The sequence below is a fragment of the Tenrec ecaudatus genome, unplaced genomic scaffold (assembly GCF_050624435.1).
Source record: "Tenrec ecaudatus isolate mTenEca1 unplaced genomic scaffold, mTenEca1.hap1 Scaffold_390, whole genome shotgun sequence".
Classification (NCBI taxonomy): Eukaryota; Metazoa; Chordata; class Mammalia; order Afrosoricida; family Tenrecidae; genus Tenrec; species Tenrec ecaudatus.
In genome coordinates, this window is record NW_027459246.1 from 23,182 (window position 1) to 280,698 (window position 257,517).

The 257,517-nt window shown below is 40.9% G+C and overlaps 1 protein-coding gene across 4 annotated transcripts; it reads left to right on the forward strand.

Moving 5' to 3' along the window:
* The first annotated feature begins 121,937 nt into the window (after positions 1-121,937).
* On the forward strand, positions 121,938-220,677 carry LOC142436543 (histone deacetylase 8-like). Of its 4 annotated transcripts, none has more exons than XM_075540122.1 (3): positions 121,938-122,328; positions 122,815-122,867; positions 126,306-126,399. In XM_075540122.1, exons 1-3 carry the CDS (start codon positions 122,227-122,229, stop codon positions 126,382-126,384), a joined length of 234 nt encoding a protein of 77 aa, XP_075396237.1. In that variant the 5' UTR covers positions 121,938-122,226; the 3' UTR covers positions 126,385-126,399. The 4 variants fall into 4 exon arrangements, 2 of the variants coding, with proteins under 2 accessions (XP_075396237.1, XP_075396238.1); XM_075540123.1 differs by lacking the exon at positions 126,306-126,399 and adding an exon at positions 203,913-204,008 and having other exon boundaries at positions 121,939-122,328; XR_012782003.1 differs by lacking the exon at positions 126,306-126,399 and adding an exon at positions 220,383-220,677 and having other exon boundaries at positions 121,940-122,328.
* Positions 220,678-257,517: the final 36,840 nt, after the last annotated feature.

Consider the following 257,517-nt stretch of genomic DNA (forward strand, 5'->3'; position numbering starts at 1 on the left):
CTTCACTGCAGAGCTGTCAGGACCGGATACTGCTGCTGGAGTCTGTAAACAACGCCTTGGGGGGCTCCTTACAAACACACCCGAGCAAGTTAAGCACTTTCTGAAATTGCATGTAGTTTCAGGAGGAGAAGCACTCTTTCTCAAGACTAATACTAAATTAATGAAAATATGCTTGGGCACAAACCCAACGTTGTAAAGGCCAGACACTCTTAAAAACGAACGCATAGGGGAGGGTGGTAAGCAAACTGAACATCAAACAATGCTGGCAAGCTGCACAGTCATAAAAATCAACTAGGTTTTAGGTTCCTAATGGAAGAGACCATTTATTATCATCGCTGAGGACAACGTTATCTGGTCACTACTCAATAAATACTAGTTGAATTAGTTAATTCAATTCTGTTGTTTTGCATTACATGCTCCTCTCAATGAACTCATGGTTTGCTGGTTTATAGCCGTAATAATCTCATGCAGCGTCCCCACTAAAATGCATTGTTTTCATTGATTTCTCTCATTGTCACAGTGCTATTTTTTGGCTTTGCATTTTTAGTGTAGTCTTGGAAATGTACACTATGCGGTAAATGCAAAATATCTTAACAAGGACTGCTAAATGATCATATTATAATTAACGAAGGGAAAATTGCCTTGCTGGATTGTTGTAAAATGGCTGATAAATCCTGAAGTGACTTGGATTTGGTATTGTTTTAGCATAAGGCAGTGGGGGTAGGAAACGCATAAAAATATTTGCCACTGAAATTAATGGGAACTGCCTTTCTTTTTCCTTAGAAAAATCACCCTATGAAGGACTTTGACGAAATAAATTAGCTCCATGAGGCAGGAGGCGTCTACATTTACTTGATTCCAAATGGGGAGCAAGGATAGTCATTTGCACAAAAGTATTTCCCGGTGGTACTTAGAAAACTGAAACGAGATGGACTGCCTCACCTGTTTCCCTGAGAGCCCACCGAGACAGCTTATGTTAGTTTCCACCAATAACCCACTAGATTAAATAGCTCTATTGTAAGTTTGAAGAGCTCTAGTTGAAATAAAGTGTTTTGAGGATGAAGTCAGAATTAGACTAGGCTATACAGACCTCCCAGAAATTTTATTCCCCCCGACAAAAAAAGTGTTACTTGATCAACTTAAGAAAACACACACCCCCATATACTCAAATATAAGCCGACCCGAATATCAGCTGAGGCACATAATTTTATCATAAAAACTGCATTAAAAATGTGCTGACATATTATTATATCTGCAGGTCCACCTAGATAAGATAGGCGGGACAAACAATGTAAGAAGAAAATAACGGGACCAAAGGTCCCGGAGGGAAATGAGAGTGTGGGAGGTGGGGGAAAGGAGGAGGTATTGGCCTACTCAGGGACAAGGGAACAAGGAGTGGTTCAAAACCAGTGCCAGGGAGGGGATGGGAGGACTGGTAGGGAGTGACCAAGGGCAAGGTACTGAGAGGAATTACTGAAACCAGAAAGAAGGCTGAACATGGTAGTGGGACAGGAGGAAGGCGTAAGGAAATAGAGGGAAGGAGTAGGAGGAAAAGGGCATACCCAGAAGCCTAAATACAGACATGTACATATGTAAATATATTTATGATTATGGGGGAAATAGACCTATGTGCATATATTTATAGGTTTAGTTGTAAGGTAGCAGGTGGACATTTGGCCTCCTCACGTGCATTCCCTTAATACAAGAGCACCTTGCTCAGCTAAATGGTCATTTCATGATTCCCACCTTCCCAGCATGATCGCTAAAGATAGACGTATGCATAAGCAAATGTGGTGGGAAAAGCTGATGGTGCCCGGCTATCAAAAGATATAGCATCTGGGGTCTTAAAGGCTAGAAGACAAATAAGCGGTCATCTAGCTCGGAAGCCACAAAGCCCACAGAGAAGAAGCACACAAGCCTATGTGAACACGAGGTATTGAAGGGATCAGGTAGCAGACACCAAAGAACAAAAACCATCATTGTGTGATCACCTTCCCCACATAAACGCTGAAGATGAATGTGTGCATAAGCAAGTGTGGTGAAGAAGGCTGATGGTGTCCGGCTATCGAGAGATATAGTGTCTGGGGTCTTAAAGACTTGAAAGTAAACTAGCGGCCATCTAGCCCAGAAGCAACAAAGCCCACATGGAAGCAGCACACCAACATGTGTGATCATGAAGGGCCGAGGGGACCAGGTTTCAAGCAACAAAGACAGGTGGGGAAAAAATCATATCATTGTGAAGGAGAGGAGCGTGTGACGGGGACCCAATGCCCATCTGTAGACAACTGGACATCCCTTGCAGAGGGGTAGTGGGGAGGAGATGAGTCACTCAGTGTTCACTGTAGCAATAATGAAACTTTCCTCTAGTTCTTAAATGCTCCCTCTTCCCAACTATCATGAGCCAAATTCTACCTTGCAGACCTGGTTAGACCAGAGGATGCACAGTGGTACAGATGGGATCTGGAAACACAGGGAATCCAGGACAGATGAACCCCTCAGGACCATTGGTGAGAGTGGCCATACCAGGAGGGATGGGGGTTAAAAACGGGGAACCGATCACAAGGATCTACATATAACTTCCTCCCTGGGGGATGGGCAACAGAAGAGTGGGTGAAGGGAGACACTGGGCAGTGTAAGATAGGATAAAATAATAATTTATAAATTATTAAGGGTTCATGAGGGAGAGGGGGGCAGGGAGGGATTGGGAGGGGAAAAAGGAAAATGAGTTGCTGATTCCAGGAACCCAAATGGAAAGCGAATTTTGAGAATGATGAGGGCAACGAATGTATAAGTGTGCTTTGCACAATTGATGTATGTATGGATTGTGATAAGAGTTATATGAGCCCCAATAAAATTATTTTTTTTAATGTGCTGAAAAACTCGGCTTATACACAAGTATATATGGTAAATGGTATTCAGTATTTGTACATTCCAATAGCTAAGCAAAAGCAGAAAAAATATATACGGAGGAAGAAAAAACACACTGAAAGGATCACAAATAATCACTATAATATGCATAATCAAGTATTATAAATCTATTACCTCCAATTAAAAACAACAATACAGCCACTGATACAGGGAGAAGACCCAATCACAGAGTAAGTATGGAACTGTAACCACGCTACCGGATGAGAGACAGTAAGCGTGCCCACCTTCAAGGAGAAGGACTGTCGTTGTCATCAGTGCTGTCAGCATGAAGACATAGATACATCTGTGACAACTTGAGAAACTACACAAGCTAACCTCTCTCATTTACAAAAATTCAAAAGGTACTATATCTCATAATTTGTCTATTATAGGAAAGTAAATTGATCAACATACTATATAAAACCAAATGTATAAAGTGAAATCTATGACCTTTCCCTAGTACACAACATGAAAACTGATCTCCCATCTACTTCTATCTCTTCTTCTCATTCAATTCCCCTCTCTTTTTCTGGACTTAAGTAAAATGAAGGCTGCTTTTAATAGGTATTTCATGTTCTGGATATATAGTACAATGAGTCACTGTTCATAGCCTGGCTAGCAGGTAATTGTACCGTACATTTGTACCGTACACGTTGGTACTTAATTACATCCCATATTGTGTAAGTCTCTAATTCACACATTCCTATAAATATCTCATTGCTTCCTCATCAAAACCACAATCTCCCTGAAGGCAGATATTCTTGTTACAAAATACCAGTTCTTCCTCTAAGATGGCACCTCTGTGCCAGGTGGGTAATGGATCTTCATAAAAGCATAAAGTGTTGAAAAGAAGTAATCGAGCATACGCTTTAGAGAACTTCTTGATATACAGATTTTGAGCAGCACCAAAAGGAAACTGAAAACTATCAGTCTATAATTAATTGAAATTTAAACAGGGTGAATAACAAAATATTCCAATAAAATTCTGACTCACTTTATCTATCACTGAATTAATTATGAAATGTCCATGAAGAAATCACACTTGAAATACTCAAATATATCTTCGGAGATAAAATTAGGAGCTATCATATGTGCACTTTTAGCTAGTTAAGTTTCCAGTTTTTCTATAAAGAACATGTATTGCCTTTAAGGAACTAAAACAACAATAACAACAAAGGAAAAAGTCTTGTATTATTCCTGAGAACAGATCATGGAGTTTGAAATTCCAGATCCAAGTGTGTAATCTGAGTACTTTACTTCATCACCAAATGCCTAGTTTTCTTCATCTGGAAAATGAGAATATAAGAGGGACTATCTCCTAAGGCCATAGTAAAACACTAAATGGGTCAAAATGTTCCATGTCCTAAGGAGTGACTCATATATAGTAAAAGTGATATAAGTATTTGTTGTTGTTATTTTTAGTATGTCTTTGGGATAGGAGGAAAGAGGACAATTTCATTCTTCAAATTTCTACAACACATCCTTTTAAGAAGCACTCCATGCCTCTGAGGGTTCTCATGAAGATAAAATATAAATAAGATAGCTTGCTGTATTGTATCAAGTAGATGATACACTTTTAATTATAATTGAACAGCTAGAAATAGAAAAGATCTGCCAATCTCATATAAATAGATTACCTACAGATAGGTTAATTATCAAATTTAGAGATTTAAAACCAAATCCTCACATGGTGAACACCAATTACATAATTCTCCTCTGGGGTCTCTCCTGGATAAACCGCATGAGGAGAAAATTCAAACCCTTGGGGTATGTTAACAGATGAGACCACAATAGAAAAACAGACTGCTCAGTACTACAATTGAAAAAGAACTTGGGAAAGAAGGAAAAGAGAGGAGAGAAGGCATTGCTGAGTTTATAATCGAGAAATAAAAATTACTTTTAAGATTTTTAAAATTTTAATATTTATTAATAGAAAATTTTATTTTAAGGTCATTGGTCATATAATACCCTTACATGCACATTTCGCCTCCATAGCTTAAGTAAAATCAGGTCAACTAGTAGTTTATTATTGGCTCAATTGGTCTAAAATTTGACTTTCTAATGGAAAGTAGCAAGCTCCTTATTCCTCTGGGATTTGGTTGGGGAAAGCAAGTTAAGGCAGCTCTCAGCTCTCAGCTCTGCAGAAGCAGCCTTTGTCCACCAGAGATAAGTGTTATCAGAACATAAGCCTTTCTTCCCCTCCTCCTCTTAGAAAATCACTGGGAATTCCTAGAAACCCATTGTCTATAGCCATGCCCCACATCCATTGTCTCTTCAACACATCTATCAGGTATTTGTTGCCAACATCCCCTGCAACTTGTCAAAGTCACTGTGACAGGTAAGTCGCGCCTCATCTTGGCTGGGTCAGGATTCTCAATACGTTCCCAGTAATCCTCCACGATGTGATCTAACACGGCACAACAATTCCCATCTTGGGGTCTGCTTGTGAGTAGACAAGCACAGGTGAGAACATAAAGGCGGGATGCAACCTCCTGACTTAGGTCACAGCCCTCATGCAATGGGAAGGAAGTTTCTTTGGGGAATGTGTCCTACTACTCATGTACTGGTCAGTTGAGGCTGTGGGAAACTGCCTCGCTTTTTGATGGTGGGGATCCTACATCTGGCTCATCAACCCCTGGGGTTCTTTGGACTTCAACCAAAGACCCACTATCTACATTAATGACCCTCGACGTCACCAATAGTTTGCCATTTGGCCTTCTGTGCATGGATTTTATGAACTCTGCAGCCACAAGCCTGCCCTCGGACCTCAGACTCATCCTCCTCTGTAGTCATTGACCTTTCTGTCTTCTTTCTTTCTGTGTAATCAGTCACTATAGTTAGGCAAGTCAGGAGAAGCCCCCAGCTTAACATCTGATCCATGCACTTGAGCTAGACTGAACTTACCCATGTCTACAATTGTATGAGGCATTGTCTTGATATCAATTTATCTCTTTATAAGTGTCCCCAGTTTTGCTTCTTTATCTGTAACACAGTCAGTAATTACCTTAACGTTGCTAAAGTTAATTCTCAGTCAGTCCGCCTGTAACATGACGTGTCAGAATTGTCTGCTCCTATTTGAGATACTCTCTAGACATTGTCTATTCCTGGTTTCCTCAGCACCTCTATTAGCAGCTTTGCAGTTGCTGGAATCCACTCAAGGGCATGTAGATGATAGCCTCAGATGACTGATCTCTGTCAGTGCTGCCTTGTCCCATTCTCTTTTCTACCTTCTTTCACCACCAGGGTGAGTGCACGAAGCTTCACATTTCATTAGATACTGACAAATGTATATCTCAAGCCAAACTACTCAGTCAACTCCAGTTTCAAATCCAACATCTGTTTAAATTTCTAGCAGATATAAAATGTCTACCTAAATGTTTAATAGATATGTCAGTCTCTAAGTGATCTCCTTCTTGGACAGACGATCTTTTGTCTCAGCAAATGGAAATTCCACCCTTCTCATTCTTCAGCCCTGGTGCCAAAGTGACGTGCTTGTGGAGCTAACCACAAAATCAGCAGTTCTAATCCATCACCCACACCGAGGAGAAAGGATGACGTTTTCTGCTCCCACAAAGGTTTACAGCCTCAGACACCCAAAGGGACAGTTACACTCTATCCTACAGAGTCACTGAATTGGAATTGACTCAGGGTCAGTGAGTTTATTGATATATTTATGGTTCTTTCCTCAAAACCTTAGAGTTGGTGCCTTGATTTCTCTCTCTTTCACACCTCATACATCTTCGTCAACAAATTCCAAATGGTTCTGCTACCAACCAGAATTGTTCTACTCCTGTCTATGCCACTGTTAACAGCCTACACTAAGTGGCCATCATTTTGGGCCTGAATTTTAACTGCTTTTCATGCCTCTGCCCTTTCCACCTACAACAAAGTTCTTTTATGTGAACCACTGCTGACATTTTCAGATGAACAGTTGGCCTCACGATGTAAAATGTTTAGCAGCACCTCTGGCTTCTAAATGTCAATATCATCTCTCCGCATTTGGGACCATTGCAAATGTCCCCAATACCTCCAAATGTTTTGGTTTTTGGATGGGGCAACAAATTTACCCATGATTAAGAACCAATACTATATAGCATGTCTTATCCAAGCCATGGGTCACCTCAAATACACATGAAAGTTGGATAGTGAATAAAGCCACAGAAGAATCGATGCAATTGAACAATGGTGCTGGCAAACAATATGGAAAGTACCATGAGCTGCCAGAAGAACAAACAAAGCTCTCTTCTAAGAGATGGACAGCAATGATGACTGTGTCCCATTTGAGGGGATCAAATAACAAAACTGTAGTAAGCAGAAACATTTGATGGTGTAAGATATGGCAATTTAATAATAATAATATATTATAAGGTTTCCTGGGGGGTAGGGAGGGCTAAGGAGGGGATAAAGGGGATCTGATATCAACAAGTTCACGGAGAACATGTTTTGAAAATGATGGTGGCAGCAACTGTACAAATATGCTTGATCTAATTGAAATATAAATTTTTATAATATCTATAAGAGCTACCAATTTTTAAAAAATAGAATACAGCTAGAATGCTGCTCAGAAGTGTGTGAGGCAAGACTTCATCTCATGTACTTTGGACATGCTACCAGGAGAGATTAACCCATGCCAAAGGAAATTATGTTTAATAGAGGGTCAAAGAAAAGGAGGAAGACCCCCCAACATCATGGACTGACATAGTGTCTGTAACAACGGGCTCAAAAATAATAAATGATGGCGAGGATGACATAGGAATGGGCCGTGATTCACTTTGTTGTCCAGTAGAATAAAATAACGAGGGAGGTGCTCTCAGCCATCCAAACAGATGAGTTTGAAAATGTTTCCAAGAATGGAATCACAGATTTGACTAATGTATTAAGTATAATGGATAATACTTTGAAGGTTAAAAGGTTGTTTTGTAAAAAAATTTAAATGCATAGCTTAGAAAAAAAAAACCTGGGTTATTTTTGGATACCCGCTTGAATGTTGTCATCAAGTCGGTGCTGCACAGTAACCCTATGCACATCGGAACAAAGCACTCGTCTCCATCCCAGCGTCACGCCTGTCCTTCACTTTGAACTCACTGTTGCAGTCACTGCCAATCCCTCTCTCTCATTGAGGGCCTTCCTTCTTTACATTGCTGCTCCACTTTACCAAGCATGATGGACTTCTCCAGGGACCGGTCTCTGCTGATAATAAGTTCCAAGTATGTGAGACAAGGTCTTACCATCTTTCCTCTAAAGAGCGTCTGGCCGTCCTTCACCAAGATAGACCAGTTTGCTCTTTTGGCAGTCCGTGGGACTTTCATTCTTCTTTGCCAACACCGTAGCTCAAATGCAGAGAATCTTCTTCTGCTTCCTTATCCAATATCCAACTTTCACACGCACAAAAAGTCACTGAAATACCATGGTTTCTGTCCGCTGTACCTCAGTCCTCAAAGTGACCTTCTTACTTTCCAATACTTGAAAGAAATTTTATGCAACAGATTTACATAATTCAATGTGTTGCTTCATTTCTTGAGTGCTGTTTCCATGAGTGTTGATGATGAATCCCAGCAAGACGAAATGCTTGCCAACTACAATCTTTCTGTTTTTCCTGATGTTACCTATTAGTCCAGTTTTGAGAATCTTGGTTTTCTTTACATTGAGTTGTAATCCATACTGAGGCTGAAATCCTTGATTTTTAACAACTAGAGCTTTAAGTCCTCCTGTCTTTCAGCCAGCAAGGTGTGTCATCTGCATATTGAAGGTTGTTAATAAGCCTGCCTCCCAATCCTGATGCTGAGTTCTTCACATAATCCCGTTTCTCTGATGATTTGCTGTGCAAACAAATTGAGTAAGTAGGACAAGAGGATTCAATTCTGACACACGCTTTTACTGAATTTTAAACCAAGTAGTAGTCCCTTGCTCTGTGCACACAATGTCCTCTGGATCCATGTACAGGTTTCACATGAGCATAATAGGTAGTTCCTGTTCTTCTCAAGGTAATCCATAGTTTGCAGTGATTCATACAGTGGAATCCCTTCACATAGTGAATGAAACACGCTGCACAACAGCTGGTCTTCTCTGTGTTAAGCCAAATCCATCTGATTTCAGCAATGATATCTTTTGTTCAATATCCTCTATTGAATCTGGCCTGAACCTCTGGCAGCTCCAAATCAATGAACTACTGCAGCTGTTGTTTACTACTTCAGCAAAATATTGCTTGCATCTGATATCAAGGATAATTTTCTTATTCTGTTGAGTCACATTTATTTGGAATGATTATAAATATGGATTTCTTCCAGTCAGTTGACAAAGCAGCCATCTTCCAAATTTCTAGAGGAGTGCTCCCAGTGGTTCATCACTTTGTTGAAACATTTCAATTGTTATTCTATCGATTCCTGAAACCTTGTTTTTGGCTAATACTTTCAGGACAGCTTGGATCTATTCCTTCAGTGTCATTAGTTCTTAGTCACATGCTACATCTTGAAATGGACAAATGTTGATTAGTGTGGTTCAATGACTGTGTATTCCTTCTTTCAATGCTTTCTCCATCATTCAATATTTTGCAGATAGAATCTTTCAAGATTGAAACTGAAGGCTTGACTTTTTTAATAATGAGTTATTTCAGTTAAAGATATGCCAACTATGTTCTTTCTTTTTGGTGTTCTAACTCTAAGTCTTTGCACATTTAATCATAATAATTTATTTTGTCTTCTCAAGCTGTCCTTTGAATTTTCTGTTCATCTCTTTGTGTCCATCATTTCTTCCATGTATTGGGCTAATTTTTCTACTACCCTAAGTCCTTTGCTCAAAAACCATTTTCCCAATGGTGTCTTCTGTGATTTCCCATTTAAAAACCTCAACACCTTATTAGACATAACCAAACACTTATTAGCAATGGTTAGGGTGACATAGGTAATTCATGAAGGCGATGTTCTAAGGCCTACTTTGGTGAGTAGAGATTGAGGCCTGAAAAACTCATGTGGCCATCTAGGGTACAATTACTGGTCTCCTTTGCTCCCCCACTGGGAGGAGAGAAGACTGATAAAAATAGAAACTCTCATGGAAACAATTAGTCTAATAGTTGTATGGGGCATGCACACATCAGCCTTCACATCCATGAAACACAAAGCACTAGGTGGCGCCTGGCTACCACTTCCACCTGCTATGGAAAGGCTTACACAGAAGGCTCCGGTAGAGCAGAGGAGAATACAGTACAGATTCCAGAATCACAAAAGAGACCGGGCTCACAGGCTGGAGAGAGACTGGTGGCACCCTGAAGTCTATGATCCTTAGTCACTCCTCAGGTCTGTAACTGGACTCACCCTTGTAGTTCACGTTTCAGTCACACATCAGACAGGTCTCAAAGAGGGATAACAGCGCTAGTGTGGTAGGCACACCTGAGTATAATCAACCAATTAAGACCCAAAGGGCAGCATTTCCCCAAGGACAAATTTCAGAGCATTCGAAAAGAAGCATGGATGGGAACGGGTAACAGAAAGGAAGTACATATGTGATGGTACATGAGATGAAACAAAATGTGTTTAATTGTTGAAAAAAACTGATGATCTGCTCTGTAAACCGTCACCCAATTCACAACAAAATCAATTTACAAAAAGAAAAAAGTAAAACAAGTAAAAATATGAGCTTCATCTACAGTGCCACACACACACACACACTTTCCATTCATCCTTTCTGCCTTTGCTAACCCCAAGGTCAGCAGTTCAAAATCACCAGCCACTCCATGGGAAAAAGATGAGGTTTTCCATTCCTGTAAGGAGCTCCAGTCTGGGAAACCCACAGGGGCATTCTACCCTATCCTACAAGGTCGCTGTGAGTCTGCATCAATCTTATGGCATTGAGTTGTTTTTGTTTTGTCTTTTAATCTGTAGCTGATAGGCTATATATTTTACTTAATGATTTAACTTGCCTCAAATTAATAGGTTTTAAATATTAGTATAGAATGAAGTTTTGCATTTTTTATCCACAACTCTATGGCTATCAGAAAGTTAAGTGTCTACAACAGGTGAGTGACCCAACGAACACCTGCAGAGGAAATGAGAGGAGGAGGGAAGGTCGAAGAGAGGGCAGGAAGGGAAGATAGGTAAGGGAAGAGAGGATGGGTGAAATAGACTCTATAGTAAGACAGCCACAGCGAATACCCAAAACGAGTCTGCCTGGGTCATTCATAAAAACCGAGTTGATTCCAAAATATTCCTTTTTTGAAAATACAATTCACAATGTATAACAAAAGCTAAGACTTTGTCAAACTACTTCTGCTTTTACCAAACTTTATGTAGGATTTTATATAGAAAATGTACTTATAATGTCATTAACAGACATATGAAAATATCTATAGAATGCATAGAAACTGAGAGAAATTTTACAAAGCACATGGGCTGTGATATCTTCCCAAGATAACACTGACTGTGCCGGGGTAAAGTCAAATCATTCCATGCCATACACCCTAAAGTATGTTAGCGAGTCACCATCACAGTGAACAGCGTCCATTTCTACAGAGAAAGCGTACATGGTTCGGCTGGGAGTGAAGCAGAGCAGCAGAAATGCTCCCTGCTGCAAGCTGACAGTTACATGGGACCCCTGAAGTTTTAAATTGAGTTCCTCTGCTAATTACCGGCCTGAAAGAGACAAAGAATGATCCACATTTTATTCTCTGCTGAACTTGCAACAAGCACTCGTGAATGGGACATTAGGGTCAAGCTGGGAAGCTCCAGTTTGTTTGACCAAGTACAGAGCATGGTGTCACCTCCCGCGCAAATAAGGTCAGGTACACCTCCCTGCCTTGGGTTCCCACCAGGGAGATGTCAGTGTAACCGGGGCTAACTGAGGACTTGAGAGAGAGGATAAAACAAAAACGCAAACAAAACAGAAAACAAAAAATCACGTTGCCTATGGATTTGAAGTTATGTGTTTTAAAATGAATTCAAATATGTACAATCTCATTCTTTTCCATCACATGCTACACCTAGTGGTAAGAGTGTCAACTATTCTGTCTATTTTCTAAACAGCTCATTGTATGACCAGTAAAGCTACACAGCAGGCAGGTACTTTAATGAAACAGGCCTATTCTCTGGGGACAAGAACCTGTGGTTGAAACGCTAGCACTGTGATCATGAAAGCACTTTGTTCTTGCCAATGAGCAATACTTTTGATGTGGATCCTGATAAAAAATCCCCTTGGGAAGGAAAAACGTGTAGCGGTGGGGAGGGGGGAACAAAGGAGTGTTGTGATGTGAGATTTCAAAACAGATTTTCTCAGAAGAAAAAATACCTTCAGCATTCAAAATGGGTATGCATTCTACCTTTCTGGAAAGTCATAGAATGACGTTGCCAAAGCAGCCTCATTGAAGTTAAAGTAATAAAAGTAATTAATTTATTCATTCAACCAACAGTGTTGAGTATACTACTTTCGTGCATGGAAGAAACATAAGAACACTCGAGAACACAATCCCATGACCAGTGCAATTCCTTTCTCTCTTCTCTTTATTTAACTTACTATAACTCGGCATCCAACATGTGGCTGAATGAAAAAAACCGAGGGGCAGCTTACACACTGTAGCCCGGCATGTGAGAGTTAGGAAACAAGCACTAATCAATGGGCACCTCCTCATAGTGTCACAGTGAAGACTTTGGGGAATCACAGAGAATGTGTTTGACATCCCAGCTCCTTCATTTAATGGCTGTCTGCAGGAATAGGAAACTTCATGGTCTCAATTTCCTTAATATAAAAAATAATCGTGTAGCAGTGCCTACTGTACACGGTAGTTAAGAACATGAAGTGTGACACTGCCAAGAACCTTTTACGCATGTTTTTAACAAAGTAGAATTATTTTGGCTATCTTTTAAAATGCTAAACCTACATCAGTTCTTAAATAATTATACACATACTTTGTGGCAAGAATCCAGAAGCACCAAACTTTATTTTACCTCTTGTGAAATCATAGCCTCTAAAAATATAACCCTTAGACTGTTCATGCGTCCTAAGCATCTTAACCAATAAACTCCACCTTCAAGGAGCCCTTCTGAAAAAATAAACAAGAAAATTCTTACCGAGTTTTGGCAAAGAATAGGGCACTTTAAAGTAGTCTTCATAAAACTCAATTAGTCTCTTTGTTATATGGAGGGCGTAGTGCCCGGATCCTCTTCTGATGGCGTCGGGTCTTGCATACAACCGCACCTAAAACATATGCAGACGCAGCACTTTAGCCTTTTGGTCTCAAGTTGTATCTATCGTGCAAATATGAACCTACACAAATTACTTCAAGGACTACAAAAATTAAACAATATCCTTTGTCCATTATATCAAGGCACTTTGTAATTGAAAGAATCAAACTACAACAATTGAAGTAACCAAGGTGAGCAAGTTACAATTTCCTCCCTTTGCAAGACGACAAAGAGAACAATTCTATACCTTGCTTCAAAATAAATATTCAAAGTGATCACTTATGTGCGCCTGTTAGAGATTTGAAGGTATGGTGGATTAATATAATGGGTCCCTAACGATGCTGAAAATAGTCAGGATACGGTGGCTCAGCAGGAGAGAAAATTCATGGTTTGTTAAAGACATATTATAACAAACTTTGAAAGTATTACTGAGCAGGGCAGAAATATAATTTATGCCCCCTTCTTTTCTTTGGAAAAAAACCTGTCTTGTTCCCAATCTGCAAACCAGGGATAGAAAATTCTTGCCTGGACATCAACAATCCTCATTCTGGTGGGCACTCTGCAAGTGCTCCTGGCTCAAACCCAGCCGAACATCATTCATATTCCAGCACAATCTGGACCCTTAATATGGATTTTAAATCAAGCATTGTATATTATCTAGTCCTCAGCCAAGAAGGATCCTAAGGCAAGTAACATAAAACTGAACAAAACTAACAATTGTACAGAAAAGGCTAAAATGAGATTAGTTTCCATAAAGCTTTCATAAAGCTATCCAGCATCCTTCTTTCCAAAGGCTAAGTCTGTTTTTCACAGATGTGGTCCCTAATCCTCATATCAATTGTGTGAATAAGAAATGTGTATTTTGTACAGCAGTGGAGAGCAGTGTCCTGGGAGTTGGATTTTAGTCCAACTCTGCCACTAAGAACGTGGGATGCTGGTGAGCAAATTACTTAACCTGCTTGGGTCTCAAATGTTCTCATTTATAAAATAAAGGTGTTTGCCACCAGAGAGTTCTACAGTGTTTTTCAATTCTAAAACACCTATTCCCAATCCCATTTTACAGATAAAAGGATTTATTTTCTTACTGGTGATTTTCCCAAATCAGTATAAAATATTTTATTTAGTATATGTAAATGGATATTTATGTTCATAAAGACTACAAAGGAAAACTGTAGTCCATGTGTAATGGTTAGATCTTATACTAACTTGGTACTTTTGTGGAGGCAGGGGTGGAGTCAAACCTGTCAATCATGTAGTCGCCTAGTGACGCCTCCTTGGGGGCGTGGCTTTTTATAAGCGAACAGCAAGAACTTCTTTCTCAAGCCCGCAGCCTTCCCTGCTTGCCAAGATTGTGTCTGCCTCTAGCGTCAGCCCCATGTGGACTGCAGACCCTGCATGTTTCAACACCCTGCCATTTCCCACCAACCCTGGATCCACAGGACTCTGCGCCCACCTGTGATCCCCCTGCTTCCGCTAAAGGTACTTGTTCTGTTTCATCCGCCTGCCTCAGCTGGGATGCATTCTTGATGTGAAATTGTTTCTTGATATCAAGGGTTTTTTTTTTCTGATTTCAAATCCATAAACAATCTATGTCATTGGTTTTGTTTCTTTAGACACCCTAGCCTACCCCATCGCAATATAACACATGATTGTACAGGTGACTCTTTACCATCTATATTAAAAGGAGAGAGAAGGGAAAACCAAAGCAGCTGCTCTTAAGTCAATTCTGAAGCAGCGGCTCGATATGTCCCAGAGCAGACCCGCTCCATAGAAGTGTATCACGGTAATTCGTCTGGAAGTCGTTCCTCGGGACTTCCTTCAACAGAATTTCTGGGTAGGGGTGAGCCAATCGCAAACTATCTGTACAGTCAAGATATAAGTACAATCTAAAAGCCTAGAAAATCGAGGAAAACACATTTTGACTTTAGCTTGAAAGACCTATAATTCAATACCAGATTTACTGACTAACACATTTCCAACAAAAATGGCTGACAGAAATATAACCTCTTCCATCAATCAATTCCACAAATCAGTCAAGATATCTGCAATGAATTCAATAACAATTAACTACTAAAATGATGAAGCTGCTTCTCATGCAGCAACTAAGTTAGATATAAAATTGGGTCCAGTCACCACAGATTTAGTCGGCAGCGGTAGAAAGCCGACACTCTCAGGAAAGCCCATCTGAAAGAGCAGCACATGCCACTCTTGACACTCGGGGAGATGCAGTCATTCTGAGTCCCTGCTGTGCCTGGCATCAACTATTCTGTATACATTCGGTATTTTAGGTGGAATTCCCAAGAGATAGGCCACAAGACAAGTAGGGTGTGTGGGTGATCAGGAAAGAGGCGTGCCCAGGAGATACCTCCGAGGGAATAGGCAAAGCAGCATCCAGAAACGTGAGAATCCAAGCGAGGCTGCAATTTCAGGTGAAATCTGGAGCACAGACTGACCCACAAGGGCCTCGTTGATCTGGAAAGTGTGTCCTGCGTGATTGGCTGGCTCCCATGAGCCTGGACCAGGCCTCATTGGCTGCTCACTGCTAAGGGCGGGCATAAAACCTCAGGCACTTCCTGTTCTTGAGACAGCTGGGCAAGGAGCTCCCCTAGTCAATTGCTCGTGTTTTGGGACTCTCAGGTGTGAGCAGTTAGGAGTAAAATCACTAAAACGGAGCAATAGGGACATCAAATAGGGAAGGGGATCTAGCCTATACAACAGCAACTGTCATAGAAACTAATTCACTGTCAACAGATATTTAATTAGCACGTGCTCGGTGCCATAATAATCCGAGAAGTGGTGGACTGCTCACAAAAAGGTCAGTGGTTCAAAGCCACCAGCTAACTGAGAGGTCACCACTTCAAACTCACACTTCAGGAGCAGCATGAGGCCATCTGCTTCCATTGAGGTTTACAGCCTCGGAAATTCTAAGGGACACTGCCTGCCTCTCTGTCCCGCAGGGTCACTATGAATCAGAATTACTCAATGGCAGTTGGTTTAGTTTTTTGATTATTTTTAATAGGGATGAAAAAGACTACAGGAGGAGCAGGTGTGCATGTGTGTGTGAGAGATTGAGAGAGAGAAATGACTCAATGGCAGTGGGTGTTTTGTTCTTTGGGGGGAATTTTGTACCATGGTCAAGGCTAAGTATTTTTTATTTAATGATGAAGAAAACATGGTCTCTAGTTAAATGAGGTACAAAGCATTAAGGTACAAAGATCAGAGATAATATAATCATCATTATTAAAAAGCTTAACATATATTCAGTAATTTAGTATTTGTATTTTTTAGTTACATTATTTTCATATCAACTTGAAGATATGAAAATGTAGGGGTGGAGTCCAGTCTGTCAATCAGGTCACAGCCTGATGATGCCTCCTGTTGGGCATGGTCTTCTCATATGAAGGATCCTGGGCGCTCTCTCTCTCTCTCTCTCTCTCTCTCTCTCTCTCTCTCTCTCTCTCTCTCTCTCTCTCTCTCTCGCTCTCTCTTTTTCTCTTTCCCTCTGCCTTTACCCTCCTGCTGGCAAGCCACTCAGAGACCTTCCAGAGCCCTGTGATGCTTCTACCACCATTTGATCCACAAGACTTGTCACCTACCAGCCTGTGATCTTCCTGCATTTTGCATCATTGCTTGCAGCTGTGTGAGTCTGAAGAGGAATTTATGGACTAAGATCAGACTTACAGACTAGTATTGGACATAAGGACTTTATCAGGACTATACTGGGATGTTTTATTTATGCAGAATTACTTCTTGATATAAAGCTCTCTCTTACACATATATGAGTGTCCTTGGAATCCACTCTGTCCAGCAAACACATTGTACAAGTAACATTTTCCTGTGATATAAATGGCAAATGTATCATGAGAAAAATATATAGCTTTCAGAAGGTTTGAAATGAAGTAACTAATAAATTCAAGTTAAAACTATAACTAGGACCACTACAAAATGACAGAGTAAGGGTCACTGATTTTAATCTTAAGCACCATCACCGATTTTGGTAAAAATGCAGCTATTTCTATCAATCAACTCCACCAGTCTGTCAAGCTATCTGCAGGACCAGACAAGAAAAGCATGATTGAGTCAATCTGGTTGTTAAGAATTGATGGAAATGATCCAATTCCAGGTGAGGAAATAAGACATAGAAGCAGTGTCTTCATTTATTCATTCCAACATGTATTGCATGCCTGCTGTGTACCAGGCACTTTACGGGAGCCTACAAATAAAACAAGACCACAGAGTGCGTAGCCCTCGAGGTCTGAAGTTTGAACTCACCAGCCGCTCCAATGGAAAAAAGATAAGTTTTTGGTTCCTGTAAAGATTTACAGCCTTGGAAACCAAAAGTGGCAATTCTGCTCTGTCCTATAAGGTCAGTGTGAGTCAGAATTGACTAGATTCATACCATGCACTTCATAGCAGTGCCTAGATGTTGATAAGTAATGGCATGGATTAAGTTGTGTATCCTCAAAAGATGGGTGAGCTTGGCTGGATCATGATTTCCTGTATTGTGATTTTATTACTCCCCCACTTCGTGATCTTCTATGTATAGCTGAAGCTGGACTAGGTCATGGTGATGAGGATTATGTTATGTTTGTTATGTCACCGAGGCAGGATTCAGTGGGAGGCAACAGCCCTAGTCAAGATAAGGCCCCTCGTCCAGTGTCAGGAGAATCCTCCGGGGAGATAAGAAGAGAGAGAGGACCCTCCCCACCACAGTGAAAGAAAAGCCAGCAGAGTGTGTCTTTTTCACCGGGATCCCTGCCCTGAGAGCCTAGATTCAGGGAAAGAGGGATGTCCATACAGATGGAAATCTCCAAGGAATGCCAAGCCCACAGATGCTGAGGGCAGACAAGGACTTTGTCTTAGAGTCAACAGAGGAAGAAAGCCTTCCCCTAGATCTGGCATTTTGAGTTCTGACTTCTAGCCCTGAAACCATGAGAAAATAAACGAACTTGTCAAAGCCATCCCGGTGCTTAAGCTGTGTTGTAGCACCACTACTCTTCACGGCATCTTAAATGACACACAGATTAACAGCAAAAGGACAATATGAACATCAAAAGGGCATCTTTTGCTTTTCCTCTCATTCCAACAGATCAACTGATTAATCTCTTGTCCAAGGCCAAGTCCTTATTCCATCCCCTTTTACTTGAACAAAGACGTCACTGCCAAAATGCCTTCCCCGTTTCCTGCATCACCAACTGATGCCTGCCTCCTGGATCATTCTCCTCGGTAGGCACATACTCTGTTTTGTCTCCTTTGTTAAAATTAAAAACCGAAAAACCCCTTAACCTCTGTTCCTCCAATTATTGTCCCATATTTCCATTCCCTTTTATATCAATGATACTCAAAAGAGTTTCCTATATTATAATAAACAACATAAAATGTAATATGAACCAGCATGAAAGTGGGCATATAATATAGAGACAATTATAAATGGGGTGTTTTGAAACGTATATCCCCTGCTTTTAAGTTGCTCATGAACTACAACCAGGCTTTTTTTTTTTTTTTAAATTTTAACAATTTATTGGGGCTCATACAATTCTTTTCACAGTTCATTAACCAGGCTTTTATACCCAGAAAACCAACACTAAATCCAATGTCACTGAGTTGATTCCAACTCCATGTTGGGTTTCCAAGGCTGTAAATCTTCAAGGGTGCAGAAAGCCTCAACTTGCCTCCATGAAGCAGTTGATGCGTTTGAAGCCCTGACACTGTGGTTGGTAGTCAGCCCAAAGCACCACCTGGGCCCCCAACAGTCTACCAGAACTAGACGCACCAAAAGTACCCTACTAATGACTTCACAATGCATGCTTGCCCTGTCAGCAGTGCTTGGGACAGGCGATCATGTGTTCTCTTTGAAACACTTTTGTTACTTGACTTCTATTCCCACTTAAGCACTCCCAAGTTTGGCTGGCTCCTCCTCTTTCTTCCCTCAATGGTAGAGAGATCCGGATTGCAAGCCATAGGCTTCTTCCACAGGCTGTCTACACTTAAGATCTTGCTAATCATATATCATATCTAGTTTTCAGATATTAAAACTGAAGACTTTCCCTACAATTTCAGATTTGTAAATGCAGCTGCCAACTGATACCTCCACTCAAATATCTATCAGTCATATTAAAACCAAACCTTGATACCTTGATATCTGTCTCTCTCTCTCTCTCTCTCTCTCTCTCTCTCTCTCTCTCTCTCTCTCTCTCTCTCTCTCACACACACACACACACACACACATCCTGCTTCTCCTATAGTCTGTTTCATCCTTTTTAAAACTAATCCAAAAAACAAAGCAGCCACTGTTGAATCAATTCTGACTCATCGTGACACTGTAGGACAGAGTCAAACTACTTCCAGGATCTCCAAGACTGTGAACTGTACATGCTGACAGAAAAAAAACGCATCTCCTCTGTCCCTGGGAGTAGCAGGTCAGCTCCCACTGCAGACCTGGTGGTCTGCAGCCTGCTGCAGCAGCCACTCGGTCACCGGGGCTCCCTTACAGGTAATACCGCCCTCCACTCACGAAGGCTCTGATGCTGCAGAGTGATAACATTCCTTTGCATTTCAGAAATATCATTTTAGGGGCCTAAACCTTAGTGAACTGAAGTACAGGGGATGGCTTCAGGCTTCAAAACTCACAAAAATGAGATAAACACTGAAAGGGGAGGCTAGGGGAGTATGGAACATCTACTCGTGCATGTTACAGAATAGACTGTAAACTGAAATAAAGAATAGGAATTTAAGGCACAGATATATCAGTTAAAGATTTGAAGCAACAGGGTGGCGTGACTAGAGTTATGTTAAGCGATTACATGAACTGATCCGCTGCCGTGGAGCGAACACTGACACAAAGTGAACCAGGGTGGGTTTCTGAGACAATGACTGTTTACGGGAGGAGAAAACCCAGTATTTCTCTCCTGGAGCTGCTGGTGGTTTTGAACTGCCCACCATGGGATTCTCAAGCCAATATGTAACCACTACACCACAAGGGTTACAAATCTTAGTGTATATGTCTTATAGGGGCTAGGAATGAGTGAAACAAATAAATTGAGACTATGCCAGCAAGACAGATGAAAGAGAACAGTGATTTGATCTAGAGAGAGCAATTGAGAGGCAGAGAAAAGATGGAGCTATTCAACTGCTCTCACTCGCTTTTAAACAAGTCACTGAGATATTGCGCGTGGTGAATTTTAGGACCATTCGCATTGAAAACTAGCCACTCACACATGCACATGCCTTACTCTGTTGTACTAAGTTAACCTGGATTGAACTGTGGAGGGAAGAGTTTAAAATATTGCATAACCTTGTGGTTAATCAATAACATTTTGTATAATAATTTACGTGACCGTACATAAACATTTCTATTTGCTTTCTTCTTCTAGAGTAACTAGATTCTACCTCATCATTACAAACAAACTAAATCTTCATAAACCCGTTTATCACTCAAAAGCACTGAAATATAATTTTATTACACCTGCCTATTTGCATTTTCTGACATGCCATGATAAGCGTGAAGCGCTAAAGAGGCAAATTGCTTACTTTTCCCGGAGCAGGCTTTATCTCTCCTTCTAAAAGCTTTTCCGACCACCAATGTCAACCAGGTTGCCACTGAGTCCCATGTGGAGGACAATGCACTAGGAATTTGCAGGGATGGCTTTCTCTCTGACAACTTGTGTCAGCTTAAGAGAGTCAGCAAACTTCTCTGAATCTCGGCTCCTCAGTGTCTTCCCGGAGCAACAATCTAGAATCCCCTTAAGCCTAGGGGACTGATCAGCGATATAAACCTATTGTCTTCCCCTGTGTAGTCCCCATTTACAAGCAGAATAAAAGAAAAGGTTTTTATTTCCTCAGTATAGTTTGGCTACTTTACATCTTTCACTTCTCTTGAAAATAAACTATCTTGCTCTCGTTCTCTATCTGTTGTCCTTGAGTATTCCTCTTCTATTCCATGAACTTGAGACGGGGAAGACAGAAATAGCTGTAGTAACCAACACAAATGGAAGAGGCGTGTCCTTATGGCTCCAATCCTGTGGTGATGCATCATAAAAAGAGCTAAAGTTTAAGAACTTCAGACTTTTGATCCCTTAAAAAAATATAAACTCACTCACTGCCACTGAGTTGACGCCGGACTCACAGTGACCTTACAGGACAGGGAAGAACTGCCCCTGTGAGTTCCTGAGACGGTAACTCTTTATAGGATGACATAGCCCCCATCTTTCTGCCAAGGAGTAGATAGTGTTTTTGAACTGCTGACCTTGCAGTTAGCAGCCCACAGTGTACCATCAGGGGTGCTACTGATCCCTTAAAGCACTTCAATGCCCCAAATCAGTGTTCTTTTGGTAGCGTCTCTCCTTAGACCCAGTGGGATTGACTGTGTAGTTTCCTGGACTCTCCATATTTTATGCAAGTTTCATTTATCTGTAGTATTTTCATTTTTTTTATTCCTGAAAAGGGGGGAGGGATGCTAACGGCATCTTTCAATCCTTTATAAAAAAAAAAAAAAAAACCAACCCACAAACAGTAGATACATTTCAGTTATCCCGAGGACTGAGAGTGACTGCCTGGAGGCTATGTTGGGAGGAATCCTAAAACTACATCTGGACCCAGCAGGGGGATCTGTGAAATTCCTGCTGTGCATTTACAGATAAAGGCCGTTGTGGTGGTGCGGGACATATGCATGATCAGGACAGACTAACCTTTCAGGGAGGTGTAAGGGAAGGCAACTCTGCATAGACTTGAATTGATCTGGCCTTTGGTGGTTGTGCGATTTAGAGAAAGGACAGCAAAGGCTGATTAAGAACGTCATCATTTATTTATGTTTATTAATTAATAGTTAATGAGCCTCTATTAACAAATGCACGGCAGCCTGAACCTGTTGAAGAGCCTTTTCTTGTTCTGTGCCTCAATTTTCAAGCTACACTACCTTTGGGACACCTAACCTGTGAACTGTGTCGCTGTACTTTGAGGTCCCTTTAAGACTTGCCTCGCCAGAGGATTGGAATGTACATCTCTGGAGCTGGGGACTGACTGTTGGTGACCTGCCTTGCTGTTGGCTGCCTGTGCTGGGATAGCCCCACATCGCTCTACAGAGGACTACCTGGTGGCCCTCAAGACTTGAAGGACTGCCAGTGGCTCACAACACTCTCACAGGAGTGAGTTGCACTGAGCTATTCGTACTGATTTATAATTTAACTGTTCATTTCTTGTATTATATATCTATCTGTCTGTATATAATTTAACAGTTCATTTCTTGTGTTATATATCTACCTATCTTTGTAAATATATATATATATATATATATAATTATCAGCAATCTGGTTTTGTCTCTCTAGAGAACCCTGTCTAACACAGATGGTCAGGCTGCCATGCGTGTGCTGAGTGTCCAAAGGGAAGCGAGAGAGACGGGTCTCATTTTTGCAGGAGGGCACAGTCTAGCGGGAACACAGAACTACAAGAACTCATATTGAGAAGCAGAAAGTGGACCTCAGTTACAGGAGCTTTTCAAATATAGCCTCCCTATAGCGGTGGTGATTCAGCAAAACAGGGTAAGTGGACCAGAGGAATCAGGAGAAACACAGTTTCAGATTCTGGGACAGAGTGCTGATACCTTTCTCTGTGGTAAAGATGTAGGGAAAAGTACATACGCAATTGTAACATAATGCAAAAAAGTTCAAGTCCACACACGCAAGTGCCCAAACAGTATCATCTCAATTTAAAACACTTCATATAGTTTATCACTTCTCTTTATAAAATTCCTAAGTAACAGATAGGGATTTAAGTAATTAATTCACGTGTTATAGATGAAGAAGATGGAGATAGGGTTTTTAATAGTCGCTGAACTTCCCAAAGCATTTCTACTAGACGGCTTTCGTTATTTGTTGTGCTCGAAAATGAACTGTATGAAACAGTGTGTCGTTACACCATACAACAAAGAACAGAATCTACACCAGAAGCACACTTGTTAAATGAAATTTTCTCTGATTTGTCATCTGTAATTTTGTATTTAAATTAAATAAACCTTCTGGCTTGCTGGAGTTATTCTCTGAGAAAATTTTACACTGCAAGAGTATGTTAGGAATTTTGGGAGACAGTAATTACTTCACACCTTTAAAATATCACTATAATAACAATAATAAGTTTACATTTCCTTTCTGCTCTAATGGAAAGCTTAGTCCCTTTAATAACTGCAAAGCGACAATGTACTGTCACTAAATTCTCAACCAATAAAGCTGAATTAATGCACCTACGTGAATATAATTTGATTTGGGAATTCTTCACAGAAAATACTAAACCGTAACAAGGCCAGGAGAAAGACACAGGTGCTTCAGGTACTAAGCGCAGAGAAATAAATTGATACAACGACAAAAGGAGATAGTAAACAAGAAATAAAACCCAAACATTTTATAGTTTTATGTTTATCTCATTTTAGCTAAGTACAGTGAGTTAATACACACAAACCTGACAGAAACGGGACCAGTGCTAAGCTCAGGAGGCAATAAACTTAAAGAGGTGCCTGGAAGAAGGAGAGGCAGGAGGCCGGCCTGGCAGGAGCAGCCAAGGATCAGGTAACTGACCAGGGCCTGAACACCCCAGTGATGAGTCTGGAGGCGCTGCCTGGAGAAGCTCGGAGCCAGTTCTCAGTCTAAAGCAGAGTAATGTGATTGAAAGCAACAAAGAGAGACTATGTAGGCAACAGAATTTAAGATATCTTGAGCCAGGGAGGCTAGAGTATAGAAAACCATGCTATTAAAAGTGAAAAATGTATCCTATAGATTTTTTTCTTCTTTTTTTAAAAATCATTTTACTAGGGGTTCATACAATCCATACATCAATTGTATAAAGCACATTCGTACATTCATCACCCTCATCATTCGCAAAACATTTGTTCTCCACTTAAGCCCTTGGCATCAACTCCTTACTTTTACCACTCCCTCCCTGCTTCCCCCCTCCCTCATGAACCCTTGATGATTTATAAATTATTAGTTTGTCATATCTTACACTGTCCGATGTCTCCCTTCACCCACTTTTCTTTTGCCCGTCCCCCAGGGAGGAGGTTCTATGTAGATCCCTGTAATCGGTTCCCCCTTTCCACTCCACCCTCCCTCCACCCACCCGGTATCATCACTCTCAACACTGGTCCTAAAGGGATCATATATCCTGGATTTCCTGTGTTTCCAGTTCCTATATGTTCCAGTGTACATCCTCTGGTCTAGCCAGATTTGTAAGGTAGAATTGGGATCATGATAGTGGGGAGGCAGGGGGAAATCATTCAAGAACTAAAGGAAAGTTGTATGTTTCATTGTTGCTACAATACACCATGACTGGTTCGTCTCCTCCTCTTGATCCTTCTGTAAGGGGATATCCAGTTGCCTACCAATGGGCTTTGGGTCCCCAATCTGCACTCCTCCCTCATTCACAATGATATGATTTTGTGTTCTATGATGCCTAATAACTGATCCCTTCGGCCCCTCATGATCACACAGGCTGGTGTGCTTCTTCCATGTGGACCTTGTTGCTTCTTAGCTAGAGGGCCACTTGTTTACCTTCAAGTCTTTAAGACCCTAGACACTCTATCTTTTGATAGTCGGGCACCATCAGCTTTCTTCACATTTGCTTATGCACCTGCTTTGTCTTCAGTGGTTGTGTCGGGAAGGTGAGCATCATGGAATGCCAGTTCAATAGAACAAAATATTCTTGCATTGAGGGAGTACTTGAGTGGAGGCCCAATGTCCATCTGCTACTTTAATAGTAAACCTATAAATATATGCACATAGATGTATCCTATAGATTTTAATGAGAAAACCGTCAGCAATAGGCACTATCACCTTAGTTAAAGTCTTAATTCTGAGGAGGGGACTTTCAAATCAGAGGTGAAGGGATCAGAAATAGCTCACGATGAGGAGGTGAGGCACATGGTAGGGTCTGACACACAACGATGTCAAAACTAACATGACGTCAAATCACAAAGCAGAAGTACATACCAAGCCTCCTCAAGGAGTCTCACTTGGAACCAAAACCATACACCTTTCGGGTAGATCGTTTCATAAAACATACCTTAATCATTTTAAACATCTCACAAAGACTCGCCCTGAGTCCCTAGGTGTGCAAATGGTTTGGGCTCAAATACTAACTTCAGGTTCCTGGTTTGAACCTGCCTAGAGTATCAAGATATGTTCCCATAAGCATTTGGAAAACCCTGTGAGACAGTTGTACTTTGTAACATGTGGGGTCACCAAGAGATGTTAAAGCCAGACTTATAATAAATTCCATCTTATCACTAAGACAATCCGGAGTATTGGTACTGATAAAGCTGCTCTAACGTCTGGTTCTTGTGCCTACCCCTTTTGCTTCACACACTGCTTCTAGATACCACTTTGGGTACCTATTGTGATTCCACAGTTCCCATTGACTGGCTCTCTGTAAGTAGATCTGCTGGCCTTTCTGTCTAGTCCTTCTTAGTCTGGAAGTCCCACTGAAATGTATTTAGCATCATATCAATATCCAAAAGCCTCCACTGTGGTTGAGTGATATGAAATGAATAGACAGGTAATCTAAACTAGGTCTCCTACATGGAATGGAAATTCTACCACTGGGCTACCATTAATATGATAACAAAGAATTCCCTAGTAAAGCATTGGCTGAAAATTATGAGTTGCTACTTTTATGGCGTTAATTCTGGATCTCACAGCCTTTACTCCGCAGAATCCTGCTGCTGTTTGCTGTCGTTGTTGCGGCCACTGTTGTCAGTGGCTGTTGAGTCAGTCCCTACTCATGGAAACCCTTCGTACAACAGAACTTAGCATTGCTGAGCCCTGCACCATCCTAAAAATTGTTGTTACATTTGAGCCCATTGTTGCAGCCACTGGATCAATCCATCTTGTCAGGAGCTTTCCTCATTTCCTCTGCCCTTTTACATTCCTAAGCATGATGTCTTCCCAAGGAACTGGTCTCTCCTGATAACATGGTTCGTAAATCAACCCAAATTCACTGTCATCAAGTCGTAGCAGACTCATCTTGACCTTATAGGACTACCCCAGTGGGCTGCCAAGAGTATAAAGTGTGACAAGAACAGAACGCCTCATCTTCGTCCTGTTGAATCACTGACAGATTAGAACTAGCAACCCAATTTGTCACCCACTAGACCACAAGAGGTCCTGAACACGGGTTCACAGGCTCTCTAAAGTGTGTCCTATATTTCTCAATAGGATGTTAAGTTCTTTAAAGAGCAAGTGCATTTTTTAAATTTCTCTTTTCGCTGTCCATTGTCCAGTGCAATGCCTTGCACTCAGCATGGATTGACTACATGTTGCTAGCTCCCATAAACCGATAATAAACTTTCAAAGTCCTTGTCCACTCTGGTACTAAAATGCTGTTATCATAGATTGATTGCATCTCCAAACCGCATTTTGCTTCAGGCAAGGAAATTAGCACTGTGGCAACCTGTGCAGTCTCTTCTTGAAGATCACTTCGCATTTATTCCTAAGCGTAGTATTTGCCACTTCACTGTAGAACTTCCAAGCTGAAGTTACGTACGGGCACTTCACGACAAGACAGGCTTTATCGCAGTCACGCATTCCACAGTGGGATTTTCCTATGTGCATGGGGGAGTGAAAATAGAGAGGTGTCCAAAGATTTGAGAACAAATGGCATTATCATTTGATTCCATTTTCCCCTGAGCATTTTGAAACCTCTTATAAATGTGGTAAACTGAATGTGGCCTCCAAAGATAACTACATCCTCATCCCGGATTCCGAGACGACACCTTAATGTGGCACAGGAGACTTTGGAAGACGTGATTAAGGATCTTGGAATAGGGAGGTTATCCTAGCTTACCTAAGTGGACCCTAGTCATGATCACAAGCACCCTAAAAGAAGGAGGCAGGCAATAAAAGAAGAGAAGGTGGTAGGTGATGGCGAAGAGAGTTACAGGCGCTACGATGGGAAAAACCTAGAAATAAGGCCCAGAGACACTCTTGTTTCCACTCTCTGAGACTCATTTAGACGTCTGATCTCCAGAACTGTTAAAATTATAATCTGTATTGCTTAAAGGCATGAATTTATGATCATTTGTACTGCAGTACAACATTTTTTATTTCCGTGTCACTAAATACAGCATTTTTTCTTTTCGGATTTTGAAAGTTGGGGCACAATTTATGCTTCTTCCTGTGCCTTACGGCTCTCAAGGTGTTGTTTCGGCACCTCCACATCATTTCACATGATCACCAGTCACACGACATACCAATGTGCATAGGCGCGCACAAGAAAGAGAACGTGCACTGGTTGAATGACAGTAAGAATGATCTGCAGTGATGTTTTTCCAAGTGTGGTCTCAGAATGTTTTGCATCAGAATTCCCCGGAATCGTTGTTTAAAACTCAGATTCCTAGGTTTCACCACACAAAAGTTTTGAGTCATCTCTCTCAGGCAAGGCCTTAAAATCTTCATTTAGCAAATTCCAAGTCAATGCGGCTCCTAGTGAGCCTCTAAGCTGGAGCAGATCTGTCCCTGTGCGTTTCTGAGGCTGTCACTCTTCATCAGTATTAAAACCCTTCTCTTTTCCCAAGTGGCAGCAGTGGTTTTGAACCGCTGACCTTGCAGTGATTACAACCCACAACATAACCATTCTTTTGTTCATTTAGCACTACAGCAAGCAAATCTCAATAAATCCTTAAAAGAAATATGTATCCGAAGCCTAACATATAAGAAAATGTGTATCTACGTATACATCTTTATTCCTTAAATCCCTTGCAACTTCTGTATCCTCAAAGCAGATATAATTAACATGCCCACTATTATTTTTTACAATGACTACTTTCCCCCCTGTGCAATAAACAATGAAGAACAGATGAAACATACCCAATGGTTGGAAAGAAGTTGTTTAGAACTGCCACCGCCCACAGACATGGCGGCGGCAGCGATTCATGGCTAAGGATCAGAACTGACTCCACGGCAGGGGGTGACTGGAGATAAGTATCTCCTTTGAATCACAAGGTTTTTGTTTTGGTTTGGTTGTTTTTTAATCAAGATAGAATGAACTTATAAAGTGTCCTTATTAAGATATCTATTTTATCCTTGGTCAAATATCTTCAGCAAGAGTGGCTGATAAGTATATATTTTTGTAAATCCAGGGGCTCGGTGCACAGCTGGACTCGGTTTCAATTTACTTTGTCCCATCTGTCTTTTTATTCCCTGATTTCCAACCACCTGCTGACCTCACTTTTATGTGCACCTTTTTTCCCCTTGGGTTTGGCTGGCATCTCGAGAGAAGCAGAGCCAGCGATGCTTGTGTGAATGTGCACATAGAAAGAGGTTCACATCAAGCTATTGCTCACGCAGTTGCAGAAGTGCAAAGCCCAGTGTGATTCGAGCCTGTGCCGCTGATGTGAACTAGGGGCTGCTCCTGATTCGAGCGCCTGCAGAGACTGACCAACAGGAAATATGAAGACCACAGGCTGGTGGATGCCAATGGAATGAATCTCAACTTGGCCACAGGAATCCAAGGTCCCCAGGCAACTGATGGCTTCTGGGGTCGGCAGGTATTATAACAGGAAGTGATGAACCAGATGCAGAATCCAGATCCAGCAGAAGTGAGCTAGCTTACACATAGTGTCCATCTGTCTGAAAAGTGGGCCATGTTCAAGTGAAACTCCCTCAACTGTATCAAGGCTGTGGCCAGATAGAGGAAGCCATATGCACAGCGTGGGCTCGCAAACCAAGGCTCTCCAGCCATAAGCACCTCTTCCGATACACACGTGTGGCTCTGGTGTAAAAATTAAAATCTCTGTAGGGTATTATTCAGGTAATGGTGGTTTCATTGGTTTGTAAACATAGGTTCTGGCTCTCAAACAATTTCTGAAGAGTTGTGAGGGACAAGATTGGCTCTTGCATCTCAAAAGTTGGCCAACCCCTGCTCTCCCAAAAGAAGCCCGTTCTTCCAAAATAGGTCGGCTGCTTCACGGCAGAGCCCGCCATGGAGTTGAGCACGCTATGTTCGACCACATCATGAGAGAATCCTGACCCACCCAAGTTGGCCTGACAACCTATCACACCCACCTAAGTCAACATCTATTTCAAATGCATCCAGCTCCCCATACCACTCACCTCTCTTCTATTGAAGAGAAAGCTGCTGGCATCCATTTGCAAGTAAGTGCTGTGTTTGCTGCTACTGGGTCTTCAGGAGTTCATTCGGACTCACATTGACCCCGTGATAGCACAGAACAGCTTCAAAGGGCTTTCTTGGCTCTAATTTTTCTATAAGGAGTTCTGGGGTGGACGACTTAGAGCCGTTCAAGCCAAGAACCTTTCCATTATGAACCATGTGCTTCACAGTTGCATCCCCAGGGCTCTTGAACAATGGGGGGAAATTCCAGAATTGGCTTTTTAATTCATTCACTTACCAAAATATTTGAGAGCCTATTCTGTGTTAGTCACTCTTCCAGGCACCGAGGATACAGCGTGAACCAAATGAGGGTAACTCATGGAGAGCGCCTCGTCTTGTAGAAAAGACAAAAAAATAACACAGATGAAATATACAATGTTAAATGGCATTAATTGTGTGGTGAAGTGAAATTCTTCATGTGGCTCTGCAGGGGCAGTGAATTATTTAATGTGGACTGTCTAGCCAAAGTCTCTAACTCTCATCAGACAACTTTATGCTGCATAGATCAGGAAAGGAGTGAGGGAAGATAGGGATAGGAATTTCCTGTGAGTAATTACTCACAGAATTCCCTGGAGTGCCTCCTGCTATGTATAAAAGGTTTCCTCTGAGCCGCAGCAGGAGGGATCTCATTATTAGCAAGAGCCAGGAGTGGAATGTATCCTTGAAGCCCAAGATCCCTGCACAGTGAACCTCCGAGATCCAGAAGACATGTCTAACACTGGAGGAGTGGTAACAGCACCAGGGTCCAGAGTAATTGACTTCCCAACCCACAGAGCAATGCAGTTGAGTGCCTGGGTGCAGGAGGCGGGCTTGTGGAGTGGGCACTTAGTTGAGGAGGTTGGACTTGCTGACCCACAGGAGGGAGCTCAGTGCCTTCAGGCTGATGCTTACTAGAGTGGGGTACCTCTGGACACTTAATTCAGGCAGCTGGATTTGTTGATTCGTGGAGCTTGCGCTGAATGCCTTTGGGTTGAGGCCTATAGGGGAGCGGTAGACCCTTTTGGCATTTAGTAGCAAGACCTAAAAGAACTGTGTAACATGTCCTGATAATCAACTCAACCGTGTGCATTTCTCACTTGCATTACAACTTGTTAACTTTCTTAATAAACCATTCAATCATGAGTTTTATCCGAGTTCAGTGTAGCCATTGCAATGGATAGTAGAGCCCAGAGGCTCTAATCCAAGCCCAGATGCACTGTCATTGAGTCAACGCCAACTCATTGTAACCTCATAGGGCAAGGTAAAACTTTCTCCCACGAAGTGGCTCAGTGTCAAACCTTATGAGTAAGAGCCCAATGCATAACCCTGACACCACCGGGATCCCTCACAGAGGTACAGTACAGAACACTCAGACAGCACGGATCTTTGATCCATGAGCTCTTTGTAATGTGTTGTAAATTCTAGCCTTTAATCTCATTTTAGAAGAAGTCCTTGATCTTGCTAATAGATAGGATTAAGAGGGATGTATTTTGAATCCCCACCTTCCTTAAAAAAAAAAAACAACTCACTGCCATAGAGGCAATGCCAACTCTAGTGACCCTCTTGGGTCACTGCCGCTGTGAGATTCTGAGACTGTTAGTAGGAGTAGAAATGCCCATCTTTTTTCCCGAGGAATGGCTGGTGGTTTCAAACTGCTGACATGGGGCTTGTGGCTCCAGTCATAAACACTACAACACCAGGACTCCTAACCCGCACCTTACTGGAAGGTGTGAATCAAGCTACCACTCTGTTTCCTTGTGGGTATGGTATGCTAAAAGGCAAAACAGACACCTCTATCTAAACCATTCCTCTGCATATAAGAAAGCCATCTCGGAAGGAAGAAAAAAAAAACCACCAGGATCATCAAAAAAAGAACAAGGAAGAGGCCAAGAAACCATGAATCTGAGAGGGTGAGCAACAAACAGAAAACTTGGCAGTGGGTGAGGAGAGGTGCTGTTATGATACAAAGACTGCATCCTTAATGTTTATGATCCTAACATTTGGTAACCTGTTAACGCCCTGTGATGACTAGATTCTATGCCAACTTAATGCGTCTGAGTGAAGGGAGGGCTGGACTCCAATGCATCCATCAGGTCGCAATCTGATGATGCCTGCTTGGTGGTGTGGTCTTCAAGAGACATAGGAGAAACTTCTCTCTTGTTCTCCTTCCTGCTTGACTGGGCCCTGTGTCTCACCCCTGGGACTGGGGAGGCACTGGGAGCACCATGCATGTTAGACCCATGGGACTAACTGCACTCCCGGCCGGTGGGCTCTCAGCTCCTTGTTTCATCAGCTGGTCGCTGCTTGCTTCCTGAGGGCCTCCCGTTTGCAGCTGAGCGAAGAACTTGAGTTGAACTTAGCTAGGCCGTTTCCTTGACATAAATTTATTTCTTACTATAAAGTTCTTTCATATGTGTATGTATACACACACATACATATATGTAGTTTTGTCTCGCTAGAAAACCCAGCCGAACACAATTCCATGATAAGGCCCACTCATCAAGAGTATTGTCTGAGAGTTTTGGGTGGCATCGTAATGACTTATTGAACCCAGCAGGAAAGGAGTGTGCTGTGGGAGGGACAGAAGGTATCAAAATAGGGTAAGAAAAGTGAGGGTGGAGGCAGGTCTAACCTCGGTCATGTGGCAGTCCACCTTGAACTGGTGTGGACATGGAGTGTCCCCTTCATTCTGAAAGTTGGAATTGGTCAGATTCCTACACACACGTAACTAAGAGAAGGAGTTAGGGAATGTGGAAGGTCGAGGAAAGCTTCACTGAAAAGGTGATATTTGAATAAATATCTGACATGAGCGAGAACACGAGCAAGATGGACGGTACATCTAAACGTCTGTGGAAAATCTTCATTGTATTTTAATTATTCTTTTCCACAAACTTTTGAAAGCACTTTCATATATTCCTATGGAACATGCATTTCAGCACTAGCTATTAATAAGTCCATTAAATCTTTATTTTTTTAATTCCTTAAACTTCTCTATTCAATTATTTTTAAGTATAAAACGATCCAGATTCATACAAAAGTAGAGGGAATAATGCGACAGTATTCTTATACCCTCTCCAGTATTAATACAAAATCATAGAAAAAATTATTAAATAAAATTATCAAAACGGAAAGCTATGGGGGGGGGAGCTATATCTCGGTCTATACACTTCTGAAGGCAGTGTCTCCATCTCTCTAACCCTAAGGTGACAAGTGTACCATTGAGAGAACTTGTCTGCAGCCATCTTATTTTGTGCCTACTGTATCTGTTGATAAGGCCCCAGCACCTATATCTGCTCCCTTAAGCGAAAGAGCAGGGCCTCTGAGTGCCCCCACCCCACCCCCAACACTCCACCCCCCCCACACACACACACCTCTCCACGGGATCAGTGCGATGCTGTTGGAACCATTGGAGTGGTCTCTGCAGAAAACAGTTCAGCTTTCTTCCAAACTAGCACAACTCAGCATCAAGACTGCGGATTTGTGACCACACAGGCACAGACTGGTTCCCCGTGGCAGTTCTCTTCCAGCGCGGCGGGGCCTAGGCCAGCTGCCCGTGGCTCAGCACAGAACTTGTGCCATGCTCAAAGAAGAAAGCCGTTTCTGGGTAAGTCAGACAAGACCGCATTCAAGAACATGCTTGCTCATTCCTGGGTTGGGCACGGGAACTGCAGGCTCTTTTGCACAAGGATGGATCTCCTGATCATATGTCTGGTCATGGGCTTGTGACGCCCTTTTGTGGACCTCTTGGCCTCTACTATTCTCCTACTTCATTTTGGACCTTGTAGGTTTAATGCCCTTGTTCGTTTGGTCTCTCCAGGTGGAAACTGTGAGGCTAAGATAATCATGGAGCCCAGCCTGCAGCTCACCCACCTAGATCAGGCTGCTACCAGGCTCCAAACCCATGCCCAAATAAGGAACAAAAGTGGTGGCAACTGGATCAGCTCGGCTCTACGTCTGTGTTCGGCATGAAGTAGTTCCACGAGGACGATCTTCACCGCTCAACTGCTGTGCTAACTACACAATTTCCTGTCAACGTTAAGATATATAAGTGTGTAGGCTGGAGTTTAGTTTGTCAGTCAGGTCACAGGCTGATGGTGACGCCTTGTGGCATGGTGTTCTCATAAGGAGGCCTGGGGACCGCTCCCTCTCTCTCTGACTTCACCTTCCTGCTGACCCTGATGGCGGCCAGAGCCACTGTCAGTGGATTCACAAGGCTTTGCATCCACCCGGCCTGTGATCTTCCTGCAGTCCGCATCCCGGCATGTGGCCGCATGAGTCTACAGGACTCTGGACTCTAGGACTTATGTGCGAGAGGACTTATGGGCTGGGGTGTTTGCTTGATATATAATACTTGATATAAAGCTCTTTCTTACACATATATGAGTGTCACAGGATTGATTTCTCTAGTCAACCCAGCCTAACAAAACTTACCAAAGACTTTGCATGGTATCACTTGAGGATGGGGATGTTAGCCCGACAGAGGCTGGCAAAGGGAGAAGAGGCAATGATGGCAGGAATATGGCAGGAATGGAAACACAACGGAGCACTAGAGACATATTTCCTCACAGGCCCCTCCAGCACAAAGGAAGAGGAAGATCAAATAAGAGACATTTCTGGACAAGACAGACTAGTCACACTATGCCCACAGGGACTGAGTAGGCACTCGGGCTGTGAGCGCAGAGAAGAGGCCAGCAAGAAGTCCAGGTGTGGGGTGCGGGGTGCACATGCCTAGAAAGAGGAGGTGCACTACAGAAGACCAGCCGATAGCAGAAGATGTACCAGAAACCAGGCAATGGTGGGAGGTCCACCGTAAGCAAACTCTAAGGGTCAGCCCTACATTTTGCCAGGCCATTTAAACTAACGAAGGGTCCTTCGGATTTCTTTTTCAAAGTATCGCCTTCAATAAACTCACTCTTCCTGTCAAAACCTTTTCTCTGACTCTGTTCTGACTCTTATCTCTTGCCTAAAATCTTTCTCTCAAGTGAGATAAGAACCTAGTCTGGGAAGGCTGGAGACATTGAGATTCTTCTCAGTCACACAAGCATCAAAGACATGTTTAGATGTGTATGCATGTATGAAGCTAGTAGCATGACCTTCATAATGTTGCTATTTTTTCAATTTTTTATTTTATATAAGCATTAAGTATGTAAAAGACTACACCTCCCCTTAAGGTAGCATGTCGTCTCCATCATTTTCCCTCCCTCCATATGTACCACTGTGGACAAGATAACGGTTTCTATATTCAACATCAGAGTCTTCTATATTCAGAGTTTCTGTAGTCATTTGTGCAGTATATTTTCAATTAATGCAATATTTCTCCTTCAGTTTACTCAATATTATCAAGCTCTTTTCAAAATAAATTATACCAATATACATCCTACCAGCAACAAATGAGACTCCCTGCTTCCCCACATCTTCATTAAATGTTCTATTTTGATTTTTTTTTTTGTTAATCAATGAGCATAAAATGGTGTCTTAAAGCTAACTGTAACTTCTGTGCTTGTGATCATAGGGTGAGCATTGGTTCAAATAGTTCTTTCTGCCAGACTGCTCTGTTCCTTTGCCTAGTCTTCCATCCTATCACTGATCAATTTCTCACGATTTGGAGCAGTTCTTTGTATATTCTGAAGAGTAATCATTTGCCAATGTATGATTTGCAGCAGCCCTGTCCCAGGCTGTGCTAGTCTTGGACAGTATGTTGATGATCAAACAGGTTTTTTTTTTTCCTTTTTTTAACTTTGGATGTACTCAAAGATCAAAAGGTCCCTTTAGGGTTTGTGCTTTCTGGGTGTTTAAAAAAAAGTTCTTTATTTCACTGTTCTCAAGGCCAAAAGGATACGTTTCTCATATTTTCTTCTGAAAGTTTTAAAAGTTCACTTTTCAAAGTCAGGGATTTAATCCACACGGGATATATTTTTGTGAGTTGGAAAGGAAAGCTCTCATTTCGTTCTCCTTAATGTGGATAGTCATTGTCTTAGTACTAGTTATTGAGAAGTCTGACCTTGCCCATTAATTTTAATGTTCTTTTCTCATGACCATGTTCCCATATATAATAGGATCATATTATTTTTCTTTGTTAAGTATGGCCATCAGTAAGTCAATAAAACATTCTGTATCACTAAAAGTAAGTAATGTAACGTAAAATTAGTGGGAGCAATGTGCGATTCTTATTTTTTTATTATTATTATAACGAGCAACCAATTGTTGATTCCAATTTATGGTAACCAGGTGTGTATCAGAGTAGGATTTTCAATGGCTAATTTTCTGAGGAAATAGATCAATGGACCTTTCTTCTGACCTTGTGCATCCCCCAGAAGTTCCGGCTATTCTTGGTATTGTAAGTGCCATCAAGCTGAGTGCCACTCACAGTCATACTATGCGTGACAGAGGAAGCAGTGCCAGACGTGCACTTCCTCATGACTGTGACACATGGTTGCAGCCACCCAAGCCGTCCATCTTCTTAAGGGTCTTCCTCGTCGTCACTGACCCTCTGCGTTACCAAGCATGACGTCCCTTTCAGACAAGTGGTCTCTCTGGCCCCTTTGATAAGAAGTGGAGCTGTCCAAAGGATTGTAAATCATATAATCCAAAATCAAATGAGGGATTAACATCTGAGCCTAAATTCAAAAGGCGCGCAGAAGGCTATGGATGGCAAAGGGAGCCAAAGATTCATTTGTGGGAACTTCACAAAGCTCTGGTGAACTCCCTCTACCCACAATTGAGGGATGAGAGGAAAGTGGTTACTAAACAGCGTGCATGGGAAAGATGAGTCTAGAAGATCAAAGGCATCAATCTGATTGGAACACTTAAAACTTCTGTCACCTGATCCCCCCTCTGATGCATGCTGGATCTGATCTGGTTTTCAAGCTTTTCTGTACTGTTGTTTCGTTTCTGTTTGTTCGTATTAGGGTATATCTCAGAGGTGTCACGTCATTGGAGGTTACTCTAATAAAGTTTGCTATATGGTTTTCTGTGCTTTGGTATATGAAATCCAGTTTGATGAACCTACGAGGACAGCAAGTAGATGAAGAATTTCAGGGGTAGAAGGTCAAAGGGAGATGATGTCAAGGAGTCCAGGAAGAAAGGAATGTTAGGAAACTGATTTTGGTAGCCATTGTACACTTCTGTTTGATGTGATTGAACTGTGGACTATGATACACCTATTAACTCTTAATTAATAAAGAATAAAAAGAAGTGGTGCTGTTGGGTACGTGCTGGACTGCTACCTGCTACGTAAGCAATTCAGACCCCAAAGCAACGCTGTAGGAGAAAGAGGAGCCTATCGACTGCCATAAAGGTCTACAGCCTCTGCTACCCGAAGCCTCGGGCCGTCATGGGTTGGAATGGCCTTGAAGGCAGTGGGTTGGATGTGGGTAGATCCCTCATGGTAAGTTCAAGCTACATGAGTCTAAGTGAGAATGGAAGTGCCACCCTCACTCCTGAGGAACATTATGGTCTTATTTCCTTAAAGGCATATTTGTTTGTTCTTCTGACTGTCAATGGTACATCCAATACTCTTTACCAACACCGTACTTCAAAGGCAGAGATTCTTTCGCTGCCTATATGAAGAGTCTTCTTCAATGAATTTAAAATGAATTAAAATGCCATGGCTAGACTCAGGCACACAGTGGTTCTCACAGTGATGTCTTTGCTATTTAATACTTTAAAGCGGGCATTTATACCAGATTGGTCCAATGCAGTAAACCGTTTGATTTATTGACTGCTGCTTCCATGACGATTGATTGTTGATCTCAATAAAGTGAAAGACTTAACAACTTCAACCTTTTCTCCATTTATCACAATGTTCTTCCCGCTTTTCTGTCCTTTTGCCAGACTGTGGTGACTTACATGCTGTTGCAATGCTGAATGCTATGTCACCTGTATATTACGTAAAAGCAGGATTAGCCAAGTGAACAGGTTTCAGCTGAACTTCTAGGCCAAGAACAAATTATAAAGAAATTATAGGCACTCAACTTCTGAAGGATTAGCCACTGAAAAGCTTGTGAATAGCAATGGAACTTCCCCAGTGCTGGAAGATGAACCAGTCGGGTAAGCAGATACTCAAAATACAATTGGGGGAGAGCTGCATCCTCAAAGTCGAGGCAACCATAACCATAATGCGGGTAGAGCTAGGCCTTTAAGTCCTGCATTTCTGCATGGGCATTACTTAAAATGAGAAGGGCAAAAAACCTGCTAACATCCAATAACAATTGAAATGCAAAGTGCATGAAGTATAAACCTAGGAAAAAATGGAAATCTTCAAATATTAATTGGGATACAATATTCTTTTGATCTTTTTGAAAGACTGTGCCTTGGTTCATTTTCCAGGTTCAACATAAGAATAATGAATTTTCCTGGAATTCTCATTCTTTTCAGCACTATCCATAGTTTGCTATGATCCACATCAACCAATGTCTTTGCAGTGTCAATAAAACACAAGTAAACATACTCTGATGATTTTTCTGACATCAGCAGTGTTATCCCCCCACTTGTCTTCTTCTGAATCTGGCTTGAATTTCTGGCAGGAGCCTGTTGATGCACTGTTGAAAGTGTTGTTGAATAATCATAATAATTTTAACATTGTTCAATAATCTCAGTCAGTTGACCAGGAGGCTGACTTCTAAATTTCTAGGCCTAGAGCTTCCAGTGCTTTATCAGTTTGTTGAAACATTTCTATTGGCATTTCATCGATTCCCGCAGCCTTGAATAAGGAAGAGAGAAGAAAAATTGATACAATTGAAGTACAGTGCCAGTGAAGAATATGGAAAATACCATGGATTTCCAAAAGAACAAACAAATCTGTTTTGGAAAATGTACAACCAGTATGCTTCCTAGAATCGAGGGTAGCAAGACTTTTCCTCACATACTTGGGACATATTATCAGGAGAGACCATCACTGGAAAAGGAAGCCATGCTTTCTAAAGGAGAAAAGCCAGGGTAAGACGATCCTCTATGAGATGGATGATCCAGTGGCTGTGACGGCAGGCTCAACCATGAGAACAACTGTGAGACTGGTGCAGGAACTGACTGCGTTTCTCCTGTTGTACATCAAGCCCTGTGAGTTGGAAGTGACTTGATGGCATCTAAAAACACACACGATCATGGGTTTCGCTCTCACAGACTTGGAATTTTCTTCAGTTTCAATCTGAACTTGATTATGGATAATTGATGTTTTACCGTTACTCTTGCCTTATTTAGAATTTCTCCATCATCTCTTTTCACAGAGGTAGTCAATTGGCTGTCCATGTACTCCATTTGGGAGGGTTCAAATGTATAGTCACTACTTAAAAGGGAAAAATACATATATGATTAATTGATTGATCATGCAAAATCCTGTCATGTGATCTCCAGCTTCATTTCTAATTCCTTAAGATTTCGTATGAGTTTTAAGGTCATTTTTTGCACTTATACAATGCCCTATTAGAAATTTTGCTCAACTCTCATTGAATTTATAGACTAATTTTACATCCTTGCAATATTAGATCTCAATATGTATGCCCATGGAATAGTTCTCTTTCATGACCATCTTTGTCCTACTTTAAAATGTTATCATTTCCTCCATATATTTTATTCAAGTTTATATTCCATATATACTTCCCATAGCTTTTGTATCTAGATTCACTTCTAGTTACCTGATGGCTTGCTTGCTGTCACTCGGATTGGAATTTGAAAAAGCATTTTCAATCTCTTATTACTGATATTAAATTCTTATTGATTTTTTCAAAGTGACTTTGAAACAAGTCAAGGTTCTGAAATAATTCTGATAGTTTTGCTGCGTTGTTTTTCTTTCCTTGGTTTCTTAGAAATAACCTTCGGAGAAACTGTGGAGCCTTGGCATTCCAGGCCACACTTGATTGGAGGTGGCCCATGGGTGCTGGCCATACCAGTAAGCGTTCACTGGGAGGCTGATCTCCACTAGCACAGAAAGCCTGATTTAACTTATCATGGTGAGTGCATGCATAAGAGTCTGCGACCCTCAGACACAAAGGGTGTTCTGGCTGACAAGAACATCAGTTCTCAGGAGCAGCATACATCCCTTGGTAATTCTCCATTGAGACCCTCCAGACCCTGCCCTGGCCTCTCTTTGCTCATACCCTTTATGGTAAAAAACAAAACCTTTGTTGCAATTATAGGAAAGCCTCCATTTCACCCCTATATTCTGTGAATTGTTTCAGCAAATTATCAAGCCTAAAGGAATAAAGGGGCAGTAGGAGCCAGCAGATTCGGAAGAAAGGGTGTCCTGTGCCCTCCCAAGCTCGTGGCTTGCAACCTGAAGGAGAAGTGGGACAGAGAGCCCAGAATCTGCAGTCAGCAAAGCTTTAGGTTGGGAAATAAAGTGAACTCCTTAACATAGCACTTGGCATCTGCCTGTTTGGTAATCTGAAGAGTTGGTCGTGTCTTCCTTTGTGAGCTCTAGCCTCACTCCAGGTGGCTACAACCAGTTTGTCTGCAGAATGCTGGTTTTCTAATCGGTGAGCTTTAACCCAGCTCCAAGTGCCTAGGATCAGAGAGAAGGCCCTGTGGGGCGCTGGCAAATGGGCTAGAGATGTGAGAAGGTAAGGACTGACCAATCGCCACATTTTGGAGATTTGATTCATGCGTATCACACTGTTGAACACAATGGCGGGTTCGATCCCTCATGAAGTACACTGTGGATGTGAGCTTAGGGGCTCTGTGGCATAGTGGATTATGCACTGGTTTGCTAACTGCACGGTGAGTAGTTCAAATGGCCTGAGGCTCCAAGAAAGAGGGATGAAGCCTTTGGTCCTCATAGTGATTTACACCCCTGGAAGTCCACATACGTAGTACCCCTCTCTCTTAAAGGGTTGCTATGAGTCAGAATCAACTCAATAACAGAAAGTGAGAGACAGAGAACAGGAGACAGAGAGACTGAAAGAGAAAAAAAGAGAGAGAGAATGTAAATTTAGTGGGATCCAGAGTCTTTGTGGACGTAGTATAATTGAGAAGAGATCATACTACACCAGGACACCCCAACATCCAATGTCTGGTGTCCTCGTAAGATCTGGAACCACAAAGATAGGGGGAGCATACAGTAAGGAGGGCCTTACAAACATGGAGGCAGAGGTGTGTGCTTCAAATAAAAGATGGTGTGAACCCTCCCAACCTTCCCACTGCCAGCGAGTCCATTCTAAGCCACAGGAACGCTGGTTTAGACTAGAAGTGATCCACAGGGTTTCCCAGGTTGTCATGTAAACCCTCCCAGGTTGTCATGCAGACCGCTCCTTAGAAACAGTGAATTACAATCACTGACCCGACAGCTAGCAGCCCGATGTTTAACCTACTGAGACACCAGCGCTCAAGAAATCTCAAGCACTGAAAGAAGAAAGCAGAGAACTGTATGTTTAGAGCGTTCACAAGGAGATAGCAACCTGGTAACATTTTCATTTGGGACTTTCAGCCACCAGAACTCTGAAAGGAAAAAAAAATCTATTATCTGTTGTTTTTAACCGCCTAGGTTGTGATACTTTTTAACCCCAGATCAAGAAATTACTCCAATCACAATCTTTTTCTTTTACCTCTTTGTTTTCGAACCCATTACTTCTCTCTAGAGCCACCACCCCAGTCCTGTGACCCCCATCTCTCACCTGGTCACCTATAGGAATTTCTCACAGTCATTTCACAAACTCCTCGTTAGAGAGCCAGAGGGTCTTTGTAGATACAAATTTTGGTTTTGTAACTTCTACTTTTATTTGGTCCATTTGTTCTCAGGTTAAATTTTAAAAGCCTATGAGGTCTATGTGGTAAATCTCTAAGCAGTTACATATAAACGATTCACCTAACATTCAACAGTTCCCCAACCACCCTGTTGTACCCTACAACCCCTTTATAATGAACTTTGACTCAACTGTGTATTTCTAATCCTTCGTTTAGGAAACCTACTCCTCGAATCTAAATCTACGTCACTTTTAGAGAAAAGATGGCACAATTGCAGCGCGGCACCTTCCACTTACTTGGCTGTGAGCGATTTAATAATGCCAGTTGCCACAAGCAACGAGGACTACTCCCTTTTGCATCCCAGTATCTAGAACTGGCACAAAGAAGGAACTCGATTATTACTGGTCAAATGAATGTGGGAGTGCATGAATGGTGTCTAGGGGTTCAGTCTCTATGTTTCCACCCGGCTCTGTAAATTCCTGTCTTAAACTATTTACCATCATTGGTGTAAATCAATTTTCCATTCAATTTATCCAACTAAATTATGAGTCTCTAGAGGGCAGGAAATAGAATTAATATATGCTTAAATGTCCAGCATCTGGCCTACACCCTCTTGTAATAGGCAACCTCATTGTTAGGAAAGAACTGTGGGAGGGGATTAGGATTAGACGCCATATACCTAGAACGTAGAGATCTTCATTGACCTTTTACTTATCCGTGTACCTGCTAACTCTCAGGTACTGATTCAAACACTAGGGACAGAACAGTAAACAAAACCAATTAACTTTCTGCCCACATTAAGCTTATGTCATGTCATGCTTTCAACAGTGGCCTGTGAAAGTTACTGCTTCTGTTTCACGGTTTATTACTGATTTTACCCTTTATCTCATATTCTCACCATCATTCCTCTGACGATTCCTAGTATAGCTTCATCTAAATAGACCAGGGTGAGTGATCACAGATTAACATGCCAGATTGGTTTCACAGAATTCGGATTACTTCCTTTTTCTGCCTTGCTGGGTGATTTTTGTTCACAAAAAATCTCAATATATTTTTAATCTGGTCAATATGCTTTAAATAAAATTAAATTTGTATTCCATTTTTTCTAAGTCAGCAATACACTGTAAAAACCATCGCAGCTATGGACTGAAAACATAAAATAAGTCTGTCTGTGGGTTTTAGGGATAATTTTTTAGAGAGGGAGAGAGAGCATGTACAGAGCTATGGGTTCCACCAAATCTTCTCGGTGATAAGTAATCTGTTTCGATTTCGAACTCATTATTCATCTGGAACAATCCCGAAAATGTGCTGTCAAACAATATCGTTTTCTGCAAGCCTACGCAAAAATCACGGCCACCAAATCAATTCTGACTCAGAAGGACCTTCCTCACGGGGCAGAGCAGGACTCCTCACCGGGATCTGACCCTGCAGCACCTGGTAGGTTCAACCCCCCTAAAAGAACAGCGCGGCGCTTTCCTTTTTAAACGGCTTACCTTAAACTGGGTGATAGCTTACAGAGCGGACCCGTTCCTATTTTTGGTCATTTTGCTTTGTTTTCCTTGACTTGAAGTTTTATTTTTAAACATTACTATTTCTTTTTTCATTTTATTGGTGACTCTTACAACTCTTGTCACAATCCACACATAGCTTGCATCAAGAGAATTTGTACATATGTTGCCTTCATTCTTTTCTGGACATTTACTTTCTATTGAGGCCTTGGTACCAGCCCCTCTTTTTTCCCCTCCATCCCCCCATGCACCTGATAATGCCTTGATAGATTGTACATTGTTAATATATTCATATCTTACACCGCCCGCTGTGTCTCTTCTCCCACATGTTTTCTTTTGTTCTTCCACCTGGAGAGGGGTGTATGGTTATATATCGATCATTGTGATTGGTTCCCCCTCTCTCCCCTCCTCTCCCCTTCTTCCTTCTCCACTTCTGATATCATAGTTCCCACTCCTGTTCCTGAATTCCGTGTGTCGTGAGCTCCCGTCTCTTATCTCTACCTGCATGTATGTTCCGCTCTAGTCTGAATTGAGAAGCAGCACTGGGGTCATGGTAGTGGGGGGTGAGGAGGCCTCAAGGAACCAGAGGAAGATAGTGTGTCTCATCGATGCTTTACTGCACCCTGGTTGACTCAGAGTGGGTCAGTTTTACATTCCACCATGCATACATACTTGGTTTCATTTCATTGGTTACAATCAGAGCAGTATGTCATTCATCTCACTTCTTCCGTTTCCTATTTCCATTCTTCTTCCTTTTCTAACTAACCCTTCTGACCTTAGGCCTTGAGCAAATGCTGCCCTTTTGATCGGAAATGGATGGATATTCTACTGTGCTGCTGCCTCACTAGGGTTCCTGTTCTCCTGAGACATGTCTATTGTTTGACTGAAAACTCAGCTGTGCCCCTTAAGTTCTGTGTGGATGGGGCTCCTTTTATAAGACTAAGTATTATTACTGTTAAAAGGCCACTTGTAAGTGCTCCTTAAGAATCATCTATTTTTTTTAAGTCTTTGAAAAGTTCATAATACACCACTAACAAACATTTGATACAAGTGAGGTTGGTGGGAAGAACCGGGAAATGCATACAGAGAACCCAAAAGTTTATGACCACTTTCCTACCAACTCAAAACAACATTCAAATGGGTAACCTAGCAGCAAGCAAACAGCCTAACCTTAGTCCTACATAGGAAGTCCATAATTACCATTTCAGATTTTTAGGCATTTAACCCAAAGTAATTGTAACTCAAATGGAAATGATAAGCAAACACCACCAGTTCCATATTTCACCAAGATGGCTTTTTATGGCCTGATGGTACTATGCTTTAATTTCCATGGCAAGCGTAGGTGAGGGAGGCAACAATCCATATAACAGTGTCTGTACCCTGATGAACAATATGTTTTTAAACTATATTCACAATAAGTAGATAAAATGGACACAATTAAGAAAACATTAGCCAAATCTTTCCTTTCTAAAAAAATTCCAAACTTAGGATATAAGTTGTTCCAAAGCTTCTCAGTTTAGACTTAATGAGCCTTGACTACATTCTGGAGTTGAAATAATGAGCAAAACACATTGCCATGTTTGTGGTCATGATTTAGCAAGGAAGGCAGACATTAATTTTTAAAATAGCAAAACCATGAATGAACACTGAGCATTATGGTTCTGAGAGCGTACAACAGAAGAAGTCTGAATGCATATGGAATGTTCTAGAATGTTGCTTTAAGTCAATGTCTATAGGAAGAGGAAGAGGTGAGCTGATGATCAATCCAGAGAGAGCAAGTTGGAAGCCACAATTCAAGAAAGAGCAGTGAGTTCCAAACGGTGGCTGTGACAGAAGAATAACAGTTCAAGAGAAAGCTGTGGGGACAGAGGTCTGTCCCAGATATGCTTGGATACTTGGCTCTTTATTAAGTGTTAATTCTTTGAATGATTTGGAAGGATAATGACGAACTTTTCGATGACAGACTCTACTGGAGAGAATGAAAGGTGGGACAGCAGCAATGGAAAGCACTTTAAGGATGTTCCCAGAGTTCCATTCAAATGAGAGATAGTAGCTTGGGCTGATGTGGTGATGGAGACAGAGAGCGATCCAGGAACGTAAGCGATATTGAAAGGGCAAAATCAATATGATTAGACAAGAAAGGAAAGATTTAACAAGAGCCTCTTTCATAATTTCTCCAACAATGTTTTCTTCCAGTGCCCTTATTTCTGGTCTGGCTGCCAGGTAGTCACATCCCTGCTGGTTAAAAGGGCGCCACTCTCTTGAAACTGGAAACCAGGCAGAGTTGCCCATGTTTTCATTAAAGAGGGAGGGTCAATGCCATTTACAATATAAAGAACTCCTGCAGTTGTAGATATTCTGTCCAGAGCTTACACTTCTGTAAGAGGCCAGAACTAATTTTGCAGACGGAATAGGATCCTATTTCACCTGTGAGACATGAGCTATTTTCATCGCTGTTGACCTCATTTCATTCTTCAGCACATTGGATTATCACAGAGAGGATGTCTACTGCCCCAGACTTCACGCCTTCCTTAATGATTTACTCTCGTTTATGAAAAGTCTATAAAACTTGTAGAAATTTTAAAAAATATTCTAAGCTTTTTCTCTGCAGCTTCCATCAGTTTAACAAACTGTGAATGACAGAAATGCAAACATATTTAAGATTTTGCTACAATTTTCCCTTCAGGCTCGCAAGCAGCTATATATAAATGTGTGCCATGTTCTCCGCCAATTGCAGTTTCTGATTTATTTGTTCACATTCGGGCATATGCTCTGAAAACACACCTATTTTTAATCTCCTTTAGGATATTTCTGTACTGTACATTTTTCCCCTATCGAACCTATTTTCATGAGCAATCCCTGGAAGAAAGTTTAAAGGGAGAAGATCCAAACCTAGTCAACTAGAATTAGCTATGCCAATCCTCTACCCGAGTTCTGGACTCAACAAAAAAAAAAAAATTTTTTTAAAGAAAACCTCGCTAGCATCAAGCCAAAGCTGACTCACTCATAGCGACATAACATAACAGACGGTGTCTGTTACTAGAGTAAGAAGCCCAGTCTTTCTCGGGCTGAGCGGCTGGAGGTTTTGAACTGCTGGCCATTCAGATCACAACCCAATGCATAACCATGACACCAAAAGACGTAAAATGGCTCCTAGATAAATGATCTTATCAAAATGTTTCACATCAGCAAAGGCTGGCTCTGGTTAAAAACATGGATCTTCATATAGATCGGCTACATAGACTTGGGGATGTCCTTTAATCTACTTACACTTTTTTTCCTCAATTGTAAAAGGCAGGTTAGAATATATATTACACTATATAAAATAATATAAAGATATAGCAAACAATATTACCTAAAATACATAACAAGATGACATATAGCATAAATAATGCGCACATGTAGTATAAACAAAGCTTAGCACAGATGTCCATCACTGTCATCGGCCTGCTGCCCTCCAAGCCTGATCACCCACTGAAGGAGCAGAGATAGTTAAGAGGGAGAGGCTTTGTCAACGATTCCTGCCTTCTGGCACATCAAAGATTCAAGATGGAGTAAGTCACAGAGCAGCTGCACATTTTAAGAACTCTGTGAATTCAACAAAAATACATGGTGAGAGGGGAAGGAAGGGAGCAGTGCCCTCCCATGTGCTGGAATATGAAGGGATAAGTTGCGTCCTGAAGAGGAGCGTGTGTGAACAACAGAAGTAGTTGTGGTGTACCACTCATGCACACCAAATGATGACAGCAGACTTACAAACAATAGCTCCATTGGTTAGTCTCACTCAGCGTTTTACATGAATATGCATATTCTAATCTGTATTTTTAAAACTTTATTTTTTAAATTATTTTATTGGGGGCCCATACAACTCTTTATCACAATTCATCTATCTATCCATTGTGTCAAACACATTTGTATATTTGTTGCCCTCATCATTCTCAAAACATTGCTTTCTACTTGAGCCCCTGGTATCAGCTCCTCATTTTTTTCCCGTAAAACTTTTTTTAAATACTGATTTGAGCGTCACAACCCTATGAAAAACATGTGTTTGCTGTTACGATTTTACAGAGGAGCTACTTCATGCTCAATGATTTATTTATATCACATATTTAGAAAATAATAGGCAATGCCTCCATAAGCCAGGCTTTCATGTTCAGCACCCAGGTGTGCTCTTCTAGACCAAAGTAAACCCAAGACCACAAGGCTGGGCCTCTCCGCTCCAAAGCTGTATGTGCAATGAATTTCTGTCATAAATCATGATTGCCAATAAGAAGTGGATGATATTTGGCCTCAGTGGAAAGTAAGCCGGGTCTGCTACACAGGACACTAGAAGGGTATTTTATCTAGAAGCCAAAAAAGACCCAAAGGAACCAAAAGACATGCCAATTACCTCTCAGGAAATCTTCTCGCTAGAAGCAAAACATAGGAAAGGAAAGCACAGCCATGTTTCAATCCACTGCTCCCAGGTATCAAATCAAGTCACTCTGACAACTGCTTTGCTGGCCACATGCCTCACTATATTGCCCTATAATGGGCCAGCCTTTCAGGAACATAAAGAACACCTGGTTGTCTAGTGTGGGTCATAGAAGAAAAGAAAGGAAAGGAAGTTTAGAAATAAAGCAAAGTATTTCTGTGATGACTGCATGAGCAAACAGATTTCTGAGATATATATATATATATATGGTTAACACTTTTAAGAATGCAAAGATATTCATAGGAAAAATGACGGAAATGCATGCTTAGATAAATTCAACTTTATGTATGAGAAGTTACCACTACAGTATCAAATCAATAGTGGAAATGAAACAGGATTACATCACTTATGATTGCTAATATTAATGGACCAGAGGGGACTAAATTCCCTGAAGCTAGAAACATGTCAGAGGGGAAAGACATACAATTCAACTTGAAAAAGAAAAATCCATTAACCATGAAATAGGAAAACAAAAAATAAAAATCAAACTTTCCATATACCATATCCTACTAGGAAAAACCTATTAGTGAAAAAGACCTTTAACAAACAAAATGTAAAAAACAAACAAACAAATAAAATGTTTCCAGCTAAAAAATAAAAAAATTAAATGATTTCAAGTCAAGAAAATTTGCAGAAACTTCATTCTTTTATATTATTTTGGCCACGTACATGCATCAACGTGCTAACACACTTCTTTGGAGAGCATGGAACTCAAAAGAGTGCGTGTTGACCGGCATTCAGGCATATTCATCTTTTTTTGTTGTTGTTTTAGCTTAAGACAGTATCACTGCAGCCACCACAAGTTTTTATTTCCATTTTTGGAATCACTCAAATGACTTTTAATCTGAAAAGTTAGTCTCTGTCTCACCAACAGAAAAAGAGAAAGAAGTAATAGATTTTTCCTTCAATCTTGTACTTCTACTTGCCAAGACTTAATATGACTCCTAGAATAATCTTATAAAAATGTTTCACACCAAAAAGAAAAGAGATGGCCTGAATCAATTAAGAAGTTGTTCTTATAGCTAACTCCCCAAAGGAAAAGATCAAGGTCACAGTCAGGGATCAAAGTGATTAGCAGCCTCGCCAGTGGTCCAGGGTGATGCAGAAGAAGGGGGAGAAACATACACACACTGAGAATTGGACCAGGAACCAGAGGATTTCTATGGCCTTAACAGGATTAAAGAAACACAGTTCCAGATGACTGGCACATAGCAACTTTTTTAAAAGTTGAACAACTACTTAAAGTTCAAAGCTTTACTCGCACGAACAATGGGGCACACGAGGTAGACAGCCTCTGCAATGCTTCCAACGAACCCTGCCTGCTGGTATTTGCCCCAGTCCAATCCCCTCTTCTCCCATATTAGCTATACCTATCAAACTGCTTCTTGGGGGTGGGGGACGGACCGATTTCCATCAGGTCAATTCCACTCCTAGTCACCTTGCCCAGGGCTTCCACGGCTGTACATTTTTATGACAGCAGAGAGCCTCAGCTTTCTCTCACTGAATAGCTGTTGCGTTTGAACCACTGGCCTTGTAGTTAGCAGCCAAGGTGTATCTAAAAACACCATCAGAGCTCCTTCAAAGAGTCTGGTGAAAATGAAGAATGTCAACTCCTAGATTCGGTTAGAAAAGCCACTGGCTCTTCGATCATTCTCCTATAGCCCCACCCTCTTCCATCTATCTAGCTCTCACACTTGCTCTCTAGCTTGCTGGTTCTCTGGCTCTTTTCACTTGCTCATGCTCATTAAACCAGCTACCATGTTTGGGGTTGTTCTGTGGAGAGGCCACCTAGCTTCTAGCATGATGGCAATAAACAGGTCACCCATTATGACAAATGGATGCGTGGTGGCTCCATCACTGAATCTCACGGTTTCTGACTACAGGCAACCTCCAACCAATGAGGGCAGGGAACAGAGCCCTCAGTCAACACAACTCACGGTGAACACACTCTTGCCAACAATATGAGTAAATTTCCCCTTTCTAGCCTTGAAATGATTGCAGTCCCTGCAAACACCTTGATTGTCATCTTGTGTGATACCATAAGCCAGAGGATCCAGTTAAGCCATGATTGTTTTGCTGACCCAGAGAAAATGTGCAATAGTAAATGTTGTGTTCAGCTACTAAGTTACACAGCAGGTACCCATCTACTTGTCATCCTGGGTGGCTCCTTTGCTGCAATGATGCGGAAGCGGTGCCACTAGTGTTTCAAACATGAGGCGGTCGTCCACCATGGACAGGCTTTTGCAGAACTTCCAAAATAAGACCGACTAGCCAGAAAGGCTTGGTAAGCTACTTCTGAAAAAATAAATCAAAGAAAATACTAAGAATGACAGTATAAGATTGCCCAATATAGTGCTGCAAGGTAAGTTCCTCGGTGGGAAAGGACTCAAAAGTGCATAATGACCACAACCATGAACTCGAGCACACTTGGAGTTGTGAAGATGGCGCAGACCCAGGCAGTGCTGCACCGTGGTGTACGAGGGCTCACCAGCAGTCAGAAGCAACTCAGCAGCAACTAGAAACAAGATGGGTGGATAATTTACTACCGAGTAGGTGATAATAATCACACTATGCTGCTTGCACAGCCTCCTAGCTACAGAAGGACATTCTACTGATTTGGGAATAGGAAGATCCTCATTCTGTTCTTAGTCTTACATAACTGTAGGACTCCAGTTTCGCTCATTTAAAGTTGGTGTCTTCCTTTATTATTGTCTCCTCCAAATCCATCTTCCACCTTTTCATTCATTCATTCATTCAATATATACTCAGTGCTTCCTCTGTGACAGGCTCTGAATTGCACACTGGACACACAACACAACACATAAGAAATATAGCTGCAGTACCTACTCGCACGCAGGTTGCCAACAAGGTGCTTGAAACAGGGGACCCAATTCTAAGCACCCACATTTTAAATGGCACCCCCTCCTGAAGGGTGAGGTGACATAAAGATGATTCTCTGGAAGAAACAATTGGGACGCATCTCACCTGGGCAGACAACCCACAAACGCATCCATCTGACCAGAGGAATTCTACTTCACAGGGTTTGCCAACTGGCTTTCATCCTGGATGCGTGCCTTCTTGACTCAGTGTTTTCATACAAGTTGCACTTGAAACACCAATTGGCAGCCCTGAGTGAAGGGTTCTACCTATCTGCCCCTAAAGACCTTTGCGAACGTCCTTCAGTGAATCCTGACCAACTGCAGAGACAGAAGAACACAAACGGCCCAGACTAGTCGGCAACTAGAGCAGATTCCTTCAGCAGTGCCTCTCCCTTTCCGCCGACACATCCCAAACCTCACCCCCTCCTCCAGCAGACTTTGAGGCTGGCTGGCATTTTCTTTTGAAAAATAAGGTTTTGCATGCTAAGTTCTTCTTATTTTAATAGAAAAATCATGGATTTTTCTATCAAATATATGAGTAAAATTGATTTTCCATCAAGATGTGCTATGCTTATTCTATAGCTTCACCCACCTAGGGAACACTTGTCACTTTGGGCAGACCAGAAAGAAGTCTCTGTGTTGTTACTTCATTCCCAGAGCAGTCCTTTGATACAGGCGGCAGGGGGAGTGCGGGAGTCTCTCTGCTCCTCCGGCTCCACTTCTCACAGGTGTGAGAATTCTGGGGGCCAAGAGACTCTGCTCACCTGGCACCCAGGCACCCCCAAAGCTCAATGACTGTCATTTCATGGCCAGCAACCCAGGCAGTAGTTTGCTGAGGTCAAATCTACTCTTTGAAAAAGTCCACTTAGAGTTTTATAAATTCTGGAAGCTTAATGGTAAATGTGCTCATTATTAAAAATTACATAAACGTACAACTAAGTTATATTTAAAACAAAGATAAAAAATACAAAAAACATTATGTACTCATTAGTCCACCATGATTTATGTCCTTAAAGTTATTGAAAAAAATGTGAATTCAAAGATAATGTAGATGTGCTGGAACTACCAGATCGTATGCTTATGTGGATTATGGGCCTATGAAATCGTTAACATAAAAGGCAGGGTAATATTTCCATGAACTTTTGAAGCCCCTTCATATGAACAATGGTGTTCTATGTATCTTGGACTCCACATACCGTGGCATCACCACAGGAACTTGAAGATGGCCCTGGCGACGAGATGTGGCCCACAAAAATCAGTAACTGAAAAACTGATTTATTGTTTTTATGATTGTCCAAATACCAGGAGAAGAATGGGAAAATTTTAAGAAAATCTTTATGTTGGCTGTGATTATTAGTATAACATTAAAATTAAATAAGATTTCAAAGTCTAGCCGCTATAATGGCTGTGTTAAAAAATATGAAAAAGAAAATAAAAACCTCAATCCAGGAATCTTTTTGACATAACTATATTCCATGCCATTCAAATGAAGAAAAACAATGTGTTCAAAATTCTATACATACAACTATTTTCATCATCCTGTAATGTTAAAAAATACAATAGAACTAATTCTTCCTTCGAATTATTAACTAAATTTGAGAAAGTTTGACATAAATACTATAAAATCAGGCTTCAATAGTATCCAGTTTATTAACTGCTTATTTACCTAGCTAATGAAAATAAAAATTGATTTTTCTAGTTCTTCATCTCAATCACCAAGAGTAACCATATACTCTATACTACTGCCCTCTTTAGGAAACAGAGTTCATTCAAAATCACTGATTGAACAGGAATACACTTGCATTTTCAGAAAGGGCAGGAAACTTTCTTCTTGTTTCTGTGCCTTCAAAACACTAAAATCTATAGAACACATCTAAAGACAAAAGAGTTCAGAGAAATGTTTAGCTCTGGTAGATTTAGCTTGTTTTCATTTATACCACTTTCCTCAAATATTTTCCAATCTAACAAAAAAGGTTATGTTCATAAGTTTAAATTTTCATTTATTTATGTAATGACACAAAGAAAGAAAAACAATCAAAATATAACAATAAAACATACTGACAATCCAGAAGAAGAATTGTTAAACTTTGGCACTGTTTTTCTAAATGAGCTCTGATTTTATTTCAAATTTTCCATATTCACAGAAACATGGGACTTTTTAAGGTATTTTCATTTTACGTAGAAGATATTTATTTATATCTTGAAAACTGATTTCGAATTGTTTCAATCCTCCTTGCTACTTAATATGTGCTGTCTTTTTGTAGCTTGCCATTTCTCTAGACTACTTGTTCCAAAAATGTTTTCAAATTTGTTTTCACATTCTACATCTATTATTCACTAGACAAAGATTTGAAAGAAGCATTGCACTTGTTTTTAGGAGATTCTATTGGAAGTGTCTTTTAAACACAAATTCATCTTTTGCTAATGAATAATATTTGTCAATAAGTACTACCTCCCAAGAACCTTCAAATCATACTTCATGGATCTAATCACATTGCTATCATAGATTCTGCCGCTCATCTAGATCATGAACTAATCTTGGGACTCTCCAATTCATTCAAACTTAACTCCTTCCAATTCATTTTGAGCTCCACTTAAAAAAAAATTAATTTCTAACACAGAAAAATTGATATTATTTTTCTGCTTAAAACTCTTCAGTGCATTCTTCCTATCAAAAATGTCACAATTTTATATAGATAACATAATGTGTTAGAGGTTTGTGTGTGTGTAGGTAAAAGTGATGAAAAAACTTTCTAACTTAAGAAAGATATAGGTTCATTGACAAAAGCCAAAGGGGAAACTGGTGAAAACAGAGCGTTCCAGCTGACAGAGCCCCATGGACAATCTCCCCAGAGCACCCACCACACTACTCTTCATTCATTCAACTTGCATTCAAATCCCGTGGACGGAGCATGGCTTAGCAGGTCTAAATCCCATGCCTACCCTTTGGAGTCTAGCAAGACTGTGTTTTTGAGAGGCGACAGTTTCTACGGCAAAGACTTCCCAATATTTTCTCTTTCACTCATTTAATGTCCTAGATGATCTGTTGCATACATACTATATTCCTACTCTCCCTCATAGGTAGGTTCTGTCCAATGGTACCTAAATGGACATTGTTATATAAGAAGTATCCTTAGCAACAGATGGCATGTCTTTTCCTCCTCTTTCTCCCAATGGCTGGCTGAAACACAGAAGGACTATTTGTAGGCTCAGCAGCCAGTGCACCCATCAAGTAGCTTTGGGAATGGAAATCATATGTGGTAGAGTAACAGCATTAGGTGAAGCTAGGCCTCAGACAATAGAGGAGCACCTCTACACTGTGTGTGCGTGTGTGTAAGAGAGTGAGGTCCGTTTCCAATTGACTTACTTGTGGAGTTCACATTTTTGTAGCTAAATCTAATTGGAATCAAAGTGCTAATATTGGAAGAGTATAGATGAGTACAGATGCTGGACAGGAAAACAAGCAAACCAGCAGATGTCCTCTACATGAGCCACTCATGGCTCTGAATCTGTTCACATATTCCCTCCACCCAGAATTCATTTCAGTGAGAATCATTTCAAGTTCTCTTGGTGAAAGCAATTGGCTACTAAAGTACTTTTATCCCTTCATTGGAGTGGCTAGCTCAACATATATCAATGGTCAGGACTTCCCCTGTTGTCTCATGAATCCTCATGTCCCAAGATGAGTTGCTGTATGTTTTTCACACTCCCCCATGCAAATTCCCATAAAACCAAATGTAATTTCACCATTGTGCTTACCATGCTTTAAAAAAGTGGCATATATGTATACTCACTCATGTGTGTGTGTACAACCAACTTTTCCCTGTCTCTGTTCAAAATACGCCAAGTTGCTCGACCGATCACAACTGAGTGGATCTAGTTTCAAATTTCCCCATTACCTATAACAGAAGCTCAGTGTACACTAAACACTAGTTTTATTGTCTACAATCCTAATTGAAGTGTAAACTTCTGAATGGTACCATCTTAGAATGGTTTCTCTAGAAACCAACTCTGAGAAGGAGAGGTGAATGAAGAGGTCTGTTTGCATGTCTTCTCAAAAGACAAATTGAAAAGAAGTGAGATAAATGAATTGGTCTGAAGAAGAATTTCCCTTGCAGTGCTGTTGTAAATCAAGTGTCAGGCTATCCTATGGGGTGCTCGGGAGATGGGATGCCCTTCAGAATTGTCACAGTTATGATGAGAGACATGGCTTGCTATCTTTATATCAATTAGTCAGTATCCATTACCGGCAGAGATTGTACACCCATGTCTTGTTCTTTTTTCAAGAAACAAATTCCTTGTATAGTTAAAACAATTTACTTAAAGTGAATAGATAGACAGAAATAGAGATGAATGAAAAAGGATGTATATTTTCAAGCAAAGGGGATGATATTAATTAAGAAGAAATTGAAATTATCTGTGAAAGCTAGAAGACTAGAGAGGGAAATAACTGCTATAGCCAACAGGACCATCAAAGTTGAAACAGCATATATGTCTCAGTCTGACATTCATTAAAAATGAGGCAAATGAGACCTCAAAGAGGTTAAATGACATTATTGAGGTTCATACTCAGTGTGAAATGACCTAGAGTGTAGGAGTGCAAGTTGAGACCTAATGCTCAGAAAATGAGCTTAAATATAAAGAATGAAATGTCATTTGTTGGGCTAATCACAAAATAGGTAATGTTGGTCCTAAGCAGAATAGAAAATAAGATAGAAAAATAAAACTAAAAAAATTTAAGACTAAAAGCTTCACTATTTTCTTTAAACTAGTTGTTAAAATAATTAGCATAAACCAAATAAAGGTGTTTATGAGCTCCACAGGGCAAAAGTTTATAAAAATTGTTAGTTGATTGTCCTAGGCTATTGAGAGAGATGAAGAAAGTACACTCTTCCACATGCAGCTATTCAAACAAGCAGAAAGTTCAAATAAAATAATTTGTTACAATGTCCAATTCTCACAAAAGTAATCCATAGAGTTTTTCTCTCAAAATATGTAAATATATATTTTATACATGGGGAAATACATCTATGTGCATATATTTATAGGTTTAGTATCAACATAGCAGATGGACATTGGGCCTGTACTCAAGTACTCCCTCAATGCAAGAACACTTTGTTCTATTAAACTGACATTCTATGATGCTCACCTTCCTGACATGATTGGTGAAGACAAAGTGGATGCATAAGGAAATGTGGTGAAGAAAGCTGATGGTGCCTGGCTATCAAAAGATATATTGTCTGGGGTCTTTAAGGTTTGAAGGTAAACAAGTGGCCATCTAGCTTGGAAGCAACAAAGCCTACATGGAAAAAGCAGACCAGCCTGTGTGACCATGAGGTGTCAAAGGGATCAAGTATCAGGCATCAAAGAACAAAAAATCATATAATTATGAATGGGGGGGGAGTGTGGAGTGGGGACCCAAAGTCCATCTGGTCCATCTGTAGGCAACTGGACATCCCTTTACAGAAGGGTCACAGGGAGGAGACAAGCAAGTCAGGGTGCAGTGTAGCAAGGATGAAATATACAACTTTCCTTTAGTTCTTGAATGATTCTCTCCTCCCTCCCCCTCCACCCCCAGCATGATTTCAATTCTACCTTACAAATCCAGCTAGACCAGAGGATGTGCACTGGTACAGATAAGAGCTGGAAACACAGGGAATCCAAGACACATAAACCCCTCAGGACCAGTGGTGAGAGTGGTGATACCACGAGGGGAAGGGGAAGGTGGGGGAGAAAGGAGGAACCAATCACAATGATCTAAATATAATCTCCTCTTTGGGGAGACAGACAACAGAAAAGTGGGTGAAGGGAGATGTTGGACGGTATAAGACATGACAAAATAATAATAACTTGTAAATTATCAAGGGTTCGTGAGGGAGAGGGGTTTGGAAAGGAGGGGTGAAATGAGGAGCAGATACGAAAGGTTCAAGTAGAAAGAAAATGCTTTAAGAATGATGATGGCAACAAATGTACAAATGTGCTTGACACAATGGATGGATGTATGGATTGTGATAAGAGTTGTATGAGCCCCCAATAAAAAGATTTATAATATATATTCTCCAACTAAAGACAATCTTTTTAAACTGCTAAGAACAGATATTATTCTTGATATTTGCCAAAGGTCAAGAAGAAGTTATGCAACCTTCTTAAAAAGAGAAAACGTTTCAACATCACTTCTTCTTTTAAAAGTTTTCAGTATCTTATCTGTTGTGTCTTAAATTCCTGGGCACGGGTGAGGAGTGGGAGTGGGGCATACATTAGTAGTCTCTTTGTGTTTACATCTCATCTTTCCAAAGATAAGTTGTACATTCTGAATAATTACTTAGAATATGTCTTTCTCGCGGGGCATCAATTACATTACCAAAATAAATTACATCGGGAACATCCTCATCATCATCTGCCACTTGTTTACCACACATCACTGTGTGCAGAAGGCTGTGAGTACATGAAGGGGTGGGCTTCTAACTCAGAAGCCAGTAACATGAATACACCAGCCGCCTTACTTTCAAAGACTTACAGCCTTGAGAAAAACCCTATGGGGCAGTTCTACTCTGCGCTCCTGTGTTCCTGAGTCGGGATCAATTAGTTTTGTCATTTTGGTTTGATTTTGTTTGGTTAGGGCTTACATATATCAATTAGTAAATTCTATGTACTGAGTTTTGAACCAGAAAAAACTTATCCTTAGGTATCAACAAACTGGGCAAAGTCATATAACTTGGGGATCTAAAGGGAGAATCTACACTGTCTAACACCTAGTCTAACACTTCCCACCACACTTCAATTCTCAAACAAGCTTTTCTTTACTAACAATAATTCCACATTCTAAAGGCCAACTTAAAGAGTAAACATCTATCGCTTCACTTTCCTGGAATTCTTTAAAATATACTAGATAAGTGCTACAGAGAGAAACTATCCAACTGAGGAGGTGACACTCTATTTACATCACCGACTCACCTTTGGCATAATTTCCCAGCAAAAACACCATCATCACTGCCATCCTCAGAAAATAACAGGATTTTTGCCTGAGGAGGGATGATGAAATAAAGCCTTAAATTGGCAATAAAAGGCTCCAGCAGAAAGCTTGGCATCAAGCTAATAAATAAGTATCGCCAAGAAAGAGAGAAAGCTTTGCTTTCCAACACTCTGTGTGAAAACATAAGCAGACACAGTGTCACTTGTTCACAAAGTCATATAAAACATATTTTGGAAATCCAATTAGTAGAAAATCCTGCAGATTGGAAATGTCTGCAAGTTACTCTATTCACTGTGTTGGTTTGAGAATTTACTGGATTTTGTTGATGTTTTCACTTTTTTCAAGTTCCTACCTAAAAGGCTTATTAGTGTTGTGCTTAACCATAGTTAAGTGCATGCAGCAGGACAATGGTACACTTACCCACTCTATGACATTTCAAAGTTTGCATAGACTGGCAATAGAAAATAATAAAAGAAATCTGCATGCAACTTTCAGATATGTCTCTTATGAAAGGCATTTAAAACAATCAGGCAGATAGCCGTGAATCTAAACCAGCCAAAGACCATAAGCTGGAGCTCTTCTGACCCCAGCACTTTAGTAACAATGAAGATAAATCACAGCGTCAGTAAAGGGAGATAGAATGCATGTCAGTCTTGGCTCCATGGAAAAGACATATGAGACACACTCGGGGAAACTAAATTTACACAGTCTCCAGAATGAGCATCAAGGAGGGAAGCTGATCACACTCTATAAATACCACCAAGGTAACACCATAAATAATTAAGGAGAGGAAATATTCGTCATCTCTGAAGGAGCTCTAAAAATGAAGTTTTAGATTTACTTCTCTATTCCCACTTCTTGGCATCAAAACAGCTTTGTGTTGAGAGTTGGTTGCTCCTGCCCAGGACATATTGGGGCAGAAAAGTTGACATGTGGCTATAGTTACTCGGCCCTGCATAAGAAGAAGGACTCTCCTTTGTCCCACAGACCATACAGCTCAGACCCCCCAGCAGTGGAGGGATTAGACCTCTGCCAATCAACACTTCTGAAGCATGCCTCTAACCACCCCAGGGAGCCAGTGTCCAACCCTCCTAAACACAAGAAAAAGAAATTGGATTTGTGGCTTCTCAAAAAGTTAAAAATGAGGGGTCATAGGGAAGAGATGAGTCAGTCAGGGTGCAGTGTGGCACCAATGAAACACACAACTTTTCTCTAGTTCTTTGGTGTTTCCTTCACCCCACTATCATGACCTCAATTCTACCTTACAAATTGGATTAGACCAGAGCATGCCAACTGCTATAGATAAAAGCCCCAAACACAGGGAATCCAGGATAGATAAACCCTCAGGGCCAACAATGAGAGTGGCGATACCAGGAGGATTAGGGGATAGTGGGGGAAGAAAGGGGGAATCAATCACAATGATCAACAAGAACCCCCTCCAAGGGGGACAAATAATGGAAAAGTGGGTGAGGAATGACGGGGGACAAGGTAAGATATGGAAATAATAATCTATAACTTATCAAGGGTTTGTGAGGGTGGGTGCGGAGGGGAGGTAGGGGAAGAAATGGGGAGCTGATATCAGGGGTTCAATTGGGAATAGAATGCCTTGAGAATGATGGTGGCGGCATATGTGCAAATGTGCTTGGCACACTGGATGAATGTACGGATCGTGATAAGGGATGTAAGAGTCCCCAATAAAAGTATTTTAAAAAATGCAATGACCACATAAGACAGCAATTCCACTCCTAGGCATATGTTCAAAAAATTAAAAGCAGGACACTGATACTTATATACCAATGTTCATTGTAGCATTAGTCATAATAGTAAAAACTCGAAACAACCAAAATGCTTGTCAACAAATGAATGGATAAGCAAAATGTCTGTGCATACCTATGAAATCTGCTGTCATCTACGCTGGCTCATGGGGACCCCGTGGATGTCAGAGGGGAAGTTTGTTCCATAGAGTTTTCCATGGCTGAAATTTTACAGAAATAGACTGGCAGGGTTTTCTTCTGCAGAGTTTCTTGATAATTTCAGACAGCCAGCCTTGTAATTATTAACTGACAACTATGTGTCTCACCCAAAGAAGGTACACACATACGATGGAATATTACTTACTCCATACACATAAATGAAGTTAACATACACATACTACAATAGATGAACTTAGAAAGCATTCTGCAAAGTGAAATAACCCAGAGAGAAAATGACAGGTGTTGCACAATCCCACCTAAATAAGCAATAAAGTAGGCAAATGTACAGCGTAGAATGTATATCAGTGGTCCTCAGGCTCAGAGGGGGGGGGAAGGAAAGTAAGGACTTAATGTGCACTGAGCTCCAGGTGACCAACGTTTTAGAATAGCACTGCCCACAACTATCCAAAGGAAGAAACACAGTAACAGTGGGTCTACTGCATGTATGTATGTATGTATATATATGTATATATGTATATATATTCTATTTGCTCAAATGAGTGCTCACCATGTAATAACATGGCATTTAGCAACCTGTAAAGTATAGGTAAAACATCTAGAGATTTCATTAAAGTGCAATTCTAAGTAGGTCTGAGGGGATTAGATGTGAAAGTTGAGAACAAAGAAAAATCAGTTTAAAAATATGACTTTGGTCATAGAAAAAATGCTGAATATTGTTTGATAAAACATTTCAAGACCAATTACCTATTCATTGAAATGCCTTTTTTAAACAGAATAAACTACACACGTGGAAATGGTTGGTTAGAATACACAAGAATCAATCAACTTTATCTGTGTAAAGACAAGATGGAAAAAGTTCAATTTCATTAGACAAAACAACGTCAAGGAACAGCCATGAAAAGAGATCATCAATGGCTCATATGCAAGTTCAAGTTGAAGCTGAAAAAAGAAATCCATGAAAGCCAAAATAGAGCGTGGATTTAAAAGGCCATCTCAAAAATAGATAGGACACATTAGACCAGATGAGTTGTGGGATCATATCAAGGATACCATACATTAAAAAGGCAAAGTCAGAAAAATTTTTAAAAATTAAAAACAGAGGGGACCCGGAAATGTGCTTTGGGGCACAGAATGGTAGCTAAAGCCAATAGAGAGATGCTGAATCAAAAGAGTTACACAGAAGGTTTCAAAACCTAGAGGTTGTTATCATGAAAAATTCAAACACCTGGAAATAAACAACTAAGAAGGAAAAACATACCCAATATTTTTCAAGTTGAAAGAACTGAAAAGGAAAGGGTTCAGTCATAATATTGAAAGATTCGGCAAAACAAGAGGGAAACCCTACAAAAGATGGCTTGCCAGAATGGCTGTTACAATGGGCTCATCCATGACAATTATGGAGATGGTGCAAGACCAGATAGTGTTCTGCTACATATAGTGTTGTAATAAATCAAAGATGACCTGGCAATATCACACCAACATCATAGACCAGATACTGAACAACAAAAATATAATCAAGAACTGACAGCACTAAGAAACTAATGACACACCCATTCAGAAGTTTCAATAAATGGCTCCAACCCTGGACACACTCACACATCTGTTTAGAAGATGGCTATCTGTTTGGAAGATAGTAACCAGACTACAGCCTGAAAAGATGCCTATTTGTTCCCATTCCAAAGAAAGGTGAGCCAATTGAATACCAGGCTTTTCAAAAGTTTGTGAAAAAGAAAAGAGATTAGGAAAATGAATTTCCACTAACTTTTTAAAGCCCCCTTGTACCTACATTATCAAACAATATCTTTAATATTGAATTGTCTTAGTGTTCTCTATTTTACTTCTCTAGATTCCAATATCCATTGAAGTGGCTACACAGCAACTCAGAGACCAAATCCACGATTAAATGATTTATTAAAGAAGTTAACAAATTGTAATGCCCATAAGAGGTGCTCAGGGTAGTTGCTAACCAGGACATGTGTGTGACAAAGTCACAGGTCTGTTAATACGGCCAAATTGGCGTACCCTTTTGCTGTAACCCTCAATCCAAAGGCAGTCAGCTCAAGCTCTATGGATCAGCAACCCAGCTCTTTTAAGAACCCAGAGGTGCCCCACTGGAGAAGTCTGCCTCCTGAACAACAGCCCTAATCTCAGCTCGGAAACCCAGCCCTCCCCTCTCATGCTCTAGCTCCTGGTGTGACAGCTGCCCCTCTGCTGCGATAACTGTCATCTGGATCCAGAAGGACCCTATGCAGTCATCTCTGGTCCACTCTTGCGTCCTGCTGATAAGGACATCCCTACTCTTCCTTCTCAGGTGATACACAGCAGGATGGCACTCCCAGGAATCCTGTTTTCAATGACTCACAAGTGAATCTGATCAGTATTATCCCCACCTTCTTACCAGACCCATGCATGGAAAGGTTGTTTATGGGAGTTAGAGACTTTGGCCAGAAGAACCACATTAAATCATTCAGTGTCCCTTCGAGTATCACATGCAGTTAAAGCTTTACTGAAGATAATTCAACCATGGCTGCAGCAGTGAGTGGACAGAAAGCTGCCAAAGCTCAAGCTGCGTCCCAAAGACGATGCTGAATTAGAGACGCCATTGGGGGAGTCGGGGGATCCTGGCAAGAAGCAGAGAAGACCAGAAGCTTATTTACCTGTATTTTATTGACTACACAGAAGCATTTGACTGTGAGCATCCTAACAAATTATGGAGAACACTGCAAACAATGACCACTGCAGAACACTTCACGGAAGGCATGCAGAAGCTGTCAGAGACCACAAGGCAACTGTTAGAACAGAACAACGGAATGCTGTGAGGTTTAGAGCAGAAGGGAAATGTGTCTGGGTTGTGTCTATTCCATCTGTGTCCTGAGCAAGTAATCTGAGATTCTGGATGTTTTAAAGAATATGGCGTCAGGACTGGAAATAGATTGACAACCTGCAATATATAAATGAGATAAGCTTGCTTGCTGAAAGTGAAGAGGACTTGGAACACTTCCTAATGAAGATCAGAGTGTAGCCTTCAGCAGACTGCAAATCCATGTGAAGAAAACAATGGACCCAAGTCAACATCATGATAAACTGAGAAAAGATTCATGTTCTCAAGGCTTTCATTTTATTTGTACCGATAATCAATGTCCATCGGAGCATCAATCAAAAAATCAAATGATCTATTACATTGGGGCAATCTTTTGCAAAAAGAGTTCTTTAAAGTGCTAAAGAGCTAACTTTGAGGACTAAGGTGTGCCTGACTCAAGCCATATTCTTTTCCATTAGCTCATGTATGTAAAAACCGAGCAATAAATAAGAATTGATGCCTATAAATCATGGTGTTGGTGAAGGATACTGAAAGAACCATGGACTTCCAGAACAAAAACAAGTTTGCCTCAGAAGAAGTACAGGCAGAATGCTCTTTAGATGCAAGGATGAAAAGGCTTTGTCTCGCGTACTCTGGACATGTGATCCAGAAGGTCCGGTCCCTGGTCAACACAGACCGATTCTCACAGAAGTCTACACAGTGGGTTCCAAGATAACAGTGTTTCAGGGTAACCCAGAACTGGACTGCGTTTCACCTGTTGTACATAGGTTGCTCTGTGCTCCATTAAATTGGCAACCCACAATACCAACAACAGATCCGGGAAAGACTTTGAGAGTCTGTTTTTCTTAGTGCTCCTAAATGATCCTGAGGCTGCCGTGTTATGGGCCACTCTTTAATAGTAAGCATCGGAGGAGTTGAGAGTTTTGTGGGAGAGACAGGCACAGAGAGATAAAACTAATCTAACGACACGGCAACAAATAATAGAATTCGCCCTAGTAATGAAAAGAGTGAGGGGTTTGGTTGCTAACTGAAAGGGCAGTAGTTTGAACTCACCCCATTGCTCCACAAAAGAACTACCAGGCCATTTGCTCTATAAAGACGACAGACAACGCTGTATGGACAGCTTTACGGGGTCCCGTGAGGTCCTTGTGGGTCACAATTGACTCAGTAGCACATAACAAGCACAGCAACAACATATTATAGGTCACTAACTAAGCCTGAGGAAGTGCAGTTTCCCAGAGAAGAAAACTCTTCATTCAGTTCTGAAAAATGATGTTATTAAAGATCTTGAAAGGACGCTCAAGAAATTCTCGTGACATTTCCATTCACAGATAGTTAATATGACTAAGTTGAGGAATAAGAGGGATTCAATTAGATCCTGATTGACGTTGGTTGGCCTGGGATTTTACAGTGACTGAACAGAAGACAGTATGGAGCAGAACAGCACGGGCTTTCAAATCAGGTAACATCTCTGAACGAATGTTTCCCATGGGGAAATGGGCACAATAAAACCTGTCTCTGGGGTTGTAGAAGGTATAACAAATGTGAGCTCTTAACATGTGTCACGCTCTCTCCCCTTTTATTGGCATCTAAAATCAATGGCAACTCCAACCTCACCATAAATGCTCTCCCCACCCTCCATTCTTTATAGTTACTTTCATTTCTGATTGCTCTAAATGTGCTTATGTCTCTAAAAAAACACTGAATTTGCAAATTTTCTGTCTTCTAGGGAAAAATGAGTTAAATGTATTATTCCACTTGCTCACTGTTATTATTCTTTAAATAATAGTTCATAAGCCTATTCCTCAAAATAAGTAAAGATGTGGTCATCGTATATCTGCCTTAAGTTTTTCAAGGGAGCTTGGATTTCAAATATTCTGCCCACTCATTAAATAATGATCACCAATTTTTGGTTTAAAAAATGGCTACCACTGACATAAAACAGAGCATAATAAATTGCCACCATGGGTCCGCGGAAGGGTTTTACTAAAAAAAATTTTTTTTAATAATCTCATTCTAATGTTTGTCTTCAATTCCTAACATATAAGGTATGATGGGGCAAACCTCCATGATTACCATATTATCCCTGTACTCAGATTGTGTATAATCTGGGGGTTGGGGGGTGAGTCTGCAAAACCGGTTGCCACAATGTTGGAATTGGTCTGCATAATACCAAACCCAAAACCAAACTCACTGCTATTGAGTCTATTCCAGCTCACAGTGACCCTACAAGGACAGGGTAGAACTGTCACTGTGCATTTCACAGACCCTAACTCTTTATGGGAGAAGGAAGCCCCTTCTTTCGCTTACAGAGTGGCTGTTGGTTTCAAACTGCTGACCTGGTAGTTAGCAACAAATGGATTACCCTTATGCCACCAGGGCACCTTCTTGTGTGCTGAAGGCAGTTATTTCTTCCAGTGACCCACAGACAACACTTGACTCTCTTATTTTGGTTTCCATCTTCTGCTTGCCAGCCAAACAAAGAAAGTCTTGGCATTCTGCTCCCCATTTCTCTCCCATTCTACATGGAACAAAGTATTGTGATCCTAGTTAGAAGTTTGTTTCATGTTGCCTCTTGCAGTGCATAAATCCAGGCAATTATGTGATGGCCTTGCTGTTCCCTTGGTGCATTCTCTTCATACTTGCAGCGTTGGCCTGGTAGTGGCGAATTCCCAGAGCATTTGGTTGCGGAAAATATCTTGATTTTCCACACTTGTTTTTAAGTGACATCTTTCTGGGTAGAGGATTCTTAGTTAGAGATCATTTTTGTTTAATAATTTATACATTTTGTTCCATTGTCTAAAATTGCTGGGGGGTATGTACACTGATTCTATGAATGCTTCTCAGTAAGTTACACTGATCTTTGTCTCTTGCTGCTTTCCGAATTCTTTTGCTTTGGTTTTGAAGAGTTTTATTAGAAGACGGCTGGGAGTTAATCTTTGTCTCTTTTGGTTGACATCCATGGATTGTGTTTGGTTGCAGTTGGTTTGGGCGGGGTGACTGGTTGTGGTTGGGTAGTTGGGCGGTTGTGGCTGTTGGTTGTTGTTGTTGGCTGTGGTGTAAATTCCACTCAGAGTGACCTGTGTACAACAGAAGGACACACTGCCTGGTCTTCCACTGTCCTCACAATTGTTCTTTTCAAGGTCATTGTTGCAGTCACTGTGTCAGTTAATCTCTGTGAGGGCCTTCTGCTTTTTCACTGTGCCGACACGAGTCCGTAAGTCCCTCATTGGACTCATGCAGTCACATGCCATGATGCAGAATGCAAGAAGATCACAGGCCGGTGGGTGCAAAGTCTCGTGGTTCCAATGGCCGTGGATCCGAGAGTTTTCATAGTGACTCACCAGCAGGAAGGTGAAAGGAAAGAGAAAGAGGCGCCGGTCTCCAGGCAGCCATTTATTTCATCGCACCTCCTAAGGAGGTCATCAAGTTGCAACCTGGCTGGCAGGCTATCCTCCACCCACATCTTCTTACAGGAGCCAGGTACAAACAAAAAAAAAAAACCCCTAACTATCACATTGTGCTTTTTCAGGAACCAGTCTCTACTGGTGACATGTTCAGAGTACACAAAACTAAGTCTCGCCATTCTCACATCAATAAAACACAAGTAAACTACTGGTAAGGATGTTTTCTTTCATCTAAGATCCAGCAACATCAATGTCATCCCTCCTCTGATTCCTGCTCAAAGTTCTGCTCATGTAGCTTCTCGTATTTGTTTCTCTGTTCAGTTCTGATCATCTCTATGGTTATCGCTTGAAAAATAATATCTATGTCTTTACTATTACTATAGAGTTCTGGAATGTCTATATTAGACTGATTCCTAATTAAATCAAATATTACCTTTTCTTTTGTTTCTTGTTCTTGAGGCTTGTTATTTTGTCTTTTAATTCACTCATTCTACAGTTTGTCTGTTGACCTCTACTACGGTCTCTCTCATATTACTACTTTGCCTTGTTTTCCAATTTTCTTTCTTTTTTAAGTTTCAGTTTCCTTGTTGAATCTCTCATTTTGTTCCTCCATTTTCTTTTTTAACCATTTTACTAGCATATAATTCACATATAATACAATAATTCAATCATATTTTTTAAAAGTAATACAACCATCACCACAATCAATTTCAGAACATTTACCTCGTGTATCCATTGTCATTAGCTCGCCATTTCCCTACAACCTCCCCCACTGTGCCATGAGGAAACCATTCATCCAATTACTTACTTGATATATTTCTATCTCAGTCGAAATATTAAAAAACCTTGTTGTACTTAGTTTAGTTTAAATTTGTTCTAATTTTAAAAGGCTCAAAAGAGAGATCAAGTGGTAAGGTGATACATTTTTAACCTAATTGTATCTTTAATAATCCACTTTCCAATACACTCCTTCCATTGTTTTCTGTGACTTTTGCTTCCTCCAAACACATTTAGCACCACGGTCTGAAAATGATTGATTCTTGGCAGTAGTCTGACCTCATAGGATAAAATCTCTCTCCTCCATGCTTTTCTTTTGATTGATCCTTCTCTTGTAATTCTGCGTGCTTTACTATTTTTAGTTAAACCTTGGTCATTTTCCTATTTCTTTTTTAACTTTAAATGTCATACTCTAGTTTTCGGTGGGAACTGTCTCTGATTGACTGACCTGGTAGCACCAAGGTCAAATAACCAGGTGCCAATCAAAAGACTCGGGTCCACACTCAACAGCCTCTGCGTGGGGAAAGACCCCTGCCTTGGAAACCAGCGGGGTGCTGCACTCTGTCCACAGGTCCCTGTGTATCCGAATCAAGAGAGCAGCCATGGACTAGCTATCTTTTCCTGAAAGAAGTCATTATTCAGTGCTGATTCAGTTCCGGATGCTTGAATTCAGAAAGACAACAGGTATATATGGAAATGGCGGGAATATTTAGCTGCCTGGACTGTGATGTAAGCAACAGGGCTTGACTTTCCAGGGCAAAGACTAGAGGGCTCTTTCTTTCCCTCATGGGTGCCCCTTTACCCTCCTGAGTACCCCTTTACAGGCTCTCCGATGGTGTCTCACAGTAGACCAAAAGCTGGCTCCTTCTCTCTGTGTCAGTAACGGTGTGGACTCTTCCCCCGACCCTGCTGCTTGCAGTTCCTCCCTGTCCTGCTGTCCATTTGTCTCGAACCTCAGCAAGATTCAAGTGTTCTCTCGTAGCGGCACAGCCTCCTGTTAACCCCTCTCAGGTTCAAGGCCTATGAATTCCTATCACCAATCCACACTGCTTTAACATACCAGGTGACAGCTTATTCAGGTGAGTTTCTCTTTGATGTCCCTTCTCTGGAGGACTGCCCAATCCCAGCTCAAAATGGCTGTGAAGAAGGAGTCATACAACGTTAGTGGGAAGGTTCTCTCGGCTGCTTTGCCATCGCTGGTCCTCATCGTCCCTGCTGCTGGAGTCACCCCAACTCCCAGGTTCTTAGCTGCAGCCCAGAATTCTGGGGCTTCCATCCATGCTGTATTTATTCACTGTTCGTTGAACAGGGTCACATTAGAGTTAGCCTGCCACCAACAAGGTTGGCAGTTCAAACCCACCAGATCTCCACAGGAGAAAGTTGAGACCGTTTCTATAAAGATTGACAGCCTCAGAAAACCTACATAAGATTGAGTCAGAGCGACTCAAGGGCGGTGGGTGGGTGGTTGCACTGAGCCGGTTTCTGGGGAATGAACAGGGGCACGCGCGCACTGCTTCTTCCTCCTCATTCTCTTTGCACTCGCTCTGCTTTTATGCTTCTTAACTCAATTCAATGAACAGTTTTAATTTTCTAAAAGCCGAACTATAGATAATGGTTACATAGGTGCTGTTATCATGAAACCCCAAAAGTTATTATACTTTCAAAATTTTGCAATTTTTCACAAAAGACTTCAAAATACCAACAAAAAAGGCGCTGAAATAAAATATCTCTAGATGCCAGAATCATTTCATATGTATATGTGCTCATCAGTTTATCTGGATTTCATATCTGTAGTCCAAAAAATTAATTCCTCATAAAGTAAATATAAAATGTCATTTAGGGCTGTGCAGTCTTAATGTTCCCTAAACTTTCTTGCCAGAGCACAGATGTCGTCCTCGGCAGAATATAAAGTCAACACTCTATGACTGGCAAGCTCTAAGCAACACATAGTCACAATAACAGAATCTGAGTGGGAGTGGATTTGGAAATACACAGTTCTTGTACCTGTTCTATCATGAAGAATCAGAGTGAACCTTATAACTACACCCTAAGTCATTTTTACTAAGGCAAAATTCTGGCAAGAAAGGAAAAATCTACAAATGAGCAAAGTGCCGACTGAGGCAATCAGGATGACGAATGATTTGCTGAACAACAAACGTTACAGAGATTTCTGCTCTCTGTGAGCATCGGAATGTGATTATTTTATACCAGACCCCTTGAGATACAATCCACGCTGGAGAGGCGGAGCGAACGACCTCAGTTCTCCTTCTCCTTTACAAAGATTAGAAGAAGAGAAAATAATTAGGAAAACCGTCCAGAGGCCTCTGTAAACCCAGAATTGTACCCATTCCACTAGATAAAATTCAAAGGTTGACTTTAGTCTCCAAACAACTGAACCATAAAACACTATTTCTCTATGTGCATCAACACTTGTGTTTGAATTATCCAATGTAATATTTTCATTTTTTATTTATAAAAAAACCTGTTCCTAAAGGAAAATTTTTCCAATATTGTCTATTCAAAATATGATGTAAATAAACAATGAACAAGATATATTTCATCTATACCTCAGTGCAAAATCACTGACCCTAAAAAATGGTATGAAGATATTTTTATCCCTATTTCCCATCACTTGAAGTATATTTAGGCTACATGGACAAGAGGGTCAGACATGGTTCACTAAGGACACAAACGGAGCTAATCATTAATGCTTGTGAATTTCCCCATTACCTGGGCCCTTCAATCTATATCCTTCTGCTTTTAATGCCTAGAGCAAGAATGCTTTAGTACCACACTACTGTTTTAACCTTCTTAATGTCACAAATTCCAGAGACTTTCCAAATTGCCTTGTTTCCTAAGTGGATCTGAATTATGTTCACTCTGATTCTCATTCACTGCCACTGAGTCGACTCCAACACATAATGGCATTCTAGGACAGGGTGGAGCTGTCCCTGTCCCTGGGAGTTTCTAGGACTGAAGCCTTCACGGGAATAGTAACTTTCAGCTTTCTCCTGTGGACCTGCAGCCCTTGTGGTTAGCATCCCAATGTGTAATCATCTTTGATTCATTCTCTTCTAATTCAAATTCCTATGATTTAACATTCTCTCATTCAGATAACTTTCTATCTGCTAAAACTTTCTTTCTGATAAACACAGAGCAAAACTCAACCTGGGGCTATTGATTCGGACTAACAGTGATGGAGGACAGTTGCTCCACGGGGTTTCCAAGGTGGAAAGATTTACAGAAACAGACTGCTTCGTCTTTCTCCTGTGGAGCAACTGCATGGCTTGAACTATAAGCGCCACCAATGTGCCGCCAGGTTCAGCACAGCACCAATATATTTGGTAAATATTCAGACAATCTACAGTTTCTGATGTAATTTGTATTAGGTGTATCCGTGATTCCAATAATCTTCATTCTGCTCAGAGTTCAACTAAAGTGCTTTGCTCTGAAGTAGGAGCTGAGGAAGAGATAAAAAAGGAAGGTGTGTAATTAACGGTGGTCCAAGACTACCGCATACTTACTATTTTAATGTCCTCTTTTCATGATTATGACATGCATTAATCTGGTAGCCCTGGTTATGCTGTGAGGAATGAATATTATTGAAAATTTACCCTGGTGCCAACCTCCATTGAGTATGTAGTGTCCAGTCACTTAAGAGTTCAACATGTGCAAATCAACAATTTATGTACTGTTGGTCTTAGCTAGCCTATACTTGAGTAATTTCCTTTGCTCGATGGTGTTTTTGATTCTAGTGAACAAATGAATGACACTATTAATAGATTTGTCTGATGCCCCTGTTCTGTATCATAAAATGATAACGATGTCTCTAAGGTGAACCAGAGACATGTATTAACCATAGAGACATGAATGGATCTGGAGCTTGCACTTAATGCCAGCCTGGATCTAAGAACAATTAGCTTTTATGACATGGCCCCGCTGGATGCTCATCTACATGAAGAGATCACTGAGGATAAGGATGTAAGAGCAAAGTGTGGTAAAAACGAAAAAACTAGATAGTGTCTGGCAATCAGAAAGACTCACATCTGGAGTCTTAAAGGCTTGTCTTCACACAAGCAGCCATGTAAGTAAGTGGCCAACGAAGTCCACATAGAAGAAGCAAACCAGACTGTGTGATTCAAAAAAATGGTAAGCAATAAAACTCAAATCTTTCTAAAGGTGTTCCCTCCCCTCCTGGTCTCAGAGCCAAGTTCTGAACACCTGCCTGGTTTGCAGAAGGCTGTGCTGAGAGTAGAAGTCCAAATCCACTTGCAGAGCCCACGTGTGGAATAAGCTTCTCCTGAGTCCCCTCTGACCATAGTCGAGGGATATGAATAGACTTGTTATCCGACAAAGAGCATCGTAAGGTTGATTATGGTGGGTATATTTAGGTTAAAATGTAATATCTTATCATTTGATTACCCTTTTGACACATTGTCCAGTTTTTTCAGTTTGTTTTTTTTTTTTAAGTGAAGAGACAATATTCATGGACAGAGCTGCCAGTGAATCCTCTCAGAGCACAGATCAGGGCTGTGAACAGCCTTATTCTCATCCAGAGTGCAATGGGAAATAGGTCAGCGCAGATGAAGCTCACTTAAAATGGTCATTTAAAACACCTTATCATTTGAGCTCCTTTGTGTTCTAGTTCTATTTTCTATCCCCGTTTCAACTGGTTTTTCTCTGTTTTCCTTTGTTATTGTTGTTAGCTTTGGCGGTGTTGTTTTGTATGTTTTTCTGCATATGAAATCTAGGATATACAAATCTATAGACACAGTATTAATAGTTTCTTGAGGGTACGGCTGGAGAGGCTGGGGCAAATGGGAAGCTAATGACAATGAGTACAACAAAAAAGAAAATATTTTAAAACGGTGATGAGGATTGTACAACTCCTCTTAAGATGACTGAATTACTGAAGGGTATGATATGTGCATTATATGCCAATAAAACTGTTCAAAAAAAATTAAAAACAGATAAAGCAAATTATTTAAAGGAAAAAAAGATAATTGACGTGCTCCCCTAGAACTAGCAAAGTAAACAGAAACAAATGAGGCTGTGAAGAAAGTAAAGCCTTTGACTACGGTCATTACTTCCTCGAAGCGAACATCTCCAGGAACAGATCAAGTCTTTTTACCTGCAGACCACATGGTGGGTTCAGTCTGTGACCTTTGGTTAACAGTGAGCACTTAACCACTACACCACCAGGGCTCTTTCCTGTGTGTGCTGCTGCTAGACGCTGCTGAGGCAACTCTACACCCAACAGAACGGAACACTGCCCAGTCTTGCTCCATCGTCGCGTGTTTGCTGTTTGAGCCCATTGATGCAGTCACTGTGTAAATCCACCTTGTTCGGGTCGTCCTCTTTGCCACTGACTCACTGCTTTACAAAAACGATGCCCTTTTCCGGGGACTGGTCTCTTCTGATAACATGCCCAACGTCCATGAGATGAAGGCCTAAGGAGGATTATGGCTACTCTTCTTCCAGGACAAACGTGTACGTTCTTCTGGCCGTCCATGGTACTCTCAATATTCTTCAGCAATATCAAAAGTCAAAGGCATCAATCTTCTGTCCTCATCATTCAGCTTTCACATGCATGGGACCCACCTGAAATGACCATCGCTTAGACCGCAAAGTCACGCCTTAGACCTCAAAATGAAACTTTAAAGTGGTCGTGTGCAGATTCACCAATGCAAGCAATATGTCATTAGATTTCTTGATTGTTGCTTCCATGAATATTAATTGTGTATCCAAGTAAAATGAAATCCTTGACAACTTCTTTCTTTTCTCTACTTATGATTTTTCCTGTTTGTGAGTATTTTTGTCTTTCTTTTTTATAATTTCATTTCATTATAATTAACGTACAGTTCAATAACTCAGCCACGTGAAGGTTTGTGCAGTCCTGACAACAGTCAATTTTGGAACCTTTCCTTCCTTCTCGTTCCCATTGTTGTTGACTCCCTATTCCATCCCACAGCCCCTTCCCTTGCCCCCGGCAACCATCAGTCTACTGCAGGGCGTTGTCTTCCTTTACCAGTGAACATTTTCAAGTCCTCTTCGCTCTCAGCAAGCAATGTTGCGTCATCTGCATATCAAGAGTTGTTCATGAGTCTTCCTCCAATCCTGATGGCAAGTTTTTCTTCTTAGAGTCCAGGTTCTCAACTTATTTGCTCAGCATACACATTGAAACTTGAGGGTTGATCAAATCATTTCTGCATCCAATTTCCCATGCTGGCCATCAAGGTCACCCACATTTAACTCCGCATCCCTATCCCCTTGCATTGTTCTACACCATTCCCTTAGCTGGGGCCATGTTTCTCACCGCACTTATCTATTGAACTGCCCGTTCATCTCTCGAGCATTTCACACCTGCTCCCTTTCCCACTTACACTCGCTCAAGTCCTACCTCCTCCATAAAGTCTTGCCCAGTTTCTTCAGTCATACCAGACATTATTCTGCCCCTCAGGAAATGTGTACCTCATCAGTCTTTGAGGGCACTCTAAGAGAGCAAAATGCATGGGAAGCATCTCAGATCAGAGACATTTAGTCTATTTAGGAGCAAAGTCATGAAATGCGCTCTATTGGTGTAAAAAGTTCCCTGCGAGTTCAATGTCTTGTATTTGCACTGTCCATGCAGAGTAAAGAAATGTAACCATCCGAGCGTTTTTCATTCCTTGCGTGGGCTATATGGGCAGGTGAACTCTTTTAAGTATTTTCTTTTTTATTTTAAAAGACACTCAAAATTCTGAGGTGTGGTACTTACAACAAGGGTTTTAGAGACCAGCACTTAAAGATCAATCGGCTTCCTACTTATTAGATCGATAGCTTTGGCCAAGTCCTATAGCTTCTGTAAAGCCAAGAGGCTCTGTTGAAAGGAGCACATGATACCTCACAAAGCCATTATAAATAGTAAATGAGATAAAATACATGCGAGCTGCCTACAGAATACATGCTGCATATAAACTCCTCAAATGTTAATCTGGCTACGACAACCACAGACAAGTTTATGTAGGCAATGGTTCTCCACATACACTCCTGAGAGATGCAGTGGCAGCATCACCTGGGAACCATCTAAAAAGGCAAACCCCCAGGCCCCATCCCAGACTTTCTGAATTAAAAGCCCTGGGAGTGGAACCAAAGAATCTATGTTGGGAAAAGCCCTCCAGATAAATCTACTACACACTAAATACTGCCCCAGAAAATCACCAAGTTGTAAGAATTAGATCATATGTGTAAACCGCTTCGCTTAGTGACAAGCAAAGAGATACTAGCTAAATGGTTCCTATTATTTTTATTAAGATATATTTAATCTAAAAGTGCTTTCACTCTACTTCTGAACACATGTCCTGGCCTGTATATCAGTAACTCTCTAGTTGATTCAGTTACCTCGCTGCCTAATTACCAACCTTTGAGGCTGCTCCAAACTGCTGCTCACAAACGATATCCAATTGCCTGCCTAGGAACACCCCTGGGTCTAATTACAGCACCTGACCTCTGGCTGTAGGCGCATGACCATCAGCTAGCCCATCACAGGGGCGAGCACCAGTGGCCTCAGAATGGTGCTCACGCAGCTCCAGGCTGGACCCCTCCTCTCGTACCCTTAATGTCACCACCCTACGTACACGACATGCAGGGTTCTGGATTGCTCGGATTTGTTGAGGTTTAGATTTTATTTTGTCTTTGCTTTTATTTTTTGAGGATTAGGGGCCTGAGTTGGGGAGAGTTGCTTTTGTTTCCTTAACAGCCGAATAGTAAAACTTTTCCATAAAAACTGTGTATTGCTCAAGGCCAGACCGTTAAGCAGCTGGGGCATTTTTGGGCACTGCCTGTTACTGATTTTATTTCCTTTTCACTGCACTTGCAAGCAAGTCATTTATCTTTAAGTTAGCAAGCAAGAAATGGGAAATAAAAGAAATATGTTTTATTTAAAGCAGTGTTTGGGGTTTGGAATGATGGGGGAAATGGACATGGCCTACGCTGATTTCATTTTCATTCCACTGCACTGACAGCAAAACCATTTATCTTTTCTACAGCCCCACTTCCATCTCTCCTCTTTCCCTCCTGTTTCCCTTGTCTGTCCCCTCCACACCCTACTCCTGTCGCACCAGTGTTCTTGAATTTTGATGAGACCAAACTGGGGGAAAGCAGGACAAGTGATTCCTTTGGGTAACAAGCCCCAAGCTATCCGTCTCCTCTGTGATAAACAGATGGAATAAATAAAACATTATTTCAAGGCATAAATCAGAAGAGAACTTCCTTTTTCCATCCAAATGGAACAAATGATAATCAGAGAGACTGTTCCACTCACTCCCACTACTTATTTTCCTTTAAAATGGAGATGCAACATGCTACCAACTAGCGCTGCACCCTATGATGTAGCTGTAAAGCACCACAGAAACAACGTACAATAGCCTCAAAAACTGATGTTCTTTGATAAGTTCTATATGCTTTGTTTTAATGTAATACACTTGATGTTCTTTGATAAGTTCTATATGCTTTGTTTTAATGTAATACACTTTCTTATCATGGAATTGGTAGGTAAAGGTAGGCATTACCAACCTGTAAGGAAAAATGGGTTCAATGTTTTACTATAATTACAGTCACTCTGATTTCCCACTCTGCTTGAGTCATACCCAATATGTATTTCTAAATCAAATGGTATTTTCATAATTTTCAAAACTTGAATATCTTTATTTTTATTAATTGAAGCCTCTAAGGATTTATCTGACCTAGATGGACTCTGTCCTTGTTTTTTATTTAACCTTTAACCTCCCATAATCCCCTCTGCTGGCTTCAGCAGAGTTGACAACGGTCTCTAGTTTCCTATCAGACTTCCAATCAGTCAACTGTGAGTAGGGAAATATGGGCTAGCACCTCAAAGCCTAACAAAAGACAAGAATCTGGTGAGCTTTCCATAAATATTTTTGAAATGTGAACTTTATAAAAGAACTTTGAAACTAGTATTCATATTTTCATATATATTTCCAGTGACATAAAATTAGGATGTCAGAAATTATATATATGATATAAATATATATACATACATACATTTCTTACTGTCAGTTGATTATGACTCATATATAGATGCATATATAATTAAGGTTTTAAAATACACTAGATATTATTAAACATGTTCATACAAATTATAAGCTACATCAATAGCAAAAACTCTAGAGATTGTGCCACTTGAAAAACCGTAGTATAGCAATGCAAGCAAGTCAGAAAGAAGGACAATTTTCCTCTCTGTAAAATTACTTCATCCCACTTACAATCTCATCTTGCCTGGTTAAACTATTTCAACAAATTTATCTCTCACCCAGACCACTTATGATTCATGTGTAGTACCATTTCTCTCTAAAATATAACATGGTGAAAATTTAATAAAATTTCACAAGTATCTAGGGTAAAGATTGTCTGTTTGCCTATGAAAGTCTCCAGGTCATAAAAGTAAAAAGTATTCTCCTATTGTGTCTGTCCATGAATACAATGAACTAAATCACTGATAATCTAAAAGAAAATATACAAATATCTCTGTAACAACACTTTAGTGCCAGCATTTGCAAAGAAAATGAGTGGAACGTTGTTTCTGAAAAGAATATCGATCAAACTTAAATTTGACCCATTAATGTGTAATAAGTGACCCTACTTCAGAAAAGAAATTCCAAATTAGGAAATTACTTGGAACGCGTCAGTAACACTCAGCTTCTATTTTAAATCTCCTTGAGTCTGCACCCCACCCAATCAGTGACTGCCTTCACAGGAATTTAATTTTAGTAGGTGTCCATATGAGGTGATCCAAGAAGTTCATGGAAATTTTATATTATTTTTCACTTCCATTTTGTCAAAAAACTTTTTGAAGCCTCCTTATACACAGCATCACAAAAGCATACTATAATCATATCAAATTCAGAATGGAATTTGCGAGATTGGGTTGGAGTATTTCGGCTTCGAATGATATAATTCATAACCTGACATTGTTCAAACCTAGTAGAGCAGTTTTTTCCTCTCTGATACCCCTGGGTAATTTACAATGTATGTCAATATGCAAAAACCAGAGTGCCTGGTGTTGATTAGGCAAAAGCCAAAACACGCACAATTACTAAAACTGGGCTGCTTGCCCTGCATACACTCCTAGCAAGAAAACTGATGAGAAAACGTGTGGGAGACAAGCAGAAAGGGAAGTCTGAGCAGAACGAATTCCCCAAACAATCTTTTGAAAGTCAAAGCTATATCTTTTATATTTCACCCTGATAGGTAATCAAACAGCTTAGGTGTTAATTTTATGTGTTACATTTTCTTTCTTTCTACTATTAATCCGATAAAAGAGAATAACTGCTAAAAGTTAGCTTCATCTTGGATTTAAGGAGCTTTAAAAGGAAAATAAATAGTGTTAACAATGGCAAGGGGGTGGAGATTGTACGATAGTCTTCATTGTGGTCTCAGCAGTTTCCCACACTGGCAATTTCATGATGGGTAGACGTTGAATTCTGAGAAGAAATATCTCTGGTAAGTGTGTTCTAATAGGTGATCAAAAAAATAATGACAATTTCCCAAAGACTAATAATTTTAGAATATCACTCGTGCACATAACCTAATTACTTTTGTTAACAGCACGGGTTAATGGTATAAGAACAATCGTTCATTCTTTCACTCACTCACTTGCCTGACCAGCACTACTTATTTTTTCAGAAACTCTCCTACCCCTGTGAGGGTCCCACCCTCAAGTTCACATCATATTCTCACTTCCTCAATAGAAGTCTTAATGTGAATTAAGGAGAAATACGGACACTGCCCCTGACTCCCTCCCCTCCGAACTCTATTCCCTCTAATTAAAATCTGTTTCTTTAAGGTCTCCACCTTCTTGCACCTCCTCTCACTGGACACATCTGGTCAGTGCACATTATGAAACATCTTTGCCTCTGTAAGCGGGGAAATGAATAAGGCTCCTCCGAAGGAGCGATCCCACCCCTCGCGTGTCAGTTTGAGATAATGGACGACTCACCGGTGGCTGTGACGCTGTACTTTAAATGCAGCCAGGGCCATCAAAGGAAACGCATTTCAGCGAGCGTTCCCACACAGAGACCCCAAAGCAGAAATCAGGTATTAGCCACTGACCACTATAACGAGGGGAACACTGTTAGCTGCGTACCTGAAGGGGACCAGGCTCCCACTGCTGAGGGATTAAGAACACTGCTCGCTAAAGTGCCAGAAGCTGAGCCCCTCACCTTGGAAGGCCCTCAAAATAAGATAAGGAAGAGCTGCCTTCTCAAGGCAGAGTCCACCATAATAATGTGGATAGAGGAAAGCTTTGGGAAACTTCATTTACAGACAGAGCATCAAAATAAGAAGGAGCTACAAATATCAATTAATAACTAGAACATAGAATGTACAGAGTGTGGGATATAAAAAAGACTTCTCCCCAGCTTTGTCTTCCCCAAAGATATGCCAGACATTAGAGGCTGTTTGCAGGCACATGGTGGGAGGTCAGATGCTTAAGAGATATCCGCCCTGAAGGCATTCAGCCATCAGACTACTGTCTGGTCCCACCACAGGTGGGGCTCACTCCCTGCTGTTAGGGACAATGGAATGCTTCCCCTGAAAGCTTGGAGTCTGCAGCTCAAGGGCAATCAAGGTTAGCCCACCATCATGAGTCTAGGATCTGCCCATCTTGTCACATGTGTACCCCCAATAACTCCCCTTCCTATTGTGCGTATCCCCTAGATTGTCTCCCTCATTACTGTAGTACCTATAGTACAACCCTTTCCTGTGACATATGTCTTTACCTGTAATTAGGGGGCTTGCACACCCCCAAAAGATATATAAGCCTTGGTTAGTAATAAATCTTCCTCCTGCCCTCTCTGCCCGCGCTGTGCATGGACCTGGCTGTTGAGATCATGGCCATCCAGGAGGTGAGCATGCTACCAAGAAATGTGTCTGACTTCTTTATTTTACTCTCTCCCATCTCTCCCATTTCTCTATGACTTTATTATAATCTTTATATAGCTCAACAGTACAACTGTGCTTACTGAACCCATGATTATTTGTGGGGGGCTGGCTTCCCCCACAACAGAGTATGAATCTAGTAAAGTTGAAAGTCACCAAAAATGAAATGGAACACACAGAGATCAATATCCTACATATTCGTGAGCTGAATGGAATGGTTTTGATCAGTTTGAATCAGGTAGTGATTTGGCTATGGGAAGTGGGATAGTGTCAAACTCATCATCAAAGAGAATACTTGAAGCGCTCCCTTGAAGAACAATGTTGTCCGTGATAAAATATTATCTATACATCTACAGGAAGTCCTGTTAATACAACTTGTATCCAAATTTACAAACTAACACTAAAGCTACTGGTGAAGACATTGAAGAACTGTACCAATTTCTTCAGTATGAAACTGAACAAATATGCTATCAAGATGCCATCACAGTTATTGGCAATTGCAATGCAAAAGCTGGCAACAAAGAAAAAGGGGCAGTCATTGGGAACTATGACCCTGCTGACAGAAACAGTAACAGAATTTTGCAAGAACAATGACTCCTTAAGGATCTCTGTAGGCATGGTGGGCTATGCATTGAGCTTCAAACCACAAGGTCAGTGGTTCAAACACACCAGCAGCCCTGAAAGATAAAGATGAAGTTGTCTTACTCCTATAGAGATTTAGTCTCAGAAATCCAAAGGGGCAGTTCTACTCTATCCTACAGGGTTACTATGGACTTGAGTTAACAAATTCTGCAATGCAAATACCTTGTTCAACAACATAAACTGTGACTTGTACACATGGATCTCAACAGGTAGAGTACACAGGGATCAAAGGGACCACATTTTGAAGTTGGAGAAATGCAATATCAGCAGCCAAAGTGAAGCCATGAGCCAACTGTGGAACAGATCACCAATTGCTCACACACAAGTTCAAGTTGAAACTAAAGAAAATGAAAACAAATTGACATCGCTAAAATACAACTTTGAGTATATCCCATCTGAATTTCAAGAATACCTGTGGAACAGATATGCTCCATAGAAAACTAATGAGAGAAAATCTGTCATCTGTAGGTTGACATGAAGCTCATACATGAAGAAAACAAAAGGTGTTTAAAAGACAGGAAGCAAAAAGAGATCAAAATCCATATCAGAATAGACTCTAAAGCTAACTCCTGAACATATACAGCTATAGAAAACTGCAGAGAGGATAAAGTAAGAGCTTAAGGTGACCAAAATGAAGATGGAAGTTATCAAATAAAACCATAAGTACCACATGGAAGTAAAACTTTGCCAAAGATAATTCAACAATAGTCAATGCAGCATATTGACAGGTACCAGGCAGAATTTCAAGCTGGATTCAGAAGAGGACATGCAACAAGACTAACAATGACAGAAGATCCCAGAAAGATGTTTACTTGTGTTTTATTGATGGACTATGCAGAGTCATGAAGCTGTGTGCATCATAACAAACTCTGGGTAACATTGAGAATAACGGGAATTCCAAAATACTGATATCATAGTGCTTATGCAAAGCCTGTACATGGACTAAGAGGCAGCCATAGGAACATGAATGGATGTACACATTGGTTTAAAATCAAACAAGGTGTGTGTTAGGGTTGTATCCTTCACTATACTTATGCAATAGCATGCTGATCAAAAGATCTGTGAAGCTGCATGATATAAAGAAGAAATTGGCATCAAGATTGTAGGAAGGCATACTAAGAACCTGTGATATGCAGATTATACAACCTTACCTGCTGAAGGTGAGGAGGAGGAAGAATTTGCTGATTAAGATGAAGGACAGTCGCTTTTTAGTATAGGTTGCAATTCAATGCAAAGAAAACAAAAATACTCACAACTGGACCAATGGGTAACATCACAATAAACAGGGGAAAGATCAGTGTTTGCAAAAATTTTATTTTGTTGGTTTTTTACCCAAAAAACCATTTTATTGGGGGCTAATATATTGTCATCCCATAGTTCAATCACATGGCGCAATATTGTACAACTGCTACCACAATCAGGTTCAAAACATTCGCTTCCTTCTTGAACTCTGACATCATCTCTCTCTCTTCTCCCATCACCCTCAATCATACTCCCAGAAACCCTTATTCTGCCTGCTGTCTCTATAGGTTCATCATTCCTGGATCTGATCAACAGAAAAATGTAACAAAAATTCAAGATAATTACCCCCAAAGACAAATTGCATCTAAAATAAAACCCAGTATAAAAACACAGACGCACACACAACACAGAAAATATTGAAAACCAGATCAGGCCCAACATTCATCACAGGAGCTTACCCTCAATGATAAAATACATCGAAGATAAACCCCGTAATGAAAAAAAGAAAGAAACTACAGAAAATGATGAAAACCAGATCAGGCTTAACAGAGGGGAAATCAGCTGCCAAGGTTTTCACTGCTCAAGTTAGGTTATCATTTTGATCTCCCTAGAGTCATCTTGCCATGCACTTGGTTTGGCAACCAGTTTCGTCCCATCCCTCAATTATGGATCTAGGGAATCAAGGAAGACTTATTTCCTATGTAGAACTCACAAACGTATCTTGGGCGCCCCCCATCACTCATAGCCTTCTGCAAACTAATGTCTCACAATTTAGGTTCTGATATTGTTGACCTCCTTTGGCTTCAGATGATATGGTTTATAATCCTTTGGTGGTCACTGATATTGGTGTACTTCTAAGTGGATTTAGTTGACATCTCACTTAGATGGCTGCTTATTTGGAAACAATCCTTTAAGACTTCTGATGTTATCTTTTTTCTGATAGTAAAGCACCATCTAATTTCTTCACCACACTTTGATATAGCATTCATATATCCTCGGTTCCCTATCAAGCAGGGCCATGATGTAAGCACTAATTGTTCTCTATAGGATATCGTATGAACCCAAAATCTATTTCTGGATGTATGGATTTTTATCTGCATTTGGCTCCCTTTAGAGACCGCATTGTCAATTTATGTTAGAGAGTCTTATTGATCACCTCCTTGAGGCAAAAAGATCTTCTGTTAATATTGTCATTGATTAGCCCCTGGTACCTAATTTTTTTTTAAATAGAGATATCGGTCCAATGTAGACTAACTCCCTATCGCAGGACCTGAATTATTCGCTTGTACAGAATCAATCGTTTCATGGCTGGACGCTACTTATACAAACAATGGGAGTTGGCTGCCAGGGAAAACTTAAAATAATACTCACTGAGAATGTCAGTCACAGGTTTGCTAGAATAATATATATCTTCCTATAGCATATGGGGCATTGATGTGGTAAGACAATGATTGTCAGCCTACTGACTGTTCAATAATCTTGGTATAGCTGCCTTCTGTTTAGTAACCAGGAAATTTAGTGAAGTATTTCATTAGGCAAATCTGCCACACAAAACTACTTTAAGGTGTCGAAGAGCAAGCAGGTCACTTTGAAGACTAAGGTGTGCCTGACCAGGCCCTGGTGTTTTCAATTTCCTCATATGCAAGTGAAAATTCGACAATGAATAAGGGAGATAGAAGAATTGATGCATTTTAATTAATATGTTGGAGAAGAATACTGAAAGTATTGTGGACTGTGAGAAGAACAAATAAATATGTATTCAAAGAAGTACAGCCAAATTGTTCCTTAGATACTCTAGTGGTCTTCTACTTGACCAGAAGTGCTGTTCTATTCCATAACTCGACCAGTTCAAATCAAACTAGTCTTAAAATGATCAGTTCATATCACTAAGGTCTTCATTGGTTAATGTTTGTATCGGGCCTTTCTTCCTACTCTGTCTTAGTCTACAAGCGCTGCTAAACCTATTCACTGCGGATGACTCAGTTGGTACTTGAAAGACCAGAGGCATAGCTTCTAGGATCACTGCAACACGCAGCCATCAGAGCACAGCAAACTAACAATCGGGTGGAGGTCTAAATCAGGGTGTTTACATCGGGAATTCCAGTTCAACCCACTGCTGATAATTTCAACATCCATCTCACGTACACTGAATCAGAATCTACATTTTAATAGGGTCTAAAAGAATCACATGAATATCTTGTCCAACTATAGAGTCAGTTTCAATTTATCTGGAGAAAAAAAGGAAATTTTCAACAGGAGGTTAACCAGAAAAAATAGGTTGGAAGGTTTTATTTAAATTACATCCATATACACTTCACATAACAATATTAATAAAGATGGCTTTCATCAGTAACAAGGAACAATTTGACACCCAGACTGACATTTGTTTTTAATGGTCAGCAAGAATACATTTTCTCCCTCCAAAACTAGACAATTATTTTCTTGTATGCACTGCATCCAATATTGAGCCTGTAGTCCCATAACCAAGAATCAAATATTCTGTAAATGGCAAAATGCATGTTACAATAATTAGTTATATACTCGTGTATAAACCAAATTTTTCAGCACATTTTTTATGCAGTTTTTGTGGTAAAATTAGGTGCCTCAGTTGTTAATCAGGTCAGCTTATACTCAAGTATATACGGTAGTTAAGGCAAATAAAATGTACCATTAAAAAGAACTGGCAGTCATATTTTCAATTTCACTAAATAATCCTTCATTTCAAAGTAATTACATTTATCCTTATAGAACCTCGACATCGGAGGTTCTCAAACTGTGGGTTGCGACCCATTTGGAGGTCGAATGACCCTTTCACAGGGTTCGCCCGATTCATAAGAGTAGCAAAATTACAGTTATGAAGTAGCAACAAAAATAATGAGGAACTATATCAAAGGGCCGTGGCGTTAGGAAGGTTGAGAACCACTGCTCTAAATAGAAAGATTGACTTGACTAACAGTCTGACGTGGTGGAATGAACTCCAAATGCACTACAAGTCAATGTTTCAATCTGTTTGGGAAGTTAATGGATGTCCAGAATGAGTTTTGTCATCAATAGACATTTCACCTTTTTTTTGAAACAAGGAAAACACTCATACGCTTGAGTTTTTCCCATAGTGCTATCCTGTAAGCTGTGTTCAACATCGCAACAGTTTCTGTGTCATTTTTCCCGAGCAGGAAACAAATCTTCACAGCCACAAGCTGTTCACTTAAATCAACCATCACAAGAAATGAGGTTTGAGAGAAACTGGTTTTATGAAAAAAATCCACTGAGACCATAGAGAACCTCTCCAGGTGACACCACTGGATACACTAACTCAGAGAGAGTTGCTCAATGCTTGCCCAGTGGGGAAAACACATACTAAGAAAGCTCTGCCAGCCCAATTCTGGTTTTAGGGGGTATCCCTTTGTATATGACATGATTTGAAATCAAGAAAGGTGTGTGTCAAGAGTTGGGTCTTCTCACCTCACTTGTTCAATCTGTAAACTGAGCAAATAATTAAGGACCCTGGATTGTATGGAGAAGAATATGGCATCAGGATTGGAGAAAGGCTTATTAACACCTATGATATTCAGATGATACAACCTTGCATACTGAAAATGAAGTCCAAGGACTGCAGCCTACACTATGCATTACAACTCGGTGTCAAGGAAACAGAAATCCTCACATCTAGTCCAATAGGCAACATCATGATAAAAGAACATTGAAGTTGCCAGGGGTTTCATCTTGCTTGGATCCATAATCAACATTGAGGGCAGCTTAGTCAAGAGATCAAATGCCACATTGCATTGAGTAAATACGCAGCTCAAGTTCTATTTAAAGTGTGAAAAGCAAGGCTGCTATTTTGAAGACTAAGGTGCCCCAGCGCCATGCCATGATCTTCTTCATTTGCTTCATAGGCATGTGAATGTTGAACAATGAATAAGGAAGACTGAAGAAGAATCTGCACTTTGGAATTGTGGTGCTGGGGAAGAATATTGAAGGTACCGTGGACTGCTTACTGGACAAACAAATCTGCCTTGGAAGAAGCACAGCCAGAGTGCTCTTTAGAGGCAGGGATGGTCAGACTTCGTCTCAAGTATTTTGGTTATGTTATCAGGAAAGACAAGATCCTGCCACAGGGCATCCTACTCAGTAGAGATGCATAAATAAATTAAATAAAGCCCTCAATAAGATGGATTGGCACAGTGGCTGGCAACAATGGGCACACAAAGGAACGGCGGTGAGGCTGGAGCAGGACCCGGTAGTGTGTCGTTCTGTTGTACAAACCGTTGCTCTGAGTCAAAACTGGCCTCATTTCATGTAACAACATCAGGCCTCTTCTGAGACTTGCCATTCCAATGCTTTGACCATGTTTTTACCAATGCCTGTTCGCATTCTAGATCCCACTAAATTTTAAAAGTCGAGTATCTTTTACTTCATCACCAAGTTTGGACCCATCCAAAACAGTGCGAAAGGCACTACAAGTGATATAAGTAAAACATTCTTCTCTATTACTTTTTCCTCTCCAGCAAAAAAGGATTGTTGATTGCTGTACTTTTCTTATTAGCATAGTTACTCTACTCTTAAAAATACAAAATTCTGTTTACAAAAACAAAATCACCCTTGTTTTCTTTCTTCACAAAAGTTATTTGATCAACAGAAATGTTCATTTGTTTTACAGGCTTTCTTTCCTATTTTCCCCCTGAGATTTGAGTAGAAACATACAGATATATAAATCTCTCAAGATGAAGTCTAAATCTCTTTAGTGGACAGTACTTGAAATTATGTAAAAAAAATAGTTCGGAGAAAAAATGGTGACTATGTGCAAATAAAACTGGATAAACAGGCTTAAATGGAAAAAGATAACATTTAAATTGGAATTAAACCATTTTTATAACAATGTGATGTTGTGAAGTCAACATAAAAATAGGTGTGAAAATTTCTTTGTTTATTTTTTGTACCAAAGACTGGTAAAATGACTATGGGCAATGTGTGATCTGGGAAAAACAAAATCAGTGGCAGAGATGAGTCATGGGGTCTGCGGTAAATACCCTGCCGCCAGTGTGACTCGCCCACTCTGTCTATTCTCTCATCCTCTGTCAACCAGACTCCCCACCACCCTCATTTTTCTGTGTTTATGTTTTTCTGATAACTTTTTTCTTGCAGAATACCCATCATAACAAACCCAACCTCTCTCAACACCATGACGCCTTTTAGCTGCAACTCCATGTGGCTTATTTAAAATTTACGATGAAGCAATGTGATTGGCCCAGTACACTTTTTTGACCCATGTCATGCTATTAGCCATCATAGTCAATTATTTTAAAATGGTTTCCTTTGGGTCAGATTTTGACAGATAGCTCAGTTATTTATTTGTGTACCTGGGCAATAGGATGGGTTTGGGATCACCTGGAACAAACCTGTTTGTAGTTTGTATGAGCACAGCGCCTTCAGAACCGACAGCAAGTAAGTTGTTGTTTTGTTCTAGCAATTCATACAATATTCATTACAAATGGTTTTCAACCTTATTCAAACCCAACATAAAGAGTCGACAGGAGCGGTGTGTGTTTTTAATGCGAAAAATTCTGCTTCTCACCAGATGACTCTAACAAGCTACTCTCTGCCCTCCTCCTCCTCTAGGCTGGAAAGCACGGCTCCATAGGCGCTAATTGATCTCGTTACATCATCTCTGATCTTTGTGTTTCAATTTCAGTATGTTCTCTTACAACTGGTGGTGACCTTCCTCACTGTAAGTACTATGCTTTCTATAGAAACATTTTTGTAACCGAATTTCTTTTTCCCTTCTCCTAGAGCATGGGGAAACACAAGTGGTAATATTTTCACAGACAAATATAATTGTAAGAATAGAACTCTGAAAATCTTCATTTACGCCATCCTTTTAAAGATTAAAAATGAAACCTGAGAAACTGACAATGGCTAATTTGTTAGGAGGCAAAGATTAGCACTAGGTCGGCAAGGGCTCCAAACAGTGCTCGTGTATTTCCAGCATCCATTGCTGATGGTACCAGCCCTGGAGAACCCAGGTCCTAGAGCTCACTTAAAGGAGTGCTAGGGACACAGGTTAATGCTCTCAGGTGGTGACCGAAACACAGAATCCATCAGCTTCTTTGCAGGAGAGATGTGGCAATCAGCTTCCATAAAGAGCACAGGATTGGAGACACAAAGGTGCAATTCTACTCTGTCCTAACGGGTCATGTGAGTCGGAATCAACTCAAGGGCAACAGGTTTTTAAAACTCACTCCCAGCTTAGTGTGTGGCGATTACAGAAAATCTTGATCTACTTTTTTTTTTTGAGACATACCTGATAAATTCAAGCTCAAAAGCTCATTTATAATTTATCATATGGTGATTACTGACGTTTTCAGATATCCCTTTTAATTCTAAAGTAGTGATAACAAGTCTAATACATGGTGGAAATTAGTCTATTATCTGGTGTTCATATATTTATATATAATCTGGGTAATGTGCTAGTTTCTCAATTTCATTTTTTGATATCTTACCCCGGGGACCTACTATAATAAGATAAGCAGCCAACAGTCCTTTGATGTTCCTGGAATACAGTCCCTAGGAATACCTGTTGTTTGATATCAGCATGTTACCACAACTAGGCAGAAGACAGCAACACCTAACAAAACTGTACATTATTCACAAATAATTATTTATAAATACTGCTTCCTTTGTATGCTGCATGAATATATTAATTGTGCATTTAAAAATATACCTTTGTAATGCATTCATAGTAAAAAGTGCCTTTTAGAAACAAATTTGAATATTTTTAGAACACCATGTATAGAATTTAATGAATATTCACCAGAGAAATGCTTTGTAACACTTAAAAAATAGATGTGCGTTTGCTTTCTACAAAGAACTTAAAAATTTATTCCTTTTTGGGTCCGTGTTGCCTCACACATGAGCCGAATTTCAGAAATACTTTCTGTAACTGAGGTCATGACCTAGTAACCACAACTTATCCTGTCCTCCCTGAACAGTGTTCACCAATATATGTATTTTTAAAATTTTGAATTAATTACCAAAAACTATATTGGGAAGACTTTTTTAAAGGTTTTTTTTCTGCCTTCTCTTTAAAAACAAAACCATTCCCATGTATGCCTGGTAACCACGAGGAGTCACTGACTCGTGGCTGCTGGCTGTATCTGACATTAACCCACCTCCTGCCACTGTGCTGACTTAGACTCACAGTCATCCTCCAGTCAGTTTCCAAGATTGTGTGTGTGTTTATGCGACAAGATGACCTCAGCTGTCTTTGGCTGGTGGGTTTGAACTGAGAAGCTGGAAGTTAGCAGTCCAATGCTTACCTACCGGCCCCACTTGCGCTCCTTGTACAGGACATACAGAAACACGCATCAACGATCTTCCACTGAGTTGACTCCCTCTCACGGCAAGCCTCCCTGTGTGTGCTATAGTGGAATGATGTCCCACAAGTTTATTTCAAGGGTAGATTGCTAGCCCTTTCATCGGGGGTGTTACTTGGTGGACCTTCACTGCCAACCTTGTGGTTGGCAGCCAAGATCATTAACTATTTGCTTTACCCAGGAACTCCTTCAGAACAGGGCAGATGGTTCTTCTAAGTATTGTTTCTCTGCTACTTGCTGTTACCCCTGATGTTGCAGTGAGTTTTCTATTCTAATATTGAGAGAAGTACTTCTTTTACTAATGCCTCCATCGATGATGAGAAAAAGGCAGAGAATCACAGGATTCGTTTTCTTGACCCCTGATCGTTCACATTGGTGTTAAGTTGGTGGCTCCTGTTCTAACGCTGTGACAGATACTCTTCTAAGAAGTGAAAATCAAAACTTGGATAACAATATTACCTCTAGCTCTTTGCAGTTTACAGAGGATTATGCATTATCCAGTGTAATCTTTGCAATAAAGGAAAAGTAGGTAGAACAGATATTTTTATTCTCATTCTACCGAGAAATTCAAAGCTCACACAGATTAAGTAGCTGTGTAAGGCCACACAGCTATTAAAAGACCAAGAAGGATGAAATCCTTCTGATTTCAAATCCATAGCTTTTCCTAACACAATCTACACATGAGTTACACAGCTAACTCATTTTTCTTGCATATAGCATTTTAAAATACTTTTTTACTGTTCATGAGATGGAGATTTACAGCAGAAATCAGTTTTATACTCAATTCTTACACACTTTGTTGCAATTCCCCCCAAGGTACTCTCACGTACACCATTGCCTTCCTGTGTGTCCTATTTCCATTCCTCTTCATTCCCCGTCAGCTAAGCTTTGCCTTGAGTATTTCCTGTTGCTCTTAAATGGTTGATGATTCTAACAAAGGAGTTCAGTTCAAAACACACAGAAGGACTAAGGGCCATAATCACGGGGGTTCCACCTGTATCCATCCAACCATTAGAAAGCCTGATCTTTTTTTATGATTTTTAGTTTTGTTCGACATTTTTCTCCTGCTCCATCCAGGACCGAACATAATCCTTTTCAGGGCAGTTGGCAGTGGTGGTGGGCAACATCTAGTTCTTCTGCTCTCAGAATTATAGTGACTGATGTCTGCATGGTTCGTTAGTCCATTGGACTAATGGTTTCTCTTGATTTTCATCACTCTTCTTTCCTCAGGTGAGGAGACCCCAAGATTTGCACCTTAGATGGATGCTGATAGTGTTTATGACCCCAGTCACTACTCACCTTAGTAGGATGTAGAACATTGTCTTTGTCATGCCAATTGACCATGGTATCTCCCAAGACTACCTTCTTGAGAGAGCAGGTCCATTCCCTGAGGTTGTTTGGTTATGTCTAAAAAGTTTTGATAGCTTGATCCCCTGTACACTCAGCCACATTCATTTCTGTCATTGAATTCAAGGTAAAATCACATATACAAATAACCTCTGTCAAATCTCTGTATGTACATGGGCTTACTTCCCCCTCCACCTCCCATAGCTGTTCAGCCTTTGTGTCTACACAAGCATGTACTTGTAGATCTCCACGATTGCACGATGGTGTCTATAGTAGTATTTGCCTCTGGTTCCTTTTAACTCTAGAAAACCTCTTACCCTGCTTCCATTATTCTTTAATATATATATATATCTTTGTAATAAAGATAAAACTCCCATCTTATGAAATTAGGATGTTTCTTACATATGCCACACAAAAGAGCCCATTTCAGTGGAATAAAGAGACGGTTTGTCAGGTCCTTGTTAGTGCTTTTACAATGACATGTGTGTAAGCCTGTGCAAAGGAGCCCTGGTGGCACAATGGTTTCCAGCTTAGCTTCCAACGAAAATATCTGTAGCATGCAATACTCCCCGGTCCCCACAGTGGCTCCACGGAAGAAAACGCCAGATATCTGCTTCCATACAGATTGAGCCTACGAGACAGCTCTACTCTGTCACGTGGAACACACAACACCTATAAGTAGCAACAAAACTGTCGTGTAGGTACACATACACACTCAGGTATTTATAGGACAAACAAGAATGTAAGCGCCTTACCATCTTCCGAGTACCTTACTCGAGTAATGAGACTAAAGAGAACTGAGAAAAGGTGTGTAACAGGAAGTAAAAAGAGGAGAGAATAAAGCCAGAATTTTGATTAGCACTATAATTACTGTTATTGGTAACAGATACTTCATTCAGAACCATATGCTTTCCTCTGAGTTTCCCAGTGACTAACTCAAAGAAGGAAATAACAGCAGCTACATAATTCACCATCAAGGGAGGGGGGCGGTGAATATTCAAGAGAAGTAGAGCACTTCCTGTCATTGATCACTGGAAGTTACTTTTCTCCCAGAGTCCTCATGTAGTCTACCTAGTACACTATCGAGAACCAGATTATTCACAAAACCAAAAGTGAATTAAAAAATAAACCATGGTTCCTTGCCAGTTCCTTATAACATCTCTCAGTAAAAATTGGTTGCACCCTGCCAAATCATGGTTTGTAGAAGCAACCTTATTAAGAACCAAAGTAATACGGTCCATTACTCAGCAAACCTGATGGCCATAGATGGATGGAAGGACAGATGTGTAGACAGATATATAAAATTATCTAAGGAACTATCTAGAAGAACACCTTATGTTTTTCCATCTAAGCATTTGTGAAAGTATCATGCAGAATTATTCAAAGTTAAAAGCCCCAGACAAGATTTTCTTGGCATAAGAATGTTCTGTTTTGCATCCCTTGCAGAGGGGTAGTGGGGAGGAGACGAGTCACTCAGGGTTCAATGTAGCAACAATGAAACTCACAACCTTCCTCTAGTTCTTAAACGCTTCCTCCCCCCAACTATCATGATCCCAATTCTACCTTGCAAACCTGGTTAGACCAAAGGATGCACAGCGGTACAGATGGGAACTGGAAACACAGGAAATCCAGGACAGATTAACCCCTCAGGACCAAGGGTGAGAGAGGCGATACTAGGAGAAAAGGGGGTAGAAAGGGGGAACCAATCACAGGGATCTACATATAACCTCCTCTCTGGGCGATGGGCAACAGAAAAGTGGGTGAAGGGAGACACCAGGCAGTGTAAGATAAAATAAAACAATAATTTATATATTATTAAGGGTTCATGAAGGTGGGGGAAGCGGGGGAAGGGAAAGAGAAGGAGAAAAAGGAAAATGAGGAACTGATTCTAGGAACCCAAGCGGAAAGCAAATGTTGAGAATGATGAGGGCAATGAGTGTATAAGTGTGCTTTGCACAATTGATGTATGTGTGGATTGTGATAAGAGTTGTATGAGCCCCAATAAAATGATTTTTTTTTAAAAAAAGAATGTTCCATTTTGTTGACAAAAAGCAAATCCATCATTTTTGACAGTCTGCTGATTGTTTGGTATTATATATGAGATCATGGAAACCTCCTCCCTCAGACCTGCAGAGAGCAAAGGGGGGAGGGGGGCAAGGATGAAATGAGTGGCACTTCTCACCTGTGGACAGTTAGGCCCTCTCTAAGACAGCAGAAAGCACAGTGGTTAGCGCGCCTGGCCTGTCCCTGAGTTTCGGTTATGTATCACCAGCAGCTGCTGAACATCTCCAGCTGGCTATCATTCTTGCCCTTTAATCTTCCTTGCGATTCCTGTGTTCCAGATCTATTGTGAGAATCTCACCTCCCACCGCACATTCGGGGATAAACATAGGGAGACTGTCGTATAGCCTCTTCTTGTCTTCGCGCCACCATCTGAGGCCGAGTCTTGTCTAACGTCCGTTTGGATTGCCTCTCTCAGAGCCTACTTCTAGCACCGTGGCCGAGCAGTCAACCAGCTCGCCTAAGCATTTCCTTCCTCATGCCTTTGGTTCCAATTCTGATGGAGTAATATTTCCAAAATAATAGAAACGATTATAATTACTGAAATTTTACTATCTCCCAGACATGATTCTAACTACATATATTATCATCCCATATATTCCATCATAACTCCATGAACTAATCCTATTTTCAGAAAAGGAAACGGAGGCATAATGAGTCTAAATAGCTTGCCAAAGCTCACTCAGCTAAGACAGTGGAGTCTGAATACATAGCTTGCACCACTAAAATCTGGCTGAAGAGACACCCCGGACTGGCCCTCACAGCACAGCTGCAGTGTTGTCCTGTGGGCACAAACAGTCCCAGGGAACACCAACATCACCCAAGGTCACTATGACTTTGATGAAGGGAGAGCAAAGCCAAGTCTACTTCATAATCCTGCCTAAGCATATAAAAAAACAGATGTATCGTGTACTCCGTTAAAAAATGCCAACCACACCCTCTCCCAGCTAATATGAATAATTTCTGCTTTTTCTGAGACCAATCACAGTGTCAGATTTCTTTCAGCACTCCTACTAAATCCAATTTATAAAATTACCAAATTACAGAATTACCTCTGGTTCCTGATAACATCAAATCCATGGTGAAACTCTGGTTCCTTTGACCTACCCTGAATCACCAAATCATATCTTAACTTTTTCTAACATACTCTACAGTAAGAATAAGTCCAGGTTATTCCATTGCAGACGCATTATTTATGGGCTTTGGTTAAAGGATATTGGTGTCACTGTGCAGTACTGATTCTCCTGTTTCCCCCCTGATAAAAGTCCTATAATCACTACAAATTACCTATATGGAAAAGCTCACACTCATTAGCAGGAAAACCCCGTCCTCCTCGTTCTTGTCCATGCCTCACGTCCTTTATTTTTATTCCCCCTTTAAAATCATTTTATTTGGGGCTCTAACAATTCTTATCACAATCCATACATACAACCATCGTGTCAAGCACATTTGCACATTTGTTGCCATCATCATTCTCAAAACATTTGCTTTCTACTTGAGTCCTTGATATCAGCTCATTTTCTTTTTCTCCTTCCCCATCCCCCTCCCTCATGAACCTTTGATAATTTTTTTTCATGTCTTACACTCTCCAACATCTCCCTTTACCCACTTTTCTGTTGCCCATCCCCCAGGGAGGAGGTTATATGTAGATCCTTATGATTCGTCCACCCTTTCTACCCCACCTTACCCTTCCCCTCCTGATATCACTACTCTCATTATTAGACCTGAGGGGTTTATCTATTCTGAATTCCCTGTGTTTCCAGTTACCAGTGTACATCCTCTGGTCTAGCCAGATTTATAAGGCAGAATTTGGATCATGATAGGGACGGGGGGAGGAAGCATTAAGAACTAGAGGACGGGAGCCATTAGAGGGGCCCGAGGGCTCGGTCCCCCATACCAGCTACGTGGACAACTGCCATTCCCCCCAGAAGAATTTACTTTATTTCCCCATTGTCATATAGAAATATATTTATATATGTACATGCTTTTATTGAGACCTTTATAAATGCCCTTTGCCTTCTAGCTCTTTCCTCTATTTCCTTTACTTTCCACTTGTCCAACTATCATGCTCAGCCTTCATTTGGGTTTCAGTAATTCCTCTGGGTTACATTGCCTTTGATCAAGCCCTACCAGGCCGCCTACACTTTCCTTGCCATTGATTTTTGATCACTTGTTGTTCCCTTGTCCTTGGTTTGTTAACACCCACTTCCTTTCCCCCACCTCCTCCTTTCCCATGTCCCACCCCCACCCCACCGGAACCCTGGATCCTGTTGTTTTCTCCTCCGGATTGTTCATCCCACCTATCTTATCTAGATAGACCTATAGAGATAATATGCACAAAAAATAAGAACAACAAAAAACCCAATGACCAAAAAGACAAAAGCCTATAAATAGTTCAAGGTCTTTGTTTTGGTACCCCCTCTGGACTTCCTTGCTCTGCTCACCTTGCTGTTCTGTTGCACACCCTTAGTGTTTTGCCTCGGTGTGGTGGGGTCAGGTTGGGCACAATTCCCACACTGTGTCTCTAGTGTTGCCCCCCGTAGAGCTATGTGTCAGTGAGGGATGTCGTGTGTCATAGTGGGCCCGGCCATATGTTCCTCTCTGTGCATTGGCTGCTCTGAGCAGGAATATTGTCCTCGGGGCTTGGTGGGTCAGGATGTGCTCCCCATTCTTTTCCTCCCCCTCCGTTTACTCCTGTGTGCTCTGATCATATATGTCCCTCTCTCTGAGCTGTAGATCCAATAGAGAGGTCTGAAGGACCAGCCCCAATCCCAACTAGGTGGGCAGCCCTCCCTCTCCCCAGAAGAATTTCCTTCAGAGGCCAGCACTGAAGGCTCAGTTCTACCATGTGCTTTCTCCTGCTATCCTACCCCATGCCCACCTTGAGCTGTAGCTGTGCTCCCCACATCGTGCCATGCCTCCGCAAAAGCACCTGTTCTACTTTGCATGGTTCTTGCACATTCGACCTACAACTGTCTCCCTACCCTGAAGACTTCCATGCACTGATTGCTCCCATGCTTCCATTACAATGTACAGCCATTGTACAAAAGTTCACATTTAAGCAGTCACTTTCTCTGTTTGTATCTCTAGTGCCACAGAATACAAGCTACAGGAAGGCTGAGGTTATGCCTTAGCATGTTTTAAGAAAGTAGAGTTGAACACACGTGGAACTTGAAGCTAAGAAAGCAGCCTAAATTTTGCTTTACCACTTAGAAGTTGCATTGTAGGCAACTAGCTTCAGCTTTCTGAGGCTCAATTTCCTCACACTAAGGAATGACAATACCTTCTAGGATTGTTCTGAAGACCAGAGTACATAGTAGTGTCAACACTCAAGGTGTGTTTAATGAATTTACTTCTTTTAATGTCTGCTATACACAAATATTTTCATTAAAAATAAATGAATACATCCTACCCTGTCAGAAGTGAGTCTTGATCCTGTATGAACGATCCAAGAAAAGCATGTAGCTTGCATGTGAGAAACTTGAACGATCACTGACTTAGAAATGCACACTACACAACTAGCGCGAAGCTACTTGATGCCACGCACTCTTGCTTCGTTAATGAGCTGTGGTATGTTCGTAATAAAAGGAGACTTGCTGGCACACTGATTGAGGCATTCATTGTTGCTAACCAAGAGGTCAGGGATTCGAACAGCCAGCTGTTCTTCAGAGGAAAGAGGGGCCATCGTCTGCCATAAGGTTTCTCAAAGAATTTCCCCTAGAGCAACCCTTGCTAGTCTCGAGCAGGGGCAGAATCCTGGGAGGCAAAACGTCCCGCTCATTCTTCGAGGGTGGCAAAGGTATTCCTTGAGAATTTACTGAGAAATCTTTACCTCATTCACCCAACAGCCTGAGCTTGCCTCTTCAGGCTTCCTTTTGTTCAACAGGGAAATTCATCTGAGTCCCTGGAGGATGGCAAATCTGCCATTTGGGCATGGTGTAAAGCAAGAGTGCAGAATTTTTCAGGAATGGGTTACAGAGAGGAAAACCAAAGCCCGCATGGAAGAAGCACACCAGCCTGTGTGATCACTAGGTGTCAAAGGGATCAGGTATCAGGCATCATCAGAACAAAAAATTATATCATAATGAATACGGGGGGGTTGTGCGGGGTGGAGCCCCAAAGTCCATGTTTAGGCCACTGGACATCCCCTTACCAAAGGGTTTCAGGGAGGAGACGAGCCAGTCAGGGTGCAATGTAGCAACAATGAAACATACAACTTTCCTCTAGTTCCTAAATGCTTCCCCCACAACCCACCCCCCACTATCATAATCCCAATTCTACCTTACAAATCCGGCTAGACCAGAGGATGTACACTGGTACAGATAGGAAGTGGAAACACAGGGAATCCAGGGCGGATGATCCCTTCAGGACCAGTGGTGTGAGTGGCGATACAGGGAGGGCATTGGGAGGGTGAGTTGGAAAGGGAGAACCGATTACAAGGATGTGTACATTACCTCCTCCCTGGGGAACAGACAACAGAAAAGTGGGTGAAGGGAGACGTTGGACAAGGCAAGACATGACAAAATAATAATTTATAAATTTTCAAGGGTTCATGAGGGACAGGGGAGTAAGGAGGGAGGGGGAAAAGGAGGAACCGATACCAGGGGCTTAGGTGGAGAGCAAATGTTTTGAGAATGATGAGGACAATGAATGTACAAATGTTCTTTACACAACTGATGTATGTGTGGATTATGATAAGAGCTGTATGAGCCCCTAATAAAATGATTAAAAAAGGAAAAGAAAGTATGTAGACCTAGATGGAGAATCTGTTGAAAAGTAATACCTGCACCTTTAGATTTTTTTAAGAAAGGCCACTATTAATTTTAGCAATACTTTTTGACTTAATAATACTTCAAAAAATAGTTTATTTTGAAAATTGGTATCCCCAAGTGCCTTGTGGTCTTTCCAGGCCCCATTAATCCAGCAAAGTCATATAACAAACCCATGACTCAGAATTAAAGCCCAGAAGCCTTATCTCCATGCCAGGGTTCTGGATTTATGTGTGTATAAGGCTATTCAAAAAACATATATACCAGTGTCTTCTCAAGGAAAAAGTTCCTTGGATCTGTACATTGAGAAGCTGGGATGGAAAGTGTTCAGTGGAGCTTGGTTTTGGCCCTATCCCAGCTTTTGCGCTGGCTCGCTGGCAGAACATCCTCCGAATCTGTGAAAATTTGCAAATCAAGGCCAGGCTTCAATCTGCAGCTGGCACAACGCATTTCTGTTTGAAATGGATTTCAGTTGCAGTTTTTTCTGACTAAACTACACATCAAAGGGGGAAAAATGAATGCTTATCCGTTAAAATGACCATGGTGCCAAAGCCACACAATGCAATTAAAACCCTGCGGGCAAGGAGGCTGCATGGCAACAACATGGCAGCACCAGCTCCCGTTTTCCGCCAGCGCCGAAAGCCTACTCAGAGACAGCCATGGGTAAAATGGTGCCATGCTGCCCTCCCTAACTAGAGCACCCAAGGCTGACCAGCAGGAAGGCCAGGCCCCTTGGCAGCCACAGACCCAGTCCCTGCTTCCTGCTGCCAACCGCACTCCAGCAGTTCAGCAGCTGTGCCTCCGAGAGGCCTTGGTTCGCAGATCATCTGCTCAGGTACAGGGAGGCAAAGCAGGAAGTAGTTTTCCAGCTACATGCCCTATATCCCACAGCTCTTGCTGTTTTAAGTATTTAGGTAGCAGGAAGGCTAGGACTGTGCATAACTAGACGCTGATTAAAATGCACAAGACATCATAAATTATGGTGCAGATGGCTACCTAAACACAGCACACGCACACACACAGCACACACCACACACACACCACACACACACACACACTCCATAAAAATCTAAAGTATATGTGGACTTTACAAAATCTAAACTACTCATTCCATAAAACATTACCACCTTGAGGAACTTGTGGAACACCTATAAATTTGCTTATTTTTTCCCGAGAAAATTAGTAGGAAGCAGCCAGTAGCTATCATATTGAAATACTTCCTAACAGCACCAAAGTTGAAGGTAGAAGTTTATCTTGCTCGTGTAGAATATACAAATGAAAGATCTGGAAGTTAGTTGCTGAGAATAACTTGTCACTTAAAAAATATATAAAAGTAAAATGCAGTTTTCCTTTAAATATAACTAAAGTTATTCTTTACTAAAGCTAAAAGCAAAATACCCTATATAAAATTTAAGGCTCTATCTCAATATAAATCTATCAATATGCCTGCTGTCTTCTATGTCTAACACTACTACAATAGAAATACCACAAGTGGGTGGTCACGGCAAACAGAAATTGTGTGAAAATTCACAGGTTAAGAGGTGAGGAGTCAGCGCTGGAGGAGGGATTTTCTTTGTGTTGGTTCTGTGGACGGCCCTGTCCCTTCAGCTAGCCTCCTGGTTTCTTGCAGATCTCCACGTGGCTCAGCTTCAGTCTAGTCCCATCTCTACTAGCTTGCTTCTTTAATTGCGTCTGTATATCAAAAGAGACTGACTGAAATACCACCTACATAAAGCCCTCGTCATAAACATCGTAACAGAGACAGCCCGCCCCCAAGTGGAATTACACCTACAGGCATGGAGGTTAGGAATTACAGCATATGTTTTGGAGAGACGTCATTCAATCCATAACACCTGCCTGAGCATTTCACTTTTATCTAGGGCGCACCAAATTAATTTGGTAAACTTGCGATGAATACATCACTTATATTAACAGGTATTTGTGGTTCATTGACTGCAAACTTGCCACCAAGCTGAGCATGGGCATTCAATGCAACGTCTTTAGTAGCTTTTCAAAAAGTAGCCCCATTTCTAATCCCAATTCTCAATTCCCGTATCAGTTGCGCCACATCTGAAGAAGGAACACAACACCAAAGGGGAAAAAAATTAAGATCACAGTTACCAGGCATCTTGATCTATTAAATCTCTTGCATGTGTTTTATTCATTTGCTAGAACTCAGATATAAGTGCCACCTGCTGCTCCTTTGAGGGCCAAACACTTAAACTGCACAGAACCACACACCATGGACACATCAAGCCTCGAACTATCAGTACTGCTTAGCATTTGAAGCAGTGTGAGTTTATGCAAGTAAAATTAATTTCATATTCATACTCTTGTCTCTGCAATAAATGCTGCCATAAGTTGAAGTTTTATACGGCAAATAGTATATATGAATGCTTCATTCCCAGTGCATTTAGTTTGAGAAATAAGTGCAATTTATAAGGCAGTTGTATTCCTTTTTTTTCTCTTTTTTAAAAGGAAGGCCTGGTGTTCTAATGTTTAGCTACATGTGATAAAAAAAAAAAAATCAAGCACTGTGAAGGGACTGAGAACTCTATCTGGCTGTCAAACTCCCCTGTTCGCCTGTCACAATTCCATAAACGCTGACGTCCCAGTCACAGACTCTCTCACTCACGGGGGGTGCTGTACTCACAGTGTCTGTGTCACACCGGAAGAATCCCAAATTTAGGAAATCCCCAATTTTATAGAGAGCTGCACACAAACCTGCTAACCTCTCTGCACAGAATCTATTTGGATCAAGGAAAAAATCTCCCCTGTGCCTCAAAGGCAGAACTGTTCCTAGCTTCTAAAGCTGTTTGCTCGGCAAACACCCCTGAAAAGATAGTCCAGAACAACAATGGTCACAAGACGTGGAGAATTCCCATGGGAACTGTCACCCGACCCCCACACTAGCAGTTCTCAGCTACATGCTATATACTTTCTGAAATATGTTTTTTCTAAAATCTTCCACGCTTTACCTAAAAATAAAGGTTTGAACTAGCGCTGGAAGCACATTTTTCCCCCCAGTGATAAAATGGAACAAAGTTTGCTGTTGACAAAAAATAAAAAATTCCCCTTTGATGATAGAATTAATAACCTTACCACTATTATAGTTTATTTGCCTAATACCATTCTTAAAATGTTCACTTCAACATCTAATGTACATTACATTTTTTCCCAAAATAAGCATCTATATTAGTAGTCACTTCATCAGGTGTTCTATAAGGCAAATAAAATATGAAAATTCTAAGAAGCAGCCAAATGGTTTGGCCATTGGAAAGAACAGATACATTGCCTTGTTCCCTGATACAGTTGTTTGAAATTATACATATATCCTGCCAGAAATAATACAATTGTCAAGCTGAACAGCTAAGTCCAAAGTTGAATGCTTCTAATCTAATAAAATTAACCAATGGCTTACATCACAGGAGTGAAACATTCCAAGTGGATAAAACAAGAAAGGAGGGATAGAGGGAGGGAAAACACTTCTTCCTTCTCAAAATTTAAGAAGTTTAAGAAAAGTTTGTTTCAAGACCCACAAAAACGTCCTACAAATCCCTTCAGGTATGTAGGCAGTCTCCAGGTCACCCAGGTCTGACTTGGCTGCAGCCTGTACTGAAGGGCCAGCCCTGTGTTGCCTACTAAAAATGAGAGGAAATGGATTGTAGTCACAAGGGATGGTACTTTGCAATGCACATCAAAACATTATTATTAAGTATTATTGTATTGTGTTAAGGATGTTTTAATATATCCCAGGGTACTTCTTTAATGATTTTTATTCATAGAAATATTACACACACACACACACAAAGGCAAACATTTGACCGACCTAACTATTGTAACTTACAAAAGAAAAGAAAGAAGCAGGATTGAAAATCTTTCATAAGTCAAGGCCTGCCCAGAATGACAAGAGAAGGAGGAAGGTGGGGAGCGGGTCTTTAAAATAAATTTTAAAATTTTTAAAGAGAGAGAAGGAGGAAGAAGAAAAATAATGCAGAAAAAAATACTTCACAATATTCCTGGACCCAATCTTTCTTCATTTGCTTAAAAAACGGAATGGTCACCTCATAGATTTTCAATGACATAACCATAGAAAGTTAACAGACTGATAACCTTCTTGAGACTTTATTAAAGTTTAAGTGGGTAATAAAGCCTAAGCTGGTACATTTGCGACCTACCGGAAAATGAGTTCACCTGCTCTTGTGAGTGAAGTTACGGGAAATAGTCATAGGCCAACAAAATTACCTTTTTAACACCCACCACACTGTTACATAACAACCAAAGCATCATTTGTTGTATTCTTTATTTTTTTATTATTTTTAAAGCAATGGCTGAGTGCTCTTGGATCATAATTAATAGTAGGCTGCAGAAGTTCTGGTCATTACTTTACAGGAAATGTCTGACCTAAGGTCATCATATTTATTATGAGTTGTTCTAACCTCCTAAATATAGAAAATGAAAAAGCAATTCCTGTTATTTGCTGAACACTTGTACATAATCATAAAGTTGATGCTCTGTGAACAATATCAATGCATTTAGCTAGTAGATAAATGGACCAAAGGAATGACACTGAAGCGTCACCACACAGCATACAGGGAAATCAACGAGGGGAGGCACATTGACTGTGGTCTTTGAAGGTGGTATCTGGCTTGACTGGCTGCATGGCCCTCGAAAGGCTCCGCTTACTTTATGTATGTAGAAAATAGGAATCACAAAGCCCCCTTTAAGGGTTTCTGTCCGGCTTGTAAGATGTATTTAAAGCATCCATAAGTGCGCATGTGGCAGAAACTTAAATACTTGTTAGTATTGTCTTTCCACCTATTTGCATCTATGATAATGCTACAATCTAAAATAGAAGATTATATAATTATCCCAATTTATCAGGATATGAAACTTCCTAGGATGGAGGTACTAAGTGATTTGAAGCTCTACTCGTAAGGAGGTAAGTAATGAGTTTCCTTCTCACCCATGTGTGTGGGAAGAATTTCTATTGCCCATCAATTGACCCTTTTGTAGTCAATTTAGTGTTCTCCAGCTGTATTGCTGGCCATCTACCAAAATGTGTGGAGCAACAGTAGCACTCCAAATTGGCCAGTGTAACAGATACAACAGCACTGATGCTGATGTTATTATTATTCTCCTTTTCATACAGATCAACTGACTTCTCCCCAGCAGTAAAGCTATTTCCTTAGTTCCATTACCATGTCAGCAGTCAACAGGGTTGACTGAGAGGCAACTGAGAAAAGAAACCTCCTCCTTTCTCTGATTTTCAGCAACTGTGCTGCCCTCTAAAAATCCCATCCCATCAGCCTCTCGGGCGATAAATGAGGCCTGGGCCCTGGGGCTCATTAGCACCATCCTTTACCACCTGCCTCGAACCACTCACAAACATGGACACAGCACTCATACACCCACGCATGCCTCCATGGGTAAATTTGGACATACAGGCAGTACCAGGTAACAAAATTCCCACGTAGCGACGAATCCTACTGACCCTTTAATGCAGTGGTTCTCAACCTTCTTAATGCCACAACCCTTTAACACAGTTCTGCATGTGGTAGTGAGCCCCAAAACAAAACTATTTTCATTGCTGCTTTATAATTGTCATTTTGCTACTGTTATGAATCAGGCAACCCGTGTGAAAGGGTCATTCAACACCCACTCCCAAAGGAGTACGACCCACAGGTTGAGAACCACTGCTTTCATGTTATGTGAATTCATCCTAACTTTGAAACAATTGAACCAACCACTACATGCAATTAATTAGCCATCACAACCACTTCAACTTTCAAATCAATGAAAATAATAAGAAGAATTTCTTGCACTTGAAAAAAAAAATCCAAGATCATCAAGTCAATTCCAACTCATCAGATAGAGTAGAACTCTGCATTTGGGTTCCCAAGTCTTTGCAGGAATAAAGTCTCATCTTTCTCCAGTGGACCGATGGGGGGGTTGAGCTGCTAACGTTGTGGTGATCAGCTCAACATGTCACCCATTCTGCCACCAGGGCTCTTCTTGCACTGAAGTAAGAGGACACAAGAACTACACCACTTGTTCTGACAAACTTACAAACTTCACAGAACTTCACATATTTGATATAAATGGAATCCTGGAACAAATAAAAGGGCAGGGAAAGAAAAAAGATCCGTGGTTCCCATGGCCTGAGCGTTGGGCAAAGAGACGAAGCGCAGAGGCACGAAGGCCCGTTGGGGAGTGATGAGCTTGTGCTATATCTTGATTGTGTTAGTGGATACATGATTGCTCACATTTTTCAAAATCCAGAGAACTTTCACCTTAAAAGGATAAATATGATGATATGCAAATTACATATGAATAAATCTGACTTAAAAATAAAACAGCTCACTGGAGAAAGGAAAAGAAAGTAGGGGAACCCACACTGACAGCAAATGCTATAATTTATCCTCCAATGGTGCTCCATGAAGTTAATACACAGAGTTACCACAAATCTTTAAAAGAACTTGCAACATTTTGTACCTGAATGAATTCTTGGGCTGTATGCTATTAGAGGTTGGGATCGACTGAAATTGGTATTGCCGAGGCACTGTCAAATTCCAACGCCACGTGCTGAAGGAAAGAAAGGGACTGAGCACCACAAGAACAGCAAAACTTTCTGTTAATGAGAAATTTAAACGGTTGCCTTCTTTTCTTGCCAATAAAATATTTCTTCGAGGCTGCAGGTTAAAAATATAATTGCATAAATACATAATCAATATTGGTTCACTGCCATCGAGTCAATTCTGACTCATAATGATTCCAGAAGACAGGGTCGAACCTGCCCCCTGTGGTTTCCTAACCTGTAACTCTTCACAGTAGTAGAAGGCCTCATCTTTCTCCCAAGGAGCAGCTGGTGGTTTCATACCACTGATCTTGCATTTAGCAGCCCAACTCCTAACCCACCATGCTATCAGTTGCCTTGAAGTCAGTTATGACTCATGCTGAGCCCATGTATGTCAGTAGAGCTGTTCTCTAATGAATGTCCATTGGCTGATTTTTTCCAGAAGTGAATTGTCTGGTCTCTCTTTCGAGGAGCTTCTAGGTAGACACAAACCTCCAACCTTTCTGTAAACAACTGAGCTCTCGATCATTTGGAAAACCCAGGGACCACATGATCATAATAAAAATCTACAGACTATTTTTAATCTCAACACTGCTCTACATTTATAGCCTTGCCTAGCCTATAACATGTTCATATTCATTACTTTACAGAATTCCTGTGTAATCGGACACACAATTAACACTAAAAATTGTGTTATTATTTGTATATACCACAAGCATATATAGTATATCATTCCATTGTCACTCAACTACGTTCAGGTAAGTTAATTTAACCTACAACACAGCTGATGTAAGCAAATAGCACTGAATGGACAGCTTTCCCACTGGCTTTGAATTTAGATATGAGATTTGAACTCAAGTTTTCTGACTCTTAATGGTAATAGAGCCCCCGTGGCACAATTCAGCACAGAATATTTGTGTAAACAGCATATCCCATATGTGATAGGCATACATGCTACTCCAACCAATGTACTCATTTTATCCATTTTTAAAAGGATACTGGAGCGTATTGCACATGAACTAGAATAAGGTCACCTCTTTTACAGTCAGTTAATAGCTGACTTTAAGCAATGCTTCTATCTTGAAAGAAAAATAATCAAGGCAGTATGGTTTATGTAAAACAGTAGACAAATAGATCAGTAAAATAGCATTTAAATAGACCAACACAAATCTAGTCTATTGATCTTTCAAAAGTGTGCAAAGACAATCCAATAAAGAAATGACGGGCTGTATAATAAATGCACTGGATTAACAAAACAACAGCATGCCCCAAATATCTGAACACTAGCCTTACATCCTTCAAAAAACTACTTTAAAACAGAGCACTGACCAAATTGCAAAATGTAAAATTATAAAAGTTCGAGAAGAAAATGGGAAAATCTATAAGATGTACACCTGATAAAGGATTTATATCCAAAATACACAAGAATTACTAAAATTCAACAATAAGAACTCAAACGGCCCAATTACAAAATGGGTTAAAATATTTGAGAAGGCACTTCACCGGAAAGGCACACAGGGCATAAGGAAAACGCTCAGTATCAAATGTCAATTGTTGTTGGGTGTCGTGGGTCAGGCCTGATACACAGGACAACAGAACAAAGCACTGTTGTGTCCTGAATCCAGGAGATTCGCTGCACAGGGATCTCACATCCAAACAATAGGCTCAGCTCCATCCTTCCTCCTGCCTTTCAGAGGGCTCATTTTAAATGCAGCAGGATGGCATTCCAGGGAATCCTGCTCACAGTTACAGGGAATTCTCAGTCTCTTCCCTCGCCTTCATACGAGAGCCATGCAGAAAAGGGTCCTTAGAAACTTTGGGGTTTTGTTTTCTTAACATTGAGGTGTAATCCTTGTTGAAGAGGAGTCTAGCCCATAGCTTCCCAGATTGATTTGGCCTGCCACTGGCTTTAAAAAAAAATTACTCAGCACCATCCTCGCAATTAAAAACTTACTTATAGAGCCCATACTCCAGCATGTCTGGATTGTTACAAAGCCCTTCAGGGACATATCACCCACTTGCTGTCAGCAAGTGAGCCTGTGTCACCTGAATCCCACAGGTGTGACTGGCTCTTCCTACCATCTCGAGGCCACAGTTGTCTTCATAAACTCCAGCTGCTCAGCTTCTTTGCACAACGCGAAGACTGGATAAGCACGAAGAAAGGACACAACCCTGACACACCCTTTCCTGGATCTGAAACCACGCAGGACCCTGTGCGTTCAAATGACCACCTTTATGTCTACATACAACCTTGGCTTGACTAAAACGGAGAGTACAAGAAAGCCCATGTTTCTAAATCACATACATTATTTATTACGATTCTAATGAATCATGGTTTAATGCCTTTGCATATTTAATAAAACACAAATAATCATCGTTCTGGTGATTTCTGCTTTCTGTAAATACCCACCTGACACTAGCAATGATACCTCAGAGTCTACAACCACATCCTCTTCTGAGTCCAGCTAGAAATTCTAGCAGCGCCCTGTCAGTGTAAAATGATCTTCAGCAAAATCTCACCTGCATGGAATATTAATGATATTGTTCAATATTTGCTGTGTTCCTTGGATTCACCATTCTTTGGAATGGCACTGACACGTATCTCTTTGCGTTCCAAATTACTTGGCACAGAGTCGTAAGTGCTTCAGCATAGTATCCGCTAGTTGACACATTTCAATTGGTACTTCCTCAATTCCCAGAGCCTTGTTTGTCACAGTGCCTTCACTGCAGCTTGCATTTCTCCCAGTAATACCACCGATTCTTGGTCACACGCTGTCTCTTGAAATAGGTCAACTAATTCCTTCGGTCCGGTGATGCCATGTGTTCCTTCGATCTTCTTTTGAGGCTCACTGCATCACTGAATAGTTCGCCCTTAATGGGTGCAGGGTGTTGGTAAGTGCCCCCATGTGAGTTCCAAATCACAGCCACCTTATTTACAAGAGAAGGCCCCACTGCCCGGTCCTTCACATCACCACACTGGTTGACTTGAGCAAATCCATCTTGCTAAAGATCTTCCTCTTTTCAACTAACTTCACCAAGTATGACGCCCTTCTCCAGGGCTGGTTTCCCCTGATTATACGTCCAAAGCATGAGAGATCAGGTCTTAACCCCTAGCTTCCAAGAAGCATTATAATGTACTTTATTGGACAAATGGGCTGGGGGTGGTGCTGGGGGGGACCTCTGACCCAGTATTTTCAATGATATCATGTGAAAGGAAATGTTGGACAGTAAATAAGGAAAACTGAGAAATGATATCTATGATTATGGTGTTGGTGAAGAATACTGAATAGCTTCTGGACTGCCAAAAAATTGAAGAAAAAAAAAAGGTCTTAGCGGAAGTACAACGTGACTGATCCTTGGAGGAAAGGACTGTGAGCTGTCTCCCATACTTCGCACAGGCTGTGCAGGCACAGCAGTCCCAAGAGAAGGACATGACACTGCAGGGGAAGTTGAGGGCTGCAGATGCAATGACAGGAAAGGGGCAGGGGCTACAGCACCTGCCTCAAACAGCAGCAGTTGTGAGAAGGATGCAGAGCGGGGCAGCATTTCACTCTCGTGTACATAGGCTTGCTACGTTGGGGCTGAGTCAATGGCACGCAAGAACCTAACAACATGCCTTGTAGTTGGTGACTGGATGAACTATGGAACATAAAGTCAATTTCAACATGTGGCAACTCAGAGCTCAACCCCTTCTGAGGGTTTTCATGCCTGTTACCCTTCTTTGGAGGGGCTGTTGGGTAAGTTCCAGAAACAACTCTTCCAGTTAAGAGTTTAGGATTTAACTCTTTGTGCTACACAAAAACTCCAGTCCAGCCACGAGACGGAATATTATTCAGCAATACAAAGAAATGATCTAGCAAGCTATGGAAATATATGGGTGGACCTAAAATGCATATGAACTGTATGATTCCAACTCTATGACACCCTAGAGAAGTCTAGTCTCTAGAACCAGTTTTAAAAAAAATAGTGGTTTCTAGGGACTCAAGGGGAAGAAGAAAGGAAATAGGCAAAAGGAGTGTTAGGGCAGTGAGACTATTCTGCAGGTGATTTTGCTGGCAGTCATATGACAATGTGCATTTGTCAAAATCCATAGAACTACACAGCACAGAGTAGGAGCCTTATGTAAATGAGGTACTATACTTAATAATAATGCTGCTGTATTGGTTCTCCAGTGGTAGCAATTCTAATGCACAATGCAAGTATTAATGAAAGGAAAAACTGTGTCCAAGAGACAGAAAGGGTACATGGGAGCCCTTTGTACTTCATCATTTTGCTATAAATTGAAAATGATTATAAAAATGGTATATTACAAAAATAGTTTATCATACATAAATTTCTCCATAAGATTGATTTAAAAATAAGCTGATTAAGAAAACAAAGAAAGAATGAATTGCAAAGAAGTGAATTACACTGATCAAAAGGGGTGAGAACATGAACTATGTGGCTAGACATTAAACTGAGAGGTGAGTTTCTCCATAACAAAGTCAGAAAGGGATTAATATGAAATTAGAGAAATGTTTTGTGTTACCAGAATTCAAAGAAGATGGTATCACTTAGTCCTTGTAGATGAAGTTTTTAGGTAAAAATAATAAAAATTCAGAAATATTTTAGTGAATATTTTATGCATCACTTCTATTTTAAAAAATGAGACATAACATTAAAAATTACTTGATCTACTCCCTCAATACAAGAATACTTGCTCTATTAAACTGACATTCCATGATCCTCACCTTCCCAACACAATCACAGCAGACAAAGTAGGTGCATAAGCAAATGTGGTGAAGAAAGCTGATGGTGCCCGGCTATCAAAAGATATAGGATCTAGGCAGGGGTCCTCAAACTTTTAAAACAGAGGGCCAGTTCACTGTCCCTCAGACCCGTTGGAGGGCCAGACTATAGTCTAAAAAAAACTATGAACATATTCCTATGCATACTGCACATATCTTATTTTGAAGTAAAAAAGAGGGGGGGCGGTCAAAAACACCCAGTGGGCCGGATAAATGTCCTCAGTGGACCACATGTGACCCCACGGGCCGTAGTTTGGGGATGTCTGGTCTTGGGTCTTAAAGACTAGAAGGTAAACAAGCAGCCATCTAGCTCAGAAACAACAAAGCCCACATGGAAGAAGCACACCAGCCTGTGTGATCACAAGGTGCGGAAGGGATCACGTTATCAGGCACCAAAGAACAAAAAATCATATCATTGTGTGTTTACCTTCCTGATATGATTGCTGAAGACAAAAGGGTGCAAAAGTGGTAAAGAAAGCTGATGATGCCCGCTATCAAAAGATACAGCATGTGGGGTCTTAATTTGAAGGTAAACAGCGGCCATCTAACTCAGAGGCAACAAAGGCCACATGAAAGAAGCACATCAGCCTGTGTGATCAACAGGTGTTGAAAGAATCAGATATCAGCCATCAAAGAAAAAAAATAAAATTATTGTGAATGAGAGGAAGTACAGATTGGGGGCCCAAGACACATCTGTAAGCAACTGGACATCCCCTTACAGAAGGGTCGTTGGAAGGAGATGAGCCAGTCAGGGTACAGTGTAGCAACAATGAAACACAACTTTCCTCTACTTTCTAAATGCTTCCTCCCTCCCCTCTCCCTACCCGACTATCATGATCCCAATTCTACCTTACAAATCCGGCTAGACCAGATTTGTACACTGTACACTGGTACAGATAGGAACTGGAAACACAGGGAATCCAGGACAGATGAGGGTGGAGTAGAAAGGTGGAACCACAAGTATCTACATATAACCTCCTCCCGGGGGGATGGAAAACAGAAAAGTGGGTGAAGGGAGACGTTGGACAGTGTAAGATATGAAAAAATAATAAAAATTATAAATTATCAAGGGTTCATGAGGGAGGAGGGAGCAGGAAGAGGGAACAAAAGAGGAGCTGATACCAAGGGCTCAAGTAGAAAGCAAATGTTTGAGAATGATGAGGGCAACAAATGTACAAATGTGCTTGATACAATGGATGTATGAATGGATTGTGATAACAGTTGTACGAGCCCCTAATAAAATGTTTTTAAAAATCTTTTAAAAATAATTACTTGATTAAAAAACTGCAACAGCTACTAAGATAACCTGGACAGTGGCTGCTGCTTTTTGACAATACACCCCAGTGATAGCAAAGAACTGAAGACAAAGCAGCTTCTCTATTCCAGGCATTTTAGATATGTAATCTTATTTTACCTGACATGCATAAAAATGTGTTAGATGAAATGAAATTATTTATTTAACATAGTTAAGTAACACGGCTAATATGTAATTATAGCAGAATCAGTTCCAGAAAATGTCAAGCTTTAAAATCATCCTGTATGCCATACACAGCCACTAATCTAAACAAGTAGTTTGTCAGTTTACTGATGACATGATCTTTCTCAGATACCAATTGTCTGAAGAAATCATTGACAAATGCTGGACCACGCGCAATCTGTCCTTCCATTCACTGGCATGTGCATGGAGGAAAACGACCGTCAGCGTATTGCAGCCAGTACTAGAAGGGGGAGTGGGAATTGCCCTGCTCCGAGAGCCTAACCATATTCTTAACCAGCTTTCTCTCCACAGTGATGAAGATCTTCAGGAACGAAAGCAAAAAACAGAATTAGTAGAATCAGCCTTGATTCTGTTAATACCTTCAGATAGTTATTGTTAAATCTCAGAGTCGACACCATATAGAATTGAAAGCATGACAAAATGACTATGTAGGCGATAAAGAATCTGATTTTATTAATAAATACTCTGTTGTGGGTGTGCATACAATATGCAATCTGTAAAATTAATTCTCAACTGTTCAATTAATTACTGTGTTGAGCAGAGTAATTTAGTACTGTCCACTTACAGACTAAATGATCCCAATGTTAATTCAGTTGAGCTTGTTTAGACCTGTGCTCTCTGACAATGAACAACTAGCTCAGCTGTTTCCTATGTATCCCCACATTCTAAATATCTTTTTTTTAACAATTTATTAGGGGCTCATACAACTCTTATCACAGTCCATACATATACATACATCAATTGTATAAAGCACATCTGTACATTCTTTGCCCTGGTCATTTTTTTCTCCTCTTTTCTTTTTTTACATTTTATTAGGGACTCATACAACTTTTATCACAATCCATACGTATACATACATCAATTGTATAAAGCACATCCATACATTCCCTGCCCCAATCATTCTCAAAGCATTTGCTCTCCACTTAAGCCCTTTGCATCAGGTCCTCTTTTTTTTTTCCCCTCCCACCCCTCTCCCCCCTCCCTCATGTGCCCTTGGTAATTTATACATCGTTATTTTGTCATTTCTAAATATCTTTTAAGTACAAAACAAACCTTAGAACCTTGCATTCTCAAATTTTCTTACAAACCACACGCAATATCTTATATAGACAAGTTTTAAATTCCGCCGCCTGTCTAAGTTCTGCTATCAGAGGCTGCAAAAATCACTTAGAAGACCACTCAGCTTCTATGTTTTGCCCCCCTATAGGAGGGGTTCCAAAAAGCTCATGGAAATTTTTTATTACTTTTCAACTCAATTTGTCCTTGAACTTTTCAAAGTCCTCATAGAGAGGCCCTTTCAAATGTAAACCTGGTGGGTCCCTCCTTTGTTTTTCTAAAAGCCTGAGAATTCCCATCTCCTGCAGGCTGAATAGGAAGTCCTTGCAGTAAACCTACAAGGGCCTCTCCACAGCACACGCAATCCCCCAAATCATCCTTTCCTTTGCGTCAATGCTTTCTTGTAGCACCTGAAGAACTCCAGGAAGCGTTCTGTCTGAGCCCTGTGCATATGCTGTCCCTCTGCCTGGAATCCTCTCGCCTCAGCTATCCGAAGGCTCACACCTGCAGTTCATGAAACCTTTGTTCAAGCGTTCATTCACAGTTCATTGTGATAACCACCCTATTTTAAATGGCATTGTTTTTATTCTCAGCACACATCACCATTGAACTTACCATGTATTTTCTGTTTTGTCAATCTTCCTCGACCAGAAGACATGTAAGGTCTGTGAAGTTTTATCTGTTTATTTCACCGCTGTGTCCCCAGTGCCAGGAGAAGTGGCTGGCACGTGCTAAGATTCAAAAGGGGGTATTTGTCAAGTGAGCATGATTGTGTGATGAATAAATGACTGACAAAAACACAGAGAAGAACGCTTGCGTTCATGTCTACAACAGCTGAAATGTAAATCTAAAATAAATAAGAAACTAGGGCAAAAGTCAGCTTTACAGTTTAGTACTAGAATTTTATCTTACATGGTTTCTGCCCTGTAAAATCACTGATTTTAAAATGGTAGTATTAGGCAGATTTCTAAGAAAGGGTTACTATCCTGTGACTTATACAGGTACTATTCTTAGTCCATGATGACTTTCTGACACGAAATCAAAAACAGATAGAAAAATGAATGAGTACTGTCATTCAATGTAGTCTCAGAAAATACATAAACATGGGAGTGTCAAAATCCTCCTCATTCTTCCTGAAAAACATTAAATTAAGACATTAGATTTAGTTGTCTAGTTTTGCTTTAACAGAAATACTATGACTGACTGGTTCGAGGAAACGAGAATGTATTCTCTCCTAGTTTAGAAACTAAAAGTCCAAATTCAGGGTGTCAGCCCTAGGATGAAGTTCTTACCTCCCTTCAATATCTGTAGACATGGCATCTCCGGGAGATCTCCATGTGTCTTGGCATGAATGTTTCCCTGAGCACAGGTAGCATGTTTACCAGCGTAAAGCTCAGTAGACAGAAAGGGATAGTAAAGAAGGACAAATGGAAAGAGTAAACCTAAGAAGGGTGTGGAAAGGGTGTTGTTACACTGTACACATTGCAGTCAATGTCATGCACCAAAAGGTATATGAACTATGGAAGGAAAATCCAAATTTCTCTGTAAACTGGAAGCCAAATTACAATAAAGCATCTTAGTTTTTTCTCTAAAAATAAAAGATAGTAAATTCAAAATAAATAGTACTATGGTTCTAATAAAATCTTAAACATAAAGGCTTATTGATACTCCTGTTACCAACAGAGGCCAAATTGGCTTTACATATAAATCTAAAGACTCTAAACACTGTAACTAAATTGTCCTGGGCAACTGAGGTAAGTGATAGAATTCAATAGCCTCGTCGCAAATGCCGATAGAATAGAGAGAAACTGTTTTAGCATTTCAGCACAATATTCAGCAACTATGTCCCCATAAACAAGTTGTTCAGGCCTTGAAGATTCCATTTCCTCATCTATAAAACAAGGATGCTCAAAGCAGGGACATCATGTAGTGGCTTTGCCTCTTCCTGGCACCCGTTCAGTGCTCAATAAATTACCCCCTATTATAATAATTGAATGTGCTAAGGACTGCTAACAGTCCATCAATGTCTGTTCTCTTTTGTTACTGAGCCGTAGAACCCCTCATTTTTAGCTGGACATGTGACCTTCCTAACTACAATTTACATTTCCCAACATCCCTTGAACTTCGATATGACAGAGAAGTTCTAGACAATAAGAATTAAACAGAACTGCTCTTTGTGAATTGGGGGATAGTCCTTTGGTCACAATAGGTCACTGCAGACCAAGAGGCAGGGAAAAAAGACTGTAGATGCCTCTCAATCAGAGTGTGCTTCAGAGCTTTCTAACTCAAAGGAAGCTTCAAAAAGTTCAGTCCTAAAACTTCTGTTATCTTTTGAACCTTCTTAGTGAATTGAGTAGAAGGTTACTGGGCAGATCAGTCCTCTACTCCACAAACCATGCTGCAAACCTCACAATGCATCCTGCTTCTCCCGCTTCCTCCAGACTTCCCTGTGTCCTGCTTCTCTCACCCGCTGAGCCGTGTTCTTCGCACACACTGCCCCTGAGCCCTGAGTGTCGGGTCTTCTCCCTCTCTAGTGTGACTGCTCCCCCTATGGTTCTAGCTCAACATTAAGCGTGAGAGTGAATTCATGTCCACACCTGAGGGTTACCAAGGGTCATCGGCTCATACGTTCCATCAGTCGCTATCTGACTAGTAAGCCTGGTCATACTTTTCTTTTTAGTTTTGTTCCAAAAATAAAATTACGTTATTTTCATTACATTTCCCATGAATTTCTGGAGCCCCCTTGTATGCTGTCAAAGCATATGCTCTCCTGCATCTAAAGACTCCAACGCAGCAGGTTTGGAGCTGCATCTATACGTATGAATTTGAGAGAAAAATGTCCTCAGTTTATTCTGATATATATATATGACCACCACTGTAGGGCTACTAAAACATAAGGAGGACCGAAGGCTAATCAATCATGCATTAAAAACATTGTTAAATGCAAGTTCAGACTATTCCAAAATACACCAGCAACCCCCAGAAGCAAACCAGGGTACTCTGAAAATGACAAAAGCCAGATTCGTGTACGGTAGAAGCCTGTCAGAAAAGGGAAACTCAAATCTTTTCCATTAAAATAAGACAAAAGAAAAGCTTACAGGCGTGCAGTCGATGCTGACTCCTAGCAACCCTACAGGAGAGGGCAGAGCTGCCCCTGTGAGTTTCCAAGGCTGAGACTAACTCTTTCCTCCCCAGCAACTGGTTTCAAACTGCTGACCTTGCAGTTAGCTGAGTTTCTGAGACTGTAATTTTTTACAGGAGTAGAAAGCCCTGTCTTTCTGCCACAGAGCAACTGGTGGTTTCAAGCTGCTGACCTTGCGATTAGTGGCCCAATGCATAACCACTACAGTACCAGGGCTCCTTCCGCTCAAACAAGTGACAGAAAGGTCCTAAGATTTTTCCCTGTAAAAGGAAAATACTTGTGAGACTTGGAAAAAGCAAAGCAGTAGTGTTGAGTCCCAACTCTCACGGGTTTCGCTCATAAAATGTTTACTTCTCACTTCCTTTTACTTGTATTTTCTCTTCATTTAAAATAACTATCCAATGAAAATCTGAAAACCTTTCCCTTTTAATCACTCAATTGGTTACGCCAAGCCCTTAAGTCTCTCGCGCTGTAGTCCAGATGTCCTGCCTGCAGCGCCATTTGAGTTCAAGTTTTTCTGCAGACAAAGAAGATTACCAAGGAGTAAGGTGAGTCTCGCCAAGCCCTCTGTCACCTCCGAATATAGGCTGGCTGCACACCTCCACACTTTTGCAATTTAAATTCACCAAGAGCCAACGCATTTTTCTAGACTCGGGAGGGTCCTCCCGGCACATGTGGCCATCTCTGAATACACTGCTGATTATCACAGCTGCTGGCGCTGCTGGCATCTAGTGGGCAAGGAAATGCTGATCCACAGCCGGTAACGCGCCGGACAGGCCATCACAACAGCAACCACAGAATCAGTCAGGTCAACATGAGCATGGTCCTGAGATGGAGAAACTGTGTTCCAAAGAGTGCTTAAGGGTCCCTCCCCTCGACAGCTGGAGTTAGAATGCTCAGAGAATTTCATCTCTGCCTCGGAATTAACTCCATGCAGACAGACAGAAAGGGCTTGCCCTGCTTCCTGCTGCGCCTGCCTTGCAGACCTCCTACCGCAACCCGTGGGGGAGGGCAGAAGGAGCAGAAGGGACTCTGCAGACCATCCCAGCTGGAGTCTCAGCCCCACAAGTTAGAGTCACGTGGCAATGGGAACATCACTCCAATCTCCCGGAGCTTCTGTGCCCTCCTCCATAAAATATTGTAAAATAATGTGACAGAAATTTCTTCCTAATTGTTATGAAGATGAAATGAGATAACTGATGCATAATAATCAATAAAGCAAACACTAGGTATTATTTGATTAATGAAACATAAGTATTAGCCATTATTTGGTGAATAAATGATTTATTTTTGTACAGCCCCAACAGTGCAGACAATCTCTTTTCCAGCTTTCGAACTTGCTGTACAGCCCCCCACCCCCACCCCTTCTTTCAGGACAGCCGGACAACTAGCAGGATATCACTCTGCTTTACATACGGCTACTTGTCACAGGCACCTGTGCATGACTAATGCAATCATTTACCTGCTTTATTTTTGTTGTTGAAAATAAACACGGTAAAACAGCTAACTGTAAGTCAAAAAGTATTGATACTACCGTTTCCGTTCATTTGCGCATGGGTTTATTCCAAACAAAATGTATGTAAGCATGTCCTTGGATCCGTGGATGGGTACGGACAAACCCTGTCAGCAATGTCCTTGTGCTGGTCTGATCAGGGCGCCTTCATAAAGGAAAGGGAATAGAAGGTGGGGCACTGCAAGACAGCGGCGCCCCACAGGATCTGCCGGGCCAATTAAACTCCAGACAACAAAGCCAGCTCCGAAAGTTACAGCCACTGTTTGTAAGGATCCCAGTGGGATAATCTTCATAGGTTTTCTCAAAGAAAAATGCACAATTAATTAGAGTTTACTGGGGGGGGGAGAAAAATGAAAACCGTATAGGTGAGAAAGGGCCAGGAAAGTTGTGCCAAGAATTTTCCCATCAAAATACACCTGCTCGGTCCTAAGAGCAGCTATTCGGGAAATCCTAGCCCATTCACCCCACAACCTCGGTCCTGGGCCTCACACTTCCCTTTGTCCTGAAAACTCACAGAACATTTGAAAGAAACCCAATTTGTATCCCTTGCGGATGCCAAAATTATCATTGACATGGTCTAAATCCAAGAGGGCAAAGGAATGCCCCTTCCTCAGGGCAGGCGAGATAGGTACAAACACTGCCTTTGGAAGTATAGATGTAGACAGAAGATATGTCAGGAAGCAATAGCTTCGCATTTTGTAAAGGTTTAATAGAGGTTTCTATGATTTTGTAGCATTACTTTTTTACGTATCCTTACATGCCACTTCCACAGTTAAAAATTACAATTCAGTGACACTGACTATATTCTTCAGGTTGCACAACCACGTTCAGCCTGCCTTTCACTGTTCCCGAAGCTTCCCATGCCACATCTCAAGGTGTGATGAGCTATTGGACCTGTCTACATAGTTCGCTGACAGAGTGCAGTGCTCGCGGCAGTTATTCCACATTAATTAAGCTACACTGAGGTCTGGACTGAAGAAGGATTCAGAAACAATTCTTTTCATGTAAAGTTGAAATGTTATCCCAGGGCGCATTCCATTTCTTCCTCCTAATCCTGACTCTCCTTCTTCCTCTGTTGTTCTTCATGAACCCCATGGCCACCAAGTCAATTCCAACCCATAGCGAGTCTATACTGCAGAACAGAGTAGCCCCTGTGGGCCTCCGAGGCTGTAAGCCTTTGGGATGGGAAGAAAGCCTACTTTTCCTGTCTTGAAGTCACTAGTGGCTGTGAGCCTCACGCTGTGATTATCAGCCCAATTCTTAGCCCACTCCAGCATCAGAGTTCCCATGGTAGGTACGTCGAAACCAGTTATTGTCACTTAGATGCCTGCTTGCAAGCTGTTTAGCACCCTGTGACAAATCAGGGACAAAACAGAAGTACCAGAACCAATGATAAGCCAATTAATTGAATGTCCTATGAAATCGTGACCCCTAAACCTTCAAATCAAAAATCAAACCCCTTGAGGTGTCTGACTCTATATAAGCAGCCTTTACGACGATTCTCCTCTTTCTCTCCTTTCTGTTCCTTTACTGCTGCTGCTATTAAAAAACAGATATACATGCATGTATCACACAACATTTGCTAATTCAACTTCTTACAAATCTCCATCTCTTTAAATACTTCGTCTCTAGTATATTACTGAGAACAAAGTGCCTTGAACCTAAGAAGATCTGATCATCCAACATATGACAGAACTTAGCTCATTTGCTCCAATAACGAGGTTGATTATCATAGGAATAATAAGCACTATGCATTTTTACAGCATTATCCACAGATGCATTATGCTGGGTATATTGTCCTCTCAATCTATGCCTCCTTCCCTTTTGCAAACTCCATCTTTAAACCTGCTCCCACAAAGCTCCCCATTTGAGCCTCCTGTGCACTTTCTCCCCTATTCCATGCACAGCTCTACCCTGTTCACTCACAAGACACACACGCACTCTGGTCTGTATAGTTGCTACACATTGAGAAAGAGCCCTTACATATCAGGCACTTGGATGGGTGCTTCGCTTCCTTGGTCTCTCTTTAAGCCTCTCAGCTGCATTACAGAGTACTTATTGTTATCCTCATCTTCGTAAGAGAAGACTAAGGTTCTAGTCCTGGTTTGGGGCTGCAAATCACATGGTCAGTCATTCAAAACTATCAGCTGTTCCAAGAGAGAAAGATGAGGCTTTCAACTCGCTAAAGATTTACAGTCTCAGAAACTGACACGGGCAGTCCTACTTTGTCCTCTAGTACCACTCTGAGTCAAAATATACTCAATGGCAGTGAGTGAGTTTCTGGTGTCTGAGACCCAATGCTGGTTCATGGTAGAATCTGAAGTCCAACCCCACTGTGCCAAAAGCCAACGCTATTTCCACGAGCCTCTCACCAATCTACACTGGAACCTCCATGGCCCCCAGAAACCCCACAGCACTGAACAGACTCACTGTAATGCTCAGTTGATTCTTTTACAGAGGACTCTTTCAGAGCCACATACTGAGCCTGGACATTGCATCTTCTGTTTCTTTGTCTCCACCACACACTTCTCCTATGTTCATATAAAGGCCTTTCTGGTAGAATTTTTCATTGTCTAATGAACTACTGAATAAATATGTAAATAAAACTCACTCTGGAAAAATAATCTGATTTTGAACAGTTAGTGTGTGTTTGCGCGCGTATGTGTATATATATATTATATACATATATGAAATTCTGTGAGAGACTTCGGCATTAATTCTAGGCATGTGTGGAAATAACCTAACTTTCAGCCTGACTTGGCATTTGAAAGATTTACATTTGATCAGAGACACATATTATAAGTTTTCCATATTAAAGATAACCTGCCATATTTCTTCATTTTCTTTCACTGGCATGACAGGATTGCGCTGTGTTAAATTGGAATTGGAGAGAGAGAGAAAGGAGTATCGCATTCTGACCGGCCCTCTACCTGAGGCTTCACAGACAAGAGTAGTAAGAAAAAGTATGAGATAAGGGAGGCAGGGGAAGTAAAAGGGAAAAAAAATAAACCTAAAGTGCAGGGACAGTAATAATTTGCCATCCTCTCAGGAAAAATGGTCTAAAATCTTTAAGTTCTCTTTGATTCCCTTTTTACCCCTTTGTCACCGAAATCAAGGCACTCATCACGTCCACATGACTTCCCTTCAAATCGTACCTGGCCCCATTCCTAAGCGCTCTGGATGCCTCCTGAGAGACAGCGAGGGCATGGCACTGGGCTAGGGACCATGCGGTGAGTAGTAGCTAGTTTGTATACCATTTCTGGGACTGGGAATATTATCGCATGTAACAGCGCATATCTTCAAACTACAAAATGAATAAACCGGGATAACTATCCAATGAGAATCATTCCTGAAGAGAAAAATTATGAATAAAAAGAGAAGAATCAAAATGGGAAAAATCACAAGGCTTCAAGGAGGAAGTGAAACTGAAAATTTTCCCTCGAAGTTCTTGTGCCAGAATAATTCTTCCTTGTTAGACCATTTTTTAAGAAGTCTCTGCCTCTTTAACACAGTGTTTCCTGGAACTGTGGGGCATCATGAGCTGAAGCCAACGTGACAGTAAACAGCAGTGACAGTGTGTTCTTGTGATTTTTTTAGAAGACTAATGGAACAAACTGGAGACGTCAGAAGTAAACACAACCACCTATGAACAGCTGATGTTTGGCAAAGGCTGAACTACATTCAGTGGGGAAGAGGTCATCTCTTCATTAAATGGTGCTGGCAAAGCTGGGTTTCTATTTTCAGAATAATGAAACAGGACCCGTATCTCATATCACACAGAAAACCAAAACTCAAGATAGAGCAAAGACCTAAATGTAATACCTACACACTATCATACATAAATAAAAATGCACAAACACCAGACTATAAACTAGAAAACTTTAACATCCTAAAGATTAAATATTTATGCTCATCAATAACTTTCCCCAAAAGAATAAAAAGAGAATCTAAGGTCGGGTACTATTTTTTGGCAATAACGTATCTGAAAAAATGGTCTGATCGCTAATGTTTTCAATAGAACACTTCAATCCAAAAGAAGCAAAAAGACAACCCATTTTAAAGTGAACAAGACATGTCACCAAACAAGACATCCAGGTGGCTAGCAAACATCAGAAGATGCTCAGGATCACTGGCCAGAAGGAAGATGCAGATTGAAACTACAATGACATATCATCTCACTCCAGTCAGAATAGCACTGATAAAAAAGGAGAACAATAACAAAAACAGCAACACAGAACAACAAATGCTGGAGCGGTTTGGGGAGACGGGGACTTTCAGACACTGTCAGTATGACGGGGCACAAATCAGCACACCCACTGTGAAAAAGGGAATCCACACTTCTCCGAAAGCCAGGACGAGAAATGCCATAAGAGTTAGCAATCTAACTCCTAGATGTAGATCCTAAATAAGAGGCATTACATCAATAGACAAAAGCACATCCATGTTCCCTGCAGCATCAGTCACAATAACCAAAGATGGAAACAACAAAAGAGCCCACCGAGGACGAAACATAAATAAGCAGTGGCACATACATACAACGGAATATTCTGCAATGATAATGACGAATCCACAAAACACGGGTGAATCTTGAAGAGATAATGTGAGTGAAATAAGTCAAACTCCAAAGTACAAATATTGTATGAGACTGCCATGATAAAATGTCCAGAACAGATTTAGAAACATCATTTGATCATTACCAAGGAAAGAAGGGGAATCACTTACTAGACAGCAAACAGGATGATTCTGGTGAAGAAAAAGCAATATACAACATGGAGGAAGTCGGCGCAATGTGACCAAGGCAAAGGGAGACACTGAGAACATCGTAAGCAGAAAGGACAACGGTGGTAAATGCTATGGGGCTCTAGGGGCTTCATGGGTACAAGTCGGGCTGCTGCCCCAAGGTCAGCCGTAGGCTTTCTATGGGGCAATTCGATCCTGTCCAATAGGGTGCTCTGTGGCAGTTAATTTGGCTTGGGTATGTAAATGCTGTAACATATACAATTCTGGAAGAACAGTAATATTGACCAAACATCTGTGAGTGGTTACCTTCTTAACATGTATACTAGCTAAGTGTGGGAGGGCATCTGAGAGTACACATGCATGCACGTGTAGATATCATTAGGGAAATTGGGCGTATGTATACAAATAGGGGCACTTTTGGGGAAACGTCTTAGACCTATCCAAACACCTCAGAGGACTGAGCTATTGGGTTTGAATGTTAAGGACCGTCGTCTCGAGGGACATCTGGGTTAATTGGCATAACATACCTCATAAAGATAATTTTCTACATCCTCATTTGAAGAGAAGCTACTGGAGTCTGCAAAGCTTGAGACTGGCCATCACAGAAGCCTGGAGCACCAGATGGGTCACCCTGACGCAGGCTGCTGGCTGTATCCTGGGGACTCAGGCTGGGTGTCACGGGGCCTTGGGACACTGAATCCTGGACCTTTACGTCGTACGGCATGCCCCAGAGGCAGAATCAAAGAGATCCCTTGCAGGAATCCCACCTCAGACGCACCTAGAACTTGTGGACTTAAACCGGAAAATACATGTGTCCAAGGAAGCAGAAAACAGCTGTATCAATTTTGGAGAATTGTTGGCAGGTAGACAAATAAGGTCTTGCTACATCAATGTCTCATAGATTGTGCTAAGATCAAATATTGTTCTGGCAAATATGTGATGATCGTTCTGCTATATTTGGTTTTTGTTTGTTCATAGCAGGGCATACCTCAGGTGCTATGGAGTAGGGAATTAGCCTTCAGAAGAAGTGAAATAAGTTTTTCCTGTTTTTGGTAAATGAAACCCAGGAAAGTGGGGGAGGGGGATAGCAATAAAAGGGAGATAATGTCAGAGTACCCAGGAGAAATCCAATGTTTGGGAACTGATTATGGAAGCAATGGTAAAATTCTGCTTGATGAGATTAAGTGGTATGATATTTGGGTTAATTCCAAAGTAAGAATAAATTGAAAGACCACGTCAAACAAACATACATCCAGGACTGGTTTGGGCACACACTAAATCCCAGTTCCAACTTAAAAAATAATTAGTTCGTACATCATGGCCATGCTCAATACTCCAATACTCGTCTCCAGGAAAGGAACATGGAGGAGACGGGTGCTATCGCAAAATGTGGTAAAGAAATTAGATGGTGCCACCTATCAGATAAAATAGCATCTGGGGTCTTAAATCTTGTCTCCAAACAAGCAGCGATCTAAGTGAGATGTCAACCAAGTCCACATGGAAGAAGCACACCATCACCAGTCACCAAAGGATTGTGAAGCATATAATCCAAATTGAAGGGAGGGCTCAGTATCAGAGCCTAAAGCCCAAGAATCTGGTTTGCCAGACGCTACGGATGACATGGGAGCCCGAGATTCATTGGTGGAACTATGCAGGAAATAAGACTCTATCCAGAATCGAGGGACAGGAGGAAAGTGGTCACTAAACGGAGGGCATTGGTGAGTTGAGTATAGAAGGTCAAAGGCAGAAGCCTGCCTGAAAAAGTTAAAACTTGTCAACAGATTCCCCCTAGGATGCACGCTGGACCTGATCTGGTCTCCAAAATCGTATGCATTGGGGATTGTATTGTTTGGCTGGGTTTCTGACTGTGCATATTCAGGGGTATCTTGGGAGTGCAGTATCATTGCAGTCACCCTCTGGAAGCTGCAGTATATGTCTTTTTCATTTTTCAGGTTATGAAAACCAGGACAGATGAACCTATATCGTCAGCAGTAGGATATGAGTTTTGTGGGGGAGGGGGCCACAGATTAGGTAAAGGGAGGCTGTTATCAAGGGGGTCCATACAGAAAAAGATTGTGTGGAAAATGACCGTGGCAGCAAATGTACAATTCTGCTAGATGTGATTGAACTGTGGCCTGGTTTGATAGGTGTATTAATCACAATTAGTTTAGAAAGAAGACGAAAACTGAAGACTCAAGGAAGCAATTAGTAGTCCAGTCCAAAGGACGCACGGTCCACATGAGCCATAATGTGCGACCAGAGAACCAGGTGGTGCCCAGCCACCACAGTTGGCGCTGACTAGGAGCACGGAAGATGACCCTGATTAAAATGATTAAAAAGTAGGGCAAATTCAAAAACAAAAATAGAAAATACAAGCTTACTGCTCTGAAAGGTATTGGAAGACACCGCAAGGCTAGTTCCCTAAGACAGTGGTTCTCAACCTGTGGGTCCCGACCCCTTTGGGGGGTCTAACGACCCTTTCACAGGGGTTGTCCAATTCACGACAGTAGCAAAATTACAGCTATGGTTATAGTTATGAAGTAGCAATGAAAATAAGTTTTATGGTTGGGGTTCCCCACAACATGAGGAACTGTATTAAAGGGCCCCAGCATTAAGAAGGTTGAGAACCACTGCCCGAAGGCAATCTTCCAACTTGAAACTCAATACGGGGCTATAAAATAAATAACAGCCATGAAGAGCATGCTCTATATTGAGACTAATGGGGCAAAGAAGGATGGAACAGAAAAGCCAGATCAATGGAAAGGAGTACCCAAGGGGAAATTAGGAGATTTCAATTAATGTCACAGAACAATGTGTGTATGAATTAATGATTAGGAGATTATTTTGCTATGTTAATTTTCTTAGGGCTGCTAAGAACCAAAATCCCTGTCTGTTGAGGAATGTATAAATAAACTCTAGTACATATATACTGATCAGAACCTGCCAGTGTCTTGGGAAACATTTGCCAGAGTAAATTATTTGAAATTGTTAACTACCATATGATGAGAACTGATGAACTAATATTAATACGAGGATTTACTGGTCAAATTTTAAAAATCGTTTATATCTTTCATTAAACAAAAACAAAACCCAAACCATAGTTACCCTATAGGACAGAATAGAACTGCCTCGCAGGGTTTCAAAGGCTAGAACCTTTATGGAAACTGACTGCCACATCCTCTTCTCTAGAAGCAAAGTAAGTAAAGTAGCTGGCGGGTGCAATCTGCCCTTCCTTTGGTTAGCAGCTCAGCGCTTAACTACTGTGCTACTAGGATTCCTAATTCCTTGTATGAGCTAAATCCTGTCTGTCCCTCTCCCCTCTCCCTCCTCCCCACCGCCCCCACTTTGTCATTGGAAGACACGGCTGATAGAAATAGGTTATGGTAAACTCATGAATAGCTACATCTTTAAGTATTTAAAAGTATGTATTTGCAAGGACTTTATAAAGAGCCGAGGTTATGTGTTTTAGCCCTAAAAATCAAATTGGCGGCAAGCCGCGACTCTTCCTTGCCTCAAACTACTGGAAACTACATCTCCCAGCATGCTCTGCAGGTGGTTTGACCTAATCACAAATAGCCCCGTTGGGCAACAAGGATGGTTGGCTTTGACTGGACTTATTTTTGCTGTAAATTTCTATCCCTTTGGACAACTATTTAGAATTTAAAAAATTTATAGCTACCAAACCTTCTTTTGAACTGGATGGTTTCCACGGAGGCAGGCGCATTGTTTTCTCTCAGTCGATGTGGGGCGGGGAAAGCGTTTCCGGAGAGCTCGGGAATAGGAGGGAATGTTGACCAGAGAGCACCTGCGACTGTTCACAGGAGCAGGAACTCGACTCGAACTGAGTCTGCGAGGAGCCGGATCTTAACGGAAGGATTGCCAGTGGAAGATGGAGGAGTCTGAGGATGGTGGGCAGTCGCTGGCCCCGGTTTACATCTACAGTCCTGAGTATGTCAGGATGTGCGACTCCTTGTCGAAAGTCCCCAAACGGGTGAGAAAGTTGGGGACGAAAAATCGTGGGCTTTTTGGTGGAGGCGGGCGGCAATGGAGGCAGTCGACCGGGCAGAGGGGGTGGGGGTGGGGCGGCTTTTGGAAGCGCCGAGGATTTTAGAGTTTGGGAAGATCTTCGTGACAAATTTGTGAAGTAATATTGGGTGGAGGAAGTGTTCTCCGAGAGCAGCGTTTATCGGCGGGGTGCCAAAGGACAGGTGGGGTGGGGGGCACAAGGGAGAGGTTGGCACAGAGAGGATGGTGTGGCTTTACTTGAGAATCTCCGAAGTCGTATGGAAGAAGTTGGAGGAGAAAAATTAATTAAGGTCTGGTGTTTTCGCTTTAGCCATTTAGGTAATACCTATATTGTCTAAAGTGTAGGTTCAAGAGGATGAGAACATAGGATTGTGCTCAATTACACTTTCAAGAGAAATTAAGCACAGATTATTTTCTGCCTTTTTTTTGCATGCTGCTTTTTTTTTTTTAGGCCAGTATGGTACATTCTCTGATTGAAGCATACGCGCTGCATAAGCAAATGAGGTAAGTTATTTTCTTGAGCATAGTCTTTTTTCTCATATGTTTGAAATGAACTTGCTTATCACTAAAGACTCCTAAATGCAATTTTACTTTCCCTCCTTTTTTAAAGCCACTCAGACCAATAGTTAGATCTGAGGGGTAAGGAATCTGGAGTGTTTTTTTGTTTTGTTTTAAGGCTGTGACCCTTTGCTCTTGCTTTTATTTATTTACGTATATATTTATTTTGGCTTATAAGAAGCATGTTATATATAGTTGCTAATAAATGAAATCAATAATAAATATCCCGTTAAACCTTCCATGAATGTGACTTTCTCTTTTTCCCTTCTGTCTGTCCTCCCTTTATAATTTCCTTTCCCTCCTCTCTCCCTGCCCCTGCCCCCACCCCTATTCCTGGGGGAGGCACCGTCTTCGGAGTCTTATCTTTTAGGGTAAAGCTCACTCTTCCTGTAATAATGGTGTCATTAATTTTTTATCTGTTTTAAGAGTGGCTAACTTTGCTAAGCACAATGTTCTCTAGCGTTGCCCTTGGGTGTTCACAGGAGTCGTCTTTTTAAATTGTATGCGTGAAACAGAGTTTGTTTATTCACACCTCTGTAATTAGTGTTTTGGATTGTTTCCATGCTCTTTGCTATTGTGGAAATTGCTGCAGTAGACATAGTGCGTAGATGTCTGTTTGTGCTTTATTCTTTATTTTTTTACGGTGCATGCCCAGTAGAGAGATTGCAAGATCATCAGGTAATTGCATTTGCATTTGTTTCAGGAAGAACAATGCTCGTTTCCCTGGTGGTTGCATAATTCTACAGTCCCATCAGCAATGTATGAGGGTTCCAATCTCTCTGCATCCCTTCTTTATTATTTTGTGTTTTATTGATTGATAGAAGTGTCGGTGTGAGGTGTTTTCTCATTGTTTTAATCTGTATTTCTCTTATTGCTAATAAACATGAACATTTTTCAGAGGGTTGCTGTCTGCCTCTATGTCATCTTTGGTAAATTGTCAGGGTGGTCAATTTTTGTTTGGGTTATTTGTATTTTTCTTCTTAAGATGTTGTAGTTTTCTGTAAATTTTAGAGATTAGCCCTTTATTTGATGTGTCATTAGTAATTTCCCCCCCCAATACGTGGCTTCTTTTTTTTAACTCTTTCGATGTGCATAAATGTCATTGTTTTAGGAGGCCCCAGCCCTTTATTTTGTCTTCTGTAGTGTGGCTATTTTTCATTACGTTTGGTAGTGTGTTTATGCCTGGCATTAGGGCCCTTAAGCATGTCCCTATTTTTCATTGATGGTTTTTATGGTTGTGTGTTTTATATTTAGGTCTTTGATTCATCTTGAGTTTGTTTTTGTATATAATGTGAGGTGTGAGACCTGTTTCATTTTTTTCCCAAACCATTCTATTAGGAGCTAAGCCAGACATCACACCATTCTGTAGTTCAATCATATCACGCAGTGTTGTAAAATCGCTACCACAATCAGTTTCAAAACATTTTCTTCCTTGAACTCTTTGATATCAGCTCTGCTTTTGGAAGCGGCCATCTAGCTCAGAAGCAACAAAGCACACATGGAAGAATCACACCAGTTTGTGCGATCATGAGGTGTTGAAGGGATCAGGTATAAGGCATCATCAGAACAAAAAAGTGTTACCATAGTGAATGAGGGGTGAGTGCAGAGTGGAGACCCAAACCTCATTTGTCGGCCACTGGAGATCCCTTTGCAGCGGGGTCTAGGGGAGAAGACGAGCCAGTCAAGTTGCAATGTAGCACCGATGAAAAATACAACTTTTCTCTAGTTCCTAAATGCTTCTCCCCTCCCCACCACCCCGCACTATCATGATCCGAATTCTGGCTAGACCAGAGGATGTACACTAGTACAGGTAGGAACTGAAAACACAGGGAATCCAGGGCGGATGATCCCTTCAGGACCAATAGTGTGAGTGGCGATACCGGGAGGGTGGAGGGAGGGTGGGTTGGAAAGGGGGAACCAATTACAAGGGTCTACTTGTGACCTCCTCCCTGGGCAACGAACAACAGAAAAGTGGGTGAAGGGAGACGTTGAACAGGGCAAGATATGACAAAATAATAATTTATAAATTATCAAGGGTTCATGAGGGAAGGGGGAGAATAAAATGAGGAGCTGATGCCAGGGGCTTAAGTGGCGAGCAAATGTTTTGAGAATGATGAGGGCAATGAATGTACAAATGTGCTTTACACAATTGATGTTTGTATGGATTGTGATAAAAGTTGTATGAGCCCCTAACAAAACAATTAAAAAATATGTGCAGTGTGCATAGGAATTTGTTCATAGTTTTTTTTTTAAAACTATAATCCAGCCCTTCAATGGGTCTGAGGGACAGTGAACTGGCCTCCTGTTTAGAAAGTTTGAGGACCTCTGCCCTAGACACTTATCTTTTAATAGCTGAGCACCATCCGCCTTCTTCACCACATTTGCTTATGCACCCATTTTGTCTTCAGGGATTGTACCAGGAGGGTGGGCATCACAGAATGACAGAACAAAGTGGTCTTGTATTGAGGAAGGGTATGAGCTGAGGCCTGAAGTCCATCCACTACTTCAGTGTATTATTTATAAAAATATGTACATAGGCCAATACTTCTATTTTTATGGATTAATGTATTTACATATGGACACATCTATGCTTATGCCTCTGTCCATAGCTTTTGCTTCCTAGATAATTCTTCTGTTTCTTTTTACCTTCCTTCTGCCTCATCATGCTTGTCCTACTTCTGCCTCATAGTACTTCCTCTTAGCTAGATTGCTGCTGCTCTAACACCCCCAGGCTCTCTATATCCTCCTGTTGTTGGTTTTAATTCCCTAGTTGTTCCTCTGTCTATGGCGTTGTTTGCTCACACTATCCTTCCCCCGCCCCCTTCCCCTGCCCCCTTCTCCCCCCAGGTCCCTCCGGGACTGTTGGTCCCATTGCTTTCTCCTCAAGCTTTCTCCTCAAGACAGGTCCCATGCCTGTCTTATGTAAGTGGGCATACCAACAATGGCATCGACCAAACAAAAAGATAACAAAAGATTGAAAAAAGAAAAGAAGAAAAACAGGAAAAACATACATACTTCCAGGTCTTTCCACTGACCTTTATGACTCCCCATTGGTCCTGGGGGAATTCCAGGATTTGCCACTCCTAGCCTGAAGTCTATTTTGGTAGCTCATTAGGGGCTTTGCTTCAGTTGCTGATCTGTTGTGTTCCTTTCTTGATTTGCCCCACTGTGGGGGGTTCAGACCGCACTACCTCCTTGCCACATGTCCCCAGTATTGTCCTCTATTGCAGTATGCTCCAGTAAGGGACAACATGTTATGAGCTGTTGTCGGCCCTACAGACATCTCTGTGTTTTAGCAGCTCCATGCAGGAACGTCATCCTCGGGGCTTGGTGTGCCGATAATGGGGTCTAGACCGACTATCCCTTTATCTTTTTCTTTTTCAGTTTGCTTCCATGTGGACGTGATGTGCCGGCCCCTCACCTCACCTGTAGGTTTAGTGTGGTCTGTTGCACATACATTTAGGGAGGGGGTCAGTTTGGCTCTGGTTGGGGCTGGCCCTGTAGCCCAATCTTCTCATGTATTCCTGCTTGCGGTTACATTGCTCTCATGGTTTGGTGTGTTCAGGCATTGTTTGAAGCCATCTATGTATTTGGCAAACATAAAAATTATATGCTTTCCATTAAAGTTATTTACCATTTCCCAAAACCTTTATGACAAACCAGAAAGCATAGCAAAGATGTCCTATTTCTTTACTGTTAAGTTGGGAGATATTTATTAATAGTGACTTCGATTTTTGATATTTATTAAATAAATAGAAAAGTAGTAGAAATTGGAGCTATTGGATCTGGGAACATGGTCCAAGAAACTAAAAAAAAAAAATCACCTCTGATGATATAGACATTTTTTTCTTGAAGTATGGATCTTATTTTTTCCAATAGTTTTATTGACATATAATTCACATATCATACATTAATATTTATAGTTCACTAATATTAAAGAGTTGTATAATTATTGCTACAATCAGTTCTAGAACTTTGTTTCCTTTTTACACTCATTATTCTCCCCATTTCCCTCCAAACTCCTTTCCTATATCCTCAGTAAGCTATTAATCCCTTAACTCAGTTACTGTTCCCATAGATTTACCTACCCGGGGTTTCATAAACTGGAAAACATGCAAAATAAAAAAGGAGCTACAATAATAACAAAGTAAACTAGTGAAAAACTCCAGTAAAAAAGAAAGGAAGTATTAAAAACTATGACAACTTTCAAATGGGTCAAACAGTAGATCAAATGATGAGGTCTTACATCTTAAGTTTCCAGTGCTCTCTAAGAGCAAGGCTATTCACATCCCTGGACTCTGGTCAGAAGGGCTCACTGGAGACTCACTCCATGTGGGGGCCTTGCAGATGAATTTTGGGATCTCATTGTCATCCATAGCCTTCTGCAAATTGTGTATTCACAATTTAAGCCCTGATAACTTTCACTCCTTTAGATTTGGATTTTCTTGCTTAGTCTTTGAATCACACAGACTCACCTCTCAGTTTAGTGTCTAGCCACATAGTTCATGTTCTCACCCCTTTTGATCAGTGTAATTCACTTCTTTGCAATTCATTCTTTCTTTGTTTTCTTAATCAGCTTATTTTTAAATCAATCTTATGGAGAAATTTATGTATGATAAACTATCTTTGTAATATACCATTTTTATAATCATTTTCAATTTATAGCAAAATGATGAAGTACAAAGGGCTCCCATGTACCCTTTCTGTCTCTTGGACACAGTTTTTCCTTTCATTAATACTTGCATTGTGCATTAGAATTGCTACCACTGGAGAACCAATACAGCAGCATTATTATTAAGTATAGTACCTCATTTACATAAGGCTCCTACTCTGTGCTGTGTAGTTCTATGGATTTTGACAAATGCACATTGTCATATGACTGCCAGCAAAATCACCTGCAGAATAGTCTCACTGCCCTAACACTCCTTTTGCCTATTTCCTTTCTTCTTCCCCTTGAGTCCCTAGAAACCACTATTTTTTTTAAAACTGGTTCTAGAGACTAGACTTCTCTAGGGTGTCATAGAGTTGGAATCATACAGTTCATATGCATTTTAGGTCCACCCATATATTTCCATAGCTTGCTAGATCATTTCTTTGTATTGCTGAATAATATTCCGTCTCGTGGCTGGACTGGAGTTTTTGTGTAGCACAAAGAGTTAAATCCTAAACTCTTAACTGGAAGAGTTGTTTCTGGAACTTACCCAACAGCCCCTCCAAAGAAGGGTAACAGGCATGAAAACCCTCAGAAGGGGTTGAGCTCTGAGTTGCCACATGTTGAAATTGACTTTATGTTCCATAGTTCATCCAGTCACCAACTACAAGGCATGTTGTTAGGTTCTTGCGTGCCATTGACTCAGCCCCAACGTAGCAAGCCTATGTACACGAGAGTGAAATGCTGCCCCGCTCTGCATCCTTCTCACAACTGCTGCTGTTTGAGGCAGGTGCTGTAGCCCCTGCCCCTTTCCTGTCATTGCATCTGCAGCCCTCAACTTCCCCTGCAGTGTCATGTCCTTCTCTTGGGACTGCTGTGCCTGCACAGCCTGTGCGAAGTATGGGAGACAGCTCACAGTCCTTTCCTCCAAGGATCAGTCACGTTGTACTTCCGCTAAGACCTTTTTTTTTTCTTCAATTTTTTGGCAGTCCAGAAGCTATTCAGTATTCTTCACCAACACCATAATCATAGATATCATTTCTCAGTTTTCCTTATTTACTGTCCAACATTTCCTTTCACATGATATCATTGAAAATACTGGGTCAGAGGTCCCCCCCAGCACCACCCCCAGCCCATTTGTCCAATAAAGTACATTATAATGCTTCTTGGAAGCTAGGGGTTAAGACCTGATCTCTCATGCTTTGGACGTATAATCAGGGGAAACCAGCCCTGGAGAAGGGCGTCATACTTGGTGAAGTTAGTTGAAAAGAGGAAGATCTTTAGCAAGATGGATTTGCTCAAGTCAACCAGTGTGGTGATGTGAAGGACCGGGCAGTGGGGCCTTCTCTTGTAAATAAGGTGGCTGTGATTTGGAACTCACATGGGGGCACTTACCAACACCCTGCACCCATTAAGGGCGAACTATTCAGTGATGCAGTGAGCCTCAAAAGAAGATCGAAGGAACACATGGCATCACCGGACCGAAGGAATTAGTTGACCTATTTCAAGAGACAGCGTGTGACCAAGAATCGGTGGTATTACTGGGAGAAATGCAAGCTGCAGTGAAGGCACTGTGACAAACAAGGCTCTGGGAATTGAGGAAGTACCAATTGAAATGTGTCAACTAGCGGATACTATGCTGAAGCACTTACGACTCTGTGCCAAGTAATTTGGAACGCAAAGAGATACGTGTCAGTGCCATTCCAAAGAATGGTGAATCCAAGGAACACAGCAAATATTGAACAATATCATTAATATTCCATGCAGGTGAGATTTTGCTGAAGATCATTTTACACTGACAGGGCGCTGCTAGAATTTCTAGCTGGACTCAGAAGAGGATGTGGTTGTAGACTCTGAGGTATCATTGCTAGTGTCAGGTGGGTATTTACAGAAAGCAGAAATCACCAGAACGATGATTATTTGTGTTTTATTAAATATGCAAAGGCATTAAACCATGATTCATTAGAATCGTAATAAATAATGTATGTGATTTAGAAACATGGGCTTTCTTGTACTCTCCGTTTTAGTCAAGCCAAGGTTGTATGTAGACATAAAGGTGGTCATTTGAACGCACAGGGTCCTGCGTGGTTTCAGATCCAGGAAAGGGTGTGTCAGGGTTGTGTCCTTTCTTCGTGCTTATCCAGTCTTCGCGTTGTGCAAAGAAGCTGAGCAGCTGGAGTTTATGAAGACAACTGTGGCCTCGAGATGGTAGGAAGAGCCAGTCACACCTGTGGGATTCAGGTGACACAGGCTCACTTGCTGACAGCAAGTGGGTGATATGTCCCTGAAGGGCTTTGTAACAATCCAGACATGCTGGAGTATGGGCTCTATAAGTAAGTTTTTAATTGCGAGGATGGTGCTGAGTAATTTTTTTTTAAAGCCAGTGGCAGGCCAAATCAATCTGGGAAGCTATGGGCTAGACTCCTCTTCAACAAGGATTACACCTCAATGTTAAGAAAACAAAACCCCAAAGTTTCTAAGGACCCTTTTCTGCATGGCTCTCGTATGAAGGCGAGGGAAGAGACTGAGAATTCCCTGTAACTGTGAGCAGGATTCCCTGGAATGCCATCCTGCTGCATTTAAAATGAGCCCTCTGAAAGGCAGGAGGAAGGATGGAGCTGAGCCTATTGTTTGGATGTGAGATCCCTGTGCAGCGAATCTCCTGGATTCAGGACACAACAGTGCTTTGTTCTGTTGTCCTGTGTATCAGGCCTGACCCACGACACCCAACAACAATTGACATTTGATACTGAGCGTTTTCCTTATGCCCTGTGTGCCTTTCCGGTGAAGTGCCTTCTCAAATATTTTAACCCATTTTGTAATTGGGCCGTTTGAGTTCTTATTGTTGAATTTTAGTAATTCTTGTGTATTTTGGATATAAATCCTTTATCAGGTGTACATCTTATAGATTTTCCCATTTTCTTCTCGAACTTTTATAATTTTACATTTTGCAATTTGGTCAGTGCTCTGTTTTAAAGTAGTTTTTTGAAGGATGTAAGGCTAGTGTTCAGATATTTGGGGCATGCTGTTGTTTTGTTAATCCAGTGCATTTATTATACAGCCCGTCATTTCTTTATTGGATTGTCTTTGCACACTTTTGAAAGATCAATAGACTAGATTTGTGTTGGTCTATTTAAATGCTATTTTACTGATCTATTTGTCTACTGTTTTACATAAACCATACTGCCTTGATTATTTTTCTTTCAAGATAGAAGCATTGCTTAAAGTCAGCTATTAACTGACTGTAAAAGAGGTGACCTTATTCTAGTTCATGTGCAATACGCTCCAGTATCCTTTTAAAAATGGATAAAATGAGTACATTGGTTGGAGTAGCATGTATGCCTATCACATATGGGATATGCTGTTTACACAAATATTCTGTGCTGAATTGTGCCACGGGGGCTCTATTACCATTAAGAGTCAGAAAACTTGAGTTCAAATCTCATATCTAAATTCAAAGCCAGTGGGAAAGCTGTCCATTCAGTGCTATTTGCTTACATCAGCTGTGTTGTAGGTTAAATTAACTTACCTGAACGTAGTTGAGTGACAATGGAATGATATACTATATATGCTTGTGGTATATACAAATAATAACACAATTTTTAGTGTTAATTGTGTGTCCGATTACACAGGAATTCTGTAAAGTAATGAATATGAACATGTTATAGGCTAGGCAAGGCTATAAATGTAGAGCAGTGTTGAGATTAAAAATAGTCTGTAGATTTTTATTATGATCATGTGGTCCCTGGGTTTTCCAAATGATCGAGAGCTCAGTTGTTTACAGAAAGGTTGGAGGTTTGTGTCTACCTAGAAGCTCCTCGAAAGAGAGACCAGACAATTCACTTCTGGAAAAAATCAGCCAATGGACATTCATTAGAGAACAGCTCTACTGACATACATGGGCTCAGCATGAGTCATAACTGACTTCAAGGCAACTGATAGCATGGTGGGTTAGGAGTTGGGCTGCTAAATGCAAGATCAGTGGTATGAAACCACCAGCTGCTCCTTGGGAGAAAGATGAGGCCTTCTACTACTGTGAAGAGTTACAGGTTAGGAAACCACAGGGGGCAGGTTCGACCCTGTCTTCTGGAATCATTATGAGTCAGAATTGACTCGATGGCAGTGAACCAATATTGATTATGTATTTATGCAATTATATTTTTAACCTGCAGCCTCGAAGAAATATTTTATTGGCAAGAAAAGAAGGCAACCGTTTAAATTTCTCATTAACAGAAAGTTTTGCTGTTCTTGTGGTGCTCAGTCCCTTTCTTTCCTTCAGCACGTGGCGTTGGAATTTGACAGTGCCTCGGCAATACCAATTTCAGTCGATCCCAACCTCTAATAGCATACAGCCCAAGAATTCATTCAGGTACAAAATGTTGCAAGTTCTTTTAAAGATTTGTGGTAACTCTGTGTATTAACTTCATGGAGCACCATTGGAGGATAAATTATAGCATTTGCTGTCAGTGTGGGTTCCCCTACTTTCTTTTCCTTTCTCCAGTGAGCTGTTTTATTTTTAAGTCAGATTTATTCATATGTAATTTGCATATCATCATATTTATCCTTTTAAGGTGAAAGTTCTCTGGATTTTGAAAAATGTGAGCAATCATGTATCCACTAACACAATCAAGATATAGCACAAGCTCATCACTCCCCAACGGGCCTTCGTGCCTCTGCGCTTCGTCTCTTTGCCCAACGCTCAGGCCATGGGAACCACGGATCTTTTTTCTTTCCCTGCCCTTTTATTTGTTCCAGGATTCCATTTATATCAAATATGTGAAGTTCTGTGAAGTTTGTAAGTTTGTCAGAACAAGTGGTGTAGTTCTTGTGTCCTCTTACTTCAGTGCAAGAAGAGCCCTGGTGGCAGAATGGGTGACATGTTGAGCTGATCACCACAACGTTAGCAGCTCAACCCCCCCATCGGTCCACTGGAGAAAGATGAGACTTTATTCCTGCAAAGACTTGGGAACCCAAATGCAGAGTTCTACTCTATCTGATGAGTTGGAATTGACTTGATGATCTTGGATTTTTTTTTTCAAGTGCAAGAAATTCTTCTTATTATTTTCATTGATTTGAAAGTTGAAGTGGTTGTGATGGCTAATTAATTGCATGTAGTGGTTGGTTCAATTGTTTCAAAGTTAGGATGAATTCACATAACATGAAAGCAGTGGTTCTCAACCTGTGGGTCGTACTCCTTTGGGAGTGGGTGTTGAATGACCCTTTCACACGGGTTGCCTGATTCATAACAGTAGCAAAATGACAATTATAAAGCAGCAATGAAAATAGTTTTGTTTTGGGGCTCACTACCACATGCAGAACTGTGTTAAAGGGTTGTGGCATTAAGAAGGTTGAGAACCACTGCATTAAAGGGTCAGTAGGATTCGTCGCTACGTGGGAATTTTGTTACCTGGTACTGCCTGTATGTCCAAATTTACCCATGGAGGCATGCGTGGGTGTATGAGTGCTGTGTCCATGTTTGTGAGTGGTTCGAGGCAGGTGGTAAAGGATGGTGCTAATGAGCCCCAGGGCCCAGGCCTCATTTATCGCCCGAGAGGCTGATGGGATGGGATTTTTAGAGGGCAGCACAGTTGCTGAAAATCAGAGAAAGGAGGAGGTTTCTTTTCTCAGTTGCCTCTCAGTCAACCCTGTTGACTGCTGACATGGTAATGGAACTAAGGAAATAGCTTTACTGCTGGGGAGAAGTCAGTTGATCTGTATGAAAAGGAGAATAATAATAACATCAGCATCAGTGCTGTTGTATCTGTTACACTGGCCAATTTGGAGTGCTACTGTTGCTCCACACATTTTGGTAGATGGCCAGCAATACAGCTGGAGAACACTAAATTGACTACAAAAGGGTCAATTGATGGGCAATAGAAATTCTTCCCACACACATGGGTGAGAAGGAAACTCATTACTTACCTCCTTACGAGTAGAGCTTCAAATCACTTAGTACCTCCATCCTAGGAAGTTTCATATCCTGATAAATTGGGATAATTATATAATCTTCTATTTTAGATTGTAGCATTATCATAGATGCAAATAGGTGGAAAGACAATACTAACAAGTATTTAAGTTTCTGCCACATGCGCACTTATGGATGCTTTAAATACATCTTACAAGCCGGACAGAAACCCTTAAAGGGGGCTTTGTGATTCCTATTTTCTACATACATAAAGTAAGCGGAGCCTTTCGAGGGCCATGCAGCCAGTCAAGCCAGATACCACCTTCAAAGACCACAGTCAATGTGCCTCCCCTCGTTGATTTCCCTGTATGCTGTGTGGTGACGCTTCAGTGTCATTCCTTTGGTCCATTTATCTACTAGCTAAATGCATTGATATTGTTCACAGAGCATCAACTTTATGATTATGTACAAGTGTTCAGCAAATAACAGGAATTGCTTTTTCATTTTCTATATTTAGGAGGTTAGAACAACTCATAATAAATATGATGACCTTAGGTCAGACATTTCCTGTAAAGTAATGACCAGAACTTCTGCAGCCTACTATTAATTATGATCCAAGAGCACTCAGCCATTGCTTTAAAAATAATAAAAAAATAAAGAATACAACAAATGATGCTTTGGTTGTTATGTAACAGTGTGGTGGGTGTTAAAAAGGTAATTTTGTTGGCCTATGACTATTTCCCGTAACTTCACTCACAAGAGCAGGTGAACTCATTTTCCGGTAGGTCGCAAATGTACCAGCTTAGGCTTTATTACCCACTTAAACTTTAATAAAGTCTCAAGAAGGTTATCAGTCTGTTAACTTTCTATGGTTATGTCATTGAAAATCTATGAGGTGACCATTCCGTTTTTTAAGCAAATGAAGAAAGATTGGGTCCAGGAATATTGTGAAGTATTTTTTTCTGCATTATTTTTCTTCTTCCTCCTTCTCTCTCTTTAAAAATTTTAAAATTTATTTTAAAGACCCGCTCCCCACCTTCCTCCTTCTCTTGTCATTCTGGGCAGGCCTTGACTTATGAAAGATTTTCAATCCTGCTTCTTTCTTTTCTTTTGTAAGTTACAATAGTTAGGTCGGTCAAATGTTTGCCTTTGTGTGTGTGTGTGTGTAATATTTCTATGAATAAAAATCATTAAAGAAGTACCCTGGGATATATTAAAACATCCTTAACACAATACAATAATACTTAATAATAATGTTTTGATGTGCATTGCAAAGTACCATCCCTTGTGACTACAATCCATTTCCTCTCATTTTTAGTAGGCAACACAGGGCTGGCCCTTCAGTACAGGCTGCAGCCAAGTCAGACCTGGGTGACCTGGAGACTGCCTACATACCTGAAGGGATTTGTAGGACGTTTTTGTGGGTCTTGAAACAAACTTTTCTTAAACTTCTTAAATTTTGAGAAGGAAGAAGTGTTTTCCCTCCCTCTATCCCTCCTTTCTTGTTTTATCCACTTGGAATGTTTCACTCCTGTGATGTAAGCCATTGGTTAATTTTATTAGATTAGAAGCATTCAACTTTGGACTTAGCTGTTCAGCTTGACAATTGTATTATTTCTGGCAGGATATATGTATAATTTCAAACAACTGTATCAGGGAACAAGGCAATGTATCTGTTCTTTCCAATGGCCAAACCATTTGGCTGCTTCTTAGAATTTTCATATTTTATTTGCCTTATAGAACACCTGATGAAGTGACTACTAATATAGATGCTTATTTTGGGAAAAAATGTAATGTACATTAGATGTTGAAGTGAACATTTTAAGAATGGTATTAGGCAAATAAACTATAATAGTGGTAAGGTTATTAATTCTATCATCAAAGGGGAATTTTTTATTTTTTGTCAACAGCAAACTTTGTTCCATTTTATCACTGGGGGGAAAAATGTGCTTCCAGCGCTAGTTCAAACCTTTATTTTTAGGTAAAGCGTGGAAGATTTTAGAAAAAACATATTTCAGAAAGTATATAGCATGTAGCTGAGAACTGCTAGTGTGGGGGTCGGGTGACAGTTCCCATGGGAATTCTCCACGTCTTGTGACCATTGTTGTTCTGGACTATCTTTTCAGGGGTGTTTGCCGAGCAAACAGCTTTAGAAGCTAGGAACAGTTCTGCCTTTGAGGCACAGGGGAGATTTTTTCCTTGATCCAAATAGATTCTGTGCAGAGAGGTTAGCAGGTTTGTGTGCAGCTCTCTATAAAATTGGGGATTTCCTAAATTTGGGATTCTTCCGGTGTGACACAGACACTGTGAGTACAGCACCCCCCGTGAGTGAGAGAGTCTGTGACTGGGACGTCAGCGTTTATGGAATTGTGACAGGCGAACAGGGGAGTTTGACAGCCAGATAGAGTTCTCAGTCCCTTCACAGTGCTTGATTTTTTTTTTTTTATCACATGTAGCTAAACATTAGAACACCAGGCCTTCCTTTTAAAAAAGAGAAAAAAAAGGAATACAACTGCCTTATAAATTGCACTTATTTCTCAAACTAAATGCACTGGGAATGAAGCATTCATATATACTATTTGCCGTATAAAACTTCAACTTATGGCAGCATTTATTGCAGAGACAAGAGTATGAATATGAAATTAATTTTACTTGCATAAACTCACACTGCTTCAAATGCTAAGCAGTACTGATAGTTCGAGGCTTGATGTGTCCATGGTGTGTGGTTCTGTGCAGTTTAAGTGTTTGGCCCTCAAAGGAGCAGCAGGTGGCACTTATATCTGAGTTCTAGCAAATGAATAAAACACATGCAAGAGATTTAATAGATCAAGATGCCTGGTAACTGTGATCTTAATTTTTTTCCCCTTTGGTGTTGTGTTCCTTCTTCAGATGTGGCGCAACTGATACGGGAATTGAGAATTGGGATTAGAAATGGGGCTACTTTTTGAAAAGCTACTAAAGACGTTGCATTGAATGCCCATGCTCAGCTTGGTGGCAAGTTTGCAGTCAATGAACCACAAATACCTGTTAATATAAGTGATGTATTCATCGCAAGTTTACCAAATTAATTTGGTGCGCCCTAGATAAAAGTGAAATGCTCAGGCAGGTGTTATGGATTGAATGACGTCTCTCCAAAACATATGCTGTAATTCCTAACCTCCATGCCTGTAGGTGTAATTCCACTTGGGGGCGGGCTGTCTCTGTTACGATGTTTATGACGAGGGCTTTATGTAGGTGGTATTTCAGTCAGTCTCTTTTGATATACAGACGCAATTAAAGAAGCAAGCTAGTAGAGATGGGACTAGACTGAAGCTGAGCCACGTGGAGATCTGCAAGAAACCAGGAGGCTAGCTGAAGGGACAGGGCCGTCCACAGAACCAACACAAAGAAAATCCCTCCTCCAGCGCTGACTCCTCACCTCTTAACCTGTGAATTTTCACACAATTTCTGTTTGCCGTGACCACCCACTTGTGGTATTTCTATTGTAGTAGTGTTAGACATAGAAGACAGCAGGCATATTGATAGATTTATATTGAGATAGAGCCTTAAATTTTATATAGGGTATTTTGCTTTTAGCTTTAGTAAAGAATAACTTTAGTTATATTTAAAGGAAAACTGCATTTTACTTTTATATATTTTTTAAGTGACAAGTTATTCTCAGCAACTAACTTCCAGATCTTTCATTTGTATATTCTACACGAGCAAGATAAACTTCTACCTTCAACTTTGGTGCTGTTAGGAAGTATTTCAATATGATAGCTACTGGCTGCTTCCTACTAATTTTCTCGGGAAAAAATAAGCAAATTTATAGGTGTTCCACAAGTTCCTCAAGGTGGTAATGTTTTATGGAATGAGTAGTTTAGATTTTGTAAAGTCCACATATACTTTAGATTTTTATGGAGTGTGTGTGTGTGTGTGGTGTGTGTGTGGTGTGTGCTGTGTGTGTGCGTGTGCTGTGTTTAGGTAGCCATCTGCACCATAATTTATGATGTCTTGTGCATTTTAATCAGCGTCTAGTTATGCACAGTCCTAGCCTTCCTGCTACCTAAATACTTAAAACAGCAAGAGCTGTGGGATATAGGGCATGTAGCTGGAAAACTACTTCCTGCTTTGCCTCCCTGTACCTGAGCAGATGATCTGCGAACCAAGGCCTCTCGGAGGCACAGCTGCTGAACTGCTGGAGTGCGGTTGGCAGCAGGAAGCAGGGACTGGGTCTGTGGCTGCCAAGGGGCCTGGCCTTCCTGCTGGTCAGCCTTGGGTGCTCTAGTTAGGGAGGGCAGCATGGCACCATTTTACCCATGGCTGTCTCTGAGTAGGCTTTCGGCGCTGGCGGAAAACGGGAGCTGGTGCTGCCATGTTGTTGCCATGCAGCCTCCTTGCCCGCAGGGTTTTAATTGCATTGTGTGGCTTTGGCACCATGGTCATTTTAACGGATAAGCATTCATTTTTCCCCCTTTGATGTGTAGTTTAGTCAGAAAAAACTGCAACTGAAATCCATTTCAAACAGAAATGCGTTGTGCCAGCTGCAGATTGAAGCCTGGCCTTGATTTGCAAATTTTCACAGATTCGGAGGATGTTCTGCCAGCGAGCCAGCGCAAAAGCTGGGATAGGGCCAAAACCAAGCTCCACTGAACACTTTCCATCCCAGCTTCTCAATGTACAGATCCAAGGAACTTTTTCCTTGAGAAGACACTGGTATATATGTTTTTTGAATAGCCTTATACACACATAAATCCAGAACCCTGGCATGGAGATAAGGCTTCTGGGCTTTAATTCTGAGTCATGGGTTTGTTATATGACTTTGCTGGATTAATGGGGCCTGGAAAGACCACAAGGCACTTGGGGATACCAATTTTCAAAATAAACTATTTTTTGAAGTATTATTAAGTCAAAAAGTATTGCTAAAATTAATAGTGGCCTTTCTTAAAAAAATCTAAAGGTGCAGGTATTACTTTTCAACAGATTCTCCATCTAGGTCTACATACTTTCTTTTCCTTTTTTAATCATTTTATTAGGGGCTCATACAGCTCTTATCATAATCCACACATACATCAGTTGTGTAAAGAACATTTGTACATTCATTGTCCTCATCATTCTCAAAACATTTGCTCTCCACCTAAGCCCCTGGTATCGGTTCCTCCTTTTCCCCCTCCCTCCTTACTCCCCTGTCCCTCATGAACCCTTGAAAATTTATAAATTATTATTTTGTCATGTCTTGCCTTGTCCAACGTCTCCCTTCACCCACTTTTCTGTTGTCTGTTCCCCAGGGAGGAGGTAATGTACACATCCTTGTAATCGGTTCTCCCTTTCCAACTCACCCTCCCAATGCCCTCCCTGTATCGCCACTCACACCACTGGTCCTGAAGGGATCATCCGCCCTGGATTCCCTGTGTTTCCACTTCCTATCTGTACCAGTGTACATCCTCTGGTCTAGCCGGATTTGTAAGGTAGAATTGGGATTATGATAGTGGGGGGTGGGTTGTGGGGGAAGCATTTAGGAACTAGAGGAAAGTTGTATGTTTCATTGTTGCTACATTGCACCCTGACTGGCTCGTCTCCTCCCTGAAACCCTTTGGTAAGGGGATGTCCAGTGGCCTAAACATGGACTTTGGGGCTCCACCCCGCACAACCCCCCCGTATTCATTATGATATAATTTTTTGTTCTGATGATGCCTGATACCTGATCCCTTTGACACCTAGTGATCACACAGGCTGGTGTGCTTCTTCCATGCGGGCTTTGGTTTTCCTCTCTGTAACCCATTCCTGAAAAATTCTGCACTCTTGCTTTACACCATGCCCAAATGGCAGATTTGCCATCCTCCAGGGACTCAGATGAATTTCCCTGTTGAACAAAAGGAAGCCTGAAGAGGCAAGCTCAGGCTGTTGGGTGAATGAGGTAAAGATTTCTCAGTAAATTCTCAAGGAATACCTTTGCCACCCTCGAAGAATGAGCGGGACGTTTTGCCTCCCAGGATTCTGCCCCTGCTCGAGACTAGCAAGGGTTGCTCTAGGGGAAATTCTTTGAGAAACCTTATGGCAGACGATGGCCCCTCTTTCCTCTGAAGAACAGCTGGCTGTTCGAATCCCTGACCTCTTGGTTAGCAACAATGAATGCCTCAATCAGTGTGCCAGCAAGTCTCCTTTTATTACGAACATACCACAGCTCATTAACGAAGCAAGAGTGCGTGGCATCAAGTAGCTTCGCGCTAGTTGTGTAGTGTGCATTTCTAAGTCAGTGATCGTTCAAGTTTCTCACATGCAAGCTACATGCTTTTCTTGGATCGTTCATACAGGATCAAGACTCACTTCTGACAGGGTAGGATGTATTCATTTATTTTTAATGAAAATATTTGTGTATAGCAGACATTAAAAGAAGTAAATTCATTAAACACACCTTGAGTGTTGACACTACTATGTACTCTGGTCTTCAGAACAATCCTAGAAGGTATTGTCATTCCTTAGTGTGAGGAAATTGAGCCTCAGAAAGCTGAAGCTAGTTGCCTACAATGCAACTTCTAAGTGGTAAAGCAAAATTTAGGCTGCTTTCTTAGCTTCAAGTTCCACGTGTGTTCAACTCTACTTTCTTAAAACATGCTAAGGCATAACCTCAGCCTTCCTGTAGCTTGTATTCTGTGGCACTAGAGATACAAACAGAGAAAGTGACTGCTTAAATGTGAACTTTTGTACAATGGCTGTACATTGTAATGGAAGCATGGGAGCAATCAGTGCATGGAAGTCTTCAGGGTAGGGAGACAGTTGTAGGTCGAATGTGCAAGAACCATGCAAAGTAGAACAGGTGCTTTTGCGGAGGCATGGCACGATGTGGGGAGCACAGCTACAGCTCAAGGTGGGCATGGGGTAGGATAGCAGGAGAAAGCACATGGTAGAACTGAGCCTTCAGTGCTGGCCTCTGAAGGAAATTCTTCTGGGGAGAGGGAGGGCTGCCCACCTAGTTGGGATTGGGGCTGGTCCTTCAGACCTCTCTATTGGATCTACAGCTCAGAGAGAGGGACATATATGATCAGAGCACACAGGAGTAAACGGAGGGGGAGGAAAAGAATGGGGAGCACATCCTGACCCACCAAGCCCCGAGGACAATATTCCTGCTCAGAGCAGCCAATGCACAGAGAGGAACATATGGCCGGGCCCACTATGACACACGACATCCCTCACTGACACATAGCTCTACGGGGGGCAACACTAGAGACACAGTGTGGGAATTGTGCCCAACCTGACCCCACCACACCGAGGCAAAACACTAAGGGTGTGCAACAGAACAGCAAGGTGAGCAGAGCAAGGAAGTCCAGAGGGGGTACCAAAACAAAGACCTTGAACTATTTATAGGCTTTTGTCTTTTTGGTCATTGGGTTTTTTGTTGTTCTTATTTTTTGTGCATATTATCTCTATAGGTCTATCTAGATAAGATAGGTGGGATGAACAATCCGGAGGAGAAAACAACAGGATCCAGGGTTCCGGTGGGGTGGGGGTGGGACATGGGAAAGGAGGAGGTGGGGGAAAGGAAGTGGGTGTTAACAAACCAAGGACAAGGGAACAACAAGTGATCAAAAATCAATGGCAAGGAAAGTGTAGGCGGCCTGGTAGGGCTTGATCAAAGGCAATGTAACCCAGAGGAATTACTGAAACCCAAATGAAGGCTGAGCATGATAGTTGGACAAGTGGAAAGTAAAGGAAATAGAGGAAAGAGCTAGAAGGCAAAGGGCATTTATAAAGGTCTCAATAAAAGCATGTACATATATAAATATATTTCTATATGACAATGGGGAAATAAAGTAAATTCTTCTGGGGGGAATGGCAGTTGTCCACGTAGCTGGTATGGGGGACCGAGCCCTCGGGCCCCTCTAATGGCTCCCGTCCTCTAGTTCTTAATGCTTCCTCCCCCCGTCCCTATCATGATCCAAATTCTGCCTTATAAATCTGGCTAGACCAGAGGATGTACACTGGTAACTGGAAACACAGGGAATTCAGAATAGATAAACCCCTCAGGTCTAATAATGAGAGTAGTGATATCAGGAGGGGAAGGGTAAGGTGGGGTAGAAAGGGTGGACGAATCATAAGGATCTACATATAACCTCCTCCCTGGGGGATGGGCAACAGAAAAGTGGGTAAAGGGAGATGTTGGAGAGTGTAAGACATGAAAAAAAATTATCAAAGGTTCATGAGGGAGGGGGATGGGGAAGGAGAAAAAGAAAATGAGCTGATATCAAGGACTCAAGTAGAAAGCAAATGTTTTGAGAATGATGATGGCAACAAATGTGCAAATGTGCTTGACACGATGGTTGTATGTATGGATTGTGATAAGAATTGTTAGAGCCCCAAATAAAATGATTTTAAAGGGGGAATAAAAATAAAGGACGTGAGGCATGGACAAGAACGAGGAGGACGGGGTTTTCCTGCTAATGAGTGTGAGCTTTTCCATATAGGTAATTTGTAGTGATTATAGGACTTTTATCAGGGGGGAAACAGGAGAATCAGTACTGCACAGTGACACCAATATCCTTTAACCAAAGCCCATAAATAATGCGTCTGCAATGGAATAACCTGGACTTATTCTTACTGTAGAGTATGTTAGAAAAAGTTAAGATATGATTTGGTGATTCAGGGTAGGTCAAAGGAACCAGAGTTTCACCATGGATTTGATGTTATCAGGAACCAGAGGTAATTCTGTAATTTGGTAATTTTATAAATTGGATTTAGTAGGAGTGCTGAAAGAAATCTGACACTGTGATTGGTCTCAGAAAAAGCAGAAATTATTCATATTAGCTGGGAGAGGGTGTGGTTGGCATTTTTTAACGGAGTACACGATACATCTGTTTTTTTATATGCTTAGGCAGGATTATGAAGTAGACTTGGCTTTGCTCTCCCTTCATCAAAGTCATAGTGACCTTGGGTGATGTTGGTGTTCCCTGGGACTGTTTGTGCCCACAGGACAACACTGCAGCTGTGCTGTGAGGGCCAGTCCGGGGTGTCTCTTCAGCCAGATTTTAGTGGTGCAAGCTATGTATTCAGACTCCACTGTCTTAGCTGAGTGAGCTTTGGCAAGCTATTTAGACTCATTATGCCTCCGTTTCCTTTTCTGAAAATAGGATTAGTTCATGGAGTTATGATGGAATATATGGGATGATAATATATGTAGTTAGAATCATGTCTGGGAGATAGTAAAATTTCAGTAATTATAATCGTTTCTATTATTTTGGAAATATTACTCCATCAGAATTGGAACCAAAGGCATGAGGAAGGAAATGCTTAGGCGAGCTGGTTGACTGCTCGGCCACGGTGCTAGAAGTAGGCTCTGAGAGAGGCAATCCAAACGGACGTTAGACAAGACTCGGCCTCAGATGGTGGCGCGAAGACAAGAAGAGGCTATACGACAGTCTCCCTATGTTTATCCCCGAATGTGCGGTGGGAGGTGAGATTCTCACAATAGATCTGGAACACAGGAATCGCAAGGAAGATTAAAGGGCAAGAATGATAGCCAGCTGGAGATGTTCAGCAGCTGCTGGTGATACATAACCGAAACTCAGGGACAGGCCAGGCGCGCTAACCACTGTGCTTTCTGCTGTCTTAGAGAGGGCCTAACTGTCCACAGGTGAGAAGTGCCACTCATTTCATCCTTGCCCCCCTCCCCCCTTTGCTCTCTGCAGGTCTGAGGGAGGAGGTTTCCATGATCTCATATATAATACCAAACAATCAGCAGACTGTCAAAAATGATGGATTTGCTTTTTGTCAACAAAATGGAACATTCTTTTTTTAAAAAAAAATCATTTTATTGGGGCTCATACAACTCTTATCACAATCCACACATACATCAATTGTGCAAAGCACACTTATACACTCATTGCCCTCATCATTCTCAACATTTGCTTTCCGCTTGGGTTCCTAGAATCAGTTCCTCATTTTCCTTTTTCTCCTTCTCTTTCCCTTCCCCCGCTTCCCCCACCTTCATGAACCCTTAATAATATATAAATTATTGTTTTATTTTATCTTACACTGCCTGGTGTCTCCCTTCACCCACTTTTCTGTTGCCCATCGCCCAGAGAGGAGGTTATATGTAGATCCCTGTGATTGGTTCCCCCTTTCTACCCCCTTTTCTCCTAGTATCGCCTCTCTCACCCTTGGTCCTGAGGGGTTAATCTGTCCTGGATTTCCTGTGTTTCCAGTTCCCATCTGTACCGCTGTGCATCCTTTGGTCTAACCAGGTTTGCAAGGTAGAATTGGGATCATGATAGTTGGGGGGAGGAAGCGTTTAAGAACTAGAGGAAGGTTGTGAGTTTCATTGTTGCTACATTGAACCCTGAGTGACTCGTCTCCTCCCCACTACCCCTCTGCAAGGGATGCAAAACAGAACATTCTTATGCCAAGAAAATCTTGTCTGGGGCTTTTAACTTTGAATAATTCTGCATGATACTTTCACAAATGCTTAGATGGAAAAACATAAGGTGTTCTTCTAGATAGTTCCTTAGATAATTTTATATATCTGTCTACACATCTGTCCTTCCATCCATCTATGGCCATCAGGTTTGCTGAGTAATGGACCGTATTACTTTGGTTCTTAATAAGGTTGCTTCTACAAACCATGATTTGGCAGGGTGCAACCAATTTTTACTGAGAGATGTTATAAGGAACTGGCAAGGAACCATGGTTTATTTTTTAATTCACTTTTGGTTTTGTGAATAATCTGGTTCTCGATAGTGTACTAGGTAGACTACATGAGGACTCTGGGAGAAAAGTAACTTCCAGTGATCAATGACAGGAAGTGCTCTACTTCTCTTGAATATTCACCGCCCCCCTCCCTTGATGGTGAATTATGTAGCTGCTGTTATTTCCTTCTTTGAGTTAGTCACTGGGAAACTCAGAGGAAAGCATATGGTTCTGAATGAAGTATCTGTTACCAATAACAGTAATTATAGTGCTAATCAAAATTCTGGCTTTATTCTCTCCTCTTTTTACTTCCTGTTACACACCTTTTCTCAGTTCTCTTTAGTCTCATTACTCGAGTAAGGTACTCGGAAGATGGTAAGGCGCTTACATTCTTGTTTGTCCTATAAATACCTGAGTGTGTATGTGTACCTACACGACAGTTTTGTTGCTACTTATAGGTGTTGTGTGTTCCACGTGACAGAGTAGAGCTGTCTCGTAGGCTCAATCTGTATGGAAGCAGATATCTGGCGTTTTCTTCCGTGGAGCCACTGTGGGGACCGGGGAGTATTGCATGCTACAGATATTTTCGTTGGAAGCTAAGCTGGAAACCATTGTGCCACCAGGGCTCCTTTGCACAGGCTTACACACATGTCATTGTAAAAGCACTAACAAGGACCTGACAAACCGTCTCTTTATTCCACTGAAATGGGCTCTTTTGTGTGGCATATGTAAGAAACATCCTAATTTCATAAGATGGGAGTTTTATCTTTATTACAAAGATATATATATATATTAAAGAATAATGGAAGCAGGGTAAGAGGTTTTCTAGAGTTAAAAGGAACCAGAGGCAAATACTACTATAGACACCATCGTGCAATCGTGGAGATCTACAAGTACATGCTTGTGTAGACACAAAGGCTGAACAGCTATGGGAGGTGGAGGGGGAAGTAAGCCCATGTACATACAGAGATTTGACAGAGGTTATTTGTATATGTGATTTTACCTTGAATTCAATGACAGAAATGAATGTGGCTGAGTGTACAGGGGATCAAGCTATCAAAACTTTTTAGACATAACCAAACAACCTCAGGGAATGGACCTGCTCTCTCAAGAAGGTAGTCTTGGGAGATACCATGGTCAATTGGCATGACAAAGACAATGTTCTACATCCTACTAAGGTGAGTAGTGACTGGGGTCATAAACACTATCAGCATCCATCTAAGGTGCAAATCTTGGGGTCTCCTCACCTGAGGAAAGAAGAGTGATGAAAATCAAGAGAAACCATTAGTCCAATGGACTAACGAACCATGCAGACATCAGTCACTATAATTCTGAGAGCAGAAGAACTAGATGTTGCCCACCACCACTGCCAACTGCCCTGAAAAGGATTATGTTCGGTCCTGGATGGAGCAGGAGAAAAATGTCGAACAAAACTAAAAATCATAAAAAAAGATCAGGCTTTCTAATGGTTGGATGGATACAGGTGGAACCCCCGTGATTATGGCCCTTAGTCCTTCTGTGTGTTTTGAACTGAACTCCTTTGTTAGAATCATCAACCATTTAAGAGCAACAGGAAATACTCAAGGCAAAGCTTAGCTGACGGGGAATGAAGAGGAATGGAAATAGGACACACAGGAAGGCAATGGTGTACGTGAGAGTACCTTGGGGGGAATTGCAACAAAGTGTGTAAGAATTGAGTATAAAACTGATTTCTGCTGTAAATCTCCATCTCATGAACAGTAAAAAAGTATTTTAAAATGCTATATGCAAGAAAAATGAGTTAGCTGTGTAACTCATGTGTAGATTGTGTTAGGAAAAGCTATGGATTTGAAATCAGAAGGATTTCATCCTTCTTGGTCTTTTAATAGCTGTGTGGCCTTACACAGCTACTTAATCTGTGTGAGCTTTGAATTTCTCGGTAGAATGAGAATAAAAATATCTGTTCTACCTACTTTTCCTTTATTGCAAAGATTACACTGGATAATGCATAATCCTCTGTAAACTGCAAAGAGCTAGAGGTAATATTGTTATCCAAGTTTTGATTTTCACTTCTTAGAAGAGTATCTGTCACAGCGTTAGAACAGGAGCCACCAACTTAACACCAATGTGAACGATCAGGGGTCAAGAAAACGAATCCTGTGATTCTCTGCCTTTTTCTCATCATCGATGGAGGCATTAGTAAAAGAAGTACTTCTCTCAATATTAGAATAGAAAACTCACTGCAACATCAGGGGTAACAGCAAGTAGCAGAGAAACAATACTTAGAAGAACCATCTGCCCTGTTCTGAAGGAGTTCCTGGGTAAAGCAAATAGTTAATGATCTTGGCTGCCAACCACAAGGTTGGCAGTGAAGGTCCACCAAGTAACACCCCCGATGAAAGGGCTAGCAATCTACCCTTGAAATAAACTTGTGGGACATCATTCCACTATAGCACACACAGGGAGGCTTGCCGTGAGAGGGAGTCAACTCAGTGGAAGATCGTTGATGCGTGTTTCTGTATGTCCTGTACAAGGAGCGCAAGTGGGGCCGGTAGGTAAGCATTGGACTGCTAACTTCCAGCTTCTCAGTTCAAACCCACCAGCCAAAGACAGCTGAGGTCATCTTGTCGCATAAACACACACACAATCTTGGAAACTGACTGGAGGATGACTGTGAGTCTAAGTCAGCACAGTGGCAGGAGGTGGGTTAATGTCAGATACAGCCAGCAGCCACGAGTCAGTGACTCCTCGTGGTTACCAGGCATACATGGGAATGGTTTTGTTTTTAAAGAGAAGGCAGAAAAAAAACCTTTAAAAAAGTCTTCCCAATATAGTTTTTGGTAATTAATTCAAAATTTTAAAAATACATATATTGGTGAACACTGTTCAGGGAGGACAGGATAAGTTGTGGTTACTAGGTCATGACCTCAGTTACAGAAAGTATTTCTGAAATTCGGCTCATGTGTGAGGCAACACGGACCCAAAAAGGAATAAATTTTTAAGTTCTTTGTAGAAAGCAAACGCACATCTATTTTTTAAGTGTTACAAAGCATTTCTCTGGTGAATATTCATTAAATTCTATACATGGTGTTCTAAAAATATTCAAATTTGTTTCTAAAAGGCACTTTTTACTATGAATGCATTACAAAGGTATATTTTTAAATGCACAATTAATATATTCATGCAGCATACAAAGGAAGCAGTATTTATAAATAATTATTTGTGAATAATGTACAGTTTTGTTAGGTGTTGCTGTCTTCTGCCTAGTTGTGGTAACATGCTGATATCAAACAACAGGTATTCCTAGGGACTGTATTCCAGGAACATCAAAGGACTGTTGGCTGCTTATCTTATTATAGTAGGTCCCCGGGGTAAGATATCAAAAAATGAAATTGAGAAACTAGCACATTACCCAGATTATATATAAATATATGAACACCAGATAATAGACTAATTTCCACCATGTATTAGACTTGTTATCACTACTTTAGAATTAAAAGGGATATCTGAAAACGTCAGTAATCACCATATGATAAATTATAAATGAGCTTTTGAGCTTGAATTTATCAGGTATGTCTCAAAAAAAAAAAGTAGATCAAGATTTTCTGTAATCGCCATACACTAAGCTGGGAGTGAGTTTTAAAAACCTGTTGCCCTTGAGTTGATTCCGACTCACATGACCCGTTAGGACAGAGTAGAATTGCACCTTTGTGTCTCCAATCCTGTGCTCTTTATGGAAGCTGATTGCCACATCTCTCCTGCAAAGAAGCTGATGGATTCTGTGTTTCGGTCACCACCTGAGAGCATTAACCTGTGTCCCTAGCACTCCTTTAAGTGAGCTCTAGGACCTGGGTTCTCCAGGGCTGGTACCATCAGCAATGGATGCTGGAAATACACGAGCACTGTTTGGAGCCCTTGCCGACCTAGTGCTAATCTTTGCCTCCTAACAAATTAGCCATTGTCAGTTTCTCAGGTTTCATTTTTAATCTTTAAAAGGATGGCGTAAATGAAGATTTTCAGAGTTCTATTCTTACAATTATATTTGTCTGTGAAAATATTACCACTTGTGTTTCCCCATGCTCTAGGAGAAGGGAAAAAGAAATTCGGTTACAAAAATGTTTCTATAGAAAGCATAGTACTTACAGTGAGGAAGGTCACCACCAGTTGTAAGAGAACATACTGAAATTGAAACACAAAGATCAGAGATGATGTAACGAGATCAATTAGAGCCTATGGAGCCGTGCTTTCCAGCCTAGAGGAGGAGGAGGGCAGAGAGTAGCTTGTTAGAGTCATCTGGTGAGAAGCAGAATTTTTCGCATTAAAAACACACACCGCTCCTGTCGACTCTTTATGTTGGGTTTGAATAAGGTTGAAAACCATTTGTAATGAATATTGTATGAATTGCTAGAACAAAACAACAACTTACTTGCTGTCGGTTCTGAAGGCGCTGTGCTCATACAAACTACAAACAGGTTTGTTCCAGGTGATCCCAAACCCATCCTATTGCCCAGGTACACAAATAAATAACTGAGCTATCTGTCAAAATCTGACCCAAAGGAAACCATTTTAAAATAATTGACTATGATGGCTAATAGCATGACATGGGTCAAAAAAGTGTACTGGGCCAATCACATTGCTTCATCGTAAATTTTAAATAAGCCACATGGAGTTGCAGCTAAAAGGCGTCATGGTGTTGAGAGAGGTTGGGTTTGTTATGATGGGTATTCTGCAAGAAAAAAGTTATCAGAAAAACATAAACACAGAAAAATGAGGGTGGTGGGGAGTCTGGTTGACAGAGGATGAGAGAATAGACAGAGTGGGCGAGTCACACTGGCGGCAGGGTATTTACCGCAGACCCCATGACTCATCTCTGCCACTGATTTTGTTTTTCCCAGATCACACATTGCCCATAGTCATTTTACCAGTCTTTGGTACAAAAAATAAACAAAGAAATTTTCACACCTATTTTTATGTTGACTTCACAACATCACATTGTTATAAAAATGGTTTAATTCCAATTTAAATGTTATCTTTTTCCATTTAAGCCTGTTTATCCAGTTTTATTTGCACATAGTCACCATTTTTTCTCCGAACTATTTTTTTTACATAATTTCAAGTACTGTCCACTAAAGAGATTTAGACTTCATCTTGAGAGATTTATATATCTGTATGTTTCTACTCAAATCTCAGGGGGAAAATAGGAAAGAAAGCCTGTAAAACAAATGAACATTTCTGTTGATCAAATAACTTTTGTGAAGAAAGAAAACAAGGGTGATTTTGTTTTTGTAAACAGAATTTTGTATTTTTAAGAGTAGAGTAACTATGCTAATAAGAAAAGTACAGCAATCAACAATCCTTTTTTGCTGGAGAGGAAAAAGTAATAGAGAAGAATGTTTTACTTATATCACTTGTAGTGCCTTTCGCACTGTTTTGGATGGGTCCAAACTTGGGGATGAAGTAAAAGATACTCGACTTTTAAAATTTAGTGGGATCTAGAATGCGAACAGGCATTGGTAAAAACATGGTCAAAGCATTGGAATGGCAAGTCTCAGAAGAGGCCTGATGTTGTTACATGAAATGAGGCCAGTTTTGACTCAGAGCAACGGTTTGTACAACAGAACGACACACTACCGGGTCCTGCTCCAGCCTCACCGCCGTTCCTTTGTGTGCCCATTGTTGCCAGCCACTGTGCCAATCCATCTTATTGAGGGCTTTATTTAATTTATTTATGCATCTCTACTGAGTAGGATGCCCTGTGGCAGGATCTTGTCTTTCCTGATAACATAACCAAAATACTTGAGACGAAGTCTGACCATCCCTGCCTCTAAAGAGCACTCTGGCTGTGCTTCTTCCAAGGCAGATTTGTTTGTCCAGTAAGCAGTCCACGGTACCTTCAATATTCTTCCCCAGCACCACAATTCCAAAGTGCAGATTCTTCTTCAGTCTTCCTTATTCATTGTTCAACATTCACATGCCTATGAAGCAAATGAAGAAGATCATGGCATGGCGCTGGGGCACCTTAGTCTTCAAAATAGCAGCCTTGCTTTTCACACTTTAAATAGAACTTGAGCTGCGTATTTACTCAATGCAATGTGGCATTTGATCTCTTGACTAAGCTGCCCTCAATGTTGATTATGGATCCAAGCAAGATGAAACCCCTGGCAACTTCAATGTTCTTTTATCATGATGTTGCCTATTGGACTAGATGTGAGGATTTCTGTTTCCTTGACACCGAGTTGTAATGCATAGTGTAGGCTGCAGTCCTTGGACTTCATTTTCAGTATGCAAGGTTGTATCATCTGAATATCATAGGTGTTAATAAGCCTTTCTCCAATCCTGATGCCATATTCTTCTCCATACAATCCAGGGTCCTTAATTATTTGCTCAGTTTACAGATTGAACAAGTGAGGTGAGAAGACCCAACTCTTGACACACACCTTTCTTGATTTCAAATCATGTCATATACAAAGGGATACCCCCTAAAACCAGAATTGGGCTGGCAGAGCTTTCTTAGTATGTGTTTTCCCCACTGGGCAAGCATTGAGCAACTCTCTCTGAGTTAGTGTATCCAGTGGTGTCACCTGGGGAGGTTCTCTATGGTCTCAGTGGATTTTTTTCATAAAACCAGTTTCTCTCAAACCTCATTTCTTGTGATGGTTGATTTAAGTGAACAGCTTGTGGCTGTGAAGATTTGTTTCCTGCTCGGGAAAAATGACACAGAAACTGTTGCGATGTTGAACACAGCTTACAGGATAGCACTATGGGAAAAACTCAAGCGTATGAGTGTTTTCCTTGTTTCAAAAAAAAGGTGAAATGTCTATTGATGACAAAACTCATTCTGGACATCCATTAACTTCCCAAACAGATTGAAACATTGACTTGTAGTGCATTTGGAGTTCATTCCACCACGTCAGACTGTTAGTCAAGTCAATCTTTCTATTTAGAGCAGTGGTTCTCAACCTTCCTAACGCCACGGCCCTTTGATATAGTTCCTCATTATTTTTGTTGCTACTTCATAACTGTAATTTTGCTACTCTTATGAATCGGGCGAACCCTGTGAAAGGGTCATTCGACCTCCAAATGGGTCGCAACCCACAGTTTGAGAACCTCCGATGTCGAGGTTCTATAAGGATAAATGTAATTACTTTGAAATGAAGGATTATTTAGTGAAATTGAAAATATGACTGCCAGTTCTTTTTAATGGTACATTTTATTTGCCTTAACTACCGTATATACTTGAGTATAAGCTGACCTGATTAACAACTGAGGCACCTAATTTTACCACAAAAACTGCATAAAAAATGTGCTGAAAAATTTGGTTTATACACGAGTATATAACTAATTATTGTAACATGCATTTTGCCATTTACAGAATATTTGATTCTTGGTTATGGGACTACAGGCTCAATATTGGATGCAGTGCATACAAGAAAATAATTGTCTAGTTTTGGAGGGAGAAAATGTATTCTTGCTGACCATTAAAAACAAATGTCAGTCTGGGTGTCAAATTGTTCCTTGTTACTGATGAAAGCCATCTTTATTAATATTGTTATGTGAAGTGTATATGGATGTAATTTAAATAAAACCTTCCAACCTATTTTTTCTGGTTAACCTCCTGTTGAAAATTTCCTTTTTTTCTCCAGATAAATTGAAACTGACTCTATAGTTGGACAAGATATTCATGTGATTCTTTTAGACCCTATTAAAATGTAGATTCTGATTCAGTGTACGTGAGATGGATGTTGAAATTATCAGCAGTGGGTTGAACTGGAATTCCCGATGTAAACACCCTGATTTAGACCTCCACCCGATTGTTAGTTTGCTGTGCTCTGATGGCTGCGTGTTGCAGTGATCCTAGAAGCTATGCCTCTGGTCTTTCAAGTACCAACTGAGTCATCCGCAGTGAATAGGTTTAGCAGCGCTTGTAGACTAAGACAGAGTAGGAAGAAAGGCCCGATACAAACATTAACCAATGAAGACCTTAGTGATATGAACTGATCATTTTAAGACTAGTTTGATTTGAACTGGTCGAGTTATGGAATAGAACAGCACTTCTGGTCAAGTAGAAGACCACTAGAGTATCTAAGGAACAATTTGGCTGTACTTCTTTGAATACATATTTATTTGTTCTTCTCACAGTCCACAATACTTTCAGTATTCTTCTCCAACATATTAATTAAAATGCATCAATTCTTCTATCTCCCTTATTCATTGTCGAATTTTCACTTGCATATGAGGAAATTGAAAACACCAGGGCCTGGTCAGGCACACCTTAGTCTTCAAAGTGACCTGCTTGCTCTTCGACACCTTAAAGTAGTTTTGTGTGGCAGATTTGCCTAATGAAATACTTCACTAAATTTCCTGGTTACTAAACAGAAGGCAGCTATACCAAGATTATTGAACAGTCAGTAGGCTGACAATCATTGTCTTACCACATCAATGCCCCATATGCTATAGGAAGATATATATTATTCTAGCAAACCTGTGACTGACATTCTCAGTGAGTATTATTTTAAGTTTTCCCTGGCAGCCAACTCCCATTGTTTGTATAAGTAGCGTCCAGCCATGAAACGATTGATTCTGTACAAGCGAATAATTCAGGTCCTGCGATAGGGAGTTAGTCTACATTGGACCGATATCTCTATTTAAAAAAAAATTAGGTACCAGGGGCTAATCAATGACAATATTAACAGAAGATCTTTTTGCCTCAAGGAGGTGATCAATAAGACTCTCTAACATAAATTGACAATGCGGTCTCTAAAGGGAGCCAAATGCAGATAAAAATCCATACATCCAGAAATAGATTTTGGGTTCATACGATATCCTATAGAGAACAATTAGTGCTTACATCATGGCCCTGCTTGATAGGGAACCGAGGATATATGAATGCTATATCAAAGTGTGGTGAAGAAATTAGATGGTGCTTTACTATCAGAAAAAAGATAACATCAGAAGTCTTAAAGGATTGTTTCCAAATAAGCAGCCATCTAAGTGAGATGTCAACTAAATCCACTTAGAAGTACACCAATATCAGTGACCACCAAAGGATTATAAACCATATCATCTGAAGCCAAAGGAGGTCAACAATATCAGAACCTAAATTGTGAGACATTAGTTTGCAGAAGGCTATGAGTGATGGGGGGCGCCCAAGATACGTTTGTGAGTTCTACATAGGAAATAAGTCTTCCTTGATTCCCTAGATCCATAATTGAGGGATGGGACGAAACTGGTTGCCAAACCAAGTGCATGGCAAGATGACTCTAGGGAGATCAAAATGATAACCTAACTTGAGCAGTGAAAACCTTGGCAGCTGATTTCCCCTCTGTTAAGCCTGATCTGGTTTTCATCATTTTCTGTAGTTTCTTTCTTTTTTTCATTACGGGGTTTATCTTCGATGTATTTTATCATTGAGGGTAAGCTCCTGTGATGAATGTTGGGCCTGATCTGGTTTTCAATATTTTCTGTGTTGTGTGTGCGTCTGTGTTTTTATACTGGGTTTTATTTTAGATGCAATTTGTCTTTGGGGGTAATTATCTTGAATTTTTGTTACATTTTTCTGTTGATCAGATCCAGGAATGATGAACCTATAGAGACAGCAGGCAGAATAAGGGTTTCTGGGAGTATGATTGAGGGTGATGGGAGAAGAGAGAGAGATGATGTCAGAGTTCAAGAAGGAAGCGAATGTTTTGAACCTGATTGTGGTAGCAGTTGTACAATATTGCGCCATGTGATTGAACTATGGGATGACAATATATTAGCCCCCAATAAAATGGTTTTTTGGGGAAAAAACCAACAAAATAAAATTTTTGCAAACACTGATCTTTCCCCTGTTTATTGTGATGTTACCCATTGGTCCAGTTGTGAGTATTTTTGTTTTCTTTGCATTGAATTGCAACCTATACTAAAAAGCGACTGTCCTTCATCTTAATCAGCAAATTCTTCCTCCTCCTCACCTTCAGCAGGTAAGGTTGTATAATCTGCATATCACAGGTTCTTAGTATGCCTTCCTACAATCTTGATGCCAATTTCTTCTTTATATCATGCAGCTTCACAGATCTTTTGATCAGCATGCTATTGCATAAGTATAGTGAAGGATACAACCCTAACACACACCTTGTTTGATTTTAAACCAATGTGTACATCCATTCATGTTCCTATGGCTGCCTCTTAGTCCATGTACAGGCTTTGCATAAGCACTATGATATCAGTATTTTGGAATTCCCGTTATTCTCAATGTTACCCAGAGTTTGTTATGATGCACACAGCTTCATGACTCTGCATAGTCCATCAATAAAACACAAGTAAACATCTTTCTGGGATCTTCTGTCATTGTTAGTCTTGTTGCATGTCCTCTTCTGAATCCAGCTTGAAATTCTGCCTGGTACCTGTCAATATGCTGCATTGACTATTGTTGAATTATCTTTGGCAAAGTTTTACTTCCATGTGGTACTTATGGTTTTATTTGATAACTTCCATCTTCATTTTGGTCACCTTAAGCTCTTACTTTATCCTCTCTGCAGTTTTCTATAGCTGTATATGTTCAGGAGTTAGCTTTAGAGTCTATTCTGATATGGATTTTGATCTCTTTTTGCTTCCTGTCTTTTAAACACCTTTTGTTTTCTTCATGTATGAGCTTCATGTCAACCTACAGATGACAGATTTTCTCTCATTAGTTTTCTATGGAGCATATCTGTTCCACAGGTATTCTTGAAATTCAGATGGGATATACTCAAAGTTGTATTTTAGCGATGTCAATTTGTTTTCATTTTCTTTAGTTTCAACTTGAACTTGTGTGTGAGCAATTGGTGATCTGTTCCACAGTTGGCTCATGGCTTCACTTTGGCTGCTGATATTGCATTTCTCCAACTTCAAAATGTGGTCCCTTTGATCCCTGTGTACTCTACCTGTTGAGATCCATGTGTACAAGTCACAGTTTATGTTGTTGAACAAGGTATTTGCATTGCAGAATTTGTTAACTCAAGTCCATAGTAACCCTGTAGGATAGAGTAGAACTGCCCCTTTGGATTTCTGAGACTAAATCTCTATAGGAGTAAGACAACTTCATCTTTATCTTTCAGGGCTGCTGGTGTGTTTGAACCACTGACCTTGTGGTTTGAAGCTCAATGCATAGCCCACCATGCCTACAGAGATCCTTAAGGAGTCATTGTTCTTGCAAAATTCTGTTACTGTTTCTGTCAGCAGGGTCATAGTTCCCAATGACTGCCCCTTTTTCTTTGTTGCCAGCTTTTGCATTGCAATTGCCAATAACTGTGATGGCATCTTGATAGCATATTTGTTCAGTTTCATACTGAAGAAATTGGTACAGTTCTTCAATGTCTTCACCAGTAGCTTTAGTGTTAGTTTGTAAATTTGGATACAAGTTGTATTAACAGGACTTCCTGTAGATGTATAGATAATATTTTATCACGGACAACATTGTTCTTCAAGGGAGCGCTTCAAGTATTCTCTTTGATGATGAGTTTGACACTATCCCACTTCCCATAGCCAAATCACTACCTGATTCAAACTGATCAAAACCATTCCATTCAGCTCACGAATATGTAGGATATTGATCTCTGTGTGTTCCATTTCATTTTTGGTGACTTTCAACTTTACTAGATTCATACTCTGTTGTGGGGGAAGCCAGCCCCCCACAAATAATCATGGGTTCAGTAAGCACAGTTGTACTGTTGAGCTATATAAAGATTATAATAAAGTCATAGAGAAATGGGAGAGATGGGAGAGAGTAAAATAAAGAAGTCAGACACATTTCTTGGTAGCATGCTCACCTCCTGGATGGCCATGATCTCAACAGCCAGGTCCATGCACAGCGCGGGCAGAGAGGGCAGGAGGAAGATTTATTACTAACCAAGGCTTATATATCTTTTGGGGGTGTGCAAGCCCCCTAATTACAGGTAAAGACATATGTCACAGGAAAGGGTTGTACTATAGGTACTACAGTAATGAGGGAGACAATCTAGGGGATACGCACAATAGGAAGGGGAGTTATTGGGGGTACACATGTGACAAGATGGGCAGATCCTAGACTCATGATGGTGGGCTAACCTTGATTGCCCTTGAGCTGCAGACTCCAAGCTTTCAGGGGAAGCATTCCATTGTCCCTAACAGCAGGGAGTGAGCCCCACCTGTGGTGGGACCAGACAGTAGTCTGATGGCTGAATGCCTTCAGGGCGGATATCTCTTAAGCATCTGACCTCCCACCATGTGCCTGCAAACAGCCTCTAATGTCTGGCATATCTTTGGGGAAGACAAAGCTGGGGAGAAGTCTTTTTTATATCCCACACTCTGTACATTCTATGTTCTAGTTATTAATTGATATTTGTAGCTCCTTCTTATTTTGATGCTCTGTCTGTAAATGAAGTTTCCCAAAGCTTTCCTCTATCCACATTATTATGGTGGACTCTGCCTTGAGAAGGCAGCTCTTCCTTATCTTATTTTGAGGGCCTTCCAAGGTGAGGGGCTCAGCTTCTGGCACTTTAGCGAGCAGTGTTCTTAATCCCTCAGCAGTGGGAGCCTGGTCCCCTTCAGGTACGCAGCTAACAGTGTTCCCCTCGTTATAGTGGTCAGTGGCTAATACCTGATTTCTGCTTTGGGGTCTCTGTGTGGGAACGCTCGCTGAAATGCGTTTCCTTTGATGGCCCTGGCTGCATTTAAAGTACAGCGTCACAGCCACCGGTGAGTCGTCCATTATCTCAAACTGACACGCGAGGGGTGGGATCGCTCCTTCGGAGGAGCCTTATTCATTTCCCCGCTTACAGAGGCAAAGATGTTTCATAATGTGCACTGACCAGATGTGTCCAGTGAGAGGAGGTGCAAGAAGGTGGAGACCTTAAAGAAACAGATTTTAATTAGAGGGAATAGAGTTCGGAGGGGAGGGAGTCAGGGGCAGTGTCCGTATTTCTCCTTAATTCACATTAAGACTTCTATTGAGGAAGTGAGAATATGATGTGAACTTGAGGGTGGGACCCTCACAGGGGTAGGAGAGTTTCTGAAAAAATAAGTAGTGCTGGTCAGGCAAGTGAGTGAGTGAAAGAATGAACGATTGTTCTTATACCATTAACCCGTGCTGTTAACAAAAGTAATTAGGTTATGTGCACGAGTGATATTCTAAAATTATTAGTCTTTGGGAAATTGTCATTATTTTTTTGATCACCTATTAGAACACACTTACCAGAGATATTTCTTCTCAGAATTCAACGTCTACCCATCATGAAATTGCCAGTGTGGGAAACTGCTGAGACCACAATGAAGACATATCGTACAATCTCCACCCCCTTGCCATTGTTAACACTATTTATTTTCCTTTTAAAGCTCCTTAAATCCAAGATGAAGCTAACTTTTAGCAGTTATTCTCTTTTATCGGATTAATAGTAGAAAGAAAGAAAATGTAACACATAAAATTAACACCTAAGCTGTTTGATTACCTATCAGGGTGAAATATAAAAGATATAGCTTTGACTTTCAAAAGATTGTTTGGGGAATTCGTTCTGCTCAGACTTCCCTTTCTGCTTGTCTCCCACACGTTTTCTCATCAGTTTTCTTGCTAGGAGTGTATGCAGGGCAAGCAGCCCAGTTTTAGTAATTGTGCGTGTTTTGGCTTTTGCCTAATCAACACCAGGCACTCTGGTTTTTGCATATTGACATACATTGTAAATTACCCAGGGGTATCAGAGAGGAAAAAACTGCTCTACTAGGTTTGAACAATGTCAGGTTATGAATTATATCATTCGAAGCCGAAATACTCCAACCCAATCTCGCAAATTCCATTCTGAATTTGATATGATTATAGTATGCTTTTGTGATGCTGTGTATAAGGAGGCTTCAAAAAGTTTTTTGACAAAATGGAAGTGAAAAATAATATAAAATTTCCATGAACTTCTTGGATCACCTCATATGGACACCTACTAAAATTAAATTCCTGTGAAGGCAGTCACTGATTGGGTGGGGTGCAGACTCAAGGAGATTTAAAATAGAAGCTGAGTGTTACTGACGCGTTCCAAGTAATTTCCTAATTTGGAATTTCTTTTCTGAAGTAGGGTCACTTATTACACATTAATGGGTCAAATTTAAGTTTGATCGATATTCTTTTCAGAAACAACGTTCCACTCATTTTCTTTGCAAATGCTGGCACTAAAGTGTTGTTACAGAGATATTTGTATATTTTCTTTTAGATTATCAGTGATTTAGTTCATTGTATTCATGGACAGACACAATAGGAGAATACTTTTTACTTTTATGACCTGGAGACTTTCATAGGCAAACAGACAATCTTTACCCTAGATACTTGTGAAATTTTATTAAATTTTCACCATGTTATATTTTAGAGAGAAATGGTACTACACATGAATCATAAGTGGTCTGGGTGAGAGATAAATTTGTTGAAATAGTTTAACCAGGCAAGATGAGATTGTAAGTGGGATGAAGTAATTTTACAGAGAGGAAAATTGTCCTTCTTTCTGACTTGCTTGCATTGCTATACTACGGTTTTTCAAGTGGCACAATCTCTAGAGTTTTTGCTATTGATGTAGCTTATAATTTGTATGAACATGTTTAATAATATCTAGTGTATTTTAAAACCTTAATTATATATGCATCTATATATGAGTCATAATCAACTGACAGTAAGAAATGTATGTATGTATATATATTTATATCATATATATAATTTCTGACATCCTAATTTTATGTCACTGGAAATATATATGAAAATATGAATACTAGTTTCAAAGTTCTTTTATAAAGTTCACATTTCAAAAATATTTATGGAAAGCTCACCAGATTCTTGTCTTTTGTTAGGCTTTGAGGTGCTAGCCCATATTTCCCTACTCACAGTTGACTGATTGGAAGTCTGATAGGAAACTAGAGACCGTTGTCAACTCTGCTGAAGCCAGCAGAGGGGATTATGGGAGGTTAAAGGTTAAATAAAAAACAAGGACAGAGTCCATCTAGGTCAGATAAATCCTTAGAGGCTTCAATTAATAAAAATAAAGATATTCAAGTTTTGAAAATTATGAAAATACCATTTGATTTAGAAATACATATTGGGTATGACTCAAGCAGAGTGGGAAATCAGAGTGACTGTAATTATAGTAAAACATTGAACCCATTTTTCCTTACAGGTTGGTAATGCCTACCTTTACCTACCAATTCCATGATAAGAAAGTGTATTACATTAAAACAAAGCATATAGAACTTATCAAAGAACATCAAGTGTATTACATTAAAACAAAGCATATAGAACTTATCAAAGAACATCAGTTTTTGAGGCTATTGTACGTTGTTTCTGTGGTGCTTTACAGCTACATCATAGGGTGCAGCGCTAGTTGGTAGCATGTTGCATCTCCATTTTAAAGGAAAATAAGTAGTGGGAGTGAGTGGAACAGTCTCTCTGATTATCATTTGTTCCATTTGGATGGAAAAAGGAAGTTCTCTTCTGATTTATGCCTTGAAATAATGTTTTATTTATTCCATCTGTTTATCACAGAGGAGACGGATAGCTTGGGGCTTGTTACCCAAAGGAATCACTTGTCCTGCTTTCCCCCAGTTTGGTCTCATCAAAATTCAAGAACACTGGTGCGACAGGAGTAGGGTGTGGAGGGGACAGACAAGGGAAACAGGAGGGAAAGAGGAGAGATGGAAGTGGGGCTGTAGAAAAGATAAATGGTTTTGCTGTCAGTGCAGTGGAATGAAAATGAAATCAGCGTAGGCCATGTCCATTTCCCCCATCATTCCAAACCCCAAACACTGCTTTAAATAAAACATATTTCTTTTATTTCCCATTTCTTGCTTGCTAACTTAAAGATAAATGACTTGCTTGCAAGTGCAGTGAAAAGGAAATAAAATCAGTAACAGGCAGTGCCCAAAAATGCCCCAGCTGCTTAACGGTCTGGCCTTGAGCAATACACAGTTTTTATGGAAAAGTTTTACTATTCGGCTGTTAAGGAAACAAAAGCAACTCTCCCCAACTCAGGCCCCTAATCCTCAAAAAATAAAAGCAAAGACAAAATAAAATCTAAACCTCAACAAATCCGAGCAATCCAGAACCCTGCATGTCGTGTACGTAGGGTGGTGACATTAAGGGTACGAGAGGAGGGGTCCAGCCTGGAGCTGCGTGAGCACCATTCTGAGGCCACTGGTGCTCGCCCCTGTGATGGGCTAGCTGATGGTCATGCGCCTACAGCCAGAGGTCAGGTGCTGTAATTAGACCCAGGGGTGTTCCTAGGCAGGCAATTGGATATCGTTTGTGAGCAGCAGTTTGGAGCAGCCTCAAAGGTTGGTAATTAGGCAGCGAGGTAACTGAATCAACTAGAGAGTTACTGATATACAGGCCAGGACATGTGTTCAGAAGTAGAGTGAAAGCACTTTTAGATTAAATATATCTTAATAAAAATAATAGGAACCATTTAGCTAGTATCTCTTTGCTTGTCACTAAGCGAAGCGGTTTACACATATGATCTAATTCTTACAACTTGGTGATTTTCTGGGGCAGTATTTAGTGTGTAGTAGATTTATCTGGAGGGCTTTTCCCAACATAGATTCTTTGGTTCCACTCCCAGGGCTTTTAATTCAGAAAGTCTGGGATGGGGCCTGGGGGTTTGCCTTTTTAGATGGTTCCCAGGTGATGCTGCCACTGCATCTCTCAGGAGTGTATGTGGAGAACCATTGCCTACATAAACTTGTCTGTGGTTGTCGTAGCCAGATTAACATTTGAGGAGTTTATATGCAGCATGTATTCTGTAGGCAGCTCGCATGTATTTTATCTCATTTACTATTTATAATGGCTTTGTGAGGTATCATGTGCTCCTTTCAACAGAGCCTCTTGGCTTTACAGAAGCTATAGGACTTGGCCAAAGCTATCGATCTAATAAGTAGGAAGCCGATTGATCTTTAAGTGCTGGTCTCTAAAACCCTTGTTGTAAGTACCACACCTCAGAATTTTGAGTGTCTTTTAAAATAAAAAAGAAAATACTTAAAAGAGTTCACCTGCCCGTATAGCCCACGCAAGGAATGAAAAACGCTCGGATGGTTACATTTCTTTACTCTGCATGGACAGTGCAAATACAAGACATTGAACTCGCAGGGAACTTTTTACACCAATAGAGCGCATTTCATGACTTTGCTCCTAAATAGACTAAATGTCTCTGATCTGAGATGCTTCCCATGCATTTTGCTCTCTTAGAGTGCCCTCAAAGACTGATGAGGTACACATTTCCTGAGGGGCAGAATAATGTCTGGTATGACTGAAGAAACTGGGCAAGACTTTATGGAGGAGGTAGGACTTGAGCGAGTGTAAGTGGGAAAGGGAGCAGGTGTGAAATGCTCGAGAGATGAACGGGCAGTTCAATAGATAAGTGCGGTGAGAAACATGGCCCCAGCTAAGGGAATGGTGTAGAACAATGCAAGGGGATAGGGATGCGGAGTTAAATGTGGGTGACCTTGATGGCCAGCATGGGAAATTGGATGCAGAAATGATTTGATCAACCCTCAAGTTTCAATGTGTATGCTGAGCAAATAAGTTGAGAACCTGGACTCTAAGAAGAAAAACTTGCCATCAGGATTGGAGGAAGACTCATGAACAACTCTTGATATGCAGATGACGCAACATTGCTTGCTGAGAGCGAAGAGGACTTGAAAATGTTCACTGGTAAAGGAAGACAACGCCCTGCAGTAGACTGATGGTTGCCGGGGGCAAGGGAAGGGGCTGTGGGATGGAATAGGGAGTCAACAACAATGGGAACGAGAAGGAAGGAAAGGTTCCAAAATTGACTGTTGTCAGGACTGCACAAACCTTCACGTGGCTGAGTTATTGAACTGTACGTTAATTATAATGAAATGAAATTATAAAAAAGAAAGACAAAAATACTCACAAACAGGAAAAATCATAAGTAGAGAAAAGAAAGAAGTTGTCAAGGATTTCATTTTACTTGGATACACAATTAATATTCATGGAAGCAACAATCAAGAAATCTAATGACATATTGCTTGCATTGGTGAATCTGCACACGACCACTTTAAAGTTTCATTTTGAGGTCTAAGGCGTGACTTTGCGGTCTAAGCGATGGTCATTTCAGGTGGGTCCCATGCATGTGAAAGCTGAATGATGAGGACAGAAGATTGATGCCTTTGACTTTTGATATTGCTGAAGAATATTGAGAGTACCATGGACGGCCAGAAGAACGTACACGTTTGTCCTGGAAGAAGAGTAGCCATAATCCTCCTTAGGCCTTCATCTCATGGACGTTGGGCATGTTATCAGAAGAGACCAGTCCCCGGAAAAGGGCATCGTTTTTGTAAAGCAGTGAGTCAGTGGCAAAGAGGACGACCCGAACAAGGTGGATTTACACAGTGACTGCATCAATGGGCTCAAACAGCAAACACGCGACGATGGAGCAAGACTGGGCAGTGTTCCGTTCTGTTGGGTGTAGAGTTGCCTCAGCAGCGTCTAGCAGCAGCACACACAGGAAAGAGCCCTGGTGGTGTAGTGGTTAAGTGCTCACTGTTAACCAAAGGTCACAGACTGAACCCACCATGTGGTCTGCAGGTAAAAAGACTTGATCTGTTCCTGGAGATGTTCGCTTCGAGGAAGTAATGACCGTAGTCAAAGGCTTTACTTTCTTCACAGCCTCATTTGTTTCTGTTTACTTTGCTAGTTCTAGGGGAGCACGTCAATTATCTTTTTTTCCTTTAAATAATTTGCTTTATCTGTTTTTAATTTTTTTTGAACAGTTTTATTGGCATATAATGCACATATCATACCCTTCAGTAATTCAGTCATCTTAAGAGGAGTTGTACAATCCTCATCACCGTTTTAAAATATTTTCTTTTTTGTTGTACTCATTGTCATTAGCTTCCCATTTGCCCCAGCCTCTCCAGCCGTACCCTCAAGAAACTATTAATACTGTGTCTATAGATTTGTATATCCTAGATTTCATATGCAGAAAAACATACAAAACAACACCGCCAAAGCTAACAACAATAACAAAGGAAAACAGAGAAAAACCAGTTGAAACGGGGATAGAAAATAGAACTAGAACACAAAGGAGCTCAAATGATAAGGTGTTTTAAATGACCATTTTAAGTGAGCTTCATCTGCGCTGACCTATTTCCCATTGCACTCTGGATGAGAATAAGGCTGTTCACAGCCCTGATCTGTGCTCTGAGAGGATTCACTGGCAGCTCTGTCCATGAATATTGTCTCTTCACTTAAAAAAAAAAAACAAACTGAAAAAACTGGACAATGTGTCAAAAGGGTAATCAAATGATAAGATATTACATTTTAACCTAAATATACCCACCATAATCAACCTTACGATGCTCTTTGTCGGATAACAAGTCTATTCATATCCCTCGACTATGGTCAGAGGGGACTCAGGAGAAGCTTATTCCACACGTGGGCTCTGCAAGTGGATTTGGACTTCTACTCTCAGCACAGCCTTCTGCAAACCAGGCAGGTGTTCAGAACTTGGCTCTGAGACCAGGAGGGGAGGGAACACCTTTAGAAAGATTTGAGTTTTATTGCTTACCATTTTTTTGAATCACACAGTCTGGTTTGCTTCTTCTATGTGGACTTCGTTGGCCACTTACTTACATGGCTGCTTGTGTGAAGACAAGCCTTTAAGACTCCAGATGTGAGTCTTTCTGATTGCCAGACACTATCTAGTTTTTTCGTTTTTACCACACTTTGCTCTTACATCCTTATCCTCAGTGATCTCTTCATGTAGATGAGCATCCAGCGGGGCCATGTCATAAAAGCTAATTGTTCTTAGATCCAGGCTGGCATTAAGTGCAAGCTCCAGATCCATTCATGTCTCTATGGTTAATACATGTCTCTGGTTCACCTTAGAGACATCGTTATCATTTTATGATACAGAACAGGGGCATCAGACAAATCTATTAATAGTGTCATTCATTTGTTCACTAGAATCAAAAACACCATCGAGCAAAGGAAATTACTCAAGTATAGGCTAGCTAAGACCAACAGTACATAAATTGTTGATTTGCACATGTTGAACTCTTAAGTGACTGGACACTACATACTCAATGGAGGTTGGCACCAGGGTAAATTTTCAATAATATTCATTCCTCACAGCATAACCAGGGCTACCAGATTAATGCATGTCATAATCATGAAAAGAGGACATTAAAATAGTAAGTATGCGGTAGTCTTGGACCACCGTTAATTACACACCTTCCTTTTTTATCTCTTCCTCAGCTCCTACTTCAGAGCAAAGCACTTTAGTTGAACTCTGAGCAGAATGAAGATTATTGGAATCACGGATACACCTAATACAAATTACATCAGAAACTGTAGATTGTCTGAATATTTACCAAATATATTGGTGCTGTGCTGAACCTGGCGGCACATTGGTGGCGCTTATAGTTCAAGCCATGCAGTTGCTCCACAGGAGAAAGACGAAGCAGTCTGTTTCTGTAAATCTTTCCACCTTGGAAACCCCGTGGAGCAACTGTCCTCCATCACTGTTAGTCCGAATCAATAGCCCCAGGTTGAGTTTTGCTCTGTGTTTATCAGAAAGAAAGTTTTAGCAGATAGAAAGTTATCTGAATGAGAGAATGTTAAATCATAGGAATTTGAATTAGAAGAGAATGAATCAAAGATGATTACACATTGGGATGCTAACCACAAGGGCTGCAGGTCCACAGGAGAAAGCTGAAAGTTACTATTCCCGTGAAGGCTTCAGTCCTAGAAACTCCCAGGGACAGGGACAGCTCCACCCTGTCCTAGAATGCCATTATGTGTTGGAGTCGACTCAGTGGCAGTGAATGAGAATCAGAGTGAACATAATTCAGATCCACTTAGGAAACAAGGCAATTTGGAAAGTCTCTGGAATTTGTGACATTAAGAAGGTTAAAACAGTAGTGTGGTACTAAAGCATTCTTGCTCTAGGCATTAAAAGCAGAAGGATATAGATTGAAGGGCCCAGGTAATGGGGAAATTCACAAGCATTAATGATTAGCTCCGTTTGTGTCCTTAGTGAACCATGTCTGACCCTCTTGTCCATGTAGCCTAAATATACTTCAAGTGATGGGAAATAGGGATAAAAATATCTTCATACCATTTTTTAGGGTCAGTGATTTTGCACTGAGGTATAGATGAAATATATCTTGTTCATTGTTTATTTACATCATATTTTGAATAGACAATATTGGAAAAATTTTCCTTTAGGAACAGGTTTTTTTATAAATAAAAAATGAAAATATTACATTGGATAATTCAAACACAAGTGTTGATGCACATAGAGAAATAGTGTTTTATGGTTCAGTTGTTTGGAGACTAAAGTCAACCTTTGAATTTTATCTAGTGGAATGGGTACAATTCTGGGTTTACAGAGGCCTCTGGACGGTTTTCCTAATTATTTTCTCTTCTTCTAATCTTTGTAAAGGAGAAGGAGAACTGAGGTCGTTCGCTCCGCCTCTCCAGCGTGGATTGTATCTCAAGGGGTCTGGTATAAAATAATCACATTCCGATGCTCACAGAGAGCAGAAATCTCTGTAACGTTTGTTGTTCAGCAAATCATTCGTCATCCTGATTGCCTCAGTCGGCACTTTGCTCATTTGTAGATTTTTCCTTTCTTGCCAGAATTTTGCCTTAGTAAAAATGACTTAGGGTGTAGTTATAAGGTTCACTCTGATTCTTCATGATAGAACAGGTACAAGAACTGTGTATTTCCAAATCCACTCCCACTCAGATTCTGTTATTGTGACTATGTGTTGCTTAGAGCTTGCCAGTCATAGAGTGTTGACTTTATATTCTGCCGAGGACGACATCTGTGCTCTGGCAAGAAAGTTTAGGGAACATTAAGACTGCACAGCCCTAAATGACATTTTATATTTACTTTATGAGGAATTAATTTTTTGGACTACAGATATGAAATCCAGATAAACTGATGAGCACATATACATATGAAATGATTCTGGCATCTAGAGATATTTTATTTCAGCGCCTTTTTTGTTGGTATTTTGAAGTCTTTTGTGAAAAATTGCAAAATTTTGAAAGTATAATAACTTTTGGGGTTTCATGATAACAGCACCTATGTAACCATTATCTATAGTTCGGCTTTTAGAAAATTAAAACTGTTCATTGAATTGAGTTAAGAAGCATAAAAGCAGAGCGAGTGCAAAGAGAATGAGGAGGAAGAAGCAGTGCGCGCGTGCCCCTGTTCATTCCCCAGAAACCGGCTCAGTGCAACCACCCACCCACCGCCCTTGAGTCGCTCTGACTCAATCTTATGTAGGTTTTCTGAGGCTGTCAATCTTTATAGAAACGGTCTCAACTTTCTCCTGTGGAGATCTGGTGGGTTTGAACTGCCAACCTTGTTGGTGGCAGGCTAACTCTAATGTGACCCTGTTCAACGAACAGTGAATAAATACAGCATGGATGGAAGCCCCAGAATTCTGGGCTGCAGCTAAGAACCTGGGAGTTGGGGTGACTCCAGCAGCAGGGACGATGAGGACCAGCGATGGCAAAGCAGCCGAGAGAACCTTCCCACTAACGTTGTATGACTCCTTCTTCACAGCCATTTTGAGCTGGGATTGGGCAGTCCTCCAGAGAAGGGACATCAAAGAGAAACTCACCTGAATAAGCTGTCACCTGGTATGTTAAAGCAGTGTGGATTGGTGATAGGAATTCATAGGCCTTGAACCTGAGAGGGGTTAACAGGAGGCTGTGCCGCTACGAGAGAACACTTGAATCTTGCTGAGGTTCGAGACAAATGGACAGCAGGACAGGGAGGAACTGCAAGCAGCAGGGTCGGGGGAAGAGTCCACACCGTTACTGACACAGAGAGAAGGAGCCAGCTTTTGGTCTACTGTGAGACACCATCGGAGAGCCTGTAAAGGGGTACTCAGGAGGGTAAAGGGGCACCCATGAGGGAAAGAAAGAGCCCTCTAGTCTTTGCCCTGGAAAGTCAAGCCCTGTTGCTTACATCACAGTCCAGGCAGCTAAATATTCCCGCCATTTCCATATATACCTGTTGTCTTTCTGAATTCAAGCATCCGGAACTGAATCAGCACTGAATAATGACTTCTTTCAGGAAAAGATAGCTAGTCCATGGCTGCTCTCTTGATTCGGATACACAGGGACCTGTGGACAGAGTGCAGCACCCCGCTGGTTTCCAAGGCAGGGGTCTTTCCCCACGCAGAGGCTGTTGAGTGTGGACCCGAGTCTTTTGATTGGCACCTGGTTATTTGACCTTGGTGCTACCAGGTCAGTCAATCAGAGACAGTTCCCACCGAAAACTAGAGTATGACATTTAAAGTTAAAAAAGAAATAGGAAAATGACCAAGGTTTAACTAAAAATAGTAAAGCACGCAGAATTACAAGAGAAGGATCAATCAAAAGAAAAGCATGGAGGAGAGAGATTTTATCCTATGAGGTCAGACTACTGCCAAGAATCAATCATTTTCAGACCGTGGTGCTAAATGTGTTTGGAGGAAGCAAAAGTCACAGAAAACAATGGAAGGAGTGTATTGGAAAGTGGATTATTAAAGATACAATTAGGTTAAAAATGTATCACCTTACCACTTGATCTCTCTTTTGAGCCTTTTAAAATTAGAACAAATTTAAACTAAACTAAGTACAACAAGGTTTTTTAATATTTCGACTGAGATAGAAATATATCAAGTAAGTAATTGGATGAATGGTTTCCTCATGGCACAGTGGGGGAGGTTGTAGGGAAATGGCGAGCTAATGACAATGGATACACGAGGTAAATGTTCTGAAATTGATTGTGGTGATGGTTGTATTACTTTTAAAAAATATGATTGAATTATTGTATTATATGTGAATTATATGCTAGTAAAATGGTTAAAAAAGAAAATGGAGGAACAAAATGAGAGATTCAACAAGGAAACTGAAACTTAAAAAAGAAAGAAAATTGGAAAACAAGGCAAAGTAGTAATATGAGAGAGACCATAGTAGAGGTCAACAGACAAACTGTAGAATGAGTGAATTAAAAGACAAAATAACAAGCCTCAAGAACAAGAAACAAAAGAAAAGGTAATATTTGATTTAATTAGGAATCAGTCTAATATAGACATTCCAGAACTCTATAGTAATAGTAAAGACATAGATATTATTTTTCAAGCGATAACCATAGAGATGATCAGAACTGAACAGAGAAACAAATACGAGAAGCTACATGAGCAGAACTTTGAGCAGGAATCAGAGGAGGGATGACATTGATGTTGCTGGATCTTAGATGAAAGAAAACATCCTTACCAGTAGTTTACTTGTGTTTTATTGATGTGAGAATGGCGAGACTTAGTTTTGTGTACTCTGAACATGTCACCAGTAGAGACTGGTTCCTGAAAAAGCACAATGTGATAGTTAGGGGGTTTTTTTTTTTGTTTGTACCTGGCTCCTGTAAGAAGATGTGGGTGGAGGATAGCCTGCCAGCCAGGTTGCAACTTGATGACCTCCTTAGGAGGTGCGATGAAATAAATGGCTGCCTGGAGACCGGCGCCTCTTTCTCTTTCCTTTCACCTTCCTGCTGGTGAGTCACTATGAAAACTCTCGGATCCACGGCCATTGGAACCACGAGACTTTGCACCCACCGGCCTGTGATCTTCTTGCATTCTGCATCATGGCATGTGACTGCATGAGTCCAATGAGGGACTTACGGACTCGTGTCGGCACAGTGAAAAAGCAGAAGGCCCTCACAGAGATTAACTGACACAGTGACTGCAACAATGACCTTGAAAAGAACAATTGTGAGGACAGTGGAAGACCAGGCAGTGTGTCCTTCTGTTGTACACAGGTCACTCTGAGTGGAATTTACACCACAGCCAACAACAACAACCAACAGCCACAACCGCCCAACTACCCAACCACAACCAGTCACCCCGCCCAAACCAACTGCAACCAAACACAATCCATGGATGTCAACCAAAAGAGACAAAGATTAACTCCCAGCCGTCTTCTAATAAAACTCTTCAAAACCAAAGCAAAAGAATTCGGAAAGCAGCAAGAGACAAAGATCAGTGTAACTTACTGAGAAGCATTCATAGAATCAGTGTACATACCCCCCAGCAATTTTAGACAATGGAACAAAATGTATAAATTATTAAACAAAAATGATCTCTAACTAAGAATCCTCTACCCAGAAAGATGTCACTTAAAAACAAGTGTGGAAAATCAAGATATTTTCCGCAACCAAATGCTCTGGGAATTCGCCACTACCAGGCCAACGCTGCAAGTATGAAGAGAATGCACCAAGGGAACAGCAAGGCCATCACATAATTGCCTGGATTTATGCACTGCAAGAGGCAACATGAAACAAACTTCTAACTAGGATCACAATACTTTGTTCCATGTAGAATGGGAGAGAAATGGGGAGCAGAATGCCAAGACTTTCTTTGTTTGGCTGGCAAGCAGAAGATGGAAACCAAAATAAGAGAGTCAAGTGTTGTCTGTGGGTCACTGGAAGAAATAACTGCCTTCAGCACACAAGAAGGTGCCCTGGTGGCATAAGGGTAATCCATTTGTTGCTAACTACCAGGTCAGCAGTTTGAAACCAACAGCCACTCTGTAAGCGAAAGAAGGGGCTTCCTTCTCCCATAAAGAGTTAGGGTCTGTGAAATGCACAGTGACAGTTCTACCCTGTCCTTGTAGGGTCACTGTGAGCTGGAATAGACTCAATAGCAGTGAGTTTGGTTTTGGGTTTGGTATTATGCAGACCAATTCCAACATTGTGGCAACCGGTTTTGCAGACTCACCCCCCAACCCCCAGATTATACACAATCTGAGTACAGGGATAATATGGTAATCATGGAGGTTTGCCCCATCATACCTTATATGTTAGGAATTGAAGACAAACATTAGAATGAGATTATTAAAAAAAATTTTTTTTAGTAAAACCCTTCCGCGGACCCATGGTGGCAATTTATTATGCTCTGTTTTATGTCAGTGGTAGCCATTTTTTAAACCAAAAATTGGTGATCATTATTTAATGAGTGGGCAGAATATTTGAAATCCAAGCTCCCTTGAAAAACTTAAGGCAGATATACGATGACCACATCTTTACTTATTTTGAGGAATAGGCTTATGAACTATTATTTAAAGAATAATAACAGTGAGCAAGTGGAATAATACATTTAACTCATTTTTCCCTAGAAGACAGAAAATTTGCAAATTCAGTGTTTTTTTAGAGACATAAGCACATTTAGAGCAATCAGAAATGAAAGTAACTATAAAGAATGGAGGGTGGGGAGAGCATTTATGGTGAGGTTGGAGTTGCCATTGATTTTAGATGCCAATAAAAGGGGAGAGAGCGTGACACATGTTAAGAGCTCACATTTGTTATACCTTCTACAACCCCAGAGACAGGTTTTATTGTGCCCATTTCCCCATGGGAAACATTCGTTCAGAGATGTTACCTGATTTGAAAGCCCGTGCTGTTCTGCTCCATACTGTCTTCTGTTCAGTCACTGTAAAATCCCAGGCCAACCAACGTCAATCAGGATCTAATTGAATCCCTCTTATTCCTCAACTTAGTCATATTAACTATCTGTGAATGGAAATGTCACGAGAATTTCTTGAGCGTCCTTTCAAGATCTTTAATAACATCATTTTTCAGAACTGAATGAAGAGTTTTCTTCTCTGGGAAACTGCACTTCCTCAGGCTTAGTTAGTGACCTATAATATGTTGTTGCTGTGCTTGTTATGTGCTACTGAGTCAATTGTGACCCACAAGGACCTCACGGGACCCCGTAAAGCTGTCCATACAGCGTTGTCTGTCGTCTTTATAGAGCAAATGGCCTGGTAGTTCTTTTGTGGAGCAATGGGGTGAGTTCAAACTACTGCCCTTTCAGTTAGCAACCAAACCCCTCACTCTTTTCATTACTAGGGCGAATTCTATTATTTGTTGCCGTGTCGTTAGATTAGTTTTATCTCTCTGTGCCTGTCTCTCCCACAAAACTCTCAACTCCTCCGATGCTTACTATTAAAGAGTGGCCCATAACACGGCAGCCTCAGGATCATTTAGGAGCACTAAGAAAAACAGACTCTCAAAGTCTTTCCCGGATCTGTTGTTGGTATTGTGGGTTGCCAATTTAATGGAGCACAGAGCAACCTATGTACAACAGGTGAAACGCAGTCCAGTTCTGGGTTACCCTGAAACACTGTTATCTTGGAACCCACTGTGTAGACTTCTGTGAGAATCGGTCTGTGTTGACCAGGGACCGGACCTTCTGGATCACATGTCCAGAGTACGCGAGACAAAGCCTTTTCATCCTTGCATCTAAAGAGCATTCTGCCTGTACTTCTTCTGAGGCAAACTTGTTTTTGTTCTGGAAGTCCATGGTTCTTTCAGTATCCTTCACCAACACCATGATTTATAGGCATCAATTCTTATTTATTGCTCGGTTTTTACATACATGAGCTAATGGAAAAGAATATGGCTTGAGTCAGGCACACCTTAGTCCTCAAAGTTAGCTCTTTAGCACTTTAAAGAACTCTTTTTGCAAAAGATTGCCCCAATGTAATAGATCATTTGATTTTTTGATTGATGCTCCGATGGACATTGATTATCGGTACAAATAAAATGAAAGCCTTGAGAACATGAATCTTTTCTCAGTTTATCATGATGTTGACTTGGGTCCATTGTTTTCTTCACATGGATTTGCAGTCTGCTGAAGGCTACACTCTGATCTTCATTAGGAAGTGTTCCAAGTCCTCTTCACTTTCAGCAAGCAAGCTTATCTCATTTATATATTGCAGGTTGTCAATCTATTTCCAGTCCTGACGCCATATTCTTTAAAACATCCAGAATCTCAGATTACTTGCTCAGGACACAGATGGAATAGACACAACCCAGACACATTTCCCTTCTGCTCTAAACCTCACAGCATTCCGTTGTTCTGTTCTAACAGTTGCCTTGTGGTCTCTGACAGCTTCTGCATGCCTTCCGTGAAGTGTTCTGCAGTGGTCATTGTTTGCAGTGTTCTCCATAATTTGTTAGGATGCTCACAGTCAAATGCTTCTGTGTAGTCAATAAAATACAGGTAAATAAGCTTCTGGTCTTCTCTGCTTCTTGCCAGGATCCCCCGACTCCCCCAATGGCGTCTCTAATTCAGCATCGTCTTTGGGACGCAGCTTGAGCTTTGGCAGCTTTCTGTCCACTCACTGCTGCAGCCATGGTTGAATTATCTTCAGTAAAGCTTTAACTGCATGTGATACTCGAAGGGACACTGAATGATTTAATGTGGTTCTTCTGGCCAAAGTCTCTAACTCCCATAAACAACCTTTCCATGCATGGGTCTGGTAAGAAGGTGGGGATAATACTGATCAGATTCACTTGTGAGTCATTGAAAACAGGATTCCTGGGAGTGCCATCCTGCTGTGTATCACCTGAGAAGGAAGAGTAGGGATGTCCTTATCAGCAGGACGCAAGAGTGGACCAGAGATGACTGCATAGGGTCCTTCTGGATCCAGATGACAGTTATCGCAGCAGAGGGGCAGCTGTCACACCAGGAGCTAGAGCATGAGAGGGGAGGGCTGGGTTTCCGAGCTGAGATTAGGGCTGTTGTTCAGGAGGCAGACTTCTCCAGTGGGGCACCTCTGGGTTCTTAAAAGAGCTGGGTTGCTGATCCATAGAGCTTGAGCTGACTGCCTTTGGATTGAGGGTTACAGCAAAAGGGTACGCCAATTTGGCCGTATTAACAGACCTGTGACTTTGTCACACACATGTCCTGGTTAGCAACTACCCTGAGCACCTCTTATGGGCATTACAATTTGTTAACTTCTTTAATAAATCATTTAATCGTGGATTTGGTCTCTGAGTTGCTGTGTAGCCACTTCAATGGATATTGGAATCTAGAGAAGTAAAATAGAGAACACTAAGACAATTCAATATTAAAGATATTGTTTGATAATGTAGGTACAAGGGGGCTTTAAAAAGTTAGTGGAAATTCATTTTCCTAATCTCTTTTCTTTTTCACAAACTTTTGAAAAGCCTGGTATTCAATTGGCTCACCTTTCTTTGGAATGGGAACAAATAGGCATCTTTTCAGGCTGTAGTCTGGTTACTATCTTCCAAACAGATAGCCATCTTCTAAACAGATGTGTGAGTGTGTCCAGGGTTGGAGCCATTTATTGAAACTTCTGAATGGGTGTGTCATTAGTTTCTTAGTGCTGTCAGTTCTTGATTATATTTTTGTTGTTCAGTATCTGGTCTATGATGTTGGTGTGATATTGCCAGGTCATCTTTGATTTATTACAACACTATATGTAGCAGAACACTATCTGGTCTTGCACCATCTCCATAATTGTCATGGATGAGCCCATTGTAACAGCCATTCTGGCAAGCCATCTTTTGTAGGGTTTCCCTCTTGTTTTGCCGAATCTTTCAATATTATGACTGAACCCTTTCCTTTTCAGTTCTTTCAACTTGAAAAATATTGGGTATGTTTTTCCTTCTTAGTTGTTTATTTCCAGGTGTTTGAATTTTTCATGATAACAACCTCTAGGTTTTGAAACCTTCTGTGTAACTCTTTTGATTCAGCATCTCTCTATTGGCTTTAGCTACCATTCTGTGCCCCAAAGCACATTTCCGGGTCCCCTCTGTTTTTAATTTTTAAAAATTTTTCTGACTTTGCCTTTTTAATGTATGGTATCCTTGATATGATCCCACAACTCATCTGGTCTAATGTGTCCTATCTATTTTTGAGATGGCCTTTTAAATCCACGCTCTATTTTGGCTTTCATGGATTTCTTTTTTCAGCTTCAACTTGAACTTGCATATGAGCCATTGATGATCTCTTTTCATGGCTGTTCCTTGACGTTGTTTTGTCTAATGAAATTGAACTTTTTCCATCTTGTCTTTACACAGATAAAGTTGATTGATTCTTGTGTATTCTAACCAACCATTTCCACGTGTGTAGTTTATTCTGTTTAAAAAAGGCATTTCAATGAATAGGTAATTGGTCTTGAAATGTTTTATCAAACAATATTCAGCATTTTTTCTATGACCAAAGTCATATTTTTAAACTGATTTTTCTTTGTTCTCAACTTTCACATCTAATCCCCTCAGACCTACTTAGAATTGCACTTTAATGAAATCTCTAGATGTTTTACCTATACTTTACAGGTTGCTAAATGCCATGTTATTACATGGTGAGCACTCATTTGAGCAAATAGAATATATATACATATATACATATATATACATACATACATACATGCAGTAGACCCACTGTTACTGTGTTTCTTCCTTTGGATAGTTGTGGGCAGTGCTATTCTAAAACGTTGGTCACCTGGAGCTCAGTGCACATTAAGTCCTTACTTTCCTTCCCCCCCCCTCTGAGCCTGAGGACCACTGATATACATTCTACGCTGTACATTTGCCTACTTTATTGCTTATTTAGGTGGGATTGTGCAACACCTGTCATTTTCTCTCTGGGTTATTTCACTTTGCAGAATGCTTTCTAAGTTCATCTATTGTAGTATGTGTATGTTAACTTCATTTATGTGTATGGAGTAAGTAATATTCCATCGTATGTGTGTACCTTCTTTGGGTGAGACACATAGTTGTCAGTTAATAATTACAAGGCTGGCTGTCTGAAATTATCAAGAAACTCTGCAGAAGAAAACCCTGCCAGTCTATTTCTGTAAAATTTCAGCCATGGAAAACTCTATGGAACAAACTTCCCCTCTGACATCCACGGGGTCCCCATGAGCCAGCGTAGATGACAGCAGATTTCATAGGTATGCACAGACATTTTGCTTATCCATTCATTTGTTGACAAGCATTTTGGTTGTTTCGAGTTTTTACTATTATGACTAATGCTACAATGAACATTGGTATATAAGTATCAGTGTCCTGCTTTTAATTTTTTGAACATATGCCTAGGAGTGGAATTGCTGTCTTATGTGGTCATTGCATTTTTTAAAATACTTTTATTGGGGACTCTTACATCCCTTATCACGATCCGTACATTCATCCAGTGTGCCAAGCACATTTGCACATATGCCGCCACCATCATTCTCAAGGCATTCTATTCCCAATTGAACCCCTGATATCAGCTCCCCATTTCTTCCCCTACCTCCCCTCCGCACCCACCCTCACAAACCCTTGATAAGTTATAGATTATTATTTCCATATCTTACCTTGTCCCCCGTCATTCCTCACCCACTTTTCCATTATTTGTCCCCCTTGGAGGGGGTTCTTGTTGATCATTGTGATTGATTCCCCCTTTCTTCCCCCACTATCCCCTAATCCTCCTGGTATCGCCACTCTCATTGTTGGCCCTGAGGGTTTATCTATCCTGGATTCCCTGTGTTTGGGGCTTTTATCTATAGCAGTTGGCATGCTCTGGTCTAATCCAATTTGTAAGGTAGAATTGAGGTCATGATAGTGGGGTGAAGGAAACACCAAAGAACTAGAGAAAAGTTGTGTGTTTCATTGGTGCCACACTGCACCCTGACTGACTCATCTCTTCCCTATGACCCCTCATTTTTAACTTTTTGAGAAGCCACAAATCCAATTTCTTTTTCTTGTGTTTAGGAGGGTTGGACACTGGCTCCCTGGGGTGGTTAGAGGCATGCTTCAGAAGTGTTGATTGGCAGAGGTCTAATCCCTCCACTGCTGGGGGGTCTGAGCTGTATGGTCTGTGGGACAAAGGAGAGTCCTTCTTCTTATGCAGGGCCGAGTAACTATAGCCACATGTCAACTTTTCTGCCCCAATATGTCCTGGGCAGGAGCAACCAACTCTCAACACAAAGCTGTTTTGATGCCAAGAAGTGGGAATAGAGAAGTAAATCTAAAACTTCATTTTTAGAGCTCCTTCAGAGATGACGAATATTTCCTCTCCTTAATTATTTATGGTGTTACCTTGGTGGTATTTATAGAGTGTGATCAGCTTCCCTCCTTGATGCTCATTCTGGAGACTGTGTAAATTTAGTTTCCCCGAGTGTGTCTCATATGTCTTTTCCATGGAGCCAAGACTGACATGCATTCTATCTCCCTTTACTGACGCTGTGATTTATCTTCATTGTTACTAAAGTGCTGGGGTCAGAAGAGCTCCAGCTTATGGTCTTTGGCTGGTTTAGATTCACGGCTATCTGCCTGATTGTTTTAAATGCCTTTCATAAGAGACATATCTGAAAGTTGCATGCAGATTTCTTTTATTATTTTCTATTGCCAGTCTATGCAAACTTTGAAATGTCATAGAGTGGGTAAGTGTACCATTGTCCTGCTGCATGCACTTAACTATGGTTAAGCACAACACTAATAAGCCTTTTAGGTAGGAACTTGAAAAAAGTGAAAACATCAACAAAATCCAGTAAATTCTCAAACCAACACAGTGAATAGAGTAACTTGCAGACATTTCCAATCTGCAGGATTTTCTACTAATTGGATTTCCAAAATATGTTTTATATGACTTTGTGAACAAGTGACACTGTGTCTGCTTATGTTTTCACACAGAGTGTTGGAAAGCAAAGCTTTCTCTCTTTCTTGGCGATACTTATTTATTAGCTTGATGCCAAGCTTTCTGCTGGAGCCTTTTATTGCCAATTTAAGGCTTTATTTCATCATCCCTCCTCAGGCAAAAATCCTGTTATTTTCTGAGGATGGCAGTGATGATGGTGTTTTTGCTGGGAAATTATGCCAAAGGTGAGTCGGTGATGTAAATAGAGTGTCACCTCCTCAGTTGGATAGTTTCTCTCTGTAGCACTTATCTAGTATATTTTAAAGAATTCCAGGAAAGTGAAGCGATAGATGTTTACTCTTTAAGTTGGCCTTTAGAATGTGGAATTATTGTTAGTAAAGAAAAGCTTGTTTGAGAATTGAAGTGTGGTGGGAAGTGTTAGACTAGGTGTTAGACAGTGTAGATTCTCCCTTTAGATCCCCAAGTTATATGACTTTGCCCAGTTTGTTGATACCTAAGGATAAGTTTTTTCTGGTTCAAAACTCAGTACATAGAATTTACTAATTGATATATGTAAGCCCTAACCAAACAAAATCAAACCAAAATGACAAAACTAATTGATCCCGACTCAGGAACACAGGAGCGCAGAGTAGAACTGCCCCATAGGGTTTTTCTCAAGGCTGTAAGTCTTTGAAAGTAAGGCGGCTGGTGTATTCATGTTACTGGCTTCTGAGTTAGAAGCCCACCCCTTCATGTACTCACAGCCTTCTGCACACAGTGATGTGTGGTAAACAAGTGGCAGATGATGATGAGGATGTTCCCGATGTAATTTATTTTGGTAATGTAATTGATGCCCCGCGAGAAAGACATATTCTAAGTAATTATTCAGAATGTACAACTTATCTTTGGAAAGATGAGATGTAAACACAAAGAGACTACTAATGTATGCCCCACTCCCACTCCTCACCCGTGCCCAGGAATTTAAGACACAACAGATAAGATACTGAAAACTTTTAAAAGAAGAAGTGATGTTGAAACGTTTTCTCTTTTTAAGAAGGTTGCATAACTTCTTCTTGACCTTTGGCAAATATCAAGAATAATATCTGTTCTTAGCAGTTTAAAAAGATTGTCTTTAGTTGGAGAATATATATTATAAATCTTTTTATTGGGGGCTCATACAACTCTTATCACAATCCATACATCCATCCATTGTGTCAAGCACATTTGTACATTTGTTGCCATCATCATTCTTAAAGCATTTTCTTTCTACTTGAACCTTTCGTATCTGCTCCTCATTTCACCCCTCCTTTCCAAACCCCTCTCCCTCACGAACCCTTGATAATTTACAAGTTATTATTATTTTGTCATGTCTTATACCGTCCAACATCTCCCTTCACCCACTTTTCTGTTGTCTGTCTCCCCAAAGAGGAGATTATATTTAGATCATTGTGATTGGTTCCTCCTTTCTCCCCCACCTTCCCCTTCCCCTCGTGGTATCACCACTCTCACCACTGGTCCTGAGGGGTTTATGTGTCTTGGATTCCCTGTGTTTCCAGCTCTTATCTGTACCAGTGCACATCCTCTGGTCTAGCTGGATTTGTAAGGTAGAATTGAAATCATGCTGGGGGTGGAGGGGGAGGGAGGAGAGAATCATTCAAGAACTAAAGGAAAGTTGTATATTTCATCCTTGCTACACTGCACCCTGACTTGCTTGTCTCCTCCCTGTGACCCTTCTGTAAAGGGATGTCCAGTTGCCTACAGATGGACCAGATGGACTTTGGGTCCCCACTCCACACTCCCCCCCCATTCATAATTATATGATTTTTTGTTCTTTGATGCCTGATACTTGATCCCTTTGACACCTCATGGTCACACAGGCTGGTCTGCTTTTTCCATGTAGGCTTTGTTGCTTCCAAGCTAGATGGCCACTTGTTTACCTTCAAACCTTAAAGACCCCAGACAATATATCTTTTGATAGCCAGGCACCATCAGCTTTCTTCACCACATTTCCTTATGCATCCACTTTGTCTTCACCAATCATGTCAGGAAGGTGAGCATCATAGAATGTCAGTTTAATAGAACAAAGTGTTCTTGCATTGAGGGAGTACTTGAGTACAGGCCCAATGTCCATCTGCTATGTTGATACTAAACCTATAAATATATGCACATAGATGTATTTCCCCATGTATAAAATATATATTTACATATTTTGAGAGAAAAACTCTATGGATTACTTTTGTGAGAATTGGACATTGTAACAAATTATTTTATTTGAACTTTCTGCTTGTTTGAATAGCTGCATGTGGAAGAGTGTACTTTCTTCATCTCTCTCAATAGCCTAGGACAATCAACTAACAATTTTTATAAACTTTTGCCCTGTGGAGCTCATAAACACCTTTATTTGGTTTATGCTAATTATTTTAACAACTAGTTTAAAGAAAATAGTGAAGCTTTTAGTCTTAAATTTTTTTAGTTTTATTTTTCTATCTTATTTTCTATTCTGCTTAGGACCAACATTACCTATTTTGTGATTAGCCCAACAAATGACATTTCATTCTTTATATTTAAGCTCATTTTCTGAGCATTAGGTCTCAACTTGCACTCCTACACTCTAGGTCATTTCACACTGAGTATGAACCTCAATAATGTCATTTAACCTCTTTGAGGTCTCATTTGCCTCATTTTTAATGAATGTCAGACTGAGACATATATGCTGTTTCAACTTTGATGGTCCTGTTGGCTATAGCAGTTATTTCCCTCTCTAGTCTTCTAGCTTTCACAGATAATTTCAATTTCTTCTTAATTAATATCATCCCCTTTGCTTGAAAATATACATCCTTTTTCATTCATCTCTATTTCTGTCTATCTATTCACTTTAAGTAAATTGTTTTAACTATACAAGGAATTTGTTTCTTGAAAAAAGAACAAGACATGGGTGTACAATCTCTGCCGGTAATGGATACTGACTAATTGATATAAAGATAGCAAGCCATGTCTCTCATCATAACTGTGACAATTCTGAAGGGCATCCCATCTCCCGAGCACCCCATAGGATAGCCTGACACTTGATTTACAACAGCACTGCAAGGGAAATTCTTCTTCAGACCAATTCATTTATCTCACTTCTTTTCAATTTGTCTTTTGAGAAGACATGCAAACAGACCTCTTCATTCACCTCTCCTTCTCAGAGTTGGTTTCTAGAGAAACCATTCTAAGATGGTACCATTCAGAAGTTTACACTTCAATTAGGATTGTAGACAATAAAACTAGTGTTTAGTGTACACTGAGCTTCTGTTATAGGTAATGGGGAAATTTGAAACTAGATCCACTCAGTTGTGATCGGTCGAGCAACTTGGCGTATTTTGAACAGAGACAGGGAAAAGTTGGTTGTACACACACACATGAGTGAGTATACATATATGCCACTTTTTTAAAGCATGGTAAGCACAATGGTGAAATTACATTTGGTTTTATGGGAATTTGCATGGGGGAGTGTGAAAAACATACAGCAACTCATCTTGGGACATGAGGATTCATGAGACAACAGGGGAAGTCCTGACCATTGATATATGTTGAGCTAGCCACTCCAATGAAGGGATAAAAGTACTTTAGTAGCCAATTGCTTTCACCAAGAGAACTTGAAATGATTCTCACTGAAATGAATTCTGGGTGGAGGGAATATGTGAACAGATTCAGAGCCATGAGTGGCTCATGTAGAGGACATCTGCTGGTTTGCTTGTTTTCCTGTCCAGCATCTGTACTCATCTATACTCTTCCAATATTAGCACTTTGATTCCAATTAGATTTAGCTACAAAAATGTGAACTCCACAAGTAAGTCAATTGGAAACGGACCTCACTCTCTTACACACACGCACACACAGTGTAGAGGTGCTCCTCTATTGTCTGAGGCCTAGCTTCACCTAATGCTGTTACTCTACCACATATGATTTCCATTCCCAAAGCTACTTGATGGGTGCACTGGCTGCTGAGCCTACAAATAGTCCTTCTGTGTTTCAGCCAGCCATTGGGAGAAAGAGGAGGAAAAGACATGCCATCTGTTGCTAAGGATACTTCTTATATAACAATGTCCATTTAGGTACCATTGGACAGAACCTACCTATGAGGGAGAGTAGGAATATAGTATGTATGCAACAGATCATCTAGGACATTAAATGAGTGAAAGAGAAAATATTGGGAAGTCTTTGCCGTAGAAACTGTCGCCTCTCAAAAACACAGTCTTGCTAGACTCCAAAGGGTAGGCATGGGATTTAGACCTGCTAAGCCATGCTCCGTCCACGGGATTTGAATGCAAGTTGAATGAATGAAGAGTAGTGTGGTGGGTGCTCTGGGGAGATTGTCCATGGGGCTCTGTCAGCTGGAACGCTCTGTTTTCACCAGTTTCCCCTTTGGCTTTTGTCAATGAACCTATATCTTTCTTAAGTTAGAAAGTTTTTTCATCACTTTTACCTACACACACACAAACCTCTAACACATTATGTTATCTATATAAAATTGTGACATTTTTGATAGGAAGAATGCACTGAAGAGTTTTAAGCAGAAAAATAATATCAATTTTTCTGTGTTAGAAATTAATTTTTTTTTAAGTGGAGCTCAAAATGAATTGGAAGGAGTTAAGTTTGAATGAATTGGAGAGTCCCAAGATTAGTTCATGATCTAGATGAGCGGCAGAATCTATGATAGCAATGTGATTAGATCCATGAAGTATGATTTGAAGGTTCTTGGGAGGTAGTACTTATTGACAAATATTATTCATTAGCAAAAGATGAATTTGTGTTTAAAAGACACTTCCAATAGAATCTCCTAAAAACAAGTGCAATGCTTCTTTCAAATCTTTGTCTAGTGAATAATAGATGTAGAATGTGAAAACAAATTTGAAAACATTTTTGGAACAAGTAGTCTAGAGAAATGGCAAGCTACAAAAAGACAGCACATATTAAGTAGCAAGGAGGATTGAAACAATTCGAAATCAGTTTTCAAGATATAAATAAATATCTTCTACGTAAAATGAAAATACCTTAAAAAGTCCCATGTTTCTGTGAATATGGAAAATTTGAAATAAAATCAGAGCTCATTTAGAAAAACAGTGCCAAAGTTTAACAATTCTTCTTCTGGATTGTCAGTATGTTTTATTGTTATATTTTGATTGTTTTTCTTTCTTTGTGTCATTACATAAATAAATGAAAATTTAAACTTATGAACATAACCTTTTTTGTTAGATTGGAAAATATTTGAGGAAAGTGGTATAAATGAAAACAAGCTAAATCTACCAGAGCTAAACATTTCTCTGAACTCTTTTGTCTTTAGATGTGTTCTATAGATTTTAGTGTTTTGAAGGCACAGAAACAAGAAGAAAGTTTCCTGCCCTTTCTGAAAATGCAAGTGTATTCCTGTTCAATCAGTGATTTTGAATGAACTCTGTTTCCTAAAGAGGGCAGTAGTATAGAGTATATGGTTACTCTTGGTGATTGAGATGAAGAACTAGAAAAATCAATTTTTATTTTCATTAGCTAGGTAAATAAGCAGTTAATAAACTGGATACTATTGAAGCCTGATTTTATAGTATTTATGTCAAACTTTCTCAAATTTAGTTAATAATTCGAAGGAAGAATTAGTTCTATTGTATTTTTTAACATTACAGGATGATGAAAATAGTTGTATGTATAGAATTTTGAACACATTGTTTTTCTTCATTTGAATGGCATGGAATATAGTTATGTCAAAAAGATTCCTGGATTGAGGTTTTTATTTTCTTTTTCATATTTTTTAACACAGCCATTATAGCGGCTAGACTTTGAAATCTTATTTAATTTTAATGTTATACTAATAATCACAGCCAACATAAAGATTTTCTTAAAATTTTCCCATTCTTCTCCTGGTATTTGGACAATCATAAAAACAATAAATCAGTTTTTCAGTTACTGATTTTTGTGGGCCACATCTCGTCGCCAGGGCCATCTTCAAGTTCCTGTGGTGATGCCACGGTATGTGGAGTCCAAGATACATAGAACACCATTGTTCATATGAAGGGGCTTCAAAAGTTCATGGAAATATTACCCTGCCTTTTATGTTAACGATTTCATAGGCCCATAATCCACATAAGCATACGATCTGGTAGTTCCAGCACATCTACATTATCTTTGAATTCACATTTTTTTCAATAACTTTAAGGACATAAATCATGGTGGACTAATGAGTACATAATGTTTTTTGTATTTTTTATCTTTGTTTTAAATATAACTTAGTTGTACGTTTATGTAATTTTTAATAATGAGCACATTTACCATTAAGCTTCCAGAATTTATAAAACTCTAAGTGGACTTTTTCAAAGAGTAGATTTGACCTCAGCAAACTACTGCCTGGGTTGCTGGCCATGAAATGACAGTCATTGAGCTTTGGGGGTGCCTGGGTGCCAGGTGAGCAGAGTCTCTTGGCCCCCAGAATTCTCACACCTGTGAGAAGTGGAGCCGGAGGAGCAGAGAGACTCCCGCACTCCCCCTGCCGCCTGTATCAAAGGACTGCTCTGGGAATGAAGTAACAACACAGAGACTTCTTTCTGGTCTGCCCAAAGTGACAAGTGTTCCCTAGGTGGGTGAAGCTATAGAATAAGCATAGCACATCTTGATGGAAAATCAATTTTACTCATATATTTGATAGAAAAATCCATGATTTTTCTATTAAAATAAGAAGAACTTAGCATGCAAAACCTTATTTTTCAAAAGAAAATGCCAGCCAGCCTCAAAGTCTGCTGGAGGAGGGGGTGAGGTTTGGGATGTGTCGGCGGAAAGGGAGAGGCACTGCTGAAGGAATCTGCTCTAGTTGCCGACTAGTCTGGGCCGTTTGTGTTCTTCTGTCTCTGCAGTTGGTCAGGATTCACTGAAGGACGTTCGCAAAGGTCTTTAGGGGCAGATAGGTAGAACCCTTCACTCAGGGCTGCCAATTGGTGTTTCAAGTGCAACTTGTATGAAAACACTGAGTCAAGAAGGCACGCATCCAGGATGAAAGCCAGTTGGCAAACCCTGTGAAGTAGAATTCCTCTGGTCAGATGGATGCGTTTGTGGGTTGTCTGCCCAGGTGAGATGCGTCCCAATTGTTTCTTCCAGAGAATCATCTTTATGTCACCTCACCCTTCAGGAGGGGGTGCCATTTAAAATGTGGGTGCTTAGAATTGGGTCCCCTGTTTCAAGCACCTTGTTGGCAACCTGCGTGCGAGTAGGTACTGCAGCTATATTTCTTATGTGTTGTGTTGTGTGTCCAGTGTGCAATTCAGAGCCTGTCACAGAGGAAGCACTGAGTATATATTGAATGAATGAATGAATGAAAAGGTGGAAGATGGATTTGGAGGAGACAATAATAAAGGAAGACACCAACTTTAAATGAGCGAAACTGGAGTCCTACAGTTATGTAAGACTAAGAACAGAATGAGGATCTTCCTATTCCCAAATCAGTAGAATGTCCTTCTGTAGCTAGGAGGCTGTGCAAGCAGCATAGTGTGATTATTATCACCTACTCGGTAGTAAATTATCCACCCATCTTGTTTCTAGTTGCTGCTGAGTTGCTTCTGACTGCTGGTGAGCCCTCGTACACCACGGTGCAGCACTGCCTGGGTCTGCGCCATCTTCACAACTCCAAGTGTGCTCGAGTTCATGGTTGTGGTCATTATGCACTTTTGAGTCCTTTCCCACCGAGGAACTTACCTTGCAGCACTATATTGGGCAATCTTATACTGTCATTCTTAGTATTTTCTTTGATTTATTTTTTCAGAAGTAGCTTACCAAGCCTTTCTGGCTAGTCGGTCTTATTTTGGAAGTTCTGCAAAAGCCTGTCCATGGTGGACGACCGCCTCATGTTTGAAACACTAGTGGCACCGCTTCCGCATCATTGCAGCAAAGGAGCCACCCAGGATGACAAGTAGATGGGTACCTGCTGTGTAACTTAGTAGCTGAACACAACATTTACTATTGCACATTTTCTCTGGGTCAGCAAAACAATCATGGCTTAACTGGATCCTCTGGCTTATGGTATCACACAAGATGACAATCAAGGTGTTTGCAGGGACTGCAATCATTTCAAGGCTAGAAAGGGGAAATTTACTCATATTGTTGGCAAGAGTGTGTTCACCGTGAGTTGTGTTGACTGAGGGCTCTGTTCCCTGCCCTCATTGGTTGGAGGTTGCCTGTAGTCAGAAACCGTGAGATTCAGTGATGGAGCCACCACGCATCCATTTGTCATAATGGGTGACCTGTTTATTGCCATCATGCTAGAAGCTAGGTGGCCTCTCCACAGAACAACCCCAAACATGGTAGCTGGTTTAATGAGCATGAGCAAGTGAAAAGAGCCAGAGAACCAGCAAGCTAGAGAGCAAGTGTGAGAGCTAGATAGATGGAAGAGGGTGGGGCTATAGGAGAATGATCGAAGAGCCAGTGGCTTTTCTAACCGAATCTAGGAGTTGACATTCTTCATTTTCACCAGACTCTTTGAAGGAGCTCTGATGGTGTTTTTAGATACACCTTGGCTGCTAACTACAAGGCCAGTGGTTCAAACGCAACAGCTATTCAGTGAGAGAAAGCTGAGGCTCTCTGCTGTCATAAAAATGTACAGCCGTGGAAGCCCTGGGCAAGGTGACTAGGAGTGGAATTGACCTGATGGAAATCGGTCCGTCCCCCACCCCCAAGAAGCAGTTTGATAGGTATAGCTAATATGGGAGAAGAGGGGATTGGACTGGGGCAAATACCAGCAGGCAGGGTTCGTTGGAAGCATTGCAGAGGCTGTCTACCTCGTGTGCCCCATTGTTCGTGCGAGTAAAGCTTTGAACTTTAAGTAGTTGTTCAACTTTTAAAAAAGTTGCTATGTGCCAGTCATCTGGAACTGTGTTTCTTTAATCCTGTTAAGGCCATAGAAATCCTCTGGTTCCTGGTCCAATTCTCAGTGTGTGTATGTTTCTCCCCCTTCTTCTGCATCACCCTGGACCACTGGCGAGGCTGCTAATCACTTTGATCCCTGACTGTGACCTTGATCTTTTCCTTTGGGGAGTTAGCTATAAGAACAACTTCTTAATTGATTCAGGCCATCTCTTTTCTTTTTGGTGTGAAACATTTTTATAAGATTATTCTAGGAGTCATATTAAGTCTTGGCAAGTAGAAGTACAAGATTGAAGGAAAAATCTATTACTTCTTTCTCTTTTTCTGTTGGTGAGACAGAGACTAACTTTTCAGATTAAAAGTCATTTGAGTGATTCCAAAAATGGAAATAAAAACTTGTGGTGGCTGCAGTGATACTGTCTTAAGCTAAAACAACAACAAAAAAAGATGAATATGCCTGAATGCCGGTCAACACGCACTCTTTTGAGTTCCATGCTCTCCAAAGAAGTGTGTTAGCACGTTGATGCATGTAGGTGGCCAAAATAATATAAAAGAATGAAGTTTCTGCAAATTTTCTTGACTTGAAATCATTTAATTTTTTTATTTTTTAGCTGGAAACATTTTATTTGTTTGTTTGTTTTTTACATTTTGTTTGTTAAAGGTCTTTTTCACTAATAGGTTTTTCCTAGTAGGATATGGTATATGGAAAGTTTGATTTTTATTTTTTGTTTTCCTATTTCATGGTTAATGGATTTTTCTTTTTCAAGTTGAATTGTATGTCTTTCCCCTCTGACATGTTTCTAGCTTCAGGGAATTTAGTCCCCTCTGGTCCATTAATATTAGCAATCATAAGTGATGTAATCCTGTTTCATTTCCACTATTGATTTGATACTGTAGTGGTAACTTCTCATACATAAAGTTGAATTTATCTAAGCATGCATTTCCGTCATTTTTCCTATGAATATCTTTGCATTCTTAAAAGTGTTAACCATATATATATATATATATATATATATATCTCAGAAATCTGTTTGCTCATGCAGTCATCACAGAAATACTTTGCTTTATTTCTAAACTTCCTTTCCTTTCTTTTCTTCTATGACCCACACTAGACAACCAGGTGTTCTTTATGTTCCTGAAAGGCTGGCCCATTATAGGGCAATATAGTGAGGCATGTGGCCAGCAAAGCAGTTGTCAGAGTGACTTGATTTGATACCTGGGAGCAGTGGATTGAAACATGGCTGTGCTTTCCTTTCCTATGTTTTGCTTCTAGCGAGAAGATTTCCTGAGAGGTAATTGGCATGTCTTTTGGTTCCTTTGGGTCTTTTTTGGCTTCTAGATAAAATACCCTTCTAGTGTCCTGTGTAGCAGACCCGGCTTACTTTCCACTGAGGCCAAATATCATCCACTTCTTATTGGCAATCATGATTTATGACAGAAATTCATTGCACATACAGCTTTGGAGCGGAGAGGCCCAGCCTTGTGGTCTTGGGTTTACTTTGGTCTAGAAGAGCACACCTGGGTGCTGAACATGAAAGCCTGGCTTATGGAGGCATTGCCTATTATTTTCTAAATATGTGATATAAATAAATCATTGAGCATGAAGTAGCTCCTCTGTAAAATCGTAACAGCAAACACATGTTTTTCATAGGGTTGTGACGCTCAAATCAGTATTTAAAAAAAGTTTTACGGGAAAAAAATGAGGAGCTGATACCAGGGGCTCAAGTAGAAAGCAATGTTTTGAGAATGATGAGGGCAACAAATATACAAATGTGTTTGACACAATGGATAGATAGATGAATTGTGATAAAGAGTTGTATGGGCCCCCAATAAAATAATTTAAAAAATAAAGTTTTAAAAATACAGATTAGAATATGCATATTCATGTAAAACGCTGAGTGAGACTAACCAATGGAGCTATTGTTTGTAAGTCTGCTGTCATCATTTGGTGTGCATGAGTGGTACACCACAACTACTTCTGTTGTTCACACACGCTCCTCTTCAGGACGCAACTTATCCCTTCATATTCCAGCACATGGGAGGGCACTGCTCCCTTCCTTCCCCTCTCACCATGTATTTTTGTTGAATTCACAGAGTTCTTAAAATGTGCAGCTGCTCTGTGACTTACTCCATCTTGAATCTTTGATGTGCCAGAAGGCAGGAATCGTTGACAAAGCCTCTCCCTCTTAACTATCTCTGCTCCTTCAGTGGGTGATCAGGCTTGGAGGGCAGCAGGCCGATGACAGTGATGGACATCTGTGCTAAGCTTTGTTTATACTACATGTGCGCATTATTTATGCTATATGTCATCTTGTTATGTATTTTAGGTAATATTGTTTGCTATATCTTTATATTATTTTATATAGTGTAATATATATTCTAACCTGCCTTTTACAATTGAGGAAAAAAAGTGTAAGTAGATTAAAGGACATCCCCAAGTCTATGTAGCCGATCTATATGAAGATCCATGTTTTTAACCAGAGCCAGCCTTTGCTGATGTGAAACATTTTGATAAGATCATTTATCTAGGAGCCATTTTACGTCTTTTGGTGTCATGGTTATGCATTGGGTTGTGATCTGAATGGCCAGCAGTTCAAAACCTCCAGCCGCTCAGCCCGAGAAAGACTGGGCTTCTTACTCTAGTAACAGACACTGTCTGTTATGTTATGTCGCTATGAGTGAGTCAGCTTTGGCTTGATGCTAGCGAGGTTTTCTTTAAAAAAATTTTTTTTTTTTTGTTGAGTCCAGAACTCGGGTAGAGGATTGGCATAGCTAATTCTAGTTGACTAGGTTTGGATCTTCTCCCTTTAAACTTTCTTCCAGGGATTGCTCATGAAAATAGGTTCGATAGGGGAAAAATGTACAGTACAGAAATATCCTAAAGGAGATTAAAAATAGGTGTGTTTTCAGAGCATATGCCCGAATGTGAACAAATAAATCAGAAACTGCAATTGGCGGAGAACATGGCACACATTTATATATAGCTGCTTGCGAGCCTGAAGGGAAAATTGTAGCAAAATCTTAAATATGTTTGCATTTCTGTCATTCACAGTTTGTTAAACTGATGGAAGCTGCAGAGAAAAAGCTTAGAATATTTTTTAAAATTTCTACAAGTTTTATAGACTTTTCATAAACGAGAGTAAATCATTAAGGAAGGCGTGAAGTCTGGGGCAGTAGACATCCTCTCTGTGATAATCCAATGTGCTGAAGAATGAAATGAGGTCAACAGCGATGAAAATAGCTCATGTCTCACAGGTGAAATAGGATCCTATTCCGTCTGCAAAATTAGTTCTGGCCTCTTACAGAAGTGTAAGCTCTGGACAGAATATCTACAACTGCAGGAGTTCTTTATATTGTAAATGGCATTGACCCTCCCTCTTTAATGAAAACATGGGCAACTCTGCCTGGTTTCCAGTTTCAAGAGAGTGGCGCCCTTTTAACCAGCAGGGATGTGACTACCTGGCAGCCAGACCAGAAATAAGGGCACTGGAAGAAAACATTGTTGGAGAAATTATGAAAGAGGCTCTTGTTAAATCTTTCCTTTCTTGTCTAATCATATTGATTTTGCCCTTTCAATATCGCTTACGTTCCTGGATCGCTCTCTGTCTCCATCACCACATCAGCCCAAGCTACTATCTCTCATTTGAATGGAACTGTGGGAACATCCTTAAAGTGCTTTCCATTGCTGCTGTCCCACCTTTCATTCTCTCCAGTAGAGTCTGTCATCGAAAAGTTCGTCATTATCCTTCCAAATCATTCAAAGAATTAACACTTAATAAAGAGCCAAGTATCCAAGCATATCTGGGACAGACCTCTGTCCCCACAGCTTTCTCTTGAACTGTTATTCTTCTGTCACAGCCACCGTTTGGAACTCACTGCTCTTTCTTGAATTGTGGCTTCCAACTTGCTCTCTCTGGATTGATCATCAGCTCACCTCTTCCTCTTCCTATAGACATTGACTTAAAGCAACATTCTAGAACATTCCATATGCATTCAGATTTCTTCTGTTGTACGCTCTCAGAACCATAATGCTCAGTGTTCATTCATGGTTTTGCTATTTTAAAAATTAATGTCTGCCTTCCTTGCTAAATCATGACCACAAACATGGCAATGTGTTTTGCTCATTATTTCAACTCCAGAATGTAGTCAAGGCTCATTAAGTCTAAACTGAGAAGCTTTGGAACAACTTATATCCTAAGTTTGGAATTTTTTTAGAAAGGAAAGATTTGGCTAATGTTTTCTTAATTGTGTCCATTTTATCTACTTATTGTGAATATAGTTTAAAAACATATTGTTCATCAGGGTACAGACACTGTTATATGGATTGTTGCCTCCCTCACCTACGCTTGCCATGGAAATTAAAGCATAGTACCATCAGGCCATAAAAAGCCATCTTGGTGAAATATGGAACTGGTGGTGTTTGCTTATCATTTCCATTTGAGTTACAATTACTTTGGGTTAAATGCCTAAAAATCTGAAATGGTAATTATGGACTTCCTATGTAGGACTAAGGTTAGGCTGTTTGCTTGCTGCTAGGTTACCCATTTGAATGTTGTTTTGAGTTGGTAGGAAAGTGGTCATAAACTTTTGGGTTCTCTGTATGCATTTCCCGGTTCTTCCCACCAACCTCACTTGTATCAAATGTTTGTTGGTGGTGTATTATGAACTTTTCAAAGACTTAAAAAAAATAGATGATTCTTAAGGAGCACTTACAAGTGGCCTTTTAACAGTAATAATACTTAGTCTTATAAAAGGAGCCCCATCCACACAGAACTTAAGGGGCACAGCTGAGTTTTCAGTCAAACAATAGACATGTCTCAGGAGAACAGGAACCCTAGTGAGGCAGCAGCACAGTAGAATATCCATCCATTTCCGATCAAAAGGGCAGCATTTGCTCAAGGCCTAAGGTCAGAAGGGTTAGTTAGAAAAGGAAGAAGAATGGAAATAGGAAACGGAAGAAGTGAGATGAATGACATACTGCTCTGATTGTAACCAATGAAATGAAACCAAGTATGTATGCATGGTGGAATGTAAAACTGACCCACTCTGAGTCAACCAGGGTGCAGTAAAGCATCGATGAGACACACTATCTTCCTCTGGTTCCTTGAGGCCTCCTCACCCCCCACTACCATGACCCCAGTGCTGCTTCTCAATTCAGACTAGAGCGGAACATACATGCAGGTAGAGATAAGAGACGGGAGCTCACGACACACGGAATTCAGGAACAGGAGTGGGAACTATGATATCAGAAGTGGAGAAGGAAGAAGGGGAGAGGAGGGGAGAAAGGGGGAACCAATCACAATGATCGATATATAACCATACACCCCTCTCCAGGTGGAAGAACAAAAGAAAACATGTGGGAGAAGAGACACAGCGGGCGGTGTAAGATATGAATATATTAACAATGTACAATCTATCAAGGCATTATCAGGTGCATGGGGGGATGGAGGGGAAAAAAGAGGGGCTGGTACCAAGGCCTCAATAGAAAGTAAATGTCCAGAAAAGAATGAAGGCAACATATGTACAAATTCTCTTGATGCAAGCTATGTGTGGATTGTGACAAGAGTTGTAAGAGTCACCAATAAAATGAAAAAAGAAATAGTAATGTTTAAAAATAAAACTTCAAGTCAAGGAAAACAAAGCAAAATGACCAAAAATAGGAACGGGTCCGCTCTGTAAGCTATCACCCAGTTTAAGGTAAGCCGTTTAAAAAGGAAAGCGCCGCGCTGTTCTTTTAGGGGGGTTGAACCTACCAGGTGCTGCAGGGTCAGATCCCGGTGAGGAGTCCTGCTCTGCCCCGTGAGGAAGGTCCTTCTGAGTCAGAATTGATTTGGTGGCCGTGATTTTTGCGTAGGCTTGCAGAAAACGATATTGTTTGACAGCACATTTTCGGGATTGTTCCAGATGAATAATGAGTTCGAAATCGAAACAGATTACTTATCACCGAGAAGATTTGGTGGAACCCATAGCTCTGTACATGCTCTCTCTCCCTCTCTAAAAAATTATCCCTAAAACCCACAGACAGACTTATTTTATGTTTTCAGTCCATAGCTGCGATGGTTTTTACAGTGTATTGCTGACTTAGAAAAAATGGAATACAAATTTAATTTTATTTAAAGCATATTGACCAGATTAAAAATATATTGAGATTTTTTGTGAACAAAAATCACCCAGCAAGGCAGAAAAAGGAAGTAATCCGAATTCTGTGAAACCAATCTGGCATGTTAATCTGTGATCACTCACCCTGGTCTATTTAGATGAAGCTATACTAGGAATCGTCAGAGGAATGATGGTGAGAATATGAGATAAAGGGTAAAATCAGTAATAAACCGTGAAACAGAAGCAGTAACTTTCACAGGCCACTGTTGAAAGCATGACATGACATAAGCTTAATGTGGGCAGAAAGTTAATTGGTTTTGTTTACTGTTCTGTCCCTAGTGTTTGAATCAGTACCTGAGAGTTAGCAGGTACACGGATAAGTAAAAGGTCAATGAAGATCTCTACGTTCTAGGTATATGGCGTCTAATCCTAATCCCCTCCCACAGTTCTTTCCTAACAATGAGGTTGCCTATTACAAGAGGGTGTAGGCCAGATGCTGGACATTTAAGCATATATTAATTCTATTTCCTGCCCTCTAGAGACTCATAATTTAGTTGGATAAATTGAATGGAAAATTGATTTACACCAATGATGGTAAATAGTTTAAGACAGGAATTTACAGAGCCGGGTGGAAACATAGAGACTGAACCCCTAGACACCATTCATGCACTCCCACATTCATTTGACCAGTAATAATCGAGTTCCTTCTTTGTGCCAGTTCTAGATACTGGGATGCAAAAGGGAGTAGTCCTCGTTGCTTGTGGCAACTGGCATTATTAAATCGCTTACAGCCAAGTAAGTGGAAGGTGCCGCGCTGCAATTGTGCCATCTTTTCTCTAAAAGTGACGTAGATTTAGATTCGAGGAGTAGGTTTCCTAAACGAAGGATTAGAAATACACAGTTGAGTCAAAGTTCATTATAAAGGGGTTGTAGGGTACAACAGGGTGGTTGGGGAACTGTTGAATGTTAGGTGAATCGTTTATATGTAACTGCTTAGAGATTTACCACATAGACCTCATAGGCTTTTAAAATTTAACCTGAGAACAAATGGACCAAATAAAAGTAGAAGTTACATAACCAAAATTTGTATCTACAAAGACCCTCTGGCTCTCTAACGAGGAGTTTGTGAAATGACTGTGAGAAATTCCTATAGGTGACCAGGTGAGAGATGGGGGTCACAGGACTGGGGTGGTGGCTCTAGAGAGAAGTAATGGGTTCGAAAACAAAGAGGTAAAAGAAAAAGATTGTGATTGGAGTAATTTCTTGATCTGGGGTTAAAAAGTATCACAACCTAGGCGGTTAAAAACAACAGATAATAGATTTTTTTTTCCTTTCAGAGTTCTGGTGGCTGAAAGTCCCAAATGAAAATGTTACCAGGTTGCTATCTCCTTGTGAACGCTCTAAACATACAGTTCTCTGCTTTCTTCTTTCAGTGCTTGAGATTTCTTGAGCGCTGGTGTCTCAGTAGGTTAAACATCGGGCTGCTAGCTGTCGGGTCAGTGATTGTAATTCACTGTTTCTAAGGAGCGGTCTGCATGACAACCTGGGAGGGTTTACATGACAACCTGGGAAACCCTGTGGATCACTTCTAGTCTAAACCAGCGTTCCTGTGGCTTAGAATGGACTCGCTGGCAGTGGGAAGGTTGGGAGGGTTCACACCATCTTTTATTTGAAGCACACACCTCTGCCTCCATGTTTGTAAGGCCCTCCTTACTGTATGCTCCCCCTATCTTTGTGGTTCCAGATCTTACGAGGACACCAGACATTGGATGTTGGGGTGTCCTGGTGTAGTATGATCTCTTCTCAATTATACTACGTCCACAAAGACTCTGGATCCCACTAAATTTACATTCTCTCTCTCTTTTTTTCTCTTTCAGTCTCTCTGTCTCCTGTTCTCTGTCTCTCACTTTCTGTTATTGAGTTGATTCTGACTCATAGCAACCCTTTAAGAGAGAGGGGTACTACGTATGTGGACTTCCAGGGGTGTAAATCACTATGAGGACCAAAGGCTTCATCCCTCTTTCTTGGAGCCTCAGGCCATTTGAACTACTCACCGTGCAGTTAGCAAACCAGTGCATAATCCACTATGCCACAGAGCCCCTAAGCTCACATCCACAGTGTACTTCATGAGGGATCGAACCCGCCATTGTGTTCAACAGTGTGATACGCATGAATCAAATCTCCAAAATGTGGCGATTGGTCAGTCCTTACCTTCTCACATCTCTAGCCCATTTGCCAGCGCCCCACAGGGCCTTCTCTCTGATCCTAGGCACTTGGAGCTGGGTTAAAGCTCACCGATTAGAAAACCAGCATTCTGCAGACAAACTGGTTGTAGCCACCTGGAGTGAGGCTAGAGCTCACAAAGGAAGACACGACCAACTCTTCAGATTACCAAACAGGCAGATGCCAAGTGCTATGTTAAGGAGTTCACTTTATTTCCCAACCTAAAGCTTTGCTGACTGCAGATTCTGGGCTCTCTGTCCCACTTCTCCTTCAGGTTGCAAGCCACGAGCTTGGGAGGGCACAGGACACCCTTTCTTCCGAATCTGCTGGCTCCTACTGCCCCTTTATTCCTTTAGGCTTGATAATTTGCTGAAACAATTCACAGAATATAGGGGTGAAATGGAGGCTTTCCTATAATTGCAACAAAGGTTTTGTTTTTTACCATAAAGGGTATGAGCAAAGAGAGGCCAGGGCAGGGTCTGGAGGGTCTCAATGGAGAATTACCAAGGGATGTATGCTGCTCCTGAGAACTGATGTTCTTGTCAGCCAGAACACCCTTTGTGTCTGAGGGTCGCAGACTCTTATGCATGCACTCACCATGATAAGTTAAATCAGGCTTTCTGTGCTAGTGGAGATCAGCCTCCCAGTGAACGCTTACTGGTATGGCCAGCACCCATGGGCCACCTCCAATCAAGTGTGGCCTGGAATGCCAAGGCTCCACAGTTTCTCCGAAGGTTATTTCTAAGAAACCAAGGAAAGAAAAACAACGCAGCAAAACTATCAGAATTATTTCAGAACCTTGACTTGTTTCAAAGTCACTTTGAAAAAATCAATAAGAATTTAATATCAGTAATAAGAGATTGAAAATGCTTTTTCAAATTCCAATCCGAGTGACAGCAAGCAAGCCATCAGGTAACTAGAAGTGAATCTAGATACAAAAGCTATGGGAAGTATATATGGAATATAAACTTGAATAAAATATATGGAGGAAATGATAACATTTTAAAGTAGGACAAAGATGGTCATGAAAGAGAACTATTCCATGGGCATACATATTGAGATCTAATATTGCAAGGATGTAAAATTAGTCTATAAATTCAATGAGAGTTGAGCAAAATTTCTAATAGGGCATTGTATAAGTGCAAAAAATGACCTTAAAACTCATACGAAATCTTAAGGAATTAGAAATGAAGCTGGAGATCACATGACAGGATTTTGCATGATCAATCAATTAATCATATATGTATTTTTCCCTTTTAAGTAGTGACTATACATTTGAACCCTCCCAAATGGAGTACATGGACAGCCAATTGACTACCTCTGTGAAAAGAGATGATGGAGAAATTCTAAATAAGGCAAGAGTAACGGTAAAACATCAATTATCCATAATCAAGTTCAGATTGAAACTGAAGAAAATTCCAAGTCTGTGAGAGCGAAACCCATGATCGTGTGTGTTTTTAGATGCCATCAAGTCACTTCCAACTCACAGGGCTTGATGTACAACAGGAGAAACGCAGTCAGTTCCTGCACCAGTCTCACAGTTGTTCTCATGGTTGAGCCTGCCGTCACAGCCACTGGATCATCCATCTCATAGAGGATCGTCTTACCCTGGCTTTTCTCCTTTAGAAAGCATGGCTTCCTTTTCCAGTGATGGTCTCTCCTGATAATATGTCCCAAGTATGTGAGGAAAAGTCTTGCTACCCTCGATTCTAGGAAGCATACTGGTTGTACATTTTCCAAAACAGATTTGTTTGTTCTTTTGGAAATCCATGGTATTTTCCATATTCTTCACTGGCACTGTACTTCAATTGTATCAATTTTTCTTCTCTCTTCCTTATTCAAGGCTGCGGGAATCGATGAAATGCCAATAGAAATGTTTCAACAAACTGATAAAGCACTGGAAGCTCTAGGCCTAGAAATTTAGAAGTCAGCCTCCTGGTCAACTGACTGAGATTATTGAACAATGTTAAAATTATTATGATTATTCAACAACACTTTCAACAGTGCATCAACAGGCTCCTGCCAGAAATTCAAGCCAGATTCAGAAGAAGACAAGTGGGGGGATAACACTGCTGATGTCAGAAAAATCATCAGAGTATGTTTACTTGTGTTTTATTGACACTGCAAAGACATTGGTTGATGTGGATCATAGCAAACTATGGATAGTGCTGAAAAGAATGAGAATTCCAGGAAAATTCATTATTCTTATGTTGAACCTGGAAAATGAACCAAGGCACAGTCTTTCAAAAAGATCAAAAGAATATTGTATCCCAATTAATATTTGAAGATTTCCATTTTTTCCTAGGTTTATACTTCATGCACTTTGCATTTCAATTGTTATTGGATGTTAGCAGGTTTTTTGCCCTTCTCATTTTAAGTAATGCCCATGCAGAAATGCAGGACTTAAAGGCCTAGCTCTACCCGCATTATGGTTATGGTTGCCTCGACTTTGAGGATGCAGCTCTCCCCCAATTGTATTTTGAGTATCTGCTTACCCGACTGGTTCATCTTCCAGCACTGGGGAAGTTCCATTGCTATTCACAAGCTTTTCAGTGGCTAATCCTTCAGAAGTTGAGTGCCTATAATTTCTTTATAATTTGTTCTTGGCCTAGAAGTTCAGCTGAAACCTGTTCACTTGGCTAATCCTGCTTTTACGTAATATACAGGTGACATAGCATTCAGCATTGCCACAGCATGTAAGTCACCACAGTCTGGCAAAAGGACAGAAAAGCGGGAAGAACATTGTGATAAATGGAGAAAAGGTTGAAGTTGTTAAGTCTTTCACTTTATTGAGATCAACAATCAATCGTCATGGAAGCAGCAGTCAATAAATCAAACGGTTTACTGCATTGGACCAATCTGGTATAAATGCCCGCTTTAAAGTATTAAATAGCAAAGACATCACTGTGAGAACCACTGTGTGCCTGAGTCTAGCCATGGCATTTTAATTCATTTTAAATTCATTGAAGAAGACTCTTCATATAGGCAGCGAAAGAATCTCTGCCTTTGAAGTACGGTGTTGGTAAAGAGTATTGGATGTACCATTGACAGTCAGAAGAACAAACAAATATGCCTTTAAGGAAATAAGACCATAATGTTCCTCAGGAGTGAGGGTGGCACTTCCATTCTCACTTAGACTCATGTAGCTTGAACTTACCATGAGGGATCTACCCACATCCAACCCACTGCCTTCAAGGCCATTCCAACCCATGACGGCCCGAGGCTTCGGGTAGCAGAGGCTGTAGACCTTTATGGCAGTCGATAGGCTCCTCTTTCTCCTACAGCGTTGCTTTGGGGTCTGAATTGCTTACGTAGCAGGTAGCAGTCCAGCACGTACCCAACAGCACCACTTCTTTTTATTCTTTATTAATTAAGAGTTAATAGGTGTATCATAGTCCACAGTTCAATCACATCAAACAGAAGTGTACAATGGCTACCAAAATCAGTTTCCTAACATTCCTTTCTTCCTGGACTCCTTGACATCATCTCCCTTTGACCTTCTACCCCTGAAATTCTTCATCTACTTGCTGTCCTCGTAGGTTCATCAAACTGGATTTCATATACCAAAGCACAGAAAACCATATAGCAAACTTTATTAGAGTAACCTCCAATGACGTGACACCTCTGAGATATACCCTAATACGAACAAACAGAAACGAAACAACAGTACAGAAAAGCTTGAAAACCAGATCAGATCCAGCATGCATCAGAGGGGGGATCAGGTGACAGAAGTTTTAAGTGTTCCAATCAGATTGATGCCTTTGATCTTCTAGACTCATCTTTCCCATGCACGCTGTTTAGTAACCACTTTCCTCTCATCCCTCAATTGTGGGTAGAGGGAGTTCACCAGAGCTTTGTGAAGTTCCCACAAATGAATCTTTGGCTCCCTTTGCCATCCATAGCCTTCTGCGCGCCTTTTGAATTTAGGCTCAGATGTTAATCCCTCATTTGATTTTGGATTATATGATTTACAATCCTTTGGACAGCTCCACTTCTTATCAAAGGGGCCAGAGAGACCACTTGTCTGAAAGGGACGTCATGCTTGGTAACGCAGAGGGTCAGTGACGACGAGGAAGACCCTTAAGAAGATGGACGGCTTGGGTGGCTGCAACCATGTGTCACAGTCATGAGGAAGTGCACGTCTGGCACTGCTTCCTCTGTCACGCATAGTATGACTGTGAGTGGCACTCAGCTTGATGGCACTTACAATACCAAGAATAGCCGGAACTTCTGGGGGATGCACAAGGTCAGAAGAAAGGTCCATTGATCTATTTCCTCAGAAAATTAGCCATTGAAAATCCTACTCTGATACACACCTGGTTACCATAAATTGGAATCAACAATTGGTTGCTCGTTATAATAATAATAAAAAAATAAGAATCGCACATTGCTCCCACTAATTTTACGTTACATTACTTACTTTTAGTGATACAGAATGTTTTATTGACTTACTGATGGCCATACTTAACAAAGAAAAATAATATGATCCTATTATATATGGGAACATGGTCATGAGAAAAGAACATTAAAATTAATGGGCAAGGTCAGACTTCTCAATAACTAGTACTAAGACAATGACTATCCACATTAAGGAGAACGAAATGAGAGCTTTCCTTTCCAACTCACAAAAATATATCCCGTGTGGATTAAATCCCTGACTTTGAAAAGTGAACTTTTAAAACTTTCAGAAGAAAATATGAGAAACGTATCCTTTTGGCCTTGAGAACAGTGAAATAAAGAACTTTTTTTTAAACACCCAGAAAGCACAAACCCTAAAGGGACCTTTTGATCTTTGAGTACATCCAAAGTTAAAAAAAGGAAAAAAAAAAACCTGTTTGATCATCAACATACTGTCCAAGACTAGCACAGCCTGGGACAGGGCTGCTGCAAATCATACATTGGCAAATGATTACTCTTCAGAATATACAAAGAACTGCTCCAAATCGTGAGAAATTGATCAGTGATAGGATGGAAGACTAGGCAAAGGAACAGAGCAGTCTGGCAGAAAGAACTATTTGAACCAATGCTCACCCTATGATCACAAGCACAGAAGTTACAGTTAGCTTTAAGACACCATTTTATGCTCATTGATTAACAAAAAAAAAAAATCAAAATAGAACATTTAATGAAGATGTGGGGAAGCAGGGAGTCTCATTTGTTGCTGGTAGGATGTATATTGGTATAATTTATTTTGAAAAGAGCTTGATAATATTGAGTAAACTGAAGGAGAAATATTGCATTAATTGAAAATATACTGCACAAATGACTACAGAAACTCTGAATATAGAAGACTCTGATGTTGAATATAGAAACCGTTATCTTGTCCACAGTGGTACATATGGAGGGAGGGAAAATGATGGAGACGACATGCTACCTTAAGGGGAGGTGTAGTCTTTTACATACTTAATGCTTATATAAAATAAAAAATTGAAAAAATAGCAACATTATGAAGGTCATGCTACTAGCTTCATACATGCATACACATCTAAACATGTCTTTGATGCTTGTGTGACTGAGAAGAATCTCAATGTCTCCAGCCTTCCCAGACTAGGTTCTTATCTCACTTGAGAGAAAGATTTTAGGCAAGAGATAAGAGTCAGAACAGAGTCAGAGAAAAGGTTTTGACAGGAAGAGTGAGTTTATTGAAGGCGATACTTTGAAAAAGAAATCCGAAGGACCCTTCGTTAGTTTAAATGGCCTGGCAAAATGTAGGGCTGACCCTTAGAGTTTGCTTACGGTGGACCTCCCACCATTGCCTGGTTTCTGGTACATCTTCTGCTATCGGCTGGTCTTCTGTAGTGCACCTCCTCTTTCTAGGCATGTGCACCCCGCACCCCACACCTGGACTTCTTGCTGGCCTCTTCTCTGCGCTCACAGCCCGAGTGCCTACTCAGTCCCTGTGGGCATAGTGTGACTAGTCTGTCTTGTCCAGAAATGTCTCTTATTTGATCTTCCTCTTCCTTTGTGCTGGAGGGGCCTGTGAGGAAATATGTCTCTAGTGCTCCGTTGTGTTTCCATTCCTGCCATATTCCTGCCATCATTGCCTCTTCTCCCTTTGCCAGCCTCTGTCGGGCTAACATCCCCATCCTCAAGTGATACCATGCAAAGTCTTTGGTAAGTTTTGTTAGGCTGGGTTGACTAGAGAAATCAATCCTGTGACACTCATATATGTGTAAGAAAGAGCTTTATATCAAGTATTATATATCAAGCAAACACCCCAGCCCATAAGTCCTCTCGCACATAAGTCCTAGAGTCCAGAGTCCTGTAGACTCATGCGGCCACATGCCGGGATGCGGACTGCAGGAAGATCACAGGCCGGGTGGATGCAAAGCCTTGTGAATCCACTGACAGTGGCTCTGGCCGCCATCAGGGTCAGCAGGAAGGTGAAGTCAGAGAGAGAGGGAGCGGTCCCCAGGCCTCCTTATGAGAACACCATGCCACAAGGCGTCACCATCAGCCTGTGACCTGACTGACAAACTAAACTCCAGCCTACACACTTATATATCTTAACGTTGACAGGAAATTGTGTAGTTAGCACAGCAGTTGAGCGGTGAAGATCGTCCTCGTGGAACTACTTCATGCCGAACACAGACGTAGAGCCGAGCTGATCCAGTTGCCACCACTTTTGTTCCTTATTTGGGCATGGGTTTGGAGCCTGGTAGCAGCCTGATCTAGGTGGGTGAGCTGCAGGCTGGGCTCCATGATTATCTTAGCCTCACAGTTTCCACCTGGAGAGACCAAACGAACAAGGGCATTAAACCTACAAGGTCCAAAATGAAGTAGGAGAATAGTAGAGGCCAAGAGGTCCACAAAAGGGCGTCACAAGCCCATGACCAGACATATGATCAGGAGATCCATCCTTGTGCAAAAGAGCCTGCAGTTCCCGTGCCCAACCCAGGAATGAGCAAGCATGTTCTTGAATGCGGTCTTGTCTGACTTACCCAGAAACGGCTTTCTTCTTTGAGCATGGCACAAGTTCTGTGCTGAGCCACGGGCAGCTGGCCTAGGCCCCGCCGCGCTGGAAGAGAACTGCCACGGGGAACCAGTCTGTGCCTGTGTGGTCACAAATCCGCAGTCTTGATGCTGAGTTGTGCTAGTTTGGAAGAAAGCTGAACTGTTTTCTGCAGAGACCACTCCAATGGTTCCAACAGCATCGCACTGATCCCGTGGAGAGGTGTGTGTGTGGGGGGGGGGTGGAGTGTTGGGGGTGGGGTGGGGGCACTCAGAGGCCCTGCTCTTTCGCTTAAGGGAGCAGATATAGGTGCTGGGGCCTTATCAACAGATACAGTAGGCACAAAATAAGATGGCTGCAGACAAGTTCTCTCAATGGTACACTTGTCACCTTAGGGTTAGAGAGATGGAGACACTGCCTTCAGAAGTGTATAGACCGAGATATAGCTCCCCCCCCCCATAGCTTTCCGTTTTGATAATTTTATTTAATAATTTTTTCTATGATTTTGTATTAATACTGGAGAGGGTATAAGAATACTGTCGCATTATTCCCTCTACTTTTGTATGAATCTGGATCGTTTTATACTTAAAAATAATTGAATAGAGAAGTTTAAGGAATTAAAAAAATAAAGATTTAATGGACTTATTAATAGCTAGTGCTGAAATGCATGTTCCATAGGAATATATGAAAGTGCTTTCAAAAGTTTGTGGAAAAGAATAATTAAAATACAATGAAGATTTTCCACAGACGTTTAGATGTACCGTCCATCTTGCTCGTGTTCTCGCTCATGTCAGATATTTATTCAAATATCACCTTTTCAGTGAAGCTTTCCTCGACCTTCCACATTCCCTAACTCCTTCTCTTAGTTACGTGTGTGTAGGAATCTGACCAATTCCAACTTTCAGAATGAAGGGGACACTCCATGTCCACACCAGTTCAAGGTGGACTGCCACATGACCGAGGTTAGACCTGCCTCCACCCTCACTTTTCTTACCCTATTTTGATACCTTCTGTCCCTCCCACAGCACACTCCTTTCCTGCTGGGTTCAATAAGTCATTACGATGCCACCCAAAACTCTCAGACAATACTCTTGATGAGTGGGCCTTATCATGGAATTGTGTTCGGCTGGGTTTTCTAGCGAGACAAAACTACATATATGTATGTGTGTGTATACATACACATATGAAAGAACTTTATAGTAAGAAATAAATTTATGTCAAGGAAACGGCCTAGCTAAGTTCAACTCAAGTTCTTCGCTCAGCTGCAAACGGGAGGCCCTCAGGAAGCAAGCAGCGACCAGCTGATGAAACAAGGAGCTGAGAGCCCACCGGCCGGGAGTGCAGTTAGTCCCATGGGTCTAACATGCATGGTGCTCCCAGTGCCTCCCCAGTCCCAGGGGTGAGACACAGGGCCCAGTCAAGCAGGAAGGAGAACAAGAGAGAAGTTTCTCCTATGTCTCTTGAAGACCACACCACCAAGCAGGCATCATCAGATTGCGACCTGATGGATGCATTGGAGTCCAGCCCTCCCTTCACTCAGACGCATTAAGTTGGCATAGAATCTAGTCATCACAGGGCGTTAACAGGTTACCAAATGTTAGGATCATAAACATTAAGGATGCAGTCTTTGTATCATAACAGCACCTCTCCTCACCCACTGCCAAGTTTTCTGTTTGTTGCTCACCCTCTCAGATTCATGGTTTCTTGGCCTCTTCCTTGTTCTTTTTTTGATGATCCTGGTGGTTTTTTTTTTCTTCCTTCCGAGATGGCTTTCTTATATGCAGAGGAATGGTTTAGATAGAGGTGTCTGTTTTGCCTTTTAGCATACCATACCCACAAGGAAACAGAGTGGTAGCTTGATTCACACCTTCCAGTAAGGTGCGGGTTAGGAGTCCTGGTGTTGTAGTGTTTATGACTGGAGCCACAAGCCCCATGTCAGCAGTTTGAAACCACCAGCCATTCCTCGGGAAAAAAGATGGGCATTTCTACTCCTACTAACAGTCTCAGAATCTCACAGCGGCAGTGACCCAAGAGGGTCACTAGAGTTGGCATTGCCTCTATGGCAGTGAGTTGTTTTTTTTTTAAGGAAGGTGGGGATTCAAAATACATCCCTCTTAATCCTATCTATTAGCAAGATCAAGGACTTCTTCTAAAATGAGATTAAAGGCTAGAATTTACAACACATTACAAAGAGCTCATGGATCAAAGATCCGTGCTGTCTGAGTGTTCTGTACTGTACCTCTGTGAGGGATCCCGGTGGTGTCAGGGTTATGCATTGGGCTCTTACTCATAAGGTTTGACACTGAGCCACTTCGTGGGAGAAAGTTTTACCTTGCCCTACGAGGTTACAATGAGTTGGCGTTGACTCAATGACAGTGCATCTGGGCTTGGATTAGAGCCTCTGGGCTCTACTATCCATTGCAATGGCTACACTGAACTCGGATAAAACTCATGATTGAATGGTTTATTAAGAAAGTTAACAAGTTGTAATGCAAGTGAGAAATGCACACGGTTGAGTTGATTATCAGGACATGTTACACAGTTCTTTTAGGTCTTGCTACTAAATGCCAAAAGGGTCTACCGCTCCCCTATAGGCCTCAACCCAAAGGCATTCAGCGCAAGCTCCACGAATCAACAAATCCAGCTGCCTGAATTAAGTGTCCAGAGGTACCCCACTCTAGTAAGCATCAGCCTGAAGGCACTGAGCTCCCTCCTGTGGGTCAGCAAGTCCAACCTCCTCAACTAAGTGCCCACTCCACAAGCCCGCCTCCTGCACCCAGGCACTCAACTGCATTGCTCTGTGGGTTGGGAAGTCAATTACTCTGGACCCTGGTGCTGTTACCACTCCTCCAGTGTTAGACATGTCTTCTGGATCTCGGAGGTTCACTGTGCAGGGATCTTGGGCTTCAAGGATACATTCCACTCCTGGCTCTTGCTAATAATGAGATCCCTCCTGCTGCGGCTCAGAGGAAACCTTTTATACATAGCAGGAGGCACTCCAGGGAATTCTGTGAGTAATTACTCACAGGAAATTCCTATCCCTATCTTCCCTCACTCCTTTCCTGATCTATGCAGCATAAAGTTGTCTGATGAGAGTTAGAGACTTTGGCTAGACAGTCCACATTAAATAATTCACTGCCCCTGCAGAGCCACATGAAGAATTTCACTTCACCACACAATTAATGCCATTTAACATTGTATATTTCATCTGTGTTATTTTTTTGTCTTTTCTACAAGACGAGGCGCTCTCCATGAGTTACCCTCATTTGGTTCACGCTGTATCCTCGGTGCCTGGAAGAGTGACTAACACAGAATAGGCTCTCAAATATTTTGGTAAGTGAATGAATTAAAAAGCCAATTCTGGAATTTCCCCCCATTGTTCAAGAGCCCTGGGGATGCAACTGTGAAGCACATGGTTCATAATGGAAAGGTTCTTGGCTTGAACGGCTCTAAGTCGTCCACCCCAGAACTCCTTATAGAAAAATTAGAGCCAAGAAAGCCCTTTGAAGCTGTTCTGTGCTATCACGGGGTCAATGTGAGTCCGAATGAACTCCTGAAGACCCAGTAGCAGCAAACACAGCACTTACTTGCAAATGGATGCCAGCAGCTTTCTCTTCAATAGAAGAGAGGTGAGTGGTATGGGGAGCTGGATGCATTTGAAATAGATGTTGACTTAGGTGGGTGTGATAGGTTGTCAGGCCAACTTGGGTGGGTCAGGATTCTCTCATGATGTGGTCGAACATAGCGTGCTCAACTCCATGGCGGGCTCTGCCGTGAAGCAGCCGACCTATTTTGGAAGAACGGGCTTCTTTTGGGAGAGCAGGGGTTGGCCAACTTTTGAGATGCAAGAGCCAATCTTGTCCCTCACAACTCTTCAGAAATTGTTTGAGAGCCAGAACCTATGTTTACAAACCAATGAAACCACCATTACCTGAATAATACCCTACAGAGATTTTAATTTTTACACCAGAGCCACACGTGTGTATCGGAAGAGGTGCTTATGGCTGGAGAGCCTTGGTTTGCGAGCCCACGCTGTGCATATGGCTTCCTCTATCTGGCCACAGCCTTGATACAGTTGAGGGAGTTTCACTTGAACATGGCCCACTTTTCAGACAGATGGACACTATGTGTAAGCTAGCTCACTTCTGCTGGATCTGGATTCTGCATCTGGTTCATCACTTCCTGTTATAATACCTGCCGACCCCAGAAGCCATCAGTTGCCTGGGGACCTTGGATTCCTGTGGCCAAGTTGAGATTCATTCCATTGGCATCCACCAGCCTGTGGTCTTCATATTTCCTGTTGGTCAGTCTCTGCAGGCGCTCGAATCAGGAGCAGCCCCTAGTTCACATCAGCGGCACAGGCTCGAATCACACTGGGCTTTGCACTTCTGCAACTGCGTGAGCAATAGCTTGATGTGAACCTCTTTCTATGTGCACATTCACACAAGCATCGCTGGCTCTGCTTCTCTCGAGATGCCAGCCAAACCCAAGGGGAAAAAAGGTGCACATAAAAGTGAGGTCAGCAGGTGGTTGGAAATCAGGGAATAAAAAGACAGATGGGACAAAGTAAATTGAAACCGAGTCCAGCTGTGCACCGAGCCCCTGGATTTACAAAAATATATACTTATCAGCCACTCTTGCTGAAGATATTTGACCAAGGATAAAATAGATATCTTAATAAGGACACTTTATAAGTTCATTCTATCTTGATTAAAAAACAACCAAACCAAAACAAAAACCTTGTGATTCAAAGGAGATACTTATCTCCAGTCACCCCCTGCCGTGGAGTCAGTTCTGATCCTTAGCCATGAATCGCTGCCGCCGCCATGTCTGTGGGCGGTGGCAGTTCTAAACAACTTCTTTCCAACCATTGGGTATGTTTCATCTGTTCTTCATTGTTTATTGCACAGGGGGGAAAGTAGTCATTGTAAAAAATAATAGTGGGCATGTTAATTATATCTGCTTTGAGGATACAGAAGTTGCAAGGGATTTAAGGAATAAAGATGTATACGTAGATACACATTTTCTTATATGTTAGGCTTCGGATACATATTTCTTTTAAGGATTTATTGAGATTTGCTTGCTGTAGTGCTAAATGAACAAAAGAATGGTTATGTTGTGGGTTGTAATCACTGCAAGGTCAGCGGTTCAAAACCACTGCTGCCACTTGGGAAAAGAGAAGGGTTTTAATACTGATGAAGAGTGACAGCCTCAGAAACGCACAGGGACAGATCTGCTCCAGCTTAGAGGCTCACTAGGAGCCGCATTGACTTGGAATTTGCTAAATGAAGATTTTAAGGCCTTGCCTGAGAGAGATGACTCAAAACTTTTGTGTGGTGAAACCTAGGAATCTGAGTTTTAAACAACGATTCCGGGGAATTCTGATGCAAAACATTCTGAGACCACACTTGGAAAAACGTCACTGCAGATCATTCTTACTGTCATTCAACCAGTGCACGTTCTCTTTCTTGTGCGCGCCTATGCACATTGGTATGTCGTGTGACTGGTGATCATGTGAAATGATGTGGAGGTGCCGAAACAACACCTTGAGAGCCGTAAGGCACAGGAAGAAGCATAAATTGTGCCCCAACTTTCAAAATCCGAAAAGAAAAAATGCTGTATTTAGTGACACGGAAATAAAAAATGTTGTACTGCAGTACAAATGATCATAAATTCATGCCTTTAAGCAATACAGATTATAATTTTAACAGTTCTGGAGATCAGACGTCTAAATGAGTCTCAGAGAGTGGAAACAAGAGTGTCTCTGGGCCTTATTTCTAGGTTTTTCCCATCGTAGCGCCTGTAACTCTCTTCGCCATCACCTACCACCTTCTCTTCTTTTATTGCCTGCCTCCTTCTTTTAGGGTGCTTGTGATCATGACTAGGGTCCACTTAGGTAAGCTAGGATAACCTCCCTATTCCAAGATCCTTAATCACGTCTTCCAAAGTCTCCTGTGCCACATTAAGGTGTCGTCTCGGAATCCGGGATGAGGATGTAGTTATCTTTGGAGGCCACATTCAGTTTACCACATTTATAAGAGGTTTCAAAATGCTCAGGGGAAAATGGAATCAAATGATAATGCCATTTGTTCTCAAATCTTTGGACACCTCTCTATTTTCACTCCCCCATGCACATAGGAAAATCCCACTGTGGAATGCGTGACTGCGATAAAGCCTGTCTTGTCGTGAAGTGCCCGTACGTAACTTCAGCTTGGAAGTTCTACAGTGAAGTGGCAAATACTACGCTTAGGAATAAATGCGAAGTGATCTTCAAGAAGAGACTGCACAGGTTGCCACAGTGCTAATTTCCTTGCCTGAAGCAAAATGCGGTTTGGAGATGCAATCAATCTATGATAACAGCATTTTAGTACCAGAGTGGACAAGGACTTTGAAAGTTTATTATCGGTTTATGGGAGCTAGCAACATGTAGTCAATCCATGCTGAGTGCAAGGCATTGCACTGGACAATGGACAGCGAAAAGAGAAATTTAAAAAATGCACTTGCTCTTTAAAGAACTTAACATCCTATTGAGAAATATAGGACACACTTTAGAGAGCCTGTGAACCCGTGTTCAGGACCTCTTGTGGTCTAGTGGGTGACAAATTGGGTTGCTAGTTCTAATCTGTCAGTGATTCAACAGGATGAAGATGAGGCGTTCTGTTCTTGTCACACTTTATACTCTTGGCAGCCCACTGGGGTAGTCCTATAAGGTCAAGATGAGTCTGCTACGACTTGATGACAGTGAATTTGGGTTGATTTACGAACCATGTTATCAGGAGAGACCAGTTCCTTGGGAAGACATCATGCTTAGGAATGTAAAAGGGCAGAGGAAATGAGGAAAGCTCCTGACAAGATGGATTGATCCAGTGGCTGCAACAATGGGCTCAAATGTAACAACAATTTTTAGGATGGTGCAGGGCTCAGCAATGCTAAGTTCTGTTGTACGAAGGGTTTCCATGAGTAGGGACTGACTCAACAGCCACTGACAACAGTGGCCGCAACAACGACAGCAAACAGCAGCAGGATTCTGCGGAGTAAAGGCTGTGAGATCCAGAATTAACGCCATAAAAGTAGCAACTCATAATTTTCAGCCAATGCTTTACTAGGGAATTCTTTGTTATCATATTAATGGTAGCCCAGTGGTAGAATTTCCATTCCATGTAGGAGACCTAGTTTAGATTACCTGTCTATTCATTTCATATCACTCAACCACAGTGGAGGCTTTTGGATATTGATATGATGCTAAATACATTTCAGTGGGACTTCCAGACTAAGAAGGACTAGACAGAAAGGCCAGCAGATCTACTTACAGAGAGCCAGTCAATGGGAACTGTGGAATCACAATAGGTACCCAAAGTGGTATCTAGAAGCAGTGTGTGAAGCAAAAGGGGTAGGCACAAGAACCAGACGTTAGAGCAGCTTTATCAGTACCAATACTCCGGATTGTCTTAGTGATAAGATGGAATTTATTATAAGTCTGGCTTTAACATCTCTTGGTGACCCCACATGTTACAAAGTACAACTGTCTCACAGGGTTTTCCAAATGCTTATGGGAACATATCTTGATACTCTAGGCAGGTTCAAACCAGGAACCTGAAGTTAGTATTTGAGCCCAAACCATTTGCACACCTAGGGACTCAGGGCGAGTCTTTGTGAGATGTTTAAAATGATTAAGGTATGTTTTATGAAACGATCTACCCGAAAGGTGTATGGTTTTGGTTCCAAGTGAGACTCCTTGAGGAGGCTTGGTATGTACTTCTGCTTTGTGATTTGACGTCATGTTAGTTTTGACATCGTTGTGTGTCAGACCCTACCATGTGCCTCACCTCCTCATCGTGAGCTATTTCTGATCCCTTCACCTCTGATTTGAAAGTCCCCTCCTCAGAATTAAGACTTTAACTAAGGTGATAGTGCCTATTGCTGACGGTTTTCTCATTAAAATCTATAGGATACATCTATGTGCATATATTTATAGGTTTACTATTAAAGTAGCAGATGGACATTGGGCCTCCACTCAAGTACTCCCTCAATGCAAGAATATTTTGTTCTATTGAACTGGCATTCCATGATGCTCACCTTCCCGACACAACCACTGAAGACAAAGCAGGTGCATAAGCAAATGTGAAGAAAGCTGATGGTGCCCGACTATCAAAAGATAGAGTGTCTAGGGTCTTAAAGACTTGAAGGTAAACAAGTGGCCCTCTAGCTAAGAAGCAACAAGGTCCACATGGAAGAAGCACACCAGCCTGTGTGATCATGAGGGGCCGAAGGGATCAGTTATTAGGCATCATAGAACACAAAATCATATCATTGTGAATGAGGGAGGAGTGCAGATTGGGGACCCAAAGCCCATTGGTAGGCAACTGGATATCCCCTTACAGAAGGATCAAGAGGAGGAGACGAACCAGTCATGGTGTATTGTAGCAACAATGAAACATACAACTTTCCTTTAGTTCTTGAATGATTTCCCCCTGCCTCCCCACTATCATGATCCCAATTCTACCTTACAAATCTGGCTAGACCAGAGGATGTACACTGGAACATATAGGAACTGGAAACACAGGAAATCCAGGATATATGATCCCTTTAGGACCAGTGTTGAGAGTGATGATACCGGGTGGGTGGAGGGAGGGTGGAGTGGAAAGGGGGAACCGATTACAGGGATCTACATAGAACCTCCTCCCTGGGGGACGGGCAAAAGAAAAGTGGGTGAAGGGAGACATCGGACAGTGTAAGATATGACAAACTAATAATTTATAAATCATCAAGGGTTCATGAGGGAGGGGGGAAGCAGGGAGGGAGTGGTAAAAGTAAGGAGTTGATGCCAAGGGCTTAAGTGGAGAACAAATGTTTTGCGAATGATGAGGGTGATGAATGTACGAATGTGCTTTATACAATTGATGTATGGATTGTATGAACCCCTAGTAAAATGATTTTTAAAAAAAGAAGAAAAAAATCTATAGGATACATTTTTCACTTTTAATAGCATGGTTTTCTATACTCTAGCCTCCCTGGCTCAAGATATCTTAAATTCTGTTGCCTACATAGTCTCTCTTTGTTGCTTTCAATCACATTACTCTGCTTTAGACTGAGAACTGGCTCCGAGCTTCTCCAGGCAGCGCCTCCAGACTCATCACTGGGGTGTTCAGGCCCTGGTCAGTTACCTGATCCTTGGCTGCTCCTGCCAGGCCGGCCTCCTGCCTCTCCTTCTTCCAGGCACCTCTTTAAGTTTATTGCCTCCTGAGCTTAGCACTGGTCCCGTTTCTGTCAGGTTTGTGTGTATTAACTCACTGTACTTAGCTAAAATGAGATAAACATAAAACTATAAAATGTTTGGGTTTTATTTCTTGTTTACTATCTCCTTTTGTCGTTGTATCAATTTATTTCTCTGCGCTTAGTACCTGAAGCACCTGTGTCTTTCTCCTGGCCTTGTTACGGTTTAGTATTTTCTGTGAAGAATTCCCAAATCAAATTATATTCACGTAGGTGCATTAATTCAGCTTTATTGGTTGAGAATTTAGTGACAGTACATTGTCGCTTTGCAGTTATTAAAGGGACTAAGCTTTCCATTAGAGCAGAAAGGAAATGTAAACTTATTATTGTTATTATAGTGATATTTTAAAGGTGTGAAGTAATTACTGTCTCCCAAAATTCCTAACATACTCTTGCAGTGTAAAATTTTCTCAGAGAATAACTCCAGCAAGCCAGAAGGTTTATTTAATTTAAATACAAAATTACAGATGACAAATCAGAGAAAATTTCATTTAACAAGTGTGCTTCTGGTGTAGATTCTGTTCTTTGTTGTATGGTGTAACGACACACTGTTTCATACAGTTCATTTTCGAGCACAACAAATAACGAAAGCCGTCTAGTAGAAATGCTTTGGGAAGTTCAGCGACTATTAAAAACCCTATCTCCATCTTCTTCATCTATAACACGTGAATTAATTACTTAAATCCCTATCTGTTACTTAGGAATTTTATAAAGAGAAGTGATAAACTATATGAAGTGTTTTAAATTGAGATGATACTGTTTGGGCACTTGCGTGTGTGGACTTGAACTTTTTTGCATTATGTTACAATTGCGTATGTACTTTTCCCTACATCTTTACCACAGAGAAAGGTATCAGCACTCTGTCCCAGAATCTGAAACTGTGTTTCTCCTGATTCCTCTGGTCCACTTACCCTGTTTTGCTGAATCACCACCGCTATAGGGAGGCTATATTTGAAAAGCTCCTGTAACTGAGGTCCACTTTCTGCTTCTCAATATGAGTTCTTGTAGTTCTGTGTTCCCGCTAGACTGTGCCCTCCTGCAAAAATGAGACCCGTCTCTCTCGCTTCCCTTTGGACACTCAGCACACGCATGGCAGCCTGACCATCTGTGTTAGACAGGGTTCTCTAGAGAGACAAAACCAGATTGCTGATAATTATATATATATATATATATATTTACAAAGATAGGTAGATATATAACACAAGAAATGAACTGTTAAATTATATACAGACAGATAGATATATAATACAAGAAATGAACAGTTAAATTATAAATCAGTACGAATAGCTCAGTGCAACTCACTCCTGTGAGAGTGTTGTGAGCCACTGGCAGTCCTTCAAGTCTTGAGGGCCACCAGGTAGTCCTCTGTAGAGCGATGTGGGGCTATCCCAGCACAGGCAGCCAACAGCAAGGCAGGTCACCAACAGTCAGTCCCCAGCTCCAGAGATGTACATTCCAATCCTCTGGCGAGGCAAGTCTTAAAGGGACCTCAAAGTACAGCGACACAGTTCACAGGTTAGGTGTCCCAAAGGTAGTGTAGCTTGAAAATTGAGGCACAGAACAAGAAAAGGCTCTTCAACAGGTTCAGGCTGCCGTGCATTTGTTAATAGAGGCTCATTAACTATTAATTAATAAACATAAATAAATGATGACGTTCTTAATCAGCCTTTGCTGTCCTTTCTCTAAATCGCACAACCACCAAAGGCCAGATCAATTCAAGTCTATGCAGAGTTGCCTTCCCTTACACCTCCCTGAAAGGTTAGTCTGTCCTGATCATGCATATGTCCCGCACCACCACAACGGCCTTTATCTGTAAATGCACAGCAGGAATTTCACAGATCCCCCTGCTGGGTCCAGATGTAGTTTTAGGATTCCTCCCAACATAGCCTCCAGGCAGTCACTCTCAGTCCTCGGGATAACTGAAATGTATCTACTGTTTGTGGGTTGGTTTTTTTTTTTTTTTTTTATAAAGGATTGAAAGATGCCGTTAGCATCCCTCCCCCCTTTTCAGGAATAAAAAAAATGAAAATACTACAGATAAATGAAACTTGCATAAAATATGGAGAGTCCAGGAAACTACACAGTCAATCCCACTGGGTCTAAGGAGAGACGCTACCAAAAGAACACTGATTTGGGGCATTGAAGTGCTTTAAGGGATCAGTAGCACCCCTGATGGTACACTGTGGGCTGCTAACTGCAAGGTCAGCAGTTCAAAAACACTATCTACTCCTTGGCAGAAAGATGGGGGCTATGTCATCCTATAAAGAGTTACCGTCTCAGGAACTCACAGGGGCAGTTCTTCCCTGTCCTGTAAGGTCACTGTGAGTCCGGCGTCAACTCAGTGGCAGTGAGTGAGTTTATATTTTTTTAAGGGATCAAAAGTCTGAAGTTCTTAAACTTTAGCTCTTTTTATGATGCATCACCACAGGATTGGAGCCATAAGGACACGCCTCTTCCATTTGTGTTGGTTACTACAGCTATTTCTGTCTTCCCCGTCTCAAGTTCATGGAATAGAAGAGGAATACTCAAGGACAACAGATAGAGAACGAGAGCAAGATAGTTTATTTTCAAGAGAAGTGAAAGATGTAAAGTAGCCAAACTATACTGAGGAAATAAAAACCTTTTCTTTTATTCTGCTTGTAAATGGGGACTACACAGGGGAAGACAATAGGTTTATATCGCTGATCAGTCCCCTAGGCTTAAGGGGATTCTAGATTGTTGCTCCGGGAAGACACTGAGGAGCCGAGATTCAGAGAAGTTTGCTGACTCTCTTAAGCTGACACAAGTTGTCAGAGAGAAAGCCATCCCTGCAAATTCCTAGTGCATTGTCCTCCACATGGGACTCAGTGGCAACCTGGTTGACATTGGTGGTCGGAAAAGCTTTTAGAAGGAGAGATAAAGCCTGCTCCGGGAAAAGTAAGCAATTTGCCTCTTTAGCGCTTCACGCTTATCATGGCATGTCAGAAAATGCAAATAGGCAGGTGTAATAAAATTATATTTCAGTGCTTTTGAGTGATAAACGGGTTTATGAAGATTTAGTTTGTTTGTAATGATGAGGTAGAATCTAGTTACTCTAGAAGAAGAAAGCAAATAGAAATGTTTATGTACGGTCACGTAAATTATTATACAAAATGTTATTGATTAACCACAAGGTTATGCAATATTTTAAACTCTTCCCTCCACAGTTCAATCCAGGTTAACTTAGTACAACAGAGTAAGGCATGTGCATGTGTGAGTGGCTAGTTTTCAATGCGAATGGTCCTAAAATTCACCACGCGCAATATCTCAGTGACTTGTTTAAAAGCGAGTGAGAGCAGTTGAATAGCTCCATCTTTTCTCTGCCTCTCAATTGCTCTCTCTAGATCAAATCACTGTTCTCTTTCATCTGTCTTGCTGGCATAGTCTCAATTTATTTGTTTCACTCATTCCTAGCCCCTATAAGACATATACACTAAGATTTGTAACCCTTGTGGTGTAGTGGTTACATATTGGCTTGAGAATCCCATGGTGGGCAGTTCAAAACCACCAGCAGCTCCAGGAGAGAAATACTGGGTTTTCTCCTCCCGTAAACAGTCATTGTCTCAGAAACCCACCCTGGTTCACTTTGTGTCAGTGTTCGCTCCACGGCAGCGGATCAGTTCATGTAATCGCTTAACATAACTCTAGTCACGCCACCCTGTTGCTTCAAATCTTTAACTGATATATCTGTGCCTTAAATTCCTATTCTTTATTTCAGTTTACAGTCTATTCTGTAACATGCACGAGTAGATGTTCCATACTCCCCTAGCCTCCCCTTTCAGTGTTTATCTCATTTTTGTGAGTTTTGAAGCCTGAAGCCATCCCCTGTACTTCAGTTCACTAAGGTTTAGGCCCCTAAAATGATATTTCTGAAATGCAAAGGAATGTTATCACTCTGCAGCATCAGAGCCTTCGTGAGTGGAGGGCGGTATTACCTGTAAGGGAGCCCCGGTGACCGAGTGGCTGCTGCAGCAGGCTGCAGACCACCAGGTCTGCAGTGGGAGCTGACCTGCTACTCCCAGGGACAGAGGAGATGCGTTTTTTTTCTGTCAGCATGTACAGTTCACAGTCTTGGAGATCCTGGAAGTAGTTTGACTCTGTCCTACAGTGTCACGATGAGTCAGAATTGATTCAACAGTGGCTGCTTTGTTTTTTGGATTAGTTTTAAAAAGGATGAAACAGACTATAGGAGAAGCAGGATGTGTGTGTGTGTGTGTGTGTGTGTGAGAGAGAGAGAGAGAGAGAGAGAGAGAGAGAGAGAGAGAGAGAGAGAGAGAGAGAGAGACAGATATCAAGGTATCAAGGTTTGGTTTTAATATGACTGATAGATATTTGAGTGGAGGTATCAGTTGGCAGCTGCATTTACAAATCTGAAATTGTAGGGAAAGTCTTCAGTTTTAATATCTGAAAACTAGATATGATATATGATTAGCAAGATCTTAAGTGTAGACAGCCTGTGGAAGAAGCCTATGGCTTGCAATCCGGATCTCTCTACCATTGAGGGAAGAAAGAGGAGGAGCCAGCCAAACTTGGGAGTGCTTAAGTGGGAATAGAAGTCAAGTAACAAAAGTGTTTCAAAGAGAACACATGATCGCCTGTCCCAAGCACTGCTGACAGGGCAAGCATGCATTGTGAAGTCATTAGTAGGGTACTTTTGGTGCGTCTAGTTCTGGTAGACTGTTGGGGGCCCAGGTGGTGCTTTGGGCTGACTACCAACCACAGTGTCAGGGCTTCAAACGCATCAACTGCTTCATGGAGGCAAGTTGAGGCTTTCTGCACCCTTGAAGATTTACAGCCTTGGAAACCCAACATGGAGTTGGAATCAACTCAGTGACATTGGATTTAGTGTTGGTTTTCTGGGTATAAAAGCCTGGTTAATGAACTGTGAAAAGAATTGTATGAGCCCCAATAAATTGTTAAAATTAAAAAAAAAAAAAAAGCCTGGTTGTAGTTCATGAGCAACTTAAAAGCAGGGGATATACGTTTCAAAACACCCCATTTATAATTGTCTCTATATTATATGCCCACTTTCATGCTGGTTCATATTACATTTTATGTTGTTTATTATAATATAGGAAACTCTTTTGAGTATCATTGATATAAAAGGGAATGGAAATATGGGACAATAATTGGAGGAACAGAGGTTAAGGGGTTTTTCGGTTTTTAATTTTAACAAAGGAGACAAAACAGAGTATGTGCCTACCGAGGAGAATGATCCAGGAGGCAGGCATCAGTTGGTGATGCAGGAAACGGGGAAGGCATTTTGGCAGTGACGTCTTTGTTCAAGTAAAAGGGGATGGAATAAGGACTTGGCCTTGGACAAGAGATTAATCAGTTGATCTGTTGGAATGAGAGGAAAAGCAAAAGATGCCCTTTTGATGTTCATATTGTCCTTTTGCTGTTAATCTGTGTGTCATTTAAGATGCCGTGAAGAGTAGTGGTGCTACAACACAGCTTAAGCACCGGGATGGCTTTGACAAGTTCGTTTATTTTCTCATGGTTTCAGGGCTAGAAGTCAGAACTCAAAATGCCAGATCTAGGGGAAGGCTTTCTTCCTCTGTTGACTCTAAGACAAAGTCCTTGTCTGCCCTCAGCATCTGTGGGCTTGGCATTCCTTGGAGATTTCCATCTGTATGGACATCCCTCTTTCCCTGAATCTAGGCTCTCAGGGCAGGGATCCCGGTGAAAAAGACACACTCTGCTGGCTTTTCTTTCACTGTGGTGGGGAGGGTCCTCTCTCTCTTCTTATCTCCCCGGAGGATTCTCCTGACACTGGACGAGGGGCCTTATCTTGACTAGGGCTGTTGCCTCCCACTGAATCCTGCCTCGGTGACATAACAAACATAACATAATCCTCATCACCATGACCTAGTCCAGCTTCAGCTATACATAGAAGATCACGAAGTGGGGGAGTAATAAAATCACAATACAGGAAATCATGATCCAGCCAAGCTCACCCATCTTTTGAGGATACACAACTTAATCCATGCCATTACTTATCAACATCTAGGCACTGCTATGAAGTGCATGGTATGAATCTAGTCAATTCTGACTCACACTGACCTTATAGGACAGAGCAGAATTGCCACTTTTGGTTTCCAAGGCTGTAAATCTTTACAGGAACCAAAAACTTATCTTTTTTCCATTGGAGCGGCTGGTGAGTTCAAACTTCAGACCTCGAGGGCTACGCACTCTGTGGTCTTGTTTTATTTGTAGGCTCCCGTAAAGTGCCTGGTACACAGCAGGCATGCAATACATGTTGGAATGAATAAATGAAGACACTGCTTCTATGTCTTATTTCCTCACCTGGAATTGGATCATTTCCATCAATTCTTAACAACCAGATTGACTCAATCATGCTTTTCTTGTCTGGTCCTGCAGATAGCTTGACAGACTGGTGGAGTTGATTGATAGAAATAGCTGCATTTTTACCAAAATCGGTGATGGTGCTTAAGATTAAAATCAGTGACCCTTACTCTGTCATTTTGTAGTGGTCCTAGTTATAGTTTTAACTTGAATTTATTAGTTACTTCATTTCAAACCTTCTGAAAGCTATATATTTTTCTCATGATACATTTGCCATTTATATCACAGGAAAATGTTACTTGTACAATGTGTTTGCTGGACAGAGTGGATTCCAAGGACACTCATATATGTGTAAGAGAGAGCTTTATATCAAGAAGTAATTCTGCATAAATAAAACATCCCAGTATAGTCCTGATAAAGTCCTTATGTCCAATACTAGTCTGTAAGTCTGATCTTAGTCCATAAATTCCTCTTCAGACTCACACAGCTGCAAGCAATGATGCAAAATGCAGGAAGATCACAGGCTGGTAGGTGACAAGTCTTGTGGATCAAATGGTGGTAGAAGCATCACAGGGCTCTGGAAGGTCTCTGAGTGGCTTGCCAGCAGGAGGGTAAAGGCAGAGGGAAAGAGAAAAAGAGAGAGCGAGAGAGAGAGAGAGAGAGAGAGAGAGAGAGAGAGAGAGAGAGAGAGAGAGAGAGAGAGAGAGCGAGCCCAGGATCCTTCATATGAGAAGACCATGCCCAACAGGAGGCATCATCAGGCTGTGACCTGATTGACAGACTGGACTCCACCCCTACATTTTCATATCTTCAAGTTGATATGAAAATAATGTAACTAAAAAATACAAATACTAAATTACTGAATATATGTTAAGCTTTTTAATAATGATGATTATATTATCTCTGATCTTTGTACCTTAATGCTTTGTACCTCATTTAACTAGAGACCATGTTTTCTTCATCATTAAATAAAAAATACTTAGCCTTGACCATGGTACAAAATTCCCCCCAAAGAACAAAACACCCACTGCCATTGAGTCATTTCTCTCTCTCAATCTCTCACACACACATGCACACCTGCTCCTCCTGTAGTCTTTTTCATCCCTATTAAAAATAATCAAAAAACTAAACCAACTGCCATTGAGTAATTCTGATTCATAGTGACCCTGCGGGACAGAGAGGCAGGCAGTGTCCCTTAGAATTTCCGAGGCTGTAAACCTCAATGGAAGCAGATGGCCTCATGCTGCTCCTGAAGTGTGAGTTTGAAGTGGTGACCTCTCAGTTAGCTGGTGGCTTTGAACCACTGACCTTTTTGTGAGCAGTCCACCACTTCTCGGATTATTATGGCACCGAGCACGTGCTAATTAAATATCTGTTGACAGTGAATTAGTTTCTATGACAGTTGCTGTTGTATAGGCTAGATCCCCTTCCCTATTTGATGTCCCTATTGCTCCGTTTTAGTGATTTTACTCCTAACTGCTCACACCTGAGAGTCCCAAAACACGAGCAATTGACTAGGGGAGCTCCTTGCCCAGCTGTCTCAAGAACAGGAAGTGCCTGAGGTTTTATGCCCGCCCTTAGCAGTGAGCAGCCAATGAGGCCTGGTCCAGGCTCATGGGAGCCAGCCAATCACGCAGGACACACTTTCCAGATCATCGAGGCCCTTGTGGGTCAGTCTGTGCTCCAGATTTCACCTGAAATTGCAGCCTCGCTTGGATTCTCACGTTTCTGGATGCTGCTTTGCCTATTCCCTCGGAGGTATCTCCTGGGCACGCCTCTTTCCTGATCACCCACACACCCTACTTGTCTTGTGGCCTATCTCTTGGGAATTCCACCTAAAATACCGAATGTATACAGAATAGTTGATGCCAGGCACAGCAGGGACTCAGAATGACTGCATCTCCCCGAGTGTCAAGAGTGGCATGTGCTGCTCTTTCAGATGGGCTTTCCTGAGAGTGTCGGCTTTCTACCGCTGCCGACTAAATCTGTGGTGACTGGACCCAATTTTATATCTAACTTAGTTGCTGCATGAGAAGCAGCTTCATCATTTTAGTAGTTAATTGTTATTGAATTCATTGCAGATATCTTGACTGATTTGTGGAATTGATTGATGGAAGAGGTTATATTTCTGTCAGCCATTTTTGTTGGAAATGTGTTAGTCAGTAAATCTGGTATTGAATTATAGGTCTTTCAAGCTAAAGTCAAAATGTGTTTTCCTCGATTTTCTAGGCTTTTAGATTGTACTTATATCTTGACTGTACAGATAGTTTGCGATTGGCTCACCCCTACCCAGAAATTCTGTTGAAGGAAGTCCCGAGGAACGACTTCCAGACGAATTACCGTGATACACTTCTATGGAGCGGGTCTGCTCTGGGACATATCGAGCCGCTGCTTCAGAATTGACTTAAGAGCAGCTGCTTTGGTTTTCCCTTCTCTCTCCTTTTAATATAGATGGTAAAGAGTCACCTGTACAATCATGTGTTATATTGCGATGGGGTAGGCTAGGGTGTCTAAAGAAACAAAACCAATGACATAGATTGTTTATGGATTTGAAATCAGAAAAAAAAAACCCTTGATATCAAGAAACAATTTCACATCAAGAATGCATCCCAGCTGAGGCAGGCGGATGAAACAGAACAAGTACCTTTAGCGGAAGCAGGGGGATCACAGGTGGGCGCAGAGTCCTGTGGATCCAGGGTTGGTGGGAAATGGCAGGGTGTTGAAACATGCAGGGTCTGCAGTCCACATGGGGCTGACGCTAGAGGCAGACACAATCTTGGCAAGCAGGGAAGGCTGCGGGCTTGAGAAAGAAGTTCTTGCTGTTCGCTTATAAAAAGCCACGCCCCCAAGGAGGCGTCACTAGGCGACTACATGATTGACAGGTTTGACTCCACCCCTGCCTCCACAAAAGTACCAAGTTAGTATAAGATCTAACCATTACACATGGACTACAGTTTTCCTTTGTAGTCTTTATGAACATAAATATCCATTTACATATACTAAATAAAATATTTTATACTGATTTGGGAAAATCACCAGTAAGAAAATAAATCCTTTTATCTGTAAAATGGGATTGGGAATAGGTGTTTTAGAATTGAAAAACACTGTAGAACTCTCTGGTGGCAAACACCTTTATTTTATAAATGAGAACATTTGAGACCCAAGCAGGTTAAGTAATTTGCTCACCAGCATCCCACGTTCTTAGTGGCAGAGTTGGACTAAAATCCAACTCCCAGGACACTGCTCTCCACTGCTGTACAAAATACACATTTCTTATTCACACAATTGATATGAGGATTAGGGACCACATCTGTGAAAAACAGACTTAGCCTTTGGAAAGAAGGATGCTGGATAGCTTTATGAAAGCTTTATGGAAACTAATCTCATTTTAGCCTTTTCTGTACAATTGTTAGTTTTGTTCAGTTTTATGTTACTTGCCTTAGGATCCTTCTTGGCTGAGGACTAGATAATATACAATGCTTGATTTAAAATCCATATTAAGGGTCCAGATTGTGCTGGAATATGAATGATGTTCGGCTGGGTTTGAGCCAGGAGCACTTGCAGAGTGCCCACCAGAATGAGGATTGTTGATGTCCAGGCAAGAATTTTCTATCCCTGGTTTGCAGATTGGGAACAAGACAGGTTTTTTTCCAAAGAAAAGAAGGGGGCATAAATTATATTTCTGCCCTGCTCAGTAATACTTTCAAAGTTTGTTATAATATGTCTTTAACAAACCATGAATTTTCTCTCCTGCTGAGCCACCGTATCCTGACTATTTTCAGCATCGTTAGGGACCCATTATATTAATCCACCATACCTTCAAATCTCTAACAGGCGCACATAAGTGATCACTTTGAATATTTATTTTGAAGCAAGGTATAGAATTGTTCTCTTTGTCGTCTTGCAAAGGGAGGAAATTGTAACTTGCTCACCTTGGTTACTTCAATTGTTGTAGTTTGATTCTTTCAATTACAAAGTGCCTTGATATAATGGACAAAGGATATTGTTTAATTTTTGTAGTCCTTGAAGTAATTTGTGTAGGTTCATATTTGCACGATAGATACAACTTGAGACCAAAAGGCTAAAGTGCTGCGTCTGCATATGTTTTAGGTGCGGTTGTATGCAAGACCCGACGCCATCAGAAGAGGATCCGGGCACTACGCCCTCCATATAACAAAGAGACTAATTGAGTTTTATGAAGACTACTTTAAAGTGCCCTATTCTTTGCCAAAACTCGGTAAGAATTTTCTTGTTTATTTTTTCAGAAGGGCTCCTTGAAGGTGGAGTTTATTGGTTAAGATGCTTAGGACGCATGAACAGTCTAAGGGTTATATTTTTAGAGGCTATGATTTCACAAGAGGTAAAATAAAGTTTGGTGCTTCTGGATTCTTGCCACAAAGTATGTGTATAATTATTTAAGAACTGATGTAGGTTTAGCATTTTAAAAGATAGCCAAAATAATTCTACTTTGTTAAAAACATGCGTAAAAGGTTCTTGGCAGTGTCACACTTCATGTTCTTAACTACCGTGTACAGTAGGCACTGCTACACGATTATTTTTTATATTAAGGAAATTGAGACCATGAAGTTTCCTATTCCTGCAGACAGCCATTAAATGAAGGAGCTGGGATGTCAAACACATTCTCTGTGATTCCCCAAAGTCTTCACTGTGACACTATGAGGAGGTGCCCATTGATTAGTGCTTGTTTCCTAACTCTCACATGCCGGGCTACAGTGTGTAAGCTGCCCCTCGGTTTTTTTCATTCAGCCACATGTTGGATGCCGAGTTATAGTAAGTTAAATAAAGAGAAGAGAGAAAGGAATTGCACTGGTCATGGGATTGTGTTCTCGAGTGTTCTTATGTTTCTTCCATGCACGAAAGTAGTATACTCAACACTGTTGGTTGAATGAATAAATTAATTACTTTTATTACTTTAACTTCAATGAGGCTGCTTTGGCAACGTCATTCTATGACTTTCCAGAAAGGTAGAATGCATACCCATTTTGAATGCTGAAGGTATTTTTTCTTCTGAGAAAATCTGTTTTGAAATCTCACATCACAACACTCCTTTGTTCCCCCCTCCCCACCGCTACACGTTTTTCCTTCCCAAGGGGATTTTTGATCAGGATCCACATCAAAAGTATTGCTCATTGGCAAGAACAAAGTGCTTTCATGATCACAGTGCTAGCGTTTCAACCACAGGTTCTTGTCCCCAGAGAATAGGCCTGTTTCATTAAAGTACCTGCCTGCTGTGTAGCTTTACTGGTCATACAATGAGCTGTTTAGAAAATAGACAGAATAGTTGACACTCTTACCACTAGGTGTAGCATGTGATGGAAAAGAATGAGATTGTACATATTTGAATTCATTTTAAAACACATAACTTCAAATCCATAGGCAACGTGATTTTTTGTTTTCTGTTTTGTTTGCGTTTTTGTTTTATCCTCTCTCTCAAGTCCTCAGTTAGCCCCGGTTACACTGACATCTCCCTGGTGGGAACCCAAGGCAGGGAGGTGTACCTGACCTTATTTGCGCGGGAGGTGACACCATGCTCTGTACTTGGTCAAACAAACTGGAGCTTCCCAGCTTGACCCTAATGTCCCATTCACGAGTGCTTGTTGCAAGTTCAGCAGAGAATAAAATGTGGATCATTCTTTGTCTCTTTCAGGCCGGTAATTAGCAGAGGAACTCAATTTAAAACTTCAGGGGTCCCATGTAACTGTCAGCTTGCAGCAGGGAGCATTTCTGCTGCTCTGCTTCACTCCCAGCCGAACCATGTACGCTTTCTCTGTAGAAATGGACGCTGTTCACTGTGATGGTGACTCGCTAACATACTTTAGGGTGTATGGCATGGAATGATTTGACTTTACCCCGGCACAGTCAGTGTTATCTTGGGAAGATATCACAGCCCATGTGCTTTGTAAAATTTCTCTCAGTTTCTATGCATTCTATAGATATTTTCATATGTCTGTTAATGACATTATAAGTACATTTTCTATATAAAATCCTACATAAAGTTTGGTAAAAGCAGAAGTAGTTTGACAAAGTCTTAGCTTTTGTTATACATTGTGAATTGTATTTTCAAAAAAGGAATATTTTGGAATCAACTCGGTTTTTATGAATGACCCAGGCAGACTCGTTTTGGGTATTCGCTGTGGCTGTCTTACTATAGAGTCTATTTCACCCATCCTCTCTTCCCTTACCTATCTTCCCTTCCTGCCCTCTCTTCGACCTTCCCTCCTCCTCTCATTTCCTCTGCAGGTGTTCGTTGGGTCACTCACCTGTTGTAGACACTTAACTTTCTGATAGCCATAGAGTTGTGGATAAAAAATGCAAAACTTCATTCTATACTAATATTTAAAACCTATTAATTTGAGGCAAGTTAAATCATTAAGTAAAATATATAGCCTATCAGCTACAGATTAAAAGACAAAACAAAAACAACTCAATGCCATAAGATTGATGCAGACTCACAGCGACCTTGTAGGATAGGGTAGAATGCCCCTGTGGGTTTCCCAGACTGGAGCTCCTTACAGGAATGGAAAACCTCATCTTTTTCCCATGGAGTGGCTGGTGATTTTGAACTGCTGACCTTGGGGTTAGCAAAGGCAGAAAGGATGAATAGAAAGTGTGTGTGTGTGTGGCACTGTAGATGAAGCTCATATTTTTACTTGTTTTACTTTTTTCTTTTTGTAAATTGATTTTGTTGTGAATTGGGTGACGGTTTACAGAGCAGATCATCAGTTTTTTTCAACAATTAAACACATTTTGTTTCATCTCATGTACCATCACATATGTACTTCCTTTCTGTTACCCGTTCCCATCCATGCTTCTTTTCGAATGCTCTGAAATTTGTCCTTGGGGAAATGCTGCCCTTTGGGTCTTAATTGGTTGATTATACTCAGGTGTGCCTACCACACTAGCGCTGTTATCCCTCTTTGAGACCTGTCTGATGTGTGACTGGAACGTGAACTACAAGGGTGAGTCCAGTTACAGACCTGAGGAGTGACTAAGGATCATAGACTTCAGGGTGCCACCAGTCTCTCTCCAGCCTGTGAGCCCGGTCTCTTTTGTGATTCTGGAATCTGTACTGTATTCTCCTCTGCTCTACCGGAGCCTTCTGTGTAAGCCTTTCTATAGCAGGTGGAAGTGGTAGCCAGGCGCCACCTAGTGCTTTGTGTTTCATGGATGTGAAGGCTGATGTGTGCATGCCCCATACAACTATTAGACTAATTGTTTCCATGAGAGTTTCTATTTTTATCAGTCTTCTCTCCTCCCAGTGGGGGAGCAAAGGAGACCAGTAATTGTACCCTAGATGGCCACATGAGTTTTTCAGGCCTCAATCTCTACTCACCAAAGTAGGCCTTAGAACATCGCCTTCATGAATTACCTATGTCACCCTAACCATTGCTAATAAGTGTTTGGTTATGTCTAATAAGGTGTTGAGGTTTTTAAATGGGAAATCACAGAAGACACCATTGGGAAAATGGTTTTTGAGCAAAGGACTTAGGGTAGTAGAAAAATTAGCCCAATACATGGAAGAAATGATGGACACAAAGAGATGAACAGAAAATTCAAAGGACAGCTTGAGAAGACAAAATAAATTATTATGATTAAATGTGCAAAGACTTAGAGTTAGAACACCAAAAAGAAAGAACATAGTTGGCATATCTTTAACTGAAATAACTCATTATTAAAAAAGTCAAGCCTTCAGTTTCAATCTTGAAAGATTCTATCTGCAAAATATTGAATGATGGAGAAAGCATTGAAAGAAGGAATACACAGTCATTGAACCACACTAATCAACATTTGTCCATTTCAAGGTGTAGCATGTGACTAAGAACTAATGACACTGAAGGAATAGATCCAAGCTGTCCTGAAAGTATTAGCCAAAAACAAGGTTTCAGGAATCGATAGAATAACAATTGAAATGTTTCAACAAAGTGATGAACCACTGGGAGCACTCCTCTAGAAATTTGGAAGATGGCTGCTTTGTCAACTGACTGGAAGAAATCCATATTTATAATCATTCCAAATAAATGTGACTCAACAGAATAAGAAAATTATCCTTGATATCAGATGCAAGCAATATTTTGCTGAAGTAGTAAACAACAGCTGCAGTAGTTCATTGATTTGGAGCTGCCAGAGGTTCAGGCCAGATTCAATAGAGGATATTGAACAAAAGATATCATTGCTGAAATCAGATGGATTTGGCTTAACACAGAGAAGACCAGCTGTTGTGCAGCGTGTTTCATTCACTATGTGAAGGGATTCCACTGTATGAATCACTGCAAACTATGGATTACCTTGAGAAGAACAGGAACTACCTATTATGCTCATGTGAAACCTGTACATGGATCCAGAGGACATTGTGTGCACAGAGCAAGGGACTACTACTTGGTTTAAAATTCAGTAAAAGCGTGTGTCAGAATTGAATCCTCTTGTCCTACTTACTCAATTTGTTTGCACAGCAAATCATCAGAGAAACGGGATTATGTGAAGAACTCAGCATCAGGATTGGGAGGCAGGCTTATTAACAACCTTCAATATGCAGATGACACACCTTGCTGGCTGAAAGACAGGAGGACTTAAAGCTCTAGTTGTTAAAAATCAAGGATTTCAGCCTCAGTATGGATTACAACTCAATGTAAAGAAAACCAAGATTCTCAAAACTGGACTAATAGGTAACATCAGGAAAAACAGAAAGATTGTAGTTGGCAAGCATTTCGTCTTGCTGGGATTCATCATCAACACTCATGGAAACAGCACTCAAGAAATGAAGCAACACATTGAATTATGTAAATCTGTTGCATAAAATTTCTTTCAAGTATTGGAAAGTAAGAAGGTCACTTTGAGGACTGAGGTACAGCGGACAGAAACCATGGTATTTCAGTGACTTTTTGTGCGTGTGAAAGTTGGATATTGGATAAGGAAGCAGAAGAAGATTCTCTGCATTTGAGCTACGGTGTTGGCAAAGAAGAATGAAAGTCCCACGGACTGCCAAAAGAGCAAACTGGTCTATCTTGGTGAAGGACGGCCAGACGCTCTTTAGAGGAAAGATGGTAAGACCTTGTCTCACATACTTGGAACTTATTATCAGCAGAGACCGGTCCCTGGAGAAGTCCATCATGCTTGGTAAAGTGGAGCAGCAATGTAAAGAAGGAAGGCCCTCAATGAGAGAGAGGGATTGGCAGTGACTGCAACAGTGAGTTCAAAGTGAAGGACAGGCGTGACGCTGGGATGGAGACGAGTGCTTTGTTCCGATGTGCATAGGGTTACTGTGCAGCACCGACTTGATGACAACATTCAAGCGGGTATCCAAAAATAACCCAGGTTTTTTTTTTCTAAGCTATGCATTTAAATTTTTTTACAAAACAACCTTTTAACCTTCAAAGTATTATCCATTATACTTAATACATTAGTCAAATCTGTGATTCCATTCTTGGAAACATTTTCAAACTCATCTGTTTGGATGGCTGAGAGCACCTCCCTCGTTATTTTATTCTACTGGACAACAAAGTGAATCACGGCCCATTCCTATGTCATCCTCGCCATCATTTATTATTTTTGAGCCCGTTGTTACAGACACTATGTCAGTCCATGATGTTGGGGGGTCTTCCTCCTTTTCTTTGACCCTCTATTAAACATAATTTCCTTTGGCATGGGTTAATCTCTCCTGGTAGCATGTCCAAAGTACATGAGATGAAGTCTTGCCTCACACACTTCTGAGCAGCATTCTAGCTGTATTCTATTTTTTAAAAATTGGTAGCTCTTATAGATATTATAAAAATTTATATTTCAATTAGATCAAGCATATTTGTACAGTTGCTGCCACCATCATTTTCAAAACATGTTCTCCGTGAACTTGTTGATATCAGATCCCCTTTATCCCCTCCTTAGCCCTCCCTACCCCCCAGGAAACCTTATAATATATTATTATTATTAAATTGCCATATCTTACACCATCAAATGTTTCTGCTTACTACAGTTTTGTTATTTGATCCCCTCAAATGGGACACAGTCATCATTGCTGTCCATCTCTTAGAAGAGAGCTTTGTTTGTTCTTCTGGCAGCTCATGGTACTTTCCATATTGTTTGCCAGCACCATTGTTCAATTGCATCGATTCTTCTGTGGCTTTATTCACTATCCAACTTTCATGTGTATTTGAGGTGACCCATGGCTTGGATAAGACATGCTATATAGTATTGGTTCTTAATCATGGGTAAATTTGTTGCCCCATCCAAAAACCAAAACATTTGGAGGTATTGGGGACATTTGCAATGGTCCCAAATGCGGAGAGATGATATTGACATTTAGAAGCCAGAGGTGCTGCTAAACATTTTACATCGTGAGGCCAACTGTTCATCTGAAAATGTCAGCAGTGGTTCACATAAAAGAACTTTGTTGTAGGTGGAAAGGGCAGAGGCATGAAAAGCAGTTAAAATTCAGGCCCAAAATGATGGCCACTTAGTGTAGGCTGTTAACAGTGGCATAGACAGGAGTAGAACAATTCTGGTTGGTAGCAGAACCATTTGGAATTTGTTGACGAAGATGTATGAGGTGTGAAAGAGAGAGAAATCAAGGCACCAACTCTAAGGTTTTGAGGAAAGAACCATAAATATATCAATAAACTCACTGACCCTGAGTCAATTCCAATTCAGTGACTCTGTAGGATAGAGTGTAACTGTCCCTTTGGGTGTCTGAGGCTGTAAACCTTTGTGGGAGCAGAAAACGTCATCCTTTCTCCTCGGTGTGGGTGATGGATTAGAACTGCTGATTTTGTGGTTAGCTCCACAAGCACGTCACTTTGGCACCAGGGCTGAAGAATGAGAAGGGTGGAATTTCCATTTGCTGAGACAAAAGATCGTCTGTCCAAGAAGGAGATCACTTAGAGACTGACATATCTATTAAACATTTAGGTAGACATTTTATATCTGCTAGAAATTTAAACAGATGTTGGATTTGAAACTGGAGTTGACTGAGTAGTTTGGCTTGAGATATACATTTGTCAGTATCTAATGAAATGTGAAGCTTCGTGCACTCACCCTGGTGGTGAAAGAAGGTAGAAAAGAGAATGGGACAAGGCAGCACTGACAGAGATCAGTCATCTGAGGCTATCATCTACATGCCCTTGAGTGGATTCCAGCAACTGCAAAGCTGCTAATAGAGGTGCTGAGGAAACCAGGAATAGACAATGTCTAGAGAGTATCTCAAATAGGAGCAGACAATTCTGACACGTCATGTTACAGGCGGACTGACTGAGAATTAACTTTAGCAACGTTAAGGTAATTACTGACTGTGTTACAGATAAAGAAGCAAAACTGGGGACACTTATAAAGAGATAAATTGATATCAAGACAATGCCTCATACAATTGTAGACATGGGTAAGTTCAGTCTAGCTCAAGTGCATGGATCAGATGTTAAGCTGGGGGCTTCTCCTGACTTGCCTAACTATAGTGACTGATTACACAGAAAGAAAGAAGACAGAAAGGTCAATGACTACAGAGGAGGATGAGTCTGAGGTCCGAGGGCAGGCTTGTGGCTGCAGAGTTCATAAAATCCATGCACAGAAGGCCAAATGGCAAACTATTGGTGACGTCGAGGGTCATTAATGTAGATAGTGGGTCTTTGGTTGAAGTCCAAAGAACCCCAGGGGTTGATGAGCCAGATGTAGGATCCCCACCATCAAAAAGCGAGGCAGTTTCCCACAGCCTCAACTGACCAGTACATGAGTAGTAGGACACATTCCCCAAAGAAACTTCCTTCCCATTGCATGAGGGCTGTGACCTAAGTCAGGAGGTTGCATCCCGCCTTTATGTTCTCACCTGTGCTTGTCTACTCACAAGCAGACCCCAAGATGGGAATTGTTGTGCCGTGTTAGATCACATCGTGGAGGATTACTGGGAACGTATTGAGAATCCTGACCCAGCCAAGATGAGGCGCGACTTACCTGTCACAGTGACTTTGACAAGTTGCAGGGGATGTTGGCAACAAATACCTGATAGATGTGTTGAAGAGACAATGGATGTGGGGCATGGCTATAGACAATGGGTTTCTAGGAATTCCCAGTGATTTTCTAAGAGGAGGAGGGGAAGAAAGGCTTATGTTCTGATAACACTTATCTCTGGTGGACAAAGGCTGCTTCTGCAGAGCTGAGAGCTGAGAGCTGCCTTAACTTGCTTTCCCCAACCAAATCCCAGAGGAATAAGGAGCTTGCTACTTTCCATTAGAAAGTCAAATTTTAGACCAATTGAGCCAATAATAAACTACTAGTTGACCTGATTTTACTTAAGCTATGGAGGCGAAATGTGCATGTAAGGGTATTATATGACCAATGACCTTAAAATAAAATTTTCTATTAATAAATATTAAAATTTTAAAAATCTTAAAAGTAATTTTTATTTCTCGATTATAAACTCAGCAATGCCTTCTCTCCTCTCTTTTCCTTCTTTCCCAAGTTCTTTTTCAATTGTAGTACTGAGCAGTCTGTTTTTCTATTGTGGTCTCATCTGTTAACATACCCCAAGGGTTTGAATTTTCTCCTCATGCGGTTTATCCAGGAGAGACCCCAGAGGAGAATTATGTAATTGGTGTTCACCATGTGAGGATTTGGTTTTAAATCTCTAAATTTGATAATTAACCTATCTGTAGGTAATCTATTTATATGAGATTGGCAGATCTTTTCTATTTCTAGCTGTTCAATTATAATTAAAAGTGTATCATCTACTTGATACAATACAGCAAGCTATCTTATTTATATTTTATCTTCATGAGAACCCTCAGAGGCATGGAGTGCTTCTTAAAAGGATGTGTTGTAGAAATTTGAAGAATGAAATTGTCCTCTTTCCTCCTATCCCAAAGACATACTAAAAATAACAACAACAAATACTTATATCACTTTTACTATATATGAGTCACTCCTTAGGACATGGAACATTTTGACCCATTTAGTGTTTTACTATGGCCTTAGGAGATAGTCCCTCTTATATTCTCATTTTCCAGATGAAGAAAACTAGGCATTTGGTGATGAAGTAAAGTACTCAGATTACACACTTGGATCTGGAATTTCAAACTCCATGATCTGTTCTCAGGAATAATACAAGACTTTTTCCTTTGTTGTTATTGTTGTTTTAGTTCCTTAAAGGCAATACATGTTCTTTATAGAAAAACTGGAAACTTAACTAGCTAAAAGTGCACATATGATAGCTCCTAATTTTATCTCCGAAGATATATTTGAGTATTTCAAGTGTGATTTCTTCATGGACATTTCATAATTAATTCAGTGATAGATAAAGTGAGTCAGAATTTTATTGGAATATTTTGTTATTCACCCTGTTTAAATTTCAATTAATTATAGACTGATAGTTTTCAGTTTCCTTTTGGTGCTGCTCAAAATCTGTATATCAAGAAGTTCTCTAAAGCGTATGCTCGATTACTTCTTTTCAACACTTTATGCTTTTATGAAGATCCATTACCCACCTGGCACAGAGGTGCCATCTTAGAGGAAGAACTGGTATTTTGTAACAAGAATATCTGCCTTCAGGGAGATTGTGGTTTTGATGAGGAAGCAATGAGATATTTATAGGAATGTGTGAATTAGAGACTTACACAATATGGGATGTAATTAAGTACCAACGTGTACGGTACAAATGTACGGTACAATTACCTGCTAGCCAGGCTATGAACAGTGACTCATTGTACTATATATCCAGAACATGAAATACCTATTAAAAGCAGCCTTCATTTTACTTAAGTCCAGAAAAAGAGAGGGGAATTGAATGAGAAGAAGAGATAGAAGTAGATGGGAGATCAGTTTTCATGTTGTGTACTAGGGAAAGGTCATAGATTTCACTTTATACATTTGGTTTTATATAGTATGTTGATCAATTTACTTTCCTATAATAGACAAATTATGAGATATAGTACCTTTTGAATTTTTGTAAATGAGAGAGGTTAGCTTGTGTAGTTTCTCAAGTTGTCACAGATGTATCTATGTCTTCATGCTGACAGCACTGATGACAACGACAGTCCTTCTCCTTGAAGGTGGGCACGCTTACTGTCTCTCATCCGGTAGCGTGGTTACAGTTCCATACTTACTCTGTGATTGGGTCTTCTCCCTGTATCAGTGGCTGTATTGTTGTTTTTAATTGGAGGTAATAGATTTATAATACTTGATTATGCATATTATAGTGATTATTTGTGATCCTTTCAGTGTGTTTTTTCTTCCTCCGTATATATTTTTTCTGCTTTTGCTTAGCTATTGGAATGTACAAATACTGAATACCATTTACCATATATACTTGTGTATAAGCCGAGTTTTTCAGCACATTAAAAAAAATAATTTTATTGGGGCTCATATAACTCTTATCACAATCCATACATACATCAATTGTGCAAAGCACACTTATACATTCGTTGCCCTCATCATTCTCAAAATTCGCTTTCCATTTGGGTTCCTGGAATCAGCAACTCATTTTCCTTTTTCCCCTCCCAATCCCTCCCTGCCCCCCTCTCCCTCATGAACCCTTAATAATTTATAAATTATTATTTTATCCTATCTTACACTGCCCAGTGTCTCCCTTCACCCACTCTTCTGTTGCCCATCCCCCAGGGAGGAAGTTATATGTAGATCCTTGTGATCGGTTCCCCGTTTTTAACCCCCATCCCTCCTGGTATGGCCACTCTCACCAATGGTCCTGAGGGGTTCATCTGTCCTGGATTCCCTGTGTTTCCAGATCCCATCTGTACCACTGTGCATCCTCTGGTCTAACCAGGTCTGCAAGGTAGAATTTGGCTCATGATAGTTGGGAAGAGGGAGCATTTAAGAACTAGAGGAAAGTTTCATTATTGCTACAGTGAACACTGAGTGACTCATCTCCTCCCCACTACCCCTCTGCAAGGGATGTCCAGTTGTCTACAGATGGGCATTGGGTCCCCGTCACACGCTCCTCTCCTTCACAATGATATGATTTTTTCCCCACCTGTCTTTGTTGCTTGAAACCTGGTCCCCTCGGCCCTTCATGATCACACATGTTGGTGTGCTGCTTCCATGTGGGCTTTGTTGCTTCTGGGCTAGATGGCCGCTAGTTTACTTTCAAGTCTTTAAGACCCCAGACACTATATCTCTCGATAGCCGGACACCATCAGCCTTCTTCACCACACTTGCTTATGCACACATTCATCTTCAGCGTTTATGTGGGGAAGGTGATCACACAATGATGGTTTTTGTTCTTTGGTGTCTGCTACCTGATCCCTTCAATACCTCGTGTTCACATAGGCTTGTGTGCTTCTTCTCTGTGGGCTTTGTGGCTTCCGAGCTAGATGACCGCTTATTTGTCTTCTAGCCTTTAAGACCCCAGATGCTATATCTTTTGATAGCCGGGCACCATCAGCTTTTCCCACCACATTTGCTTATGCATACGTCTATCTTTAGCGATCATGCTGGGAAGGTGGGAATCATGAAATGACCATTTAGCTGAGCAAGGTGCTCTTGTATTAAGGGAATGCACGTGAGGAGGCCAAATGTCCACCTGCTACCTTACAACTAAACCTATAAATATATGCACATAGGTCTATTTCCCCCATAATCATAAATATATTTACATATGTACATGTCTGTATTTAGGCTTCTGGGTATGCCCTTTTCCTCCTACTCCTTCCCTCTATTTCCTTACGCCTTCCTCCTGTCCCACTACCATGTTCAGCCTTCTTTCTGGTTTCAGTAATTCCTCTCAGTACCTTGCCCTTGGTCACTCCCTACCAGTCCTCCCATCCCCTCCCTGGCACTGGTTTTGAACCACTCCTTGTTCCCTTGTCCCTGAGTAGGCCAATACCTCCTCCTTTCCCCCACCTCCCACACTCTCATTTCCCTCCGGGACCTTTGGTCCCGTTATTTTCTTCTTACATTGTTTGTCCCGCCTATCTTATCTAGGTGGACCTGCAGATATAATAATATGTCAGCACATTTTTAATGCAGTTTTTATGATAAAATTATGTGCCTCAGCTGATATTCGGGTCGGCTTATATTTGAGTATATGGGGGTGTGTGTTTTCTTAAGTTGATCAAGTAACACTTTTTTTGTCGGGGGGAATAAAATTTCTGGGAGGTCTGTATAGCCTAGTCTAATTCTGACTTCATCCTCAAAACACTTTATTTCAACTAGAGCTCTTCAAACTTACAATAGAGCTATTTAATCTAGTGGGTTATTGGTGGAAACTAACATAAGCTGTCTCGGTGGGCTCTCAGGGAAACAGGTGAGGCAGTCCATCTCGTTTCAGTTTTCTAAGTACCACCGGGAAATACTTTTGTGCAAATGACTATCCTTGCTCCCCATTTGGAATCAAGTAAATGTAGACGCCTCCTGCCTCATGGAGCTAATTTATTTCGTCAAAGTCCTTCATAGGGTGATTTTTCTAAGGAAAAAGAAAGGCAGTTCCCATTAATTTCAGTGGCAAATATTTTTATGCGTTTCCTACCCCCACTGCCTTATGCTAAAACAATACCAAATCCAAGTCACTTCAGGATTTATCAGCCATTTTACAACAATCCAGCAAGGCAATTTTCCCTTCGTTAATTATAATATGATCATTTAGCAGTCCTTGTTAAGATATTTTGCATTTACCGCATAGTGTACATTTCCAAGACTACACTAAAAATGCAAAGCCAAAAAATAGCACTGTGACAATGAGAGAAATCAATGAAAACAATGCATTTTAGTGGGGACGCTGCATGAGATTATTACGGCTATAAACCAGCAAACCATGAGTTCATTGAGAGGAGCATGTAATGCAACACAACAGAATTGAATTAACTAATTCAACTAGTATTTATTGAGTAGTGACCAGATAACGTTGTCCTCAGCGATGATAATAAATGGTCTCTTCCATTAGGAACCTAAAACCTAGTTGATTTTTATGACTGTGCAGCTTGCCAGCATTGTTTGATGTTCAGTTTGCTTACCACCCTCCCCTATGCGTTCGTTTTTAAGAGTGTCTGGCCTTTACAACGTTGGGTTTGTGCCCAAGCATATTTTCATTAATTTAGTATTAGTCTTGAGAAAGAGTGCTTCTCCTCCTGAAACTACATGCAATTTCAGAAAGTGCTTAACTTGCTCGGGTGTGTTTGTAAGGAGCCCCCCAAGGCGTTGTTTACAGACTCCAGCAGCAGTATCCGGTCCTGACAGCTCTGCAGTGAAGTGAGAGAACGGACTGGCTCCACTATGTTGACTTGAATCATTGCTAAAGTCTCATGCTCTGTATTCTTCCCCCCCCCCCCCACCCTATTCCCATGGCTTTAATGATGCCACGCCAGTGATGGGACCTTCTCTCAGGATCACCCGAGCCCAGCCTCGCTCGCCTGCTCCCAGACATCTCTCGGAGTTCTGTCCCTGCCCTAAATCCTTGATTTTCCCCTTTTATTGGGTCCTTTTCTGTTGGCACTAAAAATGGGGAACTGTTTCTCTTCACTTAAACACACAGACCCACACACTTCCACTCCCACTCATTCCAGCCACTGGACAATTTTTCTCCTTACTTTTATAGCCAAACTGCTTTAAGAGGTTAGCTGTCTGTACTGACTCCAATTTTTCTCTCTCCTTTGTCTTTTGAATGCACTTAACACCAGGCTTTTGCCCCCTACACGCCACTAAAACTGTGCTTGTCAAGTGCAAGAATGCCTCTCCATTGTGAACTTCAGTGGTCAATTCCCAGTTTTCATCTTGAACTGCCAGCAGATTCTGACACAGTTGTTCTCTCAACTCCTTAAGATACTTTTTTTTCACTTGTCTTTTCAGACAACACATTTCTCTTCCCTGCCCGCCATCCCTCCTGCTGCTCATTGGGAATTCTCTTCCTATGTATTTACTTTCCTTTCCGTGTCTCTTCACATTTTCTCTCGAAGTGTCCGGGTCTCAAGTTGCGTAGCTCTTTTCTTAACTACCAACTTTAGTCACTTATTGACTTCACCTAGCTTCTTTAATTACTATCTGCTGATAGCTAACAACTCCCAAATTTGATCTTTCCAATTGAGTTCGCTCTCAATTTCAGATGTCTACTTTGTACTATTTGGCATCTGTTTGAGTGTCTAAAGCGTATATGAAAATTACCATGTTCAAATTTGAGGTACACATTGTAAATCACTTTCTTTTTCCTTCTGAAGTTTTGCCTATCTCAGAACAGGGCAGATCCATTCCTCCAAAAGTTGTTTGGTGTTCTTGCTGGCTGCTGTCTGGTGATTCATTCTCACGGTGGTCCTGTGTGTGTGTAGACTAGAATAAGACTCCATTTGCTTTTCGTTGTTGTGAACTTTTGGAAGTAGATCGCTAGCCCTGTCTTCGCTGGTATCTCTGAGGGGAAATGAATCCTTAGCTTCTCAGCTAGGAGCCAAGCACTGAAGTGTGCTAGCTAGAGAACCCCTACATTGTTTAGAAAACACACAAACAAAGTAGCAACCTTAGATTTAAACTCTTTGTCTCTCATGTCACACACCCAAGTCATAATGCATCTTTTTGGTTCTATATTATAAATATCTTGGAAATCTGATCACTTCTAGCCATTTACCATTGTAACAGCTCATACTGTTATCTGACTCGCCGTGCTTTCTTTGTCTTTGTGCACCTTTTAACTGAAATGGATTCTGATGTTAAGTGGTATGTGAATGTGATATGTCCTGAATTTTAAGATTCTGTTGGACAGATGTTAGATTTAGCTGCTGCTGCTGCTCTCCTGTTCACACCTTGCCTTGGCACCTAGTGCCCATTCAGGGATTCTTTGGTGTTTCAAGACCCTGGATGGTGTGGCTGCCGCTCCATCCTCGTCTCCGATTCCTCTCCTCCTTGTGCACACCTGTTCTGGTTACACTGCCAGCCTACTGTTTCTTACAAGCACTACGCAGGCTCCTTACTTGGGTGTTTTCACTTGCCCTTCTTTCAGCCTAAAGCCCCCCTTCCTTCAGATGTATGCGTACTTAAAATAATCTGTTTTTCAGAGTTGTGTTTTCTGACTTCCACTTTTTATATTATAGCCTTGCGGTCACTCCTTATCTTCCTTCTTTGTTTTACTCCTCTCCCTTTCCCTCATTTCATGCAGCATTAAGGTTATCATTTCCCTTATTAAATCTTGGTCTCTAGCCCTTGTCCCACAGCAGGCACTTGGACGGCGGGGAGAAGAGTGTCTTAGTCGGAGGGAAGATCCATTGCCAAGGCTTTGAGGTGTGCAATGTTTTAGTCTGATTAACAGCAACAAGGCCAGTGAGGTTGGACTAAAGTCAGTGGGGAAAGGGGTAGCAAGAGATGAGATCAGAAGGGGCCAATTATATATGACTTTAGGGGTTTTCACTCTGTGTTTTTTTAAGAGTTTGGTTTTGGGTGTTAGGAATGTGACCTCAAGATAGGCGATACAAGAAGAGATGGTTTTATTTTCTTGTTTGCAGCTCGATTTCCACTGCCGAGTGCCGTGCCTGACCCAAGGGAGGTACTTAACAAATCTTTCAGTGTTTTCCCATCTTCCATTTTAACCCTTTGTATTATGTGGAAGATAAGAAGCAAACCTTTTCTTTTACTGTTGTTGAAAGTATATACCAATTCCCCATGTTGACCTCAATGCTAGTGAGTACATACCCCAGGTCTGCAACCTTCCTCATTCTCCTTTGCCGAGTCATTCCCCTCCAGGAACTTGAACGTTTTGCCCCTGAGGTTTCTAGTTAATATTTCATGTTGCTTTGGTCAGCTTGATCTCATGCAGTTTCAAGGGCTCCAGGTAGTGTGAAGCCTATGAGCATTTGAAACGCTGGTACACACTTTTCTCCCGTTTGGTCCAGTTATTCCACAGAAGCTTTGGTCAAGATGTTCAGTAATGGTAGCTGGCTACCATCTAGTTCTCGTGGTTCATCTTGTTTGAGAAAATGATGACGGTTTTCCTCATAATTGCCAAAGCTGTGCCTTTTCGGTAAATAAGATGTCAATGAGACTAAAGATGTGGTATCTCTATTTGCAACAGCCCTGCCATTAGGGCCCCCAAGTAGAGTTTGCTGTGAAGACTGGGGGCAAGTGCATTGAGCTTTGTTTACCATCAGAGCAGTGTGAGGGTGGAGCTGTTAAGAAGGGTGGTTTTGCATGAAATGCTTTTTTCTTCTGAAAATGCAGAATCTCGCTTTTCTTGGGCATTAGAACCACATTAATCAATGGATTTGACATATGTTTATTGGCTGTTTACTAAATACTATTCTGCCAACTGGTGGAAAATCAGCAGTTAATGAAACAGATATTCCTGTTCTCCTGGAGTATACTTTTTAATGGGAAAAGACAGGTCGAAAACAAAACATTTATGATGTTAGAAAGTGATAACTTATATACGAAAAATAAAATGTTGGCAGGTCGGGCTGTAGTTTTAAACAAGGTGTGTGGTCAGGAGAGAAAGCTGCTCAAAAGGCATGGAGGAGGCCCCACCTAACCCCTGGCCTGCCTGTTGACATGAGGCAGACGTCAGCCATGCCTCGACCTTCCGTCCTTCTCTATCCTATGCTGACACGGACCATTCCTGCCATGACACTCTACGTTCATGCTGCGTTTCATGCTGAGGCAGAAGTCACACATAGGACCCACAATTGTGTATTAGGGGAATTGGGAGGTAATCCCAAGTCAGGATCAGCAAACAATACAGTTATGGTCATTGGTCCACAGCAGCATCTTCATAGCCAATAGCCAGCTCTCTCTATAGTATCAGCCTCTCGCCACATGATCTCTTGGCCTCTGGCTCTTGCGGCCAAGAAGCTGACCTGCTGCTCTGCCTCGCAGTCTCAGTGTCTGCTCTCTCTCTCATGATCTCTCTGCTTCAGCCTCTGATGTTGGGTTGGTTTCTTTGCTAAGTCCCATGGTGTCTACATCATATCTTCTGGTGTATCTGGTGTCTTTGCTCTTGGCTTGTGCTACTTTAGAAAGGGATTTCAAACATACTCCTTTGGTAGTTGTTCTTCTGATGGGTGATCCTGGGACTTCTCTCTCTGCTCCTGCTTTTGAAGTGTCTCTTATATAGAGAAAATGATTTTGAGGTGTGGTGTTTAATCTTTCAGCAGACCATAGCCCCAAGGAAACAGGGTGCTGGCTTGGTTCACCCCCTCTGCTGCAGTGGAGACTTCATCCCCCTAATCTACTGTCAGTGCAGTAGAGAGCTCTCTCCAAAACGGAATTCGAGCCAGCAGCGCAGAGGCCAGCAGTTTTAGTACATCATGTAAGGATTGTGGCCAAAGGACCATATTCATTGATGCTATCTCAAAGGCCTAATGGTGAAATGGTTCATTATTCAGCTCCCTACCAACTGGTTGGCAGACGGAACCCACCCATTCATTCGGTAGAAGCAAAAACTGGAGATCATTTGATTGCAGCTAAGATCATTCTAGTGCAGGGGTTCTCGATCTTTCTAATGCCATGACCCTTTAATACAGGTCCTCATGTTTGATACAGACCCCCAACCATAAAATTATTTTTGTTGCTACTTCATAACTGTAATTTTGATACTGTTATGAATCATAATGTAAATATCTTATATACAGGATGTATTTTCATTGTTAAACAAATTGAACATATTTAAAGCATAGGGATAATCACTGTAGTAATTATATATTGTGAAACATTTATTTTTAATGACAAATAAAAGAAATTTGGTCTTGAAGCATGGTGTAGCATGGGTAACAGTCTTCATGCCCAGTACTTGTATGTGGGTGTATCTGCATGTGGGCGGACCTGCCTGGAGACAGATAGAGAAGGGTCTCGGTTCCTAAGACCATTGGAAATGTGTTGAGAACCGCTGCTCTAGAGGGTAATTTTACTTGGTCACATGGCATTACTGTGAATTGACATGGACTCAATGGCACCTGAGAGAAGCCTGAAGGAGAAGATTGTCTGACTCCTTGGAGAAAAGTCGGGGGACCGGGTCAGACTGCATGGACCTGAGAGTAGGATTTATAAACTAACTGTTGCTGACAATCAAAGATCTTCCATGGTTAATGAAAGGCTCACTTTCATTTTGAGCAGAGGAGCAATTGAACTCTGCTTTGAGTTAATATTAAGTGGTCACTTAAATAACCCTGATAGCATGGTTGTTACGCATTGGGCTGCCTAATTGCTAGGTCAGCAGTTCAAAACCACTAGAAACTTGGTTTGAGAAATATAGGGCTTTCTACTCCCATAAATAGGTCCAGTCTCAGAAACTCGCAGGGGCAGTTCTACTGTGTTTTCTAGGGTCATTGTGAATCAGCATAGACTCAATAGCAGTGAGTTTCAGTTTTTAGCTGCTTCATATAATATGGCTTTGGGGGATAGAGGAGAATCAAGGGCAGAAGCTGAGAGGCTCCTGCATTAATCTGAGAAAGAATGGAATTTTCTACAAGAGTGCTAGCAGTAGAGGTTGACAGAGTGAACTTATTTTGGATGGATTTTGAGAGGAGACCCACCACAGTTTGCTGCATTACATCTGGAAAAAAGGAAGTTGGGTGCCTCTTTCTCTGAACTGCTTTTTAGTGTAATTTGGTGGCAACTAGTTTGAAAAACGATGCTCTTTCTTCTTTCCCTTGTAGCTTACACTTCTGCATAGCTACAGTGAAGGGGCGCAATCTTTTCATGCTTCCTTATTCCCTCGTGGTTGTTTGAAATTAACATAGTGGGATAAGTCATTTGTATTTTCAGTTTTGTCCAAACAGAGCAGCTGTACTTGGAACAAAATAATGGTTGTAATAATCTTTTCTTGGAGTAAATTGTTCTTTCACTGGCCATTGGTCAATCCGGAGTTAATTATAACCAAATAGCTATCCTAAGCCTCAGAGGACAAGCGCAACATTTCATTAAAGTCTAGGCTGGGGAGTACTGCTGACAGAAGCACTGCCAATCAGGCAATTTGAAAAGAAAGGTGACCATTCCTATAAACTTGAGAGCTAAAATAGCTTATATTGAGATCAGTAGGTTTTTCAAAATAGCTTCATTACAAGAAACTGAGACTGAGGGGTCGTTATGTAAATTAAGGTTACCCTTCTAAAAGCCAATAAAGGCAGAAAGCTCTCTAAGAGAGAAATAGTCAAAATATATTTTTTGTCTCCCTTTTCCCAGTGTTATTTTAAGCATTCTTTATCCAGTTCTGAGCTTCTCAGAAAAAAGACAGGGACTACTTGTTGATTGATGATCCTTTCTGCGGTTTAGGGGCTTCGAATGACCATGATCATGGCTTTCCTTTACCTTCAGCATTTAGGCTGTCTGATCTGATGCAATAAAGAAGAGTAACAAAGATCTTTGTTGTAAACCATGGAATATTCACTCCCAATCTTGTGGAGCGAAAAGCAGATGTCCCTCTCTCACCTGAGTGAGGTATACTTTGTTTACTTTTTATTTTTTGTAATCTCAGAGGGGATTGTCTCTCAAACCATATTAAAATTAAACTGGGATGGATATGAGGAAATTATCACAAGAAAAATAAATTGAAATATTTTTCCAGTTAATAACAAAGGTACAGTCTTCTAAATAGTGATCGATGTTGTCATCATTAGGAGTCATTAAGTTGACACTAACTCAGAGAGAGTGCAAGTATGCTGTTAGGTACATGGAGTCAGTGACCACCCATAGTGACCACTATACACATCAGAATGCTACACCGCACGGCCCTGTGCCATCTGCACAATAGTTCCTACCCTTGAACCCATTGTTTCAGCCACAGTGTCCGTCCATCTCCCTAAAGACTTTCCTTTTATATTGATGCTCCTCCACTTAACCAAGTTTGGTGTCATTCTCAAGGGACTTGTTTCTTTTGATAATATGTACAAATATGTAAGATGAAGTCTCTCCTTCCTTGCCTCTAAGGACCACTCTTGGCCATATTTCTTCCTCAACAGATATTTATTTCTCCTTTGGGCAGTCCAAGTACTTTCAATATTCTTGACCAGCACCACAGTTCAAATGGATCAATTCTTTTTTGGCCTTCCTTATTGCATATCCAACTTTCACATGCATATGAGGCAATGAAAAATACCATTGCATGGGTCAGGCACACTTTAGTCCTCAAGGTAACACCCCGCTTTTCAAGACTCTAAAGAGGTCTCGTGCAGCAGATTTACCAAATGCAATGCATCAGTTGCTTCCATGAGTAGCGATTGTGGATCCAAGCAAGATGGAATCCTTGGCAACTTCAGTTTCTACATTTACCATGTTGATACCCGTCAGTTCAGTTGTCAGGATCTTGGTCTTCTTGACATTGAGTTGTAATCCATACCATAGACTGCAGTTCTTGATCATCAACAGCAAATACTTCAAGTCCTCCTCATTTCCAGCAATCTAGGTTGTGCCATCTGCATGTTGCAGGTGCTCGAAGCCTTCCTCTACTTATCGCAGGGGTTAATAAGCCTTCCTCCAATTCTCATGCCACATTCTTCTCCTTATAAGCCAGCCTCTCATGATTTTCACAGCATATATATTAAACAAGTATGGTAAGAGGATACAACCCAGACGCATAACTTTCTTTATAGAGAGAGCAGAAGGAAACACTGCCTAGCTACATCCTCCTATCAGTTTTTGTTATCTTGAGCTTAATGTTGAAGCCAGGGTCAATCCATCTTGATGAGGGTAGTAATATTTTTGTGCTTCCTTCTTCTTTAGCAAACATGAAGCCCTTTTCCAGGGGCCAGTCTCTCCAGGTAACATGTCCAGAGTATGTGAGATGTCTCACCATCTTCGCTGCTGAGGAGCATTCTGTTCTTGAGCACTTCAATCTTCTCTCTGTTTCACATGATGTTATGTATTGATCCAATTTTAAGCACTTGGGGTTTTTGTTTCTTTTTTCAGATTGAGTTGAAATCCATAATGGAGTGAATTATATTTATAAAATAAGATTTTTGCAAACTACATTTTTACTTGATTGACTGTACCACTGCAGTATCTGAGACTGAGATTGAAACATTATGATTTTCAAATGGAAAATATATTACTACGTCAGTTTTAGCCTTACAACCTCTTTCACGATCTTTGAGAACTGTGATGCAGCTGCAGCACATGTAAATGTAAAACAGACTGAAGTGTAAAAAAGAGAGGTGGCCTGCATGGGAGGTTGCCATACATAAGCAGAGCGGATCCAATATGGCAGTCGTAAATGATGCCCCTGGGGCATCTCTAAAGCTTTAGGGAGTCTAATTTTGAAAGAAGGAGTGAGTTCCAAATGCCATTTTTCAACTGGAGGAATTTTAATGGTTTATAGTTTAGATTTATTCTTTATTGGCTTTATTTTCTCCTATGGGTTTAGTCTCCTTATGAGAAATAATTCATGAATGACCTAAAGTATCTCTTCAATAAGATAGAATAGCATGTTTTTTAGCTTTTAAATTGTTTAGCATTTTCTTCTATTTTACAGACTGGAAAAACATTCACTTGACTGTAAAATAATTGGTAGGTTTATAATGTTTAGGATCATTTAGCTTAAGTACATTTAGATAGACCCTGCAAGTTTTTATTAATATTAATAAAACTAGATAGTGAGTGGTATGAATCCTGGTGAGCCAAACTTCTCCAGTGGACGAAACCAACACTCTGTAGCTGTAGCAGAAGTTTGGTTATACTTCTATACTTATGCATGGACTTGGGTCACATTCAGTGCTACTTGCTGAGATTTGAGGGATTGTCAAAGACTATATGGCCCAAATGTAGATATGACAGCCATAAAGTGTATAAGGCTTCCCTTTCACAGTTTCACTTTATATTAATTATTTAATCATTTAAGAGATTTAATTGGGTTATCATCTTAATATCTGTTAAACTACCTTACCCTTTCCTGGCATCTGTATTGAGACAATTTATAAGAATAAATTTCAAGGAAATAAATCTCCAAAATCAATATGATAGTGATTAGAGGACATTCACTGTAACAGATCAGACACTAGATAAATATTTTACAGTTTGGGAGCCATAACATGACATCGACAACTACTCAACTTCGTAGAGGTGGCAAGAAAGCAGCCATAAATAATTTATAAGTGAATGAGGATAGGCGTCCCAGTAAAATTTACACAAAAACAGGTAGGCATGTGGATTTGGCCACGGGCTCTACTTGATTGCCTCCTTCATTCAACAACACAAAAACCTATAGTTTCTTTAAACTAAGAGGTTATAATCAGGGATGTATTTTCTTTCTACATTTCTATATATGCTTAAAAATAAAACTCAACTGTCACATTAAAAAGAACTGGTACATTTAGTTTTTATTAAGATAATCAATTTGTCTATAAATATATATAATGGTACCCACATTAATTGAGTATACATATGTATCAAAATTATAATCATATGCTATATTATTTGTATATGATAAATGACTATATTTGTTTCTATATAACTTTTGAAAAGTTTAAATTATATGTATGGGTAAATTAATTTATTTGTATGTACCATATTAAACATATTTATGTACAGTATATTAAAAATCAATATTGCATATTCATCTAAAGACTTATGTTGATACTTTTGTCTAATTTATTTAACATTCTCACCTGGAATGAATAATATCTGGAAACTTCAGGATCGATAAACCCATTTTTCTCACCACTTTGAATAATGCTGAAAATTAAGAAGAGCGGTAGTAAAGCATAATGACTGATTCTATACTGCTGACTCAGGGAACTGGATTTAAATTTCAGGTCTGCTACTCAGTGTCTGTGAGATCTCTGGCATTCAGATATTTAAATCTATAAATGGGAATGTTTCCAAGTTCACAGATTTACTGTGTCCATGGTATGTTTCAAGGAGCCCTGTGGTGTAGTGATTACACGTTGGGTAGTTGAAAACTACCAGCCCCTCCTGGAGAGGGAGATGAGGCTTTCTACTCCCATGAAGAGTTACAGACCCGGAGACTCACAGGGGCAGTGCTACCCTGTCTTACAGAGTTGCCGTGAGTCAGAAGTGACTCAATTGCAGTGAGTTTGGTTTTTGTTTTTCTTTTTGTAGGTTGTAAGTATTTTAATATGTGTTTGTGGTAGTCACCTAATCTGGTGTCAATTTAAGGATTGAGAGTGTACGGGTTAAGTCTAGGTTGTCAATCTGGAGATAGCCAATGAGACTTCTGTGTGGGCATGGGCTTCTCCTGAGAATTCTGGGAAATCTGGTACTTCCTCCTTGGAGAGCTGGAAGACACCTCTCTCTCTCCCATTCCCTGGGAGACATTGCAGAAGACAAGTTACATGGACGCAACCAGACCTCGGAAGCTGGAGAAGCCACAGAGAAACCCCTGCCAGCGCTGAGATGCTTACAACGCCACTGGACCCGGAGACTTTCTACCCGCTGGCTTGTGATCATCCTGCATTTGGCTTCATTGCATGTGTTTCGTGATTCTGAAGAGGACTTTATAGATTGATATCAGACATATGGGCTTATATCAGACTACGGACTTGATCTGGACTGGGCTGGGATGTTTTCTCCATGTTCAATTGCTCTTGTACAGAAACCTGTCTCTTATATACATATACATGTTTGTGAATATGTTTCTCTAGTCTACCCGAACTAATACAGTATTTTTATTGTTAGTTGCTATCAAGACAGTTTTGGTGCATGGCTACTGCATATTTTCAGAGTTAAAAACCCTTTTAAATTTTTAAAGATATTTAAGAGTTCAGAACGAGAGTGCTAGGTTTCTCTTCCAAAATAGCTTTGGGTGGGTTCTAACCAGCAGCCTTTTGGCTAGCACTCAAGATTTTAACTATTTGAGCTACCCGGAGACTTTATAATATGTGCTGTCTATTTTTATTTTTATTGGTTCAATCTTTCTTAAAAGTTTAAGTTCACTAAGGCTCACGCTTAGGCATGTAACGCCCCTGCTTCAGAACTTGGCCATAGGAAGAATAGAGTTCTTCCCCACATGGCAATGGATTTACCCCTGCGAAGTGCGGGTGAAGTGAGGTCAGAGTAGGCAAGGGATGTCTTTAATGCAACAATCTTAGAGAGAACATAACATGTTTCAGAATGAATTCTATTTTTCAAAGCTAGAGGATATAAAAATTGAGGATCTGTACCCAGTGTCATCTTTTATATATATGTTGTCAAACATGTCAGTCATTTGAAATTTAAGATTAAAAAACCCTACAAATAAATGATCACAATAAAGAAAATGTACTGATCCTCATTTTTTGATGGCAGTTGATTTATTTGGGCTGATATAATGCTGTTGTATTTTGTGTTTTTGTTTTATATAGTGAGCCTAGAAAGTGAATCTTTATGGTTGATGTCATGTGTGAAGTGTTAGAAATATAATGAAGATATTACTTTAAACTTCACAAAAATATTAAAGTTTTCTATTTATTAGTCTTTTTGTGCCCTTCAGGATATAGTAGAATCAAAGTTAATATGCAATGTATCTTTCATGCATGTGTTTCTAAAATTCTTTTGAAGACAATGAAAAGGGTTTGGAGTAAAAATAATAAATGTGCACTCCTTTCTTAAGTGAACACACTCAGGCGTGATATTTAGTTATCTGTACTGAGACTGGTAAACTTTTTAAAATGTTAAGGTAGATAGTTGCAAAAGCAGTAAAATTTATATATGTGTCTAAATAAAGAAAGAGACTTTTTTTTTTAATCTTAAGGGAATGATTCATAGTGTTGCTGTTAGCTGTTAGGGGCCATCGAGTTGGGCCCAGCTCATAGCTCCGCCGCCTGGTGCTGCGCCATCCTCCCTATTCTCTTCTGCTTAAGCCCATTGATGCAGCCACTGTGTCAATCCTCTTGCTGAAGGTCTTCCTCTTTCTTTCTGCCTTGCTACTTTACACCAAGCATGATGTCCTTCTCCAAGGACTTGTCTCTCCTGAAAACATGTCCAAATTATGTGAGAGAAATCTCACCATCCTTGCCTCTGAGGAGCCTGCTGGCTGTACTTTTTCCAAGACAGATTTGTTGGTTCTTTTGGCAGTTCATGGTACATTCAGTATTCTGAGCCAGCATCATAGTTCAAATGCATCAAGTCTTCCTTAATCTTCTTATTCACTGCCCAACAGTGCATATGAGGTAATTAAAATTACCAGGGCTTGGGTCAGGTATACCTTAGGTACATAGTTGAGAGGCTTGGAATTCCCAAGTCATGGGTGAAAAGTCAGTATGGCGGCTTCTCTTTACTCATGAAGCTACAGGGTTGATGAACCTAAGATTGGCAGGTCAAACAGACTGCTGACATCTATTGGAAGCAGATGAGTCTTAAGAGCAACAAGCAATACAATAGGCCTCTGGTTCACATCCAAAGAATTAGAAGTCAGATGATGTGGTCCCGATACATGTCCTATACCAGTGGTTCACAACTTTCTAATGCTGCGACTCTTTCAGACAGTTCCTCATGTTGTGGTGACCCACCACCCATAACATTATTTTATTGCTATTTCATTACTGTAATTTTGCTACTGTTATGAATCGGATGACCCTGTGAAAGGGTCGTTCAATTCCCAAAGGGGTCACGACCCACAGGTTGAGAATCACTGCTCTAGAGCGAGAAAAAACCTAAAGATATTTATCTGAATGTCTGTATGTTATTGTTCTTAAGTGCCTTCAATTCGGTTCTGCTTCATAGCAACCCTACGCTCAACAGAACAAAACACTGCTCAGGCCTGTGCCGTTCTCACACTTGTCCTTATGTTTGAGCCGTATTGCTGCAACCAATGTCAGTCCATCGCATCGACAAGTGCATCGCATCGACAAGTCCATATTGCTGCAACCACTGTGTCAGTCCTCTCATTGACAAGTCCATCGCATTGACAAGTCCATCGCATCGACAAGTTCATTGCATCGACAAGTCCATCACATAGCAAGTCCATATTGCTACATCCACTGTATCAGTCCATTGCATCGACAAATTGCATCATCAAGTCCATTGCATCGACAAGTCTGCTATAGTTTATTGTGCCAGCCTGGCTGATAAACACAAGTAGGATTAACTGAAGGGCAGAGGGATAAATGGCTCGGTGACCCTCACTTTGGTTGTTCTGTGCCTCAGTTTAAAGGGGTACACTACCTGTGGGATGCCTAGCCTGTGGACTGTGTCGCTGTAAGTTGAGGTCCCTTTAAGCCCACACGATTGGAATGTTCATCTCTGGAGCGGGGGACTGACAGTTGATGACAGTTCGGGACAGGCCTTGCTGTTTGCTGCCTGGATATATGTAGCCCAGCTCTCTCTACAGAAGAGGACTGGCAACTGGCAGCTCTCAAACCTTAAAGGACTGCTAGTGTCTCACTGCTTTATAATTTAACTGTTAATTTCTTGTATTATATAGCTGTATATAATTTAACGGTTCATTTCTTGAATTATATGTCTATCTTTATAAATATATTTATATATAATTACTAGCAATCTGGTTTGTCTCTCTAGAGAACCCTGTCCAATACAAAGTCCATCGTACTGACAAGTCCATATTGCTGCAACCACAGTGTCAGTCCCTCGCATTGGCAATCTTCTGCTGTCACAAGCATATGCCCTCTTTCGGGCACTGGTATCGCCTAATAACATGTCCAGAGTATATGAGACGAAGTCTAACCATTTGCTTCTGAGGAGCATTCTGGCTGTATTTCTTTCAAAGTTTGTTGGCTTATTTGGTAGTCCATGATATTTTCAATATTCTTTGCTGCCACCTTAATTCAAATGCATTGGTTCTCCAATCTTCCTTATTTAATGTCCAAATATTATACGCATATGAGGTAATTGCAAATACCATAGCTCGGGTCAGGTGCAGATTAGCCTCGAAAGTGACTTATTTGTTCTTCAACACTCTAAAGAACTCCCGCGCAACAGAGGTACCAGCGCAGTGCATCACGGAGCATGTTGAGTGCTGCTCCGTCAACATACATAGATGTGCATTTAAGTCAAATGGAACGCTTGACAATGCCAATCTTTTCTCCGTTTATCACGATGCTTTCAATGAACTCAGTTGTGAGGATTTTCATGGTCTTGAATATCCATACACATATATTCACTAGAACTTTATTAGTAGTCTAGGTAATAGATTATGAAGACATCACTTTCAACTTCCCATTTCACCCAGGTGAGATTATGTGATGTCGCACTGTAATCACTCCTCTGGCTTTTGTCTTTGACTCCTTTGCCTGGTCTTTCATCATAGTCATTATTGTTGGTATGGTTGATTCCATAATTTGTGGCCATTATGTAGTGTTTTCTAGTCTACATGCAGGGAGGTAAAGTTCTGGCAGTATATCAGAAAATATTGTGTTGTGACCCATAGTGTTTTCAATGGCTAATATATGGAGTTAGCTCACCAGACTTTTTCCCTAATTTATCTTAGTTTGTGTGATAGTTAGGTATTGTGTCAACATGGCCAATGAGAACATGTGGGATTAATAAAGTTGCAGTTTGTTTGGAGGGCAAATAGATAAATGGCTCGCCAAACCCTGGCCCCTCTCTCTTGCTCTCTGGTGATTGGACCAGCATAAGGCTGCTTTAGCTAGCTCTCAACTTGTGAGCTACACTACCTGTGGGACAGCCAACCTGTGGATCTTGTAGCTAGAACTTGAAGTTCCTGCAAGACCTGCTTCACCACGGAGCTGGTGTATACAGGGCTTGAGCTTGAGGCTGTTGGATCCTGTGTCTTGCACTGCTTGAGTTTGATGTCCCATCTGGGCCTGCTTCACTAAGCTCCTGAGCTGCTGACTATTGGTGACCCGTCCTGCTGTTTTCTGCCTGATCAGCTGTCTGTTCCTTAACCTTGGACTGAGCAGTGCTCATGAGTTGGAGGACTTCCAGTATATTAACTATTCCATGGAAGTGAGTTGAACTGAGCCCTCTATACTGCTGCACGGACTAATTAGCTGTTATATTCCTTTGTGCTGTATCTAGCTTTCAAATCATAAGTGTCCTGGTTTTGTTTTTTTTCTAGCGAACCCTGTCTAACACAGTTTGAAAGGTCTGCTTAAGTCTCTGGTGACCTTGCTGCTATCTGCAATGCTAATGGCACAACTTACAGCATCAGAAAAATACACAGCCACCGTATTATAACATAATATGACACCAGTCTCAGTTCCTTCTCTGAAGCTTTTTGTTCTCTTTCCCTCGATCTGAAGTACTTTTTCATTAGAGATTTATTTTGGTAATATACTCAAATAACACTTCCTAAAAGGGACCTTCCTATAACCAATCTTCCCTGATTACTTATCAAATACAGCTAAACTTAGACTCTATTGCCTTGTCCTATATAGTTTTTCAGAGGAGCCCTGGTAGCATAGTAGTTCTGAGTTGGGCTGCTTACTGCAAAGTTAGCAGTTTGAAACCACCAGCAGCTCCTCGGGAGAAAGTCAGGGCTTTTGACTCTTGTAAAGAGTTACAGTCTCAGCAACCCGCAGCTGTAGTTCTTCCCTGTCACCTGCGGTTGTTTTGAGTTGACATCAACTTGATGGCAGTGAGTTTTGAGTTTTATATTGGTTTTCTATGCAGTATTCGTTATTCTGTGCTCTTGAATTACATGGAGTAGTGGTTAAGCATTGGACTGCTAATTGCAAGGTTAGCGGTTGGAAACCACCAGCCGTTTTGTGGGAGAGATATGAGGTTTTCGACTCCTGTTAAAAGTTTTGGAAACTCACAGAGGCAGTTCTACACTGGGCTATAGGTTCACTATGAGACAGAACTGACTCAATGGCAGTGAGTTTGGTTTTGAGTTTCACTGAATTATATGCCATTTTATTTATATGAAGGGTCTTTAAAAAGATTGTGTAAAACCGCAATTCTTTAAATTTTTCCTATGTCAACTAAAGCAGAGAATACTAGAATGATTCTAGTATCAATAAAACTTGTGTTGTATTGATTTGACAAGGCATTCAATTGTGTAGATCATAGAATACCGTGTATAACTTTGAGGAAAATGGGAATTCCCGAACACTTCATTGTGCTCACTAGGAATGTATACATGCATCAAGAGGCAGTTGTGTGAATTGAACACGGGACTACTGTATGGTTTAAAATCAGAAAAGGTGTACGTCACGATAATTATTCAAGCTATATGTTGAAAAAATAGAGAAACTGCTTATATGAAGAAGAATGTGGCATCAAGATTGGAAAAAAGGGTTATTAACAACCTGCAATATGCAGATGACACACCTTGCTTGCTGAAAATGAGAACTTGGCGAACTTGTTGATCAAGATCAAGCATTGTAGCTTTCAGTATGGATTATGATTCAATGTCAAGAAAGATCCAAACCCTTATAGCTAGACCAACAGATAGCATCACTAAAAATGGCAAAAGATTGTAGCTGTTAAGGATTTGTCCTTCCTGGATCTGCAATCAGTGATCATGGAAGCAGCCGTGAGCAGATCAAGACCCATTGTATTGGGCAAATCTGCTGCACAAGACCTCTTTAGATTATTGAAAAGCAAGGATGTTACTGGGAGGACTCTGGTCATCCTGACCTCAAATGTGGTATTTTCAGTTGCTTCGTATGCAGGGAAGAGTTGGAAATTGATTAAGGAAGATCGAAGAGAAACTGGCACGTTGGAATTGTGCTGCCAAAGAATATTGAAAGTAACGTGTACTGATTCAGGGACAAACAGACCCGTCTCAGAAGAAGCATGGGAAGCGTGCCTTTGGAAGCAAGGCTAGCCAGATTCCGTCTTAGATCACTTGAAGCTGTCAGGAGAGAGCAGTCCCTGGAGAAGGGCATCCAGCTTGGTGAAGGGGAGCGGCCGGGAATCGAGAAATAACCTGGAGGTGAAGAAACGACACAGTGGCTGCAGCAATGGGGTGGCACAGCTCTGGGTAGAGTTCTGTCCTGTGCATAAGGTGGTTCTGTTTGAAACGGACTTGGTGGTAGCTCACCACAGCAACAGTTTATTACATGTGTAAGGTTCGCCGGGAGAGGGATTTTTACTGGATTAACCATGCATGGTAGTCTCTGTTACAACAGTGTTTGGTTTATAATAAATGCTGACTCAACATGGATTTGGTAAATGAATTATTGAAATGCCAGTGTTTTATTGTAAATTAACTTTCCTCCCTATTATTTTTTACTACTTTTAAAATTTGAATACATTGTCCATTAATTTTAATCAACAGAATCCATTTAAAAAATCTTTTTTTAAGTCCCAATATAGAAAATGAATGAAAGTAGTCCTTATGTGTTTAATGTGGAGAGGAGGGGAGGTTGAACTGCCCTTACTCTACCCATCGTCAGCAGATGAATATTAAAATACTATATGTTTAATGTTATCAAAAACATTTTCTCTAGTCCACTCGAGTATTTACAGGTTAATAGAAAAAAACAAAACACAAAACCCCCAAATCCTCTGGGCATTACCAAAAATCATAGTGAAAAAAATCTTTACAAAATAATTTAGAAAGGTTTCCCCCCAAAATTAGATCATGACATTTAATTCACAAGAGAAGCATTCCTAAATCTTACTGTGAAAAATATAAGCCATTTTGGACAGCAAATGTTATCAATTTCTGAATAATACAAGCTTGAACTTAACTATTTTTGTTTAATAATTTAAAAATATTTCTGTGCTTCTTATAACCATACAGAATATTTAGATGATTTATTTATTACAGTAACATAACTGTCAATGTTGCAATAACATTTTTCACCAAGAAAGAGTTTTTTATCCTGATCAACCCTATAGCTCTTGGTAAACACTCAAATTTGGATGCAGAAAGTTCACATGAAACCCACTTTGTAATTGATGAGACATATAAACTGCAAACATAACTTACTTCCACAAGATTTTAGAAGATTTCTGCACAAGTTTAATTAAAACCACTCTTTTCTTCTGATACTTTATTAAAGTGTAGTTATTTTGATGACTTGTTACGAAGACTACTTTTTTTAGAAAAATGTAAACTCTCAAAGACAGATGACTGACAAATTTCTAGATTCTTTATTGCCTCGGTATCTCAATTGTCTGTCGTCTATTTTAAAATGTAGATGAATAGGCTATCAAGGGAAAAAGTTGGTGCAATGATTCTAGATTTAATTTCCCACACTGCCACTAACTCACTGTTTAATCTTGGGCAAAAATCTCTATGGACCTTAGTTTCTTAATCTAATAAATGGGGATCTTACTCTATGTCATATTAATTTTTGTCCAGATTATTGACAGACAGGTATGAAGCTATTTGTATCAAAATGACTTTTTGGTGAATGTACATTAAATACCTATATTGATTTGTGAATACTTCAGTTAAATCAGATTAGTGTGTTTTCTTGTGTATTAATAGAAATAAATATTTTTACAGTGAAAATCCACTGATAGGACACATAGTTGATGTTCTATTAATATTAAAGTCACTTGTTGATTTGGGAGAGTTTTTTTCTCATGGCAATGGAGAAAACTAGACAGTGGTATTAACTGCTATTGGTATGAAGAATTATTTTGCTGAAAGGATAAATACATTCTCTACAACTTGAAAATTTATTTAATATCACGGTATAACCAAATCATATTTTACACTTTGGGAGTAAAATTTTCAGTTTAAGTCAGTGTTTGGCATGCACACCTTCAGGTCACGGTGAGATGGAAATTGACGCAGTTGGCAGTGAGACAGTTGCGAGCTGTGTGGTGGGGAAGCTTCTATTGACAGATAATGCAGTGACTCCAAACTTTGGAAGAGATAGAACTTTGGGGAGGATAGTGGCAAAAATCCCTTAGGGTTTAGCATGCATTGGTAAGCTGCTTAACTAAGCTGTATACCAAGTTTATAGAGAAGATTTTAAGGGAATTCATATAAGACTGGATTTAAATGACATATATTTTGTTAAATTTCACATTTGTGCTGCAGCGTGCATTATGTGCAATTCGCTTTGAGATTTTTTTTCCTCAAGGAAGTTATAACTACTAAGACACTTTGCTGCCAAGTCACACAACTCTCCTATCTTCTTGTCTAGAATATTTTATTACCTTGCTTGAAGGAAGCGATTTTCAATTAGAAAATTATTCTAATGCACTGCACTATCTTTTCCCATGAATTATATGTCCTGTACAAATGAGATTAAATAAAAACCCCCAAAACAAAACCTGTCAGATTAAATTGAGACTGTGATTATAGATAGCCCCATGTATTCTTGACTAGACCTGTGTTCTATATGGACGCCGTTGTTAATTATAAAAACCAAGCCAAACTCACTGGTGTAGAATTATTTCTGACTCATAGAGACTTATAGGACAGGCTAGAACTCTCCTTCTGGGTTTCTGAGACTAAACCTTTACTAGCGTCGAAAGTCATCTTTCTCCCTCAGAGCACTTAGTGGTTTCAAACTGCTGACCTTGCACCTAGAAGCCCAATACATAATCACTATACCACCAGTTTGTTGTTTAGCAAGTCATTATTATAAAGTATTTTAAGAAAGTCCTATTCACATATTTTCATTCTTTTACATTATGGTTAATGTTATATACTCTGTTTCACTTGGTTTAAAATCAGAGGAATAATTCTATTATTTTATTTTTAAGTGATTTCTGGCTTTTGAAATGATCATCCTTTTTGAAAGCAGACTGCTGTAACACTTTTTACCTTTTAAATTTCTCACAAGGATATTAACACATATCTATACAAATGATACATCACCCGCGGCTGAAACTCACTGAAAACTTGCTCTATATAAAGTGCCTTAGTTTCCTAGCATTGCCATTAGGACCTAGCCGACATCTTATTAACATAACAAAAGACAATCCTCTTTTGGAGCTGAGTCACATTCACAAATTCCATGAGATCGGACTGCAACATGGATTGTGGGGTGATACAATTTGCTCTCGAATATGAAGTAGTTACTAAGCATTTTGCATCCACTATCTCATCTAATCCTGACATTGATATTATCCACATTTAACGTATGAGAACTATGCCTTTACAAGATTAAGCCACGTAAGGTCATGCTCAAAGAAAACTCATAAGGGTTGAAACCAAATTGGGATGCTCCAGAACCTTCAGTCCATCCTTATACAGACAGAAGTCAAATTTTTAAGCGAACGATTGGTAGTCAGTTGTCTCAAACGCTACCTACTTTTACATTTAGGTTCTAATAGTAATTACAGTTGCTACACAGCAATCTCACATACAATTTTAATGATTACAAGGCTTATTGAAGAAGTTAAAAAAGTTATAACACAAGTGATGTACTTTTCTCATCGTGACGTGTTGGAAATTTTTTTCAGGACTGCTAATAATGTGCAAAGGTCATGCCACTCCCCTGTAAGCCTCAGCTCAAGGTCTGTGGGTCAGCAAGCCCAGCTCCCTGAATTGAGTGTCCCAGGCACCTCACTCTAGTAAGCCTCAGCACAAAGGCACTTGGCTCTACTTTTGTGGTGATGAAAGGCCTGCTTCTCCAATTAAGTGGCCAGAGGCACTCCACTCCCCAAGGCAGTCTGTCATACAAAAGCATTCAGCTTTACTTTCTCTGAGGGCTGCCCATCCATCACTCTGTTTCACATTGTGGCTCCTGGTTCTCCTTGTGCTCTTCTGAAGTAACAACTATCTTCTGGAACCACGAGGTTCAGTGCACAGGGGTGTTGGGGTCTACAGGATTCACTCTGTTCCGGACTCTTGTGGACAACCGCATCCCTCCTCAGAAGCTTTTTTATCCTACCTGGATGGTATTCCAATAAATCCTACTCACGATTACTCACAATGAATTCTATCAGTCCCTTCTTCCACCTTCTGCCCCAGACCCAGGCAGGAAAAAAGCAGTTAGGTCAGAGTTATGGACTTGGGCCCTAAAAGCCACATTCAACAGTTCAGTGCTCCTGCAGACCGTTTGAACATGTGACAAGAATGATCGAGTTCACACTAATAACAGTTTTTAAAATTGTTTTACAAAACATTGAAGAACATTATTAATAAGAAATCTTGAACCTTAAATGCAGCGTCACTGAAAAAACACAAATTGTAAAACTACATGCGTCATTACCTATTCTACCTTTTAATAAACCATGGGACTTAAAAGGTCTCCTCAATTTTAGTTAAAAGAGTAGGAATAGGTCAGTGAAAATGAACTGGATATTTACAAAGAGCACTGGAATGATGGAAGATGAGGATGCTAGCCTATTCAGAGGTGAAAAATGAGCTTATCGTTGATATTATTGGCCAGAGATGGGGAACATCTTTTTCTATAATCCAAAGATTCCTTCACCTTCCGATGGGTAAAGTCACTGGTATTGGGTTTGAATAAAGGTTAAACTGATTACATTTATCTTTTTGACTGAGTTATTTTATACCTACTGCTTTTTAAAATTTCTCTGTTTACTGATCATTTCATTTCAATTATTGCAAACTTTTACTTCTTATGAAATAGTCCCACTGTCTTCCTCTCAGTAGAACATGCAGTTTCCACCACTACTTCCTATGCTAGAAGGCAGTTGATTCATGTTGGAGAGCTGACCTGACTTGATAAGGGTGGAGGTGTCAGGTAACTCTGTTTGTCCTTGGAGAGGAGAGGCTGTGTTATAAGATGATGGTCTCTTCCTCAGCCATCATCCTGTGCTTTGCCTAACCCTATGATTTAGTCACTTACCACATCATCATTAGGTGGTATAGGCATAAGATGACCTATTCAGATTAATTAAAATCAGTAAAAAAAACCAAAACTGGTACCTTTGTTGTTTGAGACCTGGTCTCCTCTGCCCTTCACGATCACCTATGTTGGTGTGCTGCATCCATGTGGGCTTTGTTGCTTCTGGGCTAGATGGCCGCTTGTTTGCTTTCAAGCCTTTAAGTCCCCAGACTCTGTATTTCTCAGTAGCCGGGCACCATCAGCCTTCTTCACCACATTTGCTTATGCACACTTTCATCTTCAGCGATTATGTGAGGAAGGTGATCACACAATGATTGTTTTTGTTCCTTGGTGTCTGCTACATGGTCCATTCAACACCTTTTATTTGCTTAGGCTGTGTGCTTGGTGGTGAGAATCACATCACCGTGAAAAAGGGGGAGTGCGTGATAGGGACCCAATGCCCGTCTGTAGACAGCTGGACATCCCTTCCAGAGGGGTAGGGGGAGGAGATGAGTCACTCAGGGTTCAGTATAGCAACAATAAAACTCAAAACCTTCCTCTAGTTCCTGAACGCTTCCTCCCCTCCCAATTATCACGACCCCAATTCTACCTTGTGGACCTTTTTATACCAGAGGATGTACAGCGGTGCAATAGGGATCTGGAAACACAGGGAATCTAGGACAGACGAACCCCTCAACACCCGCGGTAGGCGTGGCGACACTAGGATGGAAGGGACTGTAGAAAGGGAGAACCGATCTCGGAGATCTATGTGTAACCTCCTCTCTGGGAGATGGGCAATGGGGATGTGGGTGAGGGGAGATGCCGGGGAGTGTAAGATAAGATATAATAATTATTTATAAACTATCAAGGGACCAAGGGGAAGGGGGGAGTGGGGAGGGGGGGAGGGGGAAATAAAGGGAAGCCAAGCTGATTCCAGGAACCCATGTGGGAGATGAATTATGAGAATGACGAGTGCAACGAATGTATAAGGGTGCTTTGCCCAATTGATGTATGTACAGATTGTGATAAGAGCTTTATGAGCCCCAATAAAAAGATTTATTAATTAAAAAAAACAAAAACAAAAAACTGGTGCCTATGCTGGTGGAAGAATGCCTGGGTGCCACAAACAGGTACGCACTTGACTACTAATCAAAAGGCGAAAGAATTGAGTCCACCCAGTGAGAGGCCTGATGATCTGCTTCCAAAATATCAGACATCAGAAGTCTATGGATGGGGGCAACACATGTACAAATGTGCTTGAAACAATGGATGGATGGATTGTGATAAATGATTTATTTAAAAAATGTCCTATGGAAGATACTTGGATAGATACGCAGGCTGAACCGTTGTAGGGGGGAGAAGGAAGTGTACCAACAAATTGTTAGGTTTGGCAGCATATTTCTGAATGTGCTTTCACCTTTGCAGAAAATATACCATATAAACTCCAGTAGAAAGCCCCCCAGTTTTTTTTTGTGGTAAAATTAAGTGCCTCGGCTTATACTCAGGTCTATACTCTATCCATTAATGTTGAATATGCAGGGGGCAAACTTAGGAAACCTTCTTAGACATAAGCAGGCAAACACCTGAGGGAGCGAGTCACTGGGTGTAGGGATTCAGGGTACCAAGGTCGCTGGGAACACCTATCTCAATTTGAAGAACATCATTCCCGAAGACACTGTTCTCTTTAAAAACAAAAATCATTTTATTAGGAGCTCATACAATTCTTATCACCATCCATCCATCCATCCATCCATCCATCCATCCATCCATCCATCCATCCATCCATCCATCCATTGTGTCAAGCACATTTGTACATTTGTTGCCATCATCATTCTCAAAACATTTTTCTTTCTACTTGAGCCCTTGGTATCAGCTTCTCATTTTCCTCCTCCACCCCCTCCCTCCCTCCCTCATGAACCCTTGATAATTTAAAAATTATTATTATTATTATTTTCATGTCTTACACTGACCAATGTCTCCCTTTACCCACTTTTCTGTTGTCCATCCCCCTGGGAGGGGGTTCTATGTAGATCATTGTAATCAGTTCCCTCTTTCTCCCCCCACTTTCACCCTACCCTCCTGGTATGGCTACTCTCATTATTGGTCATAAGGGGTGTTTCCAGCTCCTATGTGTACCCATGTACATGCTCTAGTCTATACAGATTTGTAAGGTAGAATTGGGGTCATGATAGTTGTGGGGAGGAAGCATTGAAGAACTAGAGGAAAGTTGTATGTTTCATCGGTGTTATACCACACCCTGACTGGCTCGAAAGACACTTCTACATTCGGTTTTTCTGAATAGTAACTAGAGTCCTAAAAACTCATGAGTAGACACCTAAGATTCAACTATTACTATTGATCTCTTCTTATCTGGAGGAAATAAATTAGTGTAATCAAAAGTCTTAAGGAAACCATGAACCTTGCAAATATTAGTTTCCAAACTTGAGGCCAGAAGAATGAGATGATGCCCAACCACCATTGCCCAGTTTTCTAAAGGATCACATTAGGGTCCTAGGTAGAGTGGAAGAAAGTGTAGAATGAAACTTGAATGAAACAAATCAGGTGAGACCCTCAAGACCAGAGTTTCTCAACCACTGCTACTTCATCACTGTAATTTTGCTACTGGCATGAATTGGGTGACCCTGTTAAAAGGTCCTTTGATCCCCCAAAGGGGTTGTGGCCCACAGGTTGAGAACACCTGGTTTAGATGTTGTGAAAACAGAAAGGAGGAGGAATCTTTTCTTTAAGAGATGATGTTTAAGCTGAAT

Excerpts from the sequence above, each read along its gene's own strand:
- LOC142436543 (XM_075540122.1), top strand. The coding sequence starts at position 122,227 with ATGGAGGAGTCTGAGGATGGTGGGCAGTCGCTGGCCCCGGTTTACATC. Across the intron at positions 122,329-122,814 it reads TGTCGAAAGTCCCCAAACGG|GCCAGTATGGTACATTCTCT; the intron begins GTGAGAAAGTTG and ends TTTTTTTTTTAG. Across the intron at positions 122,868-126,305 it reads GCGCTGCATAAGCAAATGAG|TTTGCTTCCATGTGGACGTG; the intron begins GTAAGTTATTTT and ends TTTCTTTTTCAG.